Here is a 283,786-nt window from a genome sequence, read left to right as displayed (position 1 = left end):
TTATCTGCGATAGTGATTCTCCCAGCCTCGCCAGTAGTTGGTGTGGCATTTAAGCAGAAGTGCTGTGAAAAGAGCCTGGGAAAACCTCTTAGAGGGGGTGGAGGGGCAATGCCTTCTGTGTTCCCTCCTCCACCACACTGCCTGAAACGCTATGGTGGGAGCTCTAGAACCACCCTGGACCGGAAGATAAGATCCACCCCTTAGTGGTAAAGGAGCTATGAGCTGGAGAAGCCTGGGACCCCCTGACTGTGGAATAGCCATACCTGCCTTGCACTGCCTACCTTTAGACTTCCTTTATGCAAGAAACTTCAACCTTATTGAAGGCATTAATTTTGGGGTTTTCTCTTACATGTTTCTGCATATAAGCTTGACAAATACAGATGGGTTAGCAGTAGTTTATAGACTTAATGATAAAGATGGTATTAGAAACCTGGTCAAGAGCAAAGGAAACAGGCCTCTGACTCTATACAGGGGACGCTTTCTTAACACTTCACTGTAATCTAAGGAAAACAGACAAAAACTAAGGCAGTACCTCGAACTCTAAGAAAAGCTTCCAGCTTTCTTCCCACTTCTGGACACCTTCAAAGAGTTCTTTGTGAACCTCATAGTAGTTTCTTAACTGCACAATCTCGGCATCATGGAGCTGAAGCAGATTTTCTGTATAGTCCTCTGCAAGATATAGGCCCAGTAGTTTTAAAAAATCCCTCTAGTGTTTAGTATCCCAATTTACTAATCCTTCATCCCCCTAAAATGGAAACAGAATTTTCTTCCTTACAGTAAAAATGACACACGAGTAAGTGTATGTTGTGGATAATAAAAGCCAGGTTTGTCCCAATCAGGCTGGTGGGACTAGAGACTAAGGGACTAGGGTGTGGACTAAAAGGACTAAGATTCTCAAAACTCTGTCATCTCTTGCCTTGTCTTAGGTTTCTTTCATATTCTTCCTTTCCACCCTGCCCAACAGAGGGCTGAGTCACAGAAAATGTCCAAAAATGTTGAATTTAGTAAAGACGGCTTCATCTTTATATTCAGTTCAGGTCAGACTAGAATTCCATTGGGCCCTGGGGTCATACCTCGTGGGCTCAAATGTGGGCTCTGCCATTTACCTATTGTGTGTCTCTGGGTTAAGTTGTTCAACATTTATGTGCCTCAGTGTCCTCATCTCTTGACATGAGAATTAAGTCAGATAATCCTGTTAAGAGTCTGACATTGCGCCTGGCACAGAGTAAGCTCCTGCTAAACTTGAGCTTCACAACTACATGCTACAGAGATATTCTGCTTCAGAAACCAAGAGATCCCTTATTTCCCAATAGCATTTGCAAATGCTTATTTGAACAGGAATGGCAGTTTATGCTGAATGGCCTGGAAAGGTAGCAATGTCTGTTCAGTAGAGGAAATACTTCCCAGTGAATGTCTGCACTTGTAAAAGACAAGTGAGCAGGCCACATGAAGAGCGACACTTCTGTACGAACCAGAATAGTAAGGGGCAAAAGCTTGTCTCTGCTCCTGGCTATAAAAACACTGGTCCCAGTACTGAGCCAGCTCCAGTCGTATTGCCTCAATCACTTTCTTCATGTTTTGCATTTTCAGTTCTTCCAACCGATCCACTTCTAATTGCAGCTGAAACAAAGAGACCTGTTAAAAGTGCTTGTCATACTTATATATTCACATAGGTTTGCAAAATATTTTCCCCCTTTTTAATAAAATTACAATACAAAACCACAGAGGTAAGTCAACACTCTTTATAACGATGATATCATAGGAGCCAGAAATCTAAGAAACATACGCGAAAGATAAAAGATGAGCAGGCTACTGCCACTCTTTTCTGACGCTTGTCTTAAAAACAGGCTCACTCAAGGCAGAAGCTGGTAAAGACATCAGACTTGACACCAAAATGCTGACCCAGCGCCCTTTGGGTTTCTTACCGCTTTCCGGACCTTGGCCTTTGACCCAGTCATAACTGTGGCCACAGCTTCTCTCTCTTCTGCAGGTATTTGCAACCTATCCCAGAGTTCTCGTATCTGAGCACGCAGCCCCTCACACACTGCTTCGTTTTGTGATTTTCGCATTTCCAGCTGTAGCAAGGAAAGCCAGTGGTTATAGCAAAGACAGCAGCACAGAGAAAACTGGCCCTCTGGCCTCCTACAGAGACACATCTGTACCCACATGGAGAAGAAGCACTTTTACAAGACTGTGAAGAGGTGTGTTTTCATGACTTCTGAAAACAAACTGTAAGGCTGTCATTATGGTAGGATCTCAGACCCCAAGAATTAGGATTCAAATTTTTAATTAAAAATTTTGGGGGGGCTTCCCTGGTGGCACAGTGGTTGAGAGTCCGCCTGCCGATGCAGGGGACATGAGTTCGTGCCCCGGTCCAGGAAGATCCCACATGCCGCGGAGCGGCTAGGCCCGTGAGCCATGGCCGCTGAGCCTGCATGTCCGGAGCCTGTGCTCCACAACGGGAGAGGCCACAACAGTGAGAGGCCCACAGCAAAAAAAAAAAAAAAAAAAAAAAAAAAAAATTTCAATTAAACACTAAGCTAATTCAAATGACTATTATTATTTCATCCAAAAACCTCAATTTCAGGGGATTTCCCTCATGGTCCAGTGGGTAAGACTCCCTGCTCCCAATGTAGGGGGCCAGGGTTCGATCCCTGGTCAGGAAACTAGATCCCGCATGCATGCCGCAACTAAGAGTCCACATGCTGCAACTAAGGAATCCACAGGCCGCAACTAAAAAAGATCCTGCGTGCCACAACAAAGACCCAGCGCAGCCTAAATGAATGAATGAATAAATAAACATTTTAAAAAAAACTCAATTTCACATTCTCAGAGCTATATATAAATTAAGGTTTTTGTTTAAAAAAAATCAAGGTTGTGTTTCAAATAATACTATTGTCTTTTTTTATTTGGCTGCATTGGGTCTTCATTGCTGCATGCAGGCTTTCTCTAGTTGCGGCTAGAGGGAGCTACTCTTCGTTGCAGTGAGGGCTTCTCATTGTGGTGGCTTCTCTTGTTGTGGAGCACAGTCTCTAGGCGCACAGGCTCAGTATTTGTGGCTGGCAGGCTCTAGAGCGCAGGCTCAGTACTTGTGGCGCATGGGCTCAGTTGCTCCGCGGTACGTAGGATCTTCCCGGACCAGGGATCGAACCCGTGTCCCCAGCACTGGCAGGTGGATTCCTAACCACTGGGCCACCAGGGAAGCCCTATCTCATTATCTTAAAGGAAAAAGCTGCAGTTTTCTCAGATTGCTGGATACTATGGAGATCCCAGGCCATAATTTGAGTAGACATTACCTGCTGTAGCAACTTCTGTAGTGTTGCAATATTTTCCAAAGATAAACAAAAGGCATCTTCATCTTCACAGACCACATCTCTTTCAAAGCTTGTGTCTGGTGTGTGTTCTAATTCTTCCATACACAGTATGATCTGTCTCTTTATGTTGACGAACTCCTCATGCCTAGATGCCTATTAAAAAAAAAAAAAAGATTACAAGATACCTAGAGGAAAGTCAAATGACTTTTAGGAACTATGAATGTAAGCACACCTTTGTTTCCCTCAGAGTTGCCACGTGTTGTCTAAACTGGCTCAGCTCTTCTAAGCTGGGAACTGAGGTGCTGTCAATGTCATAGTGGGGCGTGCAAAGAATTTCACACAGTTCTTGATCTTGTTCTTGAAGTAGTTTCAGTTCTTGTTTTCTCTCCTTTTTCTGTTTTCTCATCAGTTCTACCTGAGTGCGCAAATCCTTTTCTAGCTGCAAGATGGTCGTCTCTCCTTCTTCCTATATGAGACAATGTACTATTGTGTTAAGGTTCCAAGCGGATTTCTTCAAAGGAAGAGAAGACAACGAAAGAGGACTAGAATGACAGACTTTTAGTTAAACTTACAAATAAATCAACTTACAGCTAACAGAATATGGCACAAAGAGGGTCCCCTAACAAAGGTCCCCAGTAAGGAAAGGTACCAGGGCACTTTTACAAGAGGTAAAAATTGGTTGAAAAGCTTATTTTGAATTAGCTACAGGGTAGTATATTTAGCTCCTAACTAAATGTTTACCCCAATAATCCTAAACATCACTCAACCAATAAAAATCAATTTAGTACTCCTTGCTCTATTCCTAACTGATAAGCAGGAGAAAAAACAAGTGGCAGTTATGTCCTATAAATTTTATTCAACATTGGTGAACTAAGAACTGTCATATAATTTAAGGGAGATGTACCACTGTATATCTAACTTCTCACCCAATTTCATATTGAAAATTTAAAAAAAAAGACTAAAGAAACTATTTGTCCAAAATCAATGATATTTATGCCATTTGTGTTGATTTCAGGAAGCTCTACTGATGTCACAGTCTGCCTGACTGTTCTTGGCTACCAGAAATGAATTAGCCTTAACCCTTTAGACAGTCTCCTCCTCCTAGGCTGACTCCACTGAGATACCCAGGCAGTTCTTTCTGTAACAGGGAGAGGGACCTGAGACCTTATTGGTACCACGTTAGCCACTGTGTGCTGTCCTTGCACCCACATCTATTCTAATTACCTTCCCAATCTCCACGTTTGTCTTCATTTTTATGATCCCAACACTGTTTTTACCAGTTCTAACCAGGGATATGTTTTGGGGTCCCTCTGTCATTCATGTCATGCTTGCTGGTGTCCTCATTTAAGTCCGATTTGTGCTGGACCACAGGACAGCAACCTCTCAGCAAGGTACACAGATAAACATGGCATGCCCTGAATTTGACTACGCTCTCTTGATATTCCAGCTGTGGAGACATCTCTTCTCAAGTGGCCATTCTGGCTAGTTCAGTGATGTGTAGCTTTCGGGTATGAAAAAATCCACAGAGGCAGGTTTTTTGGGTTTTTCCTTATATCACTAGTCACTTTTGTATCCTAAGTAGTTCTCTTCATTTTCTTTCAAAGAAAGAATGGAATGATATCATCTATGCCTAGCTCAGAGTTCAAAAAAGTTTTTGTGTCCTACAAATTGATAGTTAGAGGCTTGTTTTTGATTAAAACATTTCAACACTTAGCTGCTTCACCTCTCAACAGGGCAACTCTTCACGTAAGTGAAAACTGCTTTGCTGGAACCAAGTAACTAGGCAGCACATTTTTCCCATTTCTCATGTCCAGTATCAGCCCTACAAGGAAGCTTTCCACCTGTAGCCCCAAATCAAAGTTCTTCCCTAAATCTCAGACCCAGGCAGGATCGATCCCCTGACACCCTGCCATGTACCTGAAATGGCTCGACATGTAGCTCACTGCACAGAGTGTTCAGCTCTTTTTGGCAGATGGCTATGCTTTTGATGAGCCTTTCCTTCAGGCTTTCCTCTTCAGCAATCATCATATCCAGGAGGTCCTACGAGAGATGAAACAGTCCCATAAAAGTTTCGGGTGTTTTCCCCATTGGCCTCAAACAACAAACAACACCAAAACCCTCATAATTTCAAATTTTAAAGGAAGGACTTAAACAAAACCAGGACTTCCCTGGCGGTCCAGTGGTTAAGATTCTGTGCTCCCAATGCAGGGGGCACAGGTTCAATCCCTGGTTGGGGAACTAGGATCCTATATGCTGCACGGCGCGGCCAAAACAAACAAACAAAAAACAAGGAGGAGCCTGTGACATCCTAGTGTCACTTCTATATGCTATCTTAGATGAGACACCAACATCCTTACCCCTGTCCCACTACAAAGAGATCAGTATTACTCAACTCACCTTGATATGCTTCTTTACGACCTCAGTTCTTTGTAACCGCTGGTCCTCTGGAATCCCAATCAATTCCCATATTTCCCGAAGGTGATTCAGGGCTTTCTGTAGACATACTATGGACTCCTCTGCCAGCACCTCACTAAAAAGCAAAAGAGAACCAGCTACATGAGCCACTGCCTCCAGACTAAAAGCAGTATTTACAGAAACTAAACAAACTAGTTTCGCAGTGGGCTCAAGGCTAAAACAAGCATTCAGCTTAACTCATCTTGAACACTCCCCTATCCTTCTGCCTCCAAACACCAAAACACTGGCAAAGCAAAATCCAGTATCATATTATCAATTCAGTGTGGAAATTCAATCTTCTGAATAATACTCAGAATCTGGACTTTGATCAATGATTCTACCTATGGCAGTACAATACAGAATTTTAAATGCTTTTATTAAAGAAAAAACAAACAAAAATGTCAGGTCCTATAAAATAGCTGGCAATTTAGTTACTCATTTTTTTCCCTTCCTGTTTTTCTAAGCTATAATTGACATATATAGCACTGTATAAGTTTAAGGTGTACAGCATAGTGATTTGATTTACATACATCATGAAGTAATTATCACAATAAGTTTAGTAAACATCCATCATCTCATATAGGTACAAAATTAAAGAAATAGAAAAAAAATTTTTTTGCCTGTGATGAGAACTCACAGGGTTTACTCTCTTAACAACTTTCATAAATAACATACAGTGGTGCTGGGACTTCCCTGGTGGTCCAGTGGATAAGGCTCGGCGCTCCCAGTGCAGGGGGCCCAGGTCAGGGAACTAGATCCCAAGTGCATGCCGCAGCTAGGAGTCCACATGCTGCAACTAAAGATCCTGCATGCCTCAAGAAGACCCGGCGCAGCCATCCATAAATAAATAAAATAAATAAGTATTTTTAAAAATACAGTGGTGCTAATTATATTTATCATGTTCTATATTACATCCCTAGTACTTATTTATCTTAAAACTGATTCCTTATAACCTTTTGACTGCCCTCATCCAGTTCCCCACCCCCAGCCTCTACCTAAGACTCTAATCTCTTTTTCTATGAGTTTGTTTGTTTTTGAAATATAACTGACCTATAACACTATGTTAGTTCCTGTTACAGAACACAGTGATTTGATATTTCTATACATTTCAAACTGATCACAATAAGTCTAGCTATGATATGGCACCATACAAAGATATTACATAGTTATTGACTATATTCCCCACACTGTACATTTCATACCTGTGATGCATTTATTTTGTAACTGGAAGTTTGTATTTCTTAATCTGCCTCACCTATTTCTTTCCTCCCCCTACCCCCCGACCCCTCTTGGCAAATTCCTGTTTGTTCTCTGTATCTATAACTGTGTTTACATTTTATTATGTTTGTTCATTTGTTTATCTTTTTAAATTCCACATATAAGTGAAATTACATGGTATTTGTCTATCTCTCTCTGACTTATTTCACTTAGCATAATGTCCTGTAAGTCCATCCATGTTGTCACAAATGGCAAGAATTCATTCTTTTTTTATGGCTGAGTAATATTCCAGTGTGTGTGCATGCAGACACACATACATACATACACACACAAACATACACACATATTCTTTATCCATTCATCTACTGATGGGCACTTAGGTTGCTTCCATATCTTGGATGCTGCAATGAACATAGAGGGGCACATATCTTTTCGAATTAAGTGTTTTGTTTTCTTTGGATAAATACTCAGGAGTGGAATTGATAGATCATATGGTAGTTCTATTTCTAATTTTTTTTTTTTTTTTTTGCGGTATGCAGGCCTCTCACTGTTGTGGTCTCTCCCGTTGCGGAGCATAGGCTCCGGACGCGCAGGCTCAGTGGCCATGGCTCATGGGCCCAGCCGCTCCGCGGCATGTGGGATCTTCCCAGACTGGGGCACGAACCCATGTCCCCTGCATCAGCAGGCGGACTCTCAGCCACCGCGCCACCAGGGAAGCCCCTATTTCTAATTTTTTGAGGAATCTCCATACTGTTTTCCATAGTGGCTACTCCAATTTATATCCCCACCAACAGTGCACAAGCGTTCCCTTTTCTCCACATCCTCACCAATACGCGTTATCTGTTGTCTTTAATAATAGTCATTCTGACAGTTGTGAGGTGATTATCTCATCGTCGTTTTGATTTGCATTTCCATTTTGATTAGTGATGTTAAGCATCTTTTCATGTGCCTGTTGACTGTCTGTATGTCTTCCTTGGAAAAATGTCTATTCAGATCCTCTGCCCATTTTTTAATCAGGTTGCTTGTTCTTCTCAATGTTGAGTTGTGTAAGTTCTCTGTATATTTTGGAATATTAACCCCTTCTCAGGTATTTTCAAATATCTTCTCCCATTCAGTAGGTGGCCTTGTTGTTGTTCTTAAATTACAACTATTAATTTATAGAATGACTAAAAGTTAAAAAATAATCAGGTGTTGGTGAGTATACAGAAAAGCCAGAACTTTCGTATACTACTGCTTGGAGTGTGAACTGGTACAACCACTTTGAAAACTGTTGGCAGTATCTGCTAAAGCTGAACCCAGCAGTTCCATGTCTACATATGTAGAAATGCACACATATGTACCAAAGGTGTGTACCAGAATGATCAAAGCAGCACTACTCATAATATCATAAAGGTAGAAACAACCTAGATGTCCATCAACAGAATAGAGAAACAGTACATTCCTACCATGGAATAATACAGCAATGAATAAAAAAACATGGGTGAATCTCAGAAACATCATGTTGACCTATGCTAAATGAAAGAGGTCAAATGCAAAAAGACTACATACTATATGATTCTACCTTATGAAATTTTAGAAAAGGCAAAACTATAACGAAAGAAAGCAAATGAACTGCCTGGAATCGGGGCAGGGGATCAACTGCAAAGGGGCATACAGCAGCTATTTTTAGGGTGACAGAATGGTTCTAGATCTTAATGGTGATGGTGATTACATAACTATACACAGTGACCAAAATTCAAACTGTACACGTAAAATGAGTCAATTTTACTGTATGTAAATTATACCTCAAATCTTAAAGAAAAAAAAAAAAAGGGAGGTAAAAGAAACAACTAAGATGGAAAAACAGAACAAAAAGTTGAGGAAGAAGAGGAAAAACAGCCAGATAAGCAAGCATCTATCACTACGTGATTCCAATTATACAAAGTCAAAAACAGGCAGAACTAAGCTTTGCTTTGAGAAGTCAGGATAGTGGTTGTCATTGTCCTGGGAAGTGGTGACTTTTGGAGGGCACAGGAGGGGTGGTTACACAGCGTGTGCTGACTTTATGAAAATTCATCAAGTTTGCACTTGATCTGTGTGCATTTCTGAATATATGTTATACTTCAATTACAAAAAGTTTATTTAAAAATTATTCACTGTTTATCTGAAGCACAAATTTAACTGTGTACCTTGTATTTTATCTTTCAAAAAAAACTTTAGTTTTCTTTTTTTTTTTGGCCTCACCGCACAACTTGTGAGATCTTAGCTCCCCGACCAGGGATGGAACCTGCGCCCTCAGCAATGAAAGCGCAGTCTTAACCACTGCCCGCCAGGGAATTCTCAAAAAACCTTTACTTAAAAAAGTTTGCTTAGTCTGCTTCACACAGCATTTAAATAAGAGATTTTCTCTCCTTTCTTGGTACACCTGGATAACAGAGACCACTCTGGCACCAGAGAGACTAAACTCTGGATGTGCTTTTCTATCAGTCAGCCAGGAGGCCTCCAACAAGTCACTGAAGCTCTTTGTGTGCAAATGATGAGGATAGAGGCTCTCACTGGCCCCCTCTCTGTCGCAGCATATTCAGGGGTTCTGAATCACCAGCCTAGATCTCCAAGAACATCAGTTTCTCCATAGGCTTTTTTTTTTCTTTTCTGCTCACTTCTTCCTTCCTTCCTTCCTTCCTTCCTTCCTTCTCTCTCTCCCTCTCCCTCTCTCCCTCCCTCCCTCTCTCTCTCTATTTATGTTATTTTTGGCTGCATTGGGTCTTCATTGCTGCACTGGCTTTCTCTAGTTGCGGCGAGCGGGGGCTACTCTTCGTTGTGATGTGCAGGCTTCTCATTGCAGTGGCTTCTCTTGTTGTGGAGCACAGGCTCTAAGGCGCACGGATTTCAGTAGTTGTGGCACGTGGACTCAGTAGTTGTGGCACGTGGACTCAGTAGTTGTGGTGCATGGGCTTAGTTGCTCCACAGCATGTGGGATCCTCCTGGACTAGGGCTCGAACCCATGTCCGCTGCATTGGCAGGCGGATTCCCAACCTTGCACCACCAGGGAAGTCCTCCTTAGGTTTTAATATATTCACATCCAAGACATTTCTCTAGCCAAGAAATCCCAATTCAAAGGTTGCCTGTCCTAGTTCAATAAAAGCTTCTGCACAAATACCAGCTGCCTATACCAGATGGCCAATTATCAATACCCACATAATGAAGAGTGTTTAAAAGAATTTACAGGGACTTCCCTGGTGGTCCAGTGGGTAAGACTTGGCACTCCCAGTGCAGGGGGCCCGGGTTTGATTCCTGGTCAGGGAACTAGATCCCACGTGCATGCCGCAAATAAGACCCCGGTGCAGCCAAAAATAATTATTAAAAAAAAAAAAAAAGAATTTACTGTACTCCATTTTAGAAATGTTAACAGGTATCAAGGTATTTAATATAATCTCAATGAACTCAAGTTTAACTAAAGTGCTTCCTCAGACAAATAATCCCTTTGCACTTCACTTTTAAGACAAAAGAACCCACAAGTCAAAATCCTAATTTTAGCATTTTATGTAAAATAACCTATACAAGAGGGACTTCCCTGGTGGCGCAGTGGTTAAGACTCTGTGCTCCCAATGCAGGGGGCCCAGGTTGAATCCCTGGTCAGGGAACTAGATCCCACATGCATGCCACAACTAAGAGTTCACATGCCACAACTAAGGAGCCCACCTGCTGCAACTAAGGAGCCAGTGAGCCACAACTAAGAAGCCAGCAAGCCACAACTAAGGAGCCCGTGTGCCACAACTAAGACCCAGTGCAACCAAATAAATATTTTTTTAAAAATTAAAAAATAAAATAAAATAAAATAACCTACAAGAGGACTTCCCTGGCAGTCCAGTGGTTAAGACTCCATGCTCCCAAAGCAGGGGGCCCAGGTTGAATCCCTGGTCAGGGAACTAGATCCCACATGCATGCCACAACTAAGAGTTCTCATGCTACAACTAAGAAGCCCACCTGCTGCAACTAAGGAGCCAGCAAGCTGCAACTAAGGAGCCCGTATGCCACAACTAAGACAGTGTAAACAACCCAAATGGCCATCAACTAATGAACAGGTAAATATATACCTATACAATGGAATAATATTTGACAATAAACCTTGAAAACATGCCAAGTGAAAGAAGCCAGTCACAAAAGAGAACATATCATGATTCCATTTATGTGAAATATCCAGAATAGGCAAATCTACAGAGAAAGAAGTGGATTAGCAGTTGCCTAGGGCTGGGATTCAGGGGAGGGAGGTGGGTGGGAAAAGGGGACTGAACGCTTTTAAACGGATGATAAAAATGTTAACTGACTGCAGTGATAGTTGCACAACTCTGAATATACTAAAAATATTAAATTGTGACATGTTAAATAGATGAATTGTATAGTATGAGGATTATATCTCAATAAAGCTGTTATTTTAAAAAATCTGGCACATAATAGGAAGTTGTGAAATTTGTGACTTACTTGAAAAACAGATATGATTGCTAATTCATTTAGTCAAATTACTTCTACAAAATAAAATGACATGAAATTGGGATAAAATTCATAGATCTCAAATTCAATTAAAACCAAAACAAACACCTATACAGCAGATGGACTGCTAAACTCCAGCAGATGGGCCTAAACACAATTTGTAACAATGAAAAAGTTAACCCTCCCTTGGAGCTGATTACTTTAACAAGTGTTTGGAATTACCAAGTATTCTAGAAGCAGTTCTCATGACAATATAATTTTCTCTTTTTTTTGAATTTTATTTATTTTTTATACAGCAGTTATTAGTTATCTATCTTACTAGTTATCTGTTTGATACATATTAGTGTATACATGTCAATCCCAATCTCCCAATTCATCCCACCACCCTACCCCACCCCTGCCGCTTTCCCCCCTTGGTGTCCATACGTTTGTTCTCTACATCTGTGTCTCTATTTCTGCCCTGCAAACCGGTTCATCTGTACCATTTTTCTAGGTTCCATATATATGCATTAATATATGATATTTGTTTTTCTCTTTCTGACTTACTTCACTCTGTATGACAGTCTCTAGATACATCCACGTCTCTACAAATGACCCAATTTCGTTCCTTTTTATGGCTGAGTAATATTCCATTGTATATATGTACCACATCTTCTTTATCCATTCGTCTGTCGATGGGCATTTAGGTTGCTTCCATGACCTGGCTATTTTAAATAGTACTGCAATGAACATTGGGGTGCATGTTTCTTTCTGAATTATGGTTTTCTCTGGGTGTATGCCCAGTAGTGGGATTGCTGGGTCATATGGTAATTCTATTTTTAGTTTTTTAAGGAACCTCGATACTATTCTCCATAGTGGCTGCATCAATTTACATTCCCACCAACAGTGCAAGAGAGTTCCCTTTTCTCCACACCCTCTCCAGCATTTGCTGTTTGTAGATTTTCTGATGATGCCCATTCTAACTGGTGTGAGGTGATACCTCATTGTAGTTTTGATTTGTATTTCTGTAATAATTAGTGATGTTGAGCAGCTTTTTTTTTTTTTTTTTGCAGTACGCAGGCCTCTCACCATTGTGGAGCACAGGCTCCGTACGCGCAGGCTCAGCGGCCATGGCTTACGGGTCCAGCCGCTCCGCGGCACGTGGGATCTTCCCGGACTGGGGCACGAACCTGTGTCCCCTGCATCGGCAGGCGGACTCTCAACCACTGCGCCACCAGGGAAGCCCTGTTGAGCAGCTTTTCATGTGCCTCTTGGCCATCTGTATGTCTTCTTTGGAGAAATGTCTATTTAGGTCTTCTGCCCATTTTTTGATTGGGTTGTTTTTTTAATATTGAGCTGCATGAGCTGTTTATATATTTTGGAAGACAGTAAAATTTTCAAAGAATTAAAAAACTCTTCACAACATTCCAATTATACGAGTTTAATTCTTATATCATTCTGACACCTCTTTCTTACATCCCTGCCATTACCCTTACTTTCAAAAGACTTCCCTGGTGGTCCAGTGAGTAAGACTCCACGCTCCCAGTGCAGAGGGGCTGGGTTCGATCCCTGGTCAGGGATCTAGATCCCACACGCATGCTGCAACTAAGAGTTCGCGTGTCGCAACTAAAGATCCCGTGTGCCGCAATTAAGATCTGGTGCGGCCTAAATAAATATTAAGGGGAAGGAAAAAAAAAAGAGCCAGAATCTCACCCCTCCCCACTTCTGCCTTTACCTCCCTGGTCCAGGTCACCACTATCATCTCTTCATCTGTACCACTACCCTGGTCTTTTAACTGGTCTCCCTGCTTCTGCCTTGGCCTCCTTACACTTATTGTGTGCCCAGAAGCCACAAGCCTCCATGCCCTCAAAATCCTCCAGTGATTCCTTATCTTAGAGGAAAAGCTTCTTCCTTTATAAAGGCCTCCAGAGCCCTTTAATCTACTCCAGTCACACTGGACTCCTTGCTCTTTCGGGAACCCACCGGGCACTATCCTACCTCAGGCACTGGCATTTGCTATTCCCTCAACCTAGACTGTCTTCCCCTAGGTGTCCCATGGCTTGCCCCTTGCCGCCTTTAGATCTTTTCTCAAAGATCACCTTCTCAGGGAGGCCTTTCCTGACCAATCTCTTTAACACTGCAACTCCCCTTTCCCACACCTTCAGTACTTATCCCCTTTCTCTGCTTGATTTCTCTCCATAGCACTTATTACCATTTAATGTAAAATTTGCTTATTACCTTTTTATTTTGTTATTAAAATGTAACCTCTAAAGGGCAAGGATGTCAGTTGTGTTCACTGCTGAATCCCCAACACTTAGAATGGTGTCTTATATATAATAAACATTCAAGAAGAATTTTTGAATAAAGATGTTTCAAAAAAGCTGTATGATCTTACAACACCTGAGTGCAGTCACTGTGAATAATAATTATCATGGTATACTACTCAATCTACAGATCTAATGTGATCCCTATCAAATTATCCAGGACATTTTTCACAGAAATAGAACAAATAATCCTAAAATTTATGTGGAACCATAAAAGACCCAGAATTGCCAAAGCAATCCTGAGGAAAAAGAACAAAGCAGGAGGCATAACCCTCCCAGACTTCAGACAATACTACAAAGCTACAGTAATCAAAACAGCATGGTACTGGCAAAAAAACAGACATTTGGATAAATGGAACAGAATACAGTGCCCAGAGATAAACCCATACACCTATGGACAATTAATCTTTGACAAAGGAGGCAAGAATACACAATGGGGAAAAGACAGTCTCTTCAGCAAGCAGTGTTAGGAAAGCTGGACAGCTGCATGTAAATCAATGAAGTTAGAACACACCATCACACCACACACAAAAATAAACTCAAAATGGCTTAAAGACTTAAATATAAGTCATGATACCATAAAACTCCTAGATGAGAACATAAGCAAAACATTCTCCTACATAAATCGTACCATTGTTTTCTTAGGTCAGTCTCCCAAGGCAATAGAAATAAAAACAAAAATAAACAAATGGGACCTAATCAAACCTACAGGCTGTTGCACAGCAAAGGAAACCATAAAAAATGAAAAGACAACCTACAGAATGGGAGAAAACATTTGCAAACGATGCGACAGGTAAGGGCTTCATCTCCAAAATATACCAACAGCTCATACAATTCAACAACAAAAAAACCAAACAACACAATCGAAAACTGGGCAGAAGATCTTAATAGACATTTCTCCAAAGAAGACATACAGATGGCCAGCAGGCACGTGAAAAGATGCTCAACATCACTAATTATTAGAGAAATGCAAATCAAAACTACAGTGAGGTACCACCTCACATTGGTCAGAATGGCCATCATAAAAAGTCTACAAATAACAAATGCTGGAGAGGGTGTGGAGAAAAGGGAAACCTCCTACACTATTGGTGGGAATGTAAGTTGGTGCAGCCACTATGGAAAACAGTGTGGAGGTTCCTCAAAAAACTAAAAACAGAGTTGCCATATGATCCAGCAATTCCACTCCTGGGGCATACACCCAGACTAACTATAATTTGAAAAAATACACGCACCCCTATGTTCACAGCAGCACTACTTACAATAGCCAAGACATGGAAACAACCTAAATGTCCATTGACAGATGAATGGAAAAAGAAGATGTGGGGCTTCCCTGGTGGTGCAGTGGTTAAGAATCCGCCTGCCAATGCAGGGGACACGGGTTCGATCCCTGGTCTGGGAAGATCCCACATGCCACAGAGCAACTAAGCCGGTACGCCACAACTACTGAGCCTGCGCTCTAAAGCCCGTGAGCCGCAACTACTGAAGCCTGTGGGCCTGCAGCCGTGCTCCACAACGAGAAGACACCACCATGAGAAGCCCACGCACCACAATAAAAGAGTAGCCCCCGCTCGCCACAACTAGAGAAAGCCCACGCGAAGCAACGAGGACCCAACACAGCCAAAAATAAATGAATAAATAAAATTTAAAAATAATAATAAATAAATAAAATAGTGTTTAAAAAAAAGAATAGGGGTTTTCCCTGGTGGTGCAGTGGTTGAGAGTCTGCCTGCCGATGCAGGGGACACGGGTTCGTGCCCCGGTCTGGTAAGATCCCACATGCCGCGGAGCAGCTGGGCCCGTGAGCCATGGCCGCTGAGCCTGCACATCCGGAGCCTGTGCTCCCTGACGGGAGAGGCCACGGCAGTAGGAGGCCCGCATACCACACAAAAAAAGAATATATATGTGTATAACTGAATCACTTTGCTGTACAGCATACATTAAACACAACAGTGTAAATTTCAATAAGACTTTAAAAATAAAAGCATAAAAAATGTTACAAAAATAATCATCATGGTACAATTATGTAGTGCTTTTCTAAACGGTTTCAGGTAATCCCCTAAAAGGTGCAAACTTGAGACTTTTTTCTTAATACATCACTGAAAAACTGAGGGTGCTTACAAGAATACCACCCAAGAATACAGAGGTTGAAAAGGGGGCCAATTTTTCCAGTCTCTTGAACTTAAGTCACTAGACTGGAAGATATCCCAAATGACCCTCTAAATGATTTCCTACCTTCTGGCAGCATTCTACTGATACACTGTCCTATTTTTTCCTAAATAGCCCTCCAGAGAAGCTTTGTTAAGCTCCTCTGTACAACCTGCTTCAGAAATCGATAGCCAATAGTCAATTCAGTGACCATTCTGGTAATCATGTTCCTCAGGCATACTTCTCACAGTCCTATTTATTTATTTTTATTTTTATTTTTTTGCGGTACGCCGGCCTCTCACTGCTGCGGCCTCTCCCGCTGCGGAGCACAGGCTCCGGACGCGCAGGCCCAGCGGCCATGGCCCACGGGCCCAGCCGCTCCGCGGCACGCGGGATCCTCCCGAACCGGGGCACGAACCCGCGTCCCCTGCATCGGCAGGCGGACTCCCAACCACTGCGCCACCAGGGAAGCCCCACAGTCCTCTCTAAATATGAATACCTGAAATCCAGATTACCTGAAAGTCTAGTTTTGTTAGTAGAGTAATTCCAGTTGCTCTTTTAAAGCCTAATTATATCTGTCAGCCTGGAACCAAAGTTAATTGATAACTTTTCCTCCCTCTTCATTTACTTTCTTGAAAGCAGTAGATGCCTGAACAATCCAAAAACTGTTAATGGACTTGGAGTAAGAGTTTCCTGTAAAATGTCATTTAAAATTTTACTAGTCCTCAAAATGTGTCATTAGCTGAAACGCACAGCAGCTTAAATGTGCTGTCTTTTATATAAGATATTTGTAATCCACAACCTTACACCTGAGATCTGTTTTTCCAATGGTACCAGTGATTTGTACTACATTCCCATTCTCACGAGGGCAAGCATTTGAAAAAGAACGGTCGGAATTAGTAATCATGGAAAGAGGAAACTTACAAAGCCATACATCAATCAGTTTGACTAATAACTATAAATTATTTAATAATGAATCATCACAATGCTTCACCCACTACTTATAGAAAATAAGGTTAACATCTGCATCGCTTTTAACACAAAAGTCCTATGCACGAGCATTATTTTTATTTTAGAGATGAGCAAACTGACATTCAACATTTTTGCCCAAAGTCATAGGCTGGTAGGTGGCAGTGTGGTGCGTCTGGTCCCAATTTCAATTCGGACACTCCTTTCCCAGCACTGCCTGAGAAGTTGTTAAAACGACGGGAAAAAGATTCCTTTATCGGAGTTTTTCAACTTGCAAGAAAACCAAGCTATCTTTCCAATTCAAGTAAAGTGTTAACACTGCAACCCAGATACATAGAAAAGCAACGATAAACTAAAAACTGCACGTCTTTATTTAAAGAAAAACTAGAAACACTGACCATAAAAGACTCAGGACTTAGAACAAGCCGTCGGTGCCAAGCAGCAGCACCTGAGACGCTTTGCTGGCGGAGAGGGTGGGGCTCGCGGACGCCAGCTCTGACCGCCCCGCACCGGGTGCGCCGCGGGCCCGCCTGGCCTCCCGCCGCTTCTCCCGGGCACCTGCGCTCGGCCCGCACCCGGGCGTCGGGGCCTTTGGGAGCCCGCGGCCCCGGGGAAGGCGCGCGTCAGGTCTGGCCTCCACCCCGCCAAGGGCCCGCGGCCCGTGCACCGGCTCGCCACTTCCCAACCGTGGCTGGCTTCTTCCAGCCTCACTCGGGCGCCGGTTAACGAGACACCCCGGCCCACGGCCTAAGGCGGCCTTTCGGACTCCGCCCAGCCCCGCCACCGCCCCGCACCCGGGACCGGCACCGGCACCGATCCCTCCCACGCCCCCTCGACTCCCCCACAACCCGCACCTTCTCCTCATGGTGGACGCTCCAAGCGAGCGGGCGTCGAGGCCCCGACCCTCTCCACGCGGGCCCGAGCGCAGCAACCACCCGCAAGCACCGGCGGTCTCACTCCCGGTAGCCGTTCCGCGAGCCGTTAGGCCTGCGCAGAATTTCAAACCGAACCCTGAGGCGGAGGAGCGCCGCGATTGGTGCTGCGTCCCGTGGCTCCTCGCGAAGCCCCGCCTCGCCCCCCCCCCCTGGCGCGCCGTGGCTAGGGGCGGGGACTCGCGCACTGGGCGTGGGAAGCGCTCGCGCGCCGGCGGGAGACCGGATCGCTGTGTGCGCGTGCGCGCGGCTCTCTTGCCTCGCTTTGCTGTAGCCGGGAGGGGACGTCCAAACCTTGCGAGACGGCAACCTGCTCGGAGTTCCGCCCCGCCCCGGCGCGGTTTTGATTCGAAGTGCACGTCGCCGCCCAGAGACCGCCCGGTGTCCGGATCTCCCCGGCGTGGCGCGTAAACGGCCTTGCCGCCCTCAGCCGGAGAGGTGACATGAGAGGGATTAACAGAAAAGCCTGGCGCCGTAATTTGTTTCCCTTGCTCATTCAGGCAGCAAGGCTGGGGACCGAGCAGTTTCCCCAGATGTAGGAAACCATGACCTAAAGGGAAAGGGAAGGGACGGACCCTGAACCCTGCTCACCGGCCTGGTACCTTTCTAGACGAGTGATCCCATTTAATCTCCCCAACCATCCCGCTAGGTATTATCGCCATTCTACAAAGGGAACTGTCTCAAAAAGGTCTGAGTGACTTGCCCAAGTAACGACTGGTAAATGAATGGAAATTACCTGGATCGTGGTTTTCTTTCAAATTACCTGGATTTATATAATTGTTATATAAAAATTGAAAAACTCAAAATCGACAAAGTACTTTTGTATCCTTGCTACATGCCTTAATGCTTATATATCACTTTTTCCTTTTTTCATGGTTGTGTAATATATTGGTGTGTAGATTCATAATTCAACTACTTTGCTATCGATGGATATTTAGGTTGTACTTTGTACAAATAAATGTCTTCATACCTAAAACTTGGCATTTTGCATTGTTTTCTTAGGGTTGGTTCCTAGAAGTGTAATTACTTTATGCTCCCTCTCCAGACAGGCTGTATTTATTAATTTGCCCTCACCACCAAGGAAGAGTACCCTCCTCACCCTCAGCAGTATGGAGTACTACTGTCCTTTAAAACCACTTTGCTAGGCAAAGTGGCATTTCCTTGTTTGATTCATACTTGCTTGATTATAGCTGAAATTGCACATTTTCCCCATGTGTATTGGTCAACTGTAACTTCTGTGAATTCTCTTCATTTGTCTTTTCCATGAAGGAAAAGTAAAGGATGCCTGTTTGCTTCACATTCCGGACCGTGTTTTTCTCACTTTCGGAAAAACTTCATTGGTGCTTTCAACATCCTTTAACTCATGAGCAGTGCGTGCCAAACATCTGCACCACTAGTATGTGGCCTGCAGGCACCACTTTTTAAATTTACTTGCGCTCTTTGTTGATTAACCTGAGAGTTTTCCAGAAAGCTTCAAAAACTTGTGATCTTCAGACAGGTTTCCAGGGCCACGGTTGTAAGTATCCAGACATAAGACGATTTTGCTATAATGTGCTTTACACTGTAATTCTGAAGCTAACAAAGATCCCGTGGTCAACGATCATAGAACCGTTGGAAGATAACAATTCAGAGCATATACTCAGCATGTAAAACACTCTGTAATGTGTATTAAAAAGGACCATTTTATATTTCTAGTGAACAGCACTGTTCTAGAATGCACTGCCACTGTTTATTCATTTGGGCATAGAACTTTTTCTGACTGCCAAATATTCTTTCTACAAACTAACAGCCCTGTCAGCAGTGTCTTTGATCTTGCACACTAGCTTGACGTAGCACTGTCAAGATTCTAGCTAGATACTTGAGGTACTGCATTTTCCTTGGAATTTGCACTCACAGCATTATCATTCTCCTATGGAAAGAATACTTTTGATGATCCAGCACCACAGGTTTGGATCTTTATTTTAAGAAGTGGCATGCAAGGCAGAAATAGAGACACAGATGTAGAGAAAAAACGTATGAACACCGAGGGTGGGATGAATTCAGAGATCGGGACTGACATATATACACTAATATGTATAAAATAGGCAACTAATGAGAACCTGATGTATAGCACAGGGAACTCCGCTGTACAGTAGAAACTAAGACAACATTGTAAAACAACTATACCCCAATTAAAAAAAAAAAAGACGTGGCAGCACTGTGGATTGGGCAACAGATAGGAGGCAGAGCTTGGGAGGGACAGTTTTGCAAAAGCCCAAGCCAAAAACAAGTACCTCTGCCATGGGGATGGTGAGAAGATGAACCAGAAGCATTTAGAAATAATGGGTAAGGGGACCAGCTGAATGTGGGGGATAAAAAGAAAAAAATCTGAGGTCAAAGATATAATTTCTTTTTTTTCTTTTAATTTTTAAAATTTTGTTTATTTATTTGGCTGCACTGGGTCTTAGTAGCAGCACGTGGGATCTTTGTTGCTGCATGTGGGATCTTTAGTTGTGGCATTCGAACTCTCAGTTGTGGCATGCATGTGGGATCCAGTTCCCTGACCAGGGATTGAACTCGGGTCCCCTGCATTGGGAGCACGGAGTCTTAACCACTGGACCACCAGGGAAGTCCCAAGGATATAATTTCTTGCATGAACAAAACTTGGGTAGATGATGAGGATGTCAATTAAGGAAACAGAGGAAGAGGAGCAGATTTAGGGATCCCAAGTGGGGACACGAGGTTCAGTGTGAGAGTTTATTTTAGACATGCTGAGTGTGAACTGCCCATGGAACGACCAGGTTGTAAATAATCGCGTGAATCTCAGCAGTGAGACAAAAGTTTGGGATGGATAACAATAAAGGACAGAGACAGGAGATGCAACAAAGGAGGATACACAGAGAGAGGAACCAAAGGAGATGGAAGTGCAGCCTAGGAGAATGCAGGAGGACAAAGAAGTGTGTCATGGAAGCTAAATATGAGAATTACAAGAAGGTAAAGGGGATCATCAGTGAGATCAACTTAGAAGACGACCACTAATAGATGTGGTTAGTGTTCACAATTTTTAAAGGGTAAAGGGAAAGAAAGGTCACTAGAATCAGCACTTAGGAGGGCACTGGTAACCTTTATAGGAGCACAGTTTGCCAATGCCTGAAATTGCTCTAACAAGGGACATAATCTTTCATTCTGCAATAAGAAACAAAAGGCTTAAAATTCAAGCGACTCCTTAAGTTAAAACCATAGCAAGCTCATTTTTTCTAAAGTGTAATGACTCACAGAATTTTAGAATTGGAAGGGTGCAATCATCTAACTGGTACTGATCATCTAACTAATCCTCATTTTATGGTTGAGGAAAGTCCAGTACAGTGCAAGTTTCAAGGAAGAACCAGACCAGGCCCAGAGCTACTACCCAGTCCAGGCCGTAGGATACACGAAGTCCCTATGTAAAGCCCCCTCTGCTTAACCAGTAAACATGGAAGTGCCTGTCTAGAACTAAACATAATATTGATACATTGAGAGTAGAGGGTTTATTTACAATGATACTCAAACAGAATTTAGCAAAAGATCCTCTTCCTCCTTATCTCATCAGCATGGGCTGTACTTCATAAACAAAAAAGAAATATCCTGGGGGCAGGAAGTGAACTCTCTCCTCAGATATGTTCTCTAAATTCAAATAAGTTCCCTGCTCCCCAGCTGTTAGGAGCATAGTTGGTAGACATTTTATTAGCAGCTGGGTTCAAACTCCTGCTTCCCACTGCGGAACATGTCCAGGGAGACATCAACACTGGCCGGGAAAAGTTCAGGCTTTCACCTCACTCATGGCCTCCATAAGGCGAACGCTGTTGGTGACTGCTGTCGTCAGAAAAATGAACCTGTACCCTAAGGAGTCAAAAGCAACACCATACATGACTGAGGGCAGATTTAAGCCCCTAACACCAGCCATGTAAAGCCCCTCCAGTTCCACGGCCCTGGGTGGGTCAGAGCACCAGTTTATAGTCATAGATGCGTCCGTGCCATGCTCCGGGGCACAGCAACTTGCCATGCTTGGTGGAACTGGGCTTCCTGCTATTCAGCCCACAGCAAGATGGCAGCAAGTAGTACCCAGAGGCCAGTAAAGAAGCCTTCCTGAGGGCTGCCCTTTGTTCCCCAGATCCCACGGAAGCCTGATCTCACCTTTCTCTCTGCCCAGGAACCGGAGGGCTGAGATCTCAGAGAATGTGCAACCACCCAAGAACACCACCAAGATGAGGCGCAGGGACTCACTGGAAGCCTTGTCTTCCTTGGTCATGTCTGCAAAGACCAGACCAGACTCAGCTCTTCACCGGCACTACTGGATGATGCATCCGGCCCTCCTCTCGTTTCACCCCGCCCCCACTGGGCAAGCCACGCACCTGTGAATGCCAGCTCACTGCAGTTGAGAAGCCGCACGACTTCATCCAGGCCCTGCCAGCTTTGCCGCTCCAGCACCTGGGAAGGCACAAGCGCTAGTTTCAAGTCTAGCAGCAGCCAGACTGTCACATTTCTTGCTAGTCACTCAGGTAGTTAAAAGTTGGGCCAGGCCAGGGACTAAGAGAAAGCAGAGAGCATGAAATATGAACAGGAGCGAGCCACTCGTTCTCACCTGCTCGATGATTCGGCAGCTGAGGGGCACGTAAGCACCACTGAACACATACGCCATGTCACGTGGCACTTTCAGATCATACTCGCCATCCACACGTGGGATCTAGAGGGCAAAGGGGACTGTATGAGGCAAGTGACCACTGAGCCCTCCAGTCCTTTACAGGGTCAGAGAAAAGTGGCATACCCCTAAGAACAGTTCTTACTTCAACTAAAGTAAGAACCAGCAATAGCCTTGGAGGAAAAAAAAAAAAGAATCCATAACCAAAGATGAAAGCTGTTCAGTGCCTGCTGATTCTCTTGAATGAGTTTCCATGCTCGCTGGAAAGAGGGACCCCTTCTGACCCTTCAGCGACATGGGACATGTCTGTCACTGAAGCGGCACTTAGTGTATTCTCTGACATTGGTAGGTGTGAGTTACGTGTTCATTAAATGAATGAACCTTTGTGTCTTGTCTCATTATTAAGCTCATGCTATAATGCTACCACACAAAAGGATCTTTATAAAAACAAAATGACAGAGAGGTTTTTGTGGGTTCAAAGTACTTCACAAAGGACTGACCCCACTGCCTCCCTTGTCCACCCCTGTTCTACATACCAAATTCAGCTTCTTGCTGATGGCGCGGAAATTGCTCCTCTTGGCCAGAGAACTGAAGGCATCAGTAATCTTTCCTGGGAAAGAAATCTGTGCTGGTTTCATCTAAGGTTTATGGATTAATGATGCTGCCACAGGTGATACCACTCAGGAAATGACAGGACCCCCTCTTCTCAAATAGCAGGACCTATCACATCTGAAGATCCCCTTCAAAGCCGTTCACCTACAGTTCCCTGGAACTGATTAAGACAATCACCACCCTTCTCCCACCCGCAGTCTTCCTCCTCCTACAGGGTACCAGCCCTCTACTAAATGCAATCTACAGGGTGATCCTAGTTTACTGGTTAAGTGTACGGCCTTTGGAGTTAAATCTGACTTACTAAGGGGCCCTGAAGAAGTCACTTAACCTCCCTAAGCCTCGGTTTCCTCATGTGTAAAATGGAGATAATAAAACTTACCACACGGAAACTTTGCGAGGATTAAATGAGAAAGTGTATCTAAAAGGCTTAGCACGTCAGTGTTCAATAACTGGAAGCTGCTCTTACAAGCAGAAGTAGTGGCAGTAAGGACAGTAACAGTAAGGAATCACTTTCTCCTTCCCCAGCTCATTCTCTCCCCACCAGGGTGCTCTGCCTATTGAGAGAACAGGCAACAACAGCCGAGGAGGGTGAAAGGGGTTACCTGTACTCCCTGCTCACCTGCAGCCTTGTCCGTCACCAGCTTGCTCACTTTACTCTCCACAGCTGTGAGGGTGTCCCCCGGGGCCTGCTCCGTTAGGAGCCCAGCTCGCCGCAGATTGGAGAAGGTTAGCAGGTGCTCGGGGCCATAGCTCTGAAGAAAATGCAATTCAGCTCTCTACCGAGCGTTCACCAAGGGCCTAGCACTGTTAGGTGATATAGAGGTGGGGGAGAGGATTATGTGCTCTGTGTCCTGAGCAGCGCACACTTGTTTGTGGGGAAGATTTTCATATCAGAAATCACCAAATGCCAAACAAAGAATAAAAGCAGCACGGAACAATTAAAGAGCACAGAAAGCTGTCGATGTAAGGAGGTGGGGAAGGCTTCACAGAGGAGGTAGGACTTGAGAAGGACCTGGAAGGAAAGGTGTATTGACGCCTCGCAAGGTGCTAAATAAAGGGAGAATCCAGGAGTAAGAACTCACCACTGGGTCCAACAGCTGAATTGTTCAAATTCCCCCCGCATTGGCCACATAAGAGGGGAGGAGAGTGAAACAAGGGTAGTGGGAAGGGTCTCTGCGTGCTGAAAGGTGACCATCCCCACAACCTCTGAGAGGGAGGCTGCATGGGAACAGGAGGGTGATGGGGACAGGAAAGGGACCATTTCTTCTTTTGCCTCTTTCGAAAATGTCCAATGACCTCCCTCCACCAAGTTCCCTCAAGAACACAGTCTCCTGGCCTTACCTGCAGATACTGGGTTTTCAGGGATCGGTAATCCTTGGGGATCAAACCTGAGGGTAAGGAAGATAAAGGTTCATGAGCCAGTTGAGGTGCCCTAAAGTGTACAAACCAACAAACCAACCCTCGTCCCCCCACCAAAAAAAAACCCTAGTCAGAAGGAAGGAGTCAGTACATAACGTTAACCTTGCATCCTATGCAGTTGATTCTAAATTGACTCCTAAATTTAAGCTTGCTTTTTGAAAGATATAGCCTGGATCTGAGAGTTCCAAGGAAGAGCCCCGAGGAAGGGACACCAAAACAAAAGCTAATCTAATCCGTAGTGGGGGGTGGGATGCGCCAGGAGGGAGGACAAGGGCCTTCCCGTGCATTTCTCTCTGGCTATGGGCCAGTTTTCTGGGGAACTGCTCAACAGCTAGTGGGGAATAGGAAAAGTGTTCAAATGAGTTCCCAAAGTGCAGCCTTAGATGTTTTTCTCTACAGAGGTAAGAAGAAATGGACTTCCAACTACAATAAAGGGGATTTAGAATAAGCAAATAACGTCTTTGGGTAGAAAGCAACCTTAAAGAATATTTGCCAACTGGAAGACTTCAACATTCAAAACAAGTTGCCATGAAAGGTTGCAGAATCTGAGCTTTTAAAATGTTTATGAAATTGGTTTTTCCTGGACTGTATCTTGATTATGAAATCTTGTTGCGGGTAGGAGGCCAGATGGAATGATGAGAGAAATGCCGTTCGGCTCTACCCCTTTGCAATCCTACGATGGGACAGGCCGTGTGCCGGGGGCGTTGGGGAGGGTGGATGTGGTCCTGTTTAGGGCCGGAACAATAAATTACCTTATGACCTGGGGATGTTCCACCCAAAACAAAAGCTGCTTTATTTTACAGGGGAAAGAATCCACGAGATTACAGGGAACTATCCTTAAGGTACAGCTTTTCAATCTGGCGTCTCTGGTCCCTGGGGCTCACCGTTCTCAGTGATGGACAAAAGGCACATGAGGCGAAGGCTTTCTATGGGTGACACCTGCACAGGAAGAAAGAGTCAAGGAGAATTCAAGTTTCATAACACACGCTCTCTTCTCTTGCTCCCGCTTGAGCCCCACCTCTAAACGCTGTTCCCAATATCTCCCCCCTTCCCGCCTCACCTGCCGGTCTATGTGCTCTTCAATGTAGTTGGTGCTCTCACGGATGCTGAAGCCCTCCAGCAGCGCTGCAAATAATCAGAGGAGAGCCTGTTACTGGGGGAGCTGCTCAGCTGTTGCCATCTATGCTAATGGGCGTCTTGTCTCCCCATCTCTTTCTTCATCCTTCGGGTGGGTTAAGGGGCCCCCAGGGCTTCTAGCAGGAACCAACATTCCACACAGCCAGCGTCAGCTGGAAAGAGCCAGAGAGCATCTTTTCAGGGCGGGCTGGGACTGGGAGCCACGGAAGCAGAAGCAGGAGAAGTAGCCAAGTCACCATGCTCAGTCTTGATGAGCTCCTGGAAGTCCTGCTTGGTTTTCTTCTTCATGATGGATTCACAGGCCCCGATATCTGCAGACAGGACAAAAGGGGAGCTGACATATTCCTGGTTCTGGAAGAATGCCTCTTTATTGTCCAGAAGAATAAGGACCTCTTAAGGCAAAGTGCAGGAGCACTTCTTCACACTTTAGACCAAAGAAGAGCACTATTTTCCAAATGAACAGGGATCTCCTCCCAGATCTCCTCTGCAGGGTTCCCCTTGCCCTACCCTCAAGCTGAAACCTACGGAGACTCAGCAGGCGGTGCTCCTGCTTCAGTCCCTTGAGCTCCTGGGACACGAAGTTCTTCATCTGCTTTATGTCCATGCCTCTTCGGCGCTGTGGGGACATTCCCATGAGGTCAGTCCCTCTGCCCTCAGATGTGAGCAAACACTACCCTCCCTCAGTTCCCACCCACTGTAGCATCAGAAGGGGAGCCAAAGGGCAGCAGCCTGGGGAGCCACTGGGGAAACAGACAGAGGACCCGGGCTGGGAGCCTCACGTCATACTGGGCCTGCAGGTTCCGGGCCTTCTGGCTCAAGAAGCCAAAGACATTGGAGAAGTGCTCGTTACGAATCTCATTAAACACCTGCAAGGAGAATGAGACCGGAACAAATTACTATACAGACGCATACCTCGTTCCTTCCTGTCTCATCAGGGTAACAACGGCACAGGGAGGGTGCTTAGCTATTCTAGCAGAAGTACAAAGAAAGCTGAGCTGGTATCAGTAAGGACATGTCAAATCCCTGCTATGTGCTCTGGGTTGTGCTCTTAACTGGCTGGGTGCCCCTCTGTCCTGGGGACTCGGCCTCTCCTCCCAGTGCTGGGGCCCACAGCCTCATGGTGGCAGTGGCCCTGGGGAAATCCTCTGCCGGCACCCATGTGCTCACCTTGTCCTCGGCGTTGAGCAGCACCTTCAGACTCTTGTCAGAGGATGTGACTTCTGGGCCAAAGTCGACACTCCCTTTGAGAGCAGAGGAAACAGCTATGAGGATCTCTGATGAGTCCTTCCTTCCCCTTTCTTTCCGGAACTGCCATTAAAGGTCCCCCAGGGACTTCCCTAGTGGTCCAGTGGTTAGGACTCTGAGCTTCCAATGCCAGGGGCCCAGGTTCCATCCCTGGTCAGGGAACTAAGATCCCCCACGGAGTATCGCCCAAAAAAAAGAAATAAAGATTTAAACATTCCCCCAAACTATTTGGAAGGCAGCAGTTCACTCCAAGCCTGGGTCTCTCCCACAAGTCCTGCACCCGCACCGTGGGAAGCTCCAGGAGCTGAGGACCCCTCCGTCTCGCTAAGATGCCACTTACCACACTTGACGCGGAAGGTGTCATCCACCAGACCCTCGTAAACCACCTGGGAGCAAAGTGCCGTCACAAAGTCCACGTCTGAAACCGAGATCCCCGACCGTGAGGGTCTTCCCCGATGCAGCCTCCCACCCAGTTTGCTCAGTATCCGCTCAAGTGCCTTCCATGGGGCCCAAGTGCCCACGCCCCCAGTCAACGCTGGCATTCACAGCCTCAGTTTGAGGATCCCAGCTGTGCCACCATGTTTCCCATATTCCCGTATCTTCTAGGGTCGACAGGTGAGAGGAGTGCTGAGCATACTTCACCTCTGTCCAGGAGAAAGACATGTCCAATTTCTGGCCTTCGGCCCTTGGTTTCACCATCCTCCTCCTCTTCCAGTTTCCTCCACAATTCATGTGACATCTGTCAGGGCCCAAGACATTCGCAATCTTATGTCCAGGTCCCTTGTGCAGCCCCACACCTACAGAACCCAACCCCTTTCCATGTGATCCTTCTCCTTGACCCCAAGAGAGGAGCTAATTATTAACGATATTACCTCTGCTACTCCCACCTGTTCCTACTCCTCCCCATCCTGCCCCACACCAGTGAAGGAGTCTCTCCGCCCCCAAAGATTTAGGGATGCTACCTAGAGGTCCTGGGCCCTTGCCATTCTCTTAGCCACACAAGTTCTCCCCTCTGGGGACCTACTCTGGAGCAATGAAAGCAAGGTAAAGAATATACCTCACATCCCAGATGCCCATGAACAATCCTTGGTGGTTAGAAAACAAGTGAATAGCGGCTATCAGGACACAGAACTGCTCACCTTAGCACATCTGCCAATTCCATAGCAGTTAGGGAAGGGTCCATAGAGCGTGCTGAGGAGGTGCAAGGCCTGTGCCACAGTGTTGATCCAACATTGATCTCCTTCCTGCAGGGACCACATGGACCACAAAGATATGGATCAACCCAACAGATCCATCTGGAAAGTGGATAGGCCTAGAAGCCCTGAGCAGAAAGGCAGGGTCTGGGCAACACTTGCGAAAGTCCATTTTCATTGGCCCCAATGGAAGCCCCATGAACCTCAAGCAGTGGTATTCCGTCTCCAAATTACTATCACTCATGATAAATTATGAGTTGGATGAAGGTTGAATCCATATTTCTAGCCCACAGAACCCCATGTCTGTCCCGACTCCTTGATGCCAAGACCCAAGGGCCCTGCATTTACCAGGAAGTAGTCCCTGAAAAATTCTGGTAGTTCCATGCTCAACAGATCCACATCAAGAGGCAACAAAGAGAAGGCCCATTCGTCACAGCTCACATCTGTGGGTACAGACAGCATCAGCCTCCCTGCCGAAGGCACGTGGCTCCACATTAAGAGGGAAGCTCCACTACAGCCGTGCAAAAACTCCTGAGTGCCTGCCACACGCCAGGCATTGCACTGAGCACGGGATGCTCAGAGGTGAATAAGATACAATCTCTGCCCGGAAGGGGCTCACAGGCTGATAAGGAAAGGAGACATGTACGTAACAGCCTGTAATACAGTGGGAACTCAGTGGTGTGTTTTCATTAGAGTGTGGACCAAAAGTGCTGATGAAACACTCCTTCATTTATGCATTATTGGACAAATACTGACGGAGAGCCACATATGTATGGTGCTAGGCTAAATACTGGGGACATGGTGGTAAACAGAATGGACATGCTCCTGACTTCTGGAGCTGACAAGGTAGTGAGAGAGTACACACCAGACAAATCTAACTACAGTTATATGCTCCAAAGGAGTAAAACAGCAACCTATGAGCACAAATATTTCAGGGATCTAACCCCAACTACAGGCACAGGAAAGACTTCCCTGAAGAAGAGACATTTGGCTTAGAATTTGAGTATGATTTGGGTAGGCAAAAAGCTGTAGGGTGAGGAACATTCTAGGCAACAAGAACTGGTGTGTGAAGTCCCCATGGCTGGAGGGTAGTGAGTCAGGAGAGAGGAGTGGCACGTGAGGAGGCTAAAGGGCCAGGAAGGGGCCAGACTGTAGAGGCACAGGAGGCCATGCTGAGGATCCTGGGCTTTATTCTGAGCCACTGCAGGATTTCCAGTAGGGAGGAAGGCGGCCGGGTTTGTGTTGCACGGAGGATGGAGTGAGGAATGCACACAGGAGGGAAGGCACGAGTTTTGCTTGTGGGAGTCTTGGGAGGTAAGAAGACAGCATCGGTGATTTTCAACTATAGCCCCACTAGTATTCTAATTTGGGGTCTTCCTTCCCATTCTCAGTACCCTCTCCTCCTGCCAGGCCAACAGGAATAAGGCAGGGAAAAGGAGGAGATGGGTACGGGGAACAACCATCACGGCCTTCTTCCACACGTCCTCCCCCTCTCCACTCTTATCCGTCTCCTCTCACCTCCATAGATGCCCTCTTCCTCAAGCACCATCTCACACGCATAAAACTGAAAGAGAAAGGGAAGCTGATTAGTAACCCCCTTCTCCATTCTTTCCATTTCTCTGGAGTTCCTCTGTGGTCACTGATGAGGACCACACTTATTCTTTTTTTTTTTTTTTTTTGCGGTACGCGGTCCTCCCACTGTCGTGGCCTGTTCCGTTGCGGAGCACAGGCTCCGGACGCGCAGGCTCAACGGCCATGGCTCACAGGCCCAGCCGCTCTGCGGCATGTGGGATTCTCCCGGACCGGGGCACAAACCCGTGTCCCCTGCATCGGCAGGTGGACTCCCAACCACTGCTCCACCAGGGAAGCCCAAGGACCACACTTATTGAACCCAGTGAAAAAGACAAAAGAACCCAGACTCTTAGATCTAGAAAGGACCACTGGAATCACTGGCCCAACACTTTGTTTCCTTTTCAGCCATTTCATTCACTTATTAAGTCAACTGCTTTTTTTCTCCCTGATTGACTAGAAAAGCTTTACAAAGGAGAAAGTATTCAGCTGTCAGGGAAGGGTGGGTCCTGCCAGCAGCGACGGGAAGCAGGGCATGACAGTGCTATAGAAACAGAGGAGGAGGAGCAGGTGTAGGTAAAAAGCAATGGTGTGGAGAGAGCAGGGATGGAGTTCTGGTTAGGACATGTCCATGGGACCTCTGCAGACACCGAGGGAGGTCTGGACAGACAGTCTTGGGGGCTAAAGGCACATACACTGCACTTAAAGTGGATAGCTTGTCCAAAAGAACATACAGAGAGAAGAGAGCTTAGGACAGGACTCTAGGGAACCAAAATTAAAAGGGTGCACAGTCCAAGACCGGGCAGAGAAGACCGAGAAAGAATACATAGAGAGGTGAGACTAGGAGAAAACAGCACCCCTAAATAGCACCTCTAAAGGCAGAGTTTCAATGAAGAATGGGCAACAGTCTCAAATGCCAGAGAAGTTAAGTAGGAAGAGCATGACATAGACATCACTGGATTTGACAATGGAGATCTTAGGCGACTAGATTAAAAGGTGAAGGTGGGGGCTTCCCTGGTGGCACAGTGGTTGAGAGTCCGCCTGCTGAGGCAGGGGACATGGGTTCGTGCCCCGGTCCAGGAAGATCCCACATGCCGCGGAGCGGCTGGGCCCATGAGCCATGGCTGTTGAGCCTGCGCGTCCGGAGCCTGTGCTCCGCAACGGGAGAGGCCACAACAGTGAGAGGCCCGTGTACAGCAAAAAAAAAAAGTGACAGCAGATAATTCTTCAGTCTGGCCACACATTAAGGGAGAGTCGCTGTCAGGGACAAGAGATGAGGAAAGAGAACTGTTTAGAAGGGATAAATATGGTTGAAGATATAAGAGTCTACTTGATGAAGCAAGAGAGTGGAGAAAGCAGGCAGGGATGGGGCCAAGAACACAGGTGAGCCTCCGCTCTTAGATGGGGAAAGGCCAGTGACTTGTCCTCCTTTTTCATTTTTTGTAAATTATTTTCTATTTTTTATTTTATGTTTTTTTGGCCATGCTGCGTGGCTCATGGGGATCTTAGTTCCCCAACCAGGGATCGAACCTGCATTCCCTGCAGGGGAAGCAAGGAGTCTTAACCACTGGACCACCAGGGAAGTCCCTATGGACCTACTTTTAATGCTAACTAATTGAATTCCATAGCCCAGTTTGAAAACTGCCAATCTTCATAGTTAACAAAGGGAGTCTCAGGACGAGAGACAGATTTCCTCTTCCCTACAGCTACTAAGGAAGACATCATCCTATGATGGAAAATTAGGTCAAAGGACTTGATCAGATAGGGTGTTAGAAAGAAAAAATTCATGAAAATATCAATTTTCTTTTTCTGTGTGATATACAGGCTTGTAGCATTATTTGAAACTGTTACCAACTTGTTCTATTCCCTATTTAAACAAGTCTGTCCTTGGAAGTATAATTTGAAAAAAAAGGTTCTTGTAAGACTCCAAAAACTAGAAATTACTGCTATAGCTCTTTTAATAATATTCAAAAGTATCCTGTAATTTTGATTGGTTATTTTACACAATAATTTTCTTGCCCTAGTAATAATGTTATACTTGATGTATTTGTATTCCTAAACAGGATAAATAGCTGTAAGACTGTGCCATCGGGACTCCCCTGGCGGTCCAGTGGTTGAGACTCTGTGCTCCCAATGCAGGGGGCCCGAGTTCAAGCCCTGGTCGGGGAACTGGATCCTACATGCATGCCCCAACTAAGACCCCACAGCCCGCAACTAAAGATCCTGCATGCTGCAACTAAGACCCGGAGCAGCCAACTAAATAAATAAACATTTTTTTTAAAGAGGGACTTCCCTGGTGGTGCAGTGGTTAAGAATCCGCCTGCCAATGCAAGGGACCCGGGTTCAATCCCTGGTCCAAGAAGATCCCACATGCCGTGGAGCAACTAAGCCTGTGTGCCACAACTACTGAGCCTGTGCTCTAGAGCCCGAGAGCCACAACTACTGAACCTGTGTGCCACAACTACTGAAGCCTGCACGCCTAGAGCCTATGCTCCGCAACTAGAAGCCACCACAATGAGAAGCCCGAGCGCTGAAATGAAGAGTAGCCCCCGCTTGCCGTAAGTAGAGAAAGCCAGCATGGAGCAATGAAGACCCAACGCAGTCAAAAAAAAAAAAAAAAATTGAAAAGTAAATAAATAAAAAATAAAAGCATTACCTGTCTTGATCCTCATAATTCTATGAGGTGTGGAAGATTAATGCTATGTGCTCCTTATTTTATGGTTACACAGAAGAGTCCTATTCATCCCTCATTCACTTATGTCAGTAAAACTGAAATCCTACAGGGCTACTTTTTTTTTTTAATTTTTTTAAAATTAATTAATTAATTTTATTAATTTATTTTTGGCTGTGTTGGGTCTTCGTTGCTGTGCGCAGGCTTTCTCTAGTTGTGGAGAGCAGTGGCTACTCTTCATTGCGGTGCGCAGGATTCTCATTGCGGTGGCTTCTCTTGTTGTGGAGCATGGGCTCTAGGCGCCTGGGCTTCAGTAGCTGTATCACGCGGGCTTCAGTAGTTTTGGCTCACGGGCTGTAGAATGCAGGCTCTGTAGTTGTGGTGCACGGGCTTAGCTGCTCCACAGCATGTGGGATCTTCCCGAACCAGGACTCGAACCCGTGTCCCCTGCATTGGCAGGTGGATTCTTAACCACTGCGCTACCAGGGAAGTCCCTACAGGGCTACTTTTAATGCTAACTAATGGAACTCCATAGCCCAGTTTGAAAACTGCCAATCTTCATAATTAACAAAGGGAGTCTCAGGAAGAGAGAGAAAATTCCTCTTCCCTACAGCAACTAAGGAAGACACTGTCCTGTAATGGAAAATTAGGTCAAAAAATTTGATTAGATAGGGTGTTAGAAAGAAAAAAATTCATAAAAATATCAATTTTCTTTTTTCTGTGTGATATGGAGGCTTGTAGCATTATTTGAAACTGTTACCAATTTGTTCTATTCCCTGTTTAAACAAATCTGTCCTTGGAAGTATAATTTGAAAAACAGGGTTTTGTAAGACTCCAAAAACTAGAGATTACTGCTATAGCTCCTTTAATAACATTCAAAAGTAACCTCTAATTCTGATCGGTTATTTTACTCAATAATTTTCTTGCCCTGGTAATAATGCTACACTTGATATATTTGTATTCCTAAACAGGATTAATAGCTGTAAGACTGTGCTATCAATCTTCAAATGATCTTCAAAGGAAGATCATTGGTTCTTTCCTCTTATTCCTTTTAAATGATGAGAAAACAATATAAGCCTATGATTCCTCTAGACTTCTTAATAGAAACTGAAAGTCACCTCATTTAAAAGAGATAAGTACTATTATCAACTCCATTTTATAGATGAGAAAACTGAGACACAGAGCAGTTAAGTAACTTATCCAAGATCACACAGGTAATAGGTGCTAAAGCATGGATTCACAGCCAGACAGTTTGGCTTCAGTGTCTTTAGTCTTACCTACTGCTTCTATTTTCTTTAGAATTTTCTTGGGAAAATTGCAAAGGAATAAATCCCTGTCCTTTCAACTTTAATTTCTACCTGCTCTAAGTGTGGCATGCACTACTTGGTATAACTGTATAGTCCTACGACGGGCAATGTATAGACCTGGTACATCATTCCTCCCAATCAATCAGGTTGAGGATGTACCTACAATGCACCCCGTTGATGTGAGGATGACAGGGGAGCTTGATGGAATTGAGAAACGGAGATACTATGACAGATCACCTAACACTTACTGCAATTATTGAGGTAAAGATGGAAGAAACCTAGCCTGGCTATGTTAATTCACTATGTGACTGTGGGCTTCAGTTCCCTCAGCTGCTCCAAGCTTAGAGACCATTTTACTGCACGCTATGTAAGAAAAACCTCTTCCAAAGTACACTGGTATGGTTCTGATAACCCAAGGGCAGCCCAGCCACATGCCTTCGATGAGCATGGGGCGGTGGGGGGTGAAGATTTATTGTGTTTGTTATTAAAGGGATATAGGGAGAAAGTCATTGAAAAGCCATAACATTGTGCACCATTACTATATAGGAATTGGTGTTAGAAGGGATACATAGCAGGTTCTACTTCAAAAATGTCAATCTTTTCACTTAAAGAAATCTACGTAGAGGACATCTCTCACAACTGTACAATCTATATTCGGGGCAATTTGATGACAGACTCTCTGCTACCTTAATAAAAAGACGGTGACAGGTATTTTGCTCAGTCACCTATAATTTGCTTTGAGGGAGATACAGCTATATAGTGTTGGCCCCTTACCCCTTCCTAGTCCCCAATCCTGTTCTACCCGATGTCATTTCCACCAGGGTCCAAACTCACCTTCTGAGGACTGAAGATCACTTTGTATTTTCGAGTTCGGCCAGCCATTTTGTCAGCATTGACAAGATCTACAGACAGAAAGGATGCAACTCAAAAGCCATGGACCTTTGTTAGACTAGAAGCAAGGAAGCAGAGAGCCTCTACGAGGAGTATGGCCTACCCAAACAATTCTTTTCTTATTAAAGGGTTCTTATGGTCAGGGTCCTTAGACCTTCCCACCCTTTCCCAGGTCTTAGTTATAATGAACACCATGGCACACTCACTGGCAATGTACCGCATATTCTTGATGCGAGGTCTGACCAAGAAGCATAATCTATGGGAGAGAAGGGGGAAAAAACCTCAGTGAAGAAAAATCATGAAGTTGGTGATAGCAGCTTAGAAGAAACTTAAACAATGCCAACCCTTTCACCATTTGCTACAGTTCTCACCCCAGCCAAAGCCCTGCCAGCTCTTTTGGCTCACCACATACCAAACACACAGGACCCAGGACTTCCCTGGTGGTGCAGTGGATAAGACTCTGCGCTCCCAATGCAGGGGGCCCAGGTTCAATCCCTGGTCAGGGAACTAGATCCCACATGCATGCTACAACTAAGAGTTAGCATGCCACAACTAAGGAGCCGGCAAGCCAAAACTAAGGAGCCCTGGAGCCGCAGCTAAGGAGCCCGCCTGCTGCAACTAAGAAGCCCACCTCCCGCAACTAAGACCTGGTGCAACCAAATAAATAAATAAATTTTTTTAAAAAAAATGAGTATATAATTAAGAGTTTAAACACACACACACACACACACACACACACACACACACACACACAAGACTCCCCTCGATAAAACAGGTATATCGTGGTGGGTTGGGGGCACTTATTGGCCTTATGGTGGACCCAGGAGTTCCTGCTCTCAAATAATTTACAGTCTATTGGGCAAAATAAGATGCACATATGTATGGAGTACATTAACAATCAAGTGTTAAAAAACAATACAAGAAAGTATATAAAATAGTGTTCTTCAAACTGGGGTTCATGGATGTATTCTCCATGTATCTAGGAGAATTATTTCCTCTAAGGGAGGGTGTACATTACTTAAGTTGAGAAGTATTAAAAATAAAAACAAACACCAGACAACAGGCAGGATGTGACTGTGTACCAGGTGAACAGGACAAACACTGAACCCCATGCAAATCTAGAGGAGGAGAAAATCACCCTGGAATGGCAACTGAGAGCTGCGTGGAGGAGGTGGGGCTGGATTCTGAAGGCTGGATATTTGTCGCAAGAACAGTGAGGAGAGGAGAGAATTTCAGGCAGAGTGGGTGGAGTGGCCAAAAACACGGAGGTACGTGTGCAGAGCCTGGAAGCACGCAAAAGTGCGAGCTGAATAGTGGGGACATGAAAGAGACCAGGCTGGAAAGGGGGTGAGAGGCCTCCCTGGAGGCGGCCTTGGAATCTATGACGAACAATGAGGACCTCACTCGGTAAGTAAGGGAAGCCTTGAAGGTTCTTCAGGAGAGCCCAATGAAAATATTTTTGAAGATTAATCAATCTGGTTAGAGATGGTAGATTGGGTTAAAGAGAGATGAGGACAAGGGAGGGAGAAACCGCAGAAAGGGAGACCAATTAAGAGGCTAAAGCATAACCTAAGGATGAATTTGTAAAAGAGGAGGGAAGCGAACCATGTCACAAACATCATGGTGCTAGATCTCGGCCAAGGACCAATCAAAGGCCAATGTGTAGGGACCTCCTCCAGCTTGGAGCCAAGACAGAGTCTCCCAGACACTCACTGTTCACTGGAGCTGAAGGCTGGCTTGTTCTCCACTTTGTACAGCTTGTCTACTTCATGTTGCTACAGAGAGAATCCAACAAAACAATGGATATAAGTGTGCTTGGAAACCCAAAGCCCGATACAATGACAGGGGTCTTCTGGAAGGCTCCCTCCTATTTATACTAATTCTAGCAGTCAAAGTACCTCCCTGACAACCATCCCACTGAACCTTCCTCAAACTGTCAATAGAAAACCCCAAAATAAAACAATTCAAAAACAATACAAAGAGTATCAATCCCCCCTTGTCACCGTAACTCTGCCATCCCCTATTTACTGTAACTCTGCCATCCCCTATTTACCCTATAAGGGTAGTCACTCTTCAGTAATATATACTGTTCATCAAAAGAAAAACTGCTTAATAGGAAAGAAGGGCCTGATCCACGTGGGGAAAGAGGCAGGTACCTTTAGGATGGAGACATTGGCGATTCGATCCAACGGGCTCATGAGATCTGCCTCAATGAACAAGTCCTTTTTTCCTGGAAGCTGAAGGAGACACAGTATCTTGGGTTACTCTCAGGTCACACAAGCTCCCTCGGCTGACAGCTCATCCAGCCATCCATTTAATAGAAGCACAGTCTCTGAGTTGGAAGGGCACTAGACCTCATCTACCCCAGCACCTTATTTATTGCCTATATCCACAGCTGACATTTCTCTACATATTCACCTATTTTGTCTTCTCATTTTCTGTACCAGTGGAAAGATATTTCACCTTCTTTCTAAGGTTAAGTCCTTGTCACTCAACCCTCCTGCTCGCCTGTGACCTTGTTCTACATCATTGCTCCTCTACTCCACCACCTCTTCCACTGTCTCCTGATAACCCAATCGATTTCCTGCTGAACGAAGCCAAACAAAACAAAACCACACCGTGTATCCTCCAGCCCCTCAACTAACTGCCAAATATCTCTTTAAATGGCATTTTTCTTCTAATTACAAAAATAACCTATGTTCAAGGCAGAAAACTTAACCCAGGGCAGTCCTCACCCTCACACCCACTCTCTCACGCCAAATCCCTGTCTTCTGGTTCCCGCTTCATCACTCCTGATGCTGCCCTTTCATCTGTCCAGAGGAAGGAGAGGTCACACTGAGCAGAAGAGAGGGGGAAGTCGTTGAAAGCTTCCTCTCAACTAGGCTTTGACAAATGGGTAGGATGTTGGCAGTGATAGATTGAGATGGCAATCTAGCAAAGGCCAGGAAAAGAGAACAGGCTGAATGGTAAGGGCAGAACAAGCAATTCAGTTTGCCTGATAGGTAAGGCAGTGGTCCTCAACCAGGGCTGATTTTGCCCCCCAGGGGACATTTGGTAAAGTCTGGAGACATTTTGGATTGTCCACCTTGGGGCAGGGGGTGTTACGGGCATCTAGTGGGTAGAGGTTAGGGATGCTGCTAAATATCCTACAATGCACAGGACAGTCCCACCACAAAGAATCAAGCAGCCCAAAATGTCCATAGCACCAAGGTCGAGAAATCTTGACGTAGGGGAATGGTGTGAAACAAGACTGAAATCTTTGACAGGAATTAGAGCATGAAGGGTCCCAAATGCCAAGTTAGGGAGTTTGGTGTTGATCCTCTATGGAACAAGGAAAAATAGAAAGCTTTTGTACACTGAAGCATCCAATCAGCTGGGAATTTTCATTAGGTAAATCTGGGAACTGTGGGTAAAATGGATTGGAGACATGAGAAACTAGAGATAAGGACTACACTTATGTGGTTAATGCAACAGTCCAAGCAGCCCAAGGACTTCCCTGGCGGTCCAGTGGTTAAGACTCTGCGCTTCCACTGCAGGGGGTGAGGGTTCGATCCCTGGTCGGGGATGCACGGCATGCCGCGGGGTTTGGCAAGAAAACAAAAGACAAACAAGCAGCCCAAGCCTGTGGTAATGAATGAGGACCTGATTTAGGCTGGTGGTGATGTGAACAAAAATAGGTTTATTAAGAGATACTGGAACGTGTAATCGAATTTTTAAAAATACTTGAAAAAAATTAACAGTGTTAACACTGCTTGTATGTGATAGTAGGGTTGTAAGTGATTTTTTTTTCTTTACACTTTATCTTCTGCATTTTCTAGAATTTGTTAGTGTTATTTTATAATCACCATTTAAAAAGTCAGGTGTAGGGCTTCCCTGGTGGCGCAGTGGTTGAGAGTCCGCCTGCCGATGCAGGGGACACGGGTTCGTGCCCCGGTCCGGGAAGATCCCACATGCCGCGGAGCGGCTGGGCCCGTGAGCCATGGCCGCTGAGCCTGCGCATCCGGAGCCTGTGCTCCGCAACGGGAGAGGCCACAACAGTGAGAGGCCCGCGTACCGCAAAAAAAAAAAAAAAAGTCAGGTGTAAGGAAATAAATATCCACAGGACTCAGCAACTGGTTTAGTTAAGTGTGAGGAGGGAAGAAAAGTCAAAGATGATTCTGAGGTTTCAAGCCTGAATAGCAGTGCCCATTAATAAGAATTAAGTCAGAGGAAGTTAGTTTGAAGAGGACATTACTGCACAGAAATCCACTCTGGCCACGTTAAGTCATCCTTGTGGGCAGCTTTTCCTCAGGTCATTCTATTTACAAGTTTCTATCCTTGGTCTCATTTACTCTCTTTCATGGGGATCTCACCAGAACTAGTGGTTCTAACTAGCATCTCTTTTCAATTCCTCAGACATCTGTTGGGTGTCTTTCATGTGCCAATCATTGTGCTACCACTACAGGACATATTACAGAGAAATAAAATATGGTCCCACATCCCCTGAGGTTCTCCCAAGTCTCCATCTTTACTCTAGCTGCAATTCTACCTTTCTATCTTCTGATGTTACAAGGAGTATTTCCTCCTAGCATCTTAACTTCATCCTATCCAAATCCAAACAATTCAACTTCCCCCACCAAAACTGTTCCTCTTTCTAATTCTTTTTCTCATTTCTATTCAATGTTCATGCAACAAATATTTATTAAGCACATGCTAAGTGCCTGACTCTAAGCTAGGTACTCACTAGGTATACATGTGGAACAAAATAGGTATGTCCCTGTCCTCAAGGACCTTCAAATCTAGTGGAGAATATGAACGTTAAACAAAAGACTATATATGTAATCCATTAAAATTACAGTAATAGCATTATTTTCTTATTAGCTCAAGTTAAAAATGTCAAACTCAGCTTTGCTTCTCCCTTAACCTTTACGACCAATCAATGTCTTTGACTCAAAAAAAACCCCATCAATTCCTTTTATTTCCACTGCCACTAATTTTGTGTGGGCCTTTATTACTTCAGTCTGATCTATGGTCTCCTCACTGGCCTTCTTGTTTTGCCCATTTATCCAACTTCACAATGGCTGTTAGAATCATCTTCAAGTATTGTTTCATGTCACATATTGGGGAAAATTTTTCAGTAGCTGCCTAATGCCTATTGTGTAACTTCTCATCTCTCTCTTCTCTGTATTACATGCCTGTCCTTCCCTGGTTCCTCAACTTTGCTCCTACCAGTCCATCTGCACGGAACATCCTCTCCCATCTCCAAGGAAAATATGCTCATCTTCACACTCCAGCCCCTTGAAACTCCTAGATCACTCCAGCTACAAATGATTGTTTCAGGCACCCTAGCTATCACTCGTTCACCACATGATACCCTGTGTGTGGTAATTTGTGTTTCATACTGCTCCCACTGGAACGTAAGAACCCTAAGGACAAAGTTGTCTTAACCATCTTTCCATCCCCAGTGATGCTTGGCACTAGTGGTGTCTCCCTTGTCTGTATGAAAAAAGGGGGGGGGGGAGGGGGGATTTCCATTAACTCTCTGGCCAGATCGTCCCAAGTTTCCCTCCCTGAGTGCTTCATTTTGGACCTGCCACTGAAGCTCCAAGGACAATACCAAGGGCCAAGAGCAAGACCAAGGGAGCTCGGTAAGAAAGAACTATGCATCCAGTGAGTGCTGCTCATACAGTAAGGCCCCCAGCGTGGCAGGCACTGACCTGCTCCAGCAGATAGATGAGCTGGTCTCGGGCCAGCCTCTTGAGCATGGAGAAGTCAGGCAGCTCTGGGGCATCCGGACGATGGGGAAAAGCCATGGCAGCGGTCACCTGGGCCGCAGGGTGGAAGAAGGGGGACGCCCTCCGCTCTGAGAAGGCCGGCAGCACCCCAGGTTAAGCGCAGGATGGCTCTCCTTCAGGTAAAGGCACGGACTTCGAAAGAGCCCCCGAAGGGGCCCTCGCTCCTCAGCCACAATGGAGGAATGAATGGCCACCTCCTGGCCGGACAGCCGCAGCCTCGGGGGACCTCGCCTCAGGCTTGCAGCCACTTTGTCCCACCCCACCCCTCCCGGTCCACTCTGCCGGTCCGCAGGACCTGGATCTACACCTGCAGAGGTACCCGCCTCCTGCCAAAGAGAGGGACGACTTCCTAGACCTCCCGGAAGTCCCGTGCACTCTACCAGCGCTCAGCGTACCCGGAAAAGGACGGCGTCCTGGAAGGGACATTTGAAAACGAGCGGCAACGCGTCAAGGTTCAGTTTCATTCCTGACCGGAGGCGAGTGTTCCTGTGATAAAAGAATTATACCTTAAACTAACTTTGAAGGGTACACCCAATTCTCCTAGCTCACCCAAGCAAGCGATGGGCACTTGCTCGATTTTCAGAACTTGGTGAAATCGGCGAAACCAACTCGGATTCCGGAGGGCATTGATCACTGAGGATCTGGGCTGTCAATCAAATCTACTCCACAAATTTAGCTGCAGGCTGGGAGCTCTCTCGCTTCCGAACTGCGGGAGGCCAGACGCGTGGAGATGCGGGGCGGGTGTGAGGGGAGAGAAGAGGAACGCGTTAGTAGCCAATGGAAGCCAAGTCTCGCCAGCTGTGACCTTTCAATACGGAGTTTTGGCTCATTAATGCACTTCGTGGGAAAATGGGGAAATAAACTGTGGCATATTCATACAATAAAAATAACTGAATAAATGAAAGAAGCCAGACACGAGAGTGGCATCTGTATGCCATTTATATCAGGTTCTCGAACAGGAAAAACTATAGTGAAAAATTTCAGAAAAGTGATTGACTTTGGGGATGAAAATTGGGAAGAAAATTAGGGAATTTTCAGGGGTGATGGTAAAGATCTATATTTACCTTGTTAAAAAAAAAAGCTTATGAGAGACATTATAATGGACAGATCCGGCTGACAATACCTGAACTCACTAATCAATCGTGACATCACATCATCATCTCCTGGTGAGATGCATGGGAAGCACATGTTAAACCTGATCAAGCCTCAGGATCTAATTACCAGTTCATAGGAAATACAGAGGGTAGTGGAAACACGATAAAAGACATCACAAGGATAAAATCAACCATGTGTAAAAAGCAGAAAATTATATGGGTCAAATAACCTGTCAAATGACAATGAGAAGAAAGTGGAAGGGGAAACTACTTTAGAATAAAAGACTTCTGGGACATAACAACACAATGCAATATTGCAATGTATGGACTTTGTTTGGATCCTAATTCAAAGAAATCAACCAGAATATTATTAGGATATTAGCTGATAATAAAGAATTCCTAAAACTTTCAAGGTATAGTAATGGCTTATATGTCTATGTTAAAAAGGAGCCCCTATCTCTTTGAGACACAGACTGAAGTACTTACAGATGAAATAATATGATGTCTGGGATTTGCTTTAAAATAAGCCAAAGGGAGCTATGGGGCAATGAAGAAAGATTGGCCATTTGTTAAATGTTGAAGCTGGGTGATGGGTACACAGGGGTTCATTGCACTACAATATTCTACTTTCGAATGTTTGAAAACTTCTATAATAGAAGATTAAGCAAAAAAAAAAACCCAAAACTTTTATGCTCACACTGGGCTTCAAGAGCTTGTTTAATATTTTTTACTGAGCTTCCTCTCACCCCCTCCCCTTAGATCAAATCTCAGCTGCACAGAAAGGTAGAAGCTGCCCTTCACAGATGAGTGATATATACACCCTCCAGTTTGCAGGGATTTAAGTCCCTTCTGTCGTACAGTTTGCCAGCCTCTTGAGTTTGGCCCCAAGTTGCTGTGAGGTGCCCATTTCACCCACAGTTGCTTTTATTCCAGCTTGAACAGTCTTGTTATCTGTTGCCTCCTCCACCAGATGCTACACCTGCCCCCCCAAATCTCCACCTCATCCAGTGTGATGTCAAAGTCCTTTGTTGTGTCATGAAACAGGACTGCCTGGGGATAGGGCACCATGGAGTCCTATGACCCCCACCCAATGGAACACAGGCTGAGTCCCCATTCGCCTGTCCAGCCTCCCTGCTTGGGATGGGGCAGTGGGGGGCCGGGGAGAAGGGACAATTTTCCCAAACACCTCAATGACAGTGGGTTAGGATCTGAGACACACAGTCAGCATAGAGCAGGAACAGGTCAACCTGCAGGAAGTTTAGGCCTTCTTGGCTGAGATCTGGATGCACAGGCTGGCAAAGGTAAAAGGCCGGGCTTTCTGCCATTGTGGATTGGCTGATTGGTGTAAGGTTTCCCAGTCATTTCTTCATTCACTCAACCAATATTGAAATCTATGTTGGGGGAATTCCCTGGCAGTACAGTGGTTAAGAGTCTGCACTTCCACTACAGGGGACACAGGTTCGATCCCTGGTCGGGAAACTAAGATCCCGCCTGCTGCGTGGCACAGCCGAAAAAGAAAAGGGAGGAAGAAATAAATCTATGTTGGGAGTGGAACTACAGCAATGAACACATACACGTCTCCTACCCTTATGGGATCTACCTTCTAATGGGGCAAGGTGGGTGATGACAAATAATGCATTAGTAATACATTTCAAATACTAGGGAAAATTAAACAGGGTGTGGTGATAGAACATGAAGGGAGCTGTTTTAAACTAGGGTGAAAAGGCCTGTGAAAGTAACATTTGACCTGAGGCCTGAATGGCAAGGACCCAGCCAAGTGAAAATCTGGGGACAAAGAACTAGTAAGTGCAAAAGCCTTAGATTAGCATTTACAAGAATGGAAACAAAAGATTTAAGCTAGCGAGCATTAGGATGGTGGTGGATGAGGTAAATGGAAAACATATCCAAGCTAGCAATAAAAGCTTCTAATATTTCATAGTCCCCTGGGGAAAGGACACAAATGATTTACAGGAGTTAGAAATGCATATTTAAGCAGTCAAATAGCATCTTGCTCCTCTAAGTTATTTTTTTTAAATGAATTTATTTATTTTTGGCTGCATTGGGTCTTCGTTGCTGCACGCAGGCTTTCTTTAGTTGCAGTGAGCGCGGGCTACTCTGCATTGCGGTGCGCAGGCTTCTCATTGCAGTGGGTTCTCTCGTTGCGGAGCACGGGCTCTAGGCACGTGGGCTCAGTAGCTGCGATGCGTGGGCTCAGTCGTTGTGCTGCATGGGCTTAGTTGCTCTGCGGCTTGTGTGGGATCTTCCAGGACCAGGGATCAAACCCGTGGCCCCTGCATTGGCAGGCAGATTCTTAACCACTGCACCACCAGGGAAGTCCCTCCCCTAAGGTTCTAATGGCAAATTACCCTTTTAAAAATCATAATTATATTGACGTTTTTATTATAAGTTACATGATAGTGACAAAGCAGTGAGAACAAGGGCCTTATCTGTCCACTGCTCTATTACCAGAAGCTGGATTCCCTAACTTTGACTGGCATGTGATAGGGCCTTGCCCATTTCTACTGAACAGATGCTCAAGTTAGCAGTAATCAGTGATATAATTGCCACGAATGACATTTGCAATAGCAACAAGACACATGACCAGGCTGTCAGTGACGGTTGGAATATCAATGTTTTCATTAGAAAAACATCCTGCATGTATTTAAATTCTGAGTAGCCAATTTTTGCTGGTAAATTGTTAAAATGAGACATTGTTGAGAACTGTCATTGGACTCTATGTTGCTTGAATATGTCTCCATTTGTCTTTTGATAATCACTTTCTGATATTAATAAAGTATTCTAAAAGAATCAGTGAATTAACAGAAATTATGCCAGGCAGTGATAGATTCCTGGAATTTTAGAAACCTTGAATTAGGAATCAGACCTGGGTTCAAGTCCCACTGCTGTCACTCACTTGCAGCTATGTGACCTTGGGCATATCCAAAAACCTTTGACACCATATTTGGGTTTTTTTTCATGTATTTATTTACTTTCATTTATTTATTTGGTTTGCACCGGGTCTTAGTTGTGGCTCGTCGGCTCCTTAGTTGCGGCATGCATGTGGGATCTAGTTCCCTGACCAGGGATGGAACCCCTGGCCCCCTGCATTGGGAGCGCAGAGTCTTAACCACTGCGCCACCAGGGAAGTCCCAAGACCATATTTGTAAAAGGGATCTATTATCTATTCTTGCCTAAATCACAACACCCTTGTAAAAATCTGATTAAAGCTGTAAAATAAGATACTACTTAAGCTTTTGGAAGTGGCTGGAGGTAACGTTGAAAGCCTGTAAAGCCTTTGCCTGCTTTGCATTTTTTGTTTGGTCAAATCCCCACAGCCCCATTTTGTTTTAGAGCCCTAGCAACTAAAAGAGGAGCTGCTTTAGACTGGGTGTTTAGGGAAGGCCTAACGTCCAGTTTTTGGCTGTCGAAGTCCATCACTGAGCAGGGCTGACAGGCACAGAGCCCTTTATTAGGGATTCCTCTGGCCCCATCTCTCTCCCAATATTTAGACAAGGGACCCTTTGCCTCTTCCCTTCCCTTCACAGGTAAACCCTCCCAATCCCAGAGAGCATCAATCAACACAGACTGCTACATTTTACTTTATTTTGCACATAATGAAGATAACTGACTAAGCAGTTCCAGAACTGTTAGTATTCATTAATCAAGAAGTAAATGAGGTGAGAAGACAAACTTTTAATTTCCTCCCAAACATACTGGAAGTATCACAGAAACTTGTAACAACACATGCAATACAGGCTGGTTTCAACATACAGAGAGCCCAAGCAAGAAGGCTGAGTCCTGAAGATCCACGTGGGTCACAGGAGGAGCAGTGCTCCAGGAGGCTGGAATCTACCCAGTCACTCACCCCGCTCCCACACAGAACTACCCTGTGAGGTTCTCTGCCCTCTGTCAGGTTCAAATCCAAGAAGCTCTTTCATCCCACATTCCAGGCTCATCACTACCCTCCATTCCAAGGTGGTTAATCCACACACAGAAATCCAGGCAGAACCAAATACACTTGCCCAGCTGTGTTTCATGTGGCATTTCCACAAGCCAGGCTCCAGCTCAAATTCTGTACAGGAAGTTCCCATTGCTGTCAAAGAACTCTCGTCCCCTCTGCACGACTTTGTTGCTAAAGTTCTGGTCACCTGGCTCCCCTGCCTTCAACTCTGCCAGCTTCTTGTCACTTGGCAATCCATCACTGTCAGTTCCTCTGGTGCCTCCACAGTCACTGGTGAACTTCTGCAGCTCTCTCGGATGACCTGGGGCTGCAGCAACAGGCACAAAGCTCTTCTCCTCCTCCAGGCCCTGGATTCCTTTATTCCTTTCCTTCTGTCTCCTTGGTGTATTTGTTCTGTGAGTGTTCAATTCTGTCACTTTCAAAGCTGTGCTGTGACCATGGCCTTTGGATGAGGCTTCATCCCCGGGCATCGGCAAAGAGCCTGATACAGAATGGCTTGCAGAAAGCGGTGCTGAGGTATCCCCAGAGCCTGGGAGCTGCTGGAGTGAGCGGGTAAGCCCAATTTTCTTAAGGACTTTTTGATCCTGCTTCAGTTTCTGCTCCAATGTGGGCACAAACTTGCTTTTTAAAACCCTTCGGATCACATCAGTGCTGACATCAAAGCCTTCAGCCAATCTGGGAACTGACCAGGACTCTGCAAATTCCCTGTGTAAATACCTATGAAAAAAAGAAGCAGGTTTTCAATCTGTGAAGAAGTCTCCTATCAGAACAGTTAACTGATAATACTAGTGCTAAATACATAACAGGAAGAGGGCTTGGAAAAACTGCAAATGCAGTGTTTATCTTCTGCTACTAAATGGCTGCGGTCCAGTCCTGTGTGCTAACAGCGACACCCAACTACTCTTAGTCATTTCATTTCATATCAACTGAATTCCTCTCTCACTGCACGGCAGGCCCCAGTTAGATCCTGGGGATGCATGATGACTGTCTTTCCCTTCAAAGAACATACAGTCTGGTGATGGAGACAGATACAGTAACATACAAAAACACTATGAGAAATATCCCAGCAGAGGATGCTGTGAGAGCACCGAGGAGGGAGAGGCAGGGACAGGCTATCACCACATTTGCGGGGTGGCCCAGGAATGGCTTCAGGAAGTCCATGCTAGAGCTGGTCTGAAAAGATGAGAAGTTGTCATAAGCTGGCAGAGGGGAGGAGAGGAAGAAAAGGTCAAAGGTACTGATGGTAGAGTGAGCAGCAGGTGGAACACGAAGAAGCACATCACCTTTGCTGGGAACAGCTCAGTCTGTGTGACGGGGCGGCAGGAGCAGGGTCATGTCACGCTCAGGGATTCCGGAGCCCATTCCAACGCAACAGTGAACCAAGGACGGCGTTTAAGGAGAAGAATGCCATGAGCAAATTTTCATTTTGAAGCTCAATCCAGTGGTAGTGAAAGAGGGCAGTCATCAATTAGATTCCCTGAACTATAACCTGCTTAATGAATAATAACCTGTAACCTGCCTTTACCGACCAAGCTTGCTTTAATTGTTCATGCAAACTGCATAGCCTCCAAGCTTCACATAGCCTAGACAATGTATCACAAGACTCCTTTAACTGCCCCCTATAGATAACACCTCTGACCATGGGTCACTCTGGTAACAGTTGCTTAAGTTTTTGTTCAGGAACATGGGGCTAGTTTTGCCCAGTTCAAACTAGTTGAGACCACGGACCATTCAGCTGGGCCTGTACAAGTGTCCAATGGGTGACCTTTCAATGTCAAGGGCCAAAAACTCCATCCTCAGATCATGCTAATGCTGCCCACCATTTTCTGAACATGCATCCCATGAAGAACCAGGTAACTCAGAGCACCAATTACTTCACCTTTTTCTAACATTTAATCACCTTTCCCGAAGCCTCAGACCACCCTGTTTCTTTACCCCATAAATATCCTAAAACTCTTTCTTCAAGGAGGCAGATTTGACACTTGTTCTCCCATCTCCTTGCTTGGCTGCCTATGAATAAACCCTTTCTCTGCTGCAAACCTCAGGGTCTCAGCAATGGCTTGCTGTGCATCAGGCAAATGAATCTGGTTCAGTAACAGTAGTTTCTCAGGGCAAGACTAGAGATGGAAAGATCAGGCAAGAGGCTGTCACAGTAATCCAGGCAGTCAGAACCGAGACAGTGGCAATGAGAGCAGAGGAGGAAAGAGACTTGAGGAATATTTTAGGAAGGCCAAGTGGTTACACTTGGTAAGGAACTAAATACTGGGCGAAGAAATAGGCTGAGATTCAGCATCTTTTTTTTTTTTTTTTTTAGTTAATTAATTAATTAATTTATTTTTGGCTGTGCTGGGTCTTTGTTGCTGCACAGGCTTTCTTTAGTTGCGGCGAGCGAGGCCACTCCTTATTGCAGTGCGCGGGCTTCTCATTGTGGTGGCCCCTCTTGTTGCAGAGCACAGGCTCCAGGAACGTGGAGCTTCAGTAGTTGTGGCATGCGGGCTCAGCAGTTGTGGCTCACAGGCTCTAGAGCGCAGGCTCGACATTTGTGGCACACAGGCTTTGTTGCTCTGCGGCATGTGGGATCCTCCCAGACCAGGGCTCGAACCTGCGTCCCCTGCATTGGCAGGTGGACTCCCAACCACTGCGCCACCAGGGAAGTCCCAAGATTCAGTATCTTTAGAGTGGGTGATTGGTGGGACCATTCGGGGTTATAGCAAAAATAGGAGCAGAATGAAATTGTCAGGGAATAATGATGAATTCTGTTTTGTACATGTTGAGTTTAAGGAACCTGTGTGACAGCCAAACAGCGATATCTAGTGCACAGCTGACTATATAGGGTTCAGAAGAAAAACATGGACTGGACATGATAGATCTGGAAGTCATAAGCCAATAGCAGGAGTGGTTGAAGCCATGCAAGTGGCTGGCATTAGGCAGGGAAATATTCAGAGTGAGATAAATGACCAAGGACACAACTCTAAAAACTATAATAATTAAGATACAGGAGGAAGACGGGGAGCCCATGGAGGAAACAGAAACAAGTCCTAGAAATAGAAGTGAGTGGTAGCCTGGGTCAAGGGAGAATTTCAAGAATGCAGACAAGGTCAAATGCTGCAGAAATGTTAGTCACACTAAAGCCTTGAGTGTCAGTTATGCCTAGCACTGAGGAAGTCACTGGTAGATTTGTGGATAATAGTTTCATTGTTGTGATGAAACAAACAAAAATGAGGGTAGGGAGCCAGGGAGCCAGCAGGGAACTAAAGGAGGAGGGAGTGTAGTATAGCCTTGACAGTTGGGTTTCCTTTTCTTTGTAACCCAAGTGACTGACTTAAGCTTTGCTTGCCAAGGTATGCACTTCAAAGATGGCTATCTCCAATAAACACACTGCCAGCCACACAACTAGATAAAAAGCCAGGCTTCCCCCCACCCCTCCATTGAGGCGCGTTTGTTTTAGAGATTATGGTTGGCTTCAATAACTAACCACTTGGGCCACTTGCTTTTTTTCTTCTTGCGCTTTAAATTCCTGTTAAGGAAATTCCCTGGTGGTCCAGTGGCTAAGACTCCATGCTCCCAATGCAGGGGGCCCAGGTTTGATCCCTGGTCAGGAACTAGATCCCACATGCTGCAACTAAGAGTTTGCATGCGGCAACTAAAGATCCTGTGTGCCGCAACTTAAAAAAAAAAGACCCCGCATGCTGCAACTAAAGATCCCGCATGCCGCAACAAAGACCTGGCACAGCCAAAATAAATAAATAATTTAAAATGAAATTTTTAAAAAAATTTTAAATTCCTGTTAAATTCACCAATAAAGAGTGAGCCCTCAAAACCCTAAGCCCCCACCCTCAACCCCAATAAAAGAAGAACCCCAGGCCCTTGCACCTCTCTCTACCCATGACCTTGCTGTGTGGCCTCAGGTGTGTCATGTAATTTCCAGGTCCTGTAAATAATAACCCTCCCCCCCCACCCCTCATCCCTCCCCCCACCCGGCAGTTTTCTGATGGTTATTGCTGAAGGGCATCTTGCAGCCTTAAGAACCACAAGGGCTGGCTCAGCCACAACACTGGTTTTTGACAGACTGAGATCGGCACACAATATGGACAACCTTAAGTTGACAGATGTAGGTCCCTGAGAAATTAGGTAGGGATTTGACCTAGAGCACCCAGAGGACTGGTCCTAGACAAGTGAAGGACTACCACTTCCCCAGAGGTGTGAACAGAGTACAAGATTGAGAGTGGAAGGTAAGGAGGAGACCAAGAAGTTTTAAACAGTTCTTACCTAATAGCCTGTTTTTTCTCTGAAATAAAAGGATATTTATTGATCACAAAAGGGGAGGTGACAGGTGGGAAGATGGAAGGGTTGAAAAGGCTGGTGTTCAACATAGGAGAGGAAGCTGACAGGAGAAAGCTGCTACAGGCTCATAAAATCTTGATCAGCTCTACAAAACGCCCTTTATTCTAAGTCTCAATTCCAGAGTTATTCTGATGGGAATGGAAAAAGGAACATGATCTACAAAGGACTATTTAGCAATATTTATCAAAATGCAAGTCCATTTGCCCTTCGGTTCAGTAGCAACCCTACTTCTAGGAAGGTATGTAACACATACATTTATGTAAGTGTAAATACTTCTGGCAGATAGTTAGAGTATACAAAGTTATGCACTGGAGCACTATTTGTTACAGCAAGTGAGTGGAAACAATTCAAGTGCCCAGCATAAAAGACTGGTAAAATAAACTACAGTTTACTAAGCATCTACAGAAAAGAATGAGGAGCTCTCTCTTGGGAAGTGAAAAGAGCTTCAGAATATATTAAGCGAACAAAGCAAAGTACAGAACAGCATTTCTAGTATTCTACTGTTTGTGATTATAGAAGTGAAAAAAAAATTCTGTATTCATACGTGCTTGCTTCTATTTGCATAAAGAAACCTAGAAAATGACCCAAAAACCTATTAAAAATAGTATCCATAGGAGACTAGGGGGGATTAACACCTCTCAATGCGTATGCCCTGTTATACTGTTCTCATTTTGAGCCATATGTATTATCTATTCAAAACAAAAAACTTAAAATTTAAAAAAGGATCTCTTTTCTAAGATACGGAGCCTCTCTTCAGAGCAACGTAACCATGGAAGCTCCATCCCTGGTCCTAGATCAAGAACGTCATGATCTACTTACTATATACGGGTTAAATGTTGCGACGCCTGTAACTTACTATTTTAAAATTTCGGCAAAAAACGAACCGTGTCATAACGTTAAAAACTATTACATCTAGATGGCGAGCTCATCGACGTTTATCTTATTACTTGACTTTTCTGTTAGAAATCTTGAAAGATAAAAAGCAAAAAATACAAAAACAACGTTCTAAGTTCTAAGCCCCAGTATCCTTCACTTCTCATCACAGCAGATCCTAACTGCCAACAGTCTTACCGGATCTGCTCCATGGCTTCCCACGTCAGGGTCCTGGGCGGGGAACCTGGCGCCTCCATTTGCTTCCGAATTTTCTGGAACCGGATAGCTTTTCTCTGTCGTTTCAGGGCGCTGGGAGAGAGAACCAATGGCAGAAGCCATGCGTGGAAGCCAGATGGGTGGTTTGAGAGCCCTGGGCTAAGTCAGAGCGCCCAGCCCGCTTCTCTTTGCAAGGACAACCTGGCCATGTCTGTCAGCCTAGACCTGCTCTGAACACCGCCCCAGAAATCTAACACCAAGAACAACAGCCCATAAGCTGTTGCCGAACTCTTTAAACGGGTGACGAAATACGTCCTTGGTGAAGGGACTCGTGGTCCCAAAGGAGCTAACAGCTGCCCCTGTGCCCCTGACAACGGGTGAGAAATAAGTACCGCCGCAGGACGCCCGGCGCCAAGGGGGCGCGGCCTGGGGCGCCCAGGCCCGAGGCCCTGCTTCAGGCTGAGGGCCCGGGAAGGAGCCGGTACCTCTCCACCTTCTGCAGCTCCCGCTCCTCCGGCTCCCAGTCGGAATCGGGGTCCGGCTCACGGCCGACAGATCCCGGGATCGCCACGCCCCGGGTAGCAAACCCACAGCGAGCGACCGCGGCACGGACACCCCCGCCCAGCAAACAGTTCAGAGAAACCGCCATGTCGACAAGAAAAAGCCCTCCACCACCCCCGCCACAGGGTAGCTCCTGAAGCCAGGGGGCGGGACCGGAATTGGGCGGGAAGCTGAGGGGCTGGTGCGTTTTTTCCGCTTCCGTCTGAGGGCGTGACTTCTGGGCTTGAACTGCTTTGCCACCCGCCCTCACCCGTTGTAATTACAGAGCAGGCTTCTGGTTTTCATCTTAAGTGCAATGGTGTACACTTGTAAACTAGCACTCCAAGTTATCATAGTCTTTTAGGTTTCTGATTATAGAGTAGTATCTGTTAATTACAGAAAATTTAGAAGAGCAAAAAGAAGATAAAAACCTCTAATCTTACTGTGAAATAAGCATATTGGCTATGAGCATGGACTCTAGGGCAGGACTTACTGAGTTTGAACGCTGGCTTTGCCACTCATTACCTTGTTCTTTCTTTATTCCTTCCTTTCCTTCCTTCTTTGTTTTAGATGAAAATGGGATCATATAACATTTTTAAATGGCTGCCTAGTATTCTGATTCTATGATTGTACTGTTGTTTTTTAAGTTCAGTAGTTTTCAACCTTTTTTCCTCATTGAAAGACATGTGCACAGTCCAGTCTCGTGGGAATACCTAGGGTATTTACAGTTATACTTCACCTTCATTCACACAGACATTTGAGTGCCTACTGTGTGCCAGGTCCTCAGGATATCATGGCAAATCAGATACACACTGGCCTGCATATCACAATGCAAGTGGTGAAGAGTGATACTATTACAGGAATAATACTCACTCTACTCAAGTCATTTTTATTATTAACAAATTATAATTGAGTATCAGCAACACATTACCATGTTTGTAACCCATCTTACAATTAAAACAACAGTGGGTAAACAATACTGATTTAAACAATAACCTATTATTGAATGACTAAACTATTTTCTCTGTTTCATAATTATAAGCCTTCTTAGGTAATGGTTTCTAGAGGAGCTTTGTTGAAAATAAAAAAAAAAAAGAAAGAACAAACCCCATAAAGTTCCTTACATGCTAATAGGAAATAGCTATAAAATGCATAAATAGCTGTAAAATGCATTGGTAAGTAGGATACAGACAGTGTGAAAGTTATGCTATTGTCTGGGTAAAGGGAGAAAACAATTTATATAAATACATGTATATATGTGCATTAAATGTTTGTGAAAGTATACACATGACCCAGGGAACATTGATTGGCTCCAGGGAGGAAAACTGAGTAGCTGCAGGAGGAGGGTAGGAGAGAGACTATTCACTGTGTCTTTGGAATTTGCATAGATAATGCATCACTTATCTATGATATGTGGTGTATTATCGATGCAAAAAAAAATGTTTTTAATAGCTAATCAACCCCAGACTGCCTTCTCCATCTAGAGAAGGACTTTTACTCTCAGGAAAGTAATAAGGTAAGCTACACAACTAAACACACGTCAAACACCTGAGGCCCCTGGCTTCTCTTGGCTGTTGGTGGCACTGGAAAAGCCGCTCCTTGACTCGCCACTTATCCTCTTCTGTCACCTTTCTTTTGTCACAGCCCTGGAGGTTGACAAGGGTCATGGTATCACAGAGAAGTGCATCCTTCACTTCTCGATCAAGTTGTGAGTCGGTGGTGAAGCTTGGAGAGTGGTTTACCTGCCGGGAGGAGTCATTATCCATCCCCTTCCTAGACCACCTGAGCAGGTCATGATTCTTGCAGGCCCAGCTGGAGGTTCTAGGAGAGACATCCGCCTCCAGTGCCCCCCCCCCCTTTGTGGCCTCAGCCAAGGAAGCTGGATGTTCTGACTTCCAAGACCACAGGACTCTGCCACAGAGATCCCTCCAGTGTATAGGCTGGTGAGAGCAAATCAGACAGCCTGACTCTATAGCGATAGTGTCCTTAAAGGCAAGGCTTACATGAGGAACTTTTGGGATCCAAAACCTGAGTTCCTACGGTGGAGACCAGAGACCACCAAGACTGGATTTAGCAGGTCAAAAGTGCAAATGTCTTACACCTTCTGCTAGATCCTATCTACCCCAGTGCCTCTGCATCCCCCATTCTGTGTTCCACCACTTGAGTACACTCCTATCCCAGGTGTCCTGTTCAGGGGTGGACCATGGTTTTGCAAAGCCCAGGAGATAATCCTCACCTCCAGCAGCCAGGGCTTCCGCTTGTGGTCCAGCAAGATGTCAAAACCAAGGATCTCAAAACAGGCACATGTACCTCCACTCAGATACTGGGGAAAACAGGTTCGGTAGCTGTGGCAAAGAATAGAATGTGCTGAGATGATGGCTTTGATGATGATGTCCTCAATATCTCCCCACAGCTCTCGGGGGTCGTAGCTGTACTCTCATAGCCAGGCGTTGAGTGTTGACAGCTTCCTGTGAGGCCCAGTACTCAGAGGAAGATCAGTGGGGCCGGGCTGCAGACAGGAAGCTCCCTAACACTAATCCTAATTCCATGCCTAGGTTCCTTGTGCTTTGAGGGGTTGCCGCCAGCTTGGAGCAGGGTTTAATTATAGGGTGGGGTTTGGGGCTGCACTTGGTGGTCAGGCACAAGACAGGGGTCTATAAGGGTTGAGCCAGCTCAACCTCCCAAGGGCCAACTCAGCTCTGCTGAGACTGTGGGGCTAAAGGGCAGAAAAAGAGGAGAAAACAGAGTAGGGCATACCTCTTACTGCCCACAGCATCATCCCGGACAAAATTCTCATTGTGTCTGTTGACGGCATAGTTGGTCAGGTGCATGCAGATGTCATCCTGGGAAAAGAGTGGCCCTGTGGTCAGGCTACTTCCATGCAGTTCTTCTCTCCAGCCATTCGTTGCCTTCTGATTACCTACCCCACCCCTGGATGGCTCATCTCTTGTCCCTCTTCATAGAGGACTGTTCTGTAAGCTCCTGGGGAAGGGGTGTGCCCTTCCTGCAGGCATGGCTTTTCTGCAGTCAGCACCCCCTAAATGCTGTCCTTCCAGCCAAGTGCCAAGGCGCTCCAGGCTTCACTCCTTGTTCATGTGTGACAAGCTAGCTGTGTGACAAGCCCCTCTACCTGGTTTCTCCACAGAACCTCAGCATTCGTGGCAGTGGAAGAGAAGAGGGTGCTGCCCTGCTGGCTGGCCTTTTTTTTTTTTAAGGATTTTTTTTTTTCTGAAGAATTTTTTTTTTATGTGGACCATCTTTTAAAGTCTCTATTGAATTTGTTACAATATTGCTTCTGTTTTATATTTTGGTTTTCTGGCCAGGAGGCATGTGGGATCTTAGCTCCCCGACCAGGGATCAAATCCATACCCCCTGCATTGGAAGGCGAAGTCTTAAACACTGGACTGCCAGGTAAGTTTCCCAGCTGGCCTCTTATCAGGTTGCTGTGGCTGGGCTCCACGTAGGGCATGGTGGTAAAGGCGGCCAGGCCCTCCTCATACATGGAGATCCGAAGAGGCTCACAGGATATGATCAGGACATACATTCGCATGTCAAACTTGAAGCCATCAATGAGGAAGGGCTGAGAGCATGCAAACCCACCAGGGAAAAGTAATAATACAGTGTTCACTCAGTATCTGCAGGAGATTGGATCCAGGACCCCCACCCCCCATGGATACCAAACTCCACAGATGCTCAAGTCCATTGTATAAAATAGTGTCAGCCCTCCATATCCACGGGTTCCACATCTGCAGATATGGAGGGAGGGCCGACTGTACTTTTGAAGTACTTACTATGTACCATAAACTGTTGTAAGCACTTCAATACATAATAACTCATTTAATTTTCACAGTAACCAAAAAAAATTTTTTTTTCACAGTAACCATATACGGTAGTTACTGTTTTTATTTTTTTTGCAGTACGCGGGCCGCTCACTGTTGTGGCCTCTCCCTTTGCGGAGCACAGGCTCTGGACGCACAGGCTCCAGACGCGCAGGCTCAGCGGCCATGGCTCACGGGCCCAGCTGCTCTGCGGCATGTGGGATCTTCCCGGACCGGGGCATGAACCCGTGTCCCCTGCATCGGTAGGCGGACTCTCAACCACTGCGCCACCAGGGAAGCCCTAACCTTCTCTTTTCAGCTAAAACTTCCCTTTTACTTCCATCCCCCTGAGACATTCTAGGTCCCAGAGCCAGAGTCTGGTGGGAACTGAGATGGCGAACCCTTTCCTCCCCCAGAATCTCAACCTGGGGAGCCAGGCTCACTCACTCTGCAGGGAGGCACCAGATGCACGGGAAGATGTTACACTCAGTAGGATAGAGTTTCTGCATGCGGCTGAGGTTCTGAGCCAGCAGATCTTTGTGGCAGATTTCTGTCATGCCAGGGAAGTGGTTGACTTTCTGAAACAGAGCCAGTTGGTTATACTATCGCCCAGAGTAAGGGGCAGTTCCTGGGGCCTGAACATTCCAGATAGCAGTGGAAAAGGACTGGGGAGGTCAAGGGAGAAGTCACAGTGGAGGTAAACACTGCACCTAGTCCCCAAGGGAGAAAAGGAAGGCTCCCTAAGGCAGGTGGGAAACTGCTGCTTGGCCTCTCCCCAAAACACACATACACAGCAAGGTTAGCAAATGAGGGTCGGTGAGAAGGGCTAGCCAGGACTTTGGGCCTTCTAGCCACCTTATAACATCCCTCAGACTACCGGGGACTAGCCCTATAGGAATAACTGGTGCGGAATAACACAAAGCAAATGAGAAAACATTTCCCCAAAGAGAAAGGAAACTAAGGAGCAGCCCCAGGGAATGCACGGCAGTGGCACTCTCAGAGGGCAAGGCATTGCCAGGGTGGCCTGCTGGAAGCCCCCGCCCCGCTGCTCTGGCCCTCAGGGCTGGAAGGTTCAGTGCTCTCTGCTTTTCCCCCCCATGAGCTGTGTGAACTGAGTATTTCTGAGCCTCAGTGTCCTTAATATAAGGGTATCTTTTGGGAATTGCCTGGCGGTCCAGTGGTTAGGACTTGGTGCTTTCACTGCAGGGGGCACGGGTTCGATCCCTGGTCGGGCAACTAAGATCCCACAAGCTGTGGCCGAAGCCAAGAAAACAAAACAAAACAAAAAAACACATAAGGGTATCTTTTTGAGGATTTAATGAGGTGAGAATGTAAAAGCACTTAACAGTGTCCGACCTCAGTAAATGCTGTTATCGTTACCCTCATCTCACAACTGCTCTCTGCATGCCCCTTCTTAGGGGCTTTTTGAGCGCTTCTAGCAGTCTCTCACTCTCGCTCTCACTCCTGCTCTCCCTCTTCTCCCATAGTTCATGGGATAGGTGATAGTCTCAGCTCCCTGCTTGCCTTCTCTCAAAATAAGCCTACAGACACTTTTGTTTGCTAACCGCCACAAAGACCCAATTAGAGGATAACAAAAATACCATGAAGAAGTAATATCTGGGGCTTCCCTGGTGACGCAGTGGTTAAGAATCCGCCTGCCAGTGCAGGGGACACGGGTTCAAGCCCTGGTCGGGGAAGATCCCACATGTGGCGGAGCAACTAAGCCCGTGCGCCACAACTACTGAGCCTGCGCTCTAGAGCCCATGCTCTGCTGCAAGAGAAGCCACCGCAATGAGAAGCCCACGCAACCGCAATGTAAAGTAGTCCCCCCAGCCCCCCTCCCTCCAAGGGGCAAAGAAACAGAGACCCAGTGCAGCCAAAAATAAATTAATAAATTAATTTAGAAAAGAAAAAGAAATAATATCTTCTTGTGGACCCTGGTCTATCTTTCCTGACTTTCTTGCTGCCATGCAGGACCCCACACTGACTCTTAATGGATGTGGAGTGCTAGGCTAAGCTGCTTAGAAGGCTGGATCGTTCAGCTGGCTCTACTGTTAACTCTGAAGCTCCCAGTCTTCCCCCTAAGATAGGCTCACCTGCCCTGGAGGGACCAGCTGAGCTTGCTTCCAGGCAAGCAGCATATATTGAGACAGGATGTGGCCAGCAGACACTTCCTTCAGATAACAGAAGCTCCAGAGACCCAAGAGGAGAATATTTCCATTGGTGCAGAAGCCCCTGGCCATGGCCTTTCCTGCTCTGCATAGGGGTATAGCCACCAAGAGTGGCAGCCTGGGGTGCCTGGGTGCAAGGGTAGGAGTAGTCATTCTGGGGCATAGTTCCTTTAGGATCTTGGGTCTGGAGGTTGTGCCTGAAACCTCTTCATGTCCATGATGCGTTCCAGTGAGACAGAGCAGTCTGTCCAGTACACAGTCCACTCTTTGTCCTCCCCCACCTCCTTCAGGCCACACATTTGGGCTGCCCGACGCACTGTGGAGAGAGGGAGGTCAGTGGAGTCAGCCTGGGCACTGGCAGCAAACCTTGGGACTGCAGCTGGGTTGGGTAAGGAACAGACCTGACCAGGGAGTGGGAATGAAGAAGGAGGTAGTTCCTACCTCAGCTCTGCTTACCTCAGTTTAGTTACCATTGCGACAATTCCAAGTTCATGAGGCTGTCAGGGTCCTTCCAAAATTTGACAGAAAACTATAGACTGGATCTCTGTTCCTGTCAGTCCTCTCAATTAGGATGGTTTCTGGCCTGCAGAGCTGACCCTCGGAAGGGGTCACACTGGCGCCTCACACTTTGGGGCACCCGTAGATGCCAGTGGGGATGAGGGGAGGAAGAAATGACTAACGTAGCTGGTGATTTTTCTTTTTTCTTAATTGCTGAAGCCACCTCAAAAGTTACCTTGAAAAAACAGTTTTAACCTGGTCTCATCTCATCTCTGGTAAAATCTGGGGCAGGGTGGGGGGGAGGGATGGTGATTTTTGTCATTTTTTCTCTTGTTAGCTAACTGGAGATTCCTACTCTACTGCTGAGACTAACTGGAACAGTGATGTGTCAGCTACTGGTAGCTGAGCCAGGAGGCTCAGTACAGGTTATAGGCCAGCCTAACAAGATCCAGGGGCTGGGAGCAGATTGAGGGGACCACCTCCAGAGTGAAAGCCGCAGCCCTAAATGTCCTCTCATGCCCAGTGGTGTGAGTGACGAGCTGGGTGCTTACCACTCTCATACTTGCAGTTGGTCAGATTGATGGCCAGGGGTCTGGAATGGAGGAATAGCAGAAATCAGGCAGAAGGAGAGAAGGGCCCTGGGCTGCCAGGCACCCAGAAGAAGAGACACCCAACAGATTAACAGTGCAATTCATTTTCTTTAGAAGCCACTTAAAGGAAAGACCAGGATGATATAAACGTGCTGAAATTCTAAACTAAGCCAGCCGAAGTGATTCTGAATTTTGTTTTTGTTGTACAAAAAGGCTAATGACCTCCTGTATTTCCTGTTCTCTTTCCTAGGCTAAAGGGAAGACTTCGGATCCCAGCCCGACTGCTGAAGGGCAGAGGGTTACTCTCTGGAGCTGGGCAAGTGAGGGGGTCCAGGGAACGGTTACCTGTGTTTCCACCTTCTCTTTCTCCTCCCAACTTCTAATTCATCTGGGTCAGCTGGGGTTATGATTTTCTTTGGTATTTTCTTGGCTACAATGGATAAAGGAACTCCATTCCTAAATGCATTAGTCAGCCTTCGAGAGTGCCTGCTGAGAAGGGTTAGAAGGGATGGTAGCTTCTCCTTTAACACACTCCTCGGATTCCTCTTCTTCACCATAGTTTTCCTCTGATTCGCTGGTCTTACAGGTACTTGGCTCCATCCTCTTAGATTCTGAGGAGAGAGGGGTGGGAGTGAAATGTATATGACTTCCCTCCAGGCCCAGGAAGGACGGCAGGAATCCACCCAAGGACCTTCATGGTGTTATAAGGGAATGTTGCTGCTCCTTCAGAACAGAGCAGTCCCACTACAGCATGGGATGTTTCCAAATAGGTAATGGGGTCCGTGGAATGCCTATGAGATGTTAGATTCGCTGACAAGCCCCAATTATCCAAGATCACTCCATACAATACTCTGGGGTGCATGCAGGAGCTGAACTGAGCTGGCAGGGACCATGACCATAGCTTTTTTGTTCTTGAATGTAATGGGGGATGGCTGGAGGTGCTGGGGGGGCCTTCACTTTGAAAAATAGAGCTGAAGACCAAAGGTCGCCTAGGCCAGCCTTTTCCCTGTCCCATGATTCAGTTTCTCCATACAGACACACTGGGGCCAGGCACCCAATGGCCAAGACCCCCTGGGCTCTGACAGCGGAGGGGAAGCCCCCGACGGACAATGCCCACCGCAGGTTCCGAGAGCGGAGGGGCTGCCGGGTCCGCCCCTATCGGCCTGGTGCTGGACTCAGCTGGTCGCTCACGACCGCCCTTCGGCCGGCTCTCGCTCCTTCCCGGGCGTTGCTGGGCCTCCGGGACCGCTTCCTTGTTCCACGGGAATGGCTATCCCCGGCGATCGCGAGGGGGGCCCGCTGCCCCCTGCACCCGGGGTTCACACCTATCTTGGAGATCCCGGCTGCGCCACCTTACGAAAGCAGGCTGCCGCCGCCGCCGCCGCCATGGACACGAGGGCGGCCCCCATTGGAGAAGCGTTCTGGGGGCGGGGCCTTTCCGAGAACCACACCCACTTTGGCGCCAGCAGAGGCCATATTGGGCGGGTGCCTGAGACGTTTGCCCCTGGGCTGCCGTAGGAAGCGCAATAGAGCGCCTGGCACTGGAGGGCGGACTCTTGCGGCAACTGACCCGATGCGTGATAGGACTTCTAGTCCTTCCGCTTTCACGCCAGTTCGCACGAGCCCCACCCCCTTTCCTGACCCTTTCCTAAATCCGCGGGCCAAGCTCCCGGAATTTGGCCAACGCAGTGTTCGGGACGAGAAGCCCCAATTATCCAAGTAATTAGTAACCATTAGTAACCATGTCTCGAGCAGTCCCAGCACTTGGGAGGGACGGCCGTGATTATCACACGTGCCCTGAAGGTACTCATCAGACTGCTCCTTTACTCTCGCCATCTTTTCCTGATGTCCATCCGCTTTACCTCTGATTGCCACCTCCACCAAACTCCGCCCAATTTGTCACTTTAAGATTATCCCATGTGCTTAAATCTAAAGGACACTTAAAAAATTTCGCTCCTCTAAAAAGACATGTACATTTTCCGATTCATAGATTTCTTTACCTCCCTTCAGTGTATGATACTCTATTACCCCCTCCTTGAAATGGCTTTGGAGTCCCTTGCCTTTCAGGACGCACAATTTTCTCACTCTTTCTGACTCCACTTCTCACCCCACACTGACTCTTAATGGATGTGGAGCGCTAGGCTAAGCTGCTTAGAAGGCTGGATCGTTCAGCTGGCTCTACTGTTGGCTCTGAAGCTCCCAGTCTTCCCCCTAAGATAGGCTCACCTGCCCTGGAGGGACCAGCTGAGCTTGCTTCCAGGCAAGCAGCATATATTGAGATAGGATGTGGCCAGCAAACACTTCCTTCAGATAACAGAAGCTCCAGAGACCCAAGAGGAGAATATTTCCATTGGTGCAGAAGCCCCTGGCCATGGGGCTTCTGCACCAATGGAAATATTTAACGTTCCAGGCACATATTTAACAGATATTTAACGTTCCAGGCACTGTTCTAGTACCTGAACCATCATTTCTTGCCTGAATTGCCACCATTAAGCAGCCTCTTAATTGGATTCCCTTATTCTATTTTTCCTTCCTTCATCCATCCATCCATCCACTGCAGCTTAAGTATTCGCCCTAAAATGCATATTTGTTACTCCCCAATTTAAAACTCTTCAAGGTTTCCCATTAGATCAAGTCCAAAACCCCTTAGTACAAAAGACCTTCCATCAAAAAATAAAACAAACAAAAAGCAAGCAAAGCGGTGGAGAGGCCCTGAGCTGGACTGTCCCTTCTTACTTACCTACTGTGCTCAAAGCCCAGGGCTCTGGATACAAAGGGTCTTCTAAGTGTTCCATATTCAAGCTCAGAAAAAGCTTCCATAAATCCCCTTCTAGACGATTCACAAAGTATTCATGGCTAAGAAGTACCACCACAAAGAAAACCTATTTGACTTTTACTTTTTGTGGAAAAACTTATTTGGGGCCAGAGAAGGCTTTCCTCTGAACATTAATCCTAAGGAAAAACTGGGGAAATCCTGGTATTTGGACTCATCACCTTCGACACACAAAGTCCACTTTACTCTAATGGTCATCTGCACTCCCTTCAGAGAGTGACCGAGCAAAATAAAGTGATGTTATTGGAGCCCATATTTGCAAAGGCTTGCACAAAGAGGCATTAAGCTGAAATTACTGCAATGTGCCCAAAACATGAGGATGACCAAAAACTGTTTATAGGAATTTAAATGTCAAACTGATTTTCTTATGAAATGGGTTGTGATGCATATTCTGCTTCATCTCAATGAGACTTTATTAACATGGCAGTCACACGTGCACAGCCCCAGCTCAGCTTCAGGTGTCTGATTGCCTGCGTTGCAGTCCTGACTCCACTACTTTTGAGCCATCTGACCTTGGACAAATTACTAAACCTCTGTCAGCCTCCATATCTTCGTCTGTTAAATGGGGGTATTAAGAGGACCTGCAACTTTCAAGTTGTGAGGACACCTTGTTTTCACATGAAATGATGTATGTGAAGAACACTCAACTCAGCTTTGGGGCTGAAGGAAAATTCAAGGTGGCCAGGTAGGCGAAGAATGTGCTATAAATAGGGCATATGGATGGAGGGGACATATGTAGGGGCAGGATGAAGAAATACAACTCAGTGGTGGGCAAAGGGAGAACAGGCAGAGAGGCAAGAACAGAGGAAGTGATAAACTATCACTTTGCTAAGATTTGATAAGAAAGGAAGAGAAAAGTTGGCATATACGAGTCAGGAGTGTGTTAACTCTTGCACACACTCCCTTCTTAACAATAGGCTTGACATCCCTGGGGCTTATCTAAGAAGAAAGGTGAAAAGCAGCAGATACATCCATGAGGGCTCATTCATTCGATTTACTCCAAGGTATCCTCCTCCTTAAAGAGACCACTTACCAGTTCTTTATCCCTCCCCTTAGGCTGAGACAGGTGAGAAGGCATTCATGAAGTGCCCACATGATCATGATGGACAGCTTCCCGGAAAGAGACTTAGATCGGTTACAAAATAAATACTTCTGGAAGGATTACTGCTCCTCCTTGGCTATCAAGGCCACCAGTGCTGCCTGCACCTCTCCCGCTTGGGCTGGGGGCAGCAGACAGTCTCGGATGACGGCCAGAGCCGCCGCCTCTGTCAGGCTGCTGAAGTCCTGGGACGTTTTGACAGGGAGGTGCCCGGCCAGCTCACAGAGGGCAACATTGAAGGCCTCGCCTTCCTTTATCCCAAAGCTGGACTTCCGGGCCCAAAGAATTACTCGGACCCCCGTGAGGGCTGAGGAAGATGATGTCTTTCCAGGTGGAGCCCCCCGGGTCACAAACAAGTTATGTGCAATCTCGTGGTCAGCCAGATAGTCAGTGGCCCGACATACCCTGCTTATCAAGGCTTCCAAGTCGGGCCCTGGCCCGCTTGTATAAAAGAGGAAGCCAGGAGCTGGGAGGTCCTGGAGCAGATGCAGACGGCCCTCAGGATCCAGGGGTTTGCTTGGGGCCCCCTCCACGGGCAGTCTGTGGGCCAAGTAATAGCCATGCAGGTGGAGGTGGTTCACTGAGGCCAGGCCACCCAGGCTGTTGAAGCCGACTCGGAAGCCTGGGTGTGAGCTCAGCAGCACAGCTTCAACCCCGGCCTGCAGTGCCCCTGGCAGCAGGCGCTGGGGGAGCCCTCGGGTGGGCTCGGGCACCAGCAGCACGTGGCCCCACTCCAAGGGGCTGACATTGATCACCACGAGGATGTCGTCTTGCTGGAGAGCACTGGGGAGATCGGCCTTCCGGTGCAAGCGGAAGAGGACTTCTCCTGGCCGGATCTGGTTGAAGTTAAACTGTTCAGGGTCAAACGCCTGCCTCACGCTCCTGATGTTCTGGGGGCTCCTTCTTTGCACACCTCGCTCCACATTCAGCTGAGCAACAAAACCCACGGCACCAGGAAGCGTTTGGGTCTGCAGCTCCCCCAGACAGTAGCGGAACAGCCCCAGCTCCATCCGCTGCCTCCAGGCCAAGCAGAGGGCAGAGTCAAAGCGAGACAGTGGCAGTGTGTCCAGAAGGCTGGGTCCGCTCCTTGGCCACTGAATCCCTTCTGGCACGAGTTCCTTCTGCCCATAGACAAAGTCAGGAATGCCGTGCCCTCCCCAGTCCTCACTGTTTGGAGGTAGCAAATAGGAAGTTTCATTTGAACCATGTGGAATAGCCATGGGGCTGACCTGAAACAATCATAAGGTGAAAAATACATGATGCTATCCCATTTCCAAAGATTTTATTTTTATTATTTATTTATTTATTTGGCCGTGCCACGCAGCTGGCGGGATATCAGTTCCCTGACCAGGGGCTGAACCTGGGCCATGGCAGTGAAAGCCCCAAATTCTAACCACTAGGCCACCAGGGAACTCTCCTATTTTTATTTTCAAATAACCTTTACTTTTTGCTCTGATTACAAAAGTAATATATGCCTCTGGTAAAATATTCTGAAAACAAAGAAATCACTCATAATTATCACCTGCAGATTAGCATACATTTTTACTGAATTAAAAATATAAATCAAATTCTCTTTCTAAAAATTATATATATTGAGTAAACTTTCTTAATGGATTAAAAAAATAAAGATAAATTACAACCCTATTCCAGTGCCCAGGGAAAAATCACAATTTACATTTAGCCTCATTTTCATATGTAGGTGGACCTTGACTTTTTTTTTTTGCCTGTGCCATGTGGCATCTAGGATCTTAGTTCCCCAACCAGGGATCAAACCTGTGCCCCCTGCATTGGGAGTGCGGAGTCTTAACCACTGGACCACAGGGAAGTCCCGGATCTTAATTTTTTAACAAATCTTTAACTGCTGTACATTTAGGTTGCTGCCAATTTCATACTATTATATACAATGTTGTGATGAACATCCTGTGTATCTATCTTTGCAGATGTTTTTATTTTCCTTTAAAATAAAATCTTAGTAGACCACTGGTCAGAGGAGGCTCATGGCTCAGGCTTTTGACAGTGTGTCAAACTGCCCTCCAGAAAACTGCACCAGTGTTCCAGTGCATGAGAATGGCCAAGGTTTCAAAGCTGACCACTCCTTCGTGGGAACAGCTTTTCCACTGTTGTGTAGTGATTCCAAATGGCCATACATAGAACCATTTGGGTGAGGATGGCCCATCATAAGTGCCCTAGGCCAATCCTTTAAGGTAGAAATATAGTTGCCTGTCTTCATCTCCCACTGGGTCCCTGGAGCCCTGTGGACCCAGAAGTGTCAGGGAGATGACCTGCTGTTGGCCCAGATGGGACTTCAGAATGAAGCTTACCTCAGTAGAGTTGCCTCAGTACAAGTTTGGGTACCCTCAGCTCTGCTGGTCCAGAAACTTCATATTAGTAAAACAGAAAAAACAAAGAACATACAAAACAACATATTAAAAGTCAAGCTGAGTTTAATGAGTATAGAGTTTCAGTTTTGTAAGATGAAAAAGTTCTAGAGACTGGCGGCACAACGATGGGAATATACTTAACACTACTGAATTGCACACTTAGAAATGGTTAAGGTGGTAAATCTTATGCGTTTTTTACCACAATAAAAAAATTTTTTTAAACTCGAGCTAAGCATAATATTGACAATAAAACATAAAATCTTTAATTATTCTATTTAAAGTGAGCCCAAGACATTTCTCCAAAGATACACAAATGTCCAACAAGCACATGAAAAGCTGCTCAACATCACTAATTAGGGAAATGCAAATCAAAGTCACAGTAAGATACCACTTAACATCCTTTAGGATGGCTACTATCAAAAACAGAAAATAACATGTGTTGGCAAGGATATGGAGAATTGGAACCCTTGTGCACTGCTGGTGGGAATGTAAAGTGATGCAGCTGCTATGGAAAACAGTACAGCAGCTCCTCAAAAAATTAAAAATAGAATTACTATATGATCCAGCAATCCCACTTCTGGGTATATATCCAAAAGAACCAAAAGCAGGGTCTCAAAAAGAGATATCTGTACACCCACTTTCATAGCAGCATTATTCACAATAGCCAAAAGGTGGAAGCAACTTAAGTATCCATTGATAGATAAATGGATAAACAAGATGCAGTATAGACAGACAATGGAATGTTATTCAGCCTTAAAAAGCACGAAATGCTAACATGTTACAACACGGATGGACCTTCAGGACATTATGCTAAGTGAAATGAGCCAGTCACCAAAGGACAAATATTGTGAGTCCACTTATATAAGAGACCTAAAGTGCTCAAATTCATAGAGACAGAAAGTAGAATCGTGGTTCCCAAGGGCTGGCGGGAGGAGAAAATGAGGAATTGTTTGTTGTTTAATGGGCATAGAGTTTCAGTTTTGCAAGAACGAAAGAGGTCTGGAGATTGGCTACCAAACAATGTGAATATATTTAACACTACTGAACTATACACTCAGAAATGGTTAAGGTGTTAAATTTTATGCTATGTGTGTTTTTTTTTTAACTTTTGAAGACTGCCATATTTTTTTTAAATAAATAAATAAATTTATTTATTTATATTTGGTTGCGTTGGGTCTTTGTTGGTGAGCACGGGCTTCCTCTAGTTGCGGTGGGCGGGGGCTACTCTTCATTGTGGTACACGGGCTTCTCACTGCAATGGCTTCTCTTGTTGACGAGCATGGACTCTAGGCGAGCGGGCTTCAGTAGTTGTGGCACACGGGCTTCAGTAGTTGTGGCTCACGGGCTCTAGATCACAGGCTCAGTAGTTGTGGCGCATGGGCTTAGTTGCTCCGCGGCATGTGGGATCTTCCCAGACCAGGGCTCAAACCCGTGTCCCCTGCATTGGCAGGCGGATTCTTAACCACTGCGCCACCAGGGAAGTCCCTATGCTACGTGTTTTTTATTTATTTTATTTTTATTTTTTTAAAGCTTAGTGGTATTTTTACGGAGGAATTTTTTTAAATTAATTAATTAATTTATTTTTGGCTGTGTTGGGTCTTCGTTTTCTGTGCGAGGGCTTTCTCTAGTTGTGGCCAGTGGGGGCCACTCTTCATTGCGGTGCACGGGCCTCACTGTCGTGGCCTCTCTTGTTGCAGAGCACAGGCTCCAGACGCGCAGGCTCAGTAGTTGTGGCTCATGGGCCTACTTGCTCTGCGGCATGTGGGACCTTCCCACACCAGGGCTCGAACCCGTGTCCCCTGCATTGGCAGTCAGATTCTAAACCACTGCGCCACCAGGGAAGCCCTGATATGTGTTTTTTTTTTTTTTTTCCTGCGGTACGCGGGCCTCTCACTGTTGTGGCCTCTCCCGTTGCGGAGCACAGGCTCTGGACGCGCAGGCTCAGCGGCCATGGCTCATGGGCCCAGCCGCTCCGTGGCATGTGGGATCCTCCCAGACCAGGGCACGAACCTGTGTCCCCTGCGGACCAGGGCACGAACCCGTGTCCCCTGCATTGGCAGGCGGACTCTCAACCACTGTGCCACCAGGGAAGCCCCTGCTACATGTTTTTTAATTACAACTTTTAAAATATCAAGATGGTAAATTTCATGTTATGTATTTTTTGTGTGTGTGTGTGGTACGCAGGCCTCTCACTGTTGTGGCCTCTTCCATTGCGGAGCACAGGCTCCAGACGCACAGGCTCAGCGGCCATGGCTCATGGGCTCAGCTGCCCCGCAGCATGTGGGATCCTCCCGGACCGGGGCACGAATCTGTGTCCCCTGCATCGGCAGGCGGACTCTCAACCACTGCGCCACCAGGGAAGCCCCATGTTATGTATATTTTACCACAACTTGAAAAAATTTAAGTGGGTCTCAAAATAGATTTAAGAAATCCAACCATTTGATGAGCTAAACCTAAGTATTCACTTACTCTCTCATTCACTCATTCATTCATTAATTCATTCAGAATCAATGCCTACGTCATCCCCACTGTTGATACTCTGGGGCCACCTCTTCTGTGCACCCTGCTCCACGTTCAGCTGAGCCACAAAACCCAAGTACTTATGAAGTAACTGCTGTGTATGAGGCAATGGGGAAATTGTAGCAAATAAAGAGAACAAAGTCCACACATATCCTTATGGAGCTTACATCCCGGGGTGGAGTCAGATGATAAGCAAAAGGAAAATATTAACTACCTGTGGTGAGAGCATTTTGTGGGAAATAAACAAGTGATACAACAGAGGGTGACTAAGGGGTGGGATCAGGGCATCCCACTTCTACAAGAGGGCGGGGCAGGGCCCTCTGAAATGACAGCTGAACTAAGACAGGAAGGATGAGAAAAGGCCTACAATGAAGAGCTGAGGAAAGTGTACTCTAAGCAAAGGAAATTGTAAGTCCAAGGCCATAAGTCTCGCAGGGCAGGTGGGTGGCCTGTTCAAGGAACAGAAAGGAGGTAGTGTTACTGAGGTATGGCCGACCAAGGGACGGGGCCCCCCCATGAGGCTGGAGAGGAAGGCAGGGGCCAGATTAGCTGCAGGGCCTTATGCCTCATGGTCAGGAACTTGGATTTTATTCTAAACGGAGTAAGAAATCACTGGCAGGTTCTAAGTATAAGGATCGTCTGGTATTTTATAAACTTTTTTCTAACTGTTGTGTGGAAAATAGATTGTAGGGGAGCAAAGGGGAAGCAGAGATCACTTTGGAGGCCACTCTGGTGGCCAGGTGAGCAGTGAGGGCGACTGGACAACACAGATGGCAACAGAGACAAAGGAGCTGGGGATATGGGTCATGTTTTGAAGGCTGAACCAACAGGGCCTGCTGACAGGCTGACTATGGGGACTGACAGAAAAGGAAGAGCTGGGAGTGACTCGGCATCAGGAACTAGGCACTGCAGTGGCATTTACAGAGATGGAGATGCTGGGGAGGTGCGGTGAGAATAGGTTGACTAGAGGAAGGGAGAAACCAAGAGTTCAGTTTTGATTATTGACTCTGAGATGCAGCCTGGGCATCTAAGAAAAGTGGTGTAGGCAGTAGGACAGTCAAACCTGGAGGTTAAGGGTAAGGTCTGGGCTAGATACAAATTTGGAGTAACATTAAAAGCCAGGGGTTAGGACCAAGGACCTAGGGCCAAGATGATACCAAAAGGCTAAAAATATGAGTAAAGACATATCAGTCAATAGAATCAATAGAAGGTGGGTATGGGGCTTCCCTGATGGTGCAGTGGTTGAGGGTCCGCCTGCCGATGCAGGGGACGCGGGTTCGTGCCCCGGTCCGGGAAGATCCCACATGCCGCGGAGCGGCTGGGCCCGTGAGCCATGGCCGCTGAGCCTGTGCGTCAGGAGCCTGTGCTCCGCAGCAGGAGAGGCCACAGCAGTGAGAGGCCCGCGTACCGCAAAAAGAAAAAAAAAAAAAGAAAGTGGGTATGGTTGTATTTATATTCAAGTGAACTAGGAGGCAAAAACAAAACCTAGGAATAAAGAGGAATACTTGAAAGTGACAAATCATAGTGACCACACAACAGGACTGAACCTACATAGGAAAACCAGGAGAAAGGGCACACTGTTCGCATGTCTGTGTTGTGTGAGGCATGGGTTGGGGGCTTTCCAAGTGCACTCAGGTGACCCTCACAACAAGCCTGTGTAGTCAGTATCATCCTGGCAGGAAAGTGAGAGATGTGGTTTTGGAGGCTGACAAGGTGTTTGAATTCTGGCTCTTCCATTCACTAGGGATGTGACCTTGAGCCCCTAGAACAAAGTCCATTTCCTCATCATGGCCTCCGGGCTCTCAAGGCTTAGCGGTGCCTCCCCCTCTTACCTCCTCCCAGACCACTCTTCCCTTGGCCTACTCTGCTGCTCACTCTTCCTAAACTTGCTCCTGCTCAGGGCCTTGGTGATTTATGTTCTCTCAGCCTAAAATACCCTCCTCCCAGGTATTCTTCACATGCCTGGCTCATTTAGGTCTCAAACATCAAACAACAAATATCACCACGTCAGACAAACCCTGTGTGGCCATCCTATGTAATGTCTCAAGGAAAAGAGGAAGAGGGAAATAATATTACAAGCAGGGAATGAAATGTCTTGGAAAACAAAAAAAAGTTAGAATTCACAAATCCAAGGGAGGGTATTTTAATAAAAAAATGATCAATGAACAAACCTTTGAAAGATCCAACCAAGAAACAAAATAATTGTTTTGTTTAAAAATAGCACTACGAGTTATTTTTAAATCAGCCACTCAGTTTTATCACTGTGTCAAGGGTTGATCGGGCACAGGAAGGACAATACGCTAACCAGACTTACCAGGGACTGCTGGATGACTCAGAATAACTATTTAATAATTTATGGACTTCCCTGGTGGCACAGTGATTAAGAATCCACCTGCCAATGCAGGGGACACAGGTTCGAGCCCTGGTCCGGGAACATCCCACATGCCATGGAGCAACGAAGCCTGTGCGCCACAACTACTGAGCCTGCACTCTAGAGCCCATAAGCCACAATTACTGAGGCCCACACGCCTAGAGCCCGAGCTCCGCAACGAGAGAAGCCACCACAATGAGAAGCCCGTGCACTGCAATGAAGACCCAAGGCAACCAAAAATAAATAAATAAACAAATTTGTATTAAAAAAATTATACCACATTAAAGCTGAAAACAAACAACAATAAAAGATAATTAACCTCGGAGCATGCCTCCTCAGCTTCTGGAAGTTCCATGACTGGCAGCGAACGCTGGTGCGAGACCAGCCTACCAGGGAGAGAATCTGCAGAGACATATATACATGGAAGCCACCTGCCATGTGTAAGGTACCTTATGGAAAGACTCAAATGGCAAAGAACTGATTGAGACTTCCAGCCAACAAGCAGTGAGGAAGTGACCTGCTCAGTCCACTAGCTTGTGAGGAGCTGGCTCCTGCCAACAACAGGCTAGCAGAGAAACGTGGCTGTGAATGGAGGGAAGGAAATGCTGTCAAAGCTTCAGAACTGGAAGTTTCAGACATGGATCAGAGAGTACCTTCAAGATGGTGGAGGAGTAAGACATGGAGATCACCTTCATCCCCACAAATACATCAAAAGTACATCTACATGTGGAACAACTCCTACAGAACACCTACTGAATGCTGGCAGAAGACCTCAGACTTCCCAAAAGGCAAAAAACTCCCCACGTACCTGGCCATGTGGTAGAAAGGGTCTTGGTGCTCCGGCCGGCTACCAGGCCGGAGCCTCTGAGGTGGGAGAGCCGAGTTTGGGACGCTAGACCACCAGAGACCTCCTGGCCCCATGTAATATCAATCGGCGAGAGCTCTCCCAGAGAACTTCATCTCAACACTAACACCCAGATCCACTGAACGACTAGCAAGTTCCAGTGCTGGACACCCCATGCCAAACAACTAGACAGGAACACAACCCCACCCATTAGCAGAGAGGCTGCCTAAAATCATACTAAGTTCACAGACACCCCAAAACACAACACTGGACATGGTCCTGCTCACCAGAAGGACAAGATCCAACCTCATCCACCAGTCCCCCCCCACAGGGAAGCCTACACAACCCACTGAACCAACCTTACCCACTGGGGGCAGACACCAAAAACAACAGGAACTACGAACATGCAACCTGCGAAAAGGAGACCCTAAACACAGTAAGTTAAGCAAAATGAAAAGACAGAGAAATACGCAGCAGATGAAGGAGCAAGGCAAAAACCCACCAGACCAAACAAATGAAGAGGAAACAGGCAATTTACCTGAAAAAGAATTCAGAGTCATGATAGTAAAGATGATCCAAAATCTTGGAAATAGAATGGAGAAAATACAAGAAACATTTAACAAGGACCTAGAAGAACTAAAGAGCACACAAACAATGATGAACACCACAAAAAATGAAATAAAAAATTCTCTACAAGGAATCAATAGCAGAATAACTGAGGCAGAAGAATGGATAAGTGACCTGGAAGATAAAATAGTGGAAATAACTACCACAGAGCAGAATAAAGAAAAAAGAATGAAAAGAATTGAGGACAGTCTCAGAGGCCTCTGGGACAACATTAAACGCACCAACATTAGAATTATAGGGGTCCCAGAAGAAGAAGAGAAAAAGAAAGGGTCTGAGAAAATATTTGAAGAGATTATAGTTGAAAACGTCCCTAATATGGGAAAGGAAAGAGTCAATCAAGTCCAGGAAGCGCAGAGAGTCCCATACAGGATAAATCCAAGGAGAAACATGCCAAGACACATATAAATCAAACTATCAAAAATTAAATACAAAGAAAAAATATTAAAAGCAGCAAGGGAAAAGCAACAAATAACAGAAGGGAATCTCCATAAAGTTAACAGCTGATCTTTTAGCAGAAACTCTGCAAACCAGAAGGGAGTGGCAGGACATATTTAAAGTGATGAAAGGGAAAAACCTACAACCAAGATTACTCTACCCAGCAAGGATCTCATTCAGATTCGACAGAGAAATTAAAACCTTTACACTGGGCTTCCCTGGTGGCGCAGTGGTTGAGAGTCCACCTGCTGATGCAGGGGACGTGGGTTCGTGCCCCGGTCTGGGAAGATCCCACATGCCGCGGAGCGGCTGGACCCGTGAGCCATGGCCGCTGAGCCTGCGCGTTCGGAGCCTGTGCTCCGCAACGGGAGAGGCCACAACAGTGACAGGCCTGCGAACCCAAAAAAAAACCTTTACAGACGAGCAAAAGCTAAGAGAATTCAGCACCACCAAACCAGCTTTAAAACAAATGCTAAAGGAACTTCTCTAGGCAGGAAACACAAGAGAAGGAAAAGACCTACAATAACAAACCCAAAACAATTGAGAAAATGGTAATAGGAACATACATATCGATAATTACCTTAAATGTAAATGGATTAAATGCTCCAACCAAAAGACACAGACTGGCTGAATGGATACAAAAATAAGACCCATACATATGCTGTCTACAAGAGACCCACTTCAGACCCAGGGACACATACAGACTGAAAGTGAGGGAATGGAAAAAGATATTCCATGCAAATGGAAATCAAAAGAAAGCTGGAGTAGCAATTCTCATATTAGACAAAACAGACTTTAAAATAAAGACTATTACAAGAGACAAAGAAGGACACTACATAATGATCAAGGGATCAATCCAAGAAGAAGATATAACAATTGTAAATATTTACGCACCCAACATAGGAACACCTCAATACATAAGGCAAATCTAACAGTCATAAAAGGGGAAATTGACAGTAACACAAAAATAGTAGGGGACTTTAACACCCCACTTTCACCAATGGACACATCAGTCAAAATGAAAATAAATAAGGAAACACAAGCTTTAAATGATACATTAAACAAGATGGACTTAATTGATATTTATAGGACATTCCATCCAAAAACAACAGAATACACTTTCTTCTCAAGTGCTCATGGAACATTCTCTAGGATAGATCATATCTTGGGTCACAAATCAAGTCTTGGTACATTTAAGAAAACTGAAATCGTATCTATCAAGCATCTTTTCTGACCACAATGCTATGAGACTAGATATCAATTACAGGAAAAAACTGTAAAAAATACAAACACATGGAGGTTAAACAATACTAAATAACCAAGAAATCACTGAAGAAATCAGAGGAAATCAAAAAATACCTAGAAACAAATGACAATGGAAACATGACAACCCAAAACCTATGGGATGCAGCAAAAGCAGTTTTAAGAGGGAAGTTTACAGCAATACAATCCTACCTCAAGAAACAAGAAAAATCTCAAATAAACAACCTAACCTTACACTTAAAGCAATTAGAGAAAGAAGAACAAAAAACCCCCCTAAGTTAGCAAAAGGAAATAAATCATAAAGATCAGATCAGAAATAAAGGAAAAAGAAATAAAGGAAATGACAGCAAAGATCAATGAAAGTAAAAGCTGGTTCTTTGAGAAGATAAACAAAACTGATAAACCATTAGCCAGACTCATCAAGAAAAAAAGGGAGAAGACTCAAATCAATAGAATTAGAAATGAAAAAGGAGAAGTAACAACTGACACTGCAGAAATACAAAGGATCATGAGAGATCACTACAAGCAACTATATGCCAATAAAATGGACAACCTGGAAGAAATGGACAAATTCTTAGAAAAGCACAACCTTCCAAGAGTGAACCAGGAAGAAATAGAAAATATAAACAGACCAATCACAAGCACTGAAATTGAGACTGTGATTAAAAATTTTCCAACAAACAAAAGTGCAGGACCAGATGGATTCACAGGTGAATTCTATCAAACATATAGAGAAGAGCTAACACTTATCCTTCTAAAACTCTTCCAAAGTATAGCAAAGGGAGGAACACTCCCAAACTCATTCTACGAGGCCACCATCACCCTGATACCAAAACCAGGCAAAGATGTCACAAAAAAAGAAAACTACAGGTCAATATCACTGGTGAACACAGATGCAAAAATCCTCAACAAAATACTAGCAAACAGAATCCAGCAGTACATTAAAAGGATCATACACCATGATCAAGTGGGGTTTATCCCAGGAATGCAAGGATTCTTCAGTATACGCAAATCAATCAATGTGATACACCATATTAATAAACTGAAGGATAAAAACCATATGATAATCTCAACAGATGCAGAAAAAGCTATTGACAAAATTCAATACCCATTTATGATAAAAACTCTCCAGAAAGTAGGCACAGAGGGAACTTACCTCAACATAATAAAGGCCATATATGACAAACGCACAGCCAACATTGTTCTCAATGGTGAAAAACTGAAACCATTTTCACTAAGATCAGGAACAAGACAAGGTTGCCCACTTTCACTACTAGTATTCAACATAGTTTTGGAAGTTTTAGCCACAGCAATCAGAGAAGAAAAAGAAATAAAAGGAATCCAAATTGGAAAAGAAAAAGTAAAACTGTCACTGTTTGCAGATGACATGATACTTTACATAGAGAATCCTTAAGATGCTACCAGAAAACTACTAGAGCTAATCAATGAATTTGGTAAAGTGGCAGGATACAAAATTAATGCACAGAAATCTCTTGCATTCCTATACATTAACAACAAAAGATCAGAAAGAGAAATTAAGTAAACACTCCCATTTACCACTGCAACAAAAAGAATAAAATACCTAGGAATAAACCTACCTAAGGAGACAAAAAACTATAAGACACTGATGAAAGAAATTAAAGATGATACAAACAGATGGAGAGATATACCATGTTCTTGCATTGGACGAATCAACACTGTGAAAATGGCTATACTACCCAAAGCAATCTACAGATTCAATGCAATCCCTATCAAACTACCAATGGCATTTTTCACAGAACTAGAACAAAAAATTTCACAATTTGTATGGAAACACAAAAGACCCTGAAAAGCCAAAGCAATCTTGAGAAAGAAAAATGGAGCTGGAGGAATCAGGGTCCCTGACTTCAGATTATACTACAAAGCTACAGTAATCAAGACAGTATGGTACTGGCACAAAAACAAAAATATAGATCAATGGAACAGGATAGAACAGGAACAGGATAGAAAGGACAGAATGGAACAGGATAGAAAGCCCAGAGATAAACTCATGCACATATGGTCACCTTATCTTTGATAAAGGAGGCAAGAATATACAATGGAGAAAAGACAGCCTCTTCAATAAGTGGTCCTGGGAAAACTGGACAACTACATGTAAAAGAATGAAATTAGAACACTTCCTAACACCATACACAAAAATAACCTCAAGTAGATTAAAGACCTAAATATAAGGCCAGACACTATAAAACTCTTAGGGGAAAATACAGGCAGAACACTCTATGACATAAATCATAGCAAGATCCTTTTTGACCCATCCCCTAGAGAAATGGAAGTAAAAACAAAAATAAACATATGAAATCTAACGAAACTTAAAAGCTTATGCACAGCAAGGGAAACCATAAACAAGACAAAAAGACAGCCCTCAGAATGGGAGAAAATATTTGCAAGTGAAGCAACTGACAAAGGATTAATCTCCAAAATATACAAGCAGCTCAAGCAGCTCATGCAGCTCAGTATCAAAAAAACAAACAACCCAATGCAAAGATGGGCAGAAGACCTAAACAGACATTTCTCCAAAGAAGATATACAGATTGCCAACAAACACATGAAAGGATGCTCAATATCACTAATCATTAGAGAAATGCAAATCAAACTACAATGAGGTATCACCTCACACGGGTCAGAATGGCCATCATCAAAAAATCTACAGAGAAGAAGGTGAAGGCCTCCAAGAAGAAGAAACGCTCCAAGGCCAAAGCTGAGAGGGAAGCATCCCCTGCGGACCTTCCCATTGACCTGAACGAGCCCACGTACTGTCTGTGCAATCAGGTCTCCTATGGAGAGATGATCGGCTGTGACAATGACGAGTGCCCCATCGAGTGGTTCCACTTCTCCTGCGTGGGGCTGAACCATAAACCCAAGGGCAAGTGGTACTGCCCCAAATGTTGAGGGGAGAACGAGAAGACCATGGACAAGGCCCTGGAGAAGTCCAAAAAGGAGTGGGCCTACAACAGGTAGTGGCGGGCCTGGCTGGACCGAGGCGAGCAGGGCGAGCTGTGTATTTATTGCATCGCCACCTGGATGGGCGCAGGGACTGCACGTGTAGCCTTCTGAAGACTGTTGGATGAGGAGCTGTTCCTCTCGTGGGATGACCAGGGTTCTCTTTGCTTTTCCGTTGGTGCACATGTGTAACGAGAGAGTGGTCTATGGATCAGCATTTTAGAAACTGCAAATATAGGTTTGAATTAAAAAAACAAACAAACAAACAAACAATAAATGCTGGAGAGGGTGTGGAGAAAAGGGAACCCTCTTGCACTGCTGGTGGGAATGTAAATTGATACAGCCACTATGGAGAACAGTATGGAGGTTCCTTAAAAAACTAAATAGAACTACCATATGACCCAGCAATCCCACTACTGGGCAAATACCGAGACAACCATAATTCAAAAGGAGTCATGTACCACAATGTTCACTGCAGCACTATTTACAATAGCCACGACATGGAAAGCAACCTAAGTGTCCATTGGTGGATGAATGGATAAAGAAGATGTGGCATGGGCTTCCCTGGTGGCACAGTGGTTAGGAGTCCACCTGCCAATGCAGGGGACATGGGTTCATGCCCTGGTCTGGGAAGATCCCACATGCCACAGAGCAACTAAGCCTGTGCGTCACAACTACTGAGCCTGCGCTCTAGAGCCCACGAGCCACAGCTACTGAGCCCACGTGGCACAACTACTGAAGCCTGTGCACCTAGAGCCCGTGCTCCGCAACAAGAGAAGCCACCACAGCGAGAAGGCCGCGCACCACAACGAAGAGTAGCCCCCGCTCGCCACCACTAGAGAAAGCCCGTGCACAGCAACAAAGGAGCCAATGCAGCCAAAAATAAAAAAAATCAATAAATTAAAAAAAAAAGATGGGCACATATACACAATGGAATATTACTCACCCATAAAAAGAAACGAAATTGAGTTATTTGTAGTGAGGTGGGTGGACTTAGAGTCTTTTATCAGAGTGAAGTAAGTCAGAAAGAGAAAAACAAATACCGTATGCTGATACATATATATAGAATCTCAAAAAAAAAATGGTTCTGAAGAACCTAGGGGCAGGACAGGAATAAAGACATAAACGTAAAGAATGGACTTGAGGACACGGGGAGGGGGAAGGGTAAGATGGGACGAAGTGAGAGAGTGGCATGGACATATATGCACTACCAAATGTAAAACAGATAGCTAGTGGGAAGCAGCTGCATCGCACAGGGAGATCAGCTCGGTGTTTTGTGACCGCCTAGAGGAGTGGGATAGGGAGGGTGGGAGGGAGACGCAAGAGGGAGGGGATATGGGGATATATGTATACGTATAGCTGATTCACTTTGTTATACAGCAGCAACTAACACAACAATGTAAAGCAATTATACTCCAATAAAGATGTGGAAAAAAAAAATTAACCGCACCTCCACCTCCTCCACGCAGTAGCTTGTGATCCTCACCTTTTGGAACAGTGTAGGTTAATTCATTCATGCATACATCCAATAAATATTGAGAGCCTACCATGTGTCAAGCATTGTCCTAGGAGTTGAGAGGGGACAAGAGCAAATAGGTCAGCTTCGATCCCTGCCTCCCCCAGCATGCAGTCTGGACGCAGGGTGGGGTCAGAGGACAGCACGTAGGCTGGAATGAGTACAGCAGGGCGGATTCTTGAAAAGAGCCTTAGACTGGAGAGACGGCTTTGTAAATGACCGAGTCTAGACAAGTCACTGAACTCCCCTGAGCCTCTGCATTTCCAAATTTGTAAAACGGTAACTTACCTTAAAGAACTGTTGTAAGAACTGAAGCTATGCAGAGCGCTTCAGTGGGCCCTCAGTAAACGGCCTCAGTAGGCAGAAAGGTTATGGTTATTTCTGGAGAGGTGGTATGAGGGTTGCAACACGTACGGCAGGTGCTCGGTGGTAACGTCCGGGTGGAAGAGCCCTCGTTGGGCAGAGGGGCAGCCGACCGCCTCGGGCCACTCAGCGAGTCACAAGGTTTCTCGGTTACCCTTTGCTCCAAACACTTCCCTAATGCCCCTTACCGGTCTCCACACAAAGCCGCCCCGTCCCCCCCGCCACGCAATGCAGGTGAGGCAAACACGCTCGCCTTCCCCCGAAATCCTGCCGGGGCCATAGCGAGGTCGTGGCACCCTTAACGCCTGCGCAAGCTGCACGCAGGTACGCGGCGCGGCCCGTCCCGCCCATCCAGGAGGCGGGGTCGTGCGGCCTGGGCTCCGCCCTGGAACGTCCGGCCCCGCCGCGGGCCCCGCCTCCAGCTCGCCGGGAACTGCCTAGAGCCGGGATCCAGCTGGCTGAACCGGGCGGGGAGCGCCTGGGAACTTTAAAGGAGGGGGCGGGCCTGGGGGCGGTAGCCGCAGGAGCGGTTGCCGCGGGGACTGGGCGGTGACGCGGCCCGAGGGCGGAAGTGAGAAAGTTACCGGCGTCCCGAGAGGAGTTGGCGGAGCGGTACGCGCGGCGCGGCAATGGGGGGCTCGGGCAGTCGCCTGTCCAAGGAGCTGCTGGTCGAGTACCAGGTGCGTGAGACGCCAGTTCCCAGGGAGTTTGCGCGCGGCCCTGCGCTCGGGCGGTTGGGGGCGTCCCCGAGCGGCGGCAGGGCAGCGGCCGCGGCCTCTGGCCTCGGGCCGCCCGCTGACCCCCTGTCTTGTTTTGCCTTCCAGGACTTGACGTTCCTGACCAAACAGGAGATCCTCCTGTAAGTGCTGTCTCGAACCTCACCTCCGGGATCTTCTAGGGACGATTTCGGGGGTGGGGGGCGGGGGGAGGCTCTGTCTTACAGGTGGGCAAACTGAGGCCCCGCCAGAGGGAGCGGCAGGGGCCTGCCCGAGGTCAGGAGCTGAGCCCCGGAACTGGAGTGCAGGGCCCTGGGCGCTAGGCTGTGCCCTCTTCCCGGCACGACCTCCCCGCTGGCGCCGGCGGCCGCAGCTGTGCACCGTGGAGTCACCTCGCAGCTTCCAGCCAAAGTTGGGCGCTCTTTGACCTCGCTCTACTGGCTTCTGCATAACCGAAGTTCCTGCTCCAGTCCGGCAGGGGCTGCTGTAGTTCTGGGCTGCTTTACCTACTTGGGGAGCTTGGCTCCTCCTTTACCTGAATAATACAGTAACCGTTAACGCTTATTGAGCACTTGCCATGTGCCAGGCTGTGCTACGAGGTTGTCTACATTACCTAATTTAACCCTCACGACGGAGGTATGGGGACAATGAAACAGTTTGATAATTTGCCTAAGACTGAGTAGGAGAATTTGAACTGGGACTGGAACCCCCTTCCTAGCCGTGGGCAAGCTTTATGTGGCCAGGGCACTTGAGTGAGAAGATTACTGAGCTTCTCTGGGCAAAAGTAATCCCAGTGGGAATGAGATGGTGCCTAAGGAGGAGATAGTTCAGGGTAGCTGCTTTGAGGAGCAGCAGGAGATTCCTGAAATGAAATGAGAATGAGATTTCAGTTCAGCTCTTTTCATTTGTTCTTCAGGGCCAACTTCTGGCTCCTTCCCAGACCTCTCTGTCCCTCAGGAGGTCTAGAACCAGGGCCCAGTGCCTGGGACACAGTGGGCCCACAGTCAATACCCATTGCAAGAATGGACTCCCAGCCTATATTGTCTTGTGATACATCTCCTCTTGGCTTATGCCTGAGACTCAGACATACTGTGTGTGTGGCTTAGCTCCTCACCTGGTTTATAATGGGTAGCAAGGCAAGGAGTGGGGATGTAATACACTCAGGAAGGGACAACAACAGGTTCCCCTCCTTCTGCCAGAGCCCACAGGCGGTTTTGTGAGCTTCTTCCCCAGGAGCACCGGAGTGTGGAGGAGTCACTGCAGGCACGAGTGTCCTTGGAGCAGATCCTCAGCCTTCCAGAGCTCAAGGTGCCAGCCCCCCAGCCTCCCTCTGCTACTCCTTTTGAGATCATGTGGTCACTGGTCCCCATTCTAGTTTTTTCCCTTTTTAGCCCTGATTTCCTGGGGACTAGGGCTTTACCAATATCATCCAAGAGAATTATATAGAAGGGTGTTGTGCAACCTGGGATTCTCAGACATATTCTTGGAGGTTCAAACAAGTTTTATCCTTTAAGAGGAGTTGAATTACCTTATTAAAGCTTGAGAAACCCTGTTCCAGAGGCTGATTGCTCTCCATAGGGCTGCTGTGAAAATTGCTATGCAAAGTGCCTGGCCTAGTGCCTGTAACACGGTAAGTGCTCAGTGAAATGTTTTGTGTTTTAAAATAACCAGCCCATCTTGTCCTCTTTGCTTAGGATGCCTTCCTCTTCCTTCTGTGCTCCCAGGCCTGCCTTTGGGTTAAGCTCTGACTCCTGGGAAGCCATCCCCAGCTGGGTCATTGGTCCTCCTGAGCTCCGTGCTGGCCCCAAAGCACTGATCGTTCTCCCCTCGAGAGCCTGAACTGTTCCCTCCAGTTTCCCAGTGGGGTTTGAGTGTGTGACTTGGGCTGCATCCTGTGGCATTCATAGAGGGCTTTCTTGCCTAGGCCAACCCCTTCAAGGAGCGAATCTGCAGGGTCTTCTCCACTTCCCCAACCAGAGACAGCCTGAGCTTTGAGGACTTCTTGGACCTCCTCAGTGTATTCAGTGACACAGCCACCCCAGACATCAAGTCCCACTATGCCTTCCGCATCTTCGGTAAGAACCAGGGGCCGGGTGGAACACCACCCCTTCCAACATGGTCTTCGTGGGGGTACTGCTTGGGAGCTGGGGGTCAGGAGCTTGGAGCTCATCCTGACCACGTCCTTTCTGGCTTCCTGCGTCTGCTTTCTAGATTTTGATGATGACGGAACCTTGAACAGAGAAGACCTGAGCCAGCTCGTGAACTGCCTCACGGGAGAGGGGGAGGACACACGGCTCAGTGCCTCAGAGATGAAGCAGCTCATCGACAATGTGAGCAACGGGGCCGGGCTCGGCTGGGCCGGGCCGGGGAGCAGGAGGGAAGGGTTGGGCTTTGGCCTGAAGCTTTCCCTTTCCCAGATCCTAGAAGAGTCTGACATTGATAGGGATGGGACCATCAATCTTTCTGAATTCCAGCATGTCATCTCCCGCTCACCAGACTTTGCCAGGTATGACTGTGGTGCTCATTTGTTGCACTGAGTCTGCGACGTTATTATGGGAGGCGGTACCTGGGGTTAGAGAAAGCCTCCTGCTTCCTCTGAATGTAGTAGAGTAGCTATTCTTCTAGAGGGGACTCACAGATATGGGACACAGCCCATTCCAAAGGGTCTTAGGGGAGAGGTAGGGAAGTTTGGGTTTAGTCCCTACCTTCCTCTGCCAGCAGAAAACCTAATGCATTCTTCTTTTGTTCAGCTCCTTTAAGATTGTCCTGTGACAGGAGCCACAGCGTGTGTCCCAGCACCCTGTCGAAGAAACTTTCCACTGCTGAGCCACGGCCAAGGTTACCCCCGTGTTGCCAGGGCCGGCCAAGCTGGCCCAGCCTGGAGGTGGCACTGCGCAGTCTTGCTTGGGACAGGGGAGGGTCCTCCATGTCAAGGCTTCTCCCCTTCTCACTGTCACTGTCATCGCTGTTTGTGTTTCTGCTAGTCAATAATAAAGGTTTAGAAGTTTTGGGCCTTTGTGTGACACTAGAAACGCTGGCATGAGGAAGGAGTGGACTTCTAGGAGCCTTTGGTCACACTGGGAATAAGGATCTAAAGCGGACAGCAGGAAGTCAGGCTGTACCCCGCGCTTCCCACCCCTCGTGAGGGTGTGAGTATGAAGGGTAACATGAGGGGTGGAACTCTTCTGTATCCTGATTTGTGGTGATGGTTACATGATTTTATACATGTGTTAAAACTTGCAGAACTGTGTACTAAAAGAAAAAAGTTAGTTTTACTGTGTGATCATTTTAAAGATAAAAATTCTTTTCAAGTTAAAACAAGAAAACTCAAGACCTTGTCCCCTGTGCCCCATCCCTGAACTGAACTGGGGATGCAAAGTAAAGGGACTGAAGTAAAGTGAACAAATCCCCTCCCCCGCCCATCAGTGTGTTGGTTGAACTCCCCACTTTAAGAACCTGGCTCTGCTGGGAGGTGTGGTTGGCCAGGCTGGGCTGGGTCTGGCCCACTAGCACCTGAAAGAGGAGGCCTAGAACCTCCCAGAACTGAAAGAACTATACCAGCCTCAAAAAGCAACAGTCCTTTGCTTTTTGGAAGGGGCATGATTCAATTTCAATTCTTTAGATTTTATTAAAAAAAAAAAGTAAAGTGCATTTTATTAAAAAGAATACAAAACCCACATAAACTCAGGGCCCCTGTGCTGGGCAGTATCAACATCCCTTAGAGTGGAGGCTGCAAGGTGTAGGGGTGAACTGGGGACTGGTTTTGAAGAGGAGGCCAGGGCAGGTGTGGGGAAAAGGGACACAGGTTTGCAGGCTGGGATGGAGGAAGGCAGGCAACAGTCTTCCTGGAATTCCGAGGGAAGGTGTACATTGTCATATACTCTCTCCTGGGCTCACGCTGCCCTCTGTCTCTCTCATGTGGCCGCAGCCTGATACAGGCCGGAAAGGTCCAGGAGGTGGGTCTGAGCCCAGGGTGTCGTGAGGGCTCTGGTGCCAGTGTGGCCCTCCGGTCCCTGAGGTGACAGGATGATGGCTGCAACAACTTGGCCAGCTGGCGAGGCTGGACCCACTGGAGCCCGAGCTGGCCCCTGGCTCTGCCGTGAGAAGGGGCAGCCTGTGGCAGTAGGATAAGGCGGAAGGTGGAAGAGGCCAGTTGGTGTGGGATGTCCAACTCTGTCTCCAACAACCACTTTGGATGAGCCCTCCCAGTCTGGAGACTGGGCCGGCCGTGTGCATGGCATTCTGTGTTCTCTCACTGTTTTCTCTTGTTTCACATTTTCAACTGTTTTGAAACAAAGGGCTCAGTTTCATAAGGAGCACTGTTCTGCCCACCCGGGCAGGCCCCGATCTTCAGCCAGGCCCTGTGGGGCTGTGGCCATCTGGGGTGGAGGGGCCTTGTTGCTTGACACCAGGCAAGCTGGCTCCATCGCTCCCGAGGGCTGGGCACCGTGGCTGTGTTCCACGAGGAGCAGGGGTCCAGCCGACCCTCTCTGAGCACTCCTGGCCCCTAGAGGGAGGCTGCCTCTAGAAGTTTGCTCTCACACCACAGAGTCCCGGATTTCAGAGCCCAGGCGGACCCGGGGCCGGGGACACACCGGGGACACCTCCACGAAGCTGTCCAGGATACTGAGCGGCCTCTTCTCTGACTCTGTGAAGACCCGGGGCCCTGGGGAGCTGTCCGACAGAGCCTGGTAGCCTCGGTGGTCGAGTGGGGTATTAGGGGGGCCCACGCCATTGAGCGGCCGGGTCTCAGGTGGCAGTACCACTGGGTGCATCTTGGGGTGTACGCTGGCACACTCCCCCTGCTTCAGGAAGACTTTCATGCCACCCCGGTGCCGGTAGAGGAAGAATAAAATGAAGAGCACCATGGCGAACACGAACAGCGCGCACATCACTAGGAACTCGGTCCAGTAGGACTTCTCTGCACCCCAGCTGGCCCTGCCCCCGGCCGGCGCGCTCACCCGAGACGTGCTGATGATGACGGGCACGCTGCCACTCTGGTCTGCTCGGTCTGCCACTGCGTCCTCCACCACCTTTGGGCAGTAGCTGGCCTCCAGCTGCCGGAAGCCCTCCTCCAGTGACCAGCACTGGAACTCCCCCAGCTCCTGCTGCCTGCCCACCAGCAGCAGGTCCCCGGTGGACAGCACGCGGCAGGAGGCCGAGGCATTAATGGGGACCCCGTTGTGCAGCCAGAGCCGGGTTGCCAAGTTGGAGAGGAGGGGGCAGGCCAAGGTGTTCACTGTGTGGGGCTGGAACTGGACTGGCTCACAATGCTTCTCACCTGCAGGCAAAGGAGGCACAGTCCCGGGTAAAGGGGGGCTGATATCCACGGTAGCCCCAGGCTCACCCACCTCCCTCTGCGCTATGGTCCTCCTGCTGTAACAACAACTCTGGGGACTTCGGGGACTGGGGGTCTCACTTTCCAGGGTCCTGCTTGCAGGGCCAAAGGGGTGAGGAAGTGAGGAAAGGCATTAACACACAGCAGTGGCTGCAGGAGCCTTCTAGGCAGCCTTCTGCAGTGGCTGCAGAAGACTTCTAACCTTCTAGACCCCCCACATCTCCTCCACCCTGATGGGGCACCTTACCTCTTGGTACAAAACTCCGGGCCTTGGACGAGGAAGTGTTGCAGAGTTCCCTGGCATTGGCCCCCTCGATGTCCTGGATCCATGGCCTGAGGACCAAAGAAGAGTCTGGGATGGGCCAGGAACCCCCACAAGGTCGCATCTGCCCACCCTCCGTGCAGCACATGCCCTCACGCAGCCCTGCAGATGTGGGCCTGGGGAAGGGCTCAGGGACCACCAGGCCCAAAGCGGGGGTGAAAGGCAGGCGGCTTCCCTGGGTGGATTCCCCACCCCGCAGGGTTTGTGCCGGCATCTCCTCTGTCTACACAGTATTTACTTCAGTTAAAAGTTACTGTAGGGACTTCCCTGGTGGGCCAGTGGTAAAGAATCCACTTTCCAACACAGGGGATGTGAGTTCGATCCCTGTCGGGGAACTAAGATTCCACAGCCGCGCGGCAACTAAGCCCACATGCTCTAGAGCCTGTGTGCCACAACTAGAGAAAAGCCCCTGTGCCGCAACGAAAGATCCTGTGTACTGCAACTGAGACCTGGTGCAGCCAAGTAAATAAATATTTAAAAAAAAAAAAAAGGTACTGTAATACTTCCCTGAATTACAAAAGCAGTTGAGTTGAGCTCTTAGAAAAAGTCTGGAAGGACAGCTCTATCTGTATGTATATACCTGTCTCTTTTAAAGCAATGCACATGCATTGATTTGTTTTTAGAAAACTGGAAAAAAAGCACAAAGGCTAAAAACATTATAAAAGTCACAATCAACCATCCAGCGAGAATGGCAGGCAGCATTTTTTTTGAGTGTGCCTTCAGGTGTACATATGTATACGCATACATGGTGTTTTGAAATATAAAACTGGAACCAGGTATCCCCTTGAGTGAAGTATGTACACTACAAATAGGACAGATCCCATATTTACTTAAAATATGTGTATTTTTGTTTATTTTACACATATGTAGAAAAATCTGGGGGGATATATATTAAAATCTCACTGTAAGTCTCTCTAGGTGGTAGGATTAGGGTAGTTTTAATTTTATTTATCTCTATTTTTTTCTATATGAAAATTTTAAATCTAAATAAGTGATTTTGAAAACAGTTTTTAATGGGTTGGTTGGTTTTTGGCCGCACCACTTGCAGGACCTGAGTTCCCCAATCAGGGATCGAACCTGTGACCACTGCAGTGGAAGCGCAGAGTCCTAACTACTGGACCGCCAGGGAATTCCCTTAATGGGACTGTTATGTAGCCCTTATTTTTTTGTTCCTTAACTACATTCACATGCCAATCGACATTCTCCTGCAAAGCTTTTCATAGCTCTAATATTTCATACTTTACCAAATCTTGTCTCTGCTTTACAGATGGGTAAGGCAAACATAATTTATCGTTTGAACAACACTTGATGAGAGTCAGAAGGGGAGCTGATTAATAATTATTCCCAGACAGTGGACACAAATGAGGCTGTGTGGTGATTCCACAGAGGGCCTAGGGAAGGCACTCGGAGGCCTAGTGCATAGGGTTGGAAAAGTGGGTGGGGCCTTCAGGAGCTCTCACCTGGAGGCCATCGCAGGCCGGTAAAGGCTGACGTGCTTGCAGCTGGAGCCGCTCCAAGCGCAGTAGGGGTCCCGGGCCAGGAGGCAGTCCCCGCAGCTCTGGTACAGGCTGCAGTTGGCCACGGGCACCTGGACCACACCCGAGTGTGAGGCACCATACAGCAGTCCCTGCACAGGCACGGGGGATGAGAAGCAGGCACAGGCAGCCAGGGCCACCACCCAGAGCTGCACCCGGCTGGAGTGCACACAAAAGCCACCGACAGGGGGCCTCCTCTCATGCTCCCGGGCCCCCACATTCTGAGAGCTTATTCCAGAAGCCTGGATCTCTCCATCTGGCTGGGGCAGGAGTCGGGCACCCCAAGCACGCTGCCCGGACTCCTCCTCTGCTCACCCTGTCGGCATCCAGGAGCAGGTTCTGCACGGGCTGTCCTGATGAGAAGATCTGGAGCTCCTCGATGATATGCACCCCGGGGCCCACGCTCACCGCCTTGTGCAGCCAGCCGTCACCTGCAACATGGACAGCACTCAGGCCCTGCGCAGAGCCTGAGGCCCATGTCCCAAAAGCTAGCCCTGTTGACTCTGAGCCTGCACTGCTGTGGGCACTCACTAGTGCCTAGGAAGAGGACGTCGTAGGTGCGCTGCAGGCCAGGGACGCGGTGGACAGCCACACGCTGGTAGCGGGCCTGGGGCTGCAGGAGTAACAGGCGGCTGCGGACCTGCCCATCCATCAGGAAGTGGTCCTTGAGGAAGTTCAGCACACGGTCGGGGAGCTGCAGGGACGAGCTGATCTTCCTTTCCCGGGTGCTGTTGGTGATGCACTGAAGGAGAAGGCGGTGGCTTGAGGCGAGTGGCACTCAGGGCAGCAAGCAGGATGTGGGTCCTGCAAATCCCACTGGGACTGCCGGCCCTATCTCCCCAGTGAACAGCAGGGGTACCTGCCCCGCCCTTGGAAGCCACAGCACAGCACTCCAGTTCTGCGAAGCCAGCGCACTGATCTACAGGCCTAAGGGCAAAGCCCAGGGTGTGGGGCGCCCAAGGGCCCCAGCTGCCAGGGTTTCCCCCTCTCTGCCCACCAACCATCTCTCCTTCCTGCCCACCCTTCCCCCACCCCCTTCCGCAAGCCTCAAGAAGCATGACCACACTTCCTGCTCCTGTAGCATCCTTTTGGCAGTGCTCTCTCAGGACGCCCTGGCTGACCAAGGCTTCCTAGTACAGGGGCATGAGGGTGCCTGCAATTAGTTTCCCATATTGCCAGGGGCACTTCCTGATTCTCTCTGCCCCAGGTCATTCTCTGTAAAAGCCCCAGGAATTAATACCCTGGAGTGACCCTCAACTGCACAGGAGTTGGTGACAAACACCCCAGTGGGACAATGCTGAGATGTGCTCCACGCAGCCTCCCAGGGCCCCAGGGAACGAGCTCCAGGTGCCCACAGCAGTAGCAGCTCAGTGACACACACTTTCTTAGCTCCGCCCCCTCCTCCCACAATCCTGTCCCCTCCTGCTTCTTCCTGGGATTACCTCCCCTAAAAACTGCTGGCACTCACATCCTTGTCTCAAGGTCTGCTTTGTGGGGAGCCCATGAGGCTGGAAGGAAAGAAGAAAGGACTATTTCCCCATGGCCTGTCACTCAATAAATAAATAAGGAGCTCATGGCAGAGTTGGGGAGAGGCACGTGCAGTCAGTGTCCTGATGGGGGACACCCCTGCCTGGCCTAAAGCAGGTTTGAAGCCACCCCGACATTCATGGTCACATCTAACTCAGAAAGACAAGCAGGCCTGGGCTTCGTCCCCACTTTCAAGGTGAGAAAACAAACTCAGAGAAAGCAAGTGATCCCAGCACAGTTGGGGACCCATCCTCCCAGCACAGGGGCAGCACTCACCGCGCCGGGCCGGGGCGAAGGCACCAGGTGGGTTACGGTGTACCACTGCTGCGTCTCGCGGTTCACCTCCTTGTAGAGGCCATTGAAGGCCCTCTGCACGTCCTTCATGGTGAAGACACAGATGGCAGAGCCTTCTGTGGTCCCCCTGTGCCTACCAAGGAAGTGGCCAGATTAGCCCAGCAGCCCTGGGGCTCACGATGAGGCCAGCGGGGCCCAATCCCGGCCCCAACTCATCCCCCCAACCCCGTTCCCAGCTAGGTCCTGGGGGTCCTACCACTGGGATGTGAAGACCCCGTAGAAGAGGGTGTCACCCCATTCCTGGGGGCTGGGGCTCAGCGTGAAGACGTCTTGCAGTACGTTGAACGGGAAGCCATCGTCAGGCCGCAAGCACAGCAGCTGGGCCTTCAGGAAGGACGTCCAGCGCTGCTGCAGGACCCGCTCGCCCCCCTCATCACCCTGGGAGAGGGAGAGAGGGCCAGGGCTTAGGCACGAGCAGGGGTGGGACACTTGGTGCTCCTCGCTGCCCCCTCCCCAACGGTGGCTGAGACAGACGCCAGGAAGAGCCAGACAGACCAAAGCCAGGCCTGAGTCCATTTCACATCAAGAAGACTTGAGGTGGCAGCCGTCAGGTCCCCTCACCGGGAGGCTAGCTAAGTAAATGACAGCGCTTTCCTTACTGTGGGACACCAGGGAAAAGGACGAAGGGGAGTCTATCTACAAACGTGGAAAGATGTCACGATTCACCACTGAGCAAAAAGGGGAGCTAAAGAATCACATTACAGTGTAACTCTTGTTTGTACATGGTGTTAAATAATATAAATATGTATGTATTTACACACGTGCCAAAAAAAAAAAATAGCAAGGAACACTCTAACTTCTTGTGGTAGGATGGTGGGATTATAACACCAATAGTCGACAACAAGTGGTTGCTCACCACATCTCTAAAAGCCCTACACAGATCGTTAACAACCCTGAGGGAGTTTTGTTATGATTTCCACTGAACAGAGAAGGAAACGAACTGATTTCTCAGTAAGGAAACTGCCCAAGATCACACGGCCTGCAGGGTTTGAACCCAGGCAGCCTGGCTCTAGAGTCTTTGCTCTTAATCACGATACCACGGTGCCTCTTATCTTGTAAGTGATTTTCGTGTGTACTTTTCTACATTTTCATGTTTTTTAAAATAAATAAGGAAAAACAGAGACATTTTAACTGAAAAGGAGAGAGAGAAAAGCCAGTAGCCAAGCCGTTCCTCCTGGAGGACAGGAGAAGGCCACAGGTGCGGGGCCTTCTGGTTCTATACCCGAGGAGCCTTCGGGGTCTCTGGGATGGCCCGGCCTGCTCACCTTGCAGACACGGGCAATGCGGGACACGATGGTGTTCTCAAAGAACTCAAACTCCTGACCAGTCTCGCTGAAGAAGAAGTAGATCTTGTCATCGTCCCCTTGCAGGCTGCCCAGGCTCTCGGGAATGTAGGCTGAGGCCACAAACGCTGGGTCTGTGGGGGCCAGTGGGGAGCACAGAGTCAGCCCAGGGATCCCAGACAGGCGAGACTCTGTTCTCAGGTCCTGCTGGGTGGACAGGGCCCCCTCCCTGAGGCCCCGTGACAGCCCACTGGGTGGGGCGAGAGGACTTCACCTTGTAGCCAGTTGAGGGAGCTCTCAGTCTTGGTGGGGCGGAGGCTTTGGCTCCGTGAGATGGCTGGGTCATTCCCCTGGAAGCTGCTGACTGTTCCAGTGTACAGCTCGCCATCTGCCAAGAGGACATGCCCATGGGAATGAGCCCTCAGCACAGCCCCTTCCCGCTCAAGGCCCGGAGTGACACGAGTGCTGCCCTTCTTGTTTGAGGAGGACAGAGGAGGGAGTAGGAACTAAGAAAAGCCAACCCGAGGGCAGCCCAGGGTCGCCGCACCCGCTGGGAATCGGTGTGGCATGGACCCACCAGCTCAGACCTGGGGCCCACCCTGCTCCCCTGCCCGCCCTCACATGGAGCCTCAATGAGCCCATCCTGCCCCCCTGACCCCCAACACTCACCCACCACCAGGGCCGTGGACTTGAAATTGGGGTCAAAGGGACAACGGCCCTTGCCATCTTCCAGGAGGATGTTCCCCACCACGTCCTGTGCCAGGGTAAAGTTCTCCATGTTCTGCAGGGGAGCAGATGGGAGAGCTCAGGGGCACGCCAGGGTGTGAGCGGGCTCGGCGGGAGAACAAGGAGGTGTGCTGGAGAGAAGGGAGGGGTCTGACGGGCACCCCGGGCACAGTCCCAGCACCGTCTCACCAGGACCTGACGTGGTGGGCACTGTTGCCCCACGTAACAGAGAGGAGAGGAGGCTTAGAAACGCAACGTGAGCCAGGAAAGGGCAGCGACGATTTAAACTCAGGTATGTCTGACTCCAAAGCTGGTTGCTCCAAAGCCTCAAAATGCCACCCTTTACGAAGGTGTGCGTAAAGAGTATGCGTGTGTTGAGGAGGATGGACAAGGTGGCCTGGCGGGAACTGAGTGAGAGCAGGGGAAAGAGCTGGAGGAAGCAAGAGGGCGTGACTGTGGGTCAGCCAGCACTTTTGTGCCTGGGGAATCCCACCCCCCACCGCCCCCTGCAGGGCAACCTGGCCATCAGGGCTGGGGCTGGGCCTCAGGGCTCTCGGGGCCCACTGCTGTCAAGAAGCCTCCCCCTGGGGCCTGCCCTTTAGCAGGGGTCAGTGCTAGAGACCAGCTCCCTGGGGCACAAAGACAGGCAGTTCCCAGGCCAGCCGCAGGCGAGCCCAGGGTGAGGAGGGGCACTCACAACGTAGGTGCACACGGGGCTGAAGGCCGCGGTGCCACAGGTGAACAGGTGGCTGCTGTTGAGTGGCAGGAGGATCTTGATGTAGTTTTGACAGTCCCGCTGGAGGAGGGAGGAGGATGTCAGGCCCAAGCAAGCCACCAGGGGGCACCGCCGAGCCCTCCCCACGGGACGCAAGGCCAGGCCTGGGGGTGAGGCCTCTGCTCCCCAGTACTCAAATCCTGGAGTAAACGAGACTCCAGGAGCCTCGTGGGGCAAAGCAGATGGAGGACCACGGAGCGTGTGCACAGGAGGGGACCTTGGGCCTCACGTAGTTCCGTGATTGGGAAACTTCTCTTCAGTTTGGGGTGAAGGCACAGAATCCCTCCCTTTTGAGCTGTCTCGGCCCCACCTGGTGAGGCAGCTACGCCCAGAGCAGGAGGAAACACGCAGCCCTGAATCCTGGGCCCCAGACTTGCGGATCGCCTCCGCGAGCGTGTCTAACAGCTCTAACAGTGTGTCTACTGAGCTTCTGATTGTTCCCCACAAAACTCTCTCCTCCGGGACCTGCCCCCTTGCACTGACGGCTACTCCGCCTTCTCAGCTCCTCAGGCCCCGAGCCTCATGGCCAGCTTCGACTCTCTGATACCCGCCACCCCGGTTCTTCCATCAGGAAATCCTGGTGGCCCCATCTTCAAAATACTTCCGGGATCCGACCATTCCTCACTCCCTTTATTGGTCCAACCCTGGTCCGGGCACCATCGCCTCTTGCCCCTCACTGGTCTCCCTCCCTCTGTCCTCGCCCCAACGAGGCCGCTCGCCACCGCCGCGGCCAGAGTGACCTTTTGCAAACGCACGCCAGACCATGTCACTGCCCTGCTCAGCCAGCCAGTGGTTCCCCACATACCTCACTCAGAGTGAAATCTACAGTCCTGTTCCTCCCCCATGTCAATTCCCTCACCTCATTTGAGCCAAGTAATCTCGGCTCAAATATCACTTTTTAAATGAAGTGTAACCTGACCACCTCTTAAACCTGACCTTCTTTTTCACAATGACATAATAACCAGTGTCTAAAAGCACCTGGGCACGGAGCAAGTGCTTAATACATTTCTGCTGAATAAAAGAAATCAGGGGTGGTCTGGACTTGAACCTGTGTGTTGACCCCAAGTCCGGTGCTCTTCTGCCTTCACCTTAACTGCCATCTGCTGCACTCAGGACCAGGAAGGCCTCTGGGAATGGTGGGGAGTCCTCCCAGAGAACCCCAGGCTGGCCTGGCTCCTACCCAGTGGTCTGGCCAAAACCAAGCCAGGATTATGTCAGACCTGCTACATTAGGCACCACCCTCAGAAGGACAGACTCCCACCCCCACCCAATCACTGCTCATGCTGGAAGCTGATGTTTATTTGGCACTTATTATGTGCCAGGTGCCTTATACCTATTAGCTCACTGAATCCTCACGGTAAGTCCAGTGAGACAGGCCTCATTATCCCCATTTTACCAAGGCTCAGAGAGGCAAATCTACTTACTTGTCCAATGTCACAGACACAGTAAGTGTAAGCTGAGACTCAAACCCAGGTCTGGCCATCTCAGAAGCCTATGCCCTTTCTACCACAGCTCGCTGCATCTGCTCCCACCTCCTGCCTCCATCCCGGGCCCAGATCTACCATCCTCCGTCCCTCCTTCAGCCCAGGTCACCTCCAGGTGCTAGCTCACCTGTGGGTCCTTGCCCTTGAAGCTGCACTGCTGTTTCCTCTCTGCGTCTGCGCTCCACAGCAGCTGGGGAATTACAAAGGGGAAGGTAAGTGTGCAAGCGGGAACGAAGGATATGCCCCTCTTTTCCTTCCCCCTTTCCCGTTTGCATCATCCTCGGACCCAGAAGTTCCATCTTCCCCACTGGCATCCTCCACCCAGGCTAGCCATCCCCGGGCATCATCTCACCTCCTGGTACCCCCCGCCTGGCAGGAAGCTGACGCTGCTGTTGAGTGCAAAGAGGGCCTCTCGAGCACCCACGTATAGAGTCCTGCCATCCCTGCTCAGCAGGAGGGCTGTATAGTTGGAGATGTGATCCACTTCAAATCTGAGCAGTGACCGCTTTTCAGAGCCTGGAGAGAGGACGATCGATGGACATTACCTGGGGGCCCCCCCTCCCATACCAACCTCTAGAATGCGCCGATCTGATTGAAGGTAGATCAGCAAAGCAGTGGGTGGCATGGGGCTGGGGACAAGGCGATCGGATTTAAGGGGAGCAGCATTCCCGAACCCTCAAACATTATGTATGAGACAAAGGCACAATGATGAACGTAAAAGAACATCAATTATAGCACCATTCACGTTAATGAAAAATTGAAACAACCTAAGTGTCCAACCACAGGGGACTGGGTGACAATAAACCCAAATACTTCCTTTGCTGGAATACTACGCAGCTAGTAAAATGCTATTGTATTAGAAACTCCAGACCAACAAGCAAACAGAGTTATGTAAAAAAGCATGGTCAAAATATGAAGTGAACTAAAATATGAAGTGATGGATTTTGAGCACCTGACGGAATATAAGAAAGGAAAGTATATTTAACATTCTCCTTTGAGTGGCGTTAGACCCAAAGAGAAGGACTTGTAAGTACAGCCCACTCCTGTGGGCTGATTTACAGAGGAATGCAAACATGGGGCGCTGGTCTTCAACTATACTGCCTCGCAGTCACTCATGGAAGATTTATGGTTATTAAACAGAATGTAAATGTTACATTGAATGTACAACAGACAGGCACTGTGATGCTGGGGGCCAGGGGAGTCAAGGAAAAAGTCGAGTCTCCATATCTTCCTCTGAGAGCAATGAGGGCCACAAGAGACTGTCCGTGGTTAGTGGAACAAGACACTGAGGCTTAAGTATATTATTTTATTTTATTTTTCCACCACCACCCCCCTGCCCGCCGCATGTGGGATCTTAGTTCCCTGACCAGGGATCGAACCTGCGCCCCCTGCAGTGGAAGATGGGAGTCTCAACCACTGGACCACCAGGGAAGTCCTTAAGTATCTTATTTTAAATTGCAAAGGTAACCAAATACAGTGGCAGAAAATGTTTGGAGGAAGTGGGGAAGGGTGATGGAACTGATGGAAAGCTTTATTTTTCTCAGCAGCAAGTCAGTAAGTCAGATAAGCCAAGAAATCGTGGGATAAGCATTTTACTTAAGTGGAGGAAACCACTGTATAACAAGAAGTCTAAATGATTAAAATTGCCCCTTTTACCCAGGCCTGGGGCTGGGGAAGACTGAGGCAGTTACTGCTTTTCACAATAAGTCCTTCTGTGCTTAAAAAAAAAAATTATGTGCCTCTATCTTTGATATAAATTTCAAGTATCTTTCATTAAATGAAAATGAAGGTTATAAAAGAGTATGCATAGTTAGAGTCTATTTGTTTGTGGGAAAAATATAAACAGAGAGAAAAATCCAGAAGGGTGAATCACAAAATGCTGGAAAGTGGTATCCCTGGTGGAATTATAGGTAATTTTTTTTCGCTTTGCACTTGTTATCATTTTTGGATTCTACAGGTTATACTTGTGCAATGCTAAAGAAATAAATTAGAAGAAAAGGAAGAAGAAGACAAAAATAAACACACACATCTATCCACCACGATACTATCTGTGCTTTCAGTGACTAATGGATTTGGAGAGAAATTATTTTAAAAATTCAAAGCAGCTGATAAGAAAAGAAAAACAAGCAAAAAGCAGCCACCCTACCTAACCCCAGGCATCTCCTAACTGACCAGTGGATTGCAACCACGCAAACAGCTTCACGAAGCTGAGGAAGCAAAAAATGCAACATGCCAACAAAGCAGCTGAGAAGACAGCTTTCTGTGTGTTTACATGGTGAGTGTTTTTACATACCCCCAGCCTGGTTCCACAAAGGGCAAGGAAACACAAAGAAAAGAAGGTAGTAAAATATAAACACTAAAATCAGGAGTGGAGGAAAAAACACATCTGAAGAAAACATCTAATCCAGAAACGAAGGACAGATTTCACATAAGCAGGTCATAAGGTCCTCACACAGCTACTAGAGATGGGCTCCACATTTAGTGCTGAGCCTCCCAGTGGTCAAAGAGAAAACGGAAATCAGGTTACCTTGTCCTCATTATTCAAGAGGAAGAACACATACCAGCCTTTCTGGAGAAGCCAAGCTTTTTACCTGGTTGCTAATGGTGAAGGAAGCCCTTCGGTAGGACTTCCTAGCACATATACTGGGATATCCTACCAGCAAACAGGAATGACGGAGTTTCCAAGGCTGTTCCCTTCCTGATGAGGGAGGGTAGTATCACAAGGTACCAGTGCAGGAACCTACAGGGAACCTGAAGCTAGGTGGCTTGTCACTCTAGAACCAGAGCCGAAACAGGGACTGCACTGGGAGTTCACAGGGCAAAGTCCAGCCTAATGTCCGGAACCTGAACTCTGTTACTGAAACCACATAGGGAAGCTGTGGTCTGGAGAAGTTAAGGCCTCTCTTTGAACACTTAAGTCCAGAATCACACTAGACTCCAGGTCTTTAGCCTCAAATTCCCAACTCCTCACCACTTCCTATCAGCGCTCTATATACTGGGAGGCCCAAGGAAAGTTTCCAGCACTAACCCCCTACTTTTCCCAACCAGAAAGTTTCCCAACACGTAATTGGGGCCCAGTTACGTTGCTTGTACTTTGTGCTGATGAGCTGGTCAGCCTTCTGGAACGAGCAACCTGACCATTTTGCATTCTGGTCCGGGAAGAACCGCCCCCCCTAAAAGAGACCCCTCCCGTTGGCCACCACAGGAAGGTGTTGGGTAAACATGTTGCAGATATTAACTCCCTGGGTGCCCACGATGATCCTGTGAGGTAGGAACTGCTGCTATCTCCAGGTTACAAATGAAGAAACTGAAGCTCAGAGTCATTAAGCAACGTAAACAAAGGCCGGCTCAGGAGGTCTCCTCCCTGGACTCCTGGTCTGCAAACTGCAAGATGCAGCAAAAGCACCTGGAAGATCTAAACTCTAGATCCACGACCTGCCCCTGGAGACTCTGACGCTGCTGGCTTGGGATGGAGCCTGAGAACATGCAATTTTATGAGCTCCCTGGGGATTCTGAAGTTGGAGGCCCAAGGAGCACACTTTGAGAAGCACCATGTAGGTAGGTCCTTTGTAGAGCAGTGTGGACGTCATCTCACCGAACTGTAGTTTTCTCATATGCATCATGGGGATAATGAAAATAAAACCCCCAGCAGGCTCACAAGGAGTCAGTTAGACCAGGGCAAATGGCTACCGCAGTCCCTCCTCATCTTTTGCAGCCCTCCAGGCTCCTGACAGCAAGGCTGGCTCACATATGCCCATGCTTATCTGCCTACAGAGGAGGGGCATTTCTACCCAGGCGGGTCCCGTAAGTCTGGGCAGGAGGCTGCTCTTGGAATCTGTCCAGATACAGAAATGCCAAAGGTCAGAGATAAGCTTCAGTCCAGGTGGCAGCTCAGACTCACTCAGGCCTGGGGGGGTGGGGAGACTTGCCAAGGGTCATGCAGACAGAGCACAGCCAGGTTGGAGGGCCAGCCAGGGCGCCAGCTGCCCAGCCCTGGTCCAGCCCAGCTCTCCGAAGAAGCCAGCTGCTCAAGAGGCCCCCACACCTCCTCCTGTCACGCTGGGAGTCCAGTCAATGAAACAGCCAAGGGACAGAAAACGCCTGGGAGGAACGGGCGAGGGGCCCCTCACACCACGCACTCCCATCCTGGGGATGCTGCCTCTTCACCCCTCTGCCCTGAGTCTCTCAGACTCAAAGCCATGGTGTCCGGAAGGCCTGGCCCTCCACAATCCCTCTTGCCCTGTGGACTTCACCAGGGCCGATCAGTGGGGATGGCTTACCACCTGGGAGTCTCAGTGCGACAGAGATTAGAAGCACAGAGACCTGGGTTCAAATCCTGCCTCTGTCACTTACTGTCCGTTTGCTACCAGGACAAGCCACTTAACATCTTGGAGCCTCAATTTCCTTATCTGTAAAATGAGGATAATACCACCTCGCCTCATAGGATTGTTACAAAAAGAAATGAGATTATATATGTAAATAATAACATACATAATAATAACCCACATTTACTGGGAGCTTTACTCAAAACAACTTCGCACACGTTATCCCAGTGTTGGCACAGTATCTGGCACACGATCAACACTTGAGTGGATCAAAAACAAAACCAAAAAGCCCTGCAGGAAAATCCAGCCCAGCGAGAGCTGCCAGAGAAACAGGGTTGCTTTGAAGAGCTGGGCCTCCCTGTTCCTCATGGCTAACAAACTCGTCCTGGGCCATTCTAACCTAGGCCTGCGTCTGGTCACATGAGGGGCTCACGGCCAAGCAGAGAGCAACAGCTCAGACACGGGCCGGTGTCACGGGCCCATGCTTTGTGAGAGGTGGTCCCTGCTCGGCGGTGTTCTGAGTGGGGTTCCTGCCTCAGCTTGCCCGTGTGTGTGTTTGTGTGCGTGTACACCCTACCACAGGGCTTGTCCATGCTTGTGTGTTCGCTCTGGGGTACTATCTGCAGAGGCGACTAAAAGGAGGTGTTTGTGCACTCAGCTCCGTGAGTGCTGGCCCACCTCGGGGTCAGTCTTAGTGTCCACCCTGCTCTCTGTGTGGAAAGAGAGTGTCTTGTGCGGTCTCCTGGGCTACCTGTGCTGCTCAGACATCCTCCACACCCTCTACCCAGCAGGCTAGTCCAGTGCAGAGAAAGCTGGGCTGCCTGAAGCCGTGGCCAGTTCTCCCAGGTGGGATGAAGCCGTCCCATCTAGCCTGGGCAGGCCTGAGCCAGTGGCTTCTCCAGGGCTCCAAGAAGGCAGGATGGCGGCAGGCCTGGGGCTGTCCCACCTCAAGGCCTTGAGCCCTCTCCACCCTGGGCCTCGCCCGCCCTCACCCTCACCCTCGGAGAGGGTCAGAGCTACCTGCAGAGCCCCACTCCCACACCCTCAGGGCCTGGGCTCTCAGCAGGAAGTGATGCCGGAACAACTCAGCCCCCAGCCTCATCTAGAGATTCTCCCCTGGCCTGTGACTCAGCCGGAAGTGGAGCTCTCTGGGGTGAGATGCAAACAGGGCTCAGCACCATCCCCGCCCCGGGCGGTCCCCACCCTGCCAACCAGGCGCTGCAGGTGACTCAGAGCCCCGCCCCACCTTTCCCTCCACTGTGGCTCCGGGGGCACCCCAGCTGACGCTGACCTGGCCTTAACAGCCCGCCGCCCACAGGCCCCAGCAGGACTAGGCCAGAAGACACCAGCTTCCCTGCGGAGTCAGGGCCTGGAAGGTGCCCCCAGTGGGAACGGGGGTGGGGCATGGTGGGCAGCTAGCTGCCCCTCGGCTTGAATCACAAGGTCCCCAGAGAGGGGTCTGGGCCCTGGACAAATCCCTGAGAGCCTCCCAAGGCTCTGTTGGAGCACCTCTTCCCCAGGGAGTCACACAGGACCCTTGGACCCACTTGCGCCAGCAGAAGCACCACCTCCAGGACAGAAGCGCTGACTCAGCAGCAAACTAGGGCAAGGCAGCCATCCACCTGGATGCTGCCGACCTGTTTGCGCGTCCTCCTTCCCCACCGCCCAGTGTCAGGGCAGGGCGGCCAGACGGGCTGGAAGCGGCACGCCAAACTGCTGTCAACAGGCCAATGCCAGGGTAGAGACCCCAGCCAGGCAAGGGTCACTCTTGATAGGGGAAGGGGACTGTGTGCCACAAGTGCTCCCCATGGACTGAGGTAACCAAGAAAGAGGCAAGAAATCAAGGGAACCCAGCCTAGAAACGTCCTGTGTTCCTGGGGCATGCACGCTCGGGAAAGCCCGCTTCCCAGCTGGCTGCTGCTACCGCCCCAGGTGAGCTGGCCAAGTGCTCCTGCCAGAATCACCCGGTGGCCCCCACCCCTCACAGACACTCCCCTTGTGTCCATCTGGACAACAGAGTCTTAACCCAGGACCTGTCATGAGCCGCCATCACCTTGGAAGCCTGACCCCCACCCGCCCACCAAGGACTAAGGTCAGCTCCTCCGGCCCTCTGCCCCGGGGCTGGCCATCCCCTCTCTCCTGAAGCCTCTACCCCCATCTTCCTCCTCTCAGAGGCCCCCCTTTTCTAAGGAAACTGGGGCCATCAGGCATAAACAACCTCAACTTCCCATCCTCCATCTCCTCAGAAACTGAATCCTGTGTCATCAACCTCTGCCTCTCAAAGAATTTTATTTTCCCTCGGTATCTATCCTAGAAATGTGTGTGCCTCCCTCCTCCCTTTTCAGCCAAACTCCTGAGGAGAAGAGCCACCCAGCGCCATCTCCGTCCCTTACCTCCCACTCACTCCCTGCCTGGGGATCAGGCCTGAACCAGGCCCATACTCGCCAGGGCCCAGGCATTGCCTCGCTGCCAAACCCCAGACGCCGAGGGGCACGGCCTGGCGGGGGTCCCCTCTCCTCTGGGGGTCTGCCACACTGGTCTCAAGGGTCGCCTGACGTCTCCTTCACACTCCCCCCAGGCCTCCATCCCTCCAGGAGCTGATGCGCTGTAGCACTTACTCAGCACTTTAACTGGGCTGGTGCACGTACTTCTGGCCAGGTTGTCAGGTAGGAATTACCATCTGCTTTTTTCAGGCGAGAGAACCGAGGCACACGTGAAATGACTTGCCCTCAGTTACCCAGTTAGGAAGACCAGTGGAGCTGGGATTTGAACCTGGGTCACCGGCTCCAGAGTCTGTATTATTAATCACCTTCAGCCTCTCCAGGCCTCGCTCTTGAATGTTCTTGTTCACTGGGGTCGGCCCTTGGCCCTCGGGCCACACATCCATGCCCATCGCTTCAATGTCCTGGATGCTGGCAACTCCCAAATCTCTTCATCCTCCAGTATGCAGGTCGTCCTCCAGCATGCCAGACCCCACTATGCAGGAGGCCCTCCATGGGCACCGCCTCCACTGCCCCCTTCCAGACCACTCCTCGGCTTGGGATCTTGCATCTTTGGGTGGCACAGCTCAGCGGGCTGGAAACCTGTGAGTCGCACTTTCTATCTCCCTCTCCCTCACCGTGGACATCTAATCCATGCTCAAAACCTGCCAAGACTCCCTCCTCAATACTGTCCAAATCTATTCCCCTCACCATCCCCGCTACCTTGGGCCTGAACTGGGCCACTGCCCTCTCTCACCCGAGCCACTGCAGCAGCCTCCCATCTGGCCCCTGCCCCCAGCCCAGGTGCTACAGAGGTCAGAGGGCTCTCTGGGGACTGTCACGGTCCCGTGTCCCTATGTCCCAGCCCCTGACTCGCCAGCCCTTGCCACATCCCCCTCCCATTTTAAAGGAGTGAACTTTGACTCAAGGTCCTATTTCTCCTCGCCAGTCTTTGCCCAGGCAGTCTCCCTGCCCAGAATGCTCTTCCTTTTGACTAACTCCTACTCATCCTTTGAGACTCAGCTCGGTATCACCTCCTCCAGGAGGCCTTCCTGAATCCCCAGCTGGGCGAGAGCCCCTTCCCTGTGCACCCATCGTTTCCTGCTCACACCTCTCGCAGTGCACTGGCCACATTATTTGACAATGATGGGCCTCAGATGCCCTGTCTCCCTCACCAAGCTTTGATCCTTGAGGATCAAAACTGTCTTATTATTTGCAGCCCATATTTGTATCATCTGGCCAGGGGAGTTCCAAGGAGTTGTTCAATAAACATTTGTTGATTGAATGAATGACTAAGAGTGTCCCAAGTCCCAATTCAGGGTGCTCTGGTCCAGGGACTGACACCAGATTCAAAGGGGGCAGTCCAGAGGTCCTGAAGCCTCACGATCGTGAGAGTGTGTCTGAGAAGCATGGCCCTTGCCCTGTCCCCTCCCCAGAGCTCAGTCCTGGAATCCCAGGGTCTAGATGGAAGTGTGACAGCTGAAAGAGCTGCAGGGAGATGGGAGAGGCCACAGGGACCGGAAAGGAGAGTCACAAGGTCTGTGTGTGAGTCCTGAGTATTATCACTGACCAGTTAGACAAGATACCTGCCATTTCTGGGAGGGAGCCCTCGCAGGGTTGCTGGGAAGACCAAATAAACACAGCATGTGGAAATGCCAAGCTTCCAGGGTTAGGGGGCCACCAACAATTAGGATTGGTCCTACCCATGCCGCCCACCCCACCCCCACTCCTCATCCTTGCTCTGAGTAAACCCCCAGCTCCTGACCACCTCGGAAGCCCACTTGTACAGGGAAGGGGACAAGGGCAGGTGGGGGTGGAGCCTCCTACAGGCAGGAGCCCCTCTGAAGGGGTAGCTGCTGCTTCCTCGCAGACCATTGCTACTCAATGCAATGAGGGCTAAGCCTCATCAGGTCTTCAGAACTGGAAACCTGGATTTTTATAGAAAATTTCCTGAGTTTTAAATATTGGTGACTAATTAAAATTTTTCTAAAACACTTGGATGCCAAACAAAATATATCTCCATGCTGGCTCTGGCCTGTTGCTCCCCCGTTTGCAAACGTCTGTCTGCCCCAGTCTCTGGTGCACTGCGCTCCTGGCCAAGTCTGCCGGGTCTGCCCTATTTCCGACCATGGCTGTGCCATCAGGGCCTTAGCTGGATCCCTTGTCCCATCCAAGGAGTGACCTCAATAGATTTCTTTACCAGATGGAAATACATAACCTATCAATTATTCAAAGGCTGAGCTGGGTCATTTCACTGCTTTTGTACATTTCACAGGTGAAGCAGGAGCCAGATGTTCTCATGGAAAGAATGTGATTCTTGAGGCAGAGAGCTTGTGGTCTAAGGCTTTGCCCCGAAACTTCTAGCTGCACGGCCCTGACAATATGAGTTCTCTTCTCAGAGCCTCGGGTCCCTCATCTGTACGAGATGAAACAATAGCACCTCCATACCCCAGGCCAGCACCCAGCACACATTGGGTGCTCCTTCCCGGGTGGTTTTCTTCCCTCTTCCAGTTAACACCTCTCTCAGAGGATGGGCAAGGGGAGGCTAAGAGGGAGGCAGCAAGTCAGTTCACTTGGCCCCTCTTTAGAATTAAAGATACGGGGCTTCCCTGGTGGTGCAGTGGTTGGGAATCCACCTGCCAATGCAGGGGACAGGGTTTGAGCCCTGGTCCGGGAAGATCCCACATGCCGCAGAGCAACTAAGCCCATGAGCCACAACTGCTAAGCCCACGTGCCACAACTACTGAAGCCCGCACCCCTAGAGCCCATGCTCTGCAACAAGAGAAGCCACCGCAATGAGAAACCCGCGCACCACAGCGAAAGAGTAGTGCCCGCTCACTACAACTAGAGAAAGCCTGCGCACAGCAATGAAGACCCAACACAGCCAAAAATAAATAAATAAATAAAATTTAAAAAAGAATTGAAGATAAAATGAGAGGTTTCTGTCTACTGTCTATTATCCCCACTGAAACCCCCTCACCACAGGCCCCCCACCTCTCTGAACTCCACTAAGCTGTCAGGATGGGCTTCTCAGATGGACCCATGAGTGCAGACCAAACAAGTCCCACGGAGAAGAGGTCAGGTCGCAGGCTTGCAAGGCAGAACTGTGTGACGTGGACAAGATACTTCTCTTCTCTGAACCTCAGCTACCTTAATTGTAAAATGGGGATAATTCCATCTACCATGTAAGTGGAAATAATATACTAAAAGCCTGGTGCCCACAGTAGCCCTATACCTGCTACCTTACCTTCTACCTTCTTCTAGGTGCTGGATGGTGGAACACAAACATAAGGACGCCAGCTGTGCCACCTAAGGGCTGGTTCCTGCCCCATAGTGGAGACGGTCACACAGGAGTGGTGGGTGGCTGAAGAGTGACCAGGGGGACCGCACAGGGCTCTACTTTCCATCCTGGACTCGGGGGAGCACTGCCAGGACAGGGAGGTCAGAATGCGAGGAAGAGGAGAGGCAGGGGGAGGGGCGGGGGTGCTGGCTAGGAAAAAGCAGCAGCAGGAGCTCCTGAGGTCAGGCCAGCCTAGACCATGAGAGTCTCACGTACTCTCACTCCTCTTCCCCCTCGACCCACACGGAGGACCACATCAGAGGCCTCCGATCCTGAGCACCCAGGGATGGGGGAGTGGGGCCACAGGCCCTAAGAAAGGGGACAAAGGAAGGCGTGACGGACATGACCTGAGTCCAGCTTTTTCTCCAGGCCCCGTGCCATCCTGTCTCCCCTGTCTAGGAGAGGAACGTGCAGGTGTATCCAGCTATGCCCCAAAAGTTGTGCAAGCTCAGAGCTTTGCTGGGCTGGCACACAGGCATTTCAACACCCAGCTACATGTGGGTTATGAAGAGGGCAGAGTGGAGGCAACCAGGGACACGGAGGAGGCAGAGGTGCGGTCCAGCCCCAGGCAGAGGAGGTTCTCGGGGCAGAGGAGGACTTTGAAAGAGCTGAACCAGGAGCACCTGAAAAGTGGACTAAATTAAGCAGGACCCCTGACGATGGCCTCCAGTCAGCCCTCGGGCGACTTGCTTGGTCTCCTACCCCAGGTTAGGGGGTGGGGTCTGCACCACTTCATTCCCTGGCCAGAAGGTCTTAGCACCTAGCAGAGGGCCTGTATACAGCCAGCACTCACCAGTATCTACCCAAATGATGCAAATAACCTCACCCAGCAAGGCGGGCAGGGAATTTCCACCACAAAGAAGAGTAGCCACTACCTTTTACTGGGGACGTAGCACCGGGCCAAACACTTTACACACATTATTTCACGTAATTCTCTCAGGACCCTGAGAGATGGATCCTGCTATTACTCCCAATGTGAAAATGGGCTTGGAGGAGGTGGGCACTTGCCCCAGGTTGTGCGGTGAGCCGTCTGTTAGCACCACGGTTACAGCTCTGTGCTGAAGGGCCATGAAGATGCCAGCCCACGGGACAGAGCTGAAGACAAATGCTCATGTCAAGCTGAGGCCACATCAAGGAGGGAGGCCGGTAACCAGCCAGCAAAAGACTTCGAAAGTGGCTTGCATGGGGCTTCTCAGGGCAGCCATGACCCTGGGTGCCCGCTCCAGGTCAGAGGACAAGCAGCTGATTCAGGCCAATGCGCTCTTCTCTCTGCTCAATGGGGTTTTGTTGACTGCGGTTTGCAGGCCCAGGGATTTATATTCAGTCTAGTTTGGAAACACTGTGTACAGAGTCTTCCAGCCAGGCACTTCTGGGGCAGGGGGTAATTAGTAACTCCTTTTAATTGCCCAAATAAGGGGATCCGACATGACTATCATGAGCACAGCAGCAGGCTGTCTGGTTTCCGCCCGCACGGCCAGGCTGGAAGGCACGGCATGCCCAGGCCCACTGCTTCCACTCCGCGTCTCTCCTGCTCCTGACCACTGCAAGGCCTCTGTCCTCACTGCACAGTCTCCGATGCAACAGAACCAAAATTCCACATGCTTCTTTGAAGCGTCCCTTTCACAGAGACAAGAAACCTCCTCTTAAGGCCACTGCTTGCCTAGCTGACCCTGGAGCCCCCAGTCCTCCTCCCACTCCTGTCCACTGGGTGAGACCACAAGTGGGGCACCCCCTCCTCATGGCCCCAGGAATCTGCTGCTGATCAACAGTAATGAGGGTTCCACACGAAGGACCTCAGATGCAAACTGGATGCTCTACTTCCAAGGATTTTGTTTTAAACCACAGACACAGGCCATTCTCCCTAGGCATCCGGGCCCCTGGAGAGCCTGGGTGGGAATTCAGTACAGGAGGGCAGGTGGCAGGAAGCGGGGTGTGTTCTCCGTTCCATGCCTCTCTCCCTGTTCTGTGAGGGAGAGGCCTGGGGCTTCAAGCCCAGCATCCCATGGTCACCATGGGCTTGCCCGGTATGGGCACACTGCCAGGAACATCTGATGAGCCCCCAGGGATGAGGCAGGAAACCGCCTCAGGCCATGCTCAGAGGGTGTGCCTGCTCAATCACCGGGGATCCCCCTCTGGGGCTCCCAGCCGGCTGGGAGGACCTGCATGTAGATGGGATGGGGGCAGCGGGGATCAAGGTCCTGGAGGGAGGCCAGGGAGGCGAGCACTCTGGGTGCAGTGCAGTGCAGCTCAGCAAAGTGTGGATACATGCTCATGAGTTCAGGGGCTGGGGTGCTGCTAAACGATGCCAGGGCTTTGGTGGAACTAGAAAAAGAAGTCCCCTCTGGGTAGTCCCAGCCTCAAGAAGAGAGCGGAAGGTCTTTTTCTCTAGGCTCCACAGCTTGGAAAGCAGAGTATAAACTGCATTTCAGGCCCTCCGCCCCTCAGCTGGGCACCTCTGTGCCATAAACTAAATGTGTGCATCTGTGGGTTCTCACAGGTGAGCCTGAGTGTCTTAGTCTTTTGGGGGGTTAGGATTTTAACATACGAATTTTGGGGGTACACAGACATCCAGACCATAGCACCACCTGACCTGTGCAAGGGGTGCTAGTGTGTGACAGTAGCCTGTACTACGGCCAGGCCATGGTGCTGAATACGTGGAAGTGGGCCAGGTTTCAGGGCAGTGGGTAGTAATGACCAAGTGTTCTAGCTGCTCTCAGGAAGCAGGTCCTCTCAGTTCCTCCGCACAGCTCCCCCTTCTGTCTTTCATTCACACTATGAGTGGTCCCCAGCCAGCTTCAGAGTTGGACACAATACCTGCTACAGTTGACATGGCCCCGTGAACCAGTCCAACTTTCCCAGGGCCAGAAGTAGAGTCCATCAGAGCCTTTGTTCCCCCCTCACCTCGCCTTCTTGCAGAGCTGAGAGGGTCTAAGGGCAAAGGGAGTGGTGGCCACAACAGAAAGAGTAGCGAGGCAGCAGGCCTGGGTCCGGATACACCTGTTATCTTCACTTACCCAGCTGGAGCACCCAAGGGGCTGTGGTCAAACTAACAAACCCCAGCTCTGGGCAGGATATGCCAAAATGAAGCCTGTGCTTAACACATAGCAATGATGATAGTTAACACTTATTAAGCGGGTTCTACGTATCAAGCCCTGCCCTAAGCACTTTTCAAACAGAAAATGATTTAACCTTCACAACTTTGAGGTGGGTGCCATCATTATCCCTATTTTACAGATGAGGAAATCAAGGCCCAGAGAGGTTAAGTAGCTTGCTCAAGGTCACAGGGTTACCTAGTGGCTGAGGCAGGATTTGAACCCAGGCCATCTTCTCAGTATTATCCTGCAATATTTCAGGTAGGGTTTTCCCTAGTGGCCCTGACTTAATTTAAGTACTGATTCTGCTACTCCTTCCTTTTGTAAATGAAATGCTTTTAGAAGTGGGATGCTGTAAAGAGAAGGAAGGCTGGTACAATTTTAGTCTGTAAACACTAATTTATACATCCTTTATTCTAATTCATTCAGTGTGACAACCAACAAGTTAAAGGGCTTGGAGAAACATTATTGGGCATCTATATATGTTGCCTAGTAATACACCTGGTTTCATGAAATCTCTAAGATAGCCTTGCAAAATACCTATGACAGTGCCCATTTTACAGATGAGGAAACTAGGGCACCGGGAAAAGGGGCTCACTTGCCCAGTAGCAGAAATGGGACTGGAATCCAGGTCCCTCTGATTTCAAAGACTTGGAAAAGCAACGAGATGAAAGTGGCGGGGGTGGGGGGGTTGGTAAGGAGAGGGGAGAGTGGAGGGCTGGAAGGGAGGGGGCCAGAGAAGCAGACGTGAGCACCAGGCGAGGGACGTGGCCAATGAGGATGGTACTCCAGGGTGACTCTGAGAAGCAGTCCTTCCCAGGGCCTGGAAGTCTCGGAGCCCAGAGCTGCCCCCATCCCTAGTATGGTCGCTCCCAGGCCCTGGGGGGATCCCACCAAGCCTGCGCGGTGGGGGCGGGCTGCGCCGGCCCACCAGGATGAAGAGGCGGAGGGAGAATGGGGCACCCGCCCCGCCGCGGTTCCCGAGTCCTGCTGCGACTTGCTGTAATACCAGACCCCAGTGTTTATGGGACGGCAACCAAGGCCCCCTCCACTCCGCGCCGCCCTCGGGGGCGGGGGTGGGGGCACCGCGGCTGGCTCTGGTCAGCATCAAAGACAAGCAGATGGGCAGGCGGACCAGCGGGCAGCCAGCACCGGGGGTGGGGAACGAGGGGGGGCGCCACCGCCGAAAGGGCGCCCTACCAAGGGGCGAGCCGGGGCGACAGAGCGGGCGAGAGATCCCCTCCCTGTCCATTAAAAAGAATGGAAGAAAGGGGCCCGCGGCCCCACAGCTCCCCTCTCCTCTCCCTCCTTCCCAGGAGCGTTCTGAAAGGAGGAGGGGTCCTAATGGACCCCAAGCCTCCGACACACCCCCTTCCTCCCTCCCTCCTTTGTCACCACAACCTCCGCGCGAGGCACCTCTCCGGCCGCCTCCCCTCCCCCAGACCCCAGCCCGCGTCCCCCGCGGGGTCGCCCCAGCACTCACCCAGAGGCAGGCTGATCCGAGGGGCGAGCGCCCGAATCGGAGACGGCGGTAGCAGTAGCAGTAGCATCAGCAGCAGCAAAGGCGGCGGCGGCCGGCTCCCCCGGCCCATCGCGGCGCGCGGGACTCGGACAGCGAGGAGCGACTGCGTCCTCCGGGGTCCGGCTCAGGTGGCTCTATAGGACTCGCGGGCGGCGGCCCCACCGCGAAGTCCGGCCGGGAGTCGGTCGCCGGGCCCCCGCCTCCGGACCTGGGGGCTGGAACCGGGTGGGAAATGGGGTCACGTGGGCTGCTGCGAACCCTGGCCCCTCCGCCCCCAGCTGCACCGAGGTCTTCCACTAGCTCCGTTCGGTCGAAGCTCGCCCGCGAGTGCGGGAGGGAGGGGCTGAAGGAGGAAGTTGGGCGGTTAGTCCAGCCTCTCCCTGCTCAGCTCGTGCCCGATCCACCCCTTCCCCCTTCCTCCTTCCTGGGCGCTGGAGGCTCAAGGGGCGCCAGCTGGGTGCACCTAGCTTGGTGCGCGTCCGGAGGGGGCCAAGCCCGGGGATCAGTACCAGCCGAGTCCGCGGGAGCGCGGGGGCACGGAGGAAAGCAGACCCCTAGTTCCCCGCCCCCACCTCTCAGACCCTCCCACAGCCGCCCCGGCCCCTTCCGGCTCCTCTAGGACCCTCAGCGCGTTCGTTTGGGAAAACGTTTGGGTCTCTACACTGCGCTCCCGTGTCTTCTCCCTTTATCCCTGCCGCCCCCCCCCCCGTCCCCCCGCAATGCTCCTGGCACCCACTGTCCGTAACCAAATGAACTCCGCCGAGCTGGTAGACTCCGGGGCTAGTTGCTTCTGCACCTAATTTCTGCAGGGGTCATTCCACCTTAGGTCTTGAGTGTTCACTTAGAGGCTTAGCACTTAATCTAGGTACCCTGCGGGGTCATCCACGCTTGGAATTCTGTCCGCACGAAGCCAAACCTCGGATGGGGGGATCCGGGCAAGATTAGCTTAAGTGGGATAATAGGACTTAATGTACTGCCAAGGAGGTGGACCTTCTCCACAACCTGCACGTAGCCTGGCAGGGGAAAGTACTCCCTAAGGCTGGAATTCCAGAGGCACCCACCCTCAATCCTCCTGCAGCGTGAATACCCAGGGGTGGAGTTCAGTTGTGCTGAGACCAGGGGTTTCAAACTGCAGACTGGATCCCTTAATGGATCCTGAAGTCAATTTAGTGGATCCCTATCAGCATTAAAAAAGAAATAGAATGGAAGATACAAAAGTGCAATGACCATAGAAATTATCGATAAGTAAGCTTTAGGAAACTTGTTTCAACTTTTCCTAAGTGTGCACAGGATCACAGTAAAGTGTAATTCTTCCTGTAGTTCAAGTCAAAAGGACTTTGAAAACCTCTGCCAGTCATTTCCATGGCAGTGGGGACAGTTCCTCCAGGAATTAGCCACAATGGCTCTTCACCCCCAGCCAAAATTAGCCTTCTCAGAGCTGGCACCTTTTGCTCTCACCCTATTCCCAGGGCCTCCCACAGGGTGGCCCTCAGGGGGTGGGCACAGTGCTCACGTGGTCCCAGGTCTCCTCATGCACAGCAAGCTTCCATGATTTCTGTACCTCCACCATCCCAATACGCTTCTATGGCTATGGTCCAGGCCAGTAGTACCCCTTTTACAGGGGCTCCCAGCCCTGGACACAGAATTCCACATGGGACGTGGGCAGCACCAGCTACTTGTAGTTCCAGCATTGCCCAGGCCTGGGACACTTTGCTGCTATTAATGGTGTCAATCCATCTTTAGCCAGTGATGTCCATGTTTCTGTCTGTAGCTAGGACCTCTGTCCTAAACTCCAACTGGCCTCAACATTTCTACCAGGCTCTCTTTTCTGACAGTTATCTTAAATTCAACATGGTCTCAAACCAAGCTCCTCATCTCTCCCTTCTCCCTCCCCAAAACATGCTCCATCTGTGTGAGCCTTTCCCATCTCATTTAATGGCAAGTCCATCTTTAAATTGCTCCTCACATCCAGTCCACTAGCAAATCTACAGTCTGATCACTTACCACCTCCTGGGGGCCCAGTTACTGCCCTCTCCTGGGTGCTGCAAGGGTGGCCTAACTGGTCTCCTTTCTTCCACCCTTGCGCCCCTTACAATCTTTTCTCAACTCTGCAGCCAGAGGGAGTTTTTCAAAACCAAAGTCAAGTCATGGCACTCCTCTGCTCAAAACCCTCCAGTGGTTCCTTACAGTGGTCTGCAAGGCCCTAGGCTACCTCACCCCTACCACCATTGCATCATCCACTGCTCTTCCCCCATTCACTCTACCCCAGGCACACTTGTGAACACTCTTGTATTAGGACCTTTGCCCTGGCTACTCTCTCTGCCTGGAGCACTCTTCCCAGAAACTGACTGAGTCCCTTGTTTCTGTCAAATCTTTCCTCAAAGACAACCTTGAAGAATCAGAACTTCCCCCAATATTCCCCTTGCCCTGAGATGTTTCTTCAAAGCGCTCATCATCTAAAACACTCTATGATTTATTTGTTGTGGTTTTTCTTTATTGTCTGAACTGCCTACCCACCTTCTCACCCCCAAGAATGTTGACTGAGAAGGGAACTAACACATCCCTAGCCTCTAGAACAGTGCCTGGCATATGGTAGGCCCTCAGTAAGTATTGGCTGAACAAACGAATGAATGAATGCAGCCTGAGAGTCATGGAATACTGCTGGTACATGTCAACAAACAACCAGAGCTACTTTTTTTTTTTTTTTTTTTTGCGGTATGCGGGCCTCTCACTGTTGTGGCCTCTCCCGCCGCGGAGCACAGGCTCCGGACGTGCAGGCCCAGCGGCCATGGCTCACAGGCCCAGCCGCTCCGCGGCATGCGGGATCTTCCCGGACTGGGGCATGAACCCGCGTCCCCTGCATCGGCAGGCGGACTCCCAACCACTGCGCCACGAGGGAAGCCCCAGAGCTGCTTTTTGATATCGACTTTGGTCTAGGATTCCCCCAAACTGGAAATTATGCAATTAACTTTTTCAACCTAAGCACAAGACTTTGTATTGATCTCCGTTAAATCTATTGGTTCTGGCCCAGATTTCATCCTAGTGAGGTCATTTTGAATATTGATTCTATTATACATTAGGCTTCCTCTCCCAGTTTTGAGTCATCTATAAATCTGATAAGCATTCTTGACCTTGTATTAAAATCATTGATAAAAATATTAGGTGAGCAGACCTAGCACCCACTTCTTGGTTTCTAAATATTACTCTCCAATAAAAGGTTCCAGGACTCCCTGGAGAAATGAAAGGGAAAGTACAACGTGAGTCTGGGATGTTGTGTTGGGCCGGGAAACAAGGAAGTGACTAAAGACTAATGGGGTCATGTCCAAAGGATATAGGGCCAGCTGGATGACCAAACTTGGGACAATTTGAGCAACAGAAAGCATAAGGAAGTAATGGATTCTAATGCATCAAAATAAAACAATCCATTAGTCCACAGTAAAACTCGGCGAAGCACAGACAGAGAAAGAGAAGGTCTAGAAAGGATGCTTTTCTCTGTAGAAGAGTGCTGCCGGATAAATGTAGAAGAAATGGTAGACTTAGAAAATCGAGATTCGAACAGGGATAATCAGTGGATGCTAAACGTTTGGGTGGCAGATTTTTAGGAAACTATATTAACAAGGTCTCAAAATCTGTCCCACAGATGACTTTTACTAATTACCAGTGGGAAAATGTTTCTCTAAGGGAGAACTCTGGTGGCCACCATCTTTTTCTTTTTTTTTCCCCCAGCGGACACCATCTTAATCAAGTGGCCAAAAGTAATATCACTGGTAGTGGGACTACCTGATATCATTTACCTCCTGATAGGAAGCAATAAGAAATATACAACTCATCAACCATTGTAGCAAAAGTGTCTAACCCAGATCTAATAATGAGGACACAATCAGATACATCCAGCATTCTACAAGACAAATAACCTGAACTCTTCAAAAAGATCAAACTGATGAAAAGACAAAAAGGACAGGGGAACTGTTTTAGGTTAGGAAACTAAAAAGACATGATAATCAAATGCAATATGTGAACCTTGTTTGAATTCTGAAGAAAAAAAAAAGCCATAGAGCAATTGGGAAAATTTTAACACACACTGTGTATTTGATGATATTATGGCATTATTGTTCATTTTCTTAAGTTATAATAATGGTATTGTGTTCTTAGGAGAATGTCATTGTTCTTTGGAGATGCCTGCTGAGGTCTGTAGACGTGCAATATCACGATGTCTACAAGTTACTTTCAAATGATTCAGCCAAAACAAGCATGTTCTTTGTGTGTATTAGAAAGAAAGAGTGTGGGGACTTCCCTGGTGGTGCAGTGGTTAAGAATCCACCTGCCAATGCAGGGGACACGGGTTCAAGCCCTGGTCCGGGAAGATCCCACATGCCACGGAGCAACTAAGCCCGTGTGCCACAACTACTGAGCCTGCGCTCTAGAGCCCACAAGCCACAACTACTGAGCCCGCGTGCTGCAACTACTGAAGCCCGCCTGCCTAGAGCCCGTGCTCCATAACAAGAGAAGCCACTGCAATGAGAAGCCCGCGCACCACAACGAAGAGTAGACCCCGCTCGCTGCAACTAGAGAAAGCCCGCGCACAGCAACGAAGATCCAACGCAGCCAAAATAAATAAATAAAAATTAAAAAAAAAAAAAGAGTGTGAGTGCTACTATGGCAAAGTTTTAACAGTTGGTTAATATAGAAAGTTATGGGTGTTTTTATATCAGTGTTTTGTAAATTTGCGGGGCGGGGGGGAACTGAGTGAGACAGGGCCAAAAACAGAGCACACTGGAAACCTCCATCCGGGCTGAAACTGATCAATACCCTTTGTAGGTCGAACAATTAGCTATGTATCCTCCTTACTGTACCATTCGGCCCACATTTCTTCATATTATCCATAATAATAATACGAGGGAATTCCCTGGTGGTCCAGCGGTTAGGACTCCATGCTCTCACTGCTGAGGGCCCGGGTTCAATCCCTGGTTGGGGAACTAAGATCCCACAAGCCGCATAGCACGGCCAAAAAAAAAAGAAAACAATAATATGAAAAAAATTGCAAGAAATCTTATTGAAATCAGGGTACTACCCATAGCATTTCCTTCTATCTTCTGCTTACAGCTCTTACCTAGAACAGGGCCTGATAGTGGCATGTGGTCAATTAGAATTTGTTGAGTGCCTGAATCTCCATGTCAGGTAGCTTCTCAAGCCACAGCAAGCCTGGTTTGCCCTAGTGTCTTGGCAACACATGGGTTGTCTGACTGCTATGCTCCTCTCTGAGGAGAGGAGGCAGGGGCTGATGTAGACTCGCCTGGTGGTTAATTATATCCTGCTCATGGCTGCTCAGATGCTTCAAGTGTGTCTTATGCCAACTCAGTGGCAGGCCCCTTGAGGACAGTAATGGGTCTTGTCTTTGGAAACCCCACTGCCTAGCATGGCACTCAAGCAGGATCTCCACAGGGCAGACAAAATGAGGGACCCAACTGTTGGCCTGGAGATGAGCCCTCTATCCCATGCCCCCAGCATGGTGGCCTCAGGCCTTGGGGGCTCCACTGTCTTCTGTCAGTGTGCTAATTTGTTCTCCCCAGAGCGGAAAAAACAGGAGGACGACAGAGAAAAACCTCATGTGAGCTGACTTCCCGTGGGCTAAAGAGTGGTTCCCAAGCCAACACTGTGTCTCCTGCTCCCCTGTGCCACTCTGGGTTGTAGGCAAGTCTTTCTCAGCCAGAATGCCGGTGTTTATAAAGAGCTCAGGGGGTGGCTTGGAAAGAGTATAAAAAGATGCAGAAAAAGCTTGTGACAAAACTCAACACCCATTTATGATAAAAACTCTCCAGAAATTAGGCATAGAGGGAACCTACCTCAACATAATAAAGGCCATATATGACAAACCTACAGCCAACATCATTCTCAATGGTGAAAAACTGAAACCTCTAAGATCAGGAACAAGACAAGGATGTCCACTCTCACCACTATTATTCAACATAGTTTGGAAGTCCTAGCCATGGCAATCAGAGAAGAAAAAGAAATAAAAGGAATACAAATTGGAAAAGAAGAAGTAAAACTGTCACTGTTTGCAGATGACATGATACTATACATAGAGAATCCTAAAGATGCCACCAGAAAACTACTAGAGCTAATCAATGAATTTGGTAAAGTTGCAGGATACAAAATTAATGCACAGAAATCTCTTGCATTCCTATACACTAACAATGAAAGATCAGAAAGGGAAATTAAGGAAACAATCCCATTCACCATTGCAACAAAAAGAATAAAATACCTAGGAATAAACCTACCTAAGGAGGTAAAAGACTTGTACTCAGAAAACTATAAGACACTGATGAAAGAAATCAAAGATAACACAAACAGATGGAGAGATATATCATGTTCTTGGATTGGAAGAATCAATATTGTGAAAATGACTATACTACCCAAAGCAATCTACAGATTCAATGCAATCCATATCAAATTACCAGTGGCATTTTTTATGGAGCTAGAACAAAAAATCTTAAAATTTGTATGGAGACACAAAAGACCCCAAATAGCCAAAGCAGTCTTGAGGGAAAAAAACGGAGCTGGAGGAATCAGACTCTCTGACTTCAGACTATACTACAAAACTACAGTAATTAAGACAATATGGTACTGGCACAAAAACAGAAACATAGATCAATGGAACAGGATAGAAAGCCCAGAGATAAACCCACGCACCTATGGTCAACTAATCTATGACAAAGGAGGCAAGAATATACAATGGAGAAAAGACAGTCTCTTCAGTAAGTGGTGCTGGGAAAACTGACAGCTACATGTAAAAGAATGAAATTAGAACACTCCCTAACACGATACACAAAAATAAACTCAAAATGGACTAGAGACCTAAATCTAAGACCAGACACTATAAAACTCTTAGAGGAAAACATAGGAAGAGCACTCTTTGACATAAATCACAGCAAGATCTTTTTTGATTCACCTCCTAGAGTAATGGAAATAAAAACAAAAATAAACAAATGGGACCTAATGAAACTTAAAATCTTTTGCAAAGCAAAGGAAACTACAAATAAGATGAAAAGACAGCCCTCAGAATGGGAGAAAATATTTGCAAACAAATCAACGGACAAAGGATTAATTTCCAAAATATATAAACAGCTCATGCAGCTCAATATCAAAAAAACCAAACAACCCAATCAAAAAATAGGCAGAAGACCTAAATAGACATTTCTCCAAAGAAGACATACAGATGGCCAAGAAGCACATGAAAAGCTGCTCAACATCGCTAATTATTAGAGAAATGCAAATCAAAACTACAATGAGGTATCACCTCACACCAGTTAGAATGGGCATCATCAGAAAATCTACAAACAACAAATGCTGGAGAGGGTGTGGAGAAAAGGGAACCCTCTTGCACTGTTGGTGGGAATGTAAATTGATGCAGCCACTATGGAGAACAGTATGGAGGTTCCTTAAAAAACTAAAAATAGAATTACCATATAACCCAGCAATCCCACTACTGGGCATATACCCAGAGAAAACCATAATTCAAAAAGACACATGCACCCCAATGTTCATTGTAGTACTATTTAAAATAGCCAGGTCATGGAAGCAACCTAAATGCCCATCGACAGACGAATGGATAAAGAAGATGTGGTGCATATATACAATGGAATATTACTCAGCCATAAGAAGGAACGAAATTGGGTCATTTGTAGAGACGTGGATGTATCTAGAGACTGTCATACAGAGTGAAGTAAGTCAGAAAGAGAAAAACAAATATCATATATTAATGTACATATATGGAACCTAGAAAAATGGTACAGATGAACCGGTTTGCAGGGCAGAAATAGAGACACAGATGTAGAGAACAAATGTATGGACACCAAGGGAGGAAAGTGCCGGGGGTGGTGGTGGTGGGATGAATTGGGAGATTGGGATTGACATGTATACACTAATATGTATAAAACAGATAACTAATAAGAACCTGCTGTATAAAAAATAAATAAAATAAAATTCAAAAAAAGAGACGAAGAGAAAAGCAACACTTCCTCTTTGCCCCCAGCCAGCAAGATGCAGGCATCAAGTCTGGCCCTTTCTCTGTCTACACTTACACAGCCTTTGCCCATCCATCCTCACCCTCCTTCCTTCTCTCTCTCTCTCTCTCTCTCTCTCTCTGACGTTCTGTCTCTCATGTACACACAAACACACACATAAGAAAGATAAAAATGCAAGAATGAGAGGTAAAACGCACATACGAGTACATGCAAAGAAGCCAAACAAAACAGGGCCACATGCCTCTCAGGCAGACAAGGAAACTTTAGGGATGACAAGAATATTCCATATCTTTTTTTTTTTTTTTTTTAGCGGTACGCGGGCCTCTCACTGTTGTGGCCTCTCCCGTTGCGGAGCACAGGCTCCGGACGCGCAGGCTCAGCGGCCATGGCTCACAGGCCCAGCCGCTCCGTGGAATGTGGGATCTTCCCGGACCGGGGCACGAACCTGTGTCCCCTGCATCGGCAGGCAGACGCTCAACCACTGTGCCACCAGGGAAGCCCCTCCATATCTTGATCTGGATGTTGGTTTCCCAAGTGTATACAAATATTAAAATTTCTCGAGCTGTACACTTAAGATCTGTCCATTTCCCTATGTGTAAACGTATACCTTATACCTGTTATCATGCCGGTGGGGGGGGGGGACTCTAGAGACTGAAAGGTAAAAAAAGCAAACAAACAACACCTCACCTGTAGAATCAGGTGAAAGAAGAAAGTGAGACTAGCTATACAAGGGGGAGAAAGTGAAGAGAAATATGAAAGTCTACAAGAGAAAGAAAATAAAGGGAAGCACGGCTAAAAATATAAAGCAAATGAACACACGAGTCCACTGCCCTACTAAACTGCTCAGCGCAAAGGAAACAGGCAGCGGAGGCTCAGGGCAAGTGCTGGCAGTGGAATGGTCAGTCCAGACCACAGTCAGCCTCTCAAGCCATCAATACTCATTAATCATCTATAGGTACAGCCTCTGCCCAGGTGAAGGCCAGCCCTGTCCTTGGGTACGCATGGCTCCTGCCAGGCTGCCCCCAGCCGGGCCTGCCCGCTCTCATTCCCACCCAGGGGAGCCTGGCTCTCCAGCCCCCACAATTCTACTCTGGAGGCCATGGCTTTGCTTTGTTTGCTGGCCGTGGAGGAGGGGCCTCCTGCCAAGCCCAGCGGAGCTTGAACCCAGGGTCCCACCCGCCCCCTCCTGGAGTAGCACTCAAGCTCCTCCCATCCCCGGGTTCTGGCTGGCAGGCTGCCCAGTAAGGCCTTGAAGACACGCACTGGCTATGGCCCAGCTCCCAGGGCCTTGGCCCCCTGCCACCATCCCCTCGTAGCCCGGGGCCCTCCTCTCATGCCAACCTGCAGCTGCAGCTCCCCACCTGCACTGGCTGGGCACACTGCTGCTGTCTCCTCCTCCGGGGCCTGGCTGCAGCATCAATACATTTTGATGAGGAAGTGACACCAGTTGGCCCACCCTGTGTGTGCTTTTAAGTCAGCCAATGAGTTCCAGATCCCAGGGTGGGGGGTGCTGGGAGCTTCCCTGGGGCAGTGCCCTCTGCAGCAGAGGGCATTCACAGGGCCAGCACGAACACTGCCTTCAAATCTCACAGGTGGCTTTTAACCAGAGTCTGGCAATAAATGTAAATGGCCTCATCTCTGTTCCCCAAACCGCACGCCCCTCCACTGGTCCCTTATGTTGCTTGCTCTTCCAAGTGATTAGAATCCAGGGATGGGGACCTCTCCGGCAGTCCAGTGGTTAAGACTCTGCCTTCCAATGCAGGAGGTGCAGGTTCGATCCCTGGTCGGGGGGGAACTAAGATCCCACATGCCGTGGGGTGTGGCCAAAAACTAAAAAAAAAAAAAAAAAATCCAGGGGAAGAACACACCAGTTCTTCCATAAGGATAATCTCAGCACCATCCATTATTCTGGGGACTGTGAGCAAGCCACACAATCTCTCCGAGCCTCAGTTTCTTCATCTGTAAGATGGGAACGCTAACAGTACTGCCTGGGCTGTTAGGAGAGCTGATGAGACAGTGCACATAAGGTGACTGGCAGCACTGGCCTGTGGTGAACGCACATTATATTATCGGTTCACCTCATTACCTAAAAGTGGCCATGACCATCTTAGATGCCCAACCCAGAGGACCCCCTTCTGGGCTCTCCGCTCTGGTTCAGCCGCCTCCTACAAACCGAGAGCTGAGGCTGCAACTCTTACAGGGAGAAGGAACCGGCCTGCCCAGCCCAGGCCCCGGGTGTGCCCGCTGTGGTGAAGAGCCTGCCGCTCTCCCCAGCGCCACCCCTGCTGGGGCCTGTTGGGGCCTGAGCTGGCCACTCCCTGGGAGGGGATTCCCCCTACCCCACAGGGCTGTGGTGCAACCAGCAGGGTTCAGCCTGCCCCTGCCTCGACACGGTAGAACACAAAGTTGCCACTGTCATGTCCCTGCCCCCAAGACAAGTTCAGGAGGGCCTGTGTGCCTGTGCCCGCAGGCCTGCTCCCCAAAGGGGCCTGGAGACCCTGGGTAACTGGCCTGGCTGATGCTTGGCAACTGTCATCCCGCAGGGGCACAATTAATGCTCAGAGACTCTCTTTCCCCTGAAACCACTGCAGCCACTCACAGGTGGGAGGTAGATGTTCTAGGCCAGGTAAGGATGGGGAGCGAGAAGCATAAGGGTCTAGGACACAGTCTGGTTTCTAGTTTGGCTTATCAGACCTGAGCCCCCTCCATTCCCAACATCTCAAGAAACCAGGAATCTACCTCTCCGTTTGCCCCCAAGTTCTTCTTCCGTAAATCCTACTCTGAGCCCTAGACCCCTGGCCATTGCTACATGCAGGGAAAGAAGACCCAGCCAAGGCCCTTCCTCCACCCCAGGGAACTAAGCTTCCTTTCCAGAGGACCAAGGCTCTCCCCTCCCAAAGAAGAGGGGCTCTCTGACTTCTGCAGTTTCCCAGTCACCTTAGGTTACCTGGTGGCTACAACTCTTTCTCCCAGACAGAGAGCCTTGCTCTTGGTTCCAGCACTGCCTGTGGAGAGTGGGCCTAGACAGGTGAGCCCATCAGGTGGGGGACTGAACAGGTGGGTTCCATTGATTCCCTGTGGCTCCGAAGACTGCTTTGATAGGATGGAGGGAGGAATGCATTACCTTGGTGATGTGCCCACTTGCCACCCTAAAGCAATGGCACCAGGAGACAACGCTCACAGAAAGCCAATGTGAGGGAGGCACCAAAGATCCATGCTTGGACAGGGATCTTACATACCAGCTACCTAGGCCCGAGATTCCTGGGACGCCTGACAGCACCATTTACGTGCTGAGTGTCAGGCTGGAGGATGCCACGAGGCTCTGAGTGGGCCCAGCTTGGCTCTAGCAAAGGAGGGGGCTCTAAGGGGCCTGGACCTGGGGCCTGACCCACCCAGTCCACAGGGACCCCACAAGCCCCCTGAAAGGGAGCAGACCTGCCTTGCTCCTCTCAAACTCTTTATCTAAGAGCCTTAGCTCTTTCCTTACAGCCTGTGAGCAGTGGAACTGAGCAGGGAGCCCCTTAACCACCAGGGTCGGCTTCAGTGAGTTGTGAACCCCCAGAATGATATGCCACTTCTGATGAGAGGGATCTGAGCTTTCAACTGATTTCAAAAAGATTGTTGCCCTCCTCCCCGCGACAAAAAAATAGTAAAGAATAATTTCTTTGAGGTGTGTTAGTCTGAAGACAAAGCGAACTTTCAGAATTAGCCTTTATCAGGTAAAAAGAAATTATACCTCATTTAGGAGGAGTTATATAACCTTGACATGAATTATTTGGCAAACTATTCCACCTAAAGCAAAGCTGACATTTATAAGGCTAACATTGATTGCGCACTTACTATAAGCAAGCCACTGTGCTGAGTTTTTTACAACCAGTCATTTATTTAATTCTCACAACAGGATGAAACAGGAATTATGATACTCCCACTTTACAGATGAGAAGTGGGGCACAGAGAGGTCCAGGGACTTGCTACGGTCACAGAAGTGGTAGGTTAGGACTAGGACCAGAAACTAGATCTGAATCCAGAACACCATGTAGATGCTCTACATATAGTTAGAATTTCAACCAGGGCTTTGTCTCCAGTTATAGCCATCCTCCTCTTGATAATATAAGCTGCTGTGCTTTCCTCCCTCTCTCCCTCTCCCCTCCTTCCCTTCCTTCTTTCACTCGCTCAACAAATAGTTCTTGTGCACTTGCTGCCTTCTAAGCATCACTGAAGCTGAAGGAAACTGACACGGTTCTGCCTTCACAGAGCTTCCAGTTCATCAAGATTCCTCAAACTCTTCTTTCCAGAGGATACCCACCCTTGTCCACATTTCTTTAGACACTTTTACTCACTTATTCCTTTGTCTCCAACAAAAGGCCAACCTGGCAGAGCACCAGAAGTGCTCCCAGGCTTCACAGGCTAGAATTGTGCTGTTTTCAACTGATTTCCAGAGTTGCTCCTCTGAGCTCCCTCGGTACTCTGCTCAGATTTCCATCAAGTCACTCATGATGCTGTAGTGAAATACTCATTTACACACCACATCCCTCTCTTCCCATCTCTTCCATAAGCTCCTTGAGTGCAGGGACCAGACCTGCCTAACTCAGGATTTTAATCTCCAGCCCCAGTAAACGTTTGGGAATAGCAGGCACCCAGTAAATATTTACTAAATGAATAAATGGGTTTTCTGTTCTAGTTGACTGTCTCAAATCATTTCCAAATGATTCATTCAAGTGTTCCTTTCTGGATCTCTTTGTCCACATTGCTCTTAACCTTTTCAAAGGAAAGGCACCTCACTGATGTGGGAAGTCCCACTTCCCTGCTTTAGGGCACCCAAAGGATTTCTTGCTCACACAGTCTCAACAGATTTGTTGGCTTCAGAAGAGATGGTATTTAGGAAAGCTGTTGAATGCTTGGCTCCTGGGGATTAATTTAGGGCAATCCTGTCAGATAAAAGCAACAGCCCCAAGGCATAGGACCTATGCACCAGGGAGAGAGGCTCTTTCAGCTCTCCTCAAGGTGCCAGCCTCCATTTCCCATCTTTGGTTCACCTGCTGCCAATGTCCATATCTTTAGATCACCTGTCACCAAAAGTTTGAGCCCCGGGTTGCAAGGAGAAATACCACAGATTTCCCTGAGCTTCAGTAATAATAACCACCGGAGGAAACAGTCACAGCCTGGAAGTCAGGAGACTAGGTTCAAATCCTGACCTTCCCAACTCACTGTCATCTTGGGAAGTAATTTAACTTCTCTGGATCCATTTTCTCCTATGGTAATAAGGGGTGGGTCCGGCTGGATTTCTATATCTCTTCCAGTGCTAAACCATCTACAGGGAAAAAAAAATTTTTTTTGATTGTGTGCTTCCCTGTCCTTATGGCATTCGACCCTTACAAGAAACCTGTGATTCATAAACCAAATGGCATACTCACATTACAGGTGAGGAGATGTGAGCAGAGGTTGGCGACCTTACCCAGGTGACCCAGGGCCCCTGAGTCTTTTTGCCAGACCAGAATGGCTCCAGGGAGGCCACTAGAGCAGCCTCATTTCCAGGACCCCAACTTCCTTTCCCTCCTAACCCCTATGTCCACTTTGTCGCTCAGAGAGTAGAAGCTATGACAAAGAGCCTAACTCAGAGGTCAAACCCAGACCATTCTGAGGAGGGGCCGAGGCCTTTCCCAAATTCCAAATGATCTCCCTCCAGGGCCAGGATTACTGCCTCTCAGCTGCAGGTTTGGCTCAGAGGCCCCGGGTGGCCATGGGAACGTGGGCCCAGCCTTCTGCGCTGCCATGACAACAGGCTCCCTCAGTGGCGGGCGCCGGTGCCCAACAGAGCGTGCAGGTGGCGCCCTCTTGGGAGAGGGGCCAGGCGGGAGGTGAGGGGCAGGGGCGGCGGCTGCCTCGGGGTTGCCTCCGCTCCCTCCGCCTCCTCCCGGGGCCGCGGCTCCCGACCTTCCTGTTCCCTGCGCCTACCTGAGTGTCACGGCCCGCGCGCAACCACCGCGCACGACAGGGTCACCTCTGCGCGGCGGCGCAGCCCTTCTTCTCGGGGTGTCCCCAGACTCGTCCCTGCTTCCAGGCCGGCCCGACTCCCTGGGGACCCGGGATGTCCCCGCGAATACCCTCGGTCCGGCGCTGCGTCTCCGGAAATGCAGGGCTGCCGCCAAGCCCCGCCCCTCCCGTGTTGATGGAATTGTCCAGAGGCGCCCTCCAGGCCTCGCCCGCTGTCCAGCAGTCCCCCGCCTCTGCCCCCGAGCGTTGATGGCGACATTAGGCTCGCTACTAGTCCCAGTCGGGACTTGTCCCCGCGACGGCTCGGCGGCTCCCTTAGGCCGTGGGACCTATGGGGCCGCCCCCTCCCTGACCTTGGGAGCCTCTGCCTGGCCTGACTTAGGCCCCGCAGGGGGCAATCTCGCTAGCTGGAATCCGGAGGGCCGGGTTGTTACACTAGATCTGTTGCTTAACCAAACTTGGTTCCCCTTACCTGCGCATGCATAGTAAAGCCAATTTACTGACACCAATCTACTACCACCCACCTGGCTGTGTTACCTAGGGTGAGTTTCTTAACCTCTCTGAGCCTCGAGTTCTTCATCTGGAAAGTAGGCCTCAGAACAGTAGGGACCTCACAGCGTTGTGAGAAACTGCAATTATGTAGGCACACACCTGGCACATGGTCAGCTCTCAATAATGGTAGCATTGTTTACAGTAAGAGGCAAGGGAGAGCCGAACCGCAGAGCCACCCGCCACGAAACCACCCATGTCTCTGCCCGCAGGGAATGCTGCTCACCGCATCCCTTAACCTGCCACGGGCCGCGCTGTGGGAGTGAAACGAGACGAGGAGATGTGCGGGAGGGGTGAGAGATATGGTTGTAAATAGTGTCTAGCGTTTATCAAGTGACCTTGGCTCATCCCTCTCCAGCCCTTGCCTCCTGGCTCTCCTATCTTCCAGGAAAGCAACAGCAGCTCTTAGGGCAGTTCCTGAAACAACCAGCTCTGGCCGTGTAAGTGGCTGAGCTGGCCAGAGCTGGCTGGTCAAGGGGCTGGTGAAAACAGAGGCCAAGTGCCAGCCTTTTCCCAGGCCAGGCTAGGCTTAAGTGCCCGCCATTTCTCTGCTGCCTCTCCTCTAGACAGAGTGGGGTAAGGGACTGCCAGACTCCCCACAGAATGCTCTCCCACACATAGAAAGAACTGGCTATTCTGTTGTCTGTCTACAAAAGTGAACACATATTTACTACCATAAAGGTTTTTCATAAACACAATGAAAAATATCACCCTACCCAGAGACCACTAGTGTTAATATTTTCTAAAACTTTTATTTGAGATACAATTTACATGCCTGTAAAGTGCATGATCTTAAGTCTACTGCTGTTAATATTTTGGTGAAGATACTCCTGTCTCCTTTCTACGCAGTTAAACATTTACATTTTTTAGAAAAAAAGAGTATCCAGTGCATACTCTTTGTGACTTTTCCCTAGGACAGCAATATATCACAGTCATTTTTCCTTAACATCAAAAATTCTCTCATACCTTCATTTTTAGTGTATTCTATTGTATGAATGTGGCATACATTTTTAACCAAGTCTCTACTATTGGACATTTAACTTATTTTACTAATTTTTCATTATCATAAATAATGTCCAGACGAGCATCCTTATCAATAAGCCTTTACATACTTCTTCATTACCTTTTGTTCTTTGTATTCTTCCTTCCTACTCACAGTCTCCAATTAGGGGTCGCTGTGTTTACACCTAAGGTGTGCACTTTATTTGTGCAAATGGCTTTAAAAATAGTCCAATCACTTTATTAACTCTGCCTTCCACACACTACTGGATTGGTGGGGGAGACAGGAAGATATGCAAATATCAGCACTGCTCAGTTTCCTGCACATGGAGCGCCGTCGTGTCCTGCTGAGCCCGGGTTGTTCAGAGGAGCTTCTGAAATATAGGCCTCCCCGTGGGGCCTCAGAGCTCCAGAGGGCTTTAGGCAACCCTGACCCTTTCCATCTCCAGTCCAGCCCAGAGACCCCAGGAAAGAATGCCGTCCACGTCCACGACCCGCCCCCCCTTCTCTCTCTCCATCATCTTTTCTTTCTTCTCTCTCCTCTTTTTCCTGCCCTTTCTGCCCACCTCCTTTTCCTGCCTGTCCTCCTCCTCCAACCTTTTTCCAGCCTTTTATTGAAAAAAAGAGAAACATCTTTAATGTACTGAAAAAAGGCCTTATCTTTAACATTATTGATCCCCCTCCACCCACCTCCTTTCCTGGCTATGGGACCTCAGGTGCAGAGAGGCTTGAGTTAATCACCTTCTCAGTTCACAGCATGTTATCACCATGGTCTGCACAGGGTCCCTGATTAACGTGGCTGTTCATTTCCTTTTATCTTTCCACTTCCTTCCACCCCTCCCCGCAAGGGCTACCATTTTAAGGTGTTTAATATATGCTTTTGTTCATATGCCTTCTTGCAAGATGTATTGTGGGGCTTCCCTGGTGGCGCAGTGGTTAAGAATCCGCCTGCCAATGCAGGGGACGCGGGTTCAAGCCCTGGTCCGCGAAGATCCCACATGCCGCAGAGCAACTAAGCCTGTGCACCACAACTACTGAAGCCCACATGCCTAGAGCTCGTGCTCTGCAACAAGAGAAGTCTCTGCAATGAGAAGCCCGCACACCACAACTAGAGAAAGCCCGCAAGCAGCAACAAAGACCCAACACAGCCAAAAATAAATAAATAAATTTATTTAAAAAAAAAAAGTTAATTCCTGCCCCAAGGTCACAAAGATATTCTTTAACATTTTACATTATTTTTTTTTAATTTAAAAAATATTTATTTATTTATTTTTGGCTGTGTTGGGTATTCGTTGCTGTACGCGGGATTTCTCTAGTTGCAGTAAGCGGGGGCTACTCCTCATTTCGGTTCGCGGGCTTCTCCTTGCGGTGGCTTCTCTTGTTGCAGAGCACAGGCTCTAGGCATGTGGGCTCAGTAGTTGTGGCTCACGGGCTTAGTTTCTCTGCAGCATGTGGGATCCTCCCAGACCAGGGATCGAACCCATGTCCCCTGCATTGGCAGGCAGATTCTCATCCACTGCGCCACCAGGGAAGCCCTACATTATTAACTTCATAGTTTTTTGGACACATTTAGGTCTTTAATCCATATGGAGTCCACTTTTTCATGTGATGATAGATTTCATGAGATTCAGGTGTTTTTTTGCCATAAAGTGAATTACTTTTCCCAATACCATATTCCTGTGGGTCTCAAACTTGAGCATGTCTAAAAAATCACCAAAAAGCTTGTTAAAAGCACAGATTGCTTCCCACTCTTGGGCATATACTCAGACAAAGCTATATTTGAAGAGACACATGCACCCTTATGTTCATAGCAGCACTATTTACAAGAGTCAAGACATGGAAATAACCTAAATGTCCATTGACAGATGGATAAAAAAGATGTGGATATATATATATAAAATATATATATATGAATATTGCTCAACCATAAAAAAGAATGAAATAATGCTATTTGAAGCAACATGGATGGACCTAGAGATTATCATACTAAATGAAGTCAGAAAGAGAAAGACAAATACCATATGATGTCACTTATATATGGAATCTAAAATACGACACAAATGAACATATCTATGAAACAGAAGCAGACTCACAGACATAGAAAACAGACTTGTGGTTGCTAAGGGGGAAGGGGGGTGGGGGAGGGAAGGATTGGGAGTTTGGGATTAGCAGATGCAAACTATTATGTATATGATGGATAAACAACAAGGTCCTACTGTATAGCACAGGGAACTATATTCAGTATCCTATGATAAACCATAATGGAAAAGAATATAAAAAAAGAGTGTATATATGTGTATAACCGAGTCACTTTGCTGTACAGAAGAAATTAACACAACATTGTAAATCAACTATACTTCAATAAAATTTTTTTTTAAAGCACAGATTTCTGGGCCCCACCCAGCTGATTCAGGTGGGACCCCAAAATTTACATATCTAATAAGTTCCCAAGTGATGAGATGATGCCACTGCTGCAGGTGGAGAAAGCTAACTTTGAGCACAACTGCCATATTCTTAAAACCTTTACCTCATTGAGTTTTTTCTCTACCTCACTGGCATCTCCCATAATACCCTGCACTTCTTGGCTGTCCTCTACCCTGCATCCCTCCCCTACCTCTCCCAGGTCTCCTGGGACGTGAGACTCCATCCACACATTTCATGATCATATCCCCATGCCTCTCCTGAACCGCACTCTTCCATCCTCTGGTAAATGCCCTGAGGTTGTCCACCCACCTCCTGGCCACTCCCCTGTAGTCACTGGAGACTTTGGCACGTGGCTCCCCATCCTTCTCTTCACCTAAAGTCCTGTCATTGTCCTTAATGACTTCAGCATCCACGTGGAAGACACGTCCTAAATCTGGTTTCTCAGATCTCTAGTGCCCTCCCCCACTCACCTCAGCCACCACTCCCATTTACTGCCAGTAATTGGCTCCATTTCCAAGGTCCTCAGTTCAGGCATCCCTCTCTCTGGCACAGTCTCTTTTCCTTCCAGCTTTCTGGTTTAACAGACTCCCTCTGACCCTTCTTGGACCTCACCAGCATCTCTACCTTCTCCTGATCCATCCCACTTCTCCTTCCCCTTCCTTCATTCCCTCCTTACCCAACTTAGATTCCACGATTCACCATTCCAACAGCGTTATTGTCTCAGTTCCCTAAACTCTGTTGCTGCTATATTTTCACTGTCTGGCAAAAGCCATGGATGAGCTCTGTGATCCACCTTCTCAGTGCTTCTTCCTGAGCAGTGGCTGGGGAGCGCCACTCAGGGCAGAAGGTTCCACTGCAAAGTCCAGGTCACCAGATGGACCCTCACCACCACCTGGCTGTCCTACTCATTTCTGTGGTCACCTCTCTGTACCATTCTCTGTAACAACCCTCTTCAACCTTCTCCCCAAGCTTCCAACACCCTCCCTTTACTTCACATACAGAATAGAAGTCATCGGATGGGGTCTCCCTTATCTTTTTCCTAATTGCATTGAGAGAGACCCAGGCAACTTTCAGGAAAAGCGTGGTAGTCTTGTGCTAGGTAGAGAACATGCCAAAACCAGGTTACAACCAATGCAGTTATTTTAAATGTTTCAACACAACAAATTAGTGCTTTTTAACATACCCACACAAATACAATGGCTATAGGTACAAATACATTTGGTAATAACATCATATGTCTAAATGTGAGGACCTTCCAGAATGTGGGACCCTCCTGGGCACCAACAGACCCCGCTCATCGCCCTCCACTTCCTAGACTTTTTTCCAGCACAGTAGAGGTTCCCCGCCCTCCCTCCCCACCCGTGGCTGCACATTGGAGTCACTTGGGGAAGCTGGCTGCACCTGCAGATCATTTGAATCAGAGCCTCTAGGGGAGGGCCCAGACGTCAGCATTTCTAAGCTCCCCAGGTGATGCCAGCTTGCATTCAAAGCTGAGAAACCTACACTGTAGGAACTGCTCCTCCTCTGTCTATCCCCTCACTGTACTTCCTCCCCACTCCCTCCCTCTCCACTGGTTTACTCCTAAAAGCTTTTAAACATGCCCAAGTCTCTCCCACTTAAAAAAAATATTACCCTTGAACAACATGGGGGTTGGGGGTACCCACCTGAGCCGTCCAAAACCCTCCTTTACAGTTGGCCCTCTGTATCCATGGTTCTGCGTCCGCAGATTCAACCAACTGCAGACCGTGTAATACATATGTATTGAAAAACATCTGCATAGAAGCGGAACCGCGCATTTCAAACCCTTGTTATTGTTCAAGGGTCCACTGTACATATGCACACAAATAGCCTTTGACTCCCATCCCGCTGTCTGCTCCCTCCCACCCCAGGGCTCTTACCTGGAAGGTTCTCCTCCAGTTTTAAGCTGTACAGAGACTGGTGACTCCTAGTTCAACCCTTAGCACCACTTCTCAAACTTTCATATGCACTCGGATCACCTGGGCGATCTGGTTAAAATGCAGATTTAGATTCTGCAGGCCTGGGCGGGGGACTAAGAGTATGCATTTTAACAAACTTGTGTGTGCTGCATGCCGATATTATGCTCAATCTTCAAGCAGGAAAACTTCATTTTATTTTTTACTTATTTTTCTAGCGGGAATTTATTTTTTTGCTGCACTGCGTGGCATGTGGGATCTTAGTTCCCTGACCAGGGATCAAACCCAGGTCCCCTGCACTGCAAGTGTGGAGTCTTAAACCACTGGACAGCCAGGGAAGTCCCAAGCAGAGAAGCTTTAGACCCCTGCTCAAGGTCTCCTTGGGAAAGCCTCCTCTGACCTTCCTAAATTCTATCCCCACCATCAGACACTCTCAGCTCGGCTTGTCTCCTTCCCAGCACTTAACCCTATTGCTATCTGACATTGTGCTTATGATTATTTTATCACAGCCTACTCCACCAGAAAATAAGCCTTCCGCGAAGGCATGGGACATTTCTATCTGGGTTTGCTTGCCAGTTGTGCTGCCATTGTGTTGCCTCACGCAGTGCCTGGTACACAGCAGGTGCCCTATTTGTAAACAAATGTAAACCTTTGTAGGAAGTATGAAGGAATACGTTGCTCAGTCAGTCAAAGGAGCAGTTCCTGTTTCCGCCCTAAAGTCCCAGGCCCTCTTTGTTCTCCTTTTAGCTCCTCACCTCACTCTAGGCTCTGGCCCCCAAGACCAGGAGCTGAGAAAGCGATGCAAGAGATGTCTGGGTTAAAAGTCTCTTCTCTGCCCCCAGGCATGACTTAACTCCCCCAGACAACCCAAAGGAAACAGGCCCAACAAATCTTTCTAGTTCCTGGCCAGCAACTGATCTTTTTTGTTATTATTGTTAAGTGTTGCGTGGAAAGGGTTAAAGCATTTACAGAAAGCGAAGGACCTCTCTCCAGCCCTCCATGACGACTCTTGAGATGCTCTGCAAAAGGTCAGATGTTTCCAGAATCTCAACACACAGCCTGTGTCTGTTTAAAGGGAAAGACAACAAGTTCTCGGCCCCCAGCCAGCCCTCATGGGCAATTCTCGCCTGGCTCTGTAGGCAGCCAGCCAGATGCCTGGCCAAAGAGTACACCCACCCCCACCCCCTCTAGATGGCCCTGGGCAGGCCAGAACTCTCCAGCCCCCAGCCTGGAGTCCCTTCCCCTGGGGAAGGCTGGCATCTGACAAATAGGGCACGCATACCAACTGCTTGGGCCTGTGATGCACGAGGAATGGGGGGGAGGGGCAGCTTCCTGTGAACATTGAATCTTTTCAGCTGGAAGGGACTGTATTCTGACCCTGTCACCTTAGAGATGAGGCTCAGAAAGGGGTGGCTGTAAGGTAGTGTAAGAATATCCTAACCCAGTATCGGGAAACCTCGGTTCAGAATCCAGTTCAGGTGCCCTGAGCTGTGAGATCTCAGGCACAGTGTGGGTCCTTTCTATGTGTCTGTATCTATTCGTAAAAAGTTTGTACGAATACCTCCCACCCCAGGTAGCTTGCCCAAGATCACACACAGCACAAACCAAGGTTTTCTGACTCCCAGCCAAGGGCCCAGGCCCCTCCAGAGGTGAGCAGACTACCTTAAGCACTGATTGATAGTGAAAAGTTGCTGAAGACACAGTTAAATAGGGACTTCCCTGGTGGCGCAGTGGTAAAAAAAAGACACAGTTAAATAACTTTGTCTTTTATTACTTAATCATGTTCTTTGCACAAACCAAAAAAAATTCATATTCCCACCCCCTGGAGGAAATAACTGCTAATATTCTGGCATTTATCCTTTTGCAATGTCAAAGCATATATAAGGTATATATTTGTATATGTTTGTTTGTTTTTCTTGGCCGTGCAGTGCGGCCTGTGGGATCTTCCCCAACCAGGGATTGAACCTGGGCCCTTGGCAGTGTAAGTGCAGAGTCCCTAACCACTGGACCACCAGGGAATTCCCTATATACTTTTTCAACAATGAGATCATAGGAGGTCTACCTATCTATCTATCATCTATCTATCTACACTTTTATATACATATTGCTCTTTTCCATATAACTTTTCAGTGGACAATTGACATCGTTTCACGTCTAGATATAGTTGGATAAATGAAGCATTCTATAGTTTGTTTAATCTCCTATGTCTAGACATTTAGGTTTTCAATTTTTCATTATGAGCAATAAAAATCCATCTTTATTCACTTGTTCTGTTATTTTCTTAGGATAAATTCCTCACTGTCGACTGTTGGATCAAAGTGTCTGTGTATTTTTAAGGCTTCTGATACATGCTGCCAGACTGTCCTCTAGAAAAGCTGTGATAATTGTTATTTCTTCAAACAACATATTTATATATGAAGGCTGGTCCTTCTTTAACTAGAAAGCTAACCTCTTCAACAGCACACTCAGCTTTGGGAAGACAAGGGTGGGAAAAAGTAGAGCCCAGATCGACTGAACAGGGCTGGTTGACGCAGGGCAGCTGTTTTGCACCTGATCCACTGCTGCATCTCACCAGGCAGCTACTGCTGGGGCCAATAAGATGCTCCTCTCTCCCAGCCCACATCACAGCTGGGGCCATGGGGTACACGAAAAACTGGTCCAGATATTGCCCTAGAAAACTCTGATAGGGACTTCCCTGGTGATCCAGTGGTTAAGACTCCTGTGGTCCCAGTGCAGGGGGCATGGGTTTGACCCCTGGTCGGGGAACAAAGATCCTGCATGCCACAGGGCGTGGCCCCCCCAAAATAACTCTGATAGATGGAAAGGGACTTTCTTTTCCCATATTTCTTTGTACACCCCACCTCCAGCCCTCTAAACAACCACCCTCAAGTACTCTTTATTTCCTAGTTAGACATCACTACTTTTGTAAGCTACTGTTTATTAAAGGTTTCGTTTATACTACTACATTTCATGTCTGCATTGGCCCAGGAAGCAGGTACAGGCGAGAAAACTGAGTCTTGGGTAGATCAAGCATCTTGTCTAAGGGAACTCAGCAGGTGAATAACCTACTTGGGATTCAAAGCTAGGTCTGTCTGACTAACAAACCTGTTTTATTTTTAAATTACTGTAGAACTACTATGTATATCAATTAAACACGAAGGCTTGGAAGGATGCAGCTGGTTTGGGGTGGGTGGTAGACATTACCAGGGCTCACCAATATTTCCAGCTCCCTTCTTTTTCTGGATACATAGGAGAACAATACTTCCATACTGTCTGGAAGTTAGGTGTAGCCACGTGACTTGCTCTGGCCAGTGAAATGTGAGGAAAAGTGACACGTGTCCCTTCTGGGGGAGGCATTCAAGAACCAGTGTGCAGTTCTCATGCATTCTTCCCTTGCAGTGGTGAGCCCTGAAGCCTCATGTTGGGATGATGGCATCATAAGAGTTTAATGATGACTAAGGTGCTGACTACAAAGTGCTGAGCCTATGCAAGCCACGTTGGGAATTTAAGCATGGGCAAGAAAGAAATCTTGGTTGTTTTAAGCCAGAGATGTTTAGAGGTGTTTGTTACCACATCATAACCTAGCCTATCCTGACTTCTACAAGTGGCGATGGGGAGTTTCATGTCTTAGTCTAAATTTTTCTGTAGTTTTTATCCTTTGAGAAGATATCCATTTATAATTTAAAAAATAAGAGTCATGGGACTTCCCTGGTGGTCCAGCGGCTAAGACTCCATGCTCCTAATGCAGGGGGCCTGGGTTCCATCCCTGGTCAGGGAACTAGATCCCACATGCCACAACTAAGAGTTTGCATGCTGCAACTGAAAGATCCTACATGCCGCAACTAAAAGATCCTACATGCCACAACTAAAGATCTTGCATGAGCACTATTTACAATAGCCAGGACATGGAAGCAACTTAAGTGTCCATCGACAGATGAATGGATAAAGAAGATGTGGCACATATATACAATGGAATATTACTCAGCCATAAAAAGAAATGAAACTGAGTTATTTGTAGTGAGGTGGATGGACCTAGAGTCTGTCACACAGAGTGAAGTAAGCCAGAAAGAGAAAAACAAATACCGTATGCTAACACATATATATGGAATCTAAGAGAAAAAAAAAAGGTTCTGAAGAACTTAGGGCTAGGACAGGAATAAAGATGCAGATGTAGAGAATGGACTTGAGGACACAGGGAGGGGGAAGGGTAAGCTGGGACGAAGTGAGAGAGTAGCATTGACATATATGCACTACCAAATGTAAAACAGATAGCTAGCGGGAAGCAGCCGCATAGCACAAAGAGATCAGCTCAGTGCTTTGTGACCACCTAGAGGGGTGGGATAGGGAGGGTGGGAGGGAGATGCAAGAGGGAGGGGATATGCGGATATATGTATGTATATAGCTGATTCACTTTGTTATACAGCAGAAATTAACACAACATTGTAAAGCAATACTCCAATAAAGAGGTTAAAAAAAAAAAAGATCTCACACGCCACAACTAAGACTGGCGCAGCCAAATAAATAAATAAATATTTTTTTAAAAAGTCATAATACACATTCACACAATTGGGAACATAATATACACCCTGCTATGCAACTTCCCTCTTATTCTTAAAACTAACCATTTCCTATGTCACTTTACCTAGGTCTACTTCATTCCTGTTTTTTTTTTTGGCCGTGCAGCAACACGCAGGATCTTAGTTCCCTAACCAGGGATTGAACCGGGGCCCCTTGCAGTGGAAGCACACAGTCTTAACCACTGGACTACCAGGGAAGTCCCTACTTCATTCTTTTTAACAGCTGCATAGTATTCTATTCTCTGAATATACCATAATGTTTTACAACTGACCACTATTGACAGACATATAGGTTGTTTTTGGTTATTCACAAAATACATGCTCTAAGCTACGGCTAGGCTGTTGCAACATTTCTGGGAAAGGGAGGACTACTATTTACTTTCCCTTTATGGTTCATATCTTGCCGTTAGTTTACAGCCTGAGCTCAGCACTGAAGAGGGCTGTGGGCACCTCCTAGAGAGAGATGAATAAGCCAAGTGTGCCTGCACCCTTCTCAGGACGTACGGATGCGGAGGCTGGTGACAGCCTGTGCGTGTGCATGTGTGAGGGCTGGGAGCTGGCCTGGGAGAGCAGGGCAGGGAGGCACGTACACATGCTACTTGGGCTGGACTGATCCTGACTCATAGGTTCAGGCAGATAAGTTAACGGCCTGGAGCTCTCTGACTGAGTTCTGACTCACTCAGACAATTATCCATAAACAAGTCCTCTCACTTCTCAGCTTTCTTCCGAGCGCCACTACACAATCTTTGGGAAGGGCTGTGACATTAATCGTTTGGAGTCTGAGAAAGATGAGAGCTGTTCAAAGAGAGTGCCAAGAGGATTATAAGTGCTGGCCTCATTCATAGGAAGATGTCTAATTACTCCTTATTACATTCGTATTCTGAATGGCCCCCAAGTAGAGGGTCCGATAGTGGCTGACACAGGTTTTCCCGCATTCCATTCCCAGAGTGATTTGACCGAAAACATTGGTCACGTGCCTATCAAGAGCTCTTCCCATTCCTTTCTCTTCAATGGCTTTTCTCAATTCCTTTTTAAGATAAAAACAGCTTTATTATTATTATTTCTGATTATAAAGGAAACGCTTGCTCAAATACCAAAAAGCATAAAATGAGAGTGGAAATCACCCAGCAGGCCATCCCCAGAGAGGCCACTATTGACATTTTGGTTTCTTTTCTTTTCTTTTTTTTTTTAATGTTTATTTTTATTTATTTATTTATTTTTGACTGCATCGGGTCTTAGTTGCGGCACTCGGGATCTTTCGTTGCGACACACAGGTTTCTCTCTATTTGTGGCGCATGGGCTTAGTTGTCCCATATGGAATGTGGGATCTTCGTCCCCCGACCAGGGATTGAACCCACGTCCCTTGCATTGGAAGGCAGATTCTTAACCACTGGACCACCAGGGAAGTCGCACTATTGACATTTTGAAGTACATCTTTCCAAACTGACTCTATGTTCGCCTGCATGGCCACATAGGCACATACAAATCAAGTTACCAATCAGTATAGCCCTCCTTTGGAGGAGCTGCTGTGTATTCCATCGTACGGGTGCAGCTGGAAGCCTCTCATCTCCTCCCTCTCTTGCTGTAAGATCTAGCAGAAGGCCATGGCAAGACTTTAATAAACTCTTAATGAGCTAATAAAGGCATCTAAAGATGGCCTTAGGATTTGAACCATTTATGCCTTGAAGAACTCCATCTTCCATGCAGCTGGAAGTGAATTCACATGCAGATAAGCATGGTGGGCAGGACACCCTGCTGGGAGTCAGGCCAGCTGGTTCTACAGCTGAGTTCTAGACCTGCCTTTGCCACTTTCCTGGTGGGCAAGTCCCTTTGTCTCTCTGAGCCTCATCTGCAGTTGAATATATGTGAAACTGGGTGTGGCATACGACTATGCAGAGTACAAAGTACTATGTACTTATGCACTAAGCACTAGGTACTAGGTACTATTTAGAGGCACTACTAAAGAGCAGGGAAGAAACTGGGGTTTCTCAGCCAAGAAAGAGGGCAAATTTTAGAGTTTCCCTGGATATGACTTAAGGGGGTAACACATATATCACAGAGTTCTAGAAAAACTTAGAATCAACTATACTTCAATAAAAAATTTTTTAAAATAAAATAATAATAAAAAAAGAAAAACCAAGCAGAAAAGAACCTCGGAGATCAGAGTACTACCCCCTCACACAATAATTCTGAATATCTGCGCATCTGTAACATGACTAATGGAAAAATGGGTTTGGAATGTGGGTTTTTCTCTCTTAAGGCATTCTCATGTCTGGCTTGGAGTCCTGGAAAGAGCTTCCTAAGTGTCTAGTCCTGGATCAGCACCTATGACGCACATGACCTTAGGCAAGTTCCTTAAGCCTCTGCGAGCCTCGATTTTCTCATCTATAAAATGGGGCTTCTGATCTTGCCCTACCTGTCTTACAGGTAGGTGTGACATGAGGTTTAAATAAGGCACCGCGTGTGAAAGTGTTTTGGAAATCTAAAGTGACTTCACACCTGCAAAGCTGCCTCACTATAGCTCTGGTCCACTGCCCAGAGTGGAGAGGCGTGAAGGGAATGGCCACCAAGACCCTCGTTCAAAAGTGGGTCTTACAGGGACCTCCCTGGTGGTCCAGTGGTTAAGACTCTGTGCTTCCACCGCAGGGGCATAGGGTTCGATCCCTGGTTGGGGAACTAAGATCCCGCATGCCGCACAGCATGGCCAAAAATTAAAAAAAAAAAAAAAAAAAAATTAAGTGGGTCTTACAGAAGGGGCCATCTAGAGAGAGCCCCTGAGCACCAGTGATCGCTCCGGAGCTGGGGAGGCAGCAGAAGGAAAGGCAGGCAAGGCCCTTTCCTCATGGAGCTTAGAATCCCGCGGAGAGACAGACAATAGAAAGGGAGACAAATAAAAACAAGGTAGCTTCAGAGAGAGGTGAGTGCTCTGAGTGAAATGAAACAGGATAAGGCTGTTAAGGAGGGATGGGGCTAGATGAGGGGGTGACCAAAGAAGGCTTCCCGGAGGAGGTGGCACCTGAGAACTAGGACGTGAGTGACAAGGACAGCCACGAGAAGACCTGGAGCACGAAGTGTTCCAGTGCAAAAGGACAGCCAGTGCAAAAGCCCCGAGGCAGGAATAAATTCCTGTTCAAGGAACTTCGAGAAGCTGGTGTTTGGAGCTGCAGGGGGAGAGGGCAGGCGGGGCAGCGGGCCAGGGCTTGCAGTGGGTTTCAGGAGAGGCTAGTGAGACATGATCTAGTTTGTGTTGAACTAAGATCAGCCTCCATTGGGTTGGAAGTTCCATCTCTTACATGCCATGTTGGGGGCCCCAAGAAATTTTTAGGGCTTTCAAGGGCTTTATCCAGGAACCAGCAAACCTCCTAAACCTACATACTAGGAAAACTGAGAGGCAGAGAGAAAGGCCACTTGCCTAGGGGGCCCCACTGCTTCCTTCCTGGGGCTGGCATTCAAGCCCAGGTCTCTGATCCTGGTCCCTGAGACCCATCCTCTCCCCCCAGGGCCACCCCACCAATGGAGGATGGGAGGGGGTTCACTGAGGCCGCAGAGCTGGAAGATGGGCCCAGCGCCCCAAGGCTTCCAGCTTCAGCCGGTGAGATCCCAAGGCTGGGCTCCAGAAAGGAAGGGCATATCCCAGTTGGGCCTCATCCTGCATCACTAGGCCCAGTGCTCAGCCCTCAGCTGGCAGTGGAGGCGGGCGGTGGTCAACTCCAGGAGCTCAGCCAGCCAAGAGCAACCTGATTGAGCAGGAAATGGGCCTGCAGCCAGAGAAAGCATCAACCAGCACCTGGAGGCTTTGTTCCCTTTATTCCCGTTGCAGGCTTTCTGAGGCACCTGCAGCTGGGCCTCGGGAGCACCAGGGCCAGGAAGGGGCTCCCACGGGATCTGGTTCTCCCAACAGGGAGCGGCCTGACTTGTGACCCGGAGGGAGGTCTCCTGATATAATAACAACAATAGGTTCACTTACTATGTGCAAGAGACATTTCAGTTAACCCTCACAACAAACCGAGGAGGCATGTACTATTATCATCTACATACTACAGATTATGAAATGGGGGCACGTGGAGATAAAATGACCTGTGCGAGGTCACACAGTATAAGGAAGTGAGAACAGTATGGGCTTTGGAATCAATGAATCCCAGCCCTATTTGCCTCTATGACCTTCGGCAAGGCATTTAAAAATTTACAAGCCTGTCATCTTATTCTGATCTCAGAGGACTGCAGTGCCAATTAAATGATTTGAGATATGCAAAGCCTCTGGCGCGTGGCTCTCCATCCAGACAAGTCTTTCTGTCCTCCTCCCCACTTCCCATAACTCTGTGACCTTGGCATGTTACCACCACCGGGCCTCAGTTTCCTCATCAAAGAAATAGGTACAATGACATTACGCAATAGGGCTGTTGAAATCCTGATGCTCTCCTGAGAGGCATGCCTCATCTTTTGAAAAGGCCCCATTCCTGAGACCATTCAAGGAAGGTGCCATTTTACAAAATTGCCATCTTTGCTTTCTATCAAAATAAACAAAGAAACACAAATAGAAAAACCAGTCTTAGAGCCATTCCCCATTTGAGACAAAAAGCCAGTATTACGCACACTGCTGGGCTTAGAAGGTTTTCTCAGAAGGAAAAACAGAAGTGACAGCTCAAGTCATAACATGGCTACCAGGATTCTCTCTAGTTCCACAGCCTGGGACAGACGACACCACCCACAGCAGCGGCAGCAAGACGGACAATTGTAGGCTCACGCAAAGTACCAGGGAAGATCCTCCAGGGATTTCAGCCAAAAACAAGACAAAACACTAAACTCCTTTTCCTATAAATAAGCCAATATTTTTCAAGTTCTTGTATCAGTAAATGCTTCTTACCCCCAATAACAGGGAATATACATGAAAACATAGGTACCACCATTGTTGTAGATACACATCAGGGTGGTGGTCCCAGCTCTTCCCAAGGGCCATGCCTGTTTCTCTCAATCATCTTTTGGGGGATAAACTGCTCTTTCTCTGGTCCAACTCAGCCATTCATGTAAGGGCTGCCAATCAGTCTACATCACTGCCCCTGGTCACAGTGATTGGTCCAGGAGAAGGGTATGTGATCCAGAAAAACAAGGCTATCAGAGCTTTTACCAGAATTTCAAAATTGGAGCTGGAGAGGAAAATCCTGTTCCTCTTGGACTGGTGAGCTCGAAGGATATAAATCCGGACTAACGACAGCGATTTTCTGGATGCAGAAAGCCTGTTTGCAAAAAACAGGGGATGAAGACCTCAAAGAGAGAAGCCATGATGAGTAGCAGGGTGTCCTGACATGATAATCTCAGATTCCTGTCGTCCCTAAGGCAGGCTCAACCCTTCCTGCCCATCTGCTGGTGGTGTGTTTCAATGAGCCAATAAGCTCCTTCCCATACCTTGGGAGTTAAGAGCCCTGCCTAACCCAGCCACCAAGCATTGTGTGGTAATAAACACAGCAGTTCAGTAGGAGAGATGTCACAGGCAGGACTTGATGACTTGCCAAGTGAAAGTTTTAGGCAACCTGGGCTGTGACGGCAGAGACAAACAAGATTACCTGATTCATTCAAATCAACAAACACTTACTGAGCCCCTAGCCAGGGACAGTATTAGGCATTCAGGATATAACAGTGAATGGGACAGACTAAGTACTTTCCCTCACTTTGGAGTAATCAGAAGGGACTTCCTGGAGCTGGGGAGGTTGTAGGAAGTCACTGAGGGATGGTAAAATCTGGCCAGGCAGAGAGTGAGGGGGAGAAAAGCATGAACAAAGATATGGAGGCATAAGACTCTTGTCCGTGAAGGCGCATTGTCTTGTATCTCCATGGTGCCTGGCTACAGCGGGCACTCAGTACGTTTTGTTTTTTGTTTTTGCTTGTTTGTTTTAATAAATTTATTTATTTTTGGCTGCGTTGGGTCTTTGTTGCTGCGCGTGGGGTTTCTCTAGGTGCGAACGGGGGCTACTCTTCACTGCAGTGCATGGGCTTCTCAATGCGGTAGCTTCTCTTGTTGTGGAGCACAGGCTCTAGGTGTGCGGGCTTCAGTAGTTGTGGCATGCAGGCTCAGTAGTTGTGGCTCACGGGCTTAGTTGCTCAGCGGGACCTTCCCAGACCAGGACTCGAATCCATGTCCCCTACATTGGCAGGCAGATTCTTAACCACTGAGCCACCAGGGAAGTCCTGTTTTTGTTTTTTTTTTTTAAAATAGGAATAAATGAGGTAATACATGTAAAGATCCTATCTTTTTTTAAAAAAAATTATTTTATTTATTTTCTTTATGCTTTTGGCTGCGTCGGGTCTTAGCTGTGGCACACGGGGTCTTCATTGAGGCATGCAGGATCTTTTTGGGCTTCTCTCTAGTTGTGGCGTGCAGGCTTTCTCTCTCTAGTTGTGGCGCACAGGCTCCAGAGCGCGTGGGCTCTGTAGTTGTGTTGTGCAGGCTTAGTTGCCCCATGGCATGTGGGATCTTAGTTCCCCAACCAGGGATCAAACCCGTGTCCCCTGCATTGGAAGGCAGATTCTTTACCAATGGACCACCAGGGAAGTCCCTGTTTTTGTTTTTAATATTTATTTATTTATTTGGCTGCACCAGGTCTTAGTTGCGGCACGTGGGATCTCTTTTTTTTTTGAGTTGCGGCATGCGGGATCTAGTTCCCTGACCAGGGATGGAACCCGGGTCCCCTGCATTTGGAGCGCGGAGTCTTAACTATTGGACCACCAGGGAAGTTCCTCAATACATGTTTATTGCATGGTATGCATAAGTGAATGAATACGTGAGTGAAGTAAAGTGCAAGTCATTTGGGGGAAGAGCAGGTCATTCAGCTTGGCAGGAGAAGAGCTACTTTTAGAGAAGGCAATGTTGAGGAAGGCAGATTGAAGCCAGACCGCAGAGGACCTTGCTGAAAAGTGTGGACTTGGCCTGGGCCACACCACACAGTCCCAATTCTGGCAGGGCTCGTAGGAGCTGGCCAGGCAGGACAGTGGATCTCACAGGCCCCGTGGGGCCCCCACCTCTGTTGTGGTTGCCACACGCATGCTCTCTCAGCCTCGCCAGCCAGGCTCTGCTCAACACCCTAACCAGCAACCCAGCTACCCAAGGTCATGCCCCAGACACCACCGCCCTTCTGGCTCCTGGGTGAAGCTGCCAGCACATCACTCCTGCCCAGTCTGTAATTTAAACATGATCTCCTCCCAGCCTGACTGCTCGTCGCCTTCCGCACCCCAGATGTACCCGCTGCAGGAGCTGCCCAAAAAGAAGAGGTCTGGTGTCCATTGAGCCCCTGACCTGGGCTACAGGGAGGGGCTTGAAGTCCCAGCTAGGCTGAGCCTGGGCACAGCTGGGGTCACCATAGTCGGCTCCTGAGCTCAGAACTAGGGAGACCATGCCCCCTCGTGGCCAGGAGACAGTCAGCACCTTGGTCTTCCCGGACTACGACATATTTACACTTTTACTTTACTTTAGGGAAGTTTTAAAAAAGGAAATACATTTCTGAAAAGCTGAGAACACAAATCACATAAGTTAGGTTGACATCTCAAGGAAACTCATAGTAAGACTTCCAGAAAAAGCTATTTCAGATTTTCCAAAGCCAAAGCAAATTTTTCTGACTCTAATTTCTTTTACGTTTATCTGCTAAAGCAGGAGGATGGGATGTCTGAAAATTGTTGTTTTAGGTATTTTCCAGCTCTGTGAAGAGTCTTCCCAGGTTAATATGTTCCGTGAGGTTATGGAACATGCCTTCCACTTCTTTTGTGATTCTCACAGCCCTGTCAGGGCAAGTGGATACCTCATTCATTAAATAATCTGTGAGAGTAAAGAGCTCCTCTCTACACATTTCTCAGCTTTGAAAACTCAGCTTTTCACCTGCATAGTGTTTGTCTGCAATGGGGGCAAACCTCTGAGCATTGGTGATATTACCTTATTTACAAGCATTTTTGTCTACAATACGTAATGCCCTGTATTAGGTGCTCATTGTTGTTGCTGGTGGTAGTGTTTGTGGAGGAGGAGAATGGAGATTGAAAAAAAAACTACAAGACAGATCCTGATCTCAGGGGCTGTATCCACCTTAGACAGGATATACACACATGACACAACTTGCAAACAATCACAAACTAACAGCAGGGTATAAACTAAACATAAATGTGCTGAGAGCAGTAATCAGAGTGGGTGGAAGGCTGATGGCAGGACACTTGCTGGAAATATGGTCTGAGAGGAGTCTGGAAGAATGCCAGGCCCGAAGACTGAGGCCTTCTGGGACTGAATATTTGTCAAGAAGGAGGCCAGCATCTACACAACTTTGGAGATACAACCATTATGCCTCCAAGGCATGGTGGCCTACCTGGCACCTCCTCTCACTGTTCCATCCTTGCCAAAGACCCCATACTCCTTCCCACCCTCCTGCTCCTATCATTGGGCTGCCATATGGTCAAACATGAACCACTACCAGGGATACCTGGCCCACATGTACACCTCTTACTGCCTCTAGCCAACCCAAGGCTATTCCTAGGGGCATCAGAATACCCCTTGCCAGTACAACCTCGGTGAGGTTCTACTGATTATGCCTTTGTCCTGCCTCCCTCCTAGAAGGGAGCCAACCAAGTTCTTTGGATCCCCAGAGTCATGAAGTCTCCCAATCCCAGAAGCCAGGTATTCTCATGGCAGTGAATACTTGGGCAGGACTGATGCAGGCCTATACATGGATGGGGCTGTAGTACACTACAGGTGGTAGCCATGCACTCTGACTGTGAATAGCCTGGAAGTTTGTTCCAGTCATTGGGTTCAGTATAGAGGTCAGGGGTTATGAAATGCAATACATGAAGTGGTGTAGCTTGAGGGCAGGAGTCAACTGTTTTAACCACATCTCAGACCAGGAAGGTCATTAGTGAGGAATATTGGGTGCGAGAGGATTGAGAGATTCCACTGGGTCTGTCCATTCTTCACTAGTAATTTTTCAAAAGACAAAGCAAATGCTAATTGATTCATTTTAGTTGGGTATAGAATTGCCACACAGTTTGGAAATCCGCAGGAACTAGAAAGTTGCTCAGTGAATAAGAAATTCAAATAAAGACAATCAGATGAACCAAACAGCTGAAGACATCAGATCAAGAAAGCCCAAGGCAGTCATCTTATCACCCCAAGTTCCAACTTTTTAGGATCATCTCTACATTGGATTCCACCAGGCCTTTTTTTTTTTTTTTTGTGGTACGTGAGCCTCTCACTGTTGTGGCCTCTTCCGTTGCAGAGCACAGGCTCTGGACGCGCAGGCTCAGCGGCCATGGCTCACGGGCCCAGCCGCTTCGCGGCATGTGGGATCCTCCCAGACCGGGGCACGCACCCGCGTCCCCTGCATCGGCAGGCGGACTCTCAACCACTGCGCCACCAGGGAAGCCCCTCCACCAGGCCTTTTAACCACTCAGGCTGCAGCCCCCTCTCAAGACCGTAAGGATTGTATATTACCCTAGGCAGTTGCCCACCCACCGTTTTTGGAACAGCTTGTGGCCCTTTCTCTGGGGGGGATTTTGCTGTCATTGATGACCTCAGCATTTGGACCTGTACCTGTTTGGATTTGGCCAGTCCCTGAATGACCCAATTAGACTCTGTGATCTGGCTTCTGGACAGAACAACTTTGCTCCTGGGCTCAGGGTGGGGGGCAGGGCATCATTTGGGATAGTTTTGGCTCTAGGTAACAGAAACCGTACTCAAGCTGGTTTAATCAGTGAGGACATTTATTGTGTCATTTAATAGGAAGTCCCACGAGAGGGTGGTTTCCAGGTAAGCTGATACAGCATCTCAGTGAGGACATAAAGACCCCAGTTCATGTGTTCCTTTGTTCACTCCTTCCCTGACACAGGAGATTGTGCCATTTTGCCCTTCATGCATGAGAGTCCCTGCTTCCTCACAGCCCTACCAACAGAATGTATTGTCAAACATTTGGATTTTTGCCAATCTGATAGGTGAAAAGTGGTATAACAGTCTTATTTCAATTTTAATTGCTCTTACTATGAGTTAAGTTGAGCATTTTTTCCTGTGCTTAAGGGCTACTTACTTGTTTTTCCTTTTCTGTGAACTTTGTCTTCACCTACTTTTCTCACTTTCCATTTGGGTTGTTGACCTTGGATGCAGGGTTTTTTCCATCTCTCTGCTCTGGCCTTTTTAGTGCTTGCTTCCTGCTCAGGCTGGAACCAAGATGGCAGCAGCAGTTCTAGACATTGAGATGTTCAGAAATTAGGTTTGTCACTTTCTGTTTGTAGCTAACCCAGTTCCACTTTCCAACCCCCTTCTCCCTTTCCTGTTTCTTCTTTATTTTTGTTTGTTTTTTTGGTCTCGCCGTGCAGCTTGTGGGATCTTAGTTCCCTGACCAGGGATCGAACCCGGGCCCCCTGCAGTGGAAGCACCGAGTCCTAACCACTGCACCGCCAGGGAATTCCCATCCTGTTTCTTCTTTGGACAAGAAGGGCTAAAAACTGACTTTCCCAGTTTGCTTTGCAGTGAGGAGCAGCCATGGGACATAGTCCTGCCCAATGAGACGAAAGTGGGAGAGTACGAGGAAATTTCTGGGAAAGATTCGGTCAGAAAAAGCACAGGTGTCACTGGTATAGCCCCTTTCTTCCTGCCTTAACATGAACAGAATGGCTGGAGTGGCAGCCTTCTTGACACCATAAATGAAAGAAAAAGACAGTCACAGAGATGTTGATCCTAATATTATTGGAGCCACTAAACCAACACCAGGAACCACCTACCTCCAGAGTTTGTACACAGCTCATTAAATATCTTCACTCTTAAATTATTATTTGTCAGGGTGTGGGCAGAGGGGGGTGTGTTCTCTTACTTGCTGATGAACACATTCCTAACTGGTACACTGTGGCTTTCTCTTAAGAGGGAGAAAACTTCCCAGAAGTCACCCTCCCCCTTTCCCTGGACTTCCCCTCAGGACATTGGTCAGATTGGGTCACATGTCCTTTCCTGAACCAATCACCTCAAGGGGCATAGGATTCTCCTTAGGTCAATGGGGTCATTCCTGGGGTGGGGGCAACGTTCACTGAGGCATATGGATACAAGGAAGAGAGGTGGAAACCAGAGGCAGGAGGATGGTGGCATTTTTAGAAAGGAAGGGGTGAGGAATGGCTGCTGAGTGCACAGGCAGTGGGGTCTCCTGCAGTGAGTGAAAGAGTAGCCTCAGCTCGGGGCTGCGCCTGGGGGAGTGGCTTGTGTCTCACCTGCATGGACACGCTGCCCAGTCACACTGCTCTAGGGCATTGCAGGCTCTGCCTGAGTGCAGAGATTTGTGACCTGTCTCACCTGTTGGGCAGCAAAGTCCTGTAAACTACGAATGCATAGCTACATGAGCTACATATACGTCTCTCAATGAGGTCAAAGAAGTGGTTGTATTTCCTTAAAACAAAAACAAATTTTCCTTAATAAACGAATGGATTATACCAGTTTATAAACTCCATGAGGGCAGGGGTGTGTCTTTTTTGGTTTCTGCTGTACCCCAATCCCTAGCAATTGATTAAAAATGTTGAACAGGACAGAGGCTTTTTTTTTGGCCGCACCTCGCAGCATGCACCCCCTGCAGTGGAAGCTCGGAGTCTTAACCACTGGACCCCCATGGAAGTCCCCAGAGCTTTTCAACACAGACCTTGACATCAATCAGTCCACTGATTTGGGGCCTCTGATAATTCAATCTGCTACCGTCCGACTGATTTATACTGGTATCTACCCTGTACTTCTCCCTCTCCACTACAAGACTACAACAAGAAGTCTATTTGGAGACCTGCTGAACCCAAGGATATGTGCATCTAGCATTTCAAGCCAAGGGTGCTGTGGAGCTGAGGCTGGTGAACCCATTCTGGCTCTCAGGAATCATTGCTTCCTTTTCTGGGGCTTGCCAAATCACCTCTTTATTCCTGCTCAGCCCTCTGACTCAACGTTTGAAGTCTCCACGTTCTTTCCTTTTAATATCGGGAATGGCCTTTTGACCCTCTCCAAACTTCCAGCTCATTTTCTGTTGTAATATCTCAAAAACCACAGGCAGTGACTCAGAGTCCCATTGCCCAGTGATGGGGATATAATGAGTCCAGGCCAAAGAACATTATTTCAAGGAGCCAGGAGCTCATTTACAAACTCTCTAACCCACCTTGGACTAGCTAAGAGCTAGTTCCTCCCCGACGGTACTCACTCACACACACACTTCTCCTCCAGGTCTGAAAGGCAAAGGCCCCATCGCCTGATGAGTTCCCACCTTCCAGCATTCCGCCCCCAGCATCTAGCAGCAGGCCTGCTCTTTCTTTCATCTCCTTGCTCTGAAGAGAACTAAAAGCTCCTTTTCATTGTTCTCCCTGGCAGTATTCTATTACAGTTGTTTATTTCCTCCATTATAAAAAGTAATATAAACTCATTTAAGAAAATGTAGAAAATCCAGCTAAGTAGGAAGAAGGAGTAAGGAAAAATAATATACTGCCCCCTATACCTAAGGTCAAGCACAGTCAACATTTCAGTGCCAGAAACTAACACAACATTGTAAATCAACTATACTCCAATAAAAATTAAAAAAAAAAAATCCCAGTCACACCCTTAAAAACAAAACATTTCAGTGCCTTACGGAAGCTATTCCGACAGGTCTCCCTTATCCTCATATGCCTTCTTTATACAATTTCCTTTTAAATCTAACCTCTAATAATGAACAGTTTGTATACCTCCTACAATACAATTATAGAATCATTGTGAATGCGAACAAAGATTTAACCCACAGCACCCTCCAGCACAAGGGATGTTTTCTCCAGGAACAGGTGACCATGTAGAACATGGCATGACCAGGTAGGGATGCTCGGATAAGGCCATTCCTGGCAGCAGCTTGTACAAGCCCAGAAAAGGTGTGAGATGTGCCCCTCATTATTACAGTCATGCTCTTTGGGGAGGAGGGGGTAGAAATGGAGACAAAGGGGTAGGCTTTCACTTTCACTTTATATACTTTACAAAAAACTACGAAAAAGAATGATCTTTGCAGAGATTATTACCTTAGTGTCTTAATCTCTGCATATGTTATATGGTGAACATATGTTGCTTTGGTAATCACAGAAATATAACACATGTGTTATGGGCTGAATAGTGTCCCTCAAATCTGTATGTTGAAGTCCTAACCCCCCGTACCTCAGAATGTGTCTGTATTTGGAGACAGGACTTTTAAAGAGGTAATTAAGTGAAAATGAGGTCATTAGGGTGAGCCCTAATCCAATATGACTGGTGTCCTTATAAGAAGAGGAGATTAGGACACAGATGCTCATAGAGGGAAGCCCAGGGAGAAAATGGCCATCTGCAAACCCAGAAGCCTCAGGAGGAGCCAACCCTGCCAACACCTTGATCTTGGACTTCTAGCCTCCAGAACCATAAGAAAATAAATTTCTGTTGTTTAAGCCACCCAGTCTCTGGCACTTTGATATGGCAATAATACAAGCTCTTGGCTTTTCAAATTTTCACACTGAAGGTTATCGCTGGTCATGAGAAACGCACAGGTTCAGGAATTACTTTCCCCCCCCCCCCCCCCCCCCCCGCTGTGCTGCACAGCATGTGGGATTGTATTTCCTCGACTAGGGATCAAACCTATGCCCCCTGCAGTAGAAGCGCAGAGTCTTAACCACTGGACTTCCAGGAAAGTCCCTCCTTTGAACTTTTCAAAGCGGATTTAACCTTCAGTGTGGGATGCAGGTAGCCACACCCTTTCCTTCCCTGGAATGCACTGCAGTGTGAGGTGATGTCTCCCAAGTTTTCGCTCCAGGTAGATTCAGATCCCACTGGGACCACCTACAGGGCAAGACCATTTAGGCTCTCTTATCCTCAGTTCCCACTCTGTAAAGCAGAGAGAATAAGAGCAGACAGCCTTTTTCTTTAAGTCCTAAGGGAGATGAGACACGTAATGGTGACAGCACAGCACAGCGGTTAGGAGACCAGATCCCCAGCCCACACTTGCTGAGCTTGGTGGTTCAGGTCCTGGCTCAGCCACCTTCCTCCTGGGTGGCCTTGGGCAAAGTGCTTCTGCCCTCTGTAAAATGAGGATTACAAAAGCATGATGATGGGGACTCAGTGCATTAATGTATCTAAAGTACATATATTGAGAATTAATATATCTAAACTACTCTGTCTAGTAGAGTAGCCATCAGCCAGCTGCACCCGTTGAGCACCTGAAATGTGGCTCCTTCAAACTGTGATGTGCCGTTAAGTGTAAATTCACGTCGGATTTTGAAGACTTAATAAGAAAAGAGAGTGTGAAACATCTCACTGATAATTAATATTTTGCATCTTTTAGATTAAATAGAATATATTTTACAGTTAATTTCACTTAAAAAAAACTTTTTAAAATACAGAGCAGTTACTAATTTTCCCCTTGGGTATCACCCATGTGTACATTAGGTATACATATTACTAATTTCTGTTTGTATTTCTTATTTATTTATTTATTTACTTTTGGTTGCATCAGGTCTTAGTTGCGGCAGGCAGGCTCCTTAGTTGCGGCTCGCTGGCTACTTAGTTGCGGCATGTGAACCCTTAGTCGCAGCATGCATGTGGGATCTAGTTCCCTGACCAGGGATTGAACCCAGGCCCCCTTGCATTGAGAGTGTGCAGTCTTATCCAGTGCCACCAGGGAAGTCCCCTGTTTGTATTTCTTAAACAGTAAATAAAATAAAATGCAGCTACTAGAATATTTTAAATTATATATGTGCTGGCACTGTATGTTTATTAGACAGCTGGCTTAGAACAGGGCCTGCCTGGCATGTAGCAGGAGTAACTGAAGCCGCTATCAGTGTTTAGCGCCTGGACTTGGTAAGCACTTATCAAGTGGCGGTTTTTGTTCTGAAGACTTCTCAGGGGCCCTCTCCTGCTTCTGCTTTGGAGATCTATGCCTGGAAATGCATTGTCTGTTTCCCTGCAGGATTTTGTCATATTCACCCACTGGGAGAGCTCCCGGTCTTTCCTTTAATCTTCGCCACCCCCAAGACCTCTCCAGGGATGTCTACACACATGGGCGCACACACACACACAGACACAGACATACACACACACGCAGGTGTAGACTTTCTCGAGGTCTAGTCCTCCATCATCTCCTGTCACCCCTGCAACTGTGGTCCCCAAGCACCTCTGCATCCTGCACTGAGATCACCTGGCCTGGGTTTGGGGATCCCTCTTTGCCATCATCATTCTCTGCTTTCTCCTCAGGCCCTGAACTTCTGAGGCTTGATCTGTGATGCTCAGACAGATGGAATGTTGCCAGCAGGGGCTGTTAGCAGGCTGCCAAGAGGCTGCCCAGAGCAGCTTTTACTCTGACAAATTCACTCCTGGGGTCCCCAGGTCTACCCACGTCCTGGCAGCTGGTGGAGAGAAGATGGAGTCTCAGCTGTGGACTTGGACAACTCAGTTTCTCAGGAGGTCACGTTTTCAATGCATTTAGCGGGGTGAGAACAGTTTTTGTTTTGGAAAATATCTGGATCAGCCACTTTGGTTGAGGAAGGGGAGGTGCCAGGGCATGGTTAAACGCATGAGGAGCTAAACAGCTTTACAGGGGTCGTTAACAAGAACTTGGGGAAAGGGACCCCCAAAAGAGAGAAGACAGGGGAGAAGGTCAGGAAAATGAAAAGGGGCCAGAACACAATAGCAGGAGCCTCAGCCTAGGAGTTATGTGTCTAGTGAGAAATTCCCAGTGGCAGGGACAGAATGGCAGTGGGAAGGGACTTTTTAAAAAAATTGTGGTAAAATACACATAACATAAAATTTACCATCTTAACCATTTCTAGGTGTACATCCTCCTTGTTTTGTAACCATCACCACCATCCATCTCCAGAATTCTTTTCATCTTCCCAAACCAAAACTCTGTACCCATTAAACAATAACTTTCCATTCCCCCAGCCCCCGCAACTGCCATTCTATTTCCTGTCTATGAATTTGACTACGCTAGGTACCCCATATAAGTGGAAACATACTGTATTATGTTTGGCTTATTTCACTTAGCATAATGTCCTCAAGGTTAATCCATGTTGTAGCATGTGTCAGAATTTTCTTTCTTTTTAAGGCTGAATAGGGCTTCCCTGGTGGTGCAGTGGTGGAGAGTCCGCCTGCCGATGCAGAGGACACGGGTTCTTGCCCCGGTCCGGGAAGATCCCACATGCCGCGGAGCGGCTGGGCCCGTGAGCCATGACCGCTGAGCCTGCGCGTCCGGAGCCTGTGCTCCGCAACGGGGGAGGCCACAACACTGAGAGGCCCGCATACCAAAAAAAAAAAAAAAGGCTGAATAACATTCCCTTGTATGTATAACCACATTTTGTTTATCCATTCACCCATTAGTAGACACTTGGGTTGCTTCCATCTTTTGGCTGTTGTGATTAATGCTGCCATGAACATGGGTATCTCTTTCAAACACTGCTTTCAATTCTTTTAGGTATCCATCTAGAAGCAGAATTGCTGGGTCATATGGTAATTCTATTTTTATTTTTTGAGGAACTGCCATGCTATTTTCAACAGTGCCTGTACCATTTTACATTCTCACCAACAGTGCATAAAAGTTCCAATTTCTGAAAAGACAACCTATAGAATGGGAGAAAATATTTGCAAATGATATGACTGATAAGGATTAATATCAAAAATATATAAACAACTCATACAACTCAACATAAAAAAAAAACAACCTGATTGAAAAACGGGTGGAAGACCTGAATAGACATTTTTCCAAAGAAGACATACAGATGACCAACACGCACATGAAAAGATGTTCAGCATCGTTAATCATTAGAGAAATGCAAATTAAAACCACAATGAGATATCACCTCACACCTGTTAGAATGGCATCTCCATATCAGGATGTGGAGAAAAGAGAATCCTCATATGCTGTTGGTGGGAATGTAAATTGGTATAGTCACTATGGAAAACAGTATGAAGGTTTCTTGAAAAACTAAAAACAGAACTACCATATGACCCAGCAATTCCATTCCTAGGTATATATCCTAAAAAATGAAAACACTAATTTGAAAAAGTACATGCAACCCAATGTTCATGGCAGCACTATTTACAATTGCCAAGATATGGAAGCAACCCAGGTGTCCATCAACAGATGAATGGATAAAGAAGATGTAGTATATATATACGATGGAATATTACTCAGCCATAAAGAATGAGAATTTGCCATTTGCAACAACATGGGTGGACCTATAGGATATTACGCTAAGTGAAATAAGTCAGAGAAAGACAAATACTATATGATATCATTTATATGTGTAATCTAAAAAATAAAACAAACTAGTGAATATAACAAAAAGAAACAGACTCACAGATATAGAGAATAATCTAGTGCTTACCAATGGGAAGTGGGGGGCAAGATAGGGGTACAGAATTAAGAGGCACAAACTACTATGTATAAAATAAATAAGCTACAAGACTATGGCCAATATTTTGAAATAACTATAAATGGAATATAACCTTTAAAAATTGTGAATCACTGTTGTACACCTGAAACTTATATAATACTGTACATCAACTAATACCTCAATAAACAAAAAAGAGTTCTGGGAATTCCCTGGCAGTCCAGTGGTTAGGGCTTGGCGCTTTCACTGCTGTGGCCCAGGTTCATCCCTGGTCAGGAGCTAAGATCCTGCAAGCCATGCGGTGCACCCAAAAGAAGAAAAAAAAGAGTTCCAATTTCTCTACATCCACACCCACATTTTTTTTTCTTCTTTTTTTAATAGTAGCCATCCTAATGTGTGTTAAGTGGTATTAATTTGTATTTTCCGAGTGATTAGAGATGTTGATCAACTTTTTAATGTGCTTACTGGCCTTTTACATACTATATTTGGAGAAATGTCTATTCAAGTCGTTTGCGCCCCCACCCCTTTCTTTTGTGGTTGAAACCTTTTTAAAAAAAATAATTTATTTATTTTTGGCTACGTTGGGTCTTTGCTGCTGCTCATGGGCTTTCTTTAGTTGTGGTGAGCACGGGGATACTCTTCATTGCGGTGCTTGGGCTTCTCATTGTGGTGGCTTCTCCTGTTGTGGAGCACGGGCTCTAGGTGCGAGGGCTTCAGTAGCTGTGGTGCGTAGGCTTCAGTAGTTTTGGCATGTGGGTTCAGTAGTTGTGGCTTGCGGGCTCTAGAGCACAGGCACAGTAGTTATGGCATATGGGCTTAGTTGCTCCACGGCACGTGGGATCTTCCCAGACCAGGGATCAAACCCATGTCCCCTACATTGGGAGGTGGATTCTTAACCACTGTGCCACCAGGGAAGTCCCACCTTCGCCCATTTTTTAATCAGATGTTTGTTTTTCTGTTGTTGAATTGTAGGTTTTTTTTTTTTTTTTGCGGTACGCGGGCCTCTCACTGTTGTGCCTCTCCCGTTGTGGAGCACAGGCTCCGGACGCACTGGCTCAGCGGACATGGCTCACGGGCCTAGCCGCTCCGCAGCATGTGGGATCTTCCCAGACCGGGGCATGAACCCGTGTCCCCTGCATCGGCAGGTGGACTCTCAACCACTGCGCCACCAGGGAAGCCCTTAACATCTTTATTGGAGTATAACTACTTTACGATGGTGTGTTAGTTTCTGCTGTATAACAAAGTGAATCGGCTATACGTATACATATATCCCCATATCTCCTCCCTCTTGCCTCTCCCTCCCACCCTCCCTACCCCACCCCTCTAGGTGGTCACCAAGCACCGTTCTGATCTCCCTGTGCTATGCGGCTGCTTCTCACTAGCTATCTATTTTACATTTGGTAGTGTATATAAGTCCATGCCACTCTCTCATTTCGTCCCAACTTACCTACCCTTCCCCCACCCCATGTCAAGTCCATTCTTCACGTCTGCATCTTTATTTCCATTGTTTCTTTGTTTGATGGTTGGTTGGTTGTTTTTTTTCTGGGAATCCCCAGCAACACCCCAACTATTGTTCCGTTTCAGAGAGGTCTGCTGGGATCCCATGACCAATTAACCATTTTCTCAAGTTTATCAAGGTGTTTTTCTACCTCCTTTTTTACAGTTTAACTCCCTCTCTCCCTCTCTCTGTCTCTGTATCTCCTCTCATTACTTGAACTGTGGGCAAACACTTTCCTCTTGGTCCCCTAAGAATCACTCTGACCTGGCCCCAAGCCCTTTGTTTGGATATCTCAAACTCGGTGATCAAACCCAAAATCCAAATCCACTCCAGCAGCAGACTCCACCAGGAGACCAGCTCTTCACCTCCTGGGTCTTCCCATTCCCAAGTCCCAAACAGTTAGGCTACCATATTGATTGTCTTCTTGTCTTTTATTTTTAAGATAACATTTTTAAAAAATATTTTATTTTATTTATTTACTTTTGGCTGTGCCACTGGGCATCCGTGATCCTAGTTCCCTGACCAGGGATCGAACCCGTGCCCCCCTGCAGTGCAAGTGTGGAGTCTTAACCACTGGACCACCAGGGAAGTCACTGGTTTCTTGTCTTAGATTCCAGGGCATGCAAAGATGTTGTCCTGGCCTTGTCCAGGGAGGCCCTTAGTCTCTGCAGATTCAGTGGGGGAGGGGAGGAACCTGCGAGAGGCCAAGGCTTCCCAAGCACACACCATACTCACTGATGCTCAGCTCCACAGGCCCCCACGGCCCCCCTCCTTCCCTGGCTTGAAGATTCTCTTCCCACTCCACATTTCCTTCCCTCCTGGCCCCAGGGCAGACCTATTCATTAGCCACCTGCAGCAATACAATTCCTTCTTCCTCTTCCCCTGTGTGGCATGTTTCTACGGTTGGAGCACCTCAGAGATTCCCACGGAGATCAGCCTTCTGGAGGCGGAGGAGAGGGCATATGGCCACCGCTGTCCCAGCCAGACCACAGTGGGGTGCTCAGGGGGCGTCCTTCCCTTCCACCCCAAACGTGGCTGTCAGATGTTCTGGAAACAAGGGTGCTCACTCCTGAGGTCCCTGGAGGTTGCTAAGGGTACCTTGAGGTTGTCTCTATCCCATGGGTTCGACCCAGGACTTCAGAAGCTGTCCAGACCATGAAGTCCAGCAGTGCAGATACAGAGCAGCCCTTTTGTTCCCAAACTGCTCTGTGGGGTCAATGTGAGTGACAGTAATTGGGAGAGGCTCGTCAGAGGGAGCCTCAGAGGAAACCGGAGGAACCACCCCTCTGTCCCAGTGGCTGTCCCCCTGACTGTCAGACCTGGAAGGACCAGGTCCTGCTGACACACCTCCACCTTCCACTGGCTACCCTCTTTAGAATTTTCTGCAAGCCGTTATCCACACACCACCATAATGCTCTTTTTATATTTAGCCTCACTTAAAAGCTTTCAATAGGGACTTCCCTGGTGGTCCAGTGGTTAAGACTCCGTGCTCCCAATGCAGGGGGCCCGGGTTCAATCCCTGGTCAGGGAACTAGATTCCGCATGCTGCGATGAAGATCCTGCATGCCACAACTAAGACGCAGCACAGCCAAATAAATAAATATTGAAGAAAAAAAAAAAAGCTTTCAATAGCCTCCCACCAATCCTGGAATAATGGTGTCCTTACCAGGCCTTCAAGGCCCAATGTGAACCAGTCCCTGCCTGTTCCTCTGAACTCACCACCCATCCCTCTCCCCTAGCTCACCATACGCCAGACACACTGATCTTCTCCTGGTCCCAGCATTCCAAGACCGTTTCAGCCTCAGGGCCTTTGCACTTGCTGTTCCTTCTGATGAGAATGCTCTTCGCACAGATCCTTGTCATTTGGTTTGCGGCTCAGAAGTCAACCTCTCCTGACTACTGCAGTCCAGAGTAGCCTCCCCTTCCTTATGCTTTATCTCCTCATACTATTTTATTTTCTTCTCCACACATACCCCTTTCTGAAGCTTAAGCTTCAGGATCCCTCACTCACATAGGCCCCTTCCAAGGGGTCTACCTAATTTTGTATTATTTTCTTAAAAAGAATCCCCTGCCCAGCCAACCCAACTGTGTAAGCTTCAGGCCCCACAAAATCTAGATTCATCTGTATCTAGAGCAAAGGACCAGGCTGTACTTGGTACATCCTGTGCCTGCCGCTGCCAGGAAGACAAACTCAGCATTCACCCTGTCAGGCTATTTCAACACACCCTTGGCCTCTCTGATCTCTTCAGGTCTGGGTGCCAAGAGGAAACTTTGCCCAGGAATCTTGGTAACTGCCCTGCTCACTGTACCCTGAATTCAAGGTTGGGGTCGGGGGCAGAGTGGGAGTGGCATGGGGGAGGGGATGGGGGTGTCCAAACTCCAAGAGCTGTTGTTTGTGCTTCTCCCTTCTGGACACCCTTGCCTTGACTCCCCCAAATAGACATAAACTTTCTCAATCGGCAAGCATACCACCCTCAACTATTCACCCAGGAGACTGAAAAACCTAGACTTCCGTAGAATCTTTCACCTCTTTCCTTTCTGAGCTTTTTTGCAAAGGTAATCCTAATGTCTATCACTGATTCCACTTCTTACCATCTTGGGCATATATTTAGTGCACAGGTCTTAACTCTCCCTCTGCCTTGCCCCCGGCAGACCTGGCTAATTGATCACAGAACTTTTCCAGGTGGGCCTTCTGTGTAACCACCACCAATTGATCAGAGAGGAAACCTAATTATCTCCTAATGAAACTCAGGTTTAAATGACTGAAGAGGTAAATCTGGTTCAAAGGAAAAGGGCTAATGCTTCTGATGAATTCCTATATCTATGCTGAGTCCAGGGAGGCCAGTTCCAAGGACATATTTTCTATTTAATTAAGTGAGGGGAGACTTCGGGAGAACACGGCACCTTGCAGTACCTCCCGTGACACAGTGGAAAATTCACTGATCTGGAGCTGGAAGTCCTGCTCTGTTCTGGGCAAAACGACTCACTTCTTCATTCTGCGCATGGGGTTACTATGCATGTTGTCCCAGTCAGCTCAGGCTGCTGTAACAAATTACCCCAGACTGGCGGCTGAAACAGATAACGTTTACTTCTTACAGTTCTGGAGGCTGGGAGTCCAAGAACAAGGCGCTGGCTGATTCCATGTCTGGTGAGAGCCCTTTTCCAGGTTACAGACAACTGGCTTCTCCTTGTAAACTTTCTGGAAAGAAATCCAGAAACACCCTCATGACGTTCTTACTGGGAGTCACAGTGAACTGTCCTTAGTATCGGGAGAGACTGTCCCCTCCTGGTGGCCAAAGCAGTAAGAAAGTTGATGGGGAATGAACTTAATGAGCTTAAGGGCTAGACACACCAGCATTCACAAAGAAGCCTGTCTGTGGTGCTGGGCGAGGACTCCTGTGGGGACTGTCCCCCTGCACATGTGTTACTTCCTACTTCAGCTCACCTCTTGCCAACCTCCTTCTACAATTCTCCCAAACTGGTTGTCATAAACTCCACCACCCTCCTTAGTGCTCCCGACTATTCATCCCCCTCGCTCTCTGCCTCCCACTCGTCAGAGGAAAAAGAGGCCACCAGGCAGCAACCATCACGGCTCCCTCCTCCTTTTTAAATTGAAAACTTGTCTTCTTAGAAACGAACAATCTGAGAAGTAAGGGCAAAGATCACGGGTGCCTGTAGAAACCAGCTCGTCTTCCAGGCCGTCACCTGGCACCGCGACACCATCCCGCCAGGGACCCCGAGCCCGGTATCTCGGCGCGGAAGCCGAGGCGCCAGGACGACGCAGCGCGCAGGCTGCTTCCTTCATCTTGAAAGAGAGGTCTACAGTGGCTGACCCACTTTACTACCTCCCAGCCTTTCCTCAACCCACCTGCTGAGTTCCTGCTTTCCCTGCTGCAGCCTCTTCACCATCCAGCAGAGCAATGGAGGAACGGCCCCTGCCAAGGTCACGGATGTCTCTGGACGGCAAAATCCAGGGGACACCTCTCGGTGCTCCTTTCCTCATCCACTCTGTAACTTCCACACTGCGGTCCATCCCCTGGCTATCTCACATTTTCTGTGACAGCCCTTCTGGGTCTCCTCTTCCTCAGGGGCCCTCGGGTGTAGGTGCCCATCAGGGTCTCATCACCGCTCCCTCCTCCCCTCCTCTTCTCCATCCTCACAGCACACTGTCTCCTTGAGCAATCTTTTCAGACCCATGGCTTCCACCACCGTCCCTAGGCTGAGAACATTTAGGAGGAAGCAACATGTTGAAGAATGCAAAATAAGCATGTATGAACTGAGGCTACCACGTGAAGGAAGACAGTTGAGGGAGAAAGGAAAAACACCAGGTCCTTCCCCTATGACTGTGGGCAAATGAGCACACCACCCCAAGTCTTGGATTTCTCATTCACAGAACTGGGATAAGAATAGTACCTACTTCATAGGATTGTTATGACGCTTAAGGGGGATAATTCTAGAACAAGCACCCAGTGCCTGTACTTGTCAACATTATTGCTCTGTTATTTGCAGGGGTAGAGAAGCAATGGGGAGAAGTGAGGTTAAACTGAGAAATGGTAGTTTGGATCCAGGTTTTGAAACATAGGAGGGCAGTGGACCAATGGGGTATATTTGCCAAGGGCATTCCTAGCCCAACAGCGCAGATGCCATAGGGCTGAGAGCCCAGGAGCTGGCAGCTCCTTCTCAGGCCTTCTGCTCTCCTTCTGGCCATCTGGCTGACCTTGTAAGCACCTGACGTGGGTTCAGCAGGTGGCCGGCCATGATGCCCTACGTGCATGTCCCAGGCATTCCTGAGACAGTCTGCCCTGAAGTTGGGGGAGGTACTGGTGGGTCAGAATGATAAACAGTTTAGAGCCAGGGAAGTAAAAGGTCACCTTTTGGGCTGTGTCCTGGGGGAAGGGACACTGTTACCAGGGGAACGAGTACCGGTCCTTAAGAAGTACGTTGAACCTGCCCTTAGCACTTGTCCAGTTGCCAGGTCCTGAACTTAAACACGAATGCTATTTGTCCAAGATAACAGGATCCAAATGAGGACACGTGAGCTAATTCAGTGGTGGCTGCAGCCAGCTTATACAGGTTCATGAGAACCAATCGTTAAACTTTCAGGAATTTTGTTAGCCAGTTATTAAACATAGCCACTTTAAAAAATTAAGTTATGTAAACTTACAATTAAATAAAACATATTAGAAGACTCAAAACTCATCACTTCCTTTTTACTGTAGTATTTCTTCTCTTGAGGATATTTACAGTTATTGTATCTATCTGGTAGAAATACTATGCAACTCTGTGTTCAGTGACATTATGTTGGTAGTTAGACGTTGGCCATGGTGGAAGTATCTACACCACAGAAATGCTATAAATCAACACACACACACACACACACACACACACCCTGGTTGTTAAAAACATTTACCAGTTGGGCTTCCCTGGTGGCGCAGTGGTTGAGAGTCCGCCTGCCGATGCAGGGGACACGGGTTTGTGCCCCGGTCTGGGAAGATCTCACATGCCACGGAGCGGCTAGGCCCGTGAGCCATGGCTGCTGAGCCTGCGCGTCCGGAGCCTGTGCTCCACAATGGGAGAGACCACAACAGTGAGAGGCCCGCGTACCGCTAAAAACAAATAAAAAACATTTACCAGCACCTCCCTGCATAAACTGATGTCTGAAATTTTTTTTACTTTTTGGCCACGTGACTTGTGGGATCCCAGTTCCCAGACCAGGGATTGAACCCAGGACACAGCAGTGAAAGCTTGGAATCCTAACCATTAGGCCACCAGGGAACTCCCATTGAAATTTTCTCTTTAGCCACTTCTTTTTTTTTTTTTTGGCTGCATCTGGTCTTCTCTCTAGTTGCGGAGAGTGGGGGGCTACTCTCCGTTGCGGTGCGTGGGCTTCTGATTGCAGTGGCTTCTCTTGTTGCGGAGCACCGGCTCTAGGCACGCAGGCTCAGTAGTCCTGGCACGCGGGCCCTAGAGCTTGTGGGCTTCAGTAGTTGCAGCGCGTGGGCTTCAGTAGTTGCAGCACGTGGGCTTCAGTAGTTGCGGCACGTGGGCTCAGTAGTTGTGGCACACGGGCTCAGCTGCTCCGCGGCCTGTGGGATCCTCGGGAACCAGGGATCGAACCCATGTCCCCTGCATTGGCAGGTGGATTCTCAATCACTGCGCCACCAGGGAAGTCCCTAGCCACTTCTTATGAGTTTCGGCAGTCTCCATCGGCTCCACATAAACAGGGCCCGAGGGCCACTCCAGCCTTTTGAGTTTCCACACTCTAGTTTTGGAGTGAGCTCCCAAATCTCACTGGTCTATACCCCACCAAGGGTGTGAATAATGGTGGCCATTACTCATCACTTAATACTTGTCTCATCCTCCCTCAGCTCACCCTCACAACATCACCATGAGGCTGGTATTAAACTTTTACTCTACCAATTACAGATGATAAAGTGAGCCACAGAGAAAGTAAGCAACTCTCTCCCAAGGCAACCAGGAAAAACAAGGCGGAATCCTCTCATAACCACTACAAATAAAGAATAATCTGATAATCTGATAAAGAAATGTGATTAAGTGTTTCAATTGCCACTTCTTCATGGCACCAACCCTGACTTTAGTTTTCAACTACCAAAGGGCATCTATTTTGATGTCATTTTATTTTTCTTAGTCACATCCAATAAAACTGTGGGCTCACAGGATGTGGCCTATCCCAGGTCTTTAGGAGACTTTAATGAATAAATAAGACTGTTCTAGAGTTAATTGATCCACTGTTTCAGTTGATGTAGTGCTTCTAAATCAATTATTAATTAGGAATTGAGATTCAACTATGATACCAACTCAGTTCAAAACCTGGGCACCTCCCATGAAAGCTAAAGCCCAGAGTCTTTAAATAACTTGTTAAAAGTTACACAGCTTGTAAGAGATGAAGACAAGATATTAACCAAGGCCTGTCTGATTCCAGAGCCCCTGCTCCAGGGAGAGGCATATGATGAGTATGTTAAAAAGCAAAATTCAACTGAGTAAATTTGAAGATTTGTCTTTATTCAACGATTCATGACTTGGGTAGCCTCCCATCTGGCAAACAAAGGAGCTCCGAGGAGCTGTACAAAGGGAAGACTTTTACAGGCAAAAGGAGGCGGGGCAAGGAAGATATTCTAGCTAAGAGTGGATTGTTTCAGGCAAGGTCACCTTCCTTTTGGGGAAGACTGGGGCTGAAACTGTGCACCTCTGTCTGGGACTTGAACCCACGTGGCCGGGACTTGAACCCTGCCAAAACCCTGATTGAGACTTGAACCCAAACGGCTGGGACTCAAACGCAGCCAAAACCCACAGTCTTCCAACTGAAATCACACACCTGGTTTCAGGACTTAATGAAGCTCAGGTTCTTGATGTCTCATCACAGAGAGAATTCAGTGACAGACAAAGTGATAGGTAAGAAGTGGATTTATTTAGAGAGAAACACACTCCACAGACAGAGTCTGGGCCAGCCATCTCAGAAGGTGAGAAAGGCACCAGGGTATGGGGTTGTCAGTTTTTACTGGAGTGGGTTATTTCATAAGCTAATGAGTGGGAGGAGGATTCCAGCTATTTTAGGAAAGGGCCAGGATTTCCAGGAATTGGGCCACTGCCCACTTTTTGATACTTATGGTCGGTCTTGGAACTGTCATGGCGCCTGTAGGTGTGTCATTTAGCTTGCTGATGTGAGCTTGCTGATACTGAGGCTCAAGTTCTAGTGGAGGGACTTCCCTGGTGGCGCAGTGGTTAAGAGTCCACCTGCCAAAGCAGGGGACAAGGGTTTGAGCCCTGGTACGGGGAGATCCCACATGCCGCAGAGCAACTAAGCCTGTGCACCACAGCTACTGAGGCTGCGCTCTAGAGCCCGTGAGCCACAACTACTGAGCCCATGTGCCACAACTACTGAAGCCCGTGCGCCTAGAACCTGTGCTCCGCAATAAGAGAAGCCACCACAGTGAGAAGCCTGCGCACGGCAACAAGGAGTAGCCCCTGCCCACCTCAACTAAAGAAAGCCCTCATGCATCAACGAAGACCCAACACAGCCAAAAATTAATTAATTATTTTAAAAAAGGTCTAGTGGAAAAAGTCAACTTATCCGCCAACTTGGATCCATTTGGTTCTAGTCAGTTTATGTCATGTCCTCAGGCTATGTCATTCTTTCAAACCTTGTGCCCTGCCTCCTTTCCTCCTGTTTCAGGTCCTTCAGGCAGATTACCTCACTAGTGCTGACCAGGTAACTCCACATTGGCTGACTAAAGATCACATTCCTGGGAGAGGCTGAAACTGCCAATATTTATTTATTTATTTATTTAAAGTACAGTTGATTTACAATGTTGTGTTATAGGTTAGGTATTAAGTCTTGATTTGCTGATGTGGGGTTTAGCACAAGTGAATCTGAAACAGAAGGGAAGGGGACAGGGCACCTTTAAAAGAATGACATAGTCATAAGACATGACGAAAACTGGTTAGAACTAACTAGATCCAAGACGGCAGAAGATCTAACTTCCGGTAGACCTTGGGCCTCATTATTTGCTCATTGTAATACATTAGCTAAATAACACATCCACCAGCACCATGACAGGTCAGCGCTAACTATAAAAGGCCAAAAAGTGGGAGGTGGCCCAATTCCTGGAAATCCCCGCCCTTTCCCCCAGCCCCCCAAAATAGTTGGAATAATCCTCCCACTCATTAGCCTATGAAATTACCCACGCCATATTTTGGGGCCTCTCACCTTCTGAGATGGCCCACACTCTGTCTGTGGAGTGTGTTTCTCCCTAAATAAATCCACTTCTTACGTATCACTTTGTCTCTCACTGAATTCTTTCTGCCATAAGACATCAAGAAACTGAGCTTCATTAAGTCCTGAGACCAGGTGTGTGATCTCAATTAAAAGGAGGTGGGTTTAAGTCCCAGTCTGAGTTGCACGGTTTCAAATCCATTTGGGGCCTGTTATTTCCTTATTTTTTTTTCTTCATTTATTTTGGCTGCGCTGGGTCTTAGGTGCGGCACACGGGCTTCTTAGTTGCAGCATGCAAACTCTTAGTTGCAGCATGCGAACTCTTAGTTGCAGCATGCATGCGGGATCTAGTTCCCCGACCAGGGATCGAACCCCAGCCCCCTGCATTGGGAGCTCGGAGTCTTACCCACTGGACCACCAGGGAAGTTCCTGCTCTCTCCTTTTAGACAACTATTAGGCAGCTATTAAAAAAAAGTCTTGTAGGGCTTCCCTGGTGGCGCAGTGGTTGAGAGTCCGCCTGCCGATGCAGGGGACACGGGTTCGTGTCCCGGTCCGGGAAGATCCCACATGCCGCGGAGCGGCTGGGCCCGTGAGCCATGGCCGCTGAGCCTGCGCGTCCGGAGCCTGTGCTCCACAATGGGGGAGGCCACAACAGTGAGAGGCCCGCGTACAGCAAAAAAAAAAAAAAAAAAAAAAAAAAAAAACGGAGGTTAAAAAATAACTGAATTTTATCAATTCTTGGATACATACTGTTTTTCACGTTTTAACATATCTGAAATAGGGTGCATCAAAAATCAATTTCAGGACTTCCCTGGTGGTGCAGTGGTTGGGAATCCACCTGCCAATGCAGGGGACACGGGCTTGATCCCTGGTCTGGGAAGATCCACATGCCATGGAGCAACTAAGCCTGTGTGCCACAACTACTGAGCCTGCATTCCACAACTACTGAAGCCATGAGCCCTAGAGCCTGTGCTCTGCAACAAGAGAAGCCACCACAATGAGAAGCCCGCACGCCGCAACAAAGAGTAGACCCCGCTCACCACAACTAGAGAAAGCCCGCATGCAGCAACGAAGACCCAACACAGCCAAAAGTAAAAAAAAAATTTTTTAAATCAATTTCAGGAAAATTATAGATATCAAAGTGAAAGGCAGGGACTTCCCTGGTGACATAGTGGTTAAAACTCTGCGCTCCCAATGCAGGGGGCCCAGGTTCAATCCCTGGTCAGGGAACTAGATCTCACATGCATGCCACAACTATGAGTTCAAATGCCACAACTAAGGAGTCCATCTGCCGCAACTAAGACCCAGCACAACCAAATAAATAAATAAATAAATCTTTTTAAAAAAGTGAAAGATAAAACAATAAAACTTCCAGAAGATACTATAGGGTTAAGAAAAGATTTATCAAACAGGAAATAAGACATAAACATAAAAGGTCAATAAGTTGGACTAAATTAAAATTAAGAATTTCTGTGCATCAAAATACATTTTGTGTGTGTGTGTGTGTGTGTGTGTGTGTGTGTGTGTGTGTGTACGCGGGCCTCTCGCTGCTGTGGCCTCTCCCGTTGCGGAGCACAGGCTCCGGACACGCAGGCTCGGCGGCCATGGCTCACGGGCCCAGGCGCTCCACGGCATGTGGGATCCTCCCGGACCGGGGCACAAACCCGTGTCCCCTGCATCGGCAGGCGGACTCTCAAACACTGTGCCACCAGGGAAACCCTCCAAATACATTTTAAATGAATGAGAAGGCAAGCCACTGAATGGGAAAAAACCAAACTTTTGCAATACATATACCCAAAAAGGGGACTCATATCAGAATGTATATTGAACTCCTACAGATCACAAACTGGCAGACAATCCAATGGAAAAAATAAGCAAAAACTTGAAGCAGGCACTTCAGAAAAGAGAATATTAAAATGGGCAATAAGTATACGAAAAGGAGCTCAATTTCTTTAGTCTCCAGGGAAATGCTATTTATCAGTTTAATGAACTGACCAATTGCGCCCGAGAGACCACGGGAAAGGCAATTTAAAACCACCATGAGGGGCTTCCCTGGTGGTGCAGTGGTTGAGAGTCCGCCTGCCGATGCAGGGGACACGGGTTCGTGCCCTGGTCCGGGAAGATCCCACATGCCGCGGAGCGCCTGGGCCCGTGAGCCATGGCCGCTGAGCCTGCACGTCCGGAGCCTGTGCTCCGCAACGGGAGAGGCCACAGCGGTGAGAGGCCCGCGTACCGCAAAAACAAAACAAACAGCAACAACAACAACAACAACAACAACAAAAAACCACCATGAGAACCACTATATACCCACAAGAATGACTAAAACTGAAAAGAATGACAATGCCAACTGTTAGCAAAGATGTAAAGAAACTGAAGCTCTCATAAATTGCTGGAAGAATACAGACACTCAGAAAATTGTTTGCCAGTGTCTGTTAAAGCCGAATGCTTAAGTATGTAGCCTATGACCCAGTAATTCACTCCTAAGTATCATCCAACAGAATTTCATACATATGTGCAGCAAAAGACAAGTGTCAGAACCTTCATAGAAGCATCGTTAATAATAACCCCAAACTGGAAACAACCCAAATGTCTGTCAATAGTAGAATGGATACATAAATTGTGGAATATTCATAACATAGAGTTTTATATGGCAGAAGAATTAATAAATTACAGCTACATGCAAAAACATAGATGATTTTTTTATTTAAAAAAATATATGTTTATTTTTAGTTAACTAATTTATTTATTTGGCTGCATCGGGTCTTAGTTGCAGCACGCGGGATCTTTTTTGCAGTGCACGGGCTTCTCTCTAGTTGTGGTGCATGGGCTCCAGAGTGCGTGGGCTCAGTAGTTGTGGCACTCGGGCTCTCTAGTTGTGGTGCGTGGGCTCTAGAGTGCGAGGGCTTAGTTGCCCTGCAGCATGTGGGATCTTAGTTCCCTGACCAGTGATTGAACCCATGTCCCCTGCATTGGAAGGAGGATTCTTAACCACTGGACCACCAGCGAAGTCCCTGGATTAATTTTATTTTTATTTTTGAAAACTTTATTTTATTTAAAAAAAATATATTTATTTTATCTATTTTTGGCTGCATTGGGTCTTCATTGCTGCGCATGGCCTTTCTCTAGCTGCAGTGAGCGGGGGCTACTCTCCGTTGTGGTGCACGGGCTTCTCATTGAGGCGGCTTCTCTTTGCTGGGAAGCACGGGCTCTAGGTACACAGGCTTCAGTAATTGTGGCTCACAGGCTCAGTAGTTGTGGCTCGCGGGCTCTAGAGCGTAGGCTCAGTATTTGTGGCGCACGGGCTTAGCTGCTCTGCGGCATGTGGGATCTTCCTGGACCAGGGCTTGAACCCATGTCCCCTGCATTGGCAGGCGGATTCTTAGTCACTGCACCACCAGGGAAGTCCCTGGGTGAATTTTAGAAATGCAGTGTTGAGAAGAAGTAAGACATGACAGAGTACATGCTATATCATTCCATTTACAGGAAAACAAAAATAGGCAAAACCAGTCTATTTTAGTAGAAGTTAAGACAGCAAAGGGAAGTTGGGAAACATAGTGCCTAGGAGGTGGTTTAAGGAGGGTCTTGGGGGTCCTGGTGATGTTACATTTCCTGATCTGGGTAGTGATTTCATCAACATTCATAAGTCGTACACTAGGGACTTCCCTGGTGGCGCAGTGGTTAAGAATCCGCCCGCCAATGCAGGGGACATGGGTTCAAGCCCTGGTCCAGGAAGATTCCACATGCCACAGGGCAACTAAACCCGTGTGCCACAACTACTGAGCCTGCACTCTAGAGCCCGCGAGCCACAGCTACTGAAGCCCGCCTGCCTAGAGCCCATGCTCCGCAACAAGAGACGCCACTGCAGTGAGAAGCCTGTGCACTGCAACGAAGCGCAGCCCCCGTTTGCCACAGTTAAGAGAAAGCCCGCACGCAGCAACGAAGACTCAACACAGCCAAAAATAAATAAATAAATTTATATAAAAATAAGTTGTACACTAATAACTTATGTACTTTCTGTATACACGTATGTATATATTATACTTCAGTAAAAAGCTTACGAAATGAGGATAAAATTGAACAATTTGAGACACAGAAAGTTAATTACTCACAGATCTTTGTTCAAAGACCTATTCAATGATGCCCTTCAGTTAACAGGAAATAGAATTCAGCACATAGGAGTGGAAAGTAAGACACGTTGCTCAGCTAGGAAACAGGAAAACATGTTGATAAACCTATTTAAAAAAAAGTGAGGGGGCTCAGAAGACCCAGTAGAACTAAAGTATGATGGAATAATAACATGGAAGATAGGAGAGGAGAAATTGGACAGAAGTCATCTAAGTTTCTCATATTTCTAAGAAAGATAAAGACAATGATGAATTTTAAACTCTGTATAGTCAAGTTAAGAATTTAATTTCTAAACGAGCAGAAATAGAAAGTATAATTTCTAAACCAGTGAAGGGGGTAAGGGAGAATAAAGAAGTCTGCATTGATCCAGTAGAAAACTAAAAAAGGGGGGACTTCCCTGGTGGTCCAGTGGTTAAGAATCTGTCTTCCAATGCAGGGGACACAGGTTTGATCCCTGGTCGGGGAACTAAGATCCCATATGGCACAGGGCAACTAAGCCCGTGTGGCAACTACTGAGCCCGTGTGCAGCAATGAAAGATTCCACATGCCGCAACGAAGATCCTGCATGCTGCAACCAAGACCCGATGCAGTCAAATAAAAAATAAATTAATTAAAAAAAAAAGCTAATGTGACATGACAACCAAATGCTATGCCTGAGCCTTGATTCTAGATCCCAGAATCTAGAATTTCCCCTAATTTTTTTTTTAATTCCTGGTTTTTTAAAAAAATTTTATTCATTTTTGGCTGCGTTGAGTCTTCGTTGCTGTGCACGGGCTTCCTCTAGTTGCAGCGAGCCCCCCACAACTAGAGAAAGCCCAGGCTTCTCATTGCAGTGGCTTCTTGTTGTGAAGCATGGGCTCTAGGGCACGTAGGCTTCAGCAGTTGTGGCACGTGGGCTCAGTAGTTGTGGCTTGCAGGCTCTAGAGTGCAGGCTCAGTAGTTGTGCTGCACGGGCTTAGTTGCCCCACGGCACGTGAGATCTTCCCGGACCAGTGCTCAAACCCGTGTCCCCTGCATTAGCAGGCAGATTCTTAACCACTGCGCCACCAGGGAAATCCCCCCTTCCCAAATTTAAAGGAATTACTGGGACATCTTGGGACAATTTAATACAGACTATACATTATATAGCATTATTGTATAAATGTTAGATTTCTTGTGTGGGATAATGTGGCCCCCATTTTTGTTGAGCTCCAAGTGCTTTCCTCTAGGATAATTCTCCAACTTTTTGGCTTTAGGACCTCTTTACACTCTGAGAAGTTGTTGAGGACTCAAAAGAGCTCTTGTTTATATAGGTTATACAAAACCCTATTTACCGAATTAAAAGTTAAGACAGAAAATTTGAAACATGTTTATATATTAATTTAAAAATAAGATTTTCCAAAATAAAAGAGTTAACGAGAAGAGTTGCTTTGTTTACATTTTTGCAACTCTCTTCATATCTGACTTACCAGAAGTAGCTGGATTCTCACATCCACTTCAGCATTTAGTCTGCTGCTGTATATTGTTTTGGTTGAGGTATATGAAGAAAATCCAGCCTCAGATTGATGTGTAGCTGGAAAAAGAAAAATGAGGAATATTTTAATAGCTTTTTCAGATGTTAGGACTGTTCTCTTTTTCCCCCCCATTATCAAAGACCATTTAATTTTTAAAGATCAACAATACCAAAAGCATAAAGTGGAGTAGAAGAAAATAGTTTTTTATAAGTACAATTTAATTAAAGCTGTTTACAACTATTCTCTCCCACAGGACTTAAGCATGAATTTTAAAAGAGTAAGAGATGAGGACTTCCCTGGTGGCGCAATGGTTGAGAATCCGCCTGCCGACACAGGGGACACGGGTTCGAGCCCAGGTCTGAGAAGATCTCACATGCCACAGAGCAACTAAGCCCACGCATCACAACTGTTGAGCCTGCGCTCTAGAGCCCATGAGCCACAACTACTGAAGTCCATGTGCCTAGAGCCTGCGCGCTACAACAAGAGAAGCCACCGCAATAAGTCCTCGCACCGCAACGAAGAGTAGCCCCCTCTAGCCACGCAACTAGAGAAAGTCCGCATGCAGCAACAAAGACCCAACGCAGCCAAAAAAAAAAAAAAAAAAAATTAGATCATTTCATTAAAAAAAAAGAATAAGAAATGAGAAAAACAAGTACAGGGTTAGACGAGCCAGCAGGAGTCTGTGGAACTTGAGATTTCACTGCAACAGGAAGGGGACGAGAGTGCCTTTTTTTTTTTTAAATTAAGGTGTTTTATTATTATTATTATTATTATTTGGCTGCGCTGCAGCATGTGGGATCTTAGTTCCCCGACCAGGGATCAAACTCAGGCCCTCGGCAGTAAGAGCATGGAGTCCTAAGCACCGGACCACCAGGGAATTCCCAAGGCATTTACTTTAGTTTGAACGGAAAGCGGCAAGTGGCATAAGCAACTGAGAATGTGCCCCTAATAGAGAGCTCTCCCCTCCTTGCACTCCTTAGTCCAAGGTATAATTTCGGGAGAAAAAAGCATCCTGTATCTAGTTAGTTATGTTATCTACGATTACACCTCTAGTCTGTTTCCCTACACCAACCGATTCAGCAGGACTGAATTGAGTTTAACTCAATTCTGACACTATCTACCTGGAGGTAGCGTTAGATCCCACAGATTAAGGGCTTAGTCCCACAACACTGATGCCTATCACAAATCTGGGACAATTGTACTTCTGACTCAGCGGCTAAAAATTGGGGATTTACATGACCTCTTCCTCGGGTCCCATAATTTGCTAGAACGGTTCACAAAACTCAGGAAATGTTGGTTTACATTTACCAATTTATTATAAAGGATACATAAAGACCACAGATAAACAGCCAGATAAGGAGGTACATAGAGTGAGGTCCAGAGGGTCCTGAGCACAGGCGCTTCTGTCCCAGTGGAACTGAGATGCTCACAAAGGATTACCTGTGAATAGCAGAAGGCCACTCGTATCGCTCAGGAAATTCCAAGGGTTTTAGGAGCTCTATGCCAGAAACTGGGGACAAAGACCAAAATATACTTCTCTGCCACAACTTTCTTCTAAGGCAGGCATGGCATTGACTGATACCTGGTTTAAAGTCTAAAAATCGTGTCCAGATAAGGCACACCAGCAGATAAGACTCTCATTCCGGTTAAAGTTGAACACGTGTCTGAACCACTGATCTTGACTGAGTTAGAGCAAATGACTGTGATTTGTCCACATTTCCACAGTTGTTTCCATGTAAAAATCAGTTTTATAGCGACTTTTATTAAAAAACATTCTTTGTTTAAATAGCTATGGCTTATTTTATCATAAGGCTTTTCTTTCTTTTTTAAAAATTTTATTTTATTTATTTTTATTTTTGGCTGCATTGGGTCTTCATTGCTGCGTGTGGGCTTTCTCTAGCGGCGAGCGGGGCTACTCTTCATTGCGGTGTGAGGGCTTCTCCCTGCGGTGGCTTCTCTTGCTGCAGAGCACAGGCTCTAGGTGCACAGCTTCAGTAGTTGTGGCATGTGGGCTCAGTAGTTGTGGCTCACGGGCTCTAGAGCGCAGGCTCAGTAGTTGTGGTGCAGGGGCTTCGTTGCTCCGCGGCATGTGGGATCTTCCCGGAGCAGGGCTCGAACCCATGTCCCCTGCATTGACAGGCATACTCTTAACCACTGTGCCACCAGGGAAGTCTGCCATTAAAAAATATTCTGATCAAATAATCTTGCAAAGGAGATAACCTTCAAGCCTTCAAGCTTCAAGCCTATAATATAAAAGCAAAGAGTAAATGATTTTCTGCTCAGTTATCACGTTTAGGATCTTTACAAGGAGTGTGCTAGGCCCCAGGGAGCACTCCTTGCTGTTCATGCCCAAAATTTCACGTCCTGTCCTGTCCTTGAGCGTGGAAATGGTCAGCCGACTGGTTGCAGTCCACACTGTTTCTCCCACAAACATCCACACAGCTGTCACATAGTTCTTTCCATCCAGTGTGAAGCAGTGATAAACTCCTGCAGGATGAGTTATCACGTTTCCTTTCTCCATGAAAATCTGAAGTCCTCTTTATCTCTTTCATCAAAGTATCCACTGCCATCCAAGATGTAGCAAATTTTACATCCTAGTACAAATGCTCCCAGCAAAACATCTTAACCTTTTCTTCATAATTTGGAAATTTATTTTTGCATACGTTTATTATGACCATCCCAGAGTAGTCTAATTCTGGATCATTCTGATATTTGCCAGCTTCCAGTAAAGGACTCCAAGCTGGTGCAGCTGCTCCAGGAGGACTGGGCAGCTGGGCTCCAGGCCAGGGGGCCACCTCAGGTCATCTTGGGACTCCTCCATGTACCAGATCTCCCGCACCGTGGTCTGGGCCTGGGATGGGGGTGGTGCGGTGCATCACCTGGGGCTCCCTGACCTGCATGGGCTGAGCTGGGTCGAGGCCCCAGTGGCCATTTTTTAGGGGGGCATCCCAGCTTGGGTCACTGCCCAACCCCCATTTCCCGACTGGGCGAGGCCTGACCCATGGTATTCACTTACGATAACAAAATGTACAAGTGATACTTTCTCAAAGGTTAATTGCAATGTGGAATCTGAAACAACACCAATATGCCTTTCCTACTCTGTTACATTCAAACCCCTCATATTCAAATCCATTCTGGAATAGGTCTCTTACCCATGCATAACTTTTTAACATCATGCATTGGTCATTTAGAAAATACTGGCTGAGTTATGCAGATCTTCCAAAAGTTGACACATTTCATTACACAATATGAAAAAAAATCACATTTGGTAGACCATTAATCTCATTAGAAACATCATGAAGAATTGGGAAGCTGGGACTTCCCTGGGTCCAGTGGTTAAGACTCCGTGCTCCCAATGCAGGGGGCCAGGGTTTGATCTCAGGTCAGGGAACTAGATCCCACGTGCATGCCGCAACTAAGAGTCCGCATGCTGCAACTAAAGATGCCGCATACGCCAATGAAAATCCCGTGGTGCCACAACCCAGCGCAGCCAAATAAATACATAAATAAATATTAAAAAAAAAAAAAGAATTGAGAAGCTCTCAAACTCAGGGTATATACAAGGTTTCCAAAATTTTAGTTTTCCCTTGAAAGCTCCAATATAAAAAAATCATTGGTAACATATACTATAAGCTATTTCCTTGAAGTGACTGGCTCATTTCATTCATTTTTGAGAAAATATCTGCCAAATATTTGAGTCCAAATGTCTTCTGCATCGGTTGTTCTTTTCAGCTGAAATGTTGTTCTGTGAAGAAAGCAGCTGCTTCAACCCACAGCTCAAATAAAGCACTCCCGCTCTTCCTCAGTGCTTTTCCAGGAGACGACCATCTTTCCAGGGTCTGCAGCACAAGTGCTTTGTATGTACTTCCATTTTTATTACATAAGATATTAGAAAGATATATACCCAAGAGTTACGATTTAATCAAATTATTAATTTCTACTGCTTTATTTAGTACATCGTATTAATAGACTTAAAAAAAAAAAGACAGAGAGTGCACGATGGTGAGCAATAAAATCACTACTAGTATAGTTTGGTGCCTCTGCCATGATTCAGGGTAAGGTATAAGCGGTTTTCCCCACCGTTGCTTTTGCACCATTTGGGCAAATGTTAACACAGTGAGAAAGGCAAGTGACTTCTTAGTATTACGAAAATTATTTAGATCTCGTGGTGCCCCTCCTCCCCCAGGGTCCGCGGACCACACTTTGAGAACCGTCGTTTGCTCTAGGTCGCAGCATCTTGTCCTAACCTCCACTTAACTTTATATTCATTAAGTTCTGATCTTTCGTCCTTCTGAGACCGTAAAAACAGCCCAGCAGCCTCCTCTCGAGCACCTGGGGAGGCTGCTTCCAGCGGGAGCCAGAGCTGCGGGGCGTGGCCAGCGCCTCACCGCAGCTGGTACCCGAGCGGCCCTCACCGCTCTTTCCCTTACCTCACTTCCTCTTCCCCTCCCCAGCCCCTTTAACCCTTCGTTTTCCCCAAAGACGGAAAGAACGCGAGAGGAAATGCCTCAATTTAAAAGAAGCCGCCAGAGTGAATGGTGCTGGGACAGGGGACACTCTGCACAGCACATAAACGACTGTGACCGTTTGTTTCAAAAAAAAAAAATCTATCTACCTATCTATTTCTATATATATCTTGATTGTTCTTTTTCTGGTTACAAAAGTAATAGATGCTTTTGTTATATAATGTTCAACCCCCACAGAATTGCATAAAGTAGAAATTGAGTCTCCCACTATACCCCACTCCCATACCTTCTTAGGTTTCTGTGCCTTTAATTTTTCATATATAGGTATGTATGTATGTTAAGATATTTCTCTGCAACTTTCTATTTTCACTTAATATATCACAATGCATTTTTCTTTTTCTTTTTTATTTGAGTCTTAACCATGCAGAGTCTTAACCACTGGACTGCCAGGGAAGTCCCCCAATGCACTTTTCTATATCAGCAAATATTTACCTCATTCTTAATGATAATGGACATTTAGGTCATTCCCAATTTTTCCCTATTACAAACAGTGCTGCAGTGAACACCTTGCACTTATGTGTCTGTACAATTTGGAAGTATTTCTATGCTGTCAGTCTCTCAGAGTGGAATTTCCAGATGAAGAGTTACGTGCACTTTATAATAGGATGGATGATACTAAATTGCCCTCCAAAGAGATTGTACTAACCAACACTCCATCCAGCCACAGCAACGATATTTTGAAATGATCTGTTCATATCTCCATCTTCCGGATACCCTCACTGGACGCTGGTCCTCTCAGGAATAGAATGTGCCCTCTTGTCCATCTGTGGGTCACACCTGTCATGTCGTAGGAGCTCAGTAAACTGGTGTGGAGTGGATGTGAATGAACAGATAACATTAACACTATGGCCAGGCTTCTCCTATGTGTGCCAGGCACCATTCAAAGCAACTTATCTGCATGAATTTATTTAATCCTAGTAACTGCTAGGAGTAGGGATTTTTATTATCTCCATTTGCAGTTGAAGAAACTGAGGCTCAGAGAAGTTAAGTGACTTGCCCAGGCATGAGACAATCACGACAAAAGACTTCCACGGGACTTTCCTGGTGGTCCAGAGGTTAAGACTCCGCCCTTCCACTGTAGGGGGTGCGGGTTCCATCCCTGGTCCGGGAACTAAGATCCCTCATGCCATGCGGCCAAAAAACTTAAAAAAAAAAAAAAAAAAAAAGACTTCCACAAACAGGGAGAAAGCTTTATACTCTGGAAATCTGTTACCAAGATGATAATGTTGCTTTTAGTTCTTTTTAATCCCTTTCAATCATTTCCCCTTCCTCTAACTTTGGACGTCTAGTTTTATTAGGAATCTTGAGGATTAATTAACTTATGCAACCTAAGAGAAAATTTCACAAAATTTAATAAAGTTTTATTTATTTATTTGGCCATGCATGTAGGATCTTGGTTCCCTGACCAGGGATTGAACCCATGCCCCCTGCAGTGGAAGTGCGTAGTACTAACCACTGGACCACCAGGGAATTCCCTAAATAGTGTTTTAAAATCTTCCAAATTTGTTTCTGGACCCCACCTGTTACTGTCCATAGATTTATTTTACAAAGTTAAAATCAGAGTAGTAGGGTTTCCCTGGTGGTGCAGTGGTTAAGAATCTGCCTGCCAATGCAGGGGACACGATTCGAGCCCTGGCCCGGGAAAAACCCACATGCCGCAGAGCAACTAAATCCATGCACCACAACTACTAGGCTGCACTCTAGAGCCTGCGAGCCACAACTACTGAGCCCACGTGCCACAACTACTGAAGCCCACGCACCTAGAGCCCATGCTCCACAACAAGAGAAGCCACCGCAATGAGAAGCCCGCGCACCGCAACGAAGAGTAGTCCCCGCTCGCCGCAACTAGAGAAAGCCAGCGCACAGCAACGAAGACCCAACGCAGCCAAAAATAAATAAATAAAATAAATAAATTTATTAAAAAAAAAATCAGAGTAGTAGTTTGTGTTCTTTTATTGGGGGGGTCTGTTTACCTTTCGTGATGATTCAAGTGTAAATGAATGCTATACCCCCCCTTTATCCCCACCCCCAGTGCAGGCTTGAGAGGGTGAATTTGTACTTGGCCTTCAAGGATGAGCTGGGTCTGGCAATGCGGAGTGGAAAGAACCCACTTGATGGAAGGAAGGGACAGTGCAACTGCTCAGAGTCAAGGACTACTCAGGGGAATGGCTAAATTTAGGGTTCTTGTGGAGAGGGAATAGTAACTGTGGGGGGTAGGTGAAGGCCATGAAATGTTATAAGCTATTCAGATTTTATTGTATCAGGCAGTGGAGAGCTACTTCACTATCTGAGCTGTGGAGTGACTGCTCAGGGCTGTGCTTCAGGGTGACAGCGCTGGAAGTGGCGGGGAGGGCTGATACGAGGGGGAGGGAGCACAGACTGACTATTGGCAGGGAAATCAGTTTAGAGATGACCATAAATAGCTCTGCTATCAACGCCTCCCCCTCAACCTTCCTCCCTCCCATCTTCTGATTTCTAATAATGGCATCACCATTCTCCCAGCCCCAGGGATGGAAGTCTGAGTCACTGTGACTCCTCCCCCGTCCAGCTAGCTGCAGTTCCTGCATATGCCATCTCTACACTGCCTCTGCACTCTTGCACCTTCTTGAGGGTCCTGCCAGGACCCTGTGTCAAGTCTCTCCGGTTCAAGAACCCTGGCCTCCCTTCCCCAGGCCTGATTCTCCACTGTCTGACATCCCCTCACTGCTGTGCCAGATGTTACCAGATGTTACTCCCTGCCTACAAACATAGCACGAAACTAATGTCCTGGTGTGTCCACCTGGGTGAAGTGCAAGGCCCTCACTCTACTCGTGTCTGCATGGTCAGCCTCCTTCCACGTCGTAAAGATCCGTGAGAACACACTTGATGGATGTTCCTGCCCTGAGCTCATCAGGGTCTCCCCCATCAGAGGTGATTTTCTCTTTGCCAGATGCCTAATGTGTCATCTACACTCCTCCTGGGACACTTTCCCCTTGTGCCTGGTTTGTGGTGATTTGTGGTTCCCAGAGGGTAGAGACTGAGTGATATGCATTTCTGTGCCTCCACGGGGAACTTGCACATGACCTAGACTCAATAACTAATTGAGGTTTGATTTAAAATATGTAAGGGGACTTCCCTGGCAGGCCAGTGGTCAAGACTCCGTGCTTCCAATGCAGGGGGCATGGGTTCAATCCCTGGTCAGGGAACAAAGATCCGACATTCTGTGTGTGGCCAAAAATTATAAATAAATAAATAAATAAAATCTGTAAGGGTGAGAGTTTCCAAATCTGCTGACCCAAAGGAGGATATAAGCACCTTTCCTTTAAATATCACCTTTCTCTGAGGTGGCTTACAGGGCCAGCAGTTATCACCACAAAAAATTCCAAAGAAGTACAATAAATAGGGGCTCTGGGTCCTATTTTTTCTCCTTAAAAGAATGATGGACTATTAGCCAGGTATACGAGTATGAACTAGAGCTCTGCTACTTCCTAGCTGTGTGACTTTGAGCAAGTGTCCTAACCTCTCTGAGCCAATGGAGCTGACATCAGCTGCCTCACCAAATAGATACTGCATGAGGAAGGCTGGCATGGAGCTGGAGCCCTGGGACGTGGGCTGTGAGAGCAGTTTAATCGGAAGATTTTGCCTTGACTGTCCTGGGCTGCTGCTGTGCTGTCAAAGGACCCATGTGCTCCCACCCTGATCCCTCTGCAGGTGAAGGCCAGACTCTGGAACACACTGAGGCTCTAGTATTGCCTCTTGCCAGGCCTCTGACACCTTGGTCCACCATACAGAGAAACAAATGAGCCCCTGGTGGGGGGAGAGCAATTTCTTTATGACCATTTCAGAAATGGCAGTATAGGTAGTTGTCATACATAACAGAATCTGATTGTTTGGGCCAAAAGGAGCCTGGGGGAGCAGTCATCCTCCCAGTTTATAGGTATAGACACTGAGGCCCTGGTGCCTGATAACACTAGGATGGCATGAAAGCCAAATACCAGAGGCTTCCATGGTCTCTGCTGTGTTTTGTTTTTTTTTTTAATGTTTTGTCTTATTTTGTTTTTTGGCTGTGTTGGGTCTTCGTTGCCACGTGCAGGTTTTCTCTAGTTGCAGCAAGCGGGGACTACTCTTCGTTGCAGTGTGCGGGCTTCTCATTGTGGTGGCTTCTCTTGTTGTGGAGCATGGGCTCTAGGTGCACGAGCTTCAGTAGTTGTGGCGTATGGGCTCAGTAGGTGTGGCTTGAAGACTCTAGAGCACAGGCTTAGTAGTTGTGACACACGGGCTTAGTTGCTCCATAGCATGTGGGATCTTCCCAGACCAGGGATCGAACCCGCATCCCCTGCATTGGCAGGCGGATTCTTAACCACTGCGCCACCAGGGAAGTCCCTCTGCTTGTGTTTTGAGTAAGAGAATTGGAACAGAATGAAAGGGATAATGGGTCACTCTAGGACATGCTGGCTCAAGGTTAGGCCTTTGAATGAGGTCTCAGACTTTGGGGGTGGCCCCAGAACAGCCTCCCCTTAGGTCCAGTCTACTAGATCTCTGGGCCAAAGTAGTAGCTTTGCCTGGCTGAGACAGGGAGAAGGAAGCTTTGAAGTCACTAATTCAAGGTCACTTTCCTGGCCCAGCTCCATCTGGCAATGTTGACTCTGAGGCAATGAAGGGGAGAGCTGGGAACACAGGGCAGAAAGAGGTGGCTAGCATTCGACCGGGTTGGTGTAGCTGGGAAAGTGGGGGCTGGGGTCAGATTTTTCTAAATAAAACCCAGCCCCAACTGGTGTCTCATTTCAAGAAGATGAGTGAAGAGAGAGCGAGAGACTTTGGTTGTTTATGGCAGAACCAATCAGTATTGTCTTTTGTATGAAAGCAGGCAAAAAATGGAACCGTTTGCCTGAGTACTGTCTGACAAGCATCGTTGGTTGTCGTTGAGCACAGGGTGTGTCCCAAGTCTTTAACATAACGTTATTTCACCCAAGTCTCCTGGCAGCCCTGTTGCTGTTATAGTTCCCATCTCGGAAAGGAGGAAACAGACTCTGGCTATGCTTAATGACTTCGAGGACTAGCAGCTTGACCTTCTGGTGAGAAGCTGAGGGATTTCAACTCTTTTTTTTTTTTTTTTTGCGGTACGCGGGCCTCTCACTGTCGTGGCCTCTCCCGTGGCGGAGCACAGGCTCCAGACGCGCAGGCTCAGCGGCCATGGCTCACGGGCCTAGCCGCTCCGCGGCATGTGGGATCTTCCCGGACCGGGGCATGAACCCGTGTCCCCTGCATCGGCAGGCGGACTCTCAACCACTGCGCCACCAGGGAAGCTCGGGATTTCAACTCTTGACTCGCGTCAGTCTACCTAACGCGTGGAGGGGATAGGAGGATCTGAGAGCGAATTTGAGGAGACCCGAGGTGACCACGGTCTTAGTTCAAGAACACGGAACGCGCACTGGTTAAATGCGCCTTGGAGTTTCAGCCCAGCTAACGCGAAGGACGCAGGAGTTTGTTCAGATTTGCCTTTTGGGGCTTAAGCTGATGTGTCAGCAACTGATACTCTGGTTTAAATAGGGCATCCTGGAGAGAGGGTTTTTCCTCGCTAACGGCTCCCCTAATCCTCCAGTTCCCACCCCCAGCTCCCGTGTCCCGGTGGGTCTCACCCCCCTCTCACCTCAGTAGCGCTGAGCTTTCCGCGGTGTCCAGAGACGCGCGCGCCGGGCGCGAGGGCGGGGTCCGGGCTGGTGCAGGGCCCAAGGAGGAGTCCGGCCCCTGCCGGCCCCGCCTCCTCCCGGCGAGGCCCAATAGGGTGGCGGGCCCCGGCAGTCCCGCCCCGGCCCTGACCGCTCAGCCCGCGCTTGGCAGGCCTAGGTAGCCCGCCGCCGGGCAGCTGGGAGCAGTGGCCGGCGCTAGGATTTCGCCTACCCCGGTTCGTTCGCTCGCTCGCCAGCCAGTACGACCCCTCACCCGCTCGGGATGGCTGGTTACCTGCGGGTTGTACGCTTGCTCTGTAGAGCCTCCGGTTCCGGGCCGGCCTGGGCGCCGGCAGCCTTAACAGCCCCCAACTTGCAAGAGCAGCCGCGGCGCCACTGTGAGTGCCACGAGGAGGGTCCGGGCGGGGTGCGCGCCTGGCACCGCGACGCGGCGTCCTTCCGGGCGGGGACCAGCGAGCGCGACCCAGGACGCTCGCGAGCCGGGGACGGCGGGGTAGGGCACATAAAGAGCCGGCGGACGGGGACGTGCTCCCCTGCCCCACCTTCCAGGCCGTGCCAATCGCGGGGGGCGGGGGGAGGACTTGAAGGAAGGTGGCAACTGGTGGCCCGGGCGATGCCGGCCCTGCTGCCCTGCGCCCCCAGATTTTCCTGCAGGGGGTGCGGGGGGTATCCCGGGCTCGGAGCGTATTCTGCCCGTCCTGCGACCCTGGAGGGAGACGAAGCAACCGAGTGGGTACTGGAGCGCCTGGCCCGCTCCACGCGAGTGAGGTAGGGTCCCGGCGCGGTCCCTGCTCAGACAAAGGAGGGGAAGGAGGAGGTATCCACTTCCCCTGCCTTCTCACCCGGGCGCGCAGTGATCCCTCCTCGCTGTCAGGCCCTCGTCAGCTATTTATGGAGCCTTTTACGCGAGAGTTGGAGGAGTCTCCTTTTTATTTTCGCTTTGGACGCCCCCATTCTCCTTGTCGACCCACTTGAAGCTCCATCCTTGGGCCTCTCCTTGGCTTGACCTGTCTCTTCTCGCCAGCCCGCTCCTGAGCTGCTCCTTGGCCCTGCCGCGCTCACCCGACTGGGGAGACCCGGCAGCCGCGCCAAAATGTCACTTTCCCGAATTGTTCGTCACAGCTTCTGTGATACCCTTAGTTTCCTACTTAGGAGAGAAGACAATAGTCTTAATAAGCAGGGCATAATAAGCAAGAGTTAGCCTGAACTTCCACTACCAAGGCAGGCTGCCAGGTCTGGCATTGGTCGGCCCCCTGGCTCTCCATCGCCAGCTACAAGAGACAGGGAACGATGTAGGTCCCTTAGCTCTGTCGAATGCCTGTTGCCACGGAACACCCTATCCTGACCTGGCCAGCAGCTCCCTGGAGTGAGGAGGAGGGGATGGGCCCAGGCAAGCTGGTCTTACTGCTAGAGTAGGTAATCTTTAACCTAGTGTGGGAGCAGCTGACCAGAGCTGAGAAGAGCCCCAGCACCCCACCTCCCCTTTCAAGGAGAAAGGGGCATTTCTGTTTTTCTACTCATGAGATTTATCTCTAAGGAGTCGGCCCTGCAACTCGAGGTTCTAAGTGTCCCCAGGTCCCAAAAAAGTTTCCCATGTGGCACCACGTTCAGCAAAAGATGGTGGAAGTTAGATACATTTTCCAATTCTCCCCTTTTTTTTTTCTGCACTGATGGTAAAAAAAGAAACAAAAAACCCCACACAAACAAGAAAAGCCCCTTTGAGGCCTGAATTTTGATAACACATGAAAAGAGCAGTCAGTTTCAGGTCCTTCCAGAAGCCCCCAAGTGGGCTTGGTTATTAACGAGGAGAACTTGGTTGGACATGAGACTGTACAATTGTGACCTCTGCTAGCTTGTTACTTGGCAACACTGCTGGAGACAGAATACTTGGCATTCCCCTTGATGACAAGGAAAGAATATGCTTTGGCTAAAATACTTTTGTGTTTTTGCTGCCAGGTAATTCCCACATGTGTCTCCTTCTAGTTTTGCAACTCATAGGCCTCCAGCGACTGCTGGTGGTGGTTCTGATTAAGTTAGTTTGGGGAAGTGAGGGACACTGCTCAGTGGGAGAATTATCTATCCTTCCTTGGCTCAACTCCTAGTCTGGGAACTTCTTCATTTCCTCACCCTGTCCCTTAACTTTTCAGATCTTGGTGATTTGCCTGCACTCTTAGATTCCAGAGGAAATTATTTAATGATTGTTCAGTTTTGCAGACCCACCAGTAGGGTTGTGTGTTCTCCACTGAGCCTTGTTTCATCCACATCAGATAAGACCACAGCTATCCCATCAGAGCTATTTTTGAGTAGTCGTGTTTAGGCCCAGTAGGTTTTGAGGAAAAGCCTCTAGAAAGGCTTGGGGCCTGCCTCCAGATCCTTTGTGTGAGGCTGAGGCCTCTTTCACTGATTCCAGGATGGGGTGCTGGACACTGCTGTCTGATTACTGGAAGCCAGCCTCTGTGGCCTGCCCTGGAGTTTACACTTTTGTAAATCATGTTTAAAATGCCAGCGGATTGCAAATATTAACACATGATAAACTGTGAGCTACTCCTGGTGCAGTTTTGTGGTGAGGACTCACTGGCCTCTGTGTGGTAATGCATCCCAGGATGGGGGAGGGGAGGGAGTACTTTTCATCCAAAGAGGAGGTTATGGCAGAGCAGTCCTTAGCACAGATTGAATTGACCATAACTTGACATTCATTCATGGATTCAACAAATATTGTGCTTCTACTATGTGCCAAGCACTGTGCCAGGGACACTCTGGGGACAGAGTTGGGAATAAGAGACAAAAACTTCTGCCCTATGGAACTTAAATTCTAATGTGGGGACGGACAGTAGACAAGAACTAAGGAGAACAAATAAGCAAGGAAGGTGTGGGTGAAAGTTTGGATAGGGCTGCCAGAAAAGACCCCACTGAATGCAGTACTGAGGGAGTGAGGGAAGCAGGCCATTTAGTGTTCAGGGGAAGAGAGGACTGCAGGTGCCAAGGTCACGATGCAGGAGGGCACCTTTGCTTGTTGGAGAAGCAGAAAGTAAGGCTGGCTCAGAGTGCAGAAGGCGAGTGATGGGACATGAGGTCAGACAGTGGAGGTCATGGGGGGCTTGTAGGCCGTTTTTGAGGATTTTGGCCTTCTCTGAGTGAAAGAGGCGGCCTTGCAGGGTTTTGAGAGGAGTGTTGTGACCTGATTTACATTTTAACAGGAGCATTCTGGCTTCAGGGACCTGGTAGGAGGCCTTAGTCAGAATCTGGCAAGAGAGCATGGTGGCTTTGACCGTGGTGGCGGTACTGGGGTGGGTGGATTCTGGATGAATTTTGACGGAAGAGCCAGTAGAGGTTTTTTGGTGGTTTTGATGTGGGTGTGAGAGAAAGGGAGGAGTGAAGGATGACACCAAAGAAAATACTAGAGTCTCTTCCAGAACTGCTGCCCTGCCTTTTTGAGCCCTCTGGAATTGGGGGCTTCCCCCTACATTCTTCTGGGCCATGCTGGCTGAGCAGCCTCTCTTCTGCTGACAGCAGCATGGGTAGGAATGTGATGAAAGCAGTTCAGTTAAGTAGACAGGGAGGTGGAGGGGTGGCTGTCTTGGGAGGAACCTCTAGCCTGGAGGCTAGGTCTACTTACTTGAGCAGCAAGTAGATACTGAAACCGGGATGGTTTTGTTGTTTTTGTTTTTTAATGTTTATATATTTGGTGGTGTCGGGTCTTAATTGTGGCAGGCGGGCTCCTTAGTTGCGGTTCCAGGGCTCCTTAGTTGCGGCATGCAGGCTCCTTAGTTGTGGCATGCAAACTCTTAGTCACAGCATGCATGTGGGATCTAGTTCTCTGACCAGGGATCAAACCTGGGCCCCCTGCATTGGGAGCGTGGAGTCTTATCCACTGCATCACCAGGGAAGTCCCTGGGGATGGGTTTTGAAATCCTTACTTGGTGTTCGGTGCTAGGAGTTGGCCTAATGGGCCTCTTGTGACTGATGTAATTCCATCCCACACCCTGGCCCAGAGGACAGTGTTTGTGCAGCCTGTCATCTGAAGAGATCATGGCGGCTGTCCCTAGTAGGCCTTCAGGGAGGCCCAGCCACTGTTCTTTGAATTTCAGGTAACGTGTCACCTCTTGTCTCCCAGAGAGGGGCAGACGGTGTGGATGTCTCCACCATAGTGGCTGAACAACAGACATGGTCTCAAACCCAATGCCTTGGGGCACTCTGGAGGGCACGTGGCAGGCCTGGAATGGAGGGAGAGGCTGTCCTCATACCAGCCCATCCTTCATCCTTGCCAGGAGTGAGCGTGGGCTCAGTGGGACGAAGCGACTCATTCTTCAAGAGGGACTGGATTTTTATGTAAAATCTTCTCGGTGTTTTTTTTTCTTTTGGTGGGGCGACTGGTTTAAATTAAACATTAAAGACTTTTTTAATTTCTTATTTTTTATTGTGGTAAAAAATGCATAACAAAAATTTCCATCTTAATCATTTTTATGTGTGCAGTTCAGCAGTGTAAAATACATTCACATTGTTGTTCAACGATCTCCGCAGCTTTTTCATCTTGCAGAACTGAAACTCTGTACCCATTAAACAACTACCCTTCATCCTCTCCCCCCCAGCCCCTGGAAACCACCATTCTTCTTTCTGTTTCTATAATTTTGACCACTCTAGGTACCTCATATAAGTGGAATCAGACAGTATTTGGTTTTTTGTGACTGGTTTGTTTCACTTAGCAGAATTCCCTCACGGTTCTTCCATGTTTTAGAGTGTGTCAGCATTCCTTCCTTTTTAAGGCTGAATAAGATCCCATTGTCTGTATATAGCACATTAAAAAAAATATTCAAGTTAAAATCTATTGACCTTCTGAGTAAGGTGTAGGAATTGTGAAAAGCTTAGGTGATATAGTTATTAAATCCTTACATATTTAATACTGTTTCTAATTTATCATGAGTTATTTCCCAAAAATGTTAATCACAGCTGGATTGAAAAAGTATTTGGGTAATACATAAAGTGTCCATAGGAGCAAGCACCCTAAGTTTTTATCATATGCTGATAGAGAATTGTTTTAGGTGTTACAGCTTATGAGGTCCACAGTTTGACTGAATGGGTTAAATAAGCCTCTGTTGCTGTTTAACTGCATTGTAATTACCAAAAGTAATAATGCATGTAATTAAAAATAACAGAGAAGCTTTTTTAATTAAAAGATCTTCTGCTCCAAAAAACAAACAAACAAACAAAGTATTTGGGAAAGGTGGTGATGTTGTTTATATAAGTATACCACATTATAAGTCTGCTGGTGATCCAAAGAGAATTTGTCTTTGTGGAGTTTGAAGCAAAAGAACAAGCGGCAAAAGCTATTGAGGTAGGTCCAGATCCATCACTAAAACATGGAAGCACTTCCTTTTTTAGTTTCAAAGCAAGTACATCCATGTTGAAGTGGTGGGCAGCCCAGTTTTGGAAAAAAAACTTGGAATCATGAACATAGTTTAACTTTTTGGAGGAAAGTTTTTCTTAAACTTCCTGGGTTAGTTCCCAGAGTCCTATTCTCCTCTTGAAGGTTCATATCACATTTTGTTTATCCATTCATCTGTTGGTGGACACTTGGGTTGCTTCCACCTCTTGGCTATTGTGAATAATTGTTATGAACATGGGTATACAAATATATATATATATATATATTTTTTTTTTTTGCAATACGCGGGCCTCTCACTGTTGTGGCCTCTCCTGTTGCGGAGCACAGGCTCCGGACGCGCAGGCTCAGCGGCCATGGCTCACGGGCCCAGCCGCCCCGCGGCATGTGGGATCTTCCTGAATCGGGGCACGAACCCATGTCCCCTGCATCGGCAGGCAGACCCTCAACCACTGCGCTACCAGGGAAGCCCTATTTTTTAATTTTTTTGAGGAACCATCATACTGTTTTCCATAGTGGCTGCACCATTTTACATTCTCGCCAGCAATGCACAAGGGTTCCAGTTTCTTTACATCCTCACCAACATTTGTTACTTTATGATTTTTGGTCTTTTGTTTTTTGGGTTTTTTTGATAGTAGCTATCCTAATGGGTGTGAAGTGGTATCTCATTGCAGTTTTGATTTGCATTTGCCTAATGATTAGTGACATTGAACATCTTTTTATGAGCGTATTGACCATTTGTGGAGAAATATCTATTCAAGTCCTTTGCCCGTTTATTAATCAGGTTATTTGTTTTTTTGTTGTTATTAAAATTGCCTGATTTTTAAGCCTTGGTCACCAATCAACATTAAAGAAAACCCCTACGACCTGGGCCAAACAAAATGAGCCTCTGCTGCTATGACTCACATCACTGCCCCCAGTCCTCGGCTCCTCTGGGAAGTTGCTTTGAGGGAGGCTGCACACCTGACTTTGATAACAGCGCTGCTTGCTCTCTCCATTACTGATAGGTTTTCCCTTCTATACTCACTCTTTGAGGACAGGCATTGTTGTGTTTAGGTGTTTCAGGAAGGGGTGCTTACCCTTAGCACCTGGTTGTAAATAAGTGGGCCCTGTGGTCTCTGAGGGTTTGACACCTGCATACACAGCTGGGAAGGCTGCCTGCTGTGATCTTGATATTGAACTCCCCCATCGAGGAGTGTGGTGTCCAAAGACACCAGCTGCTGTGCCTGAAGCCCAAAGCTTGAGCAGAGCCCAGGCTGAGGCTGAACCCTTTAGGACTGGCCCCAAATGGGTCTCTACTTAGGGAACTTGATTACCGTAGGCTCGGTACATTAAAAAAAAAAAAAATTGATTGGCTCTCATCACATTAACTCATAGAAGATGCTCCTAAAATCTAAGCTAGCTCGCAACAGCCCAACAGACTTTCTGTAGGTCCTAAAGCCCTTTCCACTCAAGCTTTAGACCAGAAATGCTGAAGGAATTTAGTAGCTTGGGTCCAAAGTCCTCACTGCATCTTGGGAAGAGCTGAAGCGGTGTCAGCCGTGTCCACCATGTTTTCTGGGGAATGAAATATTTTGAGTCTGTGTTTGCTTTCCGCTTCTCTACATATGGCCCACAAAAGCATCCAGAGGCTGCACTTGAGCCAGGGCCCTGGGACACAGGTGAGGCCTATCCTGACCCTGACACAAGCCATGCTTCCTGGGTCTCATTTTTCTTCCCTGTTAGATTAAGAAAAAAAAAAATCTGTTTGCACATCTCTGGAAAGTGAGTTATTCTGCTGCACATAATTCACCTTTTTCTTAGCGGGTTGGGATGTCATCATGAGTCATGGCAGTGGTGTGTTTCATAGGACAGTGATGTGTTTGGGGTCTTTTGGGCTTTGGTCCCTTTTGTTTTCATGAGCCTAGGTAGCCATGCTTCTTCATTTTTCTAGGCCTGCTTTTCACAGGCTTCTGTCCCTTGCTGTCAGCCTAGCAGATGTCACTTGGGGTTTTCATCCTGTCCCCTCTTCTGATTTGCTGTGTCTAATCTTCGGTGAGTTGAAAGACCCATAGCTACATCTGTAAGGATTGTGTGTAACATAAGACTAAATGGGCCCTAAGTAAGGGCTGAGCAGGGCCCCTTTGGGGACAGGGCCCTGCTTTCATCTGGGGTTCAGCAGAAGGTGACACTTCCTGGGGTGACTGAGGCAGGGTTGTAGGTTTCACATAGATCTTGTTGCCGTGCTCTTCAGCTGCTGTTTCTTCCAAGGCTGTGGCCAGAGGCACATGCTGGTGCTTGGGTGCCCCTGCTGCAGGTTAAGGGTCAATAAGCCTCACCCACAGCAGCCTGCACTGATAAATTGGATGGGCCATTTTCTTTCTTTTTTTGGGGGCTGTGCCCCACGGCATGTGGGATCTTAGTTCCCCGACCAGGGATCGAACATGTGCCCCCTGCATTGGAAGCACGGAGTCATAACCACTGGACCTCCAGGGAAGTCCCGTGGACGATTTTCTTGAGTTTTGTTTGGAATTCACTTCCCAGACTGTTGGTTTTTCTCATGAGTCAGACTTTCCTTGAAGAGCCTCCACCAGCTCCTGTTTCCTCCTCCACCATCTCCCTGGGCCTGGATCAGTCACTCGTCCAGTCCTTTGATGCATCTCTGGCAGGACTGGCGGACCTGAGCCTGCGTGGATCAGGGCTTCTGCATTCCATTCCCAGGTGCCCATCAAGGAAGGTGTGGATCTTCCTGGATCTGCTGTTTTCAAGCTGTGTGAGCTTTGGCAGTGAGCTGACAACCTCTCTGAGCCTTAATTTCCTCACATTTAAAGTGGAGATAATGATACAGTAAGTCCCTTACATATGAATGAGTTCCTTTCAGAGAGCGCGTTCCTAAGTCCGATTTTTCATAAGTCCAACAAAGTTAGCCTAGGTACCCAACTAACAAAATCGGCTCTATAGTACTGTAATGTAATAGGTTTATAATACTTTTCACACAAATAATACATAAAAAACAAACAGACACACAAAAAATAAAACATTTTTAATCTTGCAGTGCAGTACAGTACCTTGGAAAGTACGGTAGTACAGTACAACAGCTGGCATCCAGGGGCTGGCATCGAGCGAACAGGCAAGAAGAATTACTGACTGGAGGAGGGAGAGGAGGTGGGACATGGTAGAGCCGAAGGATCGGCAGCAATAGGAGACAGAGGGCAAGCAGCAGTTTCACTCATTCACATCCTGGGCTTGAAATAAAGATACTGTACTACTGCACTCTATACAGTACTGTACAGTAAAGTACACAAAAGCACACCCACTTGTAGAGGATGCGAGCATGTGACAATGTACACCAGACACATGAGCTAACTTACATGATTGGACATGCGAACGCATGTTCGCATCTTTGAAAGTTCACAACTTGAAGGTTCGTATGTAGGGGACTTACTGTACTCCCCTTGGGAGTGGTTCAGAGGATTAAATGTGAAGGGTGTGGTACACCCTCAGGCCCATGGGAGGTGATCTATATAGTTTCCCTGCTCACTTCATGTTACTCAGGCTCTCAGGTTGCAAGCAACAATCAGAGGAAGTGTTTGGAAGGACACGGGGTAGCTCATGGAATTGCAGGGATTGGACAAGAGGGGATTCCAGGCTACCCTGGGGAACTGGGTGGCAGCAGCCGAAGGCAACCTCTGCCCGGCTTGCTGCTTGACAAGGTGACCCCAGCTGGCTCTCATTCTCTGTGTTGGTCTCCTCTGCTGTCAGGTTCCAGGAGAAAGGATCTGACTGGCCAGGCTGGCATCTGGCTAGTCCCAGCTGGCCAGACTCAGCGGGGGATCCAGCTCCCCCCGGGTGGTCCCGGGGCTGCTCCTGCAGGAGGGGGAGTGAATGCTGGGCAGCTGGGCCCTGGCTGACACTCCTCCCTCCATGGTGAAGGGTGGGTCTGGCCGGAGAGGAGAGGGGCTCCCCCACCAGCCTCCCCAGGGGTATGATGTGCTATGTGTGTCTGGTCCTAGATGCCGACAAGAGGATCAAGGTGGCGAAGCCAGTGGTGGAGATGGACGGCGATGAGATGACCCGTATTATCTGGCAGTTCATCAAGGAGAAGGTAGTTCCCTCCCGAAGTGGGCGGCCTTCCACATGGCCGGCCGGGCTCAGTGTTCAGTCCCCACTTCGGGTCCCCAGGGTTCACCCGTCACCCTGGTGGGCAGGAGCAGTCCTGATTTTCCCCTTCCGTCCACCCTTCTGTCATGTCCAGACCACTCATGGCTCTTAAGACGTCAGGCAGGGGACTGTCCTCAGCCATCTGTGTCACGTGCTCGTGCCAAAGCCAGCATGTTTTCAAAACTGTGTGCAGATTCAAGCCTGACCCTGTATCATGTCGTTTTTTTGTTTTTTTCATTTGTTTTGTTTTTTTCAAACTCGTGTTTCAGCATGAATTGACTATCCTTCGGGACTTTCTTCTTTTCCTTTTTTTAATTTATTTTTTATTGGAGTATAGTTGAATATATCATCTTGATCTCCTACATTCCTATGTGCACCCTTGAGGGAGTGAGAGAAGAACAGGGCCGGAGTGCGGGGGGACCACATCATTAACCTTTCCTTAGCGGTTCAAGGATGTCATCGCGAGTTGTGGCGTGGGGTCTGTTGGAGGACAGTGATATGTTTGAGCCACCATGGCAGACGGTTCCCAGGGTGGCTGCTTGGCTTCTCCAAAGTCGCTGTGGGCTGGGTCTGCCTGGGAGAGCACCTTGTCCATGTGCCTGTCCCCAAGAAGAAGGTTGAGAATCACCACTTCTGAGTGGGGATGAAGAGGGAACCCGCTGTATAGAGAACCCTAGATGCACTTGGAGTTGGGGTTTGGCTGAACTGATGGGCCACCGCAGGGGGGGTGTGGTCCACGCTAGGGGATGAGCCCTCCGATGGGCTGCAGCCTGGTCTGCCAGCCTCTCTCCAGAGCCCCGGCCTCTTGCCAGCTTTGGCCAGCCCACCGCTGGCCTTTCCTCTTCCCTGCCCTGGCGGGGTGTCCCCTGCCACCGTCCCCACATGACCCCGAGTCACAGTCATCTGGGCTGATGCCAGGCCCCGGCCGTCTGTCTCTAGCTCATCCTGCCCCATGTGGACGTCCAGCTCAAGTATTTTGACCTGGGGCTCCCAAACCGTGACCAGACCAATGATCAGGTCACCATCGACTCCGCGCTGGCCACCCAGAAGTACAGCGTGGCTGTCAAGTGTGCCACCATCACCCCTGACGAGGCCCGTGTGGAAGGTGCGAGGGGCGCGGGGGCGGGCGGCTGGGACAGTGCGGGCTGGGAAGTGACCCTGGTCTCCCTGCGAATGCCCAGCACACAGCGGAGCCTCCAAGGTTCCTGTGGAGGAGGCTGGGGAGGGGAGGTTGAGGGCTGGCCTAGGTTCCACAGTTGGGGGTGGCAAAGCTGGGGCCAGGGTCTGTGTCCCCTGCTCCCAGGCTGGTGGTGTTTCTGCTGTGCCGTGTGGCTCTGGCCAGTGTGGGTGTCACTGGTCACAGAGCTGATGCTGACACTGTCACAGTGAGGACAGCCTCTTTGGGCAGCCTGCCCCCCTGGCCTCCTGGACTGCTTTGCAGGCAGGTTTACAGAGAGACTCTGGGGCCCCCTCTGTCCAGGGTAGTGCTGGGTGTCAGGCCTGTGTCCTTCAGAGGCTCGGAACGTCCCTCGTGTCCCGCCACTGTCTTGGCACTGCAGGTCTGCCCTTTGCCTCTGTGGCCGTGGAGCGGTCTCAGGTGCCCCACCAGGCTTGGACAGGCCGCTGGTCCTCGGTTCTGGGGGCTGCTCTCGAGGGTTCCATGAAATGGCACCAGTGTGTGGGTAAAGGATCCGGGTTTGGGAAATTCAAGAAAGGGTGGTTTCAGAACTTGCAGAGTTCTGTCTCCCCACTTCCTGCAGTATGAGGGGCCTTAAGGAAACCTTCAAGACATCTCCAAACTCTGCAGGCCTCCTCCTGTCAGGCAGGTTGTTCCCGACCTCAGGGTATGGAATCATTTTAGTGCTAAGCTCTTTCAGCTGGTTTTCTTTGATTTCTCCTGAACCCTGGGATTCATACATCCCCACTTTATGGACAAGGAAGTAGAGGGTCACAGTCTTAGTAATTTAGGCTGAACCCAGCGGTGAGTGGCAGTGCTGGGGCTAGAACCAGAGCATCTGGAGTGAGGCCGCACACTGCCAGGTTCATCAGACAGCTATGTCCAAGTGTGATGTGGGAATAATAATAACTGACAGAGGGGACTTCCCTGGTGGTCCAGTGGCTAAGACTCCATGCTCCCAATGCAGGGGGCCCAGGTTCAATCCCTGGTCAGGGAACTAGATCCCACATGCATGCCGCAACTAAAGATCCTCCTGCATGCTGCAACTGAAGATCCTGCATGCGGCAACGAAGATCTCGCCTGCCACAACTAAGACCCGGTGCAACCAAAAAAAAAAAGTATATATATGTATATGTATATACATATATGTGTGTGTGTATATATATATATATGTGTGTGTGTATATATATATATATATATATATATATATGTATATATATAAAATAACTGACAGAGCCCTTACCATGTGCCAGCCACTGTTCTAGGTACTTTACACATGCATGCATTTAATCCTCACGACAACCCAAAAGGCCAGGTGTTTTATCAGCAATTTCATTTTATGGCTTAAGTTCAGCCACTTGCCTAAGGCTGACAGTCAGAGGTGGTGCCACAGCTGGACCCTGAAGACAGGAAATCTGATTCGGGAGCCCACGTGCACACTCTAGACTCTGCTGCTGCTTCCCCGCAGATGATTTTTAGGACCCCCATCTGTGTTCTTGCTTGGGGTTCAAATTCTGGTTGGAAGGTGGGGGCTGCAGTGGGGCCACTTCATCTTTGTCCTCATAGAGTTCAAGCTGAAGAAGATGTGGAAGAGTCCCAATGGAACCATCCGGAACATCCTCGGGGGGACTGTCTTCCGGGAGCCCATCATCTGCAGAAACATCCCACGCCTCGTCCCTGGCTGGACCAAGCCCATCACCATTGGCAGGCACGCCCACGGCGACCAGGTCGGCCACGGTGGGAGTGGGGCTCCAAGGGCCTGGGTCCCGCATCTGGAGCACTTGGCCTGAGCCACCCTCTCACCTCTGCAGTACAAGGCCACAGACTTTGTGGCTGACCGGGCTGGCACATTCAAGATCGTCTTCACCCCAAAGGACGGCAGCGGAGCTAAGGAGTGGGAGGTGTACAGCTTCCCCGCTGGTGGCGTGGGCATGGGCATGTACAACACGGATGAGGTGAGCAGCGGCTCCCCGGCTCCCTCCCCCCACGCCTGTCTCTCCATCTCCAGCCACATCGGGTTGGTGGTTCTGACTATTCCTGCATCGGTGGCCTGAAGGTCTGAGGCCTGAGAGCAAATGCATCTTAGGTGTGTCCGAGGGCCCTGCGGTGGGCCCGGTGTGGAGGGCTGTCCCACTCCTGCCCAGCCAGGTGCTTGTGCTCCCCACCATTCCTGCACTCCCTCTCGGGTGCGTCCTTGGGGGCACATTGGTGGTCAGCTCTTGGCTTACAGCAAACTGGGTAAGCACTTCTTCCCCTCCCTACCCCCACCTCTTGGCTTTCCTTTCCTCTGTGGTTGGGCTCACTCTCAGGCTGTGAAGAAATGGCCACCAGTAGCTTCAGGCTTATCGCTGCCAGCCTGGCTACCCTATCAGAAAAGAGCCCCGCCTTTTTTTTTTTTTTTTTTGCTGCACTGTGGCATTCAGGATCTTAGTTCCCGGACCAGGGATTGAACCCATGCCCCCTGCAGTGGAAGTGTGGAGTCTTAACCACTGGACCACCAGGGAGGTCCCGGAAAAGAGCCTTTTTGCTCATGATTCCAGCAAAAGTACAGGCCTGGGTCACATGGCCATCTCTGAGCCAATCATGGAGGCCCAGGGGAGGAAGGGCTCTGATTGGATAAGCCCAGGACACACTATCAAGTCTAGAGACGGGCAGGTGGGCTGAGGGCATTAGCCCCACCCCAGCCATATGGTCTAAGAAGTGGGGAGGGTGGTAGCTTTCCAAAGCAGTTGGTGGGGCTACTTCGTCCCAGAAATTGGGAGGGGGATGCTGGGCCAGTAGAAACAATAGATGCTCACTCCAGGGAGGCTGGGTTAACCCCAGCTGCCTGCGAGGGTCCTGTGGAGGGAAGGGATGCCGTTCCCAGGGCCTGGGCCCGCCCTGGGGGACCACACCAGGGACCTCTCTCTCCCTGCAGTCCATCTCGGGTTTTGCGCACAGCTGCTTCCAGTATGCCATCCAGAAGAAGTGGCCACTCTACATGAGCACCAAGAACACCATTCTGAAAGCCTATGACGGGCGCTTCAAGGACATCTTCCAGGAGATCTTTGAGAAGTAATGGCCCCTCCCTTTAATACTTCTCAGGGACGCCATGGCCCTTCTTCCCTGTCCCCTCAGCCGCCCTTACCCACCCAGGGAGATGGCTGTCCCAGTGCATCTGTCTCAGCTCTGAGGCTCAGGGAGGGATCCCCAACCTGTCAGCCTCCCGCTCTCTCCCCACAACAGGCCCTTTTGCTCCCAGGCACTACAAGACCGAGTTCGACAAGAATAAGATCTGGTACGAGCACCGCCTCATTGACGACATGGTGGCTCAGGTCCTCAAGTCTTCGGGCGGCTTTGTGTGGGCCTGCAAGAACTACGACGGAGACGTGCAATCAGACATCCTGGCCCAGGGTACGCTGGCAGCACCTGCTCCCTGCGGGGATGGACTGTTGATTTTCCCTAGCTGGGGGGATTTTCTCCTTCGGGGAGAACACTTCTCTAGCGGAGCAGCAGGACTGGGGCTTGCCTGCTCATTTCAGGGTCTCCTGTGGACAGCAGGGGCCAGGGGCTCCCTGGTGTCTGAGTGAGGAAGGATCCTAAGTTAGCTTTGGACTGGGGTATTACTAGGGCTGCCGTTCCAGAGGAAGGAGGACGTAGGAATTCAGGTGCTAAAGGGCTAGATGTGTTAGCCCTGAGGTTGTTCCTGTCCATGAAAGGGCCAAGTGACTCTGCTTGGCTCCAGGTTTGGACTAGGTTTGGCTCTAGTAGAAAAAGGGGAGTAAGCACAACCGGATGCTCTTTACATTACAGAGAATTTGTTTTGCACAGTAAACCTTTTGGATGTAGGAGAATATTGGGGATGATGCAAACCCCCAGGCCCCAGAGCATCCTGAAACACAAATTGGGTTGCAGCAGAAAGCCTGCGTGAAGCCGTTAGGGAAGAACAGAAAGAAATAGCCCAATTGTATTGGGAATGAGAGCAGGAAAGAGTGGGAGGAGGCCACATGTATCCATAGCGAGTGGAAGAGAAACAGGCTCTGTGAGAGGGGGCGAGGTCTAGCTCCTGATAAGGAGAAAAGTGAGGCCCACGCCAGGTTGTGATGAAAAGGCAGAGGGTCTCAGTGCTTTATAAAAACCTTTGACTTTATTTTGAAAAGTTTGGTGTGATCCTCTCACTAGAACAATTCCCATCTAGGATGGGAGCATGAAAAGCCCTAGCAGACAAGAGAAAGGCGTGAAAGGTACCCTTAAGTGTATGAAGATTGGTGAGTGTGAAGGTCCCAGGTGCAAATGGAGAAGGGATTCCCCCTTCCTCTGCCCCAACAGCAAAAATTCTTACACAAATAATTTTCCTCTAGAAGTTGCCCACTTTTTCTTTCTTGGGCATTCAGAATTCTTATTTTGGTGCTGTGGGGGTGCTTTTGAAAACTAGGAGACCTTGGCCACAGAAAAGGTTGACATCTGGATTTGGGAAATCTTGGAAATAAATCACAAAGCTTTAAAGTGGCCTGAAAGAGCAGATAAAGTGATCACTGTGAAACAGCTGGCTGCAGGCTTTATTCTTTCTGCTTGAATGAGCCTCCTGGTCACCAGCCAGGGTGGGTGGGCAGAATTTTGGGGGATCTTATGCCCTGGGGGGACCATAGACTCTGGGGCACCTGGAGGTAGGGGATGCAGAATTATGCTAACAGGCTGATGACAACCACCTCTGAGTGCCCCTCTGCCCTGTACTGGGCCCTGGAGACCCAGGACAACAGTAGACAAGCCTGAAACAGTCTCTGTTCTCCCAGTTATAGGTGGGGGTGGGTGGAGACACAGCAAGGAAGCAGCTACAACAGCTGGAGGGCAGGTGGGCTCAACCCCAGTGGCCTGAGGAAAGGTGCCGGCACCGAGAGGATGTCTTCCTACTTTCCAGGCTTTGGCTCCCTTGGCCTGATGACGTCCGTGCTGATCTGCCCGGATGGGAAGACCATTGAGGCTGAGGCTGCTCATGGGACGGTCACGCGCCACTATCGGGAGCACCAGAAGGTGAGTGCGAGGACCGTGGCCTCATGACCATCTGCCCCCGGGGCCCGAGCCCACTGGCCCTGAGGGCTGGGAGCACGGGCCTGGTCCTGTCAGTCTAGAGGTGGGCAGCTGTGTCCAGGTGGCCCTCTTGTTGGCTGGTTGGCTCTTCATCCCCCTGTGACCCCTTCCCCCAGGGCCGGCCTACCAGCACCAACCCTATCGCCAGCATCTTTGCCTGGACGCGTGGCCTGGAGCACCGGGGGAAGTTGGACGGAAACCAGGACCTGATCAGGTGAGTGCAGAAGGAGCGCCTGAGCCGGATCTGGGCAGGTTATGGGCCCTGGCTCCACACAGCTGGGGTCTCACTCTGCCCTGTCCCCTGCAGGTTTGCCCAGACCCTGGAGAAGGTGTGCGTCGAGACAGTGGAGAGTGGAGCCATGACCAAGGACCTGGCGGGCTGCATCCATGGCCTCAGCAAGTGGGTGGCCTGGGGTAGAGGGCAGGGCTGGCCTTCTGGGACCTCGGGGTCAGGTGGAAAGAAGCCCAGGGTCCTTCTTAGAGGCCTCCTCCTGAGTTAACTTAGCTGCCGGGGGCAGGACAGGTCCATGGCCCTGGGGGATGGCTCGGGCCAGCCTACGCACACCAGGCGCAGCGAGTGGGTCCAAATCCCTGAGGCTAGCTGCTCAGAATGTTTCCATCCCCTGCTGCACCCATCTCCCAGCTTCTCCCCAGAGAGCTTGTACCTAGTTGCCCACTCACCTGGAAAAGCAAAGACAGGCCTTACTGGGTTCCTGCCGAGTTTGCTGTGGCCTCTTGACCGTTGGCTCCAGGTGCCTCTGGCCTGTAGACCTCCCCGTGACCGCACGAGGGGGCTGCCGTCCGGATGCCTGAGCTCAGGCTCTGCCCTGGGAGGGCCCGGCTGGAGCGGCCCTCACGTGCAGGTGCTCTCTTGGCAGTGTGAAGCTGAACGAGCACTTCCTGAACACCTCGGACTTCCTGGACACCATCAAGAGCAACCTGGACAAAGCTCTGGGCCAGCAGTAGCGGGTGGGAGCGCTGCTGGCTGCCGTGGCGGCCGGGCTGGGGCCGAGCGGGTGGCCACAGGTCCCCCCCAACCCCGACACGCCCCCGCAGCGGAGGGTGAGCCTCACACCCCCTCTTTGGAGGCCTTTCTCGGGGACACTCTTTTTTATAAGCAAGATGTTTTTAAAAGTATCTGTGTGTTTCCCCTCATGGTGACATGAGGCAGGAACGGTGTGTTTTACCTCAGCCAGTGGTATGTTTTGCATACTGTAATTTATATTGCCCTCGGAACACATGGTGCCGTATTTAGCTACTAAAAAGCTCTTCACAAAACAGTCTGCTGTGTTCGTCCCTGAGGGGAAGGAGGCAGCTGGGGCCTAGAGGCAGAAGCCCTCAAAGGGCTGGCGGATTCCCCCGGGGGCTGCCCGGGGTGCCTTGGGTCACAGCAGGCCTCTGTCCAGTCAGGGGGCCACCGGGGGGAGGGGACCAGGCAGAAGGCCTGTGGGTTCCCTGGAATTTCCTAGCACGACCTGGCTTCTGTATCCTCTTTTCCATTTTGAGATTGTCACTTCCGATAGAGTACGGTTATATATATATATTTTTTCCTTTGATAGTTTTAACTTTCTAAACGTGCCCAGACCTCTTTATTTGCCTGTTTCTCAGTCCTCGAAACAGGTCCCACACAGTGGCCGCCTCAGTTCTCTTCCCCACGGCTGCCGGGGACTCAGGCCTGGGCCTGTGAGTGGGGCCCCCATGTGGTCCAGGCTAGTGAGTCCCAGACTTGGGTTCTTCTTCACCATTCTGTGGCAAAACTTGGAAAAGTAAGTTTATAAAGTTGCTATAAAGCTAAACAGATCCAACTTAAAGGGCTATCCTTTATTCGGGGATTATGTTCTACTTCTGGTGTTAAAATGTCCTAGGGAAGAGTTGTGTCTTTTTTTTTGGCCGCATGGCTTGCCGGGTCTCAGTTCCCTGACCAGGATCTGCAGTGAAAGCGCAGAGTCCTAACCATTGGACAGCCAGGGAATTCCCGAGTTGTGTCATCTTGACTTGAGAAAATAAATACTTGGCAACCCAAAGTCCATTTCCCACATTTGGGTGGGCTCTCACGTATTCTGAAACCCAATAGCTGGGAGCCTTGGTAGCTTTGAGATGGGCTTCAGCTGCCCACCTCCACTGACAGCTGCCTTCTGCGCTAAGACCACTCTTCCTCAGTAATCACTGGACTCCCGGCGCTCTAGGAGGAAAAGCTGGCGTGATGACTCTGGCTGGCCCAACTCCTGGGGGGAAGCTCAAGGTTTCCGGCCTCTTCCCCATCAGTAACGAAGGGCTGGCAGCTCCCCAAAAGGCACAGCCTCTGAAGCCCAGTCTGGCATCGGGAGCTGGCTTCTGTCCTGGTGGCCTGTTGGTGGGGAAGCGGCTTTTTCTCTTCGAGTGGTGGGAATTCTGGGGCCTTGACCTGCGCCCCTTTCTCACGGGCTTGGAGCTCTGCAGGTGGCCATTCTAGTGCAAAGGATGGGCTGGGGCTCCTCTGGGCCTCCAGAGAGGGAAGCCTTGTAGGGAGCTCCTTCTGAGGGAGGGGTGAGGACCGGGTCCCCAAGAACCATGGAAAGAAGCACTCGCAGTCACCTCACTAAAGAATATTCATTTATTTATAATTATTGCTAAGTAAACTTCTCTTTTAAACAGGAACATAAAAACACAGTAGGGCTTTGCACAAGTGGAATTTCTAAACAGTTGGTTTGTATACACGTCAAAATAAGTTAGAATGGGATTTGTCCAGGAGTTTCCAAGTCACCCGAGAGGCTGCACGCCTCTTTTGAAAAGGTTGGGGTGGGGTGGGGGTGGGGACCGGAGCCTTGCCAAGACCACCGCCCACCCAGCTCCAATTGTGAGTTGTGCTGCTTCCTTCTCTCAGCCTTGCCCAGGTCCAAGGCACAGGGCATGGGGGGCGTTCAAGTATTGAACCTTGCAGAGGGCTGGTGCTGATGGCGGGGCTGGGGGCAGAGAGGAGAGCCCCACCCTGGGGGCCAGACCGTCTCTCATGGGTTTCCAAGACCAAGGCCACTGCACTGGCAGGGAAGAGGAAGAAGAGGAGGTACAGGGTTCTTTTTGGTACCAGGGGAGAAAGAAGTTGTGGGAAGAGGTAGTTTGCGGGGATGATGCTTCTGCTCAGCAGGAGAAAATGTCTTCTACAGTGACGGGGTCACTGCCACCTGAGGGTCATCATGGCGGGCACCTGGGAGGCTGGGGGGCCTCGGGGTCTGGAGAGCCACAGTCGGGGCGAGGCTCCCGTGAGCCCCAGCCCTCTTATTTGCTGCTTAGCATGAACTCTAGCAGAGAAGGAAGGGGCACCTGGCTGCCTGATCCCGAGGCTACCTTGTCCTCCCCTCCGTCCTGATCTCAGCCACCCTGAGGCCTGGCTTGGTCCTTCACTAAGGATACGGCCTTGGGGGCACCTCCCTCCTCAGCCGCTCCCCGCTTCCTGGTTTCTGGGCTGAAGCTGGTGGCTTCACCTCCTGTGCCTCTGGGAATGGCCTTGCCTGCTCCCCTCCACGGAGGCCGCAGGGGGCGAGTGGGTGGGCGTCTGGGTGCCCCAGCATTCCTGAATGTGCTCTTTCACCGCCCTGGGCCTGCAGTCTTCAGTTCCGGGGCAGGAGCTGGCGCGGGGACCGAGGAGATGAGAGCGGGCTGGCGAGGGAGCGAACCGTGGGCTGAGCAGGGGCGGCAGCCCGGGCCGCTGCTCTGGGTGGTGCAGAGCAAGTCACTAGCCGGAGGAGCTGGGAGAGGGTGGACGGCCTGCCGGGCTCTGCCTCCTCCTGCCTCTCACCTTGGCCTCCGGAGGCTTCCTGCCAGCAGCTGAAGCCCCAGGGCCAGACCGACAGTGCCTTTCGAGCCCGAGTCCCGCCAGGGCAGGCCACGCTGCTCTTGGTTGGGGAGGCACAAAGCACGCACAGCACACGAGAAAGCTTCCGCTGGCAAAAAGAAAATGATCTCCATCAGAAAAGATAATAGGTGACACAGAGTTGGAAAGGAGAAAAATAAATTACCTTCAAAATACCCCCCTTTGCTCAAAAAACCTTTTTTTTTCCCTCTATGGTCTTCATTTTCCTTTTTAAATATGTTGCTCTTCCTGGGACCCTGCTGACTCTTGGCTGTCCCCATCCTCAAAATGGATACTTATTAGACCTTAAATAAGAGGAAAACTCCAGGCCCCCACCCCTACATAGGCCCTCCTTGGCCTCCTTAAGGACAGCCCCTCTTGGTCCCCAACGACCCCATCACTGGTCCCCCCACTCAAGGGGCCTCCATCTGTCTTTGTTAGTGTGTGTCTGACGCAAGGCATGTCCTGGCTTTGTCGGGGGACCCTGGGGTGGTGCCCCACTTCGAGACAGAACTGGATAACAGTTTGCTGAAATCCACTTTAGGGACGCCCACTTCCAAACAGGGCTGTAAGATGCGAGGCTTCTGGGGGTCGGCTGGAGAGGACGGTAGCTGGGGGTTGGGCTACACCCCGCTTTCCTAAGGCCAGGACCAGGCCGCATGCACACCTGGCTGGAGGAGAGAGCGGGAGGCACCAGGAGGTAGAAGGCAGAGGGCCCTGCCTGGCTGTCCATGGACAGGGTGGGGGAATGGGCTCTGGGCCTGGGCTTTTTGCAGCCCAGGGGCCGGTGGGGGGTAAGGGTGGGGGGCAAGGCTGACCAGCACAGGAGCTCAAACATCCCTAGAGGCAGGAGAGGGTCCAGAGGAGAAACAAGACATGGCTCAAGAGATCTCCCTCCAGTGACAGGAGCCCCGAGGAGCCATCAGGATGGCCCTGCCCACACGGGCCGCCCCAGCTCTGCTGGGCCTGGAGAGACTAGAGAACCTATGCCCTTGTGACCTGTCCCCAGACGGCCCCCATCTGCATTTCTCCCACAGCAGCAGGCCAAGGAGACCCAGACCTGGGCCTCCCGTGTTACCCTTCCTTCCCTAGGATGCCTGGGGCCTGTGCCTGGTTCACAGCTGAGGCCAGTAGTACAGTCTCCATTTGGTCTACAAGTCCCTAGTGGTGCAAACGACTGAGTGGGAGGGAGGGCTCAGGACAGTGGGGCAGTAGCTTGTTTTTCAGCTGCAGGAGGTGCAGCCTGCAGCACATGGGTCTCCCCCCACGCCCCACGCCCTCCTTGCCCCGTCCTGGGTGGCCTGGCCTGTGCTATAGCACGTTGTAGTAGGCCATCTCTTTCATGGCCTGTTCGGTGAGGACGCTGGCCTCGGCGCTGCTGTCCACACCGGCGTAGGCGTAGGCGTTCTCCTCGAAGTCCTCGATCTCCTGCTGGCTGTCAAGCTCGGAGGGGTCAGTGCCCGTCAGCTCCATCATGGGGTCTGCAAGAGAGGGCACAGTTAGGCCTGGATGCTGCCTGTGGTCACTCCCACACGGGAAGCAGAACTAAAGAAGTCATTGCCAGTCACTGCTTCCAAAAGACTCTCAGCTGCCTCCTCTGCCCTCCTGCTCTGGGAGGCCCCCGACTCCCGTGGCTTCTCAAATGTGTGCCGAGTGGGTACAGGCTTGGACTTGAACTCTTGGGGTCATCCCTCTCTTGTACCTCCTGAGTCACTAAGCCCTTATTTATTCTTCGCAACATTACTCATTAGTCTCCTTTGCCATATGAAAGCCTCCTGTACTATATCATGTCTGCAATACCACTCGTTTGGCACCTACTGTATGCCAGGCACTTCACATATATCATCTCATGAATGCTCACAGCAACCCCGTTTAGGAGATCAAAAGGAAGTTCAGAGAGGTTAATCACCTTGCCAAAGGGCACCCAGCAAGTGCTGTTGTTTTGATCCACTGTGCAACTCTACCTCACTTGGCTGGAGGGCGCTGTTTCTCCTCTGACCTGGCGCCAGTTCTACCCAGTGGTATCCTCAGGCCTAGCTCTCCAAGGCCAAGCACTCAAGGTAGGTTAACAAAGACGATGAGATAAAAACTCTAAGAGGCCTCTTGTAATTTTATCAAATTGAAATCTTTTATAAAGCTCTTACTGTTGGAACAAAAGCCAGATAGAAAACTCCACAAAGGAGCTTGGGTGGGGCTGCCTTCCAATGAGTTATGGAGGGAGGGAGGCCCAGGGTGTGACCTGGGGACCTGGGAGTCTTGCTGGCAGGGACTGTGGCTGAGCCCCAGTGTGCATTCTGCCCCTGTCCATCTGGGATATGTGATGTGTGTTTGGGGAGAAATGGACCCCAGCCCAGGGGTAGCCCTGATGAGTCTAAGGCAGGGTTTTCCAACCTTGGCATTATTAACATCTTGGGCCATAATTCTTTGTTGTGGGGGACTGTCCTGTGCATTGTAGAAGGCTTCCCAGCATCCCTGGCCTCTATCAGCGAGATGCCAGTAGCATTGCCCCCGCTGTGACAACCAAATGTCTCTAGACATGGCCAAATGTCCCTGGGGGGCAAACTCACCCCCAGTTGAGAACCACTGGTTGAAGGGTAATCCCACCCATTGCCAATGAGTGGCTCAGGGTTAGGGATGGGACCCAATTCTGGCCAGTGAATCATGAGGAAAGGCCGCTAGTGAGTTCTTAGAATGTTCTTATTAGTTTCACAGAGCAAAGGAGAGCAGGCTCTTACTCTTCCAATGGAGGTGAACAAGGAAGCATATTGCCCTAAAGGCCACTGGCAGCTATTCTGCGACTATGAGGAAAAGCACAGCTAATAATGTGGACAGAGAGAGGGAGCCTCACCCTGTCATTGTTGAGGGGCTGAATCAGCCAACTTTGAAGACAGCCTGGACTACAAGTCATTTCTTAATTTATTGCTTTACTGTTTAAACCAGTCTGAATGGGGTGTCTCTTACTTGTGCCCATAGCATCTGACTTTATAAAATGAGGCCAGCTGTCCCAAATCTCTTTCAGTTTAAATTTTATTTATTTATTTTTTTGTGGCCGCACGCACCACATGGCTTGCGGGATCTTAGTTCCTTACCAGGGATCAAACCCCGGCCCTGGGCAGTGAGAGCATGAGTCCTAACCACTTGACCTCCAGGGAGTTCCCTCAGCTGTACCAAATCTTATAGCCCCTAGGCACTTTCTTCCTCAAATCCTAGTGCCACACCTTCATACCATATAGTTGATTAAAAACAAGCTAAATAAAGACCCTGGGAAAATTTCTACCTCTGGGTCTCTGTTATCCTCCCAACCTCCCTTTATTAACTCTATTTGGCCTGTCCAGTTGGCCCCAGGGAATACTCTGTACCATTTTTTACAAAGATGTTGATCTACCTCCTGAATTACAGTCCTATCGTTTATTGGGTGGTTCCATCTAGACTGTAGGCTGCCTTCCTCCTGCACAAATGTCAAGCCTGAGCTTCTCAGACCAAGGTTATACGTGAGTGGTGGGTGGACCTGGGCCCCAGCCATTCCCGTGCCAATCCCTGCTTTACTTTCTGTCATCTGGTACAATCAGGAACAAAGCAACCCTAGGCATCCCTGGTCAGGTGCTGACCTCAGGTGGAAACAGCTTAGGCCTTAACCACCCCCTGGGAGCGAGGTGTGCAGGGACAGCTACTTCCAAAAGGACCAGTCCTGCTTTGGTCCCTCCTGGTGGGTTAGCTACCTGGCATGTCCACTAGAGTACTGGCTCTCAAACTCTACTGCGCATAGAATGAACTAGGGTGCTTAAAAAAAAGTCCGGATCCTGGGCCACACGCCAGATCAGTTACATTCGAATCTCTGTGGTTGAGACTCAGGCATCAGCATTTTAAAAATTCTCAAAGTGATTCCAATGTGCAGCCAAGTTTGAGAACAGTTCTCTGGAGTCTAGGTCAGAGGTTCTCGAAGTGAGGTTCCTGACCAGCAGCTTCGGTTTGACCTGGGGAACTTGTTGGAAACGTAAATGATCCGACCCTACCCCAGACCCACAGAATCAGAAGCTCTGAAGGTGGGACCCAGCAATTTGTTTTAACAAGCCTGGAGTGATTCTCATGCTCCCTTGCTCAAGTTTGAAAACCATCACTTTATTCAATACTTCCTCAAACTTTCCGGTGCAAACAAATCACCTGGGGATCTTTTGGAAATGCAGAGCCTGATTCAGCAAGTCTGGGGTGGGGTGGAGCCTGCCACTCTAGCAAGATCCCAGGTGATGCAATACTGCTGGCCCTAGAACCACATTTTGGGTAAGAAGGGGCTACAGAGCAACTATATGCAGCCAACAGCGTTTCATCCTCACCCAGAATGGAAAACTGATGACACCTGTTTCTGCCAGAACACTCCCGGCCATTCACTGCTCCAAAACTAAATCAGGGTTATTGCAGCATCCCCCAGCATCCAATTGACTCCTAGAAAGTAACCTCACATGGCAAGTCAACTCACCCGGTGATTGTCGGGGCACATTCCCAGCTAATTTGTCTCAGAAGGAGCACCAGAAAGTCAAATAGCTCCAGACTATACAAGGAACCTTCCTGAAGTGTGGTTGGCTTCTCTTCCTGTAGGATCTCTCAAGTGCCTCCTCCCCATGAGAGGCCAGAGCGACCACAGTTCTTCCAGTACTGACCAGTGTTGAGGGGAGCAGCTATCACTAACATGTAGGGATGTTATAACCAACAGCCAATGAAACCTCCACCAACTGCAGAGGTAAGGACACTTCTCCTGAGTATGTGGGCTACATTCTTTTTGGCAGGCACTACGAAGAATGTGACTGATTGTATATCCCTTTTTGCCTTGGCGACTAGGAAGCTCAGGGCTCCCCTCTGCATGCCCATAGGACCTCCCATGGTGTACTTGGGGTTGTGACCTCACCTGGCTCTCCCTTATCTTTACAGTTGCCAATTTTCCTTTTGTTACTTTCTTTCCCATCCATTTAAAAAAAATGTCATCTCTCAGTAATGATCTTGCATGAGTTACCTAACTTCTCTGTCCTTCAGTGCCTCCATCTGTAAAATGGCGATAATAACAGAGCCAACCTCACTGTGAGGGTTACGTGAGTTAATAAAGGCCTGGCACACAGCACTCAACAAGTTATTTTTATTATTGTTTATGTGAGCCCTCGTAAGTCCTCTGAAGAATACACAAATATCCCATCATTATCACCATGGTGACCCTCCAGGGTGCTCCCTCTCCAGACCTGAGCCCACCCCAATGAGGTCTCAGGCCTGGCCAGCCTCCCCACTCCCCTCACTGGACAGGAGGCTCCTGAGTGTGCCATGACAGTGCCGCTCCTGCTCTGTCCACTGCGTGTGGCCCACCCACCTTGGCTGTCCAGGCCGATGTCCATGACGCCGTGCTTGACCTTCATGTGCCGGCTCAGGTTGCCCTTGAGGTTAAACTTGCTGGAGCAGTAGGGGCACTTGAAGGGCTTGCTGCCCGCGTGCAGGTGCATGTGGCCCAGCAGGTTGTACATGCGGTTGAAGGACTTCCCGCACACCTGGAACACACCCCACCCGGCCTCATCAGCCCGGGAACCCGCGCTCTCCGGACCCCCAGCCACTCCTACCTCCACGGCTGGGCCGGAATCCCATCGGCTGTGGACAAGCACTCACTTCGTCCTTTCCTATGTGACCCCAGAGGCCGAGGACTGAGCCACTCCCTGCTGGTCACCGTTCCTGTGTGTCTGCCCCACGATCCCTGAGCTGAAGCTGTCAGAAACCCAGGGCTCGGATCTCCGGGTGCACTGAGTCTCGGGTCGGGGCTCTTTCCCTGCGGCTGTACCGTTACCTTCACCCCCTCCTCCAATTCTCAAAAAACAACCTCAGTAGCTTGTAGGACCTGAACCCTCACCGCCCACCCCAACCCCCAGAGCCCAGGCAGTTTCACCCAACCAGGGCTCCCTTGCCCATACCGGGTCCCGGCTGCTGCCGTCATGCTGAGGCCACACGTGGGGAAGTCCCACCTGGGGGCCCGAAGGCCTGGTACCTTGCATTTGAATGGCTTCACGGGCGAGTGTACAATCATGTGGGTCTTGAGGGTCTGCTTCTGCACGAAGGTCTTGAAGCAGATGTGGCACTGGTAGGGCCGAACGCTGGTATGGATTAGCATGTGCCGCTTCATGTTTGCCTGCAGGGTGAACTCCCGGCCACACACCTCGCACTTGAACTCCTTCACACCCTGTGCGGGGTGGGAGCGACAGTCAGGGCCACACAATGGACACAGGCTCTGGAAGTGCGTGCGTGTGTGTGTGTGTGTGTGTGTACCACAGGGTCAGTGCTTCTGGGAAATGACTTCCTGGGGATGTTCCAAACAGGGGCCACGTGTTTGAAATGCCCAGGAGGATGTTGGGGAAGAACCATTTACTATGGAAAGCATTCCAGTGATAGGGAGAGATCGGCTGGGTCTTATTGTTCTGACCCATACACCTGCTGTCTCCTGCCCAAGAGGGCAGGTGGATTTGTAGGTCTGCACCAGGGCACCGAGGCAAGCGTGTTCGTTTGCACGTTAATTCATTCATTAATTCATCAACCATTTACCAGGCACCTGCTATAAGCCAGCATCACATCAGGCACCAGAGGCCTCTGGCCAAGAAGTCACAGCCTTAGCCTGGGGGCCTGGATGGCTTCCTGAGGTCAAGATGCATGTATATATTTTTCACCTCAATGCTGTCTCTCAGTGGTCTTTTTGGTTCACAGACCCCTTTGAGAGTATGATTAAAGGTATGAGCACCCCAGGAAAAATGAAAAAACATTCAGGTCTGTGTAGAATTTAGAGTTCTCAAACCTCGGAGCCCGTCCGCGACCCCTGAGAGTGTATTCTAAGCTTCTCTTGTGATAAGAACAACCTGTAGCTCTTGTGGAACATAAAGCCTCTCAGGCCCCTCCCTGGAGATCCAAATTCCCACGAATTTTTAATCCCAACAGGTTCCACAGGTGATTCTTATCACTGATGGACTTTGGAACACAACCCCAGGAGACAAAGATTCCAAGGGAAAACCCTCTGGTTTGGATGGTCAACACACTTTTCCATGGTCTGGAGGTGACCCCCAGAGCAGGACAGGGTGCTGTGTGCACAGGAAGCACAATGTATTGTCTGCGGAGAAAAGTGAGGACAAAAGTTCCTAGAACCCCAGTAATTTAGTAGAACTCCAGTGGCACAGACACATTTCTGTGGTCATAGCTGCTGTCCCAACTGCTTGTTTGGTACAAAGTTTCATGTTATAATTTAACAGTTCCCGTGTCTATTTCTCTCAGCAGACAGGCTGTGTCTCCTGTCTTGTATGCTTGCTTGACAGAGCGAAGATGATGTGTATGACCACGAAGGGGCCCTGCCCTTTGGGATGGTGTGCGCATGTGTAAACTGAGGCTGATAATGGGAATGTTTTCAATTTTATCAGCCTTTGATTTTTGCTTTTGCCTTTTCTTCACAGTATTATTTCTCTTTTAACACTTTGTGGACTTGGGAGGGATTTTTAAGTCTCCTAGTAGAGGAGAAAGATGGCAAATATATAGCACGTGTACTTATCACTTTGCACTCTCCCCACCCTCAACCCCTGCAACCCCCAACTCCCCACAGGCGGAAAGAATCAATCATCTGGTTTTACAGCTGAGCCCAGATTCAGCTTCAGAATCCTTCTTAACATTACACTCTAGGTAGCTACACCAATTGAATGAGGAGCACCTGCAATGAAACCTAAGAATCACCTCTGCTCCAGCAGAAAGAGTTCCCAGGGCTGGGAAAGGCTGGATTCTCGGCCTGGCAGGCTGTTTCTTCCCTACTCACCGTAGTGTCCACTGTGAGAGATAAGGACATGAGTTTGACCAGGAGTGTCTCTAAGTCCGCAATTATGGAGAGTGGCAGCTCTAGGCATGTTCAGCTTCAAAGAGTGAAGTTGGTTGGATTTGGGGTGGAAACCATGGGTCAGGACAAGTGCCAGAGTGGGACTGTGGGACCTGAGAGGTCTCATTCCCCTTCTGGATGTAAGAGCCTCTTAAAGGAGGTGACGTTGGCTGAAAGGCAGGGTGGCCAGTGGACTGAAGGAAGAGGAAGGTAGGGGAGAACTGGTCAAGTTTATGTCTAGGGACACAGTGGAAAAGGACAGTGTTGCTCCACCTTCTGTCCCCACAAGCCACTTTGCTTCATTTTGTCATATTCTAGAACCAATTGTACTTTTCCATAGCAAATATTTTTCCTTACATCTATTCCCTTTTTTTTTTTTTCGTTACGCGGGCCTCTCACTGCTGTGGCCTCTCCCATTGAGGAGCACAGGCTCCGGACGTGCAGGCTCAGCGGCCATGGCTCACGGGCCCAGCCGCTCCGCGGCATGTGGGATCTTACCAGACTGGGGCACGAACCCGTGTCCCCTGCATCGGCAGGCGGACTCTCAACCACTGCGCCACCAGGGAAGCCCACATCTATTCCCTTTTAAGATGAAATATATTTAGCATTTTCCTAAAGGGAAGGCACACAGCTTTTGATAGACTCGTGTAATTACAGGGAGCAAAGGAAGCCCTCTGAGCTTCTGACCATCTATCTCATCCACCTCCCCGTGGCACCCTGCCCTCTCTCCGGCCTTGGTCCTCCCAGCCACAAGATAGAGAATCAGCGATTCTCCAACTGTGCTCCTTGGGTCCTGCAGGGGTTCCTCAAACATTTCAGTTAAAAAGTTTTAAAATGAGTCAAGTTTTACTATTTAAAAAAACTAATTTCAATTACATTTTTTTCTAACACTCATCAAAAAAATATAACTATAAAAATGAGAGATGTTCACCACCTAAAAGATCTCAGGCAGTGCTTCGGGAAGCACTGGATGAAAGCACGGCAGGAGGAGAGGGCAGAGCCTCAGGCCTGGGGCCAAGCCCCCGGCGGGAGGCGGGGGGGAGACCCCAGGGGCCGGGCCCTTGCTGGGGGAGGCCTGTGGCGTCCTTACCTTGTGGGTGAGCGAGTGCTGCTTGAGGTGGTGGATCTGGCTGAACTCCATGCCGCACTCGGTGCACACGAAGGGCCGCACGTTCTGGTGCTTGAGCATGTGGTTCTGCAGCTGGCTGCGGTAGTGGAAGGACTTGTCACACTCGAGGCACTGGTAGAGGGTGGGGCCCTGATGCGAGGCCAGGTGGCGCTTGAGCTGGGTCAGGGTGGAGAAGTCCAGGCCGCACTCGACGCAGACGTGGCAGCGGCCGCTCTCGTGCTTCACCTCGTGGGCCTTGAGCTCGCTGGGGTAGGCGAAGCCGCGGCCGCAGAAGTGGCAGCTATAGGGCTTGACCTCCGAGTGCAGCAGCATGTGGCGCTTGAGGTGGCTGGTCTGCGTGAAGGCCTTCTGGCACACCTGGCACTTGTGCGGCCGGGTGCCCTGGTGCGTCAGCAGGTGTGTCTGCAAGTGGCTGGGCTGCTTGAACAGCTTGCTGCAGTGCGGGCACGAGTGAGGCTTGATGCCATTGTGGCCCAGGATGTGCGTCACCAGGTTGTACTTGGATGTGTAGGACTTCTCGCACATGCGGCACTGCCAGCGCTTCTGACGGTCGCCTGCCTCCACCAGGTACGAGTCGTCGATCTGCACGTTGATGTCCAGCCGGTCCAGCTGGGCCTTCTTGTGGCGTTCCACCGTCGAGCCGGCTGCGTCGGCCTCAAACTCGCCTGCCTCCTGCCACACGAAGCCCTGTTCCGGCTTCACGGGCTCCGGGGACTCCATGGTGGGGGCCTCAGGGTCGCTCAGGGGGGCCAGGTGCGGCGGCTCAAAGCCACACTCCGTGGGCAGCGCCTCCGGCCCGGGCAGCGCCATGCTGGGCTCGGGGAAGCCGTCCCGGGCTGGGTCAGGGAAGTGGGGGTCGAAGGGGGCTACGTCCAGCTCTGGCCGTGGGGTTCGGGGCAGGTGCCGCAGTGTCCGGGGCTTGCGGCTGAAGACGCTGAGGTCGATCATCTTGACAGCGCTGCTCTGCACCAGGGCCTCGCAGCCGCCACTGGCCACCTCGGTGGGGGCCTCTGCTGGGCCCGCATCCTTGTCGTCGCCGGGCACGGACACCTCATAGACCTCCTGATCCTCTTCCTCCTCCACCTTCTCAAACTTGACCTTGGGCACCAGTCGCACGGGCGGCCGTGTCTTCCGCCGGGTGTGCTTCTCGAAGGCTGCCTCCACCTCCAGCACCTCCTCCTCTGCCGGCTCCTCCAGGGCCCGCCCGTTGCAGGCCAGCTGGTAGACATCTGGGCCCGGGGCCCGGGGCTCCCCCATGGCCGCCCCGGACAGCTCCGGCCCCAGGTCCGGGTAGAAGGCTTCGGCGCTTATGGTGGCTCCAAAGAGCTCATTTTCTGAGACCAGGCCCAGCACGGCGGCCTGAGCCAAGGACAGCACCACCACAGCATCCGTCTGTGTCCCTGAGTCCATGAAGCCCTCCATCCCGTGGCGGCTGGCTAGGAGGGCATCGCTGCAGAAGGAGAAGGGAACGTTAGCACTGCCGCTCAATGTTGCGCAGACAGATGACAGACAACAGACAGACAACAGACACCCTCAGCAAGGGCTCAGCCAGTTTTGGGCGTGTCTGTCCCTGACGCCTTTCTATTCCTGCCTTGGGAACAGGGCACACTTGTAATTATGGGGAGCAATGATAACCCTCTGTGTATCTGATCATTGCCATGTCCTCCATCTCCCAGTGGGGTCCTGGGTAAGCCCTGCCCCCTTGCTGACCTCAGTCTTCCCATCTGTGATACAGGGTGGTTGGATTTCCTCAGTGGTTCCCAAACTATGTTCTGCATGTCCTTCAGGAGTTCCCAAAAAAAAAAAAAAAATCGGATCCAAAATTGCAAAATATAAAGATTCTGCTATTTTAAAAACCCATCTACTCAAATGTAATATATACCTCATTCCTGCACATTCAGTAGGCCCACTGGCTTTGTTGCCAAGGTATAATTAACTTTGCACAGACCTTGAGACTGTACAGTGAGGTGTTAAACAACTGTCACCATTTGTAACGGCTTGGCCATGTGAATGTGGTCTTTTGGGTTTTTTTTTTAATATATTGGGCAAAAACAAGGCAACACACAAAAATCAACTAGGTGCCGAGGCCGATCTCAGACAGCAGCTACCTCCTGTCGGCCCTGATGCTAAATGACTGTGCCCATCACAACAGGTCACTGTTCTTGATTAGCTAAATGTTAGACATTTAAATACCTAAATTTATACCGTGTAAAATATAGCTTGTGGGGACTTCCCTGGTGGTGCAGTGGTTAAGAATCCGCCCGCCAATGCAGGGAATACGGGTTTGAGCCCTGGTCCGGGAAGATCCCACATGCCGTGGAACAACTAAGCCTGTGCGCCACAACTACTGAAGCCCGCGCACCTGGAGCCCATGCTCCGCAACAAGAAAAGCCACCACACTGAGAAGCCTGCGCAATGCAACAAAGAGTAGCCTCCGCTCGCCACAAATAGAGAAAGCCTGCGCACAGCAACGAAGACCCAACGCAGCCAAAAAAAAAGATATTAGTGGGTTTTAAAAAAAAAACATGTATAGCTTGTGTCTGATTTGTACACTGGAATTCCATGTGAGATCTGATTTGAAAGAAGGGCTCCATGATGGCTACCAAGTTTGAGAAAACTGGCTGAAATGAATGCTAAAACTGGCTCCCAGGGCTTCCCTGGTGGCGCAGTGGTTGAGAGTCCTCCTGCCGATGCAGGGGACACGGGTTCGTGCCCCGGTCCGGGAAGATCCCACATGCCACGGATTGGCTGGGCCCGTGAGCCATGGCCGCTGAGCCTGCGCGTCTGGAGCCTGTGCTCCGCAACGGGAGAGGCCACAACAGTGAGGGGCCCGCGTACCGCAGAAAAAAAAAACAACAAAAATACTGGCTCCCAGGTTCACAGCTATGCTCTCTGATCCAACAGGTGTTTCTAAAAAAGCCAATGAGTCCACCTATCAGGGTCCAACCCACGGTGCATCAGCTTCCTGCCTTCATAGAGGCTCCCGGTGCACCAGTGCCCTCCGTGTAGCCCGGCCTTTGCACAGGGATTCTCCCACCCAGGTGCCCTTTCCCCAACCCCGGTGAGCTGCCGGCTCCTCCCACCAGCGCCCCAGGCTTCCCTCAAATTCCCCCTGTTCCTGGGGCTTCCCAGCCCTCCCTGCCAGCCCGGATGTGGAAGGGCCTCCTCCCTGGCCTGGGATACTCATCAGATTATACCCCGCCTCCGGCTCAGTGCCCAGCACAGCACATCAGAGGCACCCCATAAGGAAGGGGAAAGGAAGACAGGACTGGGGTGGCTCCTGCCTGCCTTGCTGGCTCTTCTCCCAGGGCCAGGGTCAGGTGCATGGCCGGCGGCGGCCCTTCCTCAGGAAACCAGCTCCCGGCCTGGTGCCTCCCTCCCCCCACAGGCCAGAGAAGCTTCCCCTTCCTGAAGCCGGCTAAAAATAAAATACCCCAGGGAGGAATTTAGCCTCCTTGAAACAGACACTAAAGATTAAACTATTAAGCTTAAACCAGGGCTCTCATGGAAGGGGTCAGATGGAAGGAAACCTTTGGGTCCACCTGGAACAGGCTGGGGGGTTAGCCCTGATTTAGAGCCCACCTCCCACCCCCTGCTGGAAAGAGCACCCAACTTGAGCTTGGCCTCAAGTCCCAGCTCTGTCGTGTACAAGTGACTAAGCAAAGTCACTTCAAAGTCACTTCTGCGTCTCAGTTTCTCTGTCCAAAAATGGGGATGGAAACACCTACCCATGGGAGGGTTGTGAGAGCCCAGAGGTCAGAACATAGATGAAGGGGGTTAGTTAATTATAAAGCCCTCACCAGATGTAAAGCGTCACTATTATTTATCTGCCCAGATCTCTGGAAGCAGCCTTTTCTGATGAAAACCACAGAGCTAAGAGACTTCTCCATTCTGGGGCCCGAAATTCAAGCAAAGGTTTGGGTGATTCTGTGACAGCCTCTAGAGACTAAGAACTCATTCACTGATTAGTGCAGCAAATATTTGCTAAATCCCTGCTATGGGTCAGGCCCTGTGCTTGGAGATGTAAGGGAGATGAGGACACCCCTGTGGTGTCCAGAGATGACCCCTGTGCCCACCGGAGCCCCTGTGGGGGAGCATCACTGCCTTGGATGGCAGCGGCCCATCTGACACAGCGCCCAGCAGCACCCAGCAGCAGCCCTCGTGTCTGCTGTGGGTTTGAGAAAACAAGCAGTTCAGCACTTTTGTCTAGACTTCCTCAAAGGCAGGGCCAGCGGAGGGGAGGGACTGACCCTCAACAGCGGAGCCTGTGCTAGGACTTGGCCCTGGATTCTAAATTCAAATCTGGACAATATCCTTTTCTAGCTCAGGTATATCCTGTCACATCCTGAGCCTCAGTTTCCTCATCTCTGCGGAGGGGGATATAGTGCCTGAGTCCTGGGGTGCTGAGGAGATGAGATGAGGATGCCAGTGGAAATGTTAGTTCCCTCACCTGTGCTCTTCTTCTGGCCCCAGTCCCTGGCACCACCCCTCTTCTGGCAGCTGAAGGGAACGGGAGCAAAGAAACCCATAACATCACTCTACTGGCAGATGAGTCGGCGAAAGAGTCAGCCAATATCAGCCTGTGGGAGCTGGAGCACAGGTCTGCTGTGGTCCCCTACACGGAGGGTGATCATGTAACATTCCATCCCTGTTAGGAGGGACCTTCTAAGAGTGAAAGGGGCCACTCCCAAGGCTCACACCAGGATCCCAGGTGCAAGCCGAACCTGCCCTTGGCCACCACGCGTCCCCCTCCTGCAGGGACAGGTGGCAGGTTTCACTTTGGGGCTGAGGACTGGAGCCTGTGCCTGGGTGTAAACGGGGACCTGCCCACAGTCCTCGCTCTCAAGGGGTTCGAGCCCACGTGCGGGGACGCAGAGGTGCCAACAACTAACCATAAAGGTGGTGACTGAGTGCTCACCAGGTCCCAGGAAAGCCATTTCATCCTACGAACAATGCCATGGGGGCGGCGTGGGGGTGGAGGTAGTGAGCGCCACACTGCACAGCCCAGGAATCTGGGGCATAAGTACCAACAGCAAGCTCAAGAGTGCCCTGGCAGTGAGGGCAGAGCTGGGTCAGCACGCGGGCCCCATCCAGGCTCCACTGCATCTTCTGTGCAACCTGGGAGGTCACGTCATGGCTCTGAGCCCAGCCTCCTCAGCTCCCAGGTGCTGCCCTGCGCCCCTCAGGCTCCCAGGAGCCAGCAGCAAAGCTCGGGCAGGCTCTGGGCAAACCGCAGCATAAAGCCTCAGACCTGTCCCTGCCTGGCTGGTCCAAGGCTCCGGCCGGACTGGGGAACTGGGGTCCCCCTCGAGGGCAGCCACAGCCCTTCCTTGGGTCTCCACTCAGAAGGAGACCTCCATCTCCTTTTCCTGGGAGCCTCCATCAACCCATCTGCCCATCTGGCCCGTCAGGCCCCTGCTTTCTTTTACTTGCCTGACCAGACACATATCACCCTGTAAATACATGTTTAAGGGGCTTATGGGGCTCAGTGTTCACTGGGGCAGCCAGGCAGGCTGTGTGTGTGTGTGCTCATGTGTGTAGGAGGGGCTCTGTTTGTTGCGGCAGAAGAAAGACGACAGAAGGAAGAACGAAGACAGAGGGAATCTAATTCACCTGCGTTTCGCATATGTGTCAGTCCGCCTATCACACACAGGGCTGGGGAGTGGGAAACTGGTGGCTCTGCAACCCTGGTGCCATTATTCCCCCTCCTCCTGGGCCATCTTTTTGGTCCCCCCCCTTCTCAGAGGCCACAACTCTCCCGTTTTATGTCCTGGCACAGGCTGCCCAGGGCAGGACGAGAGCCCGCCAGGTGCGCCCCACCTGTGTGCCAGGGCGGGCCCCACACCTCAAGGACCCTTTTGTCATCTTCCTGGGCCCCCCGTGGCACCTCCTTTCTCAGGGCAAGGCCTCTCTCCCCCCTCTTGTGCAGCGGGTTCAGAACAAAAGCTCTCTACGATGTCCAAGAGAAAGGGGAGCTCAGACCGCCCCGGGCTCTGCACAGCCTGGACTATGAGATGAGGGCGCATCAGAGCTGATGCAGCTCAGCCTCCTACCAGGACACCCTCGGTCTCCAGGGTGGAGAGAAAGGAAATGGCAAAGGCAGGGAAATAGAGGAAATGGAATCACTGCCTGATTGTAGTTTAAAGACTTGCACTGGGAGTAGGGGGAAGGGAGGCCATAGCAGAAAGAGAGTGAGAGAGAGAGAGAGAGAGAGAGAGAGAGAGAAGGGCTGTGGAGGCCAAGAAACAAAAGCAGGGGAGGGGGAGGGGAAGGAGTAGAGTGGAAAGAGAGGAGGGGACTTTGTCAGTGACACCAGAAGCCCAGGGCTGCCCTATTTCCCAGGGCTTAGCATCACCCCCTCCCAGGCCTGAGCGCCAGGCCAGCCCTGGGGAGTGACCCAAGTCTCATCCCCTGAGGCCCAGCAGGAGGTCTCCCCAACCCAGGCAGACACCCAGGTCCTCCAGACCTCTCACTGTTGCTTCATCTATTGCTGTACTATGGTTCCTGTAAACACTGACACAAGCTTGTCAAATGAATTAACGAGTGACTTGCTATGTGACCCTGGACAAGTCACCTGACCCTTCAGGGTCTCGGTTTCTTCATCTGTGAGATGGACACAAGAGGCTTCTTGGAACCTTGAGGGCAGGTTAATCCATTGGCTTACCTGCCTGTCTTCCAGGGTCCCCTCCCCAAGACGAGACCTTTTCTCATCCACACTGCTTTAAAAGATCATTTCCTCTCACTGAGACCCCCTTCAAGCACCAGGGGAGGGTCAGGGAGCTCAGAGTAGCTCTGGAACGCAGAGAGTGGGGCAGAGCACTTGAGGCCTGGTCTGGCCTGGGGCTGGCGGGACAGGAGCCATTTGGAAGGAAGAACCAATAGGGCCTGGTGACCACCTGGCTATGCTTTGCCTCATGCTCACCACCAGGACATCTCAAACTTAAGTCACAGGAATGCTCTGGGGCTTCTGTGAGCCCAGACTTGGGATGTCACCAAGCACCCTGATGACTATTTTTGAGGGCCTAGCAAGTGCCAGGGCCTGCTCCCTGACACAGGCCCCGCAGTGCCCTGGGCTTCTGCTAGGGGGAAACGTTCGCCCCTTGGCTTTGAATCACCAGGCGACTCTGAGGCTGTGGTCTCCAGTCCTGCCACTGAATCACTGACTCAACACACCTGCCAGGTGCTGGGTGCCGATCTTGGTCCTGGGGATACAGTAGGAAGCACGATAAGCTCCCATCCTCAGGGAGCTGCTCTGAGTGAGCTCAGTCTAAAACCTGAAGCGCCAGGATCTTTGGGAGGTAGGAGGTGCAGCGCTGGGGTCGGGTGGGGACCAGCGGAGCAGCCCCTGGGTCCTGAAAAACTGAACCCAGAGTGGGGCAGAACAGGTAGCTGGGCCCGGGGAGGGGAAAAGGAGGTCCAGGTATGCACACAGCTGTAAAAAAATACACAAAACGAAACAAAACAAAAAAAACCCCCAAAACAAACAAAAAAACCACTCACGGGACTTCAACTTATAGCAAAACCACCCTCTTTGTTTCCTCTCATGTCCCCCTGATGGTAGACTTAAGGGTAAACTCTGCTCACATCCCATGAAAGGAAGAGGAAGCGAAAGCAAAAGCTGGAGGTTTGTGCAAACCTCAGAGCTCCTTGCACAGTCTCACTTCTGTCCAGCCCACAAGGCCTCACTCGACTCAGCAGCTCCAGGCCCAGCGCTGACGAGGCAGCTGGGTTGGGGGTGGGGTGGCCAAGGGGGAAGTGTATGAGTCTCCTTCTTATAGGGGCCTCTCTCTGCCTCAGCTTCCCCTTTTCTCTGTGGACAGATTTGCTAAGCCCTGCCTCCAGAGGCCAGAGTGGCTGGGCCACCAACCCACAAACCACAGGAAGACCTGACGTTCACCATGTATGGCTACTTCCTTTTCCAGAAAAGGAAACTGAGGCTCAGGGAGGGGAAGGGACTGGTCCAAGGTCGCACAGTGAAATGCTGGTAAAGCAGGTCTCTGGCCCGGAAGCCCACCCTCAGCCACATGGCCTATAGGATGAAGTTCCTGTGCCTTAGCTGACTGCCCAAGGCTGTCCCCAGCCAAGCTCTACCTGACCCTCCTTTAAGCCTTCCTGTCCCTCTGCATCACACACACACACACACACAAACACAGACATACATGGAGCTGTTTCCTACCTCGGGGCCTTTGCACAGCCTGACTCCCCTGCCAGGACTTGCCCTTCCCTTGCACTGGGTGAATATCCCTTCATCTTTTCGGAGTCAGTGCAGGCACTGCCTCCCGGGAGATATTCCTTAGCCAGGGGCGGGGCGAGGGCCTCTTCCACAGCCTGAGAACATCAAGTTAATTTTACATGTGGCTAGGCTGGGTGCCCAGTTGTTTGGCCAAACGCTAATCTCTTGATAGATGTTGCTGTGAGCCACACAGCAACACATCTACAATCTGTTGACTTTAGCAGATTACCCTCCTTATTGTGGGCAGGTCTTATCTAATCAGTTGAAGTTTTCAGAGAAAAACGGAAGTTTCCCAGAGAAGAAGGAATTCTGCTTCGAGACTGTTATCACAGAAATCCTGCCTGGGTCTCCAGCCTGCCAGCCTGCCCTGCAGATTTTGGACTTGCCAGCCTCCACAATCGTGTGAGCCAATTCCTTAAAATAAATCTTTCCCTGTGTGTATATATCCTGCTGGTTCTGTTTCTCTAGAGAACGCTGATAAAATCATGTTGATTCATAGTTGTATCTGTTTATGGGCCATCTCCCCCACCAGACATCCACCCCAGAGGATGGTGACTGCAGGGTGGGGCAGAGAGGGCCCAGCAGGGGAGTGTCCGGAGAGAAAGACGCCAGGGCAGGGAAAGGGGAAGGGAGGAAGCCTAGTCGTCGAGAACCCGGAACGAGTGAATGAATGAATGAATGAATGAGACTGAGGGGAAATCCTTGCCTCCTTGCAGAAGAGTTCTACAAATGCTGGGTTCTTCCCCACGCCCTGACCCATCTCACCTCCAGGACAGTCCCGCCTCCTCCCTGGGGTGGCCTCCAGGCTGCACAGAGAAGGCCCAGGAGCACTGAGGTCCCTCCAGCCCTATGACAGCGAGGACTGTTCTGAAAGCGTTCCCCCTCCTGCTCTCCCAGGCCTGGGGCACCGAGACCCATCCTGGGAGCCACACCTCTGCCTCTACAAGCTGAGGTGAGCTGGGCTGAGGCACTCCTGGCTGCACAGAGCGGCCACTGTGTGAGGGCCCCTCCTCCAGGGAGGTCACAGGGACCCCTAAACCCTAGGAAAGGAAGGATGGAGTCCCCACGGCGAGAGGCACAATCTTGGGCCCGCTGTATTCATGAGGCCTCTCAATTCAAACTCCTCCAAGGGCAGAGACTCTGGCTCCACAGGGTCCGACTGGCATTGTTTGATGAGAGCACCAGTGTCCGGGCCTCACCCCAGGCCAGTTAAACCAGAATCTCTGGGTCTGGAGCCTGGACATCGTATTTCCCCCAAACAACCCCAATTTATTCTGATTCTCGAAATTAATTGGTAAGAGCTGACAAGCACTCTCACGTGACCTGGCCTTGAAGGCCAAGCAGGTTCCTCTCTTGGAAACGCGGCTACGCACCAAGCCTTACACTCTCAACCAAAGACTACGTGAAGGCACGCCGTGAGGTGGAGTCGGGACCAGGGGGCAGAGACCCTAAGCAAGCCGGGCCGAGGAGGAGGGAGCGAGTGCGTCCAGAGAAGCAAGCCTGTGGGCTCCTGGGGAGCCCTGGTCCCTGGATGGGGCCAGCCCCTGCTGCCAGCCTGGGGAACCCTCACTGACCCCTGTGTCCTGAGGAAAACTGAGTGGGTCCCTGACCCTTGTAGAAATGAGCCCAAACTAGCAGGGCGTCTGCCACACTAACTGCTGGGGGCAAACGCTGAGCTTCCCGCAGAGCCGCACACGGAGCACATGTCCACTTCCCGTGGATGCGGGTAAAGGAGTGATGTGATGCCTCTCATTTGAAGTCACCAGGTACCCAGAAGCCGTGGGCCCTGGGTCCTCCTGCCTGACCCCTCACTTGTCACAAAGGAGGAAAGCTGGGCTCTCCCACAGCAGGACAGTGGCCTCACTGAAGGTCCTTTGCCCAGGCCACTTTGGCTGTGTACCCTCGAGGTTGGTCTTAGAATCTTCATCAGCAGGGTTGGAAGGAACTTTGGGGACCCTCCTGTGCAATGCTGTCATTTTACAGATGTGGAAACTGAGGCCCCCAAGGCTCCCAGCCCACAATGGGGACCAAACTGAGAGTTCTTGATTCCCAGTGCATTTCCATCCATCCATCCATCCATCCATCCACGTCAAACATGGCAGCCACCCCACATACTTGGGCCCTCCTACCAGGCTGTTGGCCTGCATCAAGTCCAGACACGTTACCAAAGACCTGTAAGAACTTGCTTGATTGGCCCCTGCTTATGTGGCAACTTCACAGCACTTTGCTTGTCCCCTTACTCATCACCCTCCAGCCACGTGGGCTTTCCTCATTTTCTATAACAGACTTTCCTGCATGAGGCCTTTTCACATGCTGTTCCCCGTGCCTAGAATGCTGTTCCTTGTCCCTCATCCTTCAGCTTTCAATCAGGCATCACTTGCTCAGGAACCTTCCCTGACGCCCCTCTCCCCAACCAGGTCTGGACCCCCAAGTTCTAAGCAGTTATAAGGTTAATACTTTTCCTTCCTGGGCTTTATCACAATTTTTAATGACAGATTTGATTGTATAAGTACTCGCTCAATGTCTGGTGTCCCCATTAGATCACAGATTCTACAAGAGGACAGAGAACTCGTCCATGTGCTCACAGTGCATTCCTAGCAGAGTGCACGTACAGAATGAATTGTTGCCCTTTTGAGAATATCTATATTCAAGTGCAAAGAAAAAAGAGGCCCCTTGCCGAGCCCCAGGTGGAAATCCCCAAGTCTGTACTTCCTTTCCCTGAACTTCAGGACTAGTCCCCGTTCCCAGGGGAAAGGACAGCAGGTCTCATGTTTCTGGAAGGCTCTGTGTCTTTTCTCCAATTCCAGAAGCAAAAAACACATCTATCCTCCAAACAAGTACACTCTGCTGGACCCAAAGATCACCAGCTTAATGTTAACAGGGAAAAACAAATAAAACTTGGGCTCACAAGTTCACAGACAAAGATAAGAACCACAAATGAAGGAACAACGGGAGCATTTATTGGGCTTGAACTTTGTCAGGCCCACGTGCAATTTCTAGGCTTCTAGGCAGCCCTCTGGGGTTGGGAGTACCATTTCCGTTCTACGGTTGTGGAAACTGAGGCTTAAAGAGTGGCAGTCCCTGACAGGTAGGGTAAAGAAGACCCCAGCTGGGTCAGCCCTGGGGGGCCCAGGCCCAGCTCTCTCCACCCTACCACCTTTGGGCGAGGATGAGTTTTCTGGGTCCAGTCTTATTCCCTTGCCAACCTCAGTTTCTCCACACCGGGGCCTGATTCAGACCTGGAAGCCCCTCGTGGCTTCCCTTCCTCCTCCCCGAGCCTTGTCTCGGGCCCCGCCTGCACTGAGCTCTCAGCCCTCTCCATCCTGTCTTCCTCTCCCTCCTTCCGTTTCCGTGGCAACCCCATCCTCCGCTCTGCCACTCGGTCCTGCATTCCCATCTCTTTCTTTCCTCTTTCATCTCTCCCCTCATCGCAGTGTATAGTCCAAATCCCTCCCTGTCCTTTGCTTCTGGTCTCTAGTCCCTTTTACTCGCCTTTTATCTCTTTCAATGTTCTCTTGTCATCTCAGGGCGACATTTATTTATCTCTTTGCTTAAAAAAAAAAAAAGAAAGAAAGAAAGGAGAAAAAAAGAAACCCCATTTCATCAGCCCGAGGCTTCTTTCTCTTGGGTTCTCTCCAAGGGCTAGACTCAGACAGATCCCAGAATGGACCCCCTGCCTTGCCACCATGCAGGCCCTCTACTGACCTCACTTACTGCAGGGAGGAAGGAAACACAGATGGGAGGTGTCCGGGGGCGAGGGCTCATTGGGGGAAGGCACCCTAAGGGGCTTGGCCCTGCTCCTCTGAGGCCAGGCTACAGGAGGTGCCAGAGGCCCCCTCAGGAGAGAACACGGCCGGACCTAGACCCAGGGCTAAGTGGGGGCCCAGCATCCCTCTGCAGGAATTCACTGCAGTTCAGGGAAAGTCCACACATACACTGCCCCATGCCCCATACCTCCTCCAGGCTCCACCCTGCCTTGTGTGAATGCATGCATGGGACACAGGGCCTGGCCCAAGGCTGGGGCACACAGCAATGCTCAAGGTGCCCAGCTCCCCTCACTCCAAACAGGATAGTGAGATTCACACCCATTCTTCAAAATTCACTCTTTCGCTGTGATCCTAAACGGCCTCTGAGAAAAGGAAGCACCCACTTGTGGGCTGTCCGACCCATGTCTCTGTCTCCACTGTTTAAGGCAGGAGGAAGGGTTGTCAGTTTTTTCTAACTTCTTTTTAGCCATCGTTAACTGAGCTTATACTAACGAACAGGCACATGATCCAGGCCATCCCAGGGAGATGAGCATTTTAATTTTCATTTTACAGATGAGCAAACTGGGGCTTGGAAAAGCTGTTACTTGTCCAAGTCACAGAGCCAATAGGAGGTAAAGGTGGGATCTGAGCAGGTTAAAATCATGCTCTTCCCCTTTTTCTTTCCTTCTTCCTGTGTTCCCCGGAGGGGAGGGTCACGCCAATCCTGCACCCAGCCTCCCCAGCCCCTGCCTTCTACATTTCTGTGTTTAATCTGGAGTGATCAGAAGTGACAAGAGAAACAGATTTACCACAGAAAACAAAGCAAGCTGATCGTGGCTGGGGCCCCAGTGTCTCAAAGCGACAGAGAGAACACAGGGGTTTGTGGAAAATGGTATCAAGTCCCCTGGAAAACCAAAACCACAGGGAGAAGAAAGGGGCCCTGCACCTTCAGGAGCCCCACAGGCAGTGTGAGCGTCTGCTGGAGCTGTGATGTGTTGTTGACCAGGGGGGAAGTATCAGTGGCCGCTAAGTCCTGGGACCCAAAGTCCCCCCCTGGAGTAGCCCCGGCCAGCCCCGTCAGGGGCGGCTGGCAAGGCCCGGCCCCAGGACGCAGCAAAGCCCAGGAACCCAGGCCTGCCAAGCCCAGGGAGGTGTCAATGACACGACAGCTCTGCTTCTCCCCTAAAAGGCTGGCTTAGCACCTCAGGAACTCTGGGAGCAGGGTCCGAGGAGGAAGAGGTGGGAAGCAACAGAGGGGGAGGGGGAACGGGGAAGGACAGCCCCTCACGCTGCAAACAAACAGAGCGGAAAGGAGCCCGGCTCTCGGTCTGGCAGGCCTGGCCGGCCTCCCCATCTCTGCCACATATGAGCTGGGTGGCCTTGGGCAAGTTCCTCAACCTCCCTGGGACTTGGTTTCCTTGCTGTAAGATGGGGACAGTGATATGAAAAGGATCCATCACGTACTGAGCCCTTCCTTCTGGCCAGGCTTGTGCCTGATGAAATCACGTACAGAAAGCATGCCATCTTGATAACAAACCCACTTACAGAGGAGGAAACCAAGGCATAGAGGAGTTGAGTGACGCATCCAAGGTCACCAGATACACAAGAGGAGTAAGTGGAGTTCAGGTTTCATTCTTGGGTCAACTTAAGTGCTCTTTCAGGTAAAGGAAATAAGGGAAATACAGGTATCCATGAGGAATACCAGGACCCTGGTGGATACCAAAATCTGCAAATGTTCAAGTCCCTTATATAAACTGGTATAGTACAGTCAGCCCGACTGAGACGAGTTTGATAACAAGGCTGGTGCATAGTAAGGACTCAATTACTGGGAGCTGTTGCTATTGTTATCATTCCGTTCATCACCCACTCCCAGGGCCAGGCTGGTGCTGGCTGCTGGCGGGACACAAAGTTCCCTGCTCTCAGGGACCTCACATGTTGGTTAGAGAGACAAGACTAAGAACCACGAAACAGGACAGCAAGATATCAGAGAAGAAATAAGCACAAAATGCATGGGGTACCACAAAAGGACAGAGTAATCGCTTTTTTTTTAATTTAAGGGGTCAGGGACATTCTTGCATGTAAACCAGCACTTTGGGAGTCCACAGAGACTCAGAGCATGAGCAGCAGGGGTCTAGCCCCACCCCCTTACACACTGGTTTGGGTGAGCCTCAGTCTCCTCATCTGTAACACGGGATGATGGTCCCACTTCCCAGAGCTGAGCCCATTAGCCCAATGAGCACGTTCTGTGGTATGCAGTACACAAAGGTTGTGCGGAGGGGATGGGGAAGCCTAGAGATGGGAGAACCTGGCTGGGAAGCCCCCTCCCCCATCTGATGCAGCCAGAGATGAAGGGAAGGTAAAAATGCAGAAGAGCAGTGGGCCAAGAACAGCCGAGGAGTGTGGCCTGGCCTCTCCTCTCTCACAGCAGCCAGCGTGATTCATCCCCAGCCTCCATCCCAGCAGCGTCCCTGGCAGCGTCTGCCTCCTGAAGCTGATGCTGTAATCAACATTTATTTTGCAGTCACCCACACACCCAAGTCGAGTATGGATTTATGCCAGGAGAGGAGTAAAGAATGCCTCTCTCATTCACGTAATGCCTCCATGTATCTCCTGAGGGGAGGGACAGCTGGGGAAACATTTAGGCTGAGTGTACACACGCAGACATCAGACGCATACAGCTGTCCATGCAAGCTATCATCAGCGGCAAGCAGGAACACCGTGCAGCCCATTCTTTCCTTAGTCACCTAATGAACCACACTTTCACACAGTGAGATGTGGGTCAGGACCCACATGATGGGTGGATGCCCGTGGTCTTGAGTACTTTGCAGTCCAGCCGGGAGGATGCATGTGGGGGCATGGGGCAGCCCATGATGCAGACATGAGATAAAAGGTTTAGGGGAGACTGCAGAGAGAAGGCAGGGGGAAGAGGACGGGGCCACCACAGGCAGGCCCTGCTGGGGTCTGTACACTGCCAGGAGCTAACAGGGAAGGGGAATCTCATCCGCAGGCTGGACTGAGAGGTGGGAGGAGAACCGGAGGGCAGTGGGGCCCGGGAGGGCCTTGAGGGCAGGTCCCTCGAGGAGGGTGGGTCCACAGACATCAGAGGAGAAGGTGCTCAGGGTGGCCAGCTCAGCCCAGAGTGGGAACTGGTTTCCTCTTTGATCTGGATCATAAAGGATGACTCTGAGGCCCATTAGAAGACCTCACCTTGGGACTTCCCTGGCGGTCCAGTGGTTACGACTCCACACTCCCAATGCAGGGGGCCGGGGTTCGATCCCTGATCAGGGATCCATGCCGCAACTAAGAGCCTGCATGCTGCAGCCAAATATACATACATACATACATATATATATATATATACATATATATATATATATATATATATATATATATATATACACACACATACACAGAGAGAGAGAGAGAGAGAGAGAGAGAGAGAGAGAGAGAGGGAACTCACAGAAGGCTGAGCTCTGGGCCATGTGTCCCCAGCCGCTAAAGTTCAAATGCATGTGGTGTGTGACCCAAAGGCCAAAATGATTTAAATGGAGGTGACCATTACAAAACAAGCAAATTGTCTGGCTATCGCTAGAGATGTTTGCGGTGGACTTGGAAGGTTTCCTCACCACGCTCCCTGTGGTGGGGACAGCCTGTGGGGTTGAGGGTCCTCAGGGCAGGCCTTGGAATGCAGGGTGGGGCCCCTTGGCTGAGGGCAGCAGGAAGGTCTGGAGTGAGCTAGGCCACTTCCTGGCTGTAAGTCCTTGAGCAAGTTGCTTCACCTCTCAGAGCCTCAGATTCCTCAACTGTAAAATGGGAATGACAGCTGCCTTTCCCACAGGATGGCCAAGATGATGTGAGCGAAAGTACCTGGCACAGGTGCTGCCATTTGACAAATGGTAATTTTTCGCTTTTACCATTGCAACGTATGTAAACACACAATGTGCATCACCTACGGCCCCGAAATATTTGATATTTTCTTACTGTCACTAAAAATATCTGTCATAAATCCCACAAAGGAGTGGTAAGTGCATGAACATTTGGAAAAAGCAGCTATTTTGAGGGAGAAAAAGTAACCAAATCAGGTGCAAGGGGAGAGATGCTGGAATTGAACCCCGTCTCGAAGGAAGGTTCTAGCTCAAGTTTTTGGCCCACACAAGAACCCCTGCGTTGCCTGAGGGGGCCGTGAGGGTCCCTTGGGCCCCAGGACCCAGAGTGGAGCCGTGGAGAGGTGGGAAGACCTTTCCTGGGACACGTGGAGAAGCCTTCATCACAGATGCCAGATGTTTTCTCTTTCGTGAAATTTTGCAACTCAACGGGGTAGCTCAAAAGACTAAATTTCTAAGAGAATTACAAAACCCAACTCTCCTCACTAGAATGTAGTCTTTCTGGGATCACTGGGCACCTTCTCAGTCTCACCACTAATAGCTGGGATGACCCACCCTTAGCAAACAGAGCCCCGATAGGTCACAGGGTGAAGGGGAGATTCCGAGAATAAGACCCCTGTGCTGGCCTCAATTCCTTGAAACTAAAATGCCCAGGAAGCTTCTTATGTGAAGACCATGCACGCTTACATGTGCACCGGCCAGGAGGCAGGCAAGGGTCAGGAACACTCAGGACCTCCTCCGAGAGCCTCAGTGGATTCCCTCCTCCGAACACCCCCAGATCTGAGTGTCAAAGTGCACAATGAAACAAGTTCTTCTGGGACCCAGAAACACAGGCTGGGCAGGGGAACGAGCACACCCACCTCCACGGGCAGAGCCCTCGACGGCTTACAAAGTCCTTTCCAGGCACGATGCCACTGGGTCCTCCTCACCTGGTCTGAGCAGCCAGCCATATGGGCAGCACCTGTGTGGGCAGTGCTCTTATTCCCATTCGACAGGTGGCAAAATCCTGATGTTAGTGGACTGGCTGACGGTCCCGAGAGCTACAGTGCCAGCCTGTGCCGACTCTCAGCGCATTATCTAATAGCGACCACAGTCTGTGTGGTTGGTACTGGTACCACCCCCCTCATTCTACGTATAAGGAAACTGAGGCACGGAAAGGTTAAGAACGCCTTTAGAACGGTGCGCTCCTTGTGACTGCTTCCACAGAGATAAGCAGCAGCATTTAGAAACTTTTACAGCAATTTGACGTTGCTATGGTATCTAGGCAAGGTTGATAAGTTATCAGTCTGCAAGGATTAGAAATAATAATAATAGTTTAAAAACAGGTTGAGAAGTACTGGTTTAGTGTCCAGACTCTGGAATCTGAAGGCTTGAGTTTGAATCCCACCTCTGCTACCTCCCATCATTGTGACTATTTCTCCTGACTAAGGGGGGAGTGGTGCTGACAGCACCTGCCTCACAAATGAAAATATTCAAAGCGCATATAGCAGAACCTGGCAGCCTGTTTGCTACTATTATTAGCATTCGGAAACTTGCCTGGGGCCACAAAGAGACTTACTAGAAGAGCCAGCTCCTTGCGGCCAGGTCTTAAAGGGGGGATTGACCATCAGGCCCTCTGCCACCCTGGAATCGGGGGACCCAGGAAACATGTCTGTCTCCGAAGCCTGTTCACAAATATAGACCCTCTTGCTCCTGCCAGGAGCGAGCTGCCTTCACAGGCTCCCCTTTCATCTCTAGGCCAGGGTGCTGTGGTTGCCTTAATGGGGTGTAAGGAGATGTTCTTGTCCAAACTGGAAAAACCTGATGAGCAGCCAGGCCCGCCCTGGCAAGCTTGGGTTTGGCAGCAAGGTGTCTTAAGAGGCTGGCAGGGCCAGAGGGGCAGTGGTAGCACCCAGGGAGATGCTGCGAGGGATGGTGTCTGCTCGCTGGGTATCTCCATCCCTTCTCTGGAGTACAAATCCCTACATCCGTGGAGGCAGGATTTGCTACCTTCACCCACACAGCTCACCTGTCTCGGTCACCCAGACTCAGAGGGAGGACACAGCCTCTTCCCAGCCCTTTGGAGCCCCAGGCTGTCCTCCTCCCGAAGGGTATGTCATCCACTGAACTTGCACACAGTAGGTGCTCCACCCGTGTCCCCTGATTAAACCATCCTTCGGGGGGTTCAGATCCACCTCCCTGACATTCTTCTTCCAATGAGCCTTCTCATTGTCCCCACCTGTCCTGCTGTCCCTCCCTGCTCATGCCACCCTCTGCCTGGTGCTGACTTGTCCTTCTACCTTCCTCCATGGATGTGGCTGGGACCCTGCCCCAGTTTTGCTTGGGGGGGGGTCCCGTGCCCTGAGTGGGTAGGGGATGGGGCCCTCCTTTTTGGGGGCTCTCCAATTACACAGCACTTGGCTGCTAAGGACAAATTCAATTGACACTTCAACAAACATTTTGAGGGACTTCCCTGGCAGTCCAGTGGTTAAGACTCCGCGCTTCCAATGCAGGGGGCACGAGTTTGATCCCTGGTTGGGGAACTAAGATCCCACATGCCGCGTGGTGCGGCCAAAAAAAAAAGAAAATATAAAACAAACATTTATGAAGCGCCTACTACGGGCCAGCTGTGCTGGGTGGGATGGAGATACAGGGCTTATCTTTGGGAGGTTCCCTTCAACCCAGACCTCAAGGCCTGGCAGCTTGTGCCAGGACACTCGGGCCTGGAGCCCAAGCTCCATCTCACCCAGGCCACACACCCCAGGGCTCCTTCCCAGAGATCCCTGTGTCTCTCCAGGTGCCCTGGCCCCGTCCTGGGGTCCCTGGGCAATTGTGAGCTAAACTGAGGTCCCTATGTCCCGGGGACCAGAGCTGCAGACTTGGCCCTTTGTCTTGTGTTCTGAAAGGGTACAAAGGGACTTCCAGACCTGCAGGCTGAGGCCGTCCCTCCACAGGGAAGAAATAGGCCCCCAGACCTCACTCCTCTCTCCTCCAGGCCTGCCCCGGCCTCTCAGGCAGCCCTGCTCCTCTCACATGGCTTTCGATGTCTAGGTGCAGCCCCTGACACTCCCCAATTTCTTGCCTTCTCTCCACCTCCTGAACGGGGGTCAGGTCCCCGTCCTCCATCGGCTCCTCCACCCCTGCTCTCTGTCTCCTCTACTGAAGCTAAACTGTTCTCTGGAAGGTGACAGGTGAGTCCTGCAAACAGAGGCTCTGATTTGGGTCTTCTCCCCGACAAGGCAACAGCTGCCTCCCCACCTCGGCTCCGGCCGGTCGCGCTGCCCTCTCTCTCTGCCTCTCCTTTGCTGCCTTCATCAGGCCTTGGCCTCTGCTTTCTCGTCCTACAGGGGTTCCCTTGGAGAAAGCCTCTCCCCTGTGTTTCAACTCTCACCTCCGTGCTGATGCCACCAGACCCACGCCTCTACCTGGGCCCTGCAACGTTCCCTAGACGTCAGACCTTCAATCAGTCAGCACCTGTCTAAACCCCAAGGATCACTCGGCTCCTTGGGGCCAGCCACTGCTGCCAGCTCCCTCCTTTCTGCTGTCCCAGTTTTCCAGCCTCCTCTCCAGGACTCCAGGGCCAGCCAAGGCAGGCCCGCTGTCTCCACAGCCGGGGCCACGCCAGACAACCATGAGGCCGCGTGTGAACCTGGCCTTCCTCCCTGTGCTCAGCCCTGCCCCAGGGTCCCACGGTCTCCCTGAGCCCTCCCCCGGCCAGAAGGCCAGGCTCCCACAGAGGAGGGAGGTCTGGGGGCTCTTCATCCACCTCTGGTCCTCACCTTCACATCAAGGCCCGCCCTGGGGCCACGCAGAAAGGGAGCCCGTCCCCAGGGCTGTGTCTGCATCCTGCAGGCGGTGCCACCAGGTCTGTAGCCAACTGTCTTGGTGACCGATTCAGGAACTGCCTGACCTGTGATGAACAGCTTCCTCTGGTCTGATGGAGACCCTTCCCGAACAGCCTTCCCTCTCAAAGGAGGAGCCCAGAGTAAGCCGGGGTCGTGCATGGTGGTTCTTTTTTACACATTTAGAGCGCGGGGGAAAATGAAAACATCCACATTCTCCCTTCCTCAAATAAACCGACTTCCCTACTCATCCCGTCCCTTGGAAACAGAAGCACCATTCAAAAAGAAAAAGGAAAAAAGAATTAAAAAAAAAAAAAAGGGGCAAAAAGAAAAAAAAAGCAACTGAATAGAAAAAGAAGAAAAGGGACAAAAAAAGAGAAGGAGAAGAGAGCGGTCCCCGAGGGAGCTGGTGAGCGCTGAGAATGAAAGGCAGAAAAGTGAAGGGAAGGAAAGCAGAGATACAAAGGGGGAGAGAAAGACAGAAGCTTTGAAAGAAGGAATGTTCCAGCGTGAATACAGCATGCAGGGGAGAAGGGAGCGCTTGAAAAGGAGCAGCCAGACGCAGTGACCCCTCATTCACAGAAGGTGCCAATCACCGGGACAATGCAGACCCTTTTTTCTTTTCTCCTTCTCTCCTTTCTGGGGAGAGAGGGAGGGAGGGAGAGGCTGGGAACTGCAAGTTAATTCCTAAAAGTACAGAAAATAAATGCAGTTCCCCTGGAGAAGCATCAAAGGGCTGCTTTAAAGGCTTCCCCAGAAACTCACTACACCCACAAGAGAAGTGCTCCCTCTCGGGGAGCGGGGGGCACAGGCCGGCGGCCATCAGCTTTATTTCAGGGTCAGCCGCCCCTGCACCGTCCTGGCCACCCCGCTGTGGCTCCTCCCACTGGGTCCCGGGTGAGCCAAGGCCTGGAGAGCCCCAGGCCGCAACACTGTGGGTGAAGCCTGGCCTCCGTGGGCAGCTTGGCCCTCTTGGTTCTCCTGCTCTAGTCTGAGAGTTTGAGAGCCCAGGTAGGAGGGCAAAGGAGGAGGGTCTGAGCGAGGCAGCTGTTCTGGCTGGAGGCCAGCCTGGGCCGTGTCCGCTCAGGTGGCACTGGATACCAGTGGAGGGAATGACATTTTGAATCGGCCCTGGGACGGGGTGTCCTCTCCTGGGACTGCTTCAAGGAAGCCCAGTGCCTGCTCAGGCCAGGCCGTGGTTCCAGGAGAGTGAGAGGGTGGTGGGTTCGTCCGCTTCACTGGCTGCCAACTGTTGGATCAGTGTCCTTACAAGGGAGGGGCCTCTGTGGGCACTGTGGGCACATCACAGATCAGCACTCTGCTGAGTTGGCCAAGACCCAAGGACTAAAACACATGTAGGTGCACCGAACTATCTCAAGTCCCTCTTTCGAAACAGGCCTGGATCTGGACTCTGTCCTTCCCTCTTTCCTGCAGGCAGACATCGGTTATGACGGGGTGTCTACCATGTGTGGGGCCTGTGCTATGCTCTGGGGTAAGCAGTGCACAGGATGGTCCCTGCCCGCCTACGACCCTCAGTCTAGTGACCAAATGTCTTCCCAAATGTCCCTCTGAGATCGCAGGTGAGCGTCCCTGGCCCCTCTCTTTGTCTTCCCTTCTCTTGCTCTTCCTGTTTTTCAATACTCAGTGAGTCATGATGAAACCTGAAATGGGGTCACCTTTATGCAGAGGTTTCTTTTTCCTTCTGATCATCCAAACGCTGGATAATGAGAAATGCCTGGGAGCAGAGAGGCTGAGTGGAAGAAGACTGATTGGTTTATTGATTGATTGAGCGAGCCTCAACCTCACTCATCTATTGAGCAATCAGTCTGTGCTGAGCTCTGCGGCGTGGGCTGCGATTATAAAGCGACGAGGACCAATCCGAGGCCCTGAGATGCTTGAGGCCAACCTAGTGGGTGATGGGGGTGGGGTGCAGCACAGATCCGGGAATGAAAACCCTGCCTTTGCTAGCTTCACCTGGGAAAGGCTGTTGTTAAGTTGGAACAGGCCCAGAAGGGCCTCCAAACCCAAGAAAGGAAGCCAGGAGAAGGGGGCACACAGAAAATGCAAGGGAACTCAGGGCCAGAAAGGTCACCGAACCACCAGGAGCATATCATCACGCTTGCATTTCAATCCAACAAATGCGAATTCCACAAATATTTACTGAGCACCTGCTATGTGCCCACCAGCTCCTCAGCATTCCTAGGAAGACAGCAGTGAACAGGACCCAGTGGGGTGGGGGGGGGGGCGGGGGAGGCCACAGGCAAGAAAACAGGCGATTGTATTTAGTGCACTAAGGTCTGTGTGACGGTGACAGCAGGGGGCTATGGGGGCCCAGAGGAGGAGCAGCCTACAGGAGGTGGCAGGCGGGGCAGCGGAGGGGGTGGGTGTGTCAGGGAAGCCTTTTCAGAGGAAGCTGCATGGAGTCTTTTTAATATATCAAAATGAACTAAATTTTCATTTGTTTTGAAGAAGCTTGAAAGAATTTCACTGGTGAAATACCCCAGTGTCCAGAAAACAAAAAAGAACCGATGAATGAACTAATAGACAAAATATCTGACAGATGTTTTCTCGATCTTTTGGTGTACTGGGAAGAATCAGAGATAGAGAAAACCAAGCAGGTGAGGACAATAATGAATTCTTTTTAAAAAAGTAATAGCTCAGGGACTTCCCTGGTGGTGCAGTGGTTAGGAGTCCGCCTGCCAATGCAGGGGAAATGGGTTCGAGCCCTGGTCTGGGAAGATCCCACATGCCACATGCCGCAGAGCAACTAAGCCTGTGCACCACAACTACTGAGCCCACGTGCCACAACAACTGAAGCCTGCACGTCTAGAGCCCGTGCTCCGCAACAAAGAGAAGCCACCGCAATGAGAAGCCTGCACGCTGCAACAGAGTAGCCCCCCTTCGCCACAGCTAGAGAAAGCCCACGCACAGCAATGAAGACCCAATGCAACCAAAAAAAAAGGTAATAGCTCAGTGCTAGGCTCAGCAGTGAATGATATTTATATTGTGAATTTACCCCCAAATCATGATAGAACGATATTAGCAGGAAAGGCAGTAATATGGAGGCAATAGGTAACATCCAAAATTGGTAAACTGAGAAGCAGTAGAATAAACATTTTTTTCAGAGTATAGAGGTGAATAACAGAAAGGAGAAACTAAAAGGAATTGAGAACAGTGAACCGGTCTGGAGGGCTGGAGTGGGGGGAGTGAGGCGGGCAGGGGGCCTGCTGCTTTATCCGTGTAAGCCCTTCAGTACTGTTTGACATAAAAAAAAGATGCATATGCATTACTTTGATAAAAGACAAAATTAAATGCAAGCAAACAAGCAAAAGAGGCTTGGCAAAGGAGTCACTGTTAAGTCAAATTGGGATCACTCTGAACTCCTTGGAGGACTCAGCCAAGAAACAGAAAGGGCACCGCGCTTCTACGCTTATGAGAATAGAAACTGCTTTGAGAGAGAACAGAATTCAGTGGGCTCCTGCCCAAGATAACACAATTAGGGGGAACAGGACGGAGGGAAAACTCTTGCGGAAAGAACCTGCAGAATACAGGCATGTGGCTTTAACAACGAGACCCATAGCACGAGGAACCCTTCCCTGGGGGACCAGGAGATCCAGAGACGTGGGTGCAGCTACCTAGCGCTCTCCTGCAGGGGCCCAGATCCTCAGGGGGTGTATTCATGCAGCCGAGTTGGGTGAAGGCAGCATGATCTACATACAGGGAGGGTGGTGGTCGAGCGCTCCAGCCTGAGCCCAGGGACCCTTCACTTCACCCCACCCCAGCCCGAGCTTACACTCAGCGTCATGGCCGCCGCACCCAAAGGGCCCTTGTGCTCTGGCACTCACACACGTGTTCCTTGTTCCCACCAGCCACTCCTGCTGTATGTTACAGTCTTTTCCAAACCTTTTAAACTTGAAACATGTCGGGCTTCCCTGGTGGCACAGTGGTTGAGAGTCCGCCTGCCGATGCAGGGGACACGGGTTCGTGCCCCGGTCTGGGAAGATCCCACATGCTGCAGAGCGGCTAGGCCCGTGAGCCACGGCCGCTGAGCCTGCACGTCCGGAGCCTGTGCTCCTCAATGGGAAAGGCCACAACAGTGAGAGGCCCGCGTACCGCAAAAAAAAAAAAAAAAAAAACTTGAAACATGTAACAGCCAACGCCCCACTTGTCCAGGGGTCTCCTCTCTGGCAACCTCAAATTCCCCCAAGAATAGAGAATGCAGGGTATTATCCCCAAAAGCACAGAAAGGCTACAAGTAAATCTGAAGCGAGTGCCTCCAAGAGGGGCCTTTGGTGTCACAGTCACTCTTCCCTCTCCATGGGACAGAGACCCTCACTCACAGCCTTTGGACTCAGTTCTCACAAGCCTGTTTATCTGGCTTCCCAGACCACAGCAGATGCAAGTTGCATATTAGAAGGAGCAGGGCAGTGGGAGGCATGCCACTGCTGCAGGCTGTAAGAACTGACAGAGAGGGTGCAGGATAAAAAATTCACCAAACGGCAGCCTGGGACCATTTGGGGTGGGGTTAGCAACTCCTCAGAACACAGTTCAGGAACTAGACTCACATCCATGACTCAGAGTCATCAAGACAGGTGACAGGTATTGAGCATATTCAACAGTCACAGTCTAGCACTCCGGGATGCGCGTGTTGGGTCCAGGGCTGAGGTTCGGTGACACCACCTTGTAACTTACCCAGTCCTGGGGCAAACACAACAAAGGCATCAACTCTGCCCAGTCTCCCAGATGCCACTGCAGTGATGGGTCAGCAGGGCTGGGCTCTGGTCCAGTTCTGCCAAAGCCACGCACCTGGGCACAAACTCAACCTCAGAATCCCATCTACTAAATGAAGAGAACACCTTGCCCAATCAAGCTAGGCTTGCTGTGGATCAAGTGAAATGCTCTTTCTAGTCAACTGAAGCATTTTATGAATATAATGTCATGTTATTAAAGCCCCCTCTTTTTCTGGGTGGCTGGACAGGACATCCCATGACTCACACAGGGGTAGGGGACAAAGGAATTACCCTCCACTGTACCTTCTGCCTTAGGACTTTTTTTAGACACAACGAAGCAATTATCAGGTGAGTTTCAAAACCATGCAGACTTATACTTGAATGTACTCAATCAGACAAAGCCAGAATCCATTCTACAAGGCCTGCCTGGACTCTTCAAAGCCAATGTCACACACGCACACACAATACAGGACTGTTCTAGATTAAAAGAAGCTAAGAAAGCTTAACCAAATGCAACACGTGAGCCTTCTTGGACCAGGAAAAGAACATAAAAAGGACATTTTTGGAGGACAACTGGGAAAATTTGCATAGGACTGTTTATTAGGTGATATTATTTTTAAAATTTATTTATTTTATTTATTTATTTTTGGCTGCATTGGGTCTTCGTAGCTGCATGTGGGCTTTTCTCTAGTTGCGGTGGGTGGGGGCTACTCTTATTGTGTTGCGCGGGTTTCTCATCATGGTGGCTTCTCTTGTTGCGGAGCACAGGCTCTGGGCACGTGGGCTTTAGTAGTTGTGGCTTGCGGGCTCTAGAGCGCAGGCTCAGTAGTTGTGGCGCAGGGGCTTAGTTGCTTCGCGGCATGTGGGATCTTTCCGGACCAGAGCTTGAACCCGTTTCCCCTGAATTGGCAGGTGGATTCTTAACCACTGCGCCACCAGGGAAGCCCTAGGCAATATTATTGAATAAGGGTAATTTTTTAGGTAATTTTTCTCTCGCTCCTAAAAGATACCTGCTGAAGGATCTTTTCAGGGGTGAACCATCATGCTACCTATAACTCACTTTCATATGACTCAGCAAAACCATTTGAAAGAGAGTGGGATAAAAGATAAAACAAACATGGCAAAATGGTAACAATTGTGACCCTAGATGAAGGTTCTTAGCTTTTCTGTTAGGCTTGACATTTTCAAAATAAAAAGTGATGAGGAAACAGACCATGCAGGCGAATTGTGACTGTTCTCTGCATTTGTTGGGCCGATCTTGGTTTGTTACCCAACCTGCCCGATGCAGAACGTGATGTGCTAATGACGAAGAGATGAGCCACTGCAGTGCTTCCCAATCTGCACAGTTCATGCAGGAAAATATAATGGGGAAATATACTGGCACTGTACACTGGGGTGCACAGCCCTGCCCCGCCCAGGTGCCTGAGGGCTAAGGGGAAATCAATACCTGGGCACGGCTTAGAGGCTCCAGCACTCAGCTCAGCATGTTGGCAGGCAAGCCAGGCCTGTAGGTCAAGGAGGGTAGACACTGTCAGGTCCTCACTTGCTTCTCTGCTTCCTCATTGAGTCTTCCCCTGGAGGAAGGGGGGACCTTCTCCCTCAAACTTATCTCCCTACAGGTCTGGAAACACAACATCCAGATTGTAGTACTTTATGCCTGGGCCCATCACTCCCCAGATCCCGAGTTCTTTGCGGGCAGAAGACAAGGATGCAGACTGTGGGGATTATGAATGCCAAAGATGCTCTATCCGTTAGAACCACAGCACACCTGTTGGAGATCATTCTGACTATAACGTTCTAGTTAGCCCTCACCTAGCCAGGTGGTGGCCTGAAACTCCTGGCTCTGCTGCCCAGGGGTGGTACTCACTGGTGATCAGGCCTCAGTTTCCCCTTCTGAAGAAGGTCCCTTCCAGCTGACTCTCTAGGGGTCCCATATCTGCTTAGTGCTCCCTTAGTTCATCCTGGTCAGGGCTTAGAGCTGGGTGAACAAGACAGCCTTCCCATCAACAGAGAAAAATCCTAGAGCATTCCTGTGCTGGGCAAGTCTGGCAACTGCCTCCTGCCACCTTCCCAAAGTGTTCATAAGCGATTCCTGGACTTGTGGCCCTGGGGGAGCAAACGCAAACACCCAGGATGGTCCACCTCCAGAGACTTTGGTAATTTTTAAAAGCCCCTCTGATGATCTAAATGTGACCAGGGTGGAGTCCATCTCCCAGGGGACCAGGTCCTCAGAACTGAGCCAGACTTTTAATTCAGTCCCGCTGCCCCTCCCCACCCCCAGCTGTTCCTGATGCCCACCTTCGGAAGCCTGCCATCCCTCTCCTTCTCCCCACCTTCTGAGACTTCTTGCATTCTTCAAGACACTTGTGGCTCAAGTGTCCCTTTAGAACCCCAGGCTGCCTGCCTCTCCGGAGGGCAAGGCCGTGAAGGCCACACATAGGATCTGGTGCCTTTCACAGGCATCGGGAAACCAGAGGGGCTTTTAGGAGAGGATATATCATGATCCGATGGCTGTTTTGAAAATCCTTCTGGTTACTGTGTGGAGAGGGTGAGGGAAGGCCAGGACAGTGTCCCACTGGGCTTATCTACTTAACCCCTTGTAGCACCCTGCCCCCCAGCTCCAGGCCTGCATGGAAGCGTGGAAGCTGCTGCCTTGGGAGCCATGGCCAGGTCTGTCCCCAGGGCTCACGCGTGTCACGAGGAAGAACGGAGCAGGCTTTCTTTCCACTGTGACCAGTAGCGCTGATAGCTGACTGTGGGGTGGAGGCAGTGAGTGACGAATGCTAACAGTGAGAATTCATCCCAGGCTCCCAGTGGGCAGAGACCATCTGGACAGAACCAGAGGCCACTGAAGGGATGTCCCTCGTCCCTCGGTGGGGGAAGATGCTTGCTTGGACCACTCCCGAGAGAGGCTTTGGAAATCCAAGGAGCACTCTCCCTTTGCCCTTCAAAGGGACACTGAACTCAAATGGCACCAAATGAATGGGTGGAAAATGTTATACAGCAAACATGGGAAGGGTTTTCCCCCAGATAAAAGCAATGGAAGGAGGAAGACAGAAATAGAGGTGGAGGGAGGGGGGAGGGCAGCAAGGATGGAGGGGAGGAGAGAAAGAAGAAGGAGGGATGGGAGGGAGGGAGGGAGGGTCTCAGAGCTTTCTCAGGTTACAGAGAAAGGGGGAAGCAGGGGCTGGAGGAACAGAAAAGAGAAGTTGAAGTGGGAGTCACTCCAACCCTTGAGAAGAGCTGCCCATGGGGCAGAGTGGGGACAGCGTGTCTCAGAACTCGCAGCTGGTTTGGATGTAAAGTCCCTCCTCTACCCAAGAGAAGCCTCACACAGAAGTTCACAAGGCTGGGCAACGCTGACCTCGGGGTGCCGTCCCATGGGGCCCCAGGCATCATGCTCTGCTGTGGCCGTCTAGGAATTCGTACTAATTCTCAAACAAGGGGCCCTCATTTCCATTTTGCACCAGGCCCTGTGCAAATTATGTAGCCAGTCCTGGCTGACCTTTCCAAAGGACGTTTTGCTACAAAGGCAGAAGCAGGAAGGCCGGGGGCCGGCTCTGGCTGCTCTCCCTGTTTGCTAACCAAATACTCGCCTGGCGTTGTTGACTCAGCCACCAGGTAATAGTAAGCACAGGGCTCCCCACCTCAGCTGAAGAGCCTGACTCCAGTGAAATGTGCACGGAGCTGTGCCTGTGCGTGTGCTGTAAGTGTAAGCGTTCAAGAGGCTGAGAGGGGGACTTCCCTGGTGGTCCAGCAGTTAAGACTCCACGCTCCCAATGCAGGGGGCCCGGGTTCGATCCCTGGTCAGGGAACTAGATCCCACATGCGTGCCGCAACGAAGATCCTGCGTGCCACAACTAAGACCCGGCGCAGCCAAATAAATAAATAAATATTTTTTTAAAAAAGAGATTGGGGCTTCCCTGGTGGCACAGTGGTTGAGGGTCTGCCTGCCGATGCAGGGGACACGGGTTTGTGCCCTGGTCCGGGAGGATCCCACTTGCCGTGGAGCGGCTGGGCCCATGGGCCATGGCCGCTGAGCCTGCGCGTCTGGAGCCTGTTGCTCCGCAGCAGAGAGGCCACAGCAGTGACAGGCCCGTGTACCGCAAAAAAAAGAAAAAAAAAAAAGAGAGAGATTGTGAGTGTCTGCTACACACCAGGCACCAAGGGGTCCTGACCTTGGCGCTGCGTGCAGAAAGCATGGCCCTGCTGAGGCTGAGAGCCAGCCTGACAAAACCAGCCCAGTCCCGAGAGACCTGCCTTCCAGGTGGCTGGCGGCTGAGGAGGCATCAGGACCTCCTCGCCTCCGGATCCTCCACCGTGGCGGATGCCAGCTGGGGTGTTTGGGACCACGACTACGCCTTGTGCTGTGGCTCCCACATTATTCGAGAGACCACTGTAGGGTCACCAGGTCTCCAAGTGAAGTGCTGAGGCAGACCCAGCTCAACACCACGGCCAAGCCCAGGTCCCTCCCCTACTAGTGCTCGCCTTCTCTGCTGGTCCTTCACTCAAGGGCCAAGAAGCAGGCCAGGGACCCCCAAATCCCAACACTATACTGGCCTCTCCCCCTGCCAGCACCTCCTTTCTGAAGACCAAAGGCAGAGTCCCTGCAGGCTCCCCTCGCGCCAGCAGGGAAACCTTGGGGTCTGCTGCCCCAGCCTGGGGTTCTTCCTGAGGCCCCTGCCATCAGGCCTCCTCTCCTGAAGGGGCAGAGGACCCTAGCAGCATCATTTCCAAGGGCTTGTAGTTCACATCATCAAAACCTCTCAAGCCCAATCTGGAGGGTAACTTGGAAGGGGCTTAAGTCCCCGCAGGTGCCAGGTGTGCAAAGGAAACACACCTGCAGGCAAAACCAGAGGCAGCTGGACACCAGCACCCTGCCCACGGCCAGGACAAAGCCAGGCTCAGCAGGCCTGCAGGGTGTCCGGGCCAAGGGCAGGCAGGCCTCTCAGAAGGGGCCAGGAGAGCAAGCCGAGGAAGCAGGAGGCCAGGCCTGAGAGGGAGGGCCCGCCAGGAACCGAATTAATCAGCAGGAAACTGATGGTTATTTCCTGACAACTCCACCACCACTACCACCACCAAGAGCACAGAAAACACACACACAGGAATTCAGAAACAGGGAGGGCAGCTGGCAACTTCCTGGAGACCCACAATGCAGCCACTTTTTCAAATACTCTAGACAAAACAACACAGAGCACCCTCTCTTTCCCAAGTGCAGACGGTGTGCGGAGCCCCTCGTGTGTGTTATCTCATTTCTATCTTGCACGAAAACCTTTCCAGGAGGGACTGTCATTCCCCGTTTTCTGAACTCTGAGGTGCAGAGCAAAGGGAGAGGACCAAAGTCACAGCTAGTGGTGCCCGAGTTTCCAAGGCCAGGCTTGGCAGGTCTCCGACGGCCACCCCTTAAGCCACCTCGCTTCACCACCCTGGACCAACCAATCTCTCCCCCAGTCTCCACGACCAGGGTTTACAGGAATCCTATGGCACGAGAGGAAGGGCTCAAAATAGAGGAGTCAGCTGGTGTGGCAGTGGACCCCCTTCTGCATGAACTGGCCTCTTGGGCTTTGGAGGGTGGGGGTGAGAAGTCTTCCGCCTCTCGCCCGACTCTTCTTCTGCTTTCCACTTCTTCAACTTAAGAGCACATCTTTTAACATAGCCAGTGCTTCTCAAACTCTCTGCATTGGAAGATCTGTTTTATTTTATTTAGTTCTTTTTTTATTTATTATTTTGGGCTGCGTTGGCTCTTCGTTGCTGCACGCGGGCTTTCTCTAGGCGGCGAGCGGGGGCTACTCTTCGTTGCGGTGCACAGGCTTCGCATTGTGGTGGCTTCTCTTGCTGTGGAGCGTGGGCTCTAGAGTGAGGGGGCTTCAGTAGATGCGTCACATAGGCTCAGTAGTTGTGGCACGAGGGCTCAGTAGTTGTGGCTTGCGGGCTTAGTTGCTCTGCGGCATGTGGGATCCTCCTGGACCAGGGCTCGAACCCGTGTCCCCTGCATTGGCAGGTGGATTCTTAACCACTGCGCCACCAGGGAAGCCTTGGAAGATCGGTTTTATTTGAATCCCTGGAAGGACTAACAGGCAGCTCCTGGTCCCTCGACCTGTCACATGAAGTCAGTGATGCCCACCCTGGTCCACACCCTGATCAAGATGGAGCTGCTGATCACCCACCTGGATGTCGTCATGGCAACATTAAACTATAAAAGTTTCTAAGCCTCATTCTCAATTTCTCTTGGCTGGCTAGCATCGGTCCACGGCCCATCCTTCTGTGTGGCACTGGCCTAAGAATGTATGACAGTGTTTATAAATTCAAAATTTTTTAATGCAGAGGTGTATCTTTCCTCTTAGATGAAAATTCTACCCATGGGTAAGAGAGCCTCAAATTTGCCCTTTCTTAATATTTCAAACATGCGTTCTTAATCTCCACTGTTTGGGGGTGCTTGATTTTCCACAGTCATCTCTCCTGCCTCTCCTCTCTCTTAAAAATGGAAAATAATACATTTAAGTTCCTTAAGTGTTCTTGGAATTTACATTCAACGACACGTGACCTGCTGAGTTCCATGAAGCTGAGGTGTGAAGAAAATGTTCTGTCAATGAGAAATTCACAAGTGCTCAGAACAGAGCACAAAATTTGCAGTCCTTAACCATGGTCATAGCTCCAATCGGTTCCTACAGATGAAAACGGGCTTTGGTTTATACCAGCCGAAGCATTTATAGGTTAAATCTCAAAAGATAAAGGCCGCTTCAACAGTTCAGTTGGCCCACGTTGGCCATAACAAGACTGGCAGCTGGGAACCACCTGAAGGCATTACGACATGCAGATGCTTGGGTCCCGCCCAGATCCTGGGGACTTGGGGCTGGACACAGGGAACTGCATTTTAACCAGCTCCCCAGCAGGGAATAACAAACGGTGTGGCTACTGAAGGTGCCCTCCTGCGTAAGAACCAGGAGTGAAGGGGTGTGACCAGTGGCCCAAAAGATTTGGTCTTGGGAAAGTAAAACAAGCCCAAAGAAAACCAACTGGGTTTATTCCACTGAGGCAAGTGCTACGTAAAGCCCTGGCATAGAGAGACCCACGGAATAAATTCAGTTTGTTTGTTTGTTTGTTGAAGGTGGTCTCATATTCTCTACTTAGCTGGGCCTGGCACATAGCACACTCTCAACTAGTGTCAGCTGTTTTTCATAGACCAGGTTATTAAAGCCCAGAAGGCTTGTGATTTTGCAGAAAGTCAAGTTCTTGGTGAAACCAAGACTTGCCCTGGGACTCATGCCTCTGTCCTCTGTGTCTCAGTTTCCTCATCCATAAAATGGAGATAATACTTGCTTATTCTCATGGCTGTTGTGAAAATTAAATGAGGGAATGGCTTTGTAAGCACATTTAGCCTGGTCTCTAGTAAGCACTTAATAAATAATAACTGTTCAGATAACCATTATCAATTTTGAAAGTCCGAGATGACATAAAATCTGTTTCCATGTGAGCTGGAATTTGTTTATTCCAGATGGTTCTTATTAGCACTAAATGCCCTGGACATGCTGAGTGGCCAGAATAGTCTCTGTGCCTTGGTGGAGACTTTTGTTATGGGCCGGGAGAGCTAACCACCCTTCAAATATCCCACCCCATGACACACACCTGGCTTGCGCTTGTTCTTGGGGAGACCAGCTGGCTGGCGGAAGTTCTCTGCAAACATGTCCCTGGGCTGAGTCCCTCTGAGAGGTTTTGCAGTGGGCACTCGTCCAGAACATTTATTATGTCCATAATATGCCGGGCATGGCGCTGGGCACTGGACAAAAGAACAGCAATAAAGAGAGCAGAGCCTTCCCCTGCCATGAGCTTACAAAACTATAAAGTGGGTATAAATTGTTTTTGATTAAAATTTCTATTGTAAAGTTAATAAAACCACCCACTACAAAGAGTTTGAAAAAGATGGAAGTGAAAAAAATTAATACTCCTTCTCATCCTAACTCAACCGCTTCTTATGTATTTCTTCCTCGTCCTCTTCAAGCGTATGGTTTTCACATGTATTTTTTTTTTTTTTTTTTTTGCGGTACGTGGGCCTCTCACTGTTGTGGCCTCTCCCGCTGCGGAGCACAGGCTCCAGACGCGCAGGCCCAGCGGCCATGGCTCACCGGCCCAGCCGCTCTGCGGCATGTGGGATCTTCCCGGACCAGGGCACGAACCCGTGTCCCCTGCATCGGCAGGCGGACTCTCAACCACTGTGCCACCAGGGAAGCCCTGTTTGTTTGTTTTTTAATTTATTTTTGGCTGCGCTGGGTCTTTGTTGCTGCACGCGGGCTTTCTCTAGTTGCGGAAAGCGGGGGCTACTCTTTGTTGCAGTGCGCGGGCTTCTGATTGCAGTGGCTTCTCTTGTTGTGGAGCATGGGCTCTAGGCGCGCTGGCTTCAAGTAGTTGTGGCGCTCAGGCTTTGTTACTCTGCGGCATGTGGGATCTTCCCGGACCAGGGCTCGAACGCGCGTCCCCTGCATTGGCAGGCAGATTCTTAACCACTGAGCCACCAGGGAAGCCCTTTTCACATGGTTTTGATCATGGTGTGTACAATCTGGTGTCCTGCTTATTTTCCCTGGATGACACTGGCAAGTTTCCATGTTTCATGTTCATAATCAATAATTCATGTTCATAAACACAGAACATTCAGAAGAGTGCACAGATCACCATCCGCCTGCCCATTCTTGCAGTGAAGGACATTCAGGTTGCTTCCAATTTGTCCACACTGCCCACAAAATGCCTTCATGCATTCATGCAGAAAGATAGAGGGAAGAGGCAAATGCTATGTAATTTGAAGGTGTCAGATGGGTCTGGTTGAATAATGCCACTGTGTGAACTTGGGCAAGCTACTTAACCTCTTTGAACTTCAATTTCCCCCCAAATGGGCATAACACCTCCATCATACAGTTGTGGAGAGGATTTAACAGGAGACCATCAGTAAAACACCGAGCAAGGGGCCTGATACTCAATAGATGTGTGCCTTCTTTTCTCTCATATATCACAAGGTCATGACTATGACTCCTGAGTGCCTTCTCAAGGACTAGGGCAATCTGCAGAGAAACCCTCAGAGCATGGTGTGCCAGCTCCCCAAACCCTCCATACAGATTGCTAAATTCTGGGAGACTTAGCATTTGCAAGCTGAAGTATTCAGGGGAGAAGTGATATGTGCTCTGCAATTTACTTAAAAAATGGTTCAGGACAAAAACATACACATGTACAAATAAAGCAAATATGGCAAATGTTCACCTCTGTTATATCTAGTCGGGTGTACGAGTATTTACTGTACTATCCTTTCAACTTTTCTATATATTTGAAATTTTTCATAATAAAACCTTGGGGAAAAACCTCTTGCTAATTTAAAAGGCAAAAAATGGTATCATGCTTTAAAAATTTGCATTGCATCCATTTATTTGTTCAACAGATATTAATTCAACACAGTCAACAAATATTACTTCAATAAAGTATCTGTCATGCAGTGAGTTGACCTGGTCCCTGACCTCATGGAGCGTACCATCTGGCATTTCTTTGGGCTGGGTGTTTATTTGCTAATTATTAATATAGTTTGTTCACTTTGTCTTCAAGTTTAAATCTTGATTTTTAAAACTAATATGTATAGGTTCTTGGTAGAATTAAAATATTAACCCTTCAAGTGTCTCATGAGAAGCTCTTTTCCCCGCAACTCTCAATTGTTTTGTAGAACTTACATAGCAGTTACAATTTTTTAAAGGTAGTCAAATCTGTTAAATTTTTTGATGACTTTTTTTATTTCTCAACTTTGGAAATCAACCTCCAGCCCAAAATTTGTTATAGAGTAAATTGTACATACTGTTATGTTTACTCCTTTATATTTCTGTTTCAGTATTATCCTGGTGACTAGCATTTTAAAAGCCATGTTAAACAGTGATGGTGATAGCAGGCCTCCTTATTTTGTTACTGGTTTCAACAGGAATGCTTCTAGTGTTTCTCAGTTAATTAACATTGGCTATTGGTTTGAAATTGATATCCTTAATCAAGCTGAGAATGCAGCCTTCTATTCCTTTTTTGGTGTATTGATTAGTTAGAAATGGATGTTCGATTTTAATCAATTATCCCCCTGCATATATTGGAATCAATCTGATTTTACTTCTTTAACCCATTAGCATGACGCAGTTACTATATTAAGCTTTCCTAATATTGACAATTCCCCCCCACTTGCCCCACTGGGTTATGGTGGATGACTTGTTTAACATATTATTGAATTCTATTTCCGACACAGCATTTTCATTCTTTAATATGGTCTTTTTGCCATGTTTAATATCAGGCTGATTTTGCTTTGAAGAATGAATTGGAGAGCTCTCCATCTTTTGCTAAGCCATGGAATAGCTTAACATTATCAGTATTATCAAATCTAAAACAATTACCTAGCAAAAACACTTGGCACTGGTGTCTTCTTTAGGTAGAGGGGGCAGTAGTTGATGATGATTGCAAATTTTTTCTCAATTAACAACATATACATTTTCAGAAAAGCATTCGTTTAAATGAGATTTTCAAATTTAAGCCTAGTGTGCACATATTTTTATTTTTTAAAACCTCTCTACCTATTGCAGTGTCCCCTTTCTCATTCCTATTATTTTTTTTCTTTTCTCTCTTTTATTTTTCAAATAGATCTGCCAAAGGTTAGGCCACTTTACTGTTTGTTTAAAAACAGAATCAGCTCTTGGATATACGTGCTAATTTCACTGTATTTCTATTTTCTAATTCATTTATTTCTGCCTTTATCTTCACTTTTTATCTTTCCCATTTTCCTTAGGGGCTGTTTTTTATTCTTTTTTTCCCTCTAAGATCTCAGGCTGAATGCTTGGTTTATTTATTCTCTTTTTCTCTCTCCCCTTTTAATAATAAAAACATTTAAGGCAATAAGAATAGTGCCAGATGTCTCCCATAGGTTTGGTTATGTGGCACTCTGGTTTTCAATGCTTTCTAAATATTTGTCACTATGTTCTTTATTTCTTCCTTGACCCAACAGCAATCTAGGAGAGTTTTAAATTTTTTCAAGTGGTTAGGCTTTAGTTCTAGTATGTTTAAATTTATAATATTTTGGCAAGGTTTACTGCATGGTGATCACAGGACTCTCTGACTGGCACAACTTCTGTTTTGGGTAGACCGTGAGTTCTTACAGTTGGTTACTGGTGGCTGACAGAAATATTTGCAGAGCATATGCTCGCTTGCAAAGCCCAAGTGCTTTTGAAAAGTTTTTGCTTGCCATAATGTTATGTCAAATGAAAAAGGATATAAAGTTCAGGGTGTTTGTAACCAGTTTAAAATACAATATATTTACCTATGTGCATGGAAAAAGACTGTGAAGAAATATATAAAGGTACTAAACAGGGTTGGTAATTTCTAAGGGGTGAGATTATGGGCAATTTTTATTTTCTTTACAATTTTCTGTATTTTCAACTTTCCTATATAGGCATAAGATTTACTATTTTCATAATAAGATTTCTTTAAACGCTTGGTAACAGAAATGCTTGCTCTGAGTTTTGTCTTTGCAAAGCTCCCCCTGGCCAGAGAGTTAAGAAGTCACCAGGCAGAACTTGAGGGATAACTGGATTTGGACCCCAAACAGTGTCCACACCTGAAGACGGTGGCCCTGCGAGGAGCCCACAGTCACTCAGGCTGTGGAGGTTCCCCCTGCGGGAGGGGATTCACTCCCTAGGGGTCCCCAGGAGCACCACCTTCGTCCCTCCATGCTCCTCATGCTAATGACCATCCCCCCATTACTGTCACGGAAGAGTTTTCCCTCAGAGGGAAAGAGTGAAATCCAACTACTGCAACTGATGCGTGCAGGCTTTTATTTCCTTTCTACCTCAACACGATCTCTGAGGCCCGCTTCCAAAATGGCATTTTCAGCCCAAGGTCAACTGCAGAGCCAGTGTGAATCCAGAGGAGCTCTGGCCCCTGGAAATAGACAAGGTGGCTGTACCCCCAGATCCTGCCACTCAGCCCAACACCAGCAGCTCTGGAGGGGGGCAGCCACGTTCCCACGAGCTGTGCGCTCCGTGTGTGGGGCAATAAACTCCAGAGACGTCCAGAAGCCTGCTCTGGGACGGAGGAGAAAACAGGGAGGGAAGCTGAGGGAGAGGCTGGGAGACCCATCGTTTCAGAAGCATTTCACAAGCGTGCGACTGGCAAAGATACCACACAGGCGCCCTGGCCCTGCGTTTATTACCTTTACTAGGAGTCATCTCACACTGGGGTCTTTCTGCTCTGTTTCTCTGTCCTCCATCCTCGCTCACCCAAGTCCTCTGCTAGAAGACAGATGCCTCGGCTGGCTTCCACTGAGCCCCGGGGAGTCTGGGGACACTCTTAGAAACTCACAGAAGAGAATTCTGACCCACAGGGAACGTATTAAGATGGCCAAGCAAAGATGGCAAGGGCCAGAGGAAGTGCAGCGACAGGCAAAAAGATGCTGGCGTGTGCCGAGCGCCCCAGGAGTGGCTTGTCCCTTGGGAATACGTCTTGTCTCTTTCTCGATAAACTTTCGCCCCCCACCCCTGTGGCTTCCTATATCCAGGCAGCTCTGCCCACCACCCTGGCTGTTCTGGGCAGTGACCTTCAAGTATGTCTATGTTTCATCCTGATGCCACTTACAGGTACCAACTTCCTGCCCTCTGCTCCATGCAGTGTCTACACAGTGGAATGAATCGCCCAAATCAGAATGTAGCCATTGCCCTTTGGAAGAATGCTCTTCAGGGGAGGGGTGCTACCAGTGCATCAGCCCCCAGAACTTGCTGGGGGAGAACAGGAGTGGGCAAGTGTTTCAGCTCTAATTTTTGCCTAGAAATCAATAGGCTCTCCAGTGGCTCATCTGACCCACCTCTGCATCTCCTGCTTTACTTTTCTGGGGTGTCTTGAGAGTTAGGTGGCAGAGAGGTTCAATGAATGGAGTGTGAACTCTGGATTCAATCATACCTGGTTCAAATCCTGCTACCATCCCTTACAGGTGCAAGGCCTTGGGAAAGTGGCTGCCTTCATGAACCTCAGTTTTCTGCCTCCAAAATGGGTCAGGGGGACTTCCCTGGTGGCGCAGTGTTAAGAATCTGCCTGCCAAACCAGGGGACATGGGTTCGATCCCTGGTCCAAGAAGATCTCACGTGCCATGGAGCAACTAAGCCCGTGCATCACAACTACTGAAGCCCACATGCCTAGAGACCACGCTCCGCAACAAGAGAAGCCACCGAAATGAGAAGCACGTGCACCGTAACAGAGAGTAGTGCCCGCTAGCTGCAACTAGAGAAAGCCCACATGCAGCAATGAAGACCCAATGTAGCCAAAAATAATTTTTTTTTTAAATGTTAAAACGGGTCAGGAATGCTGTTTCTTACAGAGTCACTGAATTAGAAGAGTCTAGCCCAGTGTCTGCCCCAGAGCAAGTGGTCAACAAACATTGGTCCTCTTTCTCCTTCCCTTGCTGGGATTGAAGAAACCCATCCTGAAGATCTTATGCAACATTTCAGAAGACCTTCCTACATTTTCAATTCAGTCACTATGTGTTGAGAATACACCTCAGTGGAAAATTTTTACTTGGGGTTATTTCTTGGTGAGTTCTAAGAAACACGGTCAAGCACAGAAAACGTACTTTTATACATTATCTGTAAACAGCTGGTGCAGAGCAGAAATTTTAGTTGAAGTGAGAAGGAATTCAAGCAAAAGTGCTATACTTATTCCTCTGAGGGATTTCTCAACCCTCAGATCAATTTTTCCGAGGGGATTTCCCCACATGGAATAACAGCATAAGCCCCGAGTGCCCTGGCTTATGCCAGAGTGATCTGTCATGTTGTTTCTTTGCTCAGAACCCACTGGTGGCTCCCCCAGGCCTCTGGATGAAGTTCAAGTCTTTGGACACATTCCCAGATCGGCCCCTCCAGCTCCATCTTCTACCATCCCACCTCTATACCCTCCCTCCCATCCACACCAAACCACCACTGACTCTTTGAATGCGCCTGCACTTTCTGCCTTTGTATATTCTAGTCCCCCAATGGAACGCCCCTGCTTCCCTTGTCTGCTGAGACTCAGCGAAACACCACCTCCACCAGTCTTCCCTGCACTCCTCTGCACCTTCACCACGTCCAGAGAGCGAATTTCCTGTGCTCTTGTCTGCATATCCCATATCCCTTCTGGCTGGGGGCCTGCTGGGAACAAAGACCATGCCATTCCCCTTTATATCAGAGTTTAGGTGATATAGGAAATGGGAAATGTTTGCTGATTGAATGAAGAAATAAAGAAACGACACAGGGAGGTTTGTAACAGAAAAGAGTTTTCAGGATGGTGTGGGGTTCTCCCCAACTTCACAGGCCTGTGGTACACAGGTAACAATGATTACCACGTATCACACAACACAGAGCACACCTATGAAAAGTAGGCACATGAACCCATTTCGCAGGCCACGAAATCAAGGCTTGGCTGGGAAGGCTGGGACTCATCAGGGCTAGGAGATGGTGAGCCAGGATGGAAGGCCATGGCTCCTCTGATCCTGAGTCCCACAACTTGCAGTAAGGTCCTCCCCTTGCCTGTGAGCCCACTTCCACGGCAGGCAACCTTTTAGATCCATCCCTGCCTGTGGGGAGAAGAGCAGCTCTGTGTTTCTGTGATTAATGTACTTTTCGTCCTGCAGAGCCTCCTAAGGCCAACAAAGGGCCAGGTCAGAAGTTACAGCACACACGGGAGCAAACAATCGACTATATCTCAGGCCACGCAGAGCCGAGACCCTCACTCTTGGACCCAACTCTCCCACACTGCTAAGGGTGGGGGCCACGCCGTCTCTCACAGGACACCAAAGCTGCCCATTTCTTGTGCCTTTGGTGGGTCCAACATCATTAAAAGTGGACCCTGGTTTTCTCCAAATCAATTAGTTAAGAAGCAAGGTGACGACTTTCATTGGAATCTAAGGTTACAGAATGAGGTCTGTAACATTGTGTCTCAAATGGGGGAAGGGGGTAGAGACTGAGGAATGGGGATGGGCCATTCAGGGAAGAGAGGCAGGACCTGGCAGATAAGAGATCTCATCCACCAGACAGATAACAGGGCTAAAATGACAAAGGAGCTAGAAGCCGTGCTGGCCTGTTGAGAGAAAGAAAGAGCATATTAAATTTTAAACAAAGCCCACCCCAGGGGAACCTCCAGCCTCCCTCTCCCAACCCATGCCTCCCATTTTCAGCACACTCGTCATCAAGTTCATAGAAACCGAAATGTCCCTCATCTCTAGGGGCTGGGTTTTGTGTTTTTGTTTTTCTGTAATCCAACGGGCAGCAGCTGGCACACTGTGTCTCTGGGGGATGGTGGGGAGGGAGTTTGGGACTCCCTGAGCCCCTGTGGCCTTCCCACCAGGCCTGAGAAAGGAGGGCAGGCTGGAACCAGCTTCGGCTGGGACAGCACCACCTGGACAGGGGATCGATGGGGGGCTGGGAACCAGAGCAAAGCGGGTGCAGGGAAAGAGCAGGAAGTGAAAGGTCCAGATGGTAGGCAGCAGCCTAGGTGTCACTAGGAGCCAAGAGGAAAGAAGGAACTAAGAAGTAGGGAAGGTCCTCAGAGGCCTCATCAACCAGCGTAAATAATGTGCTGGTATGGAGGAGGAAGAAAGCAGAAAAGGAGGAAGAGGCAGCTAGGAGCTGGAGAGGAAGGCCCAATTTAGCCCAAGCAAATGTTACTTCCTCAGTAATTCCGTCAAACCTCCCTCCCCCGCCAGCCCCCCACCTCCACAAAGTGATGGATGGGAATCGGGCTGCAAGGGCTGAAGGTCTGGGCAGAGACACTCCCCTGGGCAGGACCCATGGGACAGGGTCTGAAGCCTGCACAGGAAATCTCCATGCCACCCCGACAAACACCAACCAACCTCAGTCTATGGAGTTAGGGCAGGATGTTTATTTTATAAGCATCTTCTTCAAAGAAAGACCGGCCTAAGCTCCCTGAGAGAGTCTGGAATCCTCAAAGCCAGCACTGCCCCAGGCACCCTAAGGATGGGCCCCCTGGGGTTTCCCTGGGGAGCCACAGGCCTGCCCAGGTGCCTGCAGAGGAGACAAGAAAGGCCTCCAGCCTCAGTGCTTGAGGCCCACTGCAAACAAAGGGACAAGGATGGGAGGTTCTCCTACATAGGTCAGCTGTGCCCCGGTCTCTCAGGCCTTTCCCAGGCCGGTGCCTCTTAACCAACATGAGTGAAACAGTTGAAAAGCGGTGTCTTAAAAACGCATAATCAGCTTTTAAAAGAATAAGACTTAGTATTCACCTAAAAGGAATCAAAAATACTACACGACATTTCTGGAGGCCAATTTAACCATCTATATCCAGAGCATTTAGAATGTGTCCTTGGTCCAGTGGATTCCCTGCTAGAAATATATCCCAAGGATATAATCAAAAAATACCCAAGGATGTTCACCACAGCATTCTCTATAAGAGAGAAGAGGAAAAAACCTAAATTTAGGGGACTGCTTAAATATGTGGAAGGGTATATCATATACTGAAATATTAATAATTATAGGTGGTTTTAATTTTCTTCTTTTTGCTTGTTTCTATTTCCTAAATTTTCTGCAACAATCATAAATCTCTCTGTAACAAGAAAAAAAATCAATAAAAGCTATTTTCTAAAAAACAAAAGGAACAGATCCAAGAGACTGTGCATTCGTTGGACATTCAAATCTGAACTGGATTTGAACAAAACAAAACTGGACAGAGACACTTAAAACCACCTAAGAATATTTTCAAGGACTAAGAGGTGGTTTCCAGTGAAGGGAAATTAAAATCCTCCAGAAGGCCTGAGTGAGTGCAGGAAGGGTGAGTCAGGAGCAGGGAGCCAAATCCCCAGAAGAGTCAGGACCCAACATTTCTGTCCTTAGAGTAACTGCCATGGTGGGGGAGGGGTTGGGGTAGAGGGCGGGGATGAGAACAGGCAGAGGGGCCGGAGGTGTGAAAAGACAGATGTTACTTTTGTCCCTGATCAAGGAAAGGACAATGGCCATCTCTTTAGACAGTGAATTCAAGCTCAGTGAGATTTGTTCATCTACCTGGCAACAGGGAATGAATTTTTACAACCAAGGTATAGAAGCCCCCAAACAGAGGTGTGGAAGAGAAATTCTGACAAGCTCTGTAACTGAAGCAAAAGAACTTAGCTGATGTTACACAGAAATTTTTCCAGATAATGAGCTAGAACACAAGAATATAACGGAGTGGAACGCTCGGGAGGGCGTTAAGAGTACCAGGTGTAGCATTAACAGAAGGTGGCCTTTGCGTAAGATGACCTAGAGCCCAAGGAAGGAAAAATCCCACAGGACGTGGACTTAATTATTCAAGCATCAGGAAAACCTGAGGAGCAATGGGAGATGTCTAAATTTCTCCAGTCCTCTTTCTGATCAAAAGCTTTAAAATCTATCTCAGAGATCAAAATTCATCCATTTGGGAAACGTTTATGGGGTGCCTCCTATCCATGCACGCATTCAGCAGACAGCCAGGTGCAAACTTGCCGTGGGTGCCACTCTGTGATGTTCAAAGCACTTCCACTTCCACTGGCCTAACAAACAAAAATGGACAGCATGGGTCACTAGCATGCATCCCTCATAAAGATGCCAAGTAGCACAGTGACAGGGTGCTGGACATGCCAGCTCAGGCCCACGGATCCTGAAGACTTCCCACCCCCATGAGCATTCCTCAGCCCCAGTGGACCTTGACTCTCTCTTAAGAAATGATGACTCCAACTTGGAAAATAAATATGACACCACACATGAGGACAGCTGGTGCTGGATGATTCTGTGTCTCTTAAAGACATCAAATTCTTCCCCCAGGTGAAGCTGTATCCTATAAATTACAGCCTCGCATTATGTATGGCCAACACCTTTAGCTTTGTTCTCCGTGGAGAATTTCTCTTCAGCAAAGAGGAAGCAGTCAATACCCTACTTTGAAAACAGCACAGGTGTTTCTGTGAGACAAAAACCAAAACAAAAATCAAAAAAACACCTCTTCCTCCCTTTAATTAAAGGGATTGCACCTGTGTATAGAAAAATAGGAAAAAGTTGTTCTTCCAGAATCTTCCATGTACTAAGTACTTTCAGCCCTGAAAACGTCCCCACCGTAAAACAAAGTGAAGGCACCAGCTTACGGTACCAGCAAGTGCTCCCTTGGCACCTGGCAGCAGCTGGTACCTACCTGAGGCCAGTTCATAACAACAGTAATAAAAGTTCCCTTGAAATAGTGTTAAGGTTCAGACACTCTGATGAAAGCTGGGAACTTCAAAGATAGGACTGCAAAGCCCATCCCTAATCCTCCTCATTGTGTCTGATGCGGAGGGCTGGGTTCTGGGCTGGCTCCACCACCTACTGCCTGAGCTTTGCCCAGTAGGACTTGTGAGCCTGCCAGCCAGCTGGAGGAGGCGGGATGGAACTTTGCACTCACTCCCACAGGGGGTCGGGGGGGGGGGGGTTGTCCAGGCCATGGTGCACAGCCATTGGTCCTTGACCTATGAGAAGTCGGTTAAAAATAAAGGAAGGAAACAAGAAAATTCTGATCTACAGACATGAGCCCAATGATTCTGGAGTGAGAACTGGATTCAGTGCCAGGTTCCAAGGCTCTCTCCATGAACCTGGGCAAGTCATTGCAGACTTCCAGGCTTCAGTTTCTTGGTCAATAAAAATGGTAACCTCCCTAGGGGCTGCTGAGGGGAGTAACTAAAATACCCTGTACGAAAATGCAGAACAAAAGTGTGATCCCTATTCCCTTCCTCCCTCCTTCCCACCCTCCCTTCTTTCCACCCTAACCTCCTTTAAAAAAAATTTTTTTTTAATTAGGTAATATAGGGAATTTCCTGGCAGTCCAGTGATTAGGACTCCGTGCTTCCACTGCAGGGAGCACGGGTTCTGTCGCTGGTCAGGGAACTAAGATCCTGCAAGACACGCAGTATGGCCAAAAATAAATAAATAAATTAGGTAGTATATGCACAAAGTACAAAATTCAAAATGTAGAAAAAGGAACACAGTGAAAAGTCAGCATCTGCTGTGGGAAACCACTATTACCAGTCTCCTAGGTATCCTTGCAGAATGCTGCATAGCCAGGCATTCTGTCTCTTACTTTCTTACTTAAGAAAATAGCTCAGCAACCACATCGATACATAGGGAGCTTTTACATTCTTCTGTACAGCTGCATAGAGTGGCATTGCATGGTTATAGGATAATTTATTTACCAGTTCTCTAGTGATGGACATTAAGGTTGTTCCCCCCACCCCTTTTTCGCTTTTATAAGCAATGACGCAATGAACTATCTTGAAAAATGCATCATTTCACATGTATGCTCATATCTGTGAGAGGAATTCCCAGAAGTGGAGTTGCTTGTGCACTTTTAATAAATATTGTCGGGCTTCCCTGGTGGCACAGTGGTTAAAAATCCGCCTGCCAATGCAGGGGACACGGGTTTGAGCCCTGGTCTGGGAAGATCCCACATGCTGCTGAGCAACTAAACCCGTACGCCACAACTACTGAGCCTGCGCTCTAGAGCCCGTGAGCCACAACTATGGAGCCTGCACGCCTAGAGCCCGTGCTCTGCAACAAGAGAAGCCACCACAATGAGAGGCCCGCACACCACAACGAAGAGTAGCCCCCCGCTCACCGCAACTAGAGAAAGCCCGTGTACAGCAGCAAAGACCCAATGAAGTCAAAAATAAATAAAATAAATAAATTTATTAAATAAATAAATATTGTCAAAACCCTCTTTATACAGGTTGTACCAACTTACACTCTTTCAACAGTTACAAGAGCATCTATTTCCACTGTCACTTCTCCATAGCAGAGTTAACACTTCTCTTATTACTAGTGGGGCTGAACACCTTATATGGTTAAGAACCACTTGTATTTCCTTTCCTGTGACTGGTTCTTAGCCCATTTTAAAAATTGGGTTGATAGTCTTTTTCTTGTTGATTTTCTCTTTTTAGGTATTATGGAAATTAGCCCTACCTCTGATATATGTTGCAAAAATGTTTCCCCAGTTTTGAGAAGTGGAAGACTCTTTTGACTGTTTATAATTTGCCTCACAGAAATTTTTTACTTGTGTAGGGTCAGATATATTAATCTTTTCTTCTATGGATTCTGGGTTTTAAGTCAAAGTTAAAAAGTATTTTCCCTGAGTTCATTTTTTACATTTAACATCTTTAATCCATCTGAAATTTATTTTGTTATAAAGTGTTCTTTTTTTAGACAGCCATCAGGTTGTCTCAAGTCACAAATTTTAAAATGCCACCTTTCTAAAATGTCACCTTTCATATTAATTTATCATTGAGTCCCTTTTCTTTCTTCTCTTCCAAATCATGCCCCTTTATCTCAGAATCACGCTCTTTCTCTCCAAGGCCCTCCCATCCCTTCATTCCATTTGTGAGTCAAGAGTTGATCCATGTTATCATGACTGACAGTCACACAAATTATGTTGAATCTCAGTATCTTAGAGCAAGTAGAGATCTCAGAAGCATCCCTTCATTTTATAGCTAAGGTCACTCAGATCCAAAGAGGTAAACTGGACCTGTCCAAGATCACAGGGTAGCTTAGTGCTTGTGATTTTTTTTATTACTATTCAAGAAGAACAGAAATATTGATTTTGCCATAAATTCCACTCAGTCAATAGATATCTATTAAGCAACTACTCTGCCCAACAGTGAACAGGCACTGGGGCTCCAGAAATAAATGACACAGCTCTGACCTTTCAAGAAGTTCTAAAAAAAAAAACAGAAGTTCTGAGTCCAGTGTGGGGTCTGAACACACACATCCACAGACTAATAGATAAGGTGAAAATGGCCAATGAATGTAGAAGGACTGGTTAATTTTGCAAGGGATGGCATGGAGAAGGCTCAGAAGATGCATAGTTTTCAGTTGGGCCTGACATGACTAGGACTTTGTCCAAATATGGAGAGAAGGCATTTGGCAATAAGGGAACAATGGGACAAAGTGGGGGGGTCTGGTGGTATATCGTCAGGAAGGAAGTACTCTGGCTTAGTGTTAGCTCTGGGCAGAGTTTTAAATGAAAAGGCTCCTCTGAAAATCTGTGGTCATTAGCCAGCCAAGTGGGTTTGGGCTCTGGTCCTCAAAACTGCAAGCTAAGAATTATAAATAAATGACCCATCTGTAGGGTCTTAAGGTGTCTGGCAGAAGGCAACACATATTCTCCCTGGAAGAATGTACTCTCATCCCATACATTAAAGAATTCTCACAGATAGAATTCTAACAAATATAAGCTCACAATAGAAAATCACAAAAAGAAATAAGCCCTCATGAGTGAGAGGGAGCAGAATCATCAAACAACAGAACTACACCTGTAAATACTTCAGATACTAGAATTATTGGATACAAAAAAAAAAAAGGTGTTTAATATGATTAAGGAAATGAGGAGTTAAAAACCCAGGTAAAGGGCTTCCCTGGTGGCGCAATGGTTGAGAGTCTGCCTGCCGATGCAGGGGACGCGGGTTCGTGCCCCGGTCCGGGAAGATCCCACATGCCGCGGAGCGGCTTGGCCCGTGAGCCATGGCCACTGAGCCTGTGCGTCCGGAGCCTGTGCTCCGCAACGGGAGAGGCCACAACAGTGAGAGGCCCGCGTACTACAAAAAAAAAAAAAAAAAATCTCAGTGGAAGGGCTGAAGAGAAAATTAGAGATAAGTGAAGAGAGAATTAATGAGCTGGAAGACAAATAAGAAATTACCCAGAAAACACTATAAAAAACCAAAAGATTGAAAATGAAAAAGAAGTTGAGAGGGGGGTGTGGGACGAATTGGGAGATTGGGATTGACATATATACACTACCATGTATAAAACAGATAACTAATGAGAACCTACTGTATAGCACAGGGGACTCTACTCAGTGCTCTGTGGTGACCTAAATGGGAAGGAAATCTAAAAAAGAGTGGATTTATGTATATGTATAACTGATTCACTTTGCTGTACAGCAGAAACTAACATTATAAAGCAACTATACTCCAATAAAAATTAAAAAAAAAAAGAAGTTAAGATGTCAAGGAGATGTAAAGGATAGAATAAGATCTAACATATATCTAATTGGAGTTCCCAAGGAGAAACCAGAGAGAGAATGATAGAGAGATAAAAGTCAAAGAGATAAAGCATGAAAATTTTCTAGAACTGATCAAAGTCACTAATCTTTGGTTTCAGGAAGTCTAACGAATCCTTAGACAAATAAAATAAAATCCACTCCTAAATGCATTAAACTGCAAAACACACACACACATGCACACGTGTGTGAACACACACCACCACCACCACCACCACAACAACAAAACAACAACCAGAGAGAAGAAATTACCTAAGATCAATAACTGGGCTACTACCTTCTCAATATCAATAAGGAAAGTCGGAAGATAGTAGAATACCATCTTTCAATACTAAGACGAAATAACTGTCAAGCTAATGTTTTATACCCAGTAAAACAATCTCTTAACAATAAATATGAAATAAAATTTTAGCCAAACAGGAACTGAAAGTTTATGATTAAAACACCTCGACCACATGATGTTCTGATTCCAGAAGGAAAGCCTGAGATGCAGGGAGAAATATGGGTAAACAAAATGGTAACTATGTGGAAAATCAAAAGTTAACCAACCTTTCATTGCACTGCATTACTTGAAAAAAGATATGGATACCAACTAACTTTAAACCTTATGCAGTCTGCATGCATCAAAAGGACGGAAATAGAGTATGTAAGTTCCAAAGCAGTAAAGAAAAAAAAGAGAAAAAAAAAAAAAAAAACATTTGCAGGGTGAAGCCATAGACATGGACGGGAAGCAAGTAGCAAAGAACCGTGGCTGAGGCACCAAAGCATAGCCAGGAGAGGAAGGAGTGGCAGAAAAAGCAGGATTAGAGAGGCAGGAGCAGGACCCAGAGTGATGAGCCAGAACCCACGACAGGCAAGAGTATCACAACAGTACAGCTACAGAGAAGCCAGGTAAGTAGAGGCTACCAGATGTGATCAGGAGGTGGCTGGGAACCTCTGGGAGTGGAGTGGGGGTGAACCTGATGCTTCAGAGCTGGAGAGGAGAGGGAGAGAGAGGAAGTAGGGATCGAAATTGTGGCCTCTTCTTTGTGAAGTCCCAGGGTGAAGAGAAGTGAAATGGGAGGGGGGCAGGGGAGAGGCAGGGCCAAAGGAGAGGGAGACAGGTGTGTCGGTAGCTGTAGCGGGGAACTGGGGCACAGGAGGATGTCCAGTGCTCAGTCGTAGGCAGGCAGCCTGGGCAGGACATGGGAATAAGGGTTGATGGTGGGCATGAGGCCCAGGTGAGCAGGCAGAGGTATCCCAGCTTGGGGCAGGGGTGGGCGGGGTTGCTTCAAGTAGGGCTGTGCAGTGGGGGGCCTGGAAGGATTCAGAATTTCAGAGGTGACCTGCTTCCAGGTAATGGCGAGTCCACAGTGGTTCTGTGGCTAGCAAATGGATGGGAGGTTGAGACTGTGGGCCTAGGGACCCCAGGATTGGACATCACAGGGTGGGGTTAACCAACCAGCACCGCCAGCCTCCAAAGGGTCCCTAATTCTTACTGAGAGGCCCGCTCAGGCGTGGTCCTTGTGAGGACATTCTGGCGTGGTGCATAAAGCAACTATTAAAGTTTGTACAATTTTTTTTTACCAAAACCATGCAGGACAACCTTCCCAATCCAGAAGACAAACAACACATAACCAAGAGTCATCACAGAAGTTCTAGTCTCCCATGTAAATCTGCAAGGTGGACATTCCTGCTTTCTGTAGTGATCATTCTTACCTGATTTTGATTCTCTGTTTATTATACCCTGGGGGGCAGGGAAGGAAGAAAGGGAAGGCAGTTGGGCCACAATGTGATCCCTTATTCTCAACTTCCAACTGCACTGAAAATCCTCACATTTCCAACAGTTCTCTCGGTACTCCCAAAATATACACATGATAGAGCATATGTATTTAATATCAGAAACTCCTTTCTGATGATGGTTGTAGAAGACAGAACCAAAACCCCTCTAGAGATCAACCCACTTTTAACAGTCTCTTTATTCCATTTACAAATATATAGATGATAAAGATAATACATACTGGTAAATATTCAAATGGCACAGAAATGAGTAAGAGAGATGACAAAAGGCCTCTGTACTTGGGGTAAGGCACTAGGGGTGGCAGAAGGGTCAGGTCTGTGAGCTCCTCTTTAGTGCTTACTGAAGTCAGACCAGAGCATGGACTAGTAGCATATGCTGGCCCCCACCAGGGGGAGGCGCCGTAGAGGTGGATGCTGTGTAAGCCCAGGTCCTTTCCCTCAGTAAAGCTTGGAGACAGCACATACCAGCAAAAGCCAAAGATCTGAGGAGCCAGAAGGAACTTGTGGGATCATCTAATTCCCTCGTTATTACTCTTCCAAGTCATTCCAAGTTGGGTGACTTGCCTGAGTCACCCAACTCATTCGCAGTAAAGCTGTGAACCTCCCAGTTCGGTACTTTGATTCCATCAGTATTTCTTAGACTTTACCACGCACGGGAATCTTGTTAAGATGCAGATTCAGCAGGTCTGGGGTAGGCCCGAGATCTTGCATTTCTAACAAGCTCTCAGGTGATGCTGATGCTGCTGGTGCATGGACCACATACAGAGTAGCAAGAGTTTACATCAAGGCTAATGGACTATCCCACCTGGTTAAAGCCTCTTCACCCACCCTTTGCGTGGGAAAGCCTCCCTTCCCCCATCCTCCCTGATTATCAGCTCCCATGGTCTCTGTACTTTTTCCTTTGAAGCATTTATAACAACTGTAATTAAAGAGTATTTGTTTAATTATTAGTTTAATGTCTGTCTCCCAGGGAGACTGCAAGCTCCACGAGGACCGGACCAGCAGACTGTCGATAAAAGGGCAGCTGTTGTGGGCTGGAGCAGCCTTGACCAGCATCCTTGGAGGAGGAAGGGAAGGCTTGTACTGGTGGGAAACACCTTCTAGAGGCCTCATGGCCAAGGGTGACACTTCTGCCGTTAAAATTCCCACCAGTTTCAAATACATGCCGACTAAAATGTAACTTGAAAAGCAACCTTTAAAAACAAAAAGTCTCCTAAATCTTTATCAAAGATGTACTGAACAAATATATGTGGTAAATAAAAATAAATTTGAATAGTGGGATAAATTTAAAAAAAAAGTCTTTATCAAGTGCAAAACAGTCCCAATCTGGTACTAGCCACTCTGCCTGGGGAATAATTAGGTCCCCAGTAAATATTCCCTTACAGTCCTCAGACACTGTGAGGGCCTTGGCAAAAGAAGCAAAGGGCCTGCTCCCTGACCAGCCTCATTCTGTTGCAGACCAATTTCTTTTCCAATTTTTCTGCCGCCATCCTTTCTAGCAACCCCAAAGCTCTGAATGCCCAGCTCCTTGGAGTGGGCAGAGATATCTGAACTCATCATCATTCTAGGGTGGCCAAGTTTGAAGTCAGTCTGCCTGGGTTCAGACACCAGCAGTTCTGTGCCCTTGTATGTAACTAATTTCTCTGTGCTCCAGTTTCCGAATCTGCCAGATGGGAATAACAATGCAGTAACTAGCACCTGTGAGGACTAAGGGAGATGATACACATAAATCACTTACACAAGCCTGGCCCAAGATCTACGATTATTATTATCCTCCCCATATCCGGTCCAATTCAAGATCTCTCTATTGTTTCACACAAGTCTCCACCCAGTGGCTCCACCTCATTCAAAATTTACTCTTCCCAGTCCCTCCTGCCTTACCTGTCTGGAGCTTGTTCGAAGCAATGACTCACTGCAAAACTCTGCAGCTCCCATCAATCACCTCCCTGTCTCTGCCTCTGTGTGTCATTTGTGGGTCCCCGCTGGGAGGGAAATCTTTTTCCTCATGTCCAGTACCTTTATTCAACAAGTATTTATCGAGGGCCCACTATGCGCCAGGTCCTGTTCTAGGCACAAGGGCTTAGCAATGAACAAAGAAAGACCTCTATCCTCATGAACTGAAAGTAGTAAGAGATCTAACCCACGAATAGAGATCAGTTCGGGTCTCTGGCCCTTCCTTACGTCCCCATTCTTTTCCCTGACCAAGCCTAAATAAATCACACACAAGTACAAAGCATGAAGAAAACATTCCAGATCAAAAAATGCTCAGTGTGACTTGGGCACATCCCGATGACTAAACTGCTGCCCCGTTAAACTGGTAGACGTTGAAGAAGTACGCATTATAACAGCCAGAAACACCCGGTTTCCCCAAGTAGTCACACCAGCCGTCAAATCCTCCAGAACAGTATGTGTAACACAACTAGAAAATAAGGTCCTTCATTTACTTATCTCATGAGGGTAGGATAAGCCCACGTTTTCATGTTCTCACAGCCACATTCTTCAGATGAAGCCTGATTCGGGTTCCCCAGCAGGAATACAGGCAGCAGCCTTGTGTTAACAGCACTGGAAATGGACTCTGAAAGCCCAGGTTTCAGTGCTGGCTCTGTCGCTTACTGTGTGATTTCAGGCATGGAGCTTTTCTCATGCCTCACTTTCTTCAGACAACCTCTAAGGTCCTCTTCCAGTTTTGCAGTCTAAGGGCTGGGATCAACCACCATTAACATGAGACACAGCAGATTCACAGATTCCTTAATTCAACAAAATGAGCCCCTGCCCTCAGATCCAGGGGGTGAGCAAGCCGATGAGGAGCCTGTGGACAGCATCCTGAGATGCACCCGACTACTCCTTTACTTATTTACTCCCATCTAACTTCAAACCTGAGCTTTCCAAGCACAACTCGGATAGAAATATCCCTGGGCCACAAGGCAAACCCAAAACAGAAGGCATGCAAAATCTCCGGTGGGCCCATTAGTCTCCCTTCCTCCAACTCAAAAAACCATTCCAGACCATGTCCATCTCCTTGTCTCTAGACAGGGAGCCTAAAATTAGTCTCCCTGGTAGAAAATGCCTCGTTAGAACGGAAGTGACCCAAGTGTAGAACAAATGGCCCACTGGCCACACACCACAGGACAAGGACTCACCCGGGAATCCGCTCTGAGAAGAAGAGTGAACCTCTGCTCCCACTGCAACTCACTGCATCTGCCTCCATGGGCATACAGGCAACCAGGTGAGCCTGGAGGAAAGAAAAATGTGACCCAAATGGCCAACTCCCCCTACCCTAAAGAAAGCAGCCCTACCCCCACTGCCCTCATGCAGAAAGCCGGGTCCTGCAGGTTAGTGGAGCACTAGTGCGGCTAGAACTACAGGTGACCAATTAGAGGTCCTGTTCCCAGACTGGCAGGTGCCTGGCACAGAGCGACGCGAGGTTCGAGGGCCAGCTGACAAAACCACCATGAGAGCTCTAGAAAATAACATTCGCTTTAAAACAAACAAGAAAGGGACAGCCATACTAAGTCTCAAAAATCAAAACCAGACAGGCCCATGGCTTTGATCACAAACACTAAGAATACATTTTCTAAAGTCTAAAGACAATTAGGGGTGGTTTATTTCCCCTCCCCCACCTGGCCTGGCGGGTCCTTTGAAGGCCCCTGGTGAGGGCAAAACAGGGATGCAGGCTCCAGGCCCTCTACTTGGCAGAAATGAACTTTGACTGTTTTTACTTACACGTGTACAAAGGCAGGACTGAAAGAGCAGCTTCAAAGTTGGCTGGGTGACCCCCAAGGTTCAAAGTTCCTCTCCGCACACCTATGTGGGAATCTTGTGAGTTTCCCAGGCGCCCACCGGAACTGGTTATGTCCCCTCCAGGTCTACACCTGCTGGGAGTTTCCATTTTGCACAGAAATAAAGGCGCTCTGGGTGCCCTTAGCAGTTAGGGCGCTCGGTCCGCTGTTCTAGGGTGGGCCACCAGGACAGTCCCTCACTGGACCGCTCAGACCGGGAAGGACCAGCACCTCGTAGTGACCCTGTAAAGACGCACCGGGCTGCGGCTACGCCTTGCCCGAACCATCGCAGAGCTCAGAGATACATTAATGATCGTTTTGGGTTAGTTAAAACCTACGCAAGCACCTCCCTGGCCTCTTAAATCTTCCCAAACTACTGCTCAGACTGGAGGGAAGCAGTTGCAGCCACCATAAAAGTCATCTTAAAAGGCAAGATGGAAAAAAAACCGATACGCACTAGTTAGCAAGTCCGCGGTTAGGGGGGCGGTGGCACGAGGGCCGGATCTGTGGGCTCTGCACGCTGGCGGGGGCTGTCCCGTTGGTCCCCGAGTCCCCGCGCCCACCTGGCAGCCTCGGGGCCACTAATCTGACGCCGGCGATCACACCCCACAGCTCTGTCCAATTAGGAAAATGACCGCGAGGAGACGGAGAGAGTGGGCGACAAGGAAGGGGAACTGAGACTGAGGAGGCTAAGGACAGGCCGTGGAGACCCAGCCGGCCGGCGAGCGCCTTCAACAGGTCCCCGCCCCGGAGAGCGGGGCGTGCGGCGGCCTGCTGCCCCGGGGGCGCCCACGACACCCCGGCGGCGCGCCCAGCCCTCCCCCACCCCGGACGGCGGGGACGCGCAGCAACCCCACCCGCCGGGAGAATAAAGTTTGTGGGCAGCGGCGGGGCGGGGCGGCGCGGCGAGGGGGTGAAACTTTGAGTCTCCGGCGGGCGGCGGGGGGAGAGTACTAGGCGCCGGGATACCCACGTGCGGGCCCGCGAGCCGCCGCCGCCGCCTCCGGGCCTCCCGCCCCGCCGCCGCCGCCGCGCTTTCCTTTCATTTTTGCTTCTCTCTCTCTCTCTCTCTCTCTCTCCCCTCCCTTTCTCTCTCTCTCATTCGCGCGCTCTCCTCGCTCTCGCCCTCTTTCGCTCGCTCGCTCCCTCCTTCCCTTCCCCCTCCCCCTCCACCCCCCCCACCCCCACCCCCCCTGCCGCCAGACGCCATCTCTCCCTCTTTCCCCGGCTCTCCATGTCTCCCTCCAGCTCTCCGGCATGAGGGAATGTGGAAGTGAAAGGAAAAGACGACATGTTTGCGGCGCGGGCCTGCGCGCGGCCGTCCCCGGGGAGAGGCGGGGGGCGGGTCGGCCGCGGCCGCAGTGACCCACCCCCGCGCCCCCGCGCCCCCGCCGGCGCGCCGCCCGGGGCTGCGGGGTCGGGGGCCCGGGGCCGCGCGGGACACTCACCCTGGGTCCGGGCGCGGCTCCTACGCTGGGGCCCGTGGCGGGCCGGGGCCGGGGCCGGGGGCTCCTGGCTGCCCACCGCCCGGGCTGCTGCTGCGCGCCCGCCGCCCGCCTCCACGCGCGCCCGCCGCCTGCTCCTGCCGCCCTCCCTCCGGCTCCTCTCTTTCTCTCTCTCTCTCTCTCTCTCTCTCTCTCTCTCTCTCTCCCTCTCTCTCTCTCTCTCTCTCTCTCTCTCTCTCTCCCCCCCTCTCTCTCCCCCTCTCTCTCCCTCTCCTCTCTCTCTCTCTCTCTCTCTCTCTCGCTCGCTCTCTCTCCCTCCCTGGAAGAAGGGAATGAGGCAGGGCTGACGTGAAGGGATGCAAAACAGCTCCTCCTAACCCAGCTCGCGGAGGAAGAGAGACAGAAAAGCAGCCCTTTTATCTCTCTTTTGTTTTCTCACTTCCTTCCACCCCCCAACACCCCCCTCTTGTCAGCCCAAGTTTTCTTTTCTCTTTCTACCGCAGAGAGGATTTTTCTTCCTTTCTTTCTCTTTCTTTCGGTTCAACTCTCCCACTCAAATTGAAAGCCTGGAGGGTTTTCTCTCTCTCTCTTTTTTTCTTCCCTCTTTTCTTCCTTCTTCCTCCTTTCTTATTTCTCTAAAAGGGTTTTGTTTGCTGTGGGAGTTTCGTTTGAAAATCAAGTCACGCCTTTTTTCCTCCTTTTCTTTCTCTCTCTTTTTTTCTCCTCAGCAGAAAAGGGGAACAAAGATTAACTGAAGCGGGAGAGAGGGGGAGCATCAGAACCTCGCATGGAAATGGGGGGCCCGGTCCTGCCCGGCACAAAGGGGGCGAGCTTCCCCCACCGTGGGAAGCTTGGGGCGTCCTCCCGAGAGAAGAGTCGGCGGGGCTGGGGGGCGGGGGACGCGGGTTCCTTCCGAAGTGCGGGCGAGGGCCGCGGAGCCCGCCCCTCCCCAGGCAGAGGTGGAAGGCTGGGTGTGTTCTTCACTTATGTATTTTTAAAGTAGGCAGATGGGCGTGGAACAAACATCCCCGCGGAGCACTAAACTGTAAGAAGCCTTTAAACAGCTGTTTGCAGAGCCCTGGACGTCCAGACTCGAGGGAGCGGTGCGGACTGCGAGCGCCAGGGCCCGGGTGGGGAAGGGGCTCCAAGGAGCCGCTGGGATCGGCCCCTCGTGGGCTCGCCAATCCCACGGCCCGGGCCTTCGCCCAGGGCGCACTGCTGGGGGGCGCCGAGGCGTGGCCGTTGGCAGCGCGGGGGTCAAGCCCCTGGCGCCTTCCTGCAGGGCCTCGGGGCTTGGCACAGCCTTGCCCTTCCCGGGCTTCCGAGCCGACCCTCGGCATCTAACCTCCAGCCGCTTCTCCACTCCGAGCCCTCGGACAGGACGCGGTAGAGCCTCCCCGAAGGGTCAGTTATTCATGGGGCGCCTGGGCGTGTTCCCATGACCTGCTCTGCCTTCTGCTTCTCCAGAGATGGGGGGAGAAAACAGGGGGAAAGTTCCCAGAGTAAAGTTGGCCACATTTCTCTTTTGCCCAAGGAAGTATTGAGCACCTGCTGGATGCCCGGCACTTGGACTGGGGCTACTGCCAGGGGCTGGGGAGAAACGTGAGTCTTCATGGGCCCTGAGAGTTTCCACAGGAAACAATGCCAGAGGAGACTGCAGCTCAGGACCAGGTCATCGAGAGGAAGGAAAGCCTGGATCCTCTCCCCTCCCTCCTCTCTTCCTTCCCCTTCTCTTCCTTCCTCCCGGCTGCGTCTCCTTGGCTCCACCCCTTCTCCTCATCAATTCCTCCCACACTTCCCTGCTCTCCCTGGCTTTTCACTGGAGGGTCCCTTCTCCCAGCTAGGAGCAGATGCTGAGCCTCATTGTCTCTCCCCCTCAGTGACTGCTGCCTCCCGGGGACAGGACCTGCCACTCTTCACCCCTCCCCCCAGCCCGCAGGCCTGGGCCTTTACAAACTGGATCCCCAAGGTCACTGACCCTCACCCCACTCTAAACCAGCTCCTGGTGTTGTGAGCAATGACTCCAGTCACTCAGAACATGATTTGTTTCTGACTGGGAGTGAGAAAACAGTAGCTTGGTACTTGCTTTAGCAAGGAGGACACCATGATTTTAATGTCAGTGCACTGAGCCCTGGATGACCGCAGAGCATCCCCCCGACTTTGCCCTCTTAGTGGGATATACAGGGAGCTACATTTCTGTCATCTTAGATCCTGTTTAGTGCACCTAAGGTATACCCTCCAAATAAAGCAAAACAGCTCTGACAGTCCAGCATTCACGTAACAAATGCTTACCGAGTACCTACTCTGCCAGCTCCTATGCTTGGGTGCTAAGGACCTAACAACCTATGGCACACGCGGTCCTCACTTAGGCTTTGCAGACTGGCAGGGGAAGAAACAAGAAGACAGGCAACCACAGTGCCACATGTTACATGTTAAGGATGAAACAAGGAAGCACCTAAAAAAAGGGTGCTTGGACTAGGGTGGTCAGGGATGGCTTTTCCTGGAGGAGGTTACATCTAGATGCGTAGGCCTGTGCCAGGTAAACTCATAGGAAGGCACAGCCTGTCCAAAGGCCCCAAGGGAAGAGAGCACATTCTTGCAGTTTCTTGGAACCTCCACAAGTATTTGCTGCAGTGGGGAGTACAGTGGGGGAGTGGGGACACTTTGGTGTCAGGGCACAAGGCGGGGCAGGGGAGAGTGGGGAGTGTGTCAGGCAATAAGTAAGGGAGGGGGCCGGATATCAGGGGGCTCTTCAGATTTTAGCCTCTCCCACTTGCTAACTTCATGAACTTGGGTGATTATAGTTTCCTTCCTTATAAGATAGGGGTAAGAAGACCAGTGGGCTGCAGAGACAGCATCTTATGTTTAAGCTCCCAGGCTTATTTGCTGCATATCCCTGGGCCAGTTGACCTCTCTGAATATAAGTTTTCTCATCTGTGAAATGGGGTGAAAACACTTGACTCACAGGGTTTCTGCAAAGCTTAAAAGGCTTAAGACATGCCTAGCTCAGTGTCTGGCACATAAGCTCCAATACATGGTAGCTTTTATTCATTGTTATTATAGATCAAGGAGTGACAGGGAGGTGCCTTTACAACCCAGAAATGAGATTTATGTTCTGGGTTGAAACTAGAGTGAGTCACCATGCCCGAAATGCAATGAGCTGGCTGTGGAGGAAGCATTCCTTCAGAGGATACCCTGTGTGCCCACAGGTGGCTGGGATTGGGGAATACCTACGTCTGACCAAGACGGCCAGTGTGTCCTCTCAGGAACAGGACCGGAATGTGAAGACTGTGGTTACCAAGGCCTGGCCTGATCAGTGGAGGTGTAGCTTGCCTGAAGAGCAAATAGGAACCAGAAGAGAGTCAGCCTCGTAAAATCCTGGAGGGCCCCTTGGAGCAGGCGCCTGGCTGTGTTTGCTCAGTGGAGAGAAGTAGACACAGAAGTTCACACTGGGGAGGAGAGAGGGGGAGAAAGAGACTTTTGACTCTTCCAGAGCCTGAATTAAATCTCTCAAAACCTCTTAGTCCTTTGCTTGGGTTCCTCATTCTCCAAGCAACCTGCAGATGAACTTGGCACCAACAAAATGCCCCCTGGGTCCAGACAGACACCAGGGTTCCAGTTCCTGCGCTGTAAACCTTTTACGCTTCTATTATTTCTTTATGACACAAGTTCATCGTGAGAGAATTTGATAACCAGCTAAGCAAAACTGAAAGAGAACTCCAGTAGAGACATTATATTTTTGTGTGTGTCCTTGGACGTTTTATATCCACATATCTACATGTAAAATGCACATAGTAATAAAACTATGCAAAGTGAATATTGTTAAATGAATGACTATACATGTAAATATATTAACAAAATTTACAAAAACGACGTAACGCTATTCCTACTGAATGGCAACCACTTTCACCCCGTAATATGTCACAAATAGCTTTCCCTGTTTGTAAACATCCATATTATCATTCCTAACAAATAATATTATTCCATGGTATGCATTTATCTTACCTGTTTAAACAAATTGCTGGACTTGTGGGATATTTCCAGTTTTTCACTTTTATGGACCCACTATGATAGACATACTGTACAGTCACCTTTGTGCCAGGTAAATATCATATTCTTCCCCCCGGCCGTGCTGCATGGCATGCAGGATTTTAGTTCCCCGACCAGGGATCAAACCTGTGCCCCTTGCAGTGGAAGGGCGGAGTCTTAACCACTGGATTGCCAGTGAATTCCCAATGTCATATTCTGATCATCATTTTACAGCTGAGGAGACTGAGGCACAGCAAAGTTTAAAAGTTTTCCAAGGTCGTAGCTACTGAGTGACTGAGCCAGAATTTGCAGCCAGAGTTTCCAGTTGGGAGTTCCTTTCAGCATCTCTGTTTTCTCCTTTTCTTTAGTGTATCCCCTCCTCATACCTCCCTGTTTTCTCTCCCAGATCACCTCCCTGTGAGAACCAGTCTAGGCAGGTGACCCACTGCCTTCTCTGACACCTGAGTAACTTCAGTAATGTCCATCTCCTGGGGTTGTTGGGAGGAATGAAAGCAGGTGATAAATGACATGTAATGCATGATACTGTATTTGGGAAATTGTGAAGCCTGTGCGAATGAATGTTAGGAGGTACTAGCAAGGGCCTAAGCTCACAGTCAGATGCCACCACCTTTAGCCAAATCCCCTGACCTCCTCAAACCCAGGAAGGAAGCCTCCAGATTCACACTAGAGAGAAAGAAATCAACTGTTCCGACAACGCAGAAGCAATAAAGGAGGCGTCCCCCGGGCATTTCAGGAGCCCCACAGTTGCTCCCCACCCCCACCCCAGCCCCACAGCTGGAACGGGAGGGAAGATTTGTTAGTCTAAGGTTTATTCATGCTTATGATTTCCCTGAGGGAGGATGCATTCATGTCACAGGCCTTCCAGAATGTTTGTATCCATCTCTGAAAATCTGAGGAATCGAGTAAGCCGAGTAAAGGGATGAAACACAGCTCTTCCGTGTTTCAATTGACGTGTCTATCAGAGTAACTGCTGGGAGAGTAGCAGATGATTATTAAAATCTGTTTCTTTCATTGACGGAACCAAACAAACATTAAAAATATACATCAGTGACTTAGCAATGTCTAATATTTGATTTTGAGTATCAAACCTCCCCACTGGATTCCAGCCAATGGAAGATGCAGGACCCCAGGGCAGAACTAAATGAGGCTGCAGAGAGCAGAGGTGGACCTAGGGCTCCTGAAAGGATGGGCTTGTGGCAGGAGGACCCAGAACTGGAGAGTCACCGAGAACTAAGTCAATGACCGGAGTCACACAGAAGTTGTGTTGGGCAGCAGCTCAAAATTCTCATAAGTGTAGTAGCAATTTAGGAAGACTCAGGGTTTGCAGGGAAAACCCAAAGAAAGCAAAAGTCTGTGTGGATAGATGGGGTGAACATCTGACATTTGTGCATTCTTTTTCAAGGAATAATGACAGGGTACACCTCCTCTGATCCCCCTTATGACCAAGGGTGCATAGTTGCATGGCTTTATTCCCATCATGGTTTGGGCCAGTAAGTTAACTGGCCTTATTTGCATAAATATAAGAATAAAAATAAGCTAAAAGAAACATGGGACACCTACCACAAACAGGAAACTGCTAGCTTCACTAAACAGTTAAAAAAAAATTAAAAACATAAAAGCCACAATGATGGGACTTCCCTGGTGGTGCAGTGGTTAAGAATCCGCCTGCCAATGCAGGAGACAGGTTCGAGCCCTGGTCCGGGAAGATCCCACATGCCACGGAGCAACTAAGCCTGGGAGCCACAGCTACTGAGCCTGCGCTCTAGAGCCCGCGAGCCACAACTACTAAAGCCTGCATGACACAACTACTGAAGCCCGCACTCCTAGAGCCCGTGCTCCGCAACAAGGGAAGCCACCGCAGTGAGAAGCCTGCTCACCACAACGAAGAGTAGCCCCGCTCGCTGCAACTAGAGAAAGCCCGCACGTAGCAACGAAGACCCAATGCAGCCAATAAAAAAAAAAAAAAAAAAAAGTTTATGTCTTTTGATTAGTAACTTTAGTTCTAGAAATCTATTGGAGGGAGAGTCATCAGTGTGGACAAAGATTTGAGTTAAGGGACTTCCCTGGTGGTCCAGTGGTAAAGAATCTGCCTTACAATGCAGGGGACTCAGGTTCCATCCCTGGTCTGGGAACTAAGATCCCTCATGCTATGGAGTAACCTAACCCGCACGCCACAACTACTGAGCTTGCGCACCTCAGCTAGAGCCCTTGTGCTACAAACTATAGAGCCAACATGCCCTGGAGCCTGTGCACCACAACTAGAGAAGAGAAAACCCACAAGCCACAACTAGAGAGCCCATGCGCCTCAACTAAGATCCAATGCAGCCTAAAATAAATAAATAATATATATTTTTTAAAAAAGATGTGAGTTAAGGGTGTTTATCAAAGTGTCATTTATGTTGGCAAAAATTACCACCACCCCCCCAAAAAAAGGAAAAGAACAGAAGGAAGAAAGCAATAACCCAAGTATTCAACAGCAAGGAAATGTTTAAAGAAGTTATGGCATGCGCATTTGATATAATACTGCATAGCTATTAAAAACCATGTTTTTGAAGAATATTTAATGACCTGGAAAATGTTTGTGATATAGTGAGTGAGATACAAAATTGCATGTGCAATTATATTTTTGTCCAGTTTTGTATATACATATATATTTATCCTGAAAAATACATATAAAATACTTGAGAGGAAATACAAACAAGTTTAAAAGTTATTTGTGTTTGTTGGAATTATAGGTGATTTTTATTTTCTTCTTTGTCTTAGTGTATTTGATAAATTTCTATAATGATTATATTATTTTAAACAATAACCTATATATTTAGAGAACAAGACCTGGGTTTCTCATTCACTCCACAGTCAACGGTGAAAAGACCCAGGCCAGGCCTTCAAGGATCTTCCAGTTCACAGGAGAAACAGCCAAGCAAACAGGAAGTTACACTACAGAATGCAATTATTTCTCCTCCCCTGGAAATGTTTGAAGACCTAGGAGGAAAGAGGAACCAGCATTTTGGTTGCTGATGATTTGGGCTCTGGGTTGAATAGACTATCTATTGTGAAAGTGTATTGTGCAAAAAGTGAATGGGGCTTTTTGTGAAGGGAGAAAAAGAGGGTGTGGTTTGGGAACTGGGAGGGTGGGGGAGGAGGAGGCAGGCCTGCAAGCGGTGGGCAGAGCCGCCCTGAAGGTCCCCCCAAGTTGTCCTTCTCAGCCTGCACCTGGCTCTCAGTGTCCAGGGTCAGCAGAGTACCTGGCTCTGCATCCGTAACAGGGGCTCAGTAAATGTTTAGTCAGTGTTTATTGTCCATAAGAACAGATGAATGAATGAGAATGTAACATCAGGGATCACTCTCATGAATTTCCTTTAAGGCATTAATTAAACATGTCTGAAGAAGAAAGACTCCATTGTGAAACCATGATGATGAGCAAGACAGGAGGGGAATTTAAAGTCTTCTCCACCAAGGCAGCAAGGGATGTGTGTGTGTGTGCACGCGCAGGAGTGTGTCTGCATGTCTGCTTTAGCGTCAGGAGGGACCTGGGTCCAAGTTTGAATGTGGCATTGAGTGAAGTCTGAGGAGCTCTTGGCTATGGCAACTTGCAAGCTGTTTGCTCTTGGCCAGACTCCGTTTCTAAATGCTTTACTACCTAGAAAATGGGGCTTAAGGTGACTTATGTTCTTGGATACCAAATGAGATAATGCAGGTAGGATAATGCTGCGTAGACAGCAAACACTCTGCATATAGAACAAGCTATTAATGTCAATATTATTACTTGTAAACCCCGAGGCATCACCTGCTTGGCAGGGGAGGGGGAGGAGTACCATAGGGTGATGGTGTTGCCATGTTCATTCTTCATACAGGAACTCTCTTTTTGTCCTTTCTTTTGGTCTTTTTACCTTTATTCTTCACTTCATCAACAAATATTTATTGAGAACCCACAATGTGCTGTCCATCCTTAAGGGTCTCCCAGGTAACCAAGAGTGACAGATATGACGAGGGATGACTTTTACAGGAGTAGAAGAGGGGTGCCCAACTCTTCTCTTTGGGAAAACTTAGAAGAGGTGATGTTTAAAGTGAGTCTTGAAAGAAAAGTGGGAACATGCTCAGCAAAGCAAGGGAGGCAGGGCTGTCAGCAGGCAACAGACTTTAGGAAGTTACTTAACCTCCCTGGGGGGCCATTTCCTGCTCTGAAGAATCCTGCCTCACCTTGAAATAAGACAATACATGCAAGGTGCCTAGCATAGTGCCTGGCCTTTAGTCGGTACTGAAAAAAACCAGTTCTTTGTCCCCTCTGTATCAAAATCACTTCCTCTTTGAAGCTTACTTCCTGTTCACATTTTGTTCTTTTCCCCAGTTCCTGAAGACATACTGACTTTTGGCTTAGGCTGTAAATTACTCAGCCTATTTTCCAGGACGCAGAAAATAATTTTAAGAATGGATCACAGTTTCATCCACAAAGAAAATCCCAATAAATTCGAAGTACAAATGTCATATGGATCACATCCTTTGTTCATAATACGCTAAAACTAGAAGTTAATGTTAGAAATTGAGTATTTAAATTTTCCAAAATAGCTTTTGGATAAAGGAGGAAGTCAGGAATTAAGTGGGTTTTTTTTGTGTGTGTGTGTGTGAGCCTCGCTGCCTTTATTTTATTTTTTGTGTGAACACAGTTTTCTTTGTGTCTAACTTTTTAAAATTTTATTTATTTATTTATTTTGGTTGCGCCGGGTCCTAGCTGACGCACATGGGATCTTTAGCTGCAGCATGTGGGATCCTTTTTTTTTAGTTGCAGTAGGCAAACTCTTAGTTGTGGCATGTGGGATCTAGCTCCCCAACCAGGGATCGAACCCTGGCCCCCTGCATTGGGAGTGTGGAGTCTTACCCACTGGACTACCAGGGAAGTCCCACATCTAACTGTTTTTTAATTGAAGTATAGTTGATTTACAATATCGTGTTAGTTTCAGGTGTGTAGCACAGTGATTCAGTTAATTTTATATATATAGATATATAGATATATAAGGAGTGTGATAATTTAGAAAAAAACACAAAGAAGAACCACACCTAGGAAAACCAACAGTATGCGTGCAAAGCTTCACTCAAAATTTTGTTTAGTTTTTAAAATGATTTTATTATTAAACCCAGAAAAATTTAAACAAACAAAATATTCATTAAATAATTTAGAAATGTGCAAAAACAAAAACCCCAAATAAAGATGAGGAAGGAAGAGATCAGGCAAAGAAACAGAAAAAAATAAATTAGAAAATAGAACAACTGTTGAATTATTACATACGTCCTTGAGTTGGTTCTTTTTGTAAAAAGAAGATCTAAATAACACAATGGACAAATGTAACTAAGGAAAAAAAGCAGAAACAAACACAACTTAGGGTGAAATGGTGGAAATGTCAAAAATAGACTTAAAAAATATAAAAGAGTATGATGTGAAATTGTTGACAAATTTGAAAACTTCAGGGATAATTTTTTGGAAAAAAAAAATAGAGAAATTTCTCTGACAGAATCAGGAGTAGAAAATCTAAACCACCTCCTTCAGCTTCTGCTTAGAAGCGGTGGACAGAGTGCCTGCCCCTGACCAGCTTTCCAAAGCTGCACTTTTTCTCGGCAGCATTTCACACCATCTGATGTGACATATGCCTAATTGCTTACTTGTTTCCCTTTTTCTCTCCCCACTAGAATACGAGCTTCCTGAGAAGAGAGAACTTTGTTTTGTTTTTTTAATTAAACTTTTTACTTTGAGATAATTGTGTGTGTGTGTGTGTTTAATTAAACGTTATATTTTTGAGATAATTGTAAGAAAACTGTTTTGGGAATTCCCTGGCGTCCAGTGGTTAGGACTCGGCTCTTTCACTGCCATGGCCCAGGTTCAGCCCCTGGTCGGGGAATTAAGATCCTGTAAGCTGCGAGGAGCAGCCAAAAAAAAAAAAAAAGAAAGAAAACTGTTTTGCTTGCTGCTGTATCCCTACTGCACAGAACTGGGTCTCGGGCATAGCAGGCACTTGAAATAAATACTAGTTTAATGAATTGAGGAAGAATTTAAGACAGATATCAAGAATGTTGTTCCCCAAAGTTGTGAGTTCAGGCGGTTTTACTGGGGAAGAGGGTGTGTCTTCTAAAGTTTTGAGGCATGGGTTATATAAACTAATCCAGAATATAGCATTTTCTCTATGAAGAAAACTACATTTTTTTTTCCTAAGGCGTAAAAGACTTTTTTTTTGGTGTTTTTTCTTTTTTTTCCTTTGGCCGCACGGCACATGAGATCTTAGTTCCCCCACCAGGGATCAAACCCGAGTCCCTTGCATTGGAAGCACAGAGTCTTAACCACTGGACCGTCAGGGAAGTCCCAAAAGAAAAGACTTGACTATGGAGAGATATACTTTATGCCTGATGCAAAAGCTAAATGATGTAAAGATGGAAAGGTCAAATTAATTTACAGGCTTAATGCAAATCCAAATGTGATTTTTTTTCAAACTTTTACAAAAAAGATTATAAAATTCGTTTAGCAGAATAAATAGGTAGAATTTCAAAGAAAGTTTTGTAAAATAAGAGTAAGGATAGGGCTTCTCTGGTGGCGCAGTGGTCGGGAGTCCACCTGCCAATGCAGGGGACACAGGTTCGTGCCCCGGTCCGGGAAGATCCCACATGCCGCAGAGCGGCTGGGCCCATGAGCCATGGCCGCTGAGCCTGCGCGTCTGGAGCCTGTGCTCCACAACAGGAGAGGCCACAACAGTGAGAGGCCCGCGTACCGCAAAAAAAAAAAAGAAACAAAAAGAGTAAGGATAGAAGGAGTAGACCATCTACCCACAAAACATATTAGAAAATTGTGACATTTAAAATTCTGTGGTATTAGGACAAAAATATATAGTTGTTTTAGTAGCTTAAAATAGGGTACTCAGAATGAGATGATGATACACATATTAATTTAATGTGTAATAAAGTACCATCATCAGGAAAAGAAAAGGTTATTATTATTATTTTTTAAATAAATTTATTTATTTTTATTTTTGGCTGCATTGGGTCTTTGTTGCTGCATGCAGGCTTTCTGTAGTTGCGCTGAGTGGGTGCTACTCTTCGTTGTGGTGTGCGGGCTTCTCATAGCAGTGGCTTCTCTTGTTGCAGAGCACGGGCTGTAGGCGCACGGGTTTCAGTAGTTGTGGCAAGTGGGCTCAGTAGTTGTGGCTTGCAGGCTGTAGAGCGCAGGTTCAGTAGTTGTGGCGCACGGGCTAAGTTGCTCCGCAGCATGTGGGATCCTCCCAGACCAGGGCTTGAACCCGTGTCTCCTGCGTTGGCAGGCGGATTCTTAACCACTGCACCACCAGGGAAGCCCAGAAAAGGTTATTTTAAAAATTATTTTGGGCTACTGGCTGGCAGTTTAGGAAAAAAAAAATTATATCCTCACCTCACATAATACAACAAATAAATTCTATCTGGACTTAATAACAATCATAAGATCAAATGTAAAAATATTGTAAGGAAGAGAAAATAGACACTTTCAAACACCTGGAGAAGAAATGACTTCCTAAGCTTAGAACGAATGGAAGAAATCAAGGGAAAAAAGAATATTTTTGGTTGTATAAATAAGTCAAACTTTGCCATGGTAAGAAAACAGAAATTATCTCTAAGAGATATTAAGCGAAGAAGGCAAGTTGCGGTTAGTTCACATAATGTTCACATAAAGAAGAAAAGTGTACACAAAAGAAAGCTATATATTTTTGTGAATATATTAGGTGTGTAAATACCTAGGAAGTGGTGAGGAGGAATATACACAAACTGATAGCATTTGGAGTGGGCTAAGGGGACATTTGCTTTATTTGAACTATATGAATTTTAATTTCATACAAGAATATACTCATGTATCACTTGCGTAATTTTTAAAGAAAAAGTGATGACAAAACTAAAAAAGACTGTGTTAAATACTTCTAAAGCTTTTTTAAAAATTATATAAAGAACTTGTATAAATGATTTTTTAAACTGTAAAATCCCAATAGATAAATAGTTAAAAGATATCATGAGTCAGGTCACTGAAAAGAAAATACCAGAAACAAAACTAGAAGAAAATGTTCGCACTCACAGTCATTTAAATAAATCCAGAGTGAAAGCTGTCACTGAAGATCAGAATTCCAACTTCTCTTCTGGGCCCCGGGACCAGCTCAATCTTGGGAAATGGGCAACTTGCGGGAACCTGCAGCAGAGAGGAGGATGGGGGGCCCTGCCCGGATCCTCCCAACTGGAGATTTTGCTGGTGTTGGTTGCCCATCCCTTCCTATGGGGTAGATGGTCCTGTCTTGCCCCTACTTTGCCTCCCTGCCTTCTCTGCAACAGAGTGCAGTATGGGGAGAAAGAAAGAGATCTGCAGAGAGCTGGTGGGGTGGCCCAGTCTGCAGACAAAATTGAGGCTATTTTGTCTAGTGCCCCCACACAAGTGTCCTTTCTTAGGGACTGAGCACCAGAGCATGGGGGGAAGGTTGGCTTTAGGACTTCCTTGAGCTGGTAGGAAACCATGGGAAGAAGTGGGCAGGAATGATGAATACAAAGGGATTCTGAAGCACTTGGAGTACAGTGGACATCCTTGGGGATAGGGACCTTCTCTTTTGCTGTCTAGATTCCCCAGCATTTGTTCACACTTGAGCTGCACAAGTCTACACTGTGTGGACTAGCACAGTGGAGCTGCTGTGTGCCTGCAGATGATTCACGTCTCTTTTTCTGGATCTGGACAACCTGGGTTGAAACTCAGCTCTACCTATTACCTACTTGACACCAGGAAAGTAATCGAACCTTCCTGAACTCATTTTTTACTTTTCTAAATGGAGGACAAGAACAGAGCTCCCCTCCAAGGGCTGTGGAGAGGATTTAATGAGAGAGTGAAGCATGAGCATCGGGTCAGGCAGAGTAAAGGGTTAGCAAATGGCAGCTGGTTCATCATTCTCTAAAGACCTGGCCTCTTACAGCGCAGCACAGGTAGGTCATGGATTTGAACTTGTGCATCTCGTGGCTGCTGGCCATCTCCACTTGCATGTTCTTCTTATTATTTTTTTTTTAATATTTTATTTACTTATTTGGTTGCACCAGGTCTTAGTTGCAGCAGGCGGGCTCCTTTGTTGCGGCACGCAAACTCTAAGTTGTGGCATGCATGTGGGATCTTAGTTCCCTGTCCAGGGATTGAACCCAGGCCCCCTGTGTTGGGAGCATGGAGTCTTAACCACTGTGCCACCAGGGAAGTCCCCACTTGCATGTTCTCTTTACACGTCACTTGTCCAAAACAGACAAGTCTCCACGCCAAACCTGTCCCCACACTGGGCTCCCGTCAATGGCACCGCTGTCCATCCAGGGCCAACCAGAAACCTGGCACTCCCTCTCTTTCACCCTCAGTGGTCATCAATGACCAAGGTGTATGGATTCCACCATGGAAATACTTTTCAGGATGCATCACCCAACCCCCACAGGCCTGGTCTAGCCGCCAGTGTTTCCCTCCCTTGTACCAGCCTTTTAGCTACTCTCTCTGCATCTAATCTGGACTCCTTAGACCTATTCTTTTTAAAAAAAAAAAAACCTCTTAATGACTTAAAGCTTTTAATGGCTTCCCACTGGCCTTAGGATAAATCAAAATAAATAGTAAAAGTTATTGAGCAACCACAGTCCTTCCTATTTGTGGGGGGTTGGTTCCAGGATGCTCAAGTCCCTTATATAAAATGGCACAGTCTTTGCACATAACCTAAGCACATCCGCTTGTGTACTTTAAATCATCTCTAGATTACTTGTAGTACCTAATACAATGTATATGCTATGCAAATAGTTGTCAATACAATGTAAAAGTTATGTAAATAGTTGCTGGTTTGACAAATTCAAGTTTTGCTTTTCGGAAATTTCTGGAATATTTTTTCAAATATTTTCAATCCAAGGTTGGTTGAATCCGGGGATGTAGAACCTGGAGATAAGGAAGATCAACTGTATTGTGTACCAGCCACTGTCTTAAGTGCTTTACCTGCTTTATCTCTTTCAACTCTGGAAACCCTATTAGATAGATACCATCACTTCCAGCTTGCCTGGTCACCTTCAACAAGTTAATTTAGTGACTCAGTTTCATTATCTGCTAAGTGGTGATAATACCTTATCTCTTAGGGTTATTGTGAGGATTAAATTAGTTATATCATGTAAAGTGCTTGGAAAAATGCCTGGCATGTAGTAAGCGCTTATTAAATTTAGCTAAGTGTTGGAGAAGACACCCCATCTTGCAGCTAGGGAAATGGAAACAGAGAGGTTAAGAAACTCGCCCGCCCGCCCCACCAAGCCCCACAGAGGGGAAATGGCCCAGTCAGGATTCAACCCAGGCCTCTTGACACCAGTCACTGAGCTGAGTCTTCAAGGAGACTGTTACTCACCAGCCTGTTACTCACCAGCCTCTTCCAAAGCCACCCTCACCTGCTGTACTCACTGCAGCCCCTAAAGGCACCTCAATCTGTCTTCTGCATGCTGTCCCATCTCTTATGGGCCTTTGTCTCTTCCAGGAAGCCCTCCCTGGACACCCAGACCAGGTTAAGTCCTGGGTATGTCCTCCCATAGGACCCTCCCCCCACTTCTTGGCAACACTTTGCACATTAGCAGTTACTGAATTGATCATAACACTGTGTTTCCTACCTGTCTTCCCTGGCCTGTGGTGAAGGCGGGACAACGTCTATCTTAAAACCTGCAGTGCTTTATCAATATTTGTAGAATGAATGAATGAATGTACCTCAGGGGTTTCAGTCATCCTTGTCAACTACATGATGCAAAGCTCTTTTCTAAGAGGGAAGTAGGTGGTGAGGGGAAATTTGATTGGAGACCCAAGCCAGGGAGATGTCTAGGATAATGGAGCGGGGGCTCATTGGTACCAGGGGCTGTGGGGGCCGAGTGGAAAGGGGTATCAAAGCATAGAAGGCAACAAAGTCATTCTTAGCATCTTAGCATTCTTCTCCAGCACCGAAGCCAGGGACCTGAGTAGAGAAAGCTGATTGGAGGGAGCCTGGCACATAGTCAGTGCTCAAAAAGCATGCGTCGTTCATATTAATAAAATAATAATCTGCATGGAGCTCCTGCGAAAATTTGTTTTATTTGGAAAAACGAAAAGGGAAGGAAAAGGGAATAATGTGAACCAAAATACAGAGAAATGAAAGTGCAAAGCATTTGTGTGTGGTCAGTGTGGTGGGAACTAGGGTGCATCTGTGGAAGAACTCTGGGTGGTGAGGTTCGAAAGGCTCTAAAGCGGGGTCGTGGCCAGAGTGGAAGGGTCTTGGATGCCGTGTTAAGGTATCTGGGCTTTATCTTGTAGGCCAAAATGTGTTTGTTAAATGACATTGCATAAGAAGGGCTTCAATGTCAAATAAGGTTAAGACAAATACTGTATGATATCACTTACATGTGGAATCTAAAAAATACAACAGACTAGTGAATATAATTTAAAAAGAAGCAGACTCACAGATACAGAGAACAAACTAGTGGTTACCAATGGAGAGAGGGAAGGGGGAGGGCATTGTAGGGGTGGGGGATTAAGAGGTACAAACTATTATGTATAAAATAAGCTACAAGGATATATTGCACAGCACACGGAATATAGCCAATATTTTACAATAACTATAAATTGAGTATAACCTTTAGAAATTGGGAATCACTCTACTGTACACCTGTAACATATAATACTGTACATCAACTATACTTCAGTAGAGATTTCCCTAGCGGTCCAGTGTTTGGGACTCTGCACTTTCACTGCTGTGGGCCCAGGTTCAATCCCTGGTCAGGAACTAGGATCCCACAGGCCATGCGAGGTGCCGCCAGAAAGACAAAACAGAACAACAACAACAACAACAAACTATACTTCAATTAAAAAAAAGAATTGACAGAGTGAAAAAATGAAAGAAGTCCTTTACTGAGAGACTGCTGCTTGGAGCCTTTAATTTGTCATTTTGTGTTTGGATTCTCTAACATGGGCATGATATAGAGGATTTCCTAAACTTATGTGACCAAAGAATGAAGCTTCTAAGGAATGTACTTGGAGAAATGTTGCTGTAGTCACTGGGCAACGCTGAAAGGTTCTGAGGGGCACAAAGTGATAGGGTCAGATTTATGTTTTATACTTTTTTTTTTTTTTTGCGGTACGCGGGCCTCCCACTGTTGTGGTCTCTCCCGTTGCGGAGCATAGGCTCCGGACGCGCAGGCTCAGCGGCCATGGCTCACGGGCCCAGCCACCCCGCGGCATGTGGGATCCTCCCGGACCGGGACACGAACCCGTGTCCCCTGTATCGGCAGGCGGACTCTCAACCACTGCGCCACCAGGGAAGCCCCCAGATTTATGTTTTAGGCAAAGTAATTCTGTGGCCTGGTTGCCAGTGGCGGGAGAAGCACAGGGAAAAGGAGAGGAAAGCATCTCTACAATCCACCAGCTTCAGGGAAACAGAAGCAGCTCACGTGCCTGTCAGAGAATTGACTTCACCGACCAACAGTGGGGCACGGGGCCTAGGCTTAGCTTGGTTGCTGTCCCTATGCTTCTAGATGGTCTGACAGGCGAAATGCCCAGTGCTGGAGAAAGGCGGCTTTGAATGTATCTCGTGTCTGTGATAAATAAGAAGAGACTGGCAGCTTTCTCCTTTACTCCCTCCCGAAGACTCAGGTATGTCCTCCGCAGGCCCAGCCTCTCTTTTCACTGTCCAGCCTCTCAGGCCCTCCCTTCCCCCCACCCCCCTTGCCACTTCTTGCCCAGGTGCAGTGGGACCATCTCCTGTTCTCCTCTCCCTCCCTTGGATTCCATTTGTGTGTCCAAAATGACCTGAATCATGGTGGGGCTGCAGACTCACGTCTTTCTCGCATGCCTGTAAAAAGAAGATGTAAGAATGTTCTCCTTGACACACCTCTATCAAGAAAAAAGAAAACCATAATATGTGAAGGGAAATTCAGCCTAACAGAAAGCCCTATAGTCAACCTCCTGAGCTCTTGGAAATGCTCAGAAGCCCCTTTCAGATCCCCACTGGAGTCTCCATCTGCTAGCTTATTCTCATTAAACTTTCTTTTTCTCAAGCATCAGCACTCATAACAAAGGTTGCAGATCCAAAATCATTTTATCATCCACAGTTGCAAGTTTTGCTTTCTATTTTTCATTGCAAACATCCAAGCACTTCCTCAATATTACGGATTAAATAAAAATTTTTAGTTTAGCCTGGGAATTTTACAACTAACAATTCCCCCTCCCCTCTCCCCACACGGGTAAAAATGTGCTGAGTGCGAAGCTGATTTACAAAACTGATTTACAAATGAACTTTTGGAGCATAACCTGTGTGGAAGCTCTTAGGTACATCTCTGTAACCACATAATTGTGTATCTGTTTGTGAGTTTGTTCACCCAAAGTAGACTTTTGTCTTTCTTTCTCTCAATCTTTCTGACATCGAACGCTCACCTAACCTGCTTCTTAATAACGCATCCCAATATGGCTTCTAGGGCACTACCCCTAGTCACTCTAAGTCCATGCTATTGGGTGGGTGTTGGCCCCACCCCTGAGGGTCCAACCAATCAACACATCACATTTCCGTGTGTCAGTGTTGAGCCAAGTCAGGCCAGCGAGAGCCAGTGAAACTCAAGTTAGTCGTCTGACTTACTGGATTACTTTTTCCCTTTTCCTGAGAGGCTGTAACGTTTGGCGCTATGGCTGCCATATTGCGCTGACAGGAAACTAAAGCCAACATGGAGGAGAGCAGAGCTGAGAAGCGGGACTTGGAGTCAGTCATCCTTCTATCCTCTGATCAAGCTGCACCTGAAGCTCCACCTACACGGGAAGTTCAGCTCTATGCGTCAGTAAATACACTTTGCTTAAATCAGTTTGGGTGGGGTTTTCTCTCACTTGGTAACCAGAAGAGCGCTCCCTCTAACAGCAATCTACTTCTGCATTAGTAAGCCTCATGGCAGACTCACGGATCCTGCACTGTTGATTCGAATACCCGACTCTTCTCCCTGTCTTTGGAGGATAAGCACTGCACACACGTCTTGCTGAAAGAAAAGGAACTGTTTTTAAACAGTGTGAGCTCCAGGCTCCTCTGTACCTCCAAATAGGCAAGTCACATATGTTCCTAGGGCTCCAGCAGACACTCTAGCTGGTATCTGGCATCTGTCCTGAAACCCAGAGTGGTTCTCCTGCAAGGAAAGGCAGCCAGCCTCAGGCAGAAACAAGGTGACAGGGAACTCAGGGTGCTCTGAGTCTCCTGATGGCCAAATTGACCAGACTTACCTCTCCAGGCCCATCTCCGGAGGCAGAGAGAATTCATGCCATGTTTGGAAAAACAGTAAACCTAGTAGGCAAGGTAGGGAGAGGTGATTAAAGGCGAAGGCTCAGGCATCAGCCAGGTCTGGGTCCAAATCCTCATCTTACTACACACAAGCTGTGTGCTGGTGGCAAGTTACTGAGCCTCCTGAGCCTCAGTTATCTCATCTGTAAAATAGGGATAGCAGTATCCACCTCACAAAATATTTGTGGGGACTGAATGACATAATGGGGTAAAGTGCAATGCCTAAAGTAAGCACTATATGGGAAAAAATAATTATTATTGTCATTAGATATGTCCAAGCCCGGTCTAACCTATAAGCACACTAAAGCATTCTGTTAACTGGAAGAGTTCCAAAGACAGAGAAGGTCAAAGCTGGCTACAGGTTGGTTACCCTTCAATAGGAACCAAAGGGTGAAGAACATGGACTTTAGCTTCAGGAAGACTTAGGTTCAAGTCTGGCTCTGTCACTTACAGTTGTTTGATCTTGAACAAGTCATGAGTGACCTTTCTGAGCCTCCACTGCCTCATCTGTAAAATGGGCAAATGGAAACCTACTTCAGAGACTTGTGGTGAGGATGCAATAAGCTATGCATGCACCTGCTTGGCACATTGTTCAAAGCTCAATAAGCAGTGGGTACGCCTCAGGTGTGTCCACAGGCAGGCTATGCAAGTGACAGTTCTTAATTATGTGAACAGGGGAATGAGGCTGCTGTTATCTTTATTTACACAGCATTGAGTATTCCTTAGACAAGGGATGTAATTTATGGTGAGAGAAGAGGAAGAGAAGAAAAAAGAAGAAGAGAAAATGGCATGTGCTGGGGAGGAAGAGCATGGAGAGATGTTGTCCTGAGATCTTTACGCAGACTCCTGCTTCCTGGAGCTGATGGCAGGAGCTCTGGTCCAGGTTTCCCAAGAGCTTGGTTCTAGCCAGTGCCTCTCCATCCAGGTACTCAGACCCCTTTAGTCCTGGGTGAGACGCTTTCCTTAACTGTGTGACCTTGGAGAGAAGTTCAGACAGCTTCTCTGAGCCTCTTGTCCTATCTATATGAGTCTCTTGTCCTATCTATATGAGCCCGTTGTCCTATCTATATGTCCTATCTATATGGCATTATGAACACTGGTCTCTTTCACAGGACGGATGTGGGCATTAAATGAAATGTGGAATGTGGAAACACTTCAGAAACTCTCCAGAATCTTCTTATTGCCCCAGGTGGCCTTAGTATTCTATGGTTTGTGTCCTGCCATTTTCCAGTGTACGTTACACATTTTATTTAATTAATTTTGGGGGCTGCGCCAATTGGCAGGCGGAATGTCAGTTCCCCAACCAGAGATCGAACCTGTGCCCCCTGCAGTGGAAGCGCAGAGTCCTAACCACTGGACCGCCAGGGAATTCCCACGTTACACATTTTAAACACACTTTTTCTGTGTCTATTTCATGGCCTGGAGGAGGGATGTGGTGGGAATGCGGGAGGGGCAGCAACAAAGAACTGGGCGTGGGCGGAACTCCCTGATGGAGGTGGTGGTTGGGCTGGGGCTATTCAATGGGGCAGGGGCTGAGCCGGTGGAAAGGAGGCAGGCTAATCCGTTTAGGTGTCAGACAGACCTGAAGCTGAATCCTGGCCTCCAACTGGGACACCTTGGGCAGATCATCTGTGAACTTTCCAGCTTCCTTTTATTCATGGGGATGAGGGTGTTAGTGTGAAGATTAAAAGAGAAACATGTTTAAAGCACTTAGTATGGTCCCTGGCTTGTTTTCACTTGCCGTACTTTTTAAATTTTTGTTCTATTACCAAAAGAAGGGAAATAAATCAGAAACTCAGGAACATCTGAATCCAGCCTGGGTTAATTCAGAAATGAACACTTAACCCTCTCAGGGTTGAAACCGCACACACAGATTGGGACCTGAACCCAGAGGCTGGGTCTCCAACCACTGTCATTTCATTAAAATCACACACCTGGTCTCAGGGCTTACTGAAGCTCAGTTTCTTTAGGTCTCAGTGCAGAAGGGATTCAGCAAGAGGCAAAGTGATAGGCAAGAAGTAGATTTATTAATATAGGATGCTTGTGAGTAGGCAGGCAAGGGGGCTCTGCTCCGAGAACTAAGTGGTAAAGCAGGTTTATTTAGAGAGATACACATTCCATAGGTAGAATGTGGTCTGTTTCAGAAAGAATGGCCCCAAAATATAGAGTGGTTAGGTTTTTTTTTTTTTAATTTATTTATTTTATTTATTCATTTTCGGCTACGTCGGGTCTTCGTTGCTGCACGTGGGCTTTCTCTAGTTGTGGCGAGTGGGGGCTAATCTTCGTTACAGTGTGCAGGCTTCTCACTGCGGTGGCTTCTCTTGTTGCGGAGCACGGGCTCTAGGCGCCAGGCTTAGTAGTTGTGGCTCGTGGGCTCTAGAGTGCAGGCTCAGTAGTTGTGGCGCACGGGCTTAGTTGCTCCGCAAGCAAGGCATGTGGGATCCTCCCGGACCAGGGCTCAAATCTCTGTCCCCTGCATTGGCAGGCGGATTCTTAACCACTGCACCACCAGGGAAGTCCTAGAGTGGTTAGTTTCTATAGGCTGGATAATTTCATAGGCTAATGAGTAGGAGGATTTTTCCAACTATTTTGGAGAAGGGGCGGGGATTTCCAGGAATTCGGTGGGTTTCGGTCAGTCTCAGAACTGTCATGGCGCCTGTGGGCATGTCGTTTAGCATTTGCTAATGCGTTACAATGAGCTTATAATGAGGCTCAAGGTCTACTGGAAGTCCAATCTTCCGCCATCTTGGCTGATAGGTTCTAACCAGTTTTTGTCGTATCCTCAAGGGCTATGTCATGCTTTAAGGGTTGTGCCATGCCCCCTTCCCTCCTGTTTCACGGTGAGTCTGGGATTTTCAAATATACTTGCCTTCCTGCATTTAATACTATTTGATTGACTTAAAATAGTGGAGTGTGGACTCTTATAGTTGGAAGGGATATTAGGGCTTGTAGCTGTGGCCCCAGGAATCCTGGGCTCTGCAGAGCTGCCTCAGAGCCAGGAGTGCCCAGCAGGCAGGGTTCCAGGGCTTGGCTGCTAAAAGAGGTTTGAAAACCCCATTAGCCCAATGCCTGAATCCATTATGGTGTTTCTGGTATGAGGCTGAGGCCCTCTTGGAAGAATTCTGGTACAGTAGACTTCACTATCTTTCCTCATTGGAGCAGGAATTGACTGTCCTGTCATGGTCATCTGTGTCCTTTATATATATATATATATATATATATATATATATATATATATATATATATATATTTATTTATTTATTAAATTTATTTTTTGGCTGAGCCACATGGCTTGCAGGGATCTTAGTTCCCTGACCAGGGATTGAACCCGCACCCTCGGCAGTGAAAGCATGGAGTCCTAACCACTGGACTGCCAGGGAATTCCCTGTGTCCAGCTTTTAGATCAGAGTTCTAGCATTCTCCATTGTTAAGGAGCTTCCAGTATACCCACGAGGAGACCCAGGGTTCTCCCTGATTGTCCTCTTGAAGGTGGGCTGGAGGGCTGAAGCCTCATGCTGAGGAGCAGAAAGAGGAGGGAGTCCAGAATCCTGGAGAAGTCAATCCTTTGGGGGGGAGGGGTGTGGCTCTGGGGGCCAGATGCCTCTGGGACAGAGAACTCTGTCCTCTATGAAACCTCATGTTGTTATACAACAGGCTGTAATTAATAGCACCGAGGCTCTGAAAGACTTCCTATCATTCTAATAAAAAATGAAAGCTAACTGTGCCCAGCGCCTTGCAGACACTTGCCCGCCCAGAAGGCTTCAGCAGAGGGCGCTCACAGGGACCGGAGGTGTCCCCATGCCAACCACCAAACTGCAGGAGAATGAGGCCCTGCCCCATCTGGTTCTGCTCAGCCAGAGCAGGGCAGGTACCAGGAGACCTGCGGCCCCAGGGGATATGAGTCATTCAGAGAGGAGGCCTAGGAGTGTTGGGGGAGGAGGGAGATGGAGAACAGGCATCAGGGCTGATTTCCTTTGACCTCCAACTTACACATCTATTTGTCACCCATTTTGTACTGGTCAGGCTTCCACCCTGGTGCAGAGCACGGAGGCTCAGCCAGGACTTCCCTGCACGCTGCTTCAAGATTCACCTGCTGAAAGCACCACTGGAATCATATCCTGTTTCCACTCAAGAACCTGTAGTGGCTCCCCATTCCATGGAATCATGTGAATGTCTCTGCCTTGTGTCAAGGCCTTTGACTATCTGCCTCCTCGCCTCCAATCTGCCTCATCTCTACATGCACTGTTTGCTTCAGGCAGACTGGTCCCCTTGATGGCTCCCCCAGACTGCCATCCACTTTCTCTTTGCAAAATGGCACTAGTTGTGCCCACTTTATAGAGTTGCTGTTGTGAGGACTAAGTGAGAGAACACATGCGAACCATATGCCTGGCACATGATAGGCACTTAGATAAAATGTTTGTGATAATGATAACAATGCTGCTGCTGAACTATTTCTTGCTTGGTAACTTCCGCCCTCCTCTTCACCCAGCCAAAATATTTTTGCCTTTGACAGTCCAGCTCAAAGCTGCTCTTCCTCTCAGAAGTCATCCAGGATCACATTGGGCCAGTGGTTTACAAATCTGGGGCACTTCAGAATCACCTGATAAGGTTTTTTCTTTCTTTCTTTCCTTTTTCCCCCATTTTGGGGGTTTGTTTTTTATTTTTTGGCCGGGCCATGAGGCATGTGGGATCTTAGTTCCCTGCCCAGGGATCGAACCTGTGCACCCTGCAGTGGAAGCACAGAGTCTTAATCACTGGACCGCCAGGGAAGTCCTGGGGGATGGTTTTTTGTTTTTTGTTTGGGGGGATGGTTTTTAATATATTTTTTGTGTGTGGTAAAAAACACATAAGATTTACCGTCTTAACCACTTTTAACTTTACTGAACCACTTTTACAGTTCAGTCATGTTAAGTATATTGACATTGTTGTGCAACAGATCTCCAAAACTTTTCATCTTGCAAAACAGAAACTCTGTACACATTAAACAAAAACTCCCATTTCCCCCTCCTTTCTCTTTAAGACTAAAGAATATTCCATTTTATGTATATACCACATTTTGTTTATTCATCCATCCATTCATCAATGGACATTTGGGTTGCTTCTATCTCTTGGCTATTGTGAATAATGCTGCTGTGAACATGAGTGTGCAAATATCTGTTCAACTCCTTCCTTTCAATTCTTTTGGATATTTACTCAGAAGTAGGATTACTGGGACTTCTCTGGTGGTCCAGTGGTTAAGACTCTGTGCTTCCACTGCAGGGTGCACAGGTTCGATCCCTGGTCAGGGAATTAAGATCCTGCATGCCAGTGGTGTGGCCGGAAAAAAAAAAAAAAAAAAGGATTGCTGAATCATACGGTATTTTTAATAAATTTAAAATTTTATATTGTAGTATAGTTGATTTACAATGTTGTATTAACTTTAGGTGTACAGCAAAGTGATTCATATACATATATCTATTTTTTTTTCAGATTCTTTTCCCATATAGTTTATTACAGAATATTGAATAGAGTTCCCTGTGCTATACAGTAGGTCCTTGTTGATTATTTACTTTATATATAGTAGTGTGTATATGTTAATCCCAACCTGTTAATTTATCCCTTCCCATATGGTATTTTTATATAAAATTTGAGGAGCTGCCATACTGTTTTCCACAGCTTTTGCACCATTTTACATTCCCATCAACAGTAGTGCATAAAGGTTACAATTTCTCTACATCCTCGTCAATATTTGTTATTTTCTGGGTTTTTCATTTTTTTCTCTCTTTTTTTTTCTAATGGGTGAGTTTCTGTTTTCTTCATGATTGTGAAGTGATATCTCATTTGTCTGTTTTTGCTTTTGCTGCCTGTATATCCAAGAATTTTTGGCATCATATCCAAGAATTTATTGCAAAATCCATGAAGCATTTCCTCTATGTTTTCTTCAAGGAGTTTTATAGTTTTGGGTCTTATGTTTAGGTCTTAATCCATTTTGAATTAATTTTTGTATATGCTGTAAAGTAAGGGTCCGATTTTATTCTTCTGCATGTGGATATCCAGTTTTCCTAGCACCACTTGCTCGAGAATTGTTCTTTCCCGATTGAGTAGTCTTGGCACCCTTGTTGAAAATCGTATGATCATATATGTGAGGTTTTATTTCTGGGTTCTCTATTCCATTGGTCTGTGTCTATAGTACCACACTATTTTGATTACTATATCTTTGTACATGCATTGAAATTGGGAAGTATGGGGCTTCCAACTTTATTCTTCTTTTTCAAGTTTGTTTTTTCTTGCAATTCAGGGTCCTTTGAGGTTCCATGTAAATTATAGGATGAATTTTTTTTAATTTATGCTAAAAAGTCATTGGGATTTTGATAGAGATTGCATTGAATTTGTAGGTCACTTTGGGTAGTAATGACATCTTAACAATAGTAAGTCTTCCAATCCATTAACACAGGATGTATTTCCATCTTCTTTAATTTCTTTCAGAAATGTTTTGTAGTTTTCATTGTACAAGTCTTTTTTGGATTGTTCTTTGTTAGTGGGTAGAAATGCAACTGATTTTCATGTGTTGATTTTGTATCCTGCAACTTTGCTGAATTTGTTTATTCTAACACTTTTGTGTGTGTGTGGAATCTTTAGGGTTTTCTACATATAAGATCATGTCATCTCTGAACAAAAATAATTTTACTTCTTCCTTTCCAATTTGGACCCATTTAATTTCTTTTTCTTACCTAATTGCTCTGGATAGAACTTCCAGTACTATGTTGAATGGAAGTGGTGAGAGTGGGCATTCCTGTCTTGTTCCTGATGTTAGAGGAAAAGTTTTCAGTCTTTCACCATTGGGTATAATGTTAGCTATAGGCTTGTCATATATGGCCTTTGTTATTTTGAGGTAGTTTCCTTCTGTTTCCAGTTTGTTGAATGTTTTCATCATAAAATTTTGTTAAATTTTGTCGAAAGCTTCTTCTGCGTCAATTGAGATGGTCACGTGGTTTTTGTCCTTCATTCTGTTAATGTGGTGTATTTATTGATTTTTGAATGTTGGATCACCCTTGCATCCCAGGAATAAATTTTACTTGGTCATGGTACATAATCTTTTTAATGTGCTATTGAATTCTGTCTGCTAGTATTTTGTTGAGGATTTTTGCATCAGTATTCATCAGGGATATTGGTCTACAGTTTTCTTTTCTTGTAGTGTCTTTGTTTGGCTCTAATATGAAGGTAATGCTGGCCTCATAGAATGAGTTTGGGAGTGTTCCCTCCTCTTCAACTTTCTGAAAGAGTTTGAGGAGGATTGGTGTTAGTTCTTTAAATATTTGATGGAATTCTCCAGTGAAGCCATCTGGTCCTGGGCTTTTCTTTTTTGGGAGGTTTTTGATTCCTAATTCAATCTCCTCCTAGTTGTATGTCTGTTCAGATTTTCTATTTCTTCATGACCCAGTCTTAGTAAGTATATATGTCTAGGAATTTATCTGTTTTTCTCTAGGTTAACCAATCGTGGTGCACAATTGTTCATAATATTCTCTTATAATCATTTTTATTTCTACAAAATTAGTTTTATTTATTTTTAAAATTTTATTTATTATTTATTTTTGGTTGCATTGGGTCTTTGTTGCTGTGTGCGGGCTTTCTCTAGTTAAGGTGAGCGGGGGCTACTCTTTGTTGTGGTGCATGGGCTTCTCATTGCGGTGGCTTCTCTTGTTGCGGAGCACGGGCTCTAGGTGTGTGGGCTCAGTAGTTGTGGCGCACAGGCTTAGTTGCTCCACGGCATGTGGGATCTTCCTGGACCAGGGCTTGAATTCGTGTCCCCTGCACTGGCAGGTGATTCTTAACCACTGTGCCACCAGGGAAGTCCCCACATTACCTTTTGAGAAGCTCAGCCCATGTCCCCAGACAGCCTCCATTGCTCCCAGCAACGGCTGGTCTTGGGCTGACCACAGCTATAAGTAAGGACTTATATGGAAGTTAAGGAGGAGTGTCACCCTAAAATTAACTGATGACCAAAAGTGCATCTCCAGCCAGCAGCTCAGGGCCCCCAGTGAAGCTGGCTGAAAGCTCTGGGCTGCACAGAGGCTCATGGGATGCTGCTCAGGCTGAGGGGCTTAGTCTGGGGGCTGGGTGGGGTGGGGGCCTGCTGAGGGCTAGCTGCCAGCCTCAGGGCATCCTTCTGTGCCCACGGGGCCCCATTCTGTCTTGTATAATGAGTTTCCTCGGTTGGCCTGTGGTTGGTACAGGGCAGCTTGGGGCTCTCTTTGATGTACAGGCCAAGGGAGCTGCTGCTAAGAGGGGTCTGTCTTAGTGGGAGGGCAGGGTGGAAACTTAGTGGAGCCTGGTGGGCTAGAATTCTGATTTTCTATGCTTCAACTGGGGGACAGGGTGCCACTCAGTCACTGACTCCCTAAGCATTTGCTAATCACCTACTGTGTGCCAGGCACTTTGCAAACATCATGTGATTAACCTGTGCTGCAATGTTTTATAATGTGGGCTGGGAGCTGAGGCTCAGATAGGTGAGATGGCTTGCCCAGGTTTCACAGTGGGCTGCACTGCACACCTGACCTGAGAATGCCAAGTCCTGGAGCCTGGAAAGCCTGAGAGTGGTCTGGAGCAAGTGACAGGGGCGTGTTGGATCTATCAGGGGCTGAAGCAAACGGGCATCTAGCGCTGGCCCTCGTGGAGTTTACAGTCCTGGGAGTGTTAGACAAATGCCCACATGACTCTGAGATAAGGTGGAGGATCCAGGAAGTTCACCTTGCTGTTGGGTGGCCACAAAGTTGGCAAAGGTCGTGTCATCTCCCAGTAGGGAGGCCCTGCCCTTGTAAGGATGCTCCTGGGCCTCAGCCCAGGTCTCCTGCCTGTAAGACCTGTATAAGGACTCACCCCGATCTGCATTATAGTGGTTTCTTTTCAACCTTTCTGGCAACTGATTTTTAATATTTTTTCAATAATGATTTTTAGTATCTTAGCTTGTTCATTTGTCTTAGTGTATATATCTTTTTAAAAATTTTTTATTCTTTAGTGTATATTCTTCATTGTTTTGATTTGTATTATTCCCCATT

At 48.6% G+C, this 283,786-nt stretch overlaps 10 protein-coding genes, 1 long non-coding RNA gene, 1 other non-coding gene and 1 pseudogene across 37 annotated transcripts in view; 4 read left to right on the top strand and 9 right to left on the bottom strand.

Annotated features, from left to right (window-relative positions):
- RCCD1 (RCC1 domain containing 1) overlaps positions 1-13,819 on the top strand; it is a 48,543-nt gene extending 34,724 nt beyond the window's left edge. For 4 of the 8 annotated variants that reach the window (XM_067697159.1, XM_067697110.1, XM_067697080.1 and 1 more), the window contains one exon: positions 12,509-13,819. In XM_067697159.1, coding sequence (XP_067553260.1) covers positions 12,509-12,687 — 179 coding nt within the window. In that variant the 3' untranslated portion in view covers positions 12,688-13,819. Of the gene's footprint in view, positions 1-1,847; positions 1,982-2,075; positions 2,202-3,723; positions 8,841-9,185; positions 10,399-12,508 lie in introns of those variants that run through there. The other 4 variants (XM_067697120.1, XM_067697140.1, XM_067697149.1 and 1 more) reach the window with 4 other exon arrangements.
- The window catches only part of PRC1 (protein regulator of cytokinesis 1), a 29,175-nt gene extending 11,271 nt beyond the window's left edge, over positions 1-17,904 (bottom strand). For 2 of the 4 annotated variants that reach the window (XM_067697068.1, XM_067697047.1), the window contains exons 1-8: positions 17,728-17,904; positions 5,712-5,844; positions 5,232-5,354; positions 3,547-3,780; positions 3,297-3,467; positions 1,926-2,075; positions 1,473-1,620; positions 533-669 (exon numbers count right to left, since the gene is read on the bottom strand). In XM_067697068.1, coding sequence (XP_067553169.1) covers positions 533-669; positions 1,473-1,620; positions 1,926-2,075; positions 3,297-3,467; positions 3,547-3,780; positions 5,232-5,354; positions 5,712-5,844; positions 17,728-17,738 — 1,107 coding nt within the window. In that variant the 5' untranslated portion in view covers positions 17,739-17,904. The remainder of the gene's footprint in view (positions 1-532; positions 670-1,472; positions 1,621-1,925; positions 2,076-3,296; positions 3,468-3,546; positions 3,781-5,231; positions 5,355-5,711; positions 5,845-17,727) is intronic. The other 2 variants (XM_067697037.1, XM_067697058.1) reach the window with 2 other exon arrangements.
- A 3,388-nt stretch (positions 17,905-21,292) lies between these two features.
- On the bottom strand, positions 21,293-40,670 carry VPS33B (VPS33B late endosome and lysosome associated). Its single transcript, XM_067697026.1, has 23 exons — positions 40,203-40,670; positions 36,663-36,743; positions 36,220-36,281; positions 34,713-34,762; positions 34,450-34,517; positions 29,587-29,632; positions 28,417-28,511; positions 28,015-28,119; positions 27,518-27,614; positions 27,216-27,293; positions 26,798-26,871; positions 26,410-26,496; positions 26,156-26,246; positions 25,867-25,941; positions 25,554-25,618; positions 25,378-25,432; positions 24,416-24,462; positions 23,694-23,826; positions 22,999-23,072; positions 22,406-22,507; positions 22,176-22,251; positions 21,958-22,074; positions 21,293-21,663 (listed from the first exon to the last, which is right to left on the bottom strand). Exons 1-23 carry the CDS (start codon positions 40,296-40,298, stop codon positions 21,584-21,586), a joined length of 1,854 nt encoding a protein of 617 aa, XP_067553127.1. The 5' UTR covers positions 40,299-40,670; the 3' UTR covers positions 21,293-21,583.
- Positions 40,671-44,957: 4,287 nt separating this feature from the next.
- On the bottom strand, positions 44,958-51,491 carry NGRN (neugrin, neurite outgrowth associated). Its single transcript, XM_067696984.1, has 3 exons — positions 51,254-51,491; positions 50,751-50,861; positions 44,958-46,052 (listed from the first exon to the last, which is right to left on the bottom strand). The coding sequence occupies exons 1-3, from the start codon at positions 51,415-51,417 to the stop codon at positions 45,440-45,442; spliced, it is 888 nt and encodes a 295-aa protein (XP_067553085.1). The 5' UTR covers positions 51,418-51,491; the 3' UTR covers positions 44,958-45,439.
- A 686-nt stretch (positions 51,492-52,177) lies between these two features.
- TTLL13 (tubulin tyrosine ligase like 13) lies at positions 52,178-58,985 on the bottom strand. Its single transcript, XM_067696956.1, is given in 7 exon segments — positions 52,178-53,050; positions 53,545-53,653; positions 54,066-54,151; positions 57,495-57,613; positions 58,347-58,387; positions 58,731-58,853; positions 58,855-58,985. Coding segments are annotated over 7 exon segments (822 nt in total). The 3' UTR covers positions 52,178-52,837.
- A 3,207-nt stretch (positions 58,986-62,192) lies between these two features.
- On the bottom strand, positions 62,193-77,969 carry GDPGP1 (GDP-D-glucose phosphorylase 1). The gene is made up of 4 exons (XM_067696946.1): positions 77,542-77,969; positions 77,188-77,302; positions 64,639-64,695; positions 62,193-63,546 (listed from the first exon to the last, which is right to left on the bottom strand). The coding sequence occupies exon 4, from the start codon at positions 63,535-63,537 to the stop codon at positions 62,380-62,382; it is 1,158 nt and encodes a 385-aa protein (XP_067553047.1). The 5' UTR covers positions 63,538-63,546; positions 64,639-64,695; positions 77,188-77,302; positions 77,542-77,969; the 3' UTR covers positions 62,193-62,379.
- Positions 77,970-78,138: 169 nt separating this feature from the next.
- On the top strand, positions 78,139-81,340 carry CIB1 (calcium and integrin binding 1). The gene is made up of 7 exons (XM_067696969.1): positions 78,139-78,296; positions 78,441-78,475; positions 79,532-79,640; positions 80,257-80,407; positions 80,544-80,662; positions 80,750-80,838; positions 81,083-81,340. The coding sequence occupies exons 1-7, from the start codon at positions 78,246-78,248 to the stop codon at positions 81,102-81,104; spliced, it is 576 nt and encodes a 191-aa protein (XP_067553070.1). The 5' UTR covers positions 78,139-78,245; the 3' UTR covers positions 81,105-81,340.
- A 1,231-nt stretch (positions 81,341-82,571) lies between these two features.
- SEMA4B (semaphorin 4B) lies at positions 82,572-174,406 on the bottom strand. Of its 10 annotated transcripts, XM_067696795.1 has the most exons (19): positions 174,288-174,393; positions 165,573-166,375; positions 164,088-164,191; positions 152,877-152,979; positions 140,983-141,138; positions 106,397-106,650; positions 92,029-92,192; positions 91,804-91,866; positions 90,115-90,213; positions 89,361-89,472; positions 88,966-89,079; positions 88,674-88,825; positions 87,605-87,786; positions 87,331-87,481; positions 86,059-86,269; positions 85,843-85,958; positions 85,453-85,619; positions 83,918-84,003; positions 82,572-83,613 (listed from the first exon to the last, which is right to left on the bottom strand). In XM_067696795.1, the coding sequence occupies exons 6-19, from the start codon at positions 106,503-106,505 to the stop codon at positions 82,871-82,873; spliced, it is 2,469 nt and encodes an 822-aa protein (XP_067552896.1). In that variant the 5' UTR covers positions 106,506-106,650; positions 140,983-141,138; positions 152,877-152,979; positions 164,088-164,191; positions 165,573-166,375; positions 174,288-174,393; the 3' UTR covers positions 82,572-82,870. The 10 variants fall into 10 exon arrangements, with proteins under 10 accessions (XP_067552896.1, XP_067552913.1, XP_067552875.1 ...); XM_067696812.1 differs by lacking the exon at positions 165,573-166,375 and having other exon boundaries at positions 174,288-174,406; XM_067696774.1 differs by lacking the exon at positions 152,877-152,979.
- Positions 128,304-128,377, bottom strand: TRNAV-UAC (transfer RNA valine (anticodon UAC)). The gene has a single exon. It is a non-coding gene; the product is annotated as a tRNA-Val (tRNA).
- On the bottom strand, positions 166,384-167,135 carry LOC137207053 (acireductone dioxygenase-like; annotated as a pseudogene).
- Positions 174,407-174,459: 53 nt separating the features above from the next.
- IDH2 (isocitrate dehydrogenase (NADP(+)) 2) lies at positions 174,460-191,369 on the top strand. Of its 2 annotated transcripts, XM_067696922.1 has the most exons (11): positions 174,460-174,704; positions 183,700-183,791; positions 184,787-184,952; positions 186,591-186,751; positions 186,836-186,979; positions 187,942-188,078; positions 188,266-188,417; positions 189,922-190,034; positions 190,208-190,305; positions 190,399-190,491; positions 190,970-191,369. In XM_067696922.1, exons 1-11 carry the CDS (start codon positions 174,590-174,592, stop codon positions 191,055-191,057), a joined length of 1,359 nt encoding a protein of 452 aa, XP_067553023.1. In that variant the 5' UTR covers positions 174,460-174,589; the 3' UTR covers positions 191,058-191,369. The 2 variants fall into 2 exon arrangements, with proteins under 2 accessions (XP_067553023.1, XP_067553033.1); XM_067696932.1 differs by lacking the exons at positions 174,460-174,704; positions 184,787-184,952 and having other exon boundaries at positions 183,702-183,791.
- A 1,292-nt stretch (positions 191,370-192,661) lies between these two features.
- Positions 192,662-256,646, bottom strand: ZNF710 (zinc finger protein 710). Of its 6 annotated transcripts, none has more exons than XM_067696873.1 (7): positions 256,396-256,646; positions 254,309-254,400; positions 202,878-204,366; positions 199,934-200,125; positions 199,271-199,445; positions 195,309-195,401; positions 192,662-194,011 (listed from the first exon to the last, which is right to left on the bottom strand). In XM_067696873.1, exons 2-7 carry the CDS (start codon positions 254,380-254,382, stop codon positions 193,863-193,865), a joined length of 2,172 nt encoding a protein of 723 aa, XP_067552974.1. In that variant the 5' UTR covers positions 254,383-254,400; positions 256,396-256,646; the 3' UTR covers positions 192,662-193,862. The 6 variants fall into 6 exon arrangements, with proteins under 6 accessions (XP_067552974.1, XP_067552963.1, XP_067552991.1 ...); XM_067696862.1 differs by lacking the exon at positions 256,396-256,646 and adding an exon at positions 255,405-255,694; XM_067696890.1 differs by lacking the exon at positions 256,396-256,646 and adding an exon at positions 255,511-255,694.
- On the top strand, positions 256,497-260,219 carry LOC137202070 (uncharacterized). Its single transcript, XR_010932455.1, has 2 exons — positions 256,497-257,796; positions 259,602-260,219. It is a non-coding gene; the product is annotated as an uncharacterized lncRNA (long non-coding RNA).
- The last annotated feature ends 23,567 nt before the right edge of the window (positions 260,220-283,786 follow it).

This window comes from Pseudorca crassidens, chromosome 1, assembly GCF_039906515.1.
Source record: "Pseudorca crassidens isolate mPseCra1 chromosome 1, mPseCra1.hap1, whole genome shotgun sequence".
NCBI classification, from domain to species: Eukaryota; Metazoa; Chordata; class Mammalia; order Artiodactyla; family Delphinidae; genus Pseudorca; species Pseudorca crassidens.
The sequence above is the reverse complement of the archived record's forward strand: the minus strand, read 5'-3'. Positions and strand labels throughout refer to the sequence as shown.

Coding starts and splice junctions, on each gene's coding strand:
- VPS33B (XM_067697026.1), bottom strand. CDS start 40,298: ATGGCTTTTCCCCATCGTCCGGATGCCCCAGAGCTGCCTGACTTCTCC. Junction 36,282..36,662: donor CCAATGTCTCCATCCTAAAG/GTACCTGCCTCT, acceptor TTCTCTCTGTAG/CAACATGAAGTAGACAAGCT. Junction 27,615..28,014: donor GAATTGGCAGATGTGCTAAG/GTGAGCAGTTCT, acceptor GGGCCCTGACAG/ATGTCACATGAATTGTGGAG.
- CIB1 (XM_067696969.1), top strand. CDS start 78,246: ATGGGGGGCTCGGGCAGTCGCCTGTCCAAGGAGCTGCTGGTCGAGTAC. Junction 79,641..80,256: donor TCAGCCTTCCAGAGCTCAAG/GTGCCAGCCCCC, acceptor TTTCTTGCCTAG/GCCAACCCCTTCAAGGAGCG. Junction 80,408..80,543: donor CTATGCCTTCCGCATCTTCG/GTAAGAACCAGG, acceptor TCTGCTTTCTAG/ATTTTGATGATGACGGAACC.
- IDH2 (XM_067696922.1), top strand. CDS start 174,590: ATGGCTGGTTACCTGCGGGTTGTACGCTTGCTCTGTAGAGCCTCCGGT. Junction 188,079..188,265: donor TTCCAGGAGATCTTTGAGAA/GTAATGGCCCCT, acceptor TTTTGCTCCCAG/GCACTACAAGACCGAGTTCG. Junction 190,492..190,969: donor TGCATCCATGGCCTCAGCAA/GTGGGTGGCCTG, acceptor CTCTCTTGGCAG/TGTGAAGCTGAACGAGCACT.
- GDPGP1 (XM_067696946.1), bottom strand. CDS start 63,537: ATGGCTATTCCACATGGTTCAAATGAAACTTCCTATTTGCTACCTCCA.
- ZNF710 (XM_067696873.1), bottom strand. CDS start 254,382: ATGCCCATGGAGGCAGATGCAGTGAGTTGCAGTGGGAGCAGAGGTTCA. Junction 200,126..202,877: donor AGCACTCGCTCACCCACAAG/GTAAGGACGCCA, acceptor CACCCCGCACAG/GGTGTGAAGGAGTTCAAGTG. Junction 195,402..199,270: donor CATCGGCCTGGACAGCCAAG/GTGGGTGGGCCA, acceptor CCTCTCTTGCAG/ACCCCATGATGGAGCTGACG.
- NGRN (XM_067696984.1), bottom strand. CDS start 51,417: ATGGCGGTTTCTCTGAACTGTTTGCTGGGCGGGGGTGTCCGTGCCGCG. Junction 50,862..51,253: donor GAGCTGCAGAAGGTGGAGAG/GTACCGGCTCCT, acceptor TCTCTCTCCCAG/CGCCCTGAAACGACAGAGAA. Junction 46,053..50,750: donor GAAGCCATGGAGCAGATCCG/GTAAGACTGTTG, acceptor TTTTTTTCATAG/GTATTTACACAGGGAATTTG.
- SEMA4B (XM_067696812.1), bottom strand. CDS start 106,505: ATGGGCCGGGGGAGCCGGCCGCCGCCGCCTTTGCTGCTGCTGATGCTA. Junction 88,826..88,965: donor CTCCCTCAACTGGCTACAAG/GTGAAGTCCTCT, acceptor TGGCCCCCACAG/ACCCAGCGTTTGTGGCCTCA. Junction 84,004..85,452: donor CGGCCTGCGATGGCCTCCAG/GTGAGAGCTCCT, acceptor TTTGGTCCTCAG/GCCATGGATCCAGGACATCG.